This window comes from Pollachius pollachius (genome assembly GCF_949987615.1).
Source record: "Pollachius pollachius genome assembly, chromosome: 18".
Taxonomy (NCBI): Eukaryota; Metazoa; Chordata; class Actinopteri; order Gadiformes; family Gadidae; genus Pollachius; species Pollachius pollachius.
Genome location: NC_136951.1, coordinates 3326979 through 3574378, shown reverse-complemented (window position 1 = coordinate 3574378; position 247400 = coordinate 3326979). Strand labels below are relative to the sequence as shown.

The 247400-nt window shown below is 44.3% G+C and overlaps 17 protein-coding genes across 21 annotated transcripts; 8 read left to right on the top strand and 9 right to left on the bottom strand.

The window, feature by feature from the left end:
• Nucleotides 1-4480: 4480 nt before the first annotated feature.
• Nucleotides 4481-11993, top strand: hsdl2 (hydroxysteroid dehydrogenase like 2). Its single transcript, XM_079755399.1, has 11 exons — nt 4481-4642; nt 7877-8040; nt 8756-8854; nt 9231-9345; nt 9633-9736; nt 9858-9956; nt 10443-10649; nt 10728-10772; nt 10857-10997; nt 11189-11317; nt 11436-11993. The coding sequence occupies exons 1-11, from the start codon at nt 4626-4628 to the stop codon at nt 11549-11551; spliced, it is 1236 nt and encodes a 411-aa protein (XP_079611525.1). The 5' UTR covers nt 4481-4625; the 3' UTR covers nt 11552-11993.
• A 172-nt stretch (nt 11994-12165) lies between these two features.
• Nucleotides 12166-18303, bottom strand: LOC307089701 (molybdopterin synthase catalytic subunit-like). 2 transcript variants are annotated; one of them, XM_079756109.1, is made up of 5 exons: nt 16680-16811; nt 16366-16529; nt 15042-15195; nt 14138-14261; nt 12166-12372 (listed from the first exon to the last, which is right to left on the bottom strand). In XM_079756109.1, the coding sequence occupies exons 2-5, from the start codon at nt 16523-16525 to the stop codon at nt 12304-12306; spliced, it is 507 nt and encodes a 168-aa protein (XP_079612235.1). In that variant the 5' UTR covers nt 16526-16529; nt 16680-16811; the 3' UTR covers nt 12166-12303. The 2 variants fall into 2 exon arrangements, with proteins under 2 accessions (XP_079612235.1, XP_079612236.1); XM_079756110.1 differs by lacking the exons at nt 12166-12372; nt 14138-14261; nt 15042-15195 and adding exons at nt 16886-17007; nt 18032-18303 and having other exon boundaries at nt 16400-16529; nt 16680-16808.
• Nucleotides 18304-23867: 5564 nt separating this feature from the next.
• LOC307089526 (uncharacterized protein) lies at nt 23868-27695 on the bottom strand. Its single transcript, XM_079755865.1, has 4 exons — nt 26799-27695; nt 26619-26672; nt 24255-24380; nt 23868-24163 (listed from the first exon to the last, which is right to left on the bottom strand). The coding sequence occupies exons 1-4, from the start codon at nt 26874-26876 to the stop codon at nt 24023-24025; spliced, it is 399 nt and encodes a 132-aa protein (XP_079611991.1). The 5' UTR covers nt 26877-27695; the 3' UTR covers nt 23868-24022.
• A 125-nt stretch (nt 27696-27820) lies between these two features.
• On the bottom strand, nt 27821-40023 carry slc25a46 (solute carrier family 25 member 46). Its single transcript, XM_079755864.1, has 8 exons — nt 39611-40023; nt 37740-37782; nt 37583-37640; nt 37368-37445; nt 36305-36405; nt 35295-35351; nt 29500-29557; nt 27821-28908 (listed from the first exon to the last, which is right to left on the bottom strand). The coding sequence occupies exons 1-8, from the start codon at nt 39837-39839 to the stop codon at nt 28192-28194; spliced, it is 1341 nt and encodes a 446-aa protein (XP_079611990.1). The 5' UTR covers nt 39840-40023; the 3' UTR covers nt 27821-28191.
• A 408-nt stretch (nt 40024-40431) lies between these two features.
• Nucleotides 40432-66369, top strand: wdr36 (WD repeat domain 36). Its single transcript, XM_079755482.1, has 23 exons — nt 40432-40708; nt 42517-42544; nt 42823-42923; nt 44034-44154; nt 44969-45101; nt 46246-46300; nt 47705-47837; nt 48914-49089; nt 49436-49556; nt 50045-50110; nt 50587-50670; nt 51247-51407; nt 52070-52184; nt 53927-54101; nt 57351-57459; nt 57893-57972; nt 59409-59516; nt 62182-62279; nt 62392-62552; nt 64638-64751; nt 64968-65049; nt 65433-65638; nt 65968-66369. The coding sequence occupies exons 1-23, from the start codon at nt 40553-40555 to the stop codon at nt 66115-66117; spliced, it is 2733 nt and encodes a 910-aa protein (XP_079611608.1). The 5' UTR covers nt 40432-40552; the 3' UTR covers nt 66118-66369.
• Nucleotides 66370-77433: 11064 nt separating this feature from the next.
• On the bottom strand, nt 77434-84647 carry ptges (prostaglandin E synthase). The gene is given in 5 exon segments (XM_079756071.1): nt 77434-78546; nt 79399-79481; nt 79609-79761; nt 79763-79822; nt 79824-84647. Coding segments are annotated over 5 exon segments (582 nt in total). The 5' UTR covers nt 79860-84647; the 3' UTR covers nt 77434-78296.
• Nucleotides 84648-90277: 5630 nt separating this feature from the next.
• Nucleotides 90278-109486, bottom strand: usp20 (ubiquitin specific peptidase 20). Of its 2 annotated transcripts, none has more exons than XM_079755684.1 (24): nt 108681-109486; nt 108440-108493; nt 108202-108264; nt 107839-107973; nt 107604-107709; nt 107141-107210; nt 106382-106495; nt 105552-105630; nt 104793-105306; nt 103769-103924; nt 103338-103450; nt 102435-102604; nt 100459-100553; nt 100326-100359; nt 100053-100098; nt 99788-99968; nt 97815-97941; nt 97365-97534; nt 96841-96922; nt 96557-96665; nt 96374-96476; nt 96222-96290; nt 95142-95300; nt 90278-92270 (listed from the first exon to the last, which is right to left on the bottom strand). In XM_079755684.1, exons 1-23 carry the CDS (start codon nt 108756-108758, stop codon nt 95143-95145), a joined length of 2826 nt encoding a protein of 941 aa, XP_079611810.1. In that variant the 5' UTR covers nt 108759-109486; the 3' UTR covers nt 90278-92270; nt 95142. The 2 variants fall into 2 exon arrangements, with proteins under 2 accessions (XP_079611810.1, XP_079611811.1); XM_079755685.1 differs by having other exon boundaries at nt 103769-103921.
• Nucleotides 109487-109578: 92 nt separating this feature from the next.
• rpl7a (ribosomal protein L7a) lies at nt 109579-113013 on the top strand. Its single transcript, XM_079755408.1, has 8 exons — nt 109579-109610; nt 110325-110445; nt 110639-110788; nt 111198-111338; nt 111524-111603; nt 111824-111954; nt 112501-112570; nt 112875-113013. The coding sequence occupies exons 1-8, from the start codon at nt 109608-109610 to the stop codon at nt 112977-112979; spliced, it is 801 nt and encodes a 266-aa protein (XP_079611534.1). The 5' UTR covers nt 109579-109607; the 3' UTR covers nt 112980-113013.
• Nucleotides 113014-116489: 3476 nt separating this feature from the next.
• On the bottom strand, nt 116490-121836 carry surf1 (SURF1 cytochrome c oxidase assembly factor). Of its 2 annotated transcripts, none has more exons than XM_079755730.1 (9): nt 121685-121836; nt 121494-121560; nt 121088-121224; nt 120897-120979; nt 120342-120533; nt 120113-120185; nt 116971-117133; nt 116733-116814; nt 116490-116648 (listed from the first exon to the last, which is right to left on the bottom strand). In XM_079755730.1, exons 1-9 carry the CDS (start codon nt 121745-121747, stop codon nt 116582-116584), a joined length of 927 nt encoding a protein of 308 aa, XP_079611856.1. In that variant the 5' UTR covers nt 121748-121836; the 3' UTR covers nt 116490-116581. The 2 variants fall into 2 exon arrangements, with proteins under 2 accessions (XP_079611856.1, XP_079611857.1); XM_079755731.1 differs by having other exon boundaries at nt 121088-121215.
• An 89-nt stretch (nt 121837-121925) lies between these two features.
• Nucleotides 121926-124579, top strand: surf6 (surfeit 6). Its single transcript, XM_079755901.1, has 4 exons — nt 121926-122062; nt 122603-122833; nt 122919-123001; nt 123701-124579. The coding sequence occupies exons 1-4, from the start codon at nt 121969-121971 to the stop codon at nt 124406-124408; spliced, it is 1116 nt and encodes a 371-aa protein (XP_079612027.1). The 5' UTR covers nt 121926-121968; the 3' UTR covers nt 124409-124579.
• Nucleotides 124580-125125: 546 nt separating this feature from the next.
• kyat1 (kynurenine aminotransferase 1) lies at nt 125126-130431 on the top strand. The gene is made up of 13 exons (XM_079755598.1): nt 125126-125217; nt 125554-125612; nt 125798-125945; nt 126234-126383; nt 126594-126680; nt 126801-126920; nt 127580-127700; nt 127798-127874; nt 127995-128084; nt 128372-128558; nt 128744-128820; nt 128960-129046; nt 129610-130431. Exons 2-13 carry the CDS (start codon nt 125560-125562, stop codon nt 129667-129669), a joined length of 1257 nt encoding a protein of 418 aa, XP_079611724.1. The 5' UTR covers nt 125126-125217; nt 125554-125559; the 3' UTR covers nt 129670-130431.
• Nucleotides 130432-133008: 2577 nt separating this feature from the next.
• On the top strand, nt 133009-136563 carry spout1 (SPOUT domain containing methyltransferase 1). 2 transcript variants are annotated; one of them, XM_079755601.1, is made up of 12 exons: nt 133009-133100; nt 133195-133234; nt 133689-133811; nt 133941-134100; nt 134210-134299; nt 134389-134438; nt 134555-134685; nt 134791-134863; nt 134957-135055; nt 135141-135243; nt 135845-135992; nt 136233-136563. In XM_079755601.1, exons 1-12 carry the CDS (start codon nt 133053-133055, stop codon nt 136302-136304), a joined length of 1137 nt encoding a protein of 378 aa, XP_079611727.1. In that variant the 5' UTR covers nt 133009-133052; the 3' UTR covers nt 136305-136563. The 2 variants fall into 2 exon arrangements, with proteins under 2 accessions (XP_079611727.1, XP_079611726.1); XM_079755600.1 differs by having other exon boundaries at nt 134791-135055.
• Nucleotides 136564-136664: 101 nt separating this feature from the next.
• On the bottom strand, nt 136665-142323 carry st6galnac6 (ST6 (alpha-N-acetyl-neuraminyl-2,3-beta-galactosyl-1,3)-N-acetylgalactosaminide alpha-2,6-sialyltransferase 6). The gene is made up of 6 exons (XM_079755602.1): nt 142244-142323; nt 140450-140528; nt 140042-140239; nt 139330-139742; nt 138975-139082; nt 136665-138084 (listed from the first exon to the last, which is right to left on the bottom strand). The coding sequence occupies exons 2-6, from the start codon at nt 140471-140473 to the stop codon at nt 137898-137900; spliced, it is 930 nt and encodes a 309-aa protein (XP_079611728.1). The 5' UTR covers nt 140474-140528; nt 142244-142323; the 3' UTR covers nt 136665-137897.
• Nucleotides 142324-142644: 321 nt separating this feature from the next.
• st6galnac4 (ST6 (alpha-N-acetyl-neuraminyl-2,3-beta-galactosyl-1,3)-N-acetylgalactosaminide alpha-2,6-sialyltransferase 4) lies at nt 142645-145801 on the bottom strand. Its single transcript, XM_079755729.1, has 5 exons — nt 145591-145801; nt 145333-145476; nt 144306-144715; nt 143878-143985; nt 142645-143688 (listed from the first exon to the last, which is right to left on the bottom strand). Exons 1-5 carry the CDS (start codon nt 145600-145602, stop codon nt 143502-143504), a joined length of 861 nt encoding a protein of 286 aa, XP_079611855.1. The 5' UTR covers nt 145603-145801; the 3' UTR covers nt 142645-143501.
• Nucleotides 145802-146171: 370 nt separating this feature from the next.
• miga2 (mitoguardin 2) lies at nt 146172-160007 on the top strand. Its single transcript, XM_079756095.1, has 16 exons — nt 146172-146210; nt 146997-147326; nt 147560-147773; nt 148334-148443; nt 148639-148759; nt 149404-149531; nt 150415-150538; nt 151061-151167; nt 151871-151983; nt 152093-152165; nt 155260-155346; nt 155684-155782; nt 155889-156023; nt 156119-156172; nt 156378-156494; nt 157596-160007. Exons 2-16 carry the CDS (start codon nt 147231-147233, stop codon nt 157788-157790), a joined length of 1773 nt encoding a protein of 590 aa, XP_079612221.1. The 5' UTR covers nt 146172-146210; nt 146997-147230; the 3' UTR covers nt 157791-160007.
• Nucleotides 160008-161091: 1084 nt separating this feature from the next.
• Nucleotides 161092-165302, top strand: dolpp1 (dolichyldiphosphatase 1). The gene is made up of 8 exons (XM_079755487.1): nt 161092-161182; nt 161831-161931; nt 162084-162168; nt 162264-162363; nt 162912-163010; nt 163562-163690; nt 163876-163965; nt 164066-165302. Exons 1-8 carry the CDS (start codon nt 161107-161109, stop codon nt 164100-164102), a joined length of 717 nt encoding a protein of 238 aa, XP_079611613.1. The 5' UTR covers nt 161092-161106; the 3' UTR covers nt 164103-165302.
• An 11509-nt stretch (nt 165303-176811) lies between these two features.
• Nucleotides 176812-236065, bottom strand: ntng2b (netrin g2b). Its single transcript, XM_079755548.1, has 8 exons — nt 235684-236065; nt 234158-234971; nt 222343-222986; nt 199464-199636; nt 197624-197653; nt 180720-180887; nt 178744-178878; nt 176812-177447 (listed from the first exon to the last, which is right to left on the bottom strand). Exons 2-8 carry the CDS (start codon nt 234377-234379, stop codon nt 177227-177229), a joined length of 1593 nt encoding a protein of 530 aa, XP_079611674.1. The 5' UTR covers nt 234380-234971; nt 235684-236065; the 3' UTR covers nt 176812-177226.
• Between the last annotated feature and the right edge of the window lie 11335 nt (nt 236066-247400).

Sequence of the window (247400 nt, the reverse complement as noted above, 5' to 3'; positions counted from 1 at the left end):
CAGGATTACCCCTGGGGTGATACGGGCTGGTTAGTCTACTTTCTGGCTCTGCAGACTGCATTCTTATGATAATTAATGCTTTCTACCATGACAAATGTCAGTATGATTCTGATCTCTTCTACTGCGATCCTCAAGCAGAAGCTGATGGAGCAGGTAGGATGGAGGGCTGAACCGTACTCGCCTCAATTTCAAGGAAGTTTGTTGAAAATATTTCACCAAGTGTGAGGTTTATCAGACATAACAAGCAAAGATCTTTCTTCTAATGGCTTCCCAAATGGGCGTGTCCACTCATGTATTAGGGACAGATAAGCCTACCAGTAGAAAACCTTTAATATCCTCAGAAAGGCAATTTGTGGTACAGCTGCAGATCAATATCAAAAGCACAACAAAACAGTCCCAGATCATCCACAGCAGCCAAACAACTTAACATTCCACGCAGGCATTTAAAATACATGTCAATAACTGCACACCAACAACTGCAAGTATACTGCACATCCCTTATGCATTAATGTATATCACATCCCCAATTTATTAATGTATATTACCTCCCCAGCTCCCCTATGGATTGATGTTATCACCTTCCCTATGTACCATGTATATCACATCCCATATGTATTCATGTATATCACATCCCCTATGTATTCATGTATATCACATCCCTATGTATTAATGTATATCACATCCCCTATGTATACATGTATATCACATCCCCAATGTATTAATGTATATCACACCCCCTATGTGTTAATGTATATCACATTCCCTATGTATCCATGTATATCACAGCCCCTATGTATACATTTATATCACATCCCCAATGTATTAATGTATATCACATCCCCAATGTATTAATGTATATCACATTCCCTATGTATTCATGTATATTACATCCCCAATGTATTAATGTATATCACATCCCCAATGTATTAATGTATCAACTCTCAACTCTTTTTTGTCCCTCAAATTCTGTAAAAGTCATACTGCAGCCTATACAGTAAGTCGAAACTCTTGAAATTTTCAGGTATGGTTACCAATAACCCCCCACTACCCATAAACCCAAATTTGTGGTACTGCACCCAAAGGTGGTGCTATTGTAAAAAATCATGAATTAGGTTTATTGCTCCTCACCAGATTGACCTGGACTCAAAATTCATTCATAATATTAATCTCTAGAATCAGATGCCTCTATAATACCTGGGTCTTATGCCCTAAAAATGTTTACTTTTCCCACAATTTCATATTAAAGCCAAACATGATGAAAAGATTCACAGGCTACAAAAATAATCAAAAATTCACCAAAATTGCCATATAAAATCTTTAGACCAAGCGTCACAAAAATCATCAAACAGAATTTGTTTTATTTACTTCCATTTGAGAAATATTGGTCAATAAATTTGGAGCAGTTAGCCCATTTTTCTTATATGACCATTTTGTTATTGTATAAAAAACAAGACTATTATTAGGTGGATACCAATACCCCCAACTACCCATAAACCCAAATTGTGGTACTGCACCCAAAGGTGGCGCTATTTTAATAGCGCAACCAAATATGAACTAGCCTTATTTCTCCTTACTAGATTGGCCAGGACTCAAAATTCTTTCATCATATTAATCTCTAAAATCAGATGCATCTTTTTCACCCTTTTTCATTGCCACTCATTTAGGAAACACAACATTGAACAGCACCTGAAATACATCAGGCAATCAACATTCCGGCTCATTAGTTTCCAAGAATTGGACTGCCAAGACACAGTATGGCATTAAGGGGAACTTCTTCGTTAACCATTTTTCCTTTATAATTAACTCTGTCATATTTATATTTCTTCCATTAGTGTTCTTGACGACAAATGTTTAACTTCCCCAGAATTTCAAAGATTTTTCAGGTATATTTGAATTGACGGCTTTGAAGAAAGCCGTCAATTCACTTGAGAAATGTGTGCTTGGAGTTTTCTGGGTGTTATGTGCTTATCAATAGACATTTTGACCATGTGAATGAGGCTGCAGTACAGGTTTATAAGTGGAACATCTTTCCTTAAATATGACAATTATTTATTATATTTATATATCTTCCATTAGTGTGTTCTTGACTTTTAATTTTGCTCGGACCCCGTTAATCACCGCTTGCGGTTATATTTTTCTTTGTATTTGTACCACGTTGGTCATTTTAATGTTGATTTTAAATGCTCTTATACTCTTGATTACATTGCTACTTTATTCCGGTTACCAATTTATGCATTAAATAGGTAAAAGGGAGCATTCTTCTGTGAAATGCCGCAAGAAAGCTGGGAGTGAAAATGCCGCACTTGTAACCCGTGCGGGTGGTGTACATGGTCCTATTAAAGAATGAGGCATCTCGGACACAATGGCGGAGCTAAGGGGAGGCCAGAGGTGGCCGGGGCCACCATAGATTGAATCCAGGCCACCCCATTGGCTACCATTGTGGTATTTGTATTTATTTTATTTTGCTTTTTTGCAGAGACTTTATACATTTATGTCTGGCTCGTTTGTCCACATCTGGTGAACAGATGCCCTCTAATATTGTGGAACTCACAAAGATCATTGAACCATTCAAAGAGGTATTCCATGAGCTGTTCATGTTATGCAAAGGGCCCATTGCCGTGAGTACAGCTACCTCTGAACGAAGCATTTCCACACTCAAACTGGTCAAGAACTACCTTATATCTACCATGGATGATGTTCGACTTTTGCTCGTCAAGACGAGCAAAAGCCCTGGATTTTGGTGATTTTGTGAACCGCTTTTCTATAAACCACAATAGTCGCAGAATACGGCTGTTGTAGGATTAATCTATGCCAAGTTAATGTCTTTGGTATATGTTTGAGGCAGGGATTCAAAAGTTTAAAAAATTAATGTTTTTACAATTGTGTAATTTATTTTTTGATAAATGCACTGCATTTTAACTTTTTACTTTTACATTGTTAGATCAGAAGGTCAAGTTGGTGTTTTTTTTTAAACAGAACTGAAAAGCTGAGACCAACCTGCACTTGTTGTCTTAGAATCTGAGTTCAATCTGTACACACGAGGCCTTTAGAAATGTGACATTTAAAAATTAGTCAGAAATGAAATTCTTCTGATGATGTTTTTTGATCAGAAAAAAAATTAACTCATAGGTAACTGCAAGAAATTGATAAAGTAAAAGTGTATTTGACAATTACACCACTGTTTAAATTAATATTAGGATGTAGAGTTACAGCGTGTACATGCCCTAAATATTCCCTAAATTTCAAGATGAGTTAGACTATATCATATTTAGATTTATGTGCCACCCTAAAATGATCTCTGGTCTCACCCTGGCCACCTCACTGAAAATGTTATAGCTCCGCCACACACCATAGGCTAAGCATATGTATTGAACACGTGCAATGAACACGTGCAATAAAAAAAACTCATTACCCAGTTGGGTCAGAACAATCAATTCTGTAGTCATCTTTATGTGTAAAAGGAACAGAATTTAACAGTAACTGCAATAACAGCACAGAAACATAAAGCGGCCCTAAGAAAAGCCATTGGTGACCAAATCTTCTGATAAAATAGGCTACGTATTAACAAGGAAAATCTTACCACAAGAAAAATAAACCTGTTTAAAATGCCGTTGGATATTCAACACATTCGAAAAATCTATTTAGCACTGGCTACGATGGACGAATTTGTGTCAAACCAACTTTGATGTGTTAATACAGGGCCTGCCTATATAACACAATTATATAACACAAACCATATTTTGATTTTATACGATTTTTAATGTTGATAAATGCTTTAAATCTATTATGCAGCTTCACTTTCTGACTTACCCATTTCAAAATACATAGGGTGAACTTAGCTTACTGCCTTAAACATAACACAAAGCTTATTTTCTCCAAAAAAACACACTTTGATTTTATACAATTTTTAAATGTTAAATGCTATAAATCTATTATACGGCTTGACCTTTTGACCTACACATGTCAAAACACATGTGGTGAACTCAGCTAACTGTCCTACACATAGCAAAAAAGGTCAAAAGGTCAAGCCACATAATAGATTTATAGCATTTAACAATATAAAAAATGATGAATGTTTTATAAAATCAAAGGTTTTTTTTTGGAGAAAATAAGCTTTGTGTTAGATGTAGGGCAGTTAGATGAGTTCATCCGATGTGTTTTGACATGGTTAAGTCAAAAGGTGAAGCCGCTTAATAGATTTAAAGCATTTATCAACATTAAAAATTGTATAAAATCAAAAGATGTTTGTTTTTTTTACAAAATAACCTTTGTGTCATATAGGCAGGCCTTGTATTAACACATCAAAGTTGGTTTGACACAAATTCGTCCCTTGTAGCCAGTGCTAAATCGATTTTTCGAATGTGTCAAATATCCAACGTCCAATATAAAACTAACTTTACCACGCTTCGTAAACAGGAACCCTGACACTGCATGCGAAGTTCTAACCCGAGCCCTGATGGCTGCACGGTGTTGACCGGAAACTAGTGGGACTGGGGTAAAGGTTGCCTGACGTCACAACGCGGCAGGGTCTCCTTCACTCTTTACCTTTACCCGTGTTCAGAAACACTTGTTTGTAAGGAAAGGTTTTTGTCATTCGAATAGCAAAGAAAACACCAGTCCTCGTCATGTTGCAGAACACAGGGTGAGTACACCGCTTGTGCTTAGCTATTGCTGAATGACATCTAATATATATATATATATATATATATATATATATATATGTATATATATATATATGTATGTATATATATATATGTATATATATACATATATAGAGAGAGAGAGAGAGAGAGAGAGAGAGAGAGAGAGAGAGAGAGAGAGATATGTATATACATATGTAGATATAGATATATAGATAGATGGTTATATCTTATCAGATCTTATGCAATACTCCATTCATTCATTCATTTCCATGACTTACATATGAAGGAGGCTTGGGACGTCAAGTCACAATGGAAGCATAAGAGCATTGGAATATTGTTGCGTTGTAATAATGTTTTGTTGATCATTGTTTAGTAATTAATCGTAAAATGAATTGTTATAACTAAGTTTCCATTAGCCTAGGTTATGGTACAGAACTACTGCTCTCTTGAGTTCTCCCAAACTGGCTGCTTTCTGATGTACAAACGCTATAACAATGAACACTGTCAGTGTCGCTGCAAATGCAAAACCTCTAGTGGATTCTGCCGTAGCTACAGCTATAGCTATATAACCTCTAGTGGCTTGAGTTGTAGCTACAGTCATATAACCTCTAGGTCAGGGGTTCCCAAACTTTTCCATGCCAAGTCCCCCCAAATAGCAGTTCTGCCCGATGCAAGATGTGTTTAAAACCCATTGACTATACTAAGGCAAATGTAAAAAGCAAACAACTCCTCCACCAGTGGTGGTACATGCAGTGCAAGGAAACTGCATTCGGGGCTTTCTGCTTGATGAAAGCGCTGTCTCTCGTTTTGTAAAGATCAAGGGTTGTCTGGGCCTGTTGATGCTTTTGTTTAAGGAGACCCTGAGGTTGGACGCACTCATGTCAGAGGGTCTCGGGGCAGAGAACACATTGTGTTCACTCCTAGGCATTTTTACGTGCGGCTGTAAACCAATCCCTATACTAATCCAGGACGTATTCTTGGGGGATGTGTTTTGTAGTGAAGGGGGTGTGTCAGGCAGTAAAGCATCGTGGACTACAGAGATGGAGCCTTCTCGCAGGCGCAGCACAACACCATATTCATAACCCACAATAACGTCAGCAGCACTCAGCTGCACTTTATAGAAAGCGTGAATAAAACTCAACAGTTACTTCAAAATAGTTTTTTATTTCACAGGGTCTGATGAGCCCAATATGAAACATAACAGCCTAAAGAAAACATGAGATAGCCGAAAGAAGACATGAAATAGCCTAAATGAATGGCTGGTGGCACTGCGGTAATAAAACAAAATCAGACATTTTACACTTTTTGATCCTGGACAACTAACGACAAGAACTGTTTTTCTTTTTTTCTTTTTAAGATTACTTAACAATCTCAGATGAACGTAGTTAAATTAGCCATAGGCCTACGTTCCTAGCTAAACGCCAGTGGGTGGTTAGCAAAAAAAATAGTGCTTTAAGCCTCTAATGCCCTCACGTAACACAGAGACACGCTTGTCCACATTGGCAGGGAGATGGGCATGGCAGGTCTTGTTTACGATGTAGCCTGTCTCAGAAAATCTGCAACGAATATTGTGATTAGGGAGCAGCAAGGCAAAGGCCTGCTTGACAGCCAATACCCGTCCATGGTATAGTTTGCTTTCCAGCACACGAGTGGGCCAGACTCAGCTCTGGATGCTCCATCCTTAACGACTGTTCCCTTCACTGCAGACGTCTTCCACCTCATCATGGGATTCCGAGACACTCATTGTTTCCCCCGGTCTTATCCCCTTCTGCTCTCCACTGCTGCCTTAATGCAGGGTCTTTAGTGAAAGGGCCCGGCTCGTAGGAATACTGTTTTTAAACATAACATTTAATAACGTGGAATTTGGGACGGAATTTGTCCAATAGCCTATGATGCTACATTGCAAAGCATTTGTGGATATTGACGTGGGCTGTGTCGCATAATATTGAATCTAATCAAAAAAATAAATACAATTATTGAATACAAGATTTTAAATAGCCTATGTTAACTTCAGCTCTCTGGGGGACAGCAGTTCTACTAACCCAAACTGTTTATGTCCCTCATTGCAGGGCTGTCTTTTTGGTGCCACTTTGTTCAAGTGAACAGCAATATTAATTTCAATCAATAATTTATGTTTTGTCATAATAGTTGATGTAAAAGAAAATAACATGAATAGCCGCCAACCCTAGTTGATGCTTTTTAAACACATACAGATCCATAACTCATTAAGACACTAAACTAACACTAACTAAATTAGTTTATGAACATCAGATTATAAATAACATTAACTCTAAAATAAGAAACCAAAATTTATCAGTATGCTATTCCTTAACTCTCATATTGACATTGTTTTCAACGAGCATATATACTACAACCGCATAATAGAATCCCTGAAATTCAGTTCTGGCTTTTAGTTTTTAGAGTTTCAATGGCCCCATCTGGCCAACCAGTAGGGCTGTGTCAAAAAATCGATATGGCGATATATCGCGATATTTAGTTTGCCGGTATCAGTATCGATTTCCAGATCAAAATATTGATATTTTGAAGAAAATAAAACAACATTATTATTTTTTTTTTTAAGCGATGTGATACAGGACAATACAGGTGAAAGACATGACAGTAGGTGGGGGACATGACAATTTGTGTGTTCACATTTAAGACAGCACAGACGTAGGGACGAGACAAAAACATTTTTTAAAAGGGTTGTAAACGTGAACTACAAACTCCGCTCCAGTAGGTGTGGCTTGTGTGGCAGAGTGAGAACTGGAGGCTTGAATCCTTCTTCTCATGTTTATGGCTTAGCTACAAACAACATGGCTAACAGCGAGGATAGCATTAGAGCTGCCCCTTCCCAATACAAATCCGATGTGTGGGTTTTGAATGAAATTGTTTTGACTCAATTCGTGTATGTGGAATATCGCAACACATCGTGATAAATCACGATATGTGATCCTGAAACACTTCTGTAACGCCGATCGGGATCCTGAAACACTTCTGTAACACCGATTAGGATCCTGAAACACTTCTGTAACGCCGATCAGGATCCTGAAACACTTCTGTAACACCGATTAGGATCCTGAAACACTTCTGTAACGCTGATCAGGATCCTGTAACACATCTGTCACACTGGAATGAGGGTCCTGAAACCCTTCTGTCCAAGTCTACACCTGATGTTAACGTCCTTGGTTTGCGTATGCCGTCAGCATTGAGCTGTGTGTTCTCTTTACTGGCAGGGCCCTCGCAGGTCGGACGCTCTTCGTGACCGGCGCCAGCCGTGGTATCGGTCGAGCTATCGCTCTGAAGGCGGCGCGCGACGGAGCTAATGTGGTGGTGGCCGCAAAGACAGCTGAGGCCCACCCCAAGCTACCAGGAACCATTTACACTGCAGCAAGAGAGAGTGAGTTATACACATGTTAGCTATATATACTATACATATGCATAGTTAAAGACCGCTGAGGTCCACCCCAAGCTACCAGGAACCATTTACACAGCAGCAAGAGAGAGTGAGCTATACATGATATACATGTCAGCTATATATACCATACATATGCATAGTTATATAAACGATACCAATGTATTGAGTCAGATAATATACTTTCACATACACTACCGTTCAAAAGTTTGGAGTCACCCAGACAATTTCATGTTTTCCATGAAAACTCACACTTTTATTCATCCGTTTTTAACATAATTGCGGGTTTTCTAATCATCAATTAGCCTTTGAACACGATTAGGTAAACAATGTACCATTAGAACACAGGAGTGATTGTTGCTGAAATGGGCCTCTGTACACCTATGTGGATATTCCATAAAAAATCTGCCGTTTCCAGCTAGAATAGTCATTTACCAAATTAACAATGTCTAGCTGCATCCTAATCTCCCCTAGTGGGATAATTAAATTTGACTTGACTTGACTTGACTGTATTTCTGATTCATTTAATGTTACCTTCATTGAAAAAAAACAGTAATTTTCTTTAAAAATAAGGACATTTCTAAGTGACCCAAAACTTTTGAATGATAGTGTATATATAAATGGAGTAAATGGATAAATGGAGTCAGTTTTATTTATATATATACATGAAAGTTGATTGTCCGCTGCGTACTGTGTGCAGTCGAGGAGGCTGGAGGCAAGGCGCTGGCCTGTGTGGTGGACGTCCGGGATGAGGAGCAGATCCGCTCCGCTGTGGAGCAGGCGGTCGCCAAGTTCGGAGGTATAGAGATATATGAAGTAGAGGTATATGAAGTAGAGGTATATGAAGTAGAGATATATGAAGTAGAGATATATGAAGTAGAGGTATATGAAGTAGAGATATATGAAGTAGAGGTATTTTAAGTAGAGATATACTTGTCACAGATACATTACATCTGAGAGATGTGATCTAGAGATATACTTGCTAGAGAGAAATTTAGAGATACATTTTATATTATATCTATCTACGTATAAAAATATTTCCAACATGGAGGACATATTCACTGGTATGTATATTGATTGTATGTATTGCAGGTATTTATATATTGATGGTATCTTTGCAGGTATTGATTTATTGATGGTATACTATTGCAGGTATTGATCGCATATTGTTGCAGGTATTGATATATTGGTGAACAACGCCAGTGCTATTAATCTGACGGGAACTCTTGGGACGACCATGAAGAAGGTGGACCTGATGCTGGCCGTCAACCTGCGGGGAACTTACCTCACGTAACACAGAAAAATACATGCACACACACACCCCAGCACACACACTCTGACCAACTGCAGAGCAGAAAACTAATTCCTGTTAACACCAGCCCAAACGAGCCCAGTGTACATGGACGGTCACCTGATGTACCTTCCAGGCATGTAATATGGACAGACATTATTTCTGCCACAGTGCTACGACTCTCGTCTGGATGGAGATTGTTTTTTTTTTAGAACGCTGTTTGAAAAAACGAGGCTAACTTTGTCCCTCTCTATCTCCTGTCTAACTCTATGTCTCTCTGTCATAGCTCTAAGCTGTGCATTCCTCACCTGTTGAAAAGCTCTAACCCTCACATCCTGAACCTGTCTCCGCCTCTCAACCTCAACCCCATGTGGTTCAAGAACCATACAGGTAACCATGAAGAACACCTTCCCAGCACCAAACCTTCACTTCAGAATAATATTAACAAGAGGCTGATTGGGAAAATTGCTTGGCTCTCTCCCTTCTGAAATGTCTCTGTCTCTCGCCCTAGCCTACACCATGGCTAAGTATGGGATGTCGATGTGTGTCCTTGGGATGGCTGAGGAGTTCAGAGGGCAGATCAGCGTCAACGCCCTCTGGCCCAAGACTGGTAAGCTAATGCTGCTATGCTCACCTAGCTAACGCTTCTAAAGTGTTCAGCTGATTGTTACCAATTCAGTGCTAATTTAATCATCTCAATTGATCGAGAAGCGTTCTCTGGTACCAACCACCCAGACGGCTGCTATGTCTGGGTGGGTTGTATGTTAGCCCTCCAGATGGCTGTTAACAAAGATTCTGTGCAACACATTTCTGAATCGTCACTGGTCTCATTTCAGTCTATGGAAAATTGATCTAGACCTCATTCCTTAGACCACCCAAAAAACAAACTCTTCAGATCGTTATCAGGCGGATGTCATATTTTGAAATCAAATCGACAAATTTCCCCAGACCCCCTACTGTGGTTGGTTTTCCAACAATGGCACCTTTTTCACCCCTTTCACCTCTTATGAGTTTCCAGGTCTGGTAAAGGTAATGTATTGAGTTTTCCATTAGCCAGTTATGCTATGCTAATGCTAATGTCCGAGTTATCCTTTAGCCATCCAGACGGCGGCTATGGATATGCTAGGTGGTGAAGGTATTGAGCGGCAGTGCCGTAAGGCTGACATCATGGCGGACGCAGCCTATTCTGTGTTTTCCCGCCCCCTGGCTGGCCCCGCCCACACCACGGGTCATTTCCTGATTGACGAGGATATCCTGCGAGAGGCGGGGCTTGGTGACATGGAGGTCTATGCTGTGGAGCCAGGTCATTATGAGTCCATCATTGATTAGTAATATTTACGTATTCTTTTTTATTTATTGATTGCATCATTATGATTGACAGGTCACCCCCTCATGCCTGACTTCTTCCTCGATGTGGAGACTGATGGTAAGTCCTGTGTCCTGGTGTCCTTCTGTGTCTCCTAGTCTCCTAGTGTCATTTTAATTTAAATTGTTGATGTCGTTTTTCCAGGAGACACGCCCACCTCCCAAGCCTCACCCTCTTCCACGAAGACCAGCAACCCTATTGAAGAAACGTTTGCTTTGATCCGGACAGTCCTCAGCCAGGACCTGGTCCAATCAACCAAGGGCGTCTATCAGTTCGACCTATCAGGTTCATGATTTCTCCTGGACTTCTACCTCCCAGCAGTATCTCCTCCTAACATGTTTCCTCTTGTTACCACTTGCCTCGTGTAAAAAGCTCTAATTTGAAATGTTAACAATACTTTCCTTGATGCGGTTCTTATACAAAATAAATGTTGATGATTTCGATTATTAGTGTTTAATGTCAATCTCCCCTGACAGGCGAGCACTCTGGCAGCTGGTTCGTGGATCTGAAGCAGGGGGCGGGGCTAGCGGGGCAGGGCCTCCCCCCCTCCCCTCCTGATGTTGTAATGAGCATGGACTCCACCCTCTTCAGTCGAATGTTCCGCGGTAACCATGGCAACCATGTTTACTATTGGATGTTAAATACAAGATTATTACCGGTGATCCTGCTATTATGGGATGTTATTATGGGTCGGCTAACATTTATTCTGGGATATCTCTTTAGGGGAGCTGAAGCCCACCATGGCCTTCATGACCGGGAAGCTGCGTATCCATGGCGACATGACGCTTGCTATCAAGCTGGAGAAGATGATGGCGGCCATGAGCAAATCCAAGCTGTAGACCACGTTGCCATGGACACCAGTTTGTCTGCAGATGATCTGCAAGATTTAATTTGAATTATATAACAAACTTAATTTTGCTGCAGTTACCATGTTGCCTAAAAAGTCATGTTAGCTATGGGAGAATCTTCCTTTAGGGTTTACACCCAAGGTCTTTGAGTTGGAAGGTTGAACAGCTAAAATACATTACATGGAAGTACTGTAATCTGCTAGACTAATGCTGATACCGAGCATTGAAATATGTTGATGTTTGGAATGTATTGAAGATGTATTATAGATGTATTTGAGACTATGTTAAAGCCTTACCCTTATTGTGAGGGTTTGGCGCTAGTACAACTGCAGAAACATTTTCTACATTTTGATATTTAATAGCAGAAAGAGTGAACCTGTGAACCTAAAATGGCTGATTTATCATTGTAACATTTTTTTGAATAAAATATCAGAGATTACATCAGTTGACTGTTCTTTCTCCACTAGCCCAACCAGATGTCTGTTTGAAGGAGATTTTTGGAAATTAAATGGTCCATTAGTCCAATGAGTCAATAATTCTATTTAAAAAGTGAAACTCATATTATACGATTCATTACACCCATAGTAAAATATTTCAAGCATTTATTTGTTTTAATGTTCTTTATGGCTTCCAGCTCATGAAAAACCAAAATTCAGTTTCTCAGAAACAAAGCATAAATGACAGCCTAGAACGACTTGTGGATGTCTAGACCAGCCACTTCAGCCTATTCTAGACCAGCCACTTCAGCTGTTTCCAGACCAGCCACATTCAGGATTTTCCTTCCACTTCGATTCTTCAGATTCATAAACTTCCTGAAAAAAAGAATACAATTTAATCCATCTTGCTTATTGCTCATTTATATCTTATTATTGACATATCCCAGTTTTTAAAGCTTCTGACAAATATTCAAAATCATGTAAGAGTTAAGTGCCTTATTGTGAATATACAACATATTTTAGTATGAATAAGCGTTCTTCAAATCAGAATTGATTTATAAAACTATTTTGCTGATCAGTGCCAGGAGGAAAGGGCGTAAATATTGCATGCCCAATAATAAAACTGATAGTGATGTAGCCCGATAGTTGGGTTTTGGCAATAATAATTTTCTTATCCTTCGATTTGTTTTATTCCAAATTAAACAGGTAATAATTTGAACTAGGTTTTAAAAGAATACTTTTTAATAAGGACTATGGGATACATTGAAATAAAAACATACATTTAGGAAGCCTGTTCATTTTGATTATGCCAGCCAATGTAATGGGAAGCTGTGACCACCTATCACAGGCAGCCATGGTGTCCTCAAGGAGGGGCTTTACATTTAATTTAAATAAGTCAGACATTTTCCTTGCAAGAGTCATACCAAGTATTTCAAATAACTTGATTTTGATGTACAAAGTTGACAAAGTTTTGGAGCAATATATATCATTAAAACATAAAAAGTTTCAACAACCCGCCCTATTGGTCCCACGTGTCTCACAGCACCCCGTCCTATTGGTCCCACGTGTCTCACAGCACCCCGCCCTATTGGTCCCACGTGTCTCACAGCACCCCGTCCTATTGGTCCCACGTGTCTCACAGCACCCCGTCCTATTGGTCCCACGTGTCTCACAGCACCCCGCCCTATTGGTCCCACGTGTCTCACAGCACCCCATCCTATTGGTCCCACGTGTCTCACAGCACCCCGTCCTATTGGTCCCACGTGTCTCTGTTTATGAGCCAAGTAGCTGCTGCCATTTCCCTCATGCTCCTATCAAAATGTATCTGATATTTCTGATCCAAGTTGTTCGAAATAAAAAAAAAAATTGTACTTTTCATCATGATTTTGTAAATTTTTGGGATTCAATTAATGAGAAACTTCAGATCTGTGGATTTTGGCCAGCACCAGTCCCCTCTATAGAGTCATTGGCCAGCACCAGTCCCCTCTATAGAGCCATTGGCCAGCACCAGTCCCCTCTATAGAGTCATTGGCCAGCACCAGTCCCCTCTATAGAGTCATTGGCCAGCACCAGTCCCCTCTATAGAGTCATTGGCCAGCACCAGTCCCCTCTATAGAGCCGTTGGCCAGCACCAGTCCCCTCTATAGAGCCATTGGCCAGCACCAGTCCCCTCTATAGAGCCATTGATCTGTCAATATCTCCATCCAACCAGCCAATTACAAAGTACCCTACCCTGCCCTAAACAATAGCCTCACTAAAACTCCATTCACCAGCGTGACCAGCGGGGATCTGGTGTGGCTGGAACACAAATGGATTTACTAAGTGAAAACAGATTGTATGAAACCAGGTATTGGTATAAAGGACCCCAAATTAATCAAAAATATCAATTTGCTTTGTCAGGGGCTTCATAATAAGCATTTAAAAGAGGCAATCTTCAAAGTCTCAGTTTAATTTTCTATTGTGAAAAAAAACTATACGTTGCTACACACACAAGTGAGTTGAAGAGTCTGTTGCAATAGCTTAACCACAGCTGGGTTTTAGAAAACCTCCTCACCAATTGCTCCGCTTGTTATTTGAATGCATGGCGGGAATGTCGCCACACACACCCCACACACCATACACCACACACACTTTTTATTACCTTCTTCCAGATTGGGGCGCTGGCCTTGAGAGCATTGATGCAGTAGCCCACAGCCTCTTGGGCCTCACCGCGATGTGGCGAGGAGATCGCTATGGCAACGCTCGCCTCAGCAACCGTAACCAGCCTCCAGTAGCAACAACAAACGAAAGTCAAATACTCCAAATACTTAAAAGTATAAGAACTTTAAGAACTTTTCCACACTATGTTTACATTTACAGTACCACTTTATTTTCTTATTTAAATAAGTAGGTAATACTTCAGTAGAAGGTAAATTACATTACCCCTCCCCCCCGCCAGTATGCAAGATACCCTTAAGTCTGTTTACCCCTCAAGTCAATTCACCCCTCAAGTACCGTTTCCCGTCAAGGTGTGTTGAACATAAAGCCTGGGTTCTAGTCTCTTTCTTCAGTGCATCAGGGCTGTATGTGTGTCAGGCTTGTATTGGGTTGAGGTTAGCTCTATTGAATTACGGTTGGGTTCGGGTTATTGAGATGAAACGAGGGATAGGTTAGGGTTAGTTTGATTGAACAGGCAAGAAAGTTCTACAAAACATTTCTTTGTTTCATAGCTGTCACTGCAGTTAGACATTCACCAGCAATGATGACCCGTTTTGGCCCCAGTCACGTTCCATGTTAAATAATAATATAAGAAAGATTTTTTTAATTCATAGGGTTAGCGCACTGCACTACAAGTTTTGGCATTGATTTGTAGTTTATACCTCCATCTGTAGAAGATAATAACAGAAAATAAGGTGGCAGTATACAAATAATGTGTGGCTTGCTTTGCAAACACTCATAATAATAATAATTAATCCCAAGAAGCAAGATTGTTGAGCGCTGCCTTGAAGCAGTCACCTAATAGTAGGACATTATCATAGAATAAGGGCATGTTTCACCCTACAGACCCAAGACGGTGCTGGATGCAGATGTGCTTCACCATTGGCCAGCGAGCTCTGATGTCACGACACACTGCAGACAGTTCCGATTGGACCATGGGGTCATAGGCTTCGTACTCCAAACGAATCACCCGTCTGCCTTCAAAGTGCTCCCGAGTTGTTCCTAAGGAACACACACACACACACACACACACACACACACACACACACACACACACACACACACACACACACACACACACACACACACACACACACACACACACACACACACACACACACACACACGGGGGGGTGAGGGGGTTAGGCATTTCAAAGAGCCAGTGAACCCACTTTATTATACTTTTTTAGTAGTAGTTGTTGTCTAACTGTTATGAGTGTGATAATAATTCTATATGAAATCCAACACACTGTAGTGTTATACTATAGGAAGCCTTACCCTCGGACGCAGGTATTAAATACATCGCTGCTCAGACGGAGCTTCACAATCTACACACACCGTGGCGTTAAACAATAAATCCACAAAAAGCCCAGCTTTCTCGCGGACACCGCAGTCCACCACTGCCCAGACAGAGCTCCACCCATCCACACACAGCGCCCAGACAGAGCTCCACACACAGCGCCCAGACAGAGCTCCACACACAGCGCCCAGACAGAGCTCCACACACAGCGCCCAGACAGAGCTCCACACACAGCGCCCAGACAGAGCTCCACACACAGCGCCCAGACAGAGCTCCACACACAGCGCCCAGGCAGAGCTCCACACACAGCGCCCAGGCAGAGCTCCACACACAGCGCCCAGACAGAGCTCCACACACAGCGCCCAGACAGAGCTCCACACACAGCGCCCAGACAGAGCTCCACACACAGCGCCCAGACATGTCCACACACAGCACCCAGACAGAGCTCCACACACAGCGCCCAGACAGAGCTCCACACACAGCACCCAGACAGAGCTCCACACACAGCGCCCAGACATGTCCACACACAGCGCCCAGACATGTCCACACAGGGAGAATGTCAGAAACATAGGACTTTACCTTTTTCCTCTAAATTCAAGACTTATTTCATTAACAGTGATAAAATGGCACAGATTACTATGTTGATGATCTTTTAAAACCAATGACCACGTTTCGTAAGGGTTATGGTTAGTACGTTTAGGGTAGAACTATACACCTAGAGAGGGTGAGGATTAGTAGGGTCAGGGTAACACTTACCACCTCTATTGAGGATTGGGGTAATAAGGTTGGCAGGGTGAGGGATACCAGAGTCAGGGTAACACTTCTAGAGGGGTAGGGTTTTTAGGGTGGACACTAAGGTTAACGCTACACACCTATAAAGAGGGCCACTGCCCCACAGGAGGGGCTGACGGCTGAGCTGTAGACCCTCTCAATTGACAGTGGCTCTGAGGACAGACCAATCAGGTCCCTGCTCGGTTCCACGGCCTCGCTCCTTTCCTCCATAGACCCGCCCACTTCTTCCCTTGAGGACATTGAGCTGTGAGGGAGAAGGAGGAGGATATAAAATAGTACGGCAGTGTGAGCCACTTGGCCCCAGTGTAGCGTTGTTGACCATGTTAGCAATAGCACAGAAATGTCGTTTATGTTGGCAATACAACCACCTTGTTGACCGTGTGTAGCATCGTACCTTTAGCCTCCACTGAGCGGCGGCACCACAGCGACCTCGTCACCGTCCGCAAGGAGGAGGGCCTGGTCACCTAGGGCAACGTACTGCTGACGGACAGCCAGGACCACCTGGTCCTGCAGAGCAGCGAGGCTGAGAGGGAGACAGAGTTACTGAGGGGACCACGGTTGCTAGGGTAACAATGGTTGCTAAGGTAGTAGTGGTAATACCTGGGGTGGAGCTCCAGGAGGAGGGCCCAGAGCTGACAGCTACTGGTTGCCACCGGCAATGGAACGACCTCTGACCTGTGACCCGTTAACTCGGCACTCTTAGCAAAGTACAGAACAGTCACCTGGAAACACACACACACGTAAGGGTTACACAAGTGTGTATACACACACCCACAACCACAACCACACACAACTTGTCCAACCAAAATATTGCATGTCTTCCGTTGGATTTTCTCACACCCGTTCATCTGACGGATGGTGAACTGGGTGGCTGTGTTGCTGAAGATCCCGGTTTGTGCAGGGCCCTCTAAGCTAATGTTTGTCTCCTAGAGCTAACTTTGATTTGTTAGCAAACTTCAATAAGTTAATTTGTTGATTCAGAATTTAGCCAGCTTGTACAGGCTTAAGGTTATTTCTTGCAGGTCACTTAACAGGGCCGGTCATACTCTCAGTCTAAGACAGCGGTCGGAGGCAGTCTTTTGTTTCTTATATAGAGGTACTGAATATTGTTGTTAGAGACTTTACACATAATAGAACTGTATCTAAGGCCTGAGTTAATCCGAACATGGCCAGAATACAATAGCTGGTGTACAGTTGCCCCTTCTATTGCTACTGTACATAATAATCAGCTTTACTTATAATTCGTAATGAAGTTGCTTAGTTATGAATGAGGGGCTGAGTGGGCGGTGGGCCCAGTGCGTCCATGCTGTCACATGTGGTTATGGTTAATATATTATATTAATATAATATATTAAAATAATTGAAGGCAACAAAAGGCATTCAAAGCTTTTTTTTTAATATATATATACTTTATTTAATTCAAAGCTTATTTGCTGTAACAAACCATAACCATGCATGACAGAGTCAGTGATCTCAAAATAGTTGTTCTGCTCTAAACATGGTAATTTGTCATATATGATCGTCAACATAGTAATATGCCATTTTATCACTAACAATGAAATAAAAATAAGCATTATGAAATAAACTACACACCGTTCAGTGTTAGTATTATTTGAGTTTAGTTAAGATTAGTTGGCATTATTTGTAGATATTTGAGGGCACTAAGTAATAAGTATTAATTTGTGGTATGAAGCAGTGGTAGTCTTCAAAAGTTAGAGGTTATATAGTTGAAGAGGTTAAACTCACCCTCGCCGTCATGGAGGCACTTTAATCCTCTCGCCCTCCGGAGGAGTTTTTACATATATAACACAAACAACCTTTTGTCTGAATAAACCAGAAATTACTATATAGTGGTACCAACGCTTATGTTTAGATATAATAAGTTTTACACGGTCGCCTTCCGTGTGCTCGTGTCACATGACAATGGTCACGTGAGTGATGAGGTCCTCAGTTATGGCGCGTTCACCTCGCTGGAAAATATCATGGAAATTATGGGGACATTTTCGCCACGTCGGAAAGTTCTCGTGAACGACACCTCATGACGCGCTTATTTCGATTCTACGTTAGGCAACGTAACCTATTGGGCTCTTTGGGTCCGTTAGGCAACTGGGGCCAGATTTTGATAATAGAGTTGCCCAGTTGGTGAACTATGGTTTACTAGTGACGCGCATGGACATGGCGGAACATGACAGTTTTACTCAGTATTAAAGAATCAACCATTATTTCACATACTTTACTATTGATTGACGTTGTAACCGTCTGTTGGCATCGACTTTGCTCAGTTGTAAACGTTGTGTACTGGTAAACCATCTCTAGATAAGGGCAAGTGTAGCCTTCCATAAAGTGGCAATACAATGTGCTTCTCATAAATAAAAGTAAAAGGATAGTAGGTGATAGGCTACAAGGAAATAAAGGCGTTCGAACTTGAAACTGATCCTACTAAGTTCTGACTGTTTTTTATCGGATAAAAAAAACCTGCTGTGAAGAACTTCTAGATAACCAACGCAGTGCACATGAACGGTCGCTGTCGGGAACACGCATATATTGAGCGTCATCACTGGACCTGGTTGATGACACTGGTGCGTCATCAACGCACCTTTAGGTGGACACCACGTGATATCAGCATGTGAAGAACTCACTGAAACTCACTGGAAGCTTATCGGGCTCTTGCAGGAAATGTCCCTTTTTAGCCCAACTTAACTATTGGTGCTTGCTTGGGTATAGGTTTTGGCAGGAGCGTCGCTAGCAATTGAAAACATCCGGGGCTGTAGCCCAGAAGTTAGAGCCCCTTTTAAACGGGGGGTTGGGGCAATGGCGGTTCTACACGGGGGCCCACGGGGGCCCGTGCCCCTGTGGACATGTCCCTGCCCCCCCCCTATGGCCCCACCGTGCTGACCAAATAAAACAATTATGAATTGATTATGATTTTACACGCGAGTGCCAAAAGCGGAACTAATGCGACGCAACGTTCTACACGGGTAAATTAGAGCGGCGCACCCAAACGGCGCACCCAAACATTGTTGCTGCACGTTCTACACGGGTAAATTAGAGCGGCGCACCCAAACGGCGCACCCAAACACTGTGTTGCTGCTGCTCGGTGAATGCGAGCTCAGCAAATACTCCTGGAGAAAGAAAGGAGCTACGATTTCTCCTGTTGCAAAAGTCGAAGGTAAGCAAAACGATTTCATCTTTTATGTGACTTGTTGTTCTTGTTGATCTTCCCGTGTTAAGTAGGGAGAGATGGTTATGCAACGAAGTGTAATGCATGCCCCTACGATTTTTTCTTCTAATAGCAGCTATCATGAAACGAGGAAAGAATATAGCATCCTTTTTTGCCCCAGTAAACAAAAAAGTGAAAGAAACAGCAGTGAGAGAAACAAGTCAAGGTATTGAGAGAGCTGAGGAGCAGGGAGAGTCGGAGGAGGTTGGAGAGAGGGCATGTGATGAACGTGAGGGCTCTGACACAGAGAGGGAAATTTCAGAGAGTGAGAAGATGAAGAAGAGGGTGAGGAGGAAGAAAACATACAGAGACAGAGAGAGAAACAGCCAGAGGTACAGCAAGTAAATCCATGTGGATCAAGTACTGCAGGTTTGTGATGAAGAAGGTTATTTCTGTTTGCAAAGTAGTGCAATTACAATTTCATTGTAGGTCTACTGTGTATCCTTAAAATTATGCTTTCTGCTGTAAATTCAATTTGTGCCAATATGGCACAAACTTGAACTACATGCAGATATACATGCGTAAGTAAATAAATGTTGTAGTTGTGCTCTATGTTTACTGTACATCTTTCTACAGATATCAGCAAGTCCAAGAATGATGCACCAGTACAGCCAAACTTGAATATATTCCCAACCACTTTGATGGGGGACAGAAGACGGTGCTTCAGGCAAAACTGGTATACTCTTCATCCATGGCTTGAGTATTCTGTCATAATGGAGTCTACATATTGCTATGCATGTAGACATTTTAGCACACCAAAGGCCCCTGACACTGTTTTTGTTTCAACCCCTGGGTTTAGAAACTGGAAAAATGCAACTATGAGAAAGGCAGGGTTTTCAGTTCATGCAAAGTCTGAGCGACACAAGTGTGCGATGATAGTATGGCGGGATTATCAAAGTGCTGTTAAAAATGATGCAACACTAGCAGATATCCTTAACAAAGAACACACTAAACAAGTACAAGAAAATCGGGCATACATTAAAACAATTGGAAGTGCTGTTACTTACAGCTACACAAAACATAGCACAAAGAGGGCATGATGAATCTGAAGAGTCCAATAACAAAGGAAACTTTAGGGAAATTCTTAGCACAGTTGCTATCCACGACCCACTTGTTAAGAGAAGATTAACTTCTATTAACAATGCAAAGTACACAAGCAAGATCATCCAGAATGAGGTTTTGGGTTGTTTGGCAGAAATGGTTTGTTCTGAAATCATAGAAGAAGTGAAGAACAGTGAGGTTTTCAGCATCATGGCAGATGAAACAAAGGATGTTTCAAAAAGTGAACAGATTTCTTTCACACTCAGGTACTATTACAATGGGGCCATTAAGGAGAGTTTTCTCCATTTTGAATCTGCAGAGAGGTTAGATGCAGCAAGCCTAACTGGAAAAATAGTGAACTTACTGGAAAGTTACGGCCTGAACTACAAAAATAACCTTGTAGGCCAAGCATACGATGGCGCTGCCGTTATGAGCGGTAAACATTCAGGGGTTCAGGCAAGGATCAAAGAACAGGCTAAATTTGCCTTCTACATTCATTGTAGTGCACTCTCAATTTAGTGTTAGTTGATGTAGTCAAAAATGTCCCAGAAACAGAGGAGTTTTTTTCTTTGTTACAGAGCCTTTATATTTTTACCTCTGGCTCATATGTGCACCCAAAATGGCTGTCTCTCCAAAAAGAAATGTATGGCAAAACAAGAGAGTTGCAACGTTTAAGCGACACACGTTGGGCATACCGATTTCTAGCACTACGCAACATAATTGACACTCTACCTGCCCTTAAACGACTACTGCAACAGATTGTTCAAGAACGCCACGGTGAAAGAACTGTTGAGGCCCGAGGTCTTCTGCCTCAAATTGACCTACAATTTGTTGTGCACCTTGTCACTCTTAGTAAGTTGTTTTGGGAGACAAAACTACTGTCTGACATGTTACAGTCACAAACTGTTGATCTGGCTAGAGCTGTTGACTTGGTAAATGCTTTAGTCCAGACATTGAAAGACCACAGGCAGGAGTCTTTCTTTGATAAGTTGTGGGATGAAGCATTGACTATTTGTGAGCACTGTGATTCTGCACCATCAGTGGCAAAATGTCAGACAATGCTGAGCACTAGGCTCAGTGGCTACTGCACACTAAGCACTGTTGGTCAGAGGGAGGTAGAACGTGACAAAGCTATGTTTTGCACATCATTTTTCTATCCTGTAATTGACAGCATGCTCAAGGAGTTGAACAGACGTTTCTCCAATACCAACTGTGAGCTCATGACAAGCATACAGTCTCTCAACCCCCAGAGTGATGCCTTTTTAAAGGAGACAAATGTTTTTTCATTTGGCCGTTTGTACAATGCAGACATTGATGATTTAGGGCATGAGCTCCATCAATTTAAGAGAGTTTTGGACAGAAAAGTACAGAGTGGTGAAATTACAAAGCCATGCAATACAGTTGAGCTTGTTTGTTTTATTGAGCCATACAGGGAAGTTTTCTTTGAATTCTTTAGACTGTGCAAGATTGCCGTAACCCTTCCTGTAAGCTCAGCCTCTTGCGAACGCAGTTTCTCCACACTGAAACTGATCAAAACCTTCCTGCGGTCCACCACTACTGACATGAGACTCAGTGATCTTGGTGTCCTGAGCATAGAGTCCAGAAGGGCCAAGGCTCTTGATCTGGATGCATTTGTGGACCGTTTTGCCAGACAGCACAACCGCCGTATCCTGTTGTTGTAGTGTAGTGTTTACATTAATAGGTAATGTCACATTTTTATACCCTTTGTTGTACCCTGGAGGTTTGTTCACATTGAATTAAAACACTGTATTTGTACCCTGTACTGTATTTTTCATTTTTCTACGGCCCTACCTCCTTTAGCTTCAGGATTTAGGGCATGAGCTCCATAAATTGAGTGGTTAAGTTAAAAAGCCATGCAGTACAGTTGAGCTGGTTTGTTTTATTGGGCCATACAGGGAAGTTTTCTTTGTATTTTACTGATTTGAAAATAAAATAAATAAATCTTTAAATATCATTTTGTGCCTTTTTTTTGTGCCCCTCTGGTTGAACACCGGCCCCTCTTTGGCCCCCCTAGTAAAATTTGTCTAGAACCGCCACTGACGGTACCACTGTCATGCACCTACCCAATGTCAAGTGGACCGGGTTGAATTCACTGCGGGTCTCTCTTCTTATATCCATCTTACCAAAGATATTTTATTATTGTCCTTCTCAACACACTGATCTCACTACAAGGCTAGCAGCACGAAACAGCAATATCGACGAGATGCGCTATGCATAAAGAAGAAAGAATACCGACGTTGAATTTGCAACATTTTGCAACAAATTATTCTAAATCTGCCCATATATGGACATCTCAGAATTTAGCGGTTTTCACTCGCTACAATATTGCATCTTTGACGGCACAGCGATCCGGGACTATAGCCTCGAATGCCCAGGTCTAACGACGCGCCTGGGTTTTGGTATGAATATGTCTTCTAATTATCCCTGCACAGATAGGGTCGGTATATCCAGAGCTCGTCGAGACGGCTCTTGAAGGCGTTCAGGCTGGGTGCAGAGACTACTTCTTATGTGAGGGAGTTCCATGGGTTTGCAAGATATCGGTATTATCCGGAACCTTCCTTTTCACCGTTTTTTGTATTAAGTTTTTTTCATGATGTGACAGGAAATTAATTGTATATTAAATGTAAAAAACTATATAAAAAACTATATTGAATACTAAAGTAATTCACTCTATAAATTATCCCCGTATGTTTACTCTCTTGCAATCCACCATTTCCTTGGGAAAAATAAATCATGCTTTTGTTTATTTTTCCTAGCATGGGGGAGAAGTAGGATGTCTCGTCCTCAAACAGTGGATAAGTAGTTCCGACAGTGCTCACTATTATAACGGGCCCCAGTTCTCACTATTATAACGGGCCCTGGTGCTCACTATATACCGGGCCCCAGTGCTCACTGTAATGAATCTATATAATATATGAGTTTCACTTTTTTAATTGAATTATTGAAATTAATCGACTTTTCCACAATATTCAAATTGATTGATTGAGATGCACCTATATATATATATATATATCTATATATATTTACACACACACACACACACACACATAAACGTCACTTTACCATAGCAGCTAACCTAGATGCTAACCCTTAACCTGTGTGTTTCCATACCATAGCAGCTAACCCTGCACTTTGTGCAGCAGTAAGACTGGAGTTGATTAACATCAGGAAATAGTTCACTAAAATTATGTTCCATCACAAAAACATATCACAATATATATTTTTCCCAATGTACCATTTATTTAATGAAGATGAAGTATAAATAACAACAACAATACAACAAGAAAGAAATCTCTCCAATGTTTAATTTAATTAATAAAGATTAGGCCTAAGTATAAATAACAACAATTCAACAAGAAAATACTATCCAATGTTTAATTTATTAGATTAAATAAATTATGATTAGTTAAAAATATATAAATTAGTATAAATAACAATAACTCTTCGATCTCTCTTTAAAACGTTGACAGTCCTCTCTCCAGATTGGTCGACACCAAGGCGAACCAGCAGCCAATGAAAGAGCAGTGGTTGCGTGAGGCTTTGGCTTTGGCCATGGTTGCTGTGGTGGATGGCCTGATGCCCTGACACTGTGAGGACTTGATGGATGAAATACAAGTCTGATCAAACACGCACATACACAACCACTCTGTAACACAATAACACTCCAATTCAACAACAGCAACTCACCATTTGGTAGACAGTAGTCAGGTTTCCGAGAAGGCACGGGATGAACTGATGCCATGAAGCGTTGCCGTGGTCTGAGCTGAAGTTGCTGGGGCTTGGTTGCCATGCCCACCTGAAGATGCAGCTCGGCTGATGAGGAAATGGGTTGGAGTCTTTAAAAGTACATTTTAAATGTTGGGATACCACATTATAAAATGTACAACCATTAATAGTAAATAGAACTGCTAGCAGTCACGAAATCTGTTCACAGTCCAGGCACCGCCGACCCAATGACCAGCCTTTTCAAGCGATTCATGGGGGCACGTCATTACTCCAACCGGAACTGCCTTTGACAGGGGCCACAAGGTTCATCACAAGATATATTTTTACTTCCGAAAACACAGGCACACACAGACATGCACACAGAGAGAGACACAGACAGACAGACACACACAAAAATACATACACACACAAAGACACACGCACATAGACACACACATACAAACACAGAAACTGGTTTGGTAAAAAATGGCGTTTATGTGTGATTCTGGGCCACCTGCAGGCGAAGTGGTGCATTCCTTTCAAAAACACTGGAATGTGCTGCTCTAACCAACTGTCCTATCTCTCACAAAACAATCTGCTTGACCCTCATCGGTCAGGCTTCAATACTGCACACTCCACTGAGACAGCTCTTCTTGTGGTGACTGAGTCACTCCATGCTGCAAGAGCCTCGTTCCTCTCAGAGACGAGATCGTGAACCACCAGATCCTACTGGCCACTCTGGCTGAACTCTGCATCGCTGACTCTGCGCTATCCTGGTTCACATCCTACATGATGAATCGCACCTATCAGGTCACATGGAATGGCTCCAAACCCAGCATTCTTGACACTGGTGTCCCTCAAGGCTCTGTACTGGGACCCCTTCTGTTCTCCCCTATAATACTAGATCATTGGGCTCTGTAATCAAATCACACGTTTTTTCCCATCATTGCTACGCTGACTACACTCTATTCCTCTCTTTCCCCTCTTACGACAGCACGCTGATTGCAACACTCATCACAGAATTTCTGGCAGACATCAGCACTTGGACGACTGCCCATCACCTAAAGATTTACCTTGACAAGACTGAGCTCCTCCTAGTACCAAGGAAAGATTGCCCATACATGGACCTACTGGTCACTGTCGAGAACATCGCTGTATCTCCATCACCAACCGCGAGAAACCTCAGTGTGGTACTGGACAGTTCAGATCAGTTATGCTGCAATGCGAACATCACGGCGATGACCCGATCCTCCACTGGCTCCCTGTAGCAGCTTGTTTCAGTTTCAAGATGATGGTACTGGCCTACAAGACGGCTAATGGAACAGCCTCTGCCTACCCCCAAGCATTGACCACCGTTGCAGACCACACATCCCAGCTTGAGTATCATCTTATCCTAGCTACCTTTGTTGTATTTGGGGAATGGGTTAACCTAACGATTGTCAGTGCTTTGCACTTGGTTCTATAAACATCCTTACTGTACAGACAGCCATGTATTGTTTCTCCTTTTACTGACAAATGTACTTTTGTAAGTCGCTTTGGATAAAAGCGTCTGCTAAATGCCCTAAATGTAAATGGTGCATTACGCTTAATAGCAATTACTGTTATTTACACTGTGACGTCATGGAAGGCGATATATACAAAAAAAACTTTGAACACATGTTAAAGAGCCAGTACACCGACTGTTTCAGATAGAATTCAAACATTGTGATAAAAAAATGCATTTAGTTGAATTTTAACATTTTAAACGTGGTGATTGGTCTTATATCATCGTCAACATACTATGCCATTTTATTAAATGACATAGATTTTTATGCTTTAGATTTTTAATGGCATTCATTTTATTTAATTGGTTACATATTTCAGTAACAGTGATAAAATGGCATAGATTACTATGTTGACGATGACATAAGACCAATGACCTTGTTTAAAACGAAAGAAAAGTGGTTTTGGGTTCACTGGCCCAAATTTCTAGTTCTGAGCATTCATTCAATTGACACTGTGACCTTCTAAGCCAAACCTTCACACATCTCTTAAGGGGTTGGGGACCTATGTTGCCCATCTAGTTTCCAGGCCCTGACCATTTCTTAAGTGTCATTGTAATTTTTTTAATATTGAAAGATTTTGTTTCCGTATAAGTCTTGCATTTGTTACAGAATCATGACAAACAACTTGTTTGACTGACTAGTCTTTTGTGCCTAAAAAAGCATTACCAATACGGAATACTACTTAACTCTATAATAACAATAGGTACTGAATACCTAATTACAACAAAATAATTATTGTATTACTTGTGATTACACCGTTCAGTTTCAAGTATGATCACTGATTAGGTTATAGTTCTACTACCTTATACTCCTTTTCTTGCCACTTTTTACATTCTTCATCAGCTCTGGACAACTCCTACAAATGGAAATGATACACAGACAGCTTTATATTATAGTCGTACCATTCGAAGAACTGTATACAGCACTACTAGTCGTAGTACCAGAGGATGTGGTAGTACTAATATTAGGACTCTGTCCCCACTTTCTGGTAGAGGACCGACAGCAGGTTGAAGGCGTCGCCTTGAAGCTTCCGCAGACAGCTCAGTCTCCCTGACGTCATCGAAGTAGAATTGGATAATGGAGAGATTGGGAGCCGCAGTAGTGTGAGGCTTTCTGTGAAATGTAGGATAAAGATACTGAATATGTAAAAGTGAATATTGAATATGAATTGTAATTATAATGATCCATTTTACATTTAACAAAAAGCGATTCTTAAAAGTAACTACTGCATAAATAACACATACAATTATTATAAATAAATACTTACCTGCTATTAAAACTTTGTACAGTAGGCCTAGTCCCATTTTTGACATTATGAATACAAATGTAGTAAGCCGTTTATAAGTTAATAAAAAAAAGTATACAATTATTTGTACAAAACTAAAGTACTCATGGATAAAAATGCTAATTGTAATACTTTAAATACCAAGTAGAAATTTAAATATCAAAAATGATAAAATATTAGGAAAATTAGACAAAATATGTCACGTTAAACATAATAAAAAAATGAACACTGGTACTTCAAAATAAAAGCAGTAAATGAAGCTGCTACAGGGGAGAGTATCTTATAGAAGCAGATTATCCACGTCACGGAATTCTTCGTAAGCCTCTTGACTCATTTTACCAACAAACAGAAATAAAGTAAACATAGTTTGTTTAGTATTTGTGCTTACATGCATCTTTTAATGTAGTTATAAGTGTTCCGTTTAAATTAGTTTTACCATTTCCCGGATGGTGACAAGGTTTTAGGATAAGGTTCCAAGGTGCTAGGGTGGGGGCTATATGCTGAGTAGAGGCTATGTGTTGGTGTTCACCCTACACCCCAAAATGGTACTCCTCTCACCTTTAATGCTTGGTAAACCTATACTAGTTGGCCCTTTAAAATAATAAATACTCCACTAGTTATAACTTATACCAAACCTAGGCAGCGACAGAGAAAGAGTGAGTATTCTATGTTGACTCTAATATATGAATAGGATTGCTTTCAAAACACAACATGAAACCTTGAAATATTCACATTACTTTTAATTGTCACCATGGCTACCTTGTTATAATCAGAGGAAAAATGTTGATAGATATCAACATTTACTTTCATTCAACATAATATATTCTTCACATCACATTTCTATTCATCATTTTTATTTTTTATATGCTGATTCATGCAATTGTATTGTCTCTTTAAAATAAACCGCCCTATTAAGTGCACCTTGAGTCATTTTCTCTCAAGTTAGAAATGCTGTTGTGGGACCGGGAAGCGATGAGACCTGGTCGACCGGGAGGTTAAAGGGGTTTGATGATGAAGGTCTTGTGTCTTAAATTGTTTGGTACATTGTGTTCATAATTAGATTGTGTTTTCAACAAGAGAGAAGCTAGTGTTAGCGGCGTGCGGCTACGGCGGTGTAGGCAGTGCGCGCGGCCCACAGCGCGGCCGCCTGCAGGCCGTACTGCAGAAGGACCGCCCCCACCCCCCGATACAGACAGGCCCCGCCCACCGCTGTGACCGCGGGCTCCGGGGCTCCGCGGCCCCCGGTTAGCACGCCAGCGCTAGCGCCGGTCAGCGCGTCGTGCAGGCCGTCGTATTGAGTGTTGATGGGAAGCACCACCCCGCCCCCCGCTGCCAAATAGGCCACACCCCCAGCAAGGGAGGCCACGCCCCCGTCGGTGTCGTCCACGATGGTGCGTGTGCCCTGCACCAGGAGGCGGTGCAGGGCGGTCTCCAGGGGATACAGGGCCACGTCCGCCGCCAGCGACGCCACCAGCGACGCCGCCAGCTCCGCAAAGTGGCCGTCCACTGCTGTCTCTGCGCTGCTAGCGCTAATGATGCTTCCCTGATCGTCATGGAGACCAGTGTTCTCCATCGCAGCCTTCTTCCTGGCAGCGGTCCGGGACAGGAAGTACCGTATCAGGGCAGTGATGGCGGTCTGTAAAGCGGTAAGCAGCGCGTAGCGCAGGAGGGAATGGAGCAGCGCAGGCGCTAGCAGGCGGCGGAAGGGGAGGAGCCTGCGTTGAGGGAGGAGCCTAGGACCCAGCAGCCGAGCCACGCCCTCTCGTAGACACTCCAGAGGCCCGGGTGGCTCACGCACCACCTCACTCTTTAGATAAAACACATCGCAGGCTCTTTAGAAATAAAACTATAGACACTCATACATTAAATCTCTTAAATAAAAACACCCTTTATATCAGTAGTAGCTTCGGGGGCCCACATTTTCCAATCGTAGATAAGTAGTCACCCACCTTTATACAAAAAACTTGGTTTAGTGGTCAAACCAAGCAAATCAATTTCTCAAAAATGGGCCAGTAAACACGAATACACAATGACATCATGACCTTTTGTAAGCATAAATAAACAAAGATTTGAATCCCCGCCTTCAAAGCACATTACTCTAGCACTAGAACTATTTGGGGATTCTTCTCGTCTTATATAGAAGTATAGATTTTTTTGGAGCACACACTCCACGACACATTCAGAACAAGTCCACAACCCACTTTTGGGTCGCGACCCATCAGTTGAGAAACACTGCTTTATATTATACTTTACATACATCTTCAAAATAGTACAAATTCAGTGAGTCATATTTTGAAATACCAAATAATACCACACAATGAACAAAGGTCTTTATATTATAATACATTATAGTAAGTGTTAAGTGTGTGCATACGTAATAGCATGTGTGTTAACCAACCTGCACAGTTTCCACAAGGCTGGCTGCGTAGAACGGCAGCGCGACCATGACTGTCAAACTGAGAGAAAGAGCAGTTCATAATATTATACCAAAATATACTTATATTACCAATGCTTACCTGAGAGATGACGATACTTGGATAAGGATACTTATAATAACCATAATGATAATAATAATATAGTAGTCTATATCATAATAATAGACTACTACTCATATTATAATAAGAAGAAACTACTACTAACAATACTACTGCTAATAATACTAACCATGATAATAGTCTACTTCTACTACAAATTATAATATACTAAATCTAATAATACTAGTATAGTCTATGAATCAATAATTGTAATAATACTTTTCTTAATATAGTAAATATAATAAAATATATAATATAATACTAAAATAATAAACTCATATTAATTCTAAGAAAACTCAAAATAACATGAAAAATAATACTATTCATAATACTCTTACACTAACAATACTTATACCTAATAATATATACTACTACCCATAATAAAATATTACAATATATATTAGGACTACTAGTAATACTACTACTAATACGCTAATGTTACCTATCATAATATAATATATATATATAATGATATATAATATAAGAAAAAAAAAATACTTTTTATAATATAGTAATTATAATATTACTCATACTAATAATACAAATACTAATCATAATATACTAATAATACTAATATCACTCACTAACTACTATTACTAATAACTATGAATACACTAACACTAATAATAATATACAAAAATAATATAATTACAATGAATCATAAAAATAATATACATCATAATTATATACTAATATAAATCATAATTAGACATACAACTAGACTTATAATGAAGAATTATATATATATATCAGCGGCGGCTGGTGGTTTTTAAAGTGAGGGAGGAAGGACTGCGCGCTTGGTTGCCATTTGACCTGCTTGCAGTGTTGGTGGTGTATGATGGCATAGGTATGTGAGACTCAAGTTGCTTCAGGGTGTTTTGATGAACTACAAAATAGCAGGAGGGATAACTTTGAAATGGACTACAAGGGCAGAAGGAAAGGATGCAAAGCCAATTAGTCAAATGAGGCCTACTCTTGATTTGTAAAACTAAATGAAAAAATCTTGGCCTATCATTGGGCCTATTTTTGCCCTCAAGGACTGAAGCTATTAGTTATCATTTGGCTGTTTGTTTTCAGCTACAATTGTTTGACAAAAATGAAGACTAAAAGTGATTCCATTTAAAATGCATCATGCTCTGAATCATTCACTAACATCCTTTCCACAATATCAAACACAACGGTCAGAGTAACAAAAAAAAAAAGAAAGTTGTATGTGTTGCAAAGATATCAGCGACCTGGTCATACCAAACTGGATCTTTGAAGTGATTTCAGAATTACGTTGTGTGTAGCTCCACGTTTCTGCACCCTTTCAGACGTCTTGGTAACCCAATGGAGGAGTGCCAAAAATTGGTAGGCTCAGCGCGGCTATTTCTGGACCTTGCCCAACTTTTGGCGGTGGAAACGCCAATATAATCGAACCAAGCCGCACCGAACCGCAACGCTGGATGCAAACACCAATATAAGCGAACAGAGCCGCAACGAACAGTAGCGAAGCACTCGGTCGAAACGAGGCATACGACTGAGCACAGGGTTCGTTCGTTCTCGTAGCTTAGACATGGGATAACATAACACCTCCCTACGGACTGCTCCACAGCCAGGGCTCCTTTCTTATTGGTTCATAGCGCAGCCAGGGCTACAGCCTATTTGTGAATATATTTTGGAGCGATTCAGTCCCCTTAGCTAGTCACACCTAGCCTGGGTTTACCCATGCTGCCTTGCGCGCAATTTCATTTCGCGCTGCTAGGCAGCCTGGATTCCATGGATCCGATTTTCGCCAGAGATAGGGAACCAATCACAGAATAGGGAGGGACAGCAAGACGATGACGACATCTATGCGACACACCAATCGTCTTCTTCCTCATCGAATTTCTGTCGCTCTACATACGTCATCTGGTATAATTGATACGATTGGCTATGAGCTACGTACAGACCAGTGGAGGCTTCTCCAGTGAGGAGAGGGAGGAAGATTCTCCTTAACATTGTTGAGAATAAAAAAATGTAGTTTGCCCAGACTACTAATGAATTAATGCCCTTAAGTATGACTACTTTAATGCCTTTGTATGTTCGATTCCCTCGGTAAAAGGACATTAGCACCCCCTATCGCCTATTGACAATTACTTCAGGGAGGACGTTCCTCTCTCAGCCTTCATTGACTCCCATTCATTTCCCCGAAAGTGTTGGCGGCCGGTGAATAACATGGGGTTCAATGGGAGAGACTTTCCTCCTCTCTCCCATTGAACCCCATGTTATTCACCGGCCGCCAACCCTGCCGGGGAAATTAATGGGAGTCAATGAAGGCTGAGGGAGGAACGTCCTCCCTGAAGTAATTGTCAATAGCGGGTGCTAATGTCTCTTTACCCAGGGAGATGAACATTACATATACAAAGGCATTAAAGTAGTCAAATTTAAGGCCATTAATTCATAACATTAGTCTGGGCAATCTACATTTTTTATTCTCAACAATGTTAAGGAGGATCTTCCTCCCTCACCTAACTGGAGAAGCCTCCACTGAAATAAAAATTATTATATATATATACACACTTTTTATAATAATATTAGTCACAGTGATATAGCAATGATAACCATAATAACAATATTATTTTAGAACATTGTTAATATTTATAAAGTAAATAAACTCCTATTGTTCTAATTCAACGTAACAGTGGCCGCCCATTTTTGAACAGCTCTGGTTCTGGAAGTAAATTTCCTATTCATTTTCTCCATTGACCTACCATGGTGTGGATGTGTGTACGTATAGTGTTTCATATAGTGTATATAAATTATACACTACAGATATGTCACTGCTGGACTGCTTCAATTTTCAACACATACAGGGCCCCATACATGACAAAGGGCCTGGACCTGCTGTGCTGTGCTAGAATTACCCCCGCCCACCTGCAGTGCACTGACCTGGCTGTCTCTGACCACCATGCCTTTTTTTCTTGGTCCCTTGGCCTCTCCCCCAGCAGTGCACCAGACGGCCCATCACGTTCAGAAACATCAAACGGGTGTGTATATCTATTCTATCTGACTCCCTAGCGACCAACCTCGCCACCCACCGCCCTACCAAACAGTTGATGGCATGGTGGAACACTAGAACCAGGCACTCTCTCTCAGCCTGGACTTTGTAGCTCCTCTCACCACACGCTACGTGTCATTCTCTCGTCCTGCCCCCTGGTTCACCCCTGAGCTCCGCAGGATGAAGACCACAGGACTTAGGTTTGAGAGATGATACAGAAGATCTGGCCTCATTGTCTATCGTGAAGCCTTTGAAGAACACATCACAAACTACAAAGAAGCCCTTTCCCAGGCAAAAACAAGGTATTACTCCACACTCATCAGTAACCAACAAAAACACCCCAAATTCTCATCTCCACCATCAACTATCTTCTTCATTCTCCACTAAACCCTCAGATGCTCCTGACCTGGAATTCTTCCAGCAGAAAGTGGCAGCCATCCACAGGCAGCTCCGGTCTCCTGGGTTCTCCCCAAGCCCCACACTGCCACAACAAGATTCTCACCCCTCAGCTGCCTGTTCACCTCAGTGCTGCCTATCTAACTTCTCTCCCCTGGATGCCGACCAGGTGAAAAATCTGCCAGGACTTCAGCCATCAGTCTGGATCTGATGCCCACCAGCCTGGTTAAGGCCTGTCTTCCCATCTTCTGCAAACAAGTGGAAAACATCATAAATGCATCTCTGGCTTCTGGTGGAGTACCATCCAGCTTTAAAATGGTGGCAGTCATTCCCACTCTCAAAAGGCCAGGCTCATACCCGGACGAACCAACAACTATCATCCAATCTCCAACCTCACTTTCCTCAGCAAAATACTGGAAAGAGCAGTGGCTGTCCAGCTCCTACACCACATGTCCCACCATGTGCTCTTCCAACCCTTCCAATCTGGTTTCAGAACCCACCACAGTAATGAGACCGCCCTCATCAAAATCACCAATGACCTGTTACTTGGTGCCGACAAGGGCCATCTTTCTGCAGCCTTTGACACACTCTCTCACACCATCCTACTCCTTCGCCTCTCTGAGCTCATCGGCACAGCACTGTCCTGATTCAGGTCCTACCTCACAGACCGGAAACAATTCTTCACCTTCAATGGCTCCTCCTCTGATCCAGCACCTGCCCATCAGGGCATGCCCCAGGGCTCGGTGCTTGGTACCCTGCTGTTTACCATCTACATGCTGCCCCTAGGTCATATCATCCGGAAATGGACTCAACATCCACTGTTAAGCCAACGTCACTCAACTCTATATCAGCACAAACCCCTCCTCCCAGATCCCACCCACACAACTAGTCAACTGCCTACAGGAACTCAAATCATGGATGACCACAAACCTTTTCAAACTAAAATGTAACAGGACAGAGCTCATGGTGGTGGCCCCTGCATCACTGCTCAGCACGGTTGGAGACCTGGCCCTGGTTGTGGACGGCTGCTCCATTTCCCCACCTCCTGAGGTGCGCATCGTGGGCGCCATCCTGGACTCGACTCTCTCCTACCGGCCCCACATCAAGAACATCACCGAATCCGCCTTTGATCACCTAAGAAACATCTCACGACTCCGGCCTTCACTCACACATTCAGTAACTGAGACACTCATCCATGCCTTCATCACCTCCCGTCTGGACTACTCCAACGTTCTCCTGCCCACCAAGGCCCTTAGCAGGCTCCAATACGCCCACAACTCTGCTGCCAGGGTTCTAACCAACACAAAGCCCTGGCAGCATGTCACTCCCAACTTCCAACAGATCCACTGGTTACCAGTCACGTCACACATCACCTACAAAATCCTCCTGCTCACCTACAAATCTCTCCATGGACTCTCACCCCAATACATCACAGATTTCCTTCCCCCCTACACTCAGTCACGCTCCCTGCAGTCCTCTGACAAGGGCCGGCTGGCAATCCCCCTTACAGATTGCGGACCTTTGGGGACAGGGCGTTCTCTGCCAATGCCCCAAACCTCTGGGAAAGCCTACCGATCCACATCTGCTCTGCCCCATCCCTGCCCCAGTGAAAAAGCACCCCAAAACATCTCTTCACCAAATCAGGCGCTATATAAATTATTATTATTATCATTATTATTATTATTTAGTGTTGTCAGCAACATTGTACGTTCCTTTGTTCCGGACTGCAGTCACAGCATCATAACGTTACTCATTTTTCATACATGTACATCTCATTTCCTCTACAGCTCTTAGAACTACTCTCTAACATTCCATTAATCTAAGGGAAATCCTGGATGCTGTGGTAAGCGATCGAGTTCAGTGGCATCAGTCAACGACGACTTGACCTTTGCGGGTGTAGGTAAACATTTCCATGGTAACAGCGAGCTCCACCAATCAAAGACGTTGTGTTACACTTTAGGATTATGGGTAGTGAACTGTTTTCAAATGACAACGCGAATAAAACGTGTTTTTCTAAAAACTAGATCATAACGTCTTTAACTTATGGTTTCTACAGGAGCACATACCATCGATTCACAATATAACGGCACGTTGTAAGTATACTTTGGATGGTTATGACATTATGGCTTTTAATCAAAACCTATATGGAGTAAATGAATGGGATTTTTACTTCCGGAACCACAATGTTGCGCTCTATACAGATACCGGTACTAAGTTTACTACTACTGAACAAATTATTTTTACCCTTTGAGAAGGAAGTGTCCAGCGACTTGCTTGAAGGTCCATCGATGAGGAAGCTCTCTTTAACAAACAATACAGTAATGAATAATGAACCATTACAGTTAGTACAATTATGAATTACTATTAATTAAATAAATAAGTAATCAATTATTAATGAACTATATTAAAGACAGCATAATAACTATTAAGGACAGTACATAAATAAATAATAAACTATTTATTAAAACTCTGCCAATAAGAAAGGAGGGTTATTGACAGTTAACTATTAATTAAATCTATTTAAAGTGTTATTGTTAGTAACTATGAGATTATAAAATGATTTTACTTCTGTTTTCTCTAAATTAAATGTGACAAAATGTCTGATTACTATGTTGATGATCATATAAGACATATTACCACATTCAAACAATTATTCACTATCTTTTTATAATTACTATTAATTAACTATTACAGTAAATACACAAAAAACAGTAATTAATAATGAACTATTAATAGACTATAAGGACAGTTCAGTAATGAATGATTAACTCTTGGAGATTTGATAATGAACTATATGAGAGGCAGTACAGTAATTAAGTTGATAAATTAATCCTATAGTATTCCCATAATACTGTAGTGTATAGTTTATATTGTATACTTATATATATATTTTCGTTTATATTCTAGTATTACTGGAGTTGATATTGTAGTTAATATCGCTGTATTGTTTTATAGATTATTGTGTAGTTCATATAGTAGTATTACTGTATAGATAATTTTCTGTCCTTTTCGTATTGCAATATTACTGTATTGTTCAAATGTATATTCTAGATTTACTACATAGTTTTTATGCCCTATATTGCAGTATTTCTGTATAGCTTATGTTGTGTTCTTTATATATTGCACTGTAATAAAATACTGCAATATTACCCCCAGGGCTCCCTTGTAAAAGAGATTTAAAAATCTCAATGGGACTTTACCTGGTTAAATACAGGAAAAATAAAATAAAGTAAAATGACTGCGGTGCTACTCACCGCGGCAGCCCGCAACACTCACTGAGGAGCCCCTCGGCTCCCAGAGAGATGCCCTGCACTAGGAAGGTACTGCCCATCCCCTTCCACAGCGCCTTAGGACCCTGTAACCATGACGACAACATCACAATGACATCACCCTGGAGGAGGGAGGTACTGCCCATCCTCTTCCACAGCGCCTTAGGACCCTGTAACCATGACGACAACATCACAATGACATCACCCTGGAGGAGGGAGGTTCTGCCCATCCCCTTCCACAGCGCCTTAGGACCCTGTAACCATGACGACAACATCACAATGACATCACCCTGCACTAGGAAGGTACTGCCCATCCCCTTCCACAGCGCCTTAGGACCCTGTAACCATGACGACAACATCACCATGACATCACCCTGGAGGAGGGAGGTACTGCCCATCCTCTTCCACAGCGCCTTAGGACCCTGTAACCATGACGACAACATCATAATGACATCACCCTGGAGGAGGGAGGTACTGCCCATCCCCTTCCACAGTGCCTTAGGACCCTGTAACCATGACGACAACATCAGAATGACATCACCCTGGAGGAGGGAGGTACTGCCCATCCCCTTCCACAGCGCCTTAGGACCCTGTAACCATGACGACAACATCATAATGACATCACCCTGGAGGAGGGAGGTACTGCCCATCCCCTTCCACAGCGTCTTAGGACCATGTTACCATGACGACTACAACATCATTACCTTGGGCAGTAACATTACTTTCACCCTCCGAGTAATAAATACAATAACATAAACGACCATAGGGTTAATAAATACAATAACATGAATGATTTAGCGTTAAGGGTTATATATATAGCGATATACACATGTGTATGTGTAGTCAGTATACGTGAATGTGTATTTAGTCTGTCATTCTTTAATTTTTCTATTGAGTATGTGTGTATTCAGTATGTGTGTATTCAGTGTGTTTCTATTCAATGTGAATCAAAGCCCACAATTGTTGCCAATTGGTGGAAATTCCATTTGTTTGATTAGCCAAACCTAACCAATCTCAATAAAGAAATTATGGATCATGTATTGCTTACCTGGGTCTTGCCCACATGGTACATCACCGTGACAACGGTGAATGGAGACAGGTGCTGGCAGCGAGCATGGTAGTTAATCTACAAAATGAAAAAGAAATGCACTGAGGTATGTCGTTTAATATAGAAATGCAATTTGTATAATTTCCTACAGAAAGAAAGAAGTTACCATGAATAAAAAAAAACTTAATTTTTATCTTAAAGCAAAGTGAACTTACCTGACACTGTCGTCGAATCACAACGCAGGGATGAGCTAGCACGTTTTCTGTGAACAGACTATAGAAAGACAGAATACATGAGTGTGTGTATGTATATAAGGTGTGTGTATAGAGAGAGACACACACACAGACAGACAGACAGACAGACCGAATGTACCTGACAAGGCCGATACCGAACCCAGCGAAGCGATCCAGCTGATCTGAGAAATAAGAATTCTTATCAGCTGTTGGATATTATTCATATAAAGTGATGGACAACAGGCATCTGAAATGTACTTCTAATTATGTTATTGAGGGTTATAAAATGAATCCATTGAAAGCTCACGTCCTTTCAGTCTGACAATTTCCTTCTATTCCATAAGGCTGATTTAACGGTGGAGTCTTATTATCCTCCTGGCTACCGAATCAAGTTGGTGACCTCTTACTTACACACATGGCCCAAAATTGTATAATGGCATTATGCAGTGTGCCGATCAATCAGTGTGTGTGACTACCGATGGATTGTGTTTCGGACAATTGAACCACAGCACTATAATAAGAGTCTTTTCAATAGTTGAGAGGTATATAAATGTACTATTTCAAATTTTCATAGCAAGATTTTTGGTAAGTCCAAATGTAACTAGAAAATGCATTTCCTACAAAAAATGCGGTGAGTGCTGTAGTACAAAGTGAGGTTGAAAATATTTCTTAATAAAGCCACATAGATTAAGAAATAAAGAAACGTTAAATGGCTTAACTCAAGTAAAAGGATTTGAACAAAAGTTCAAAAGTCTAAATGGAGTTAACAATGTAAACATGCACACCATTTAAGAAAAAGTAAATGGTTGGAAACAAATAAAGTGACCGCTGAATGAAAAGCGCAAAGCATTGAATCTGAAATGTCAAATGTATTGCCCTGCACTGTGTGTGTGTGAAGCCCTTAGATAATATCCAGTCGTTATTCACAATTATTTTTTTTTATAATCTTATTTATGTTCATCAACACACAGTACTCTTACTTCATCCATAGTGGTAACCAACAAGGAAGGGGTCATGTTATCCCGGTGGTTATGACCAGTTGTAACTTCATGATTATTTTTTAGTACTGTTGTTGTGTTTGAAAATTATAATGAATATTTGTACATGAAATGCACCCCACACCATGGAGTTATAAAACCAGTGCTGGAGAAGCATTAACCTCTTGCTGTTCACTTTTGTTTTCTTTTTGCAAATCAAAGTCAATGAATGGGTAATTGTTCATGTAGAGCAATGTAGAGGATTTTTGGATGTTACCTACATTTATTATTATTCATTGATGTTAAAGCATAAAGGTGTCTCTTTTCATATACTACATTTCGTTAATGTTTGTGACCCCAAGATGTCAAGTTATAAAATACCAGTATATTTTCTTGAGGATAGCTGATCACAGCGACTTTTGAGTATCTGAAGAATCTTTTTATGATAGCTGAAAATATTAGTTTGACCATATCGCCAACCCTAACTACTGAAAGTGATAGGGTACTAAACTATTGCTATGCCTACAATGCACAAGGGTAATGTACTGTAGAGCTAAACCTCCTGTATACCAAACAATATGCCTATAATCTAATATAACTATAACGTAGTTAGGTTCAGTAGTACTATACCTACTAGGTACTATACCTACAATATACTAGGGCTACATGTAACAACTACTCAGACCTCCTCCAGGCTGCTAGGTTACCTACCCGGACCTACTCCAGTCCTCGAGCTAGGCTAAGCTAGGCTAGGCTACGCTACGCTAATCACCCGGAGCTCCTCTAGTCCTCAGGCTAGGCCAGCCCAGGCTAACCATCTGGTCCTCCTCCGGTCCTCAGGCTAGGCTAGGCTAGGTCAATCAACAGGACCTCCTATCGTACTCAGGCTAGGCTAAGCTATGCTAATCACTTGGACCTCCTCCGGTCCACAGGCTAGGCTAGGCTAACCCACGGCACCTCCGCTAGTTCGCAGGTTATGCTAGGTGTCCCCCTTAGGCTAGGCTAACCTGCCAGACCTCCCCCCAGTACTCACCGGTCGACCCGCCCGCAGGCTGCGGCTCCTCTCCGCCGTCCCCGCAGTGAGTCGGTGTCCGCTCCCCGGTGTGCAGGTTCCGGCTACCCGGGATGTCTGGTGGCGTGGTCACCCAGTGCTGGAGGTCGGAAGAGCTGCTGCCGCCAAATGACCTTCCGCCGTAGAGCGGCTCGTCCCGGCCCCGGTAACCGGCCAGGCCGTCGAAGCTGTCCGGCCGACGGGACGACATGGCCCGCTCGAGGTCCAATAAACCAACCGCTCCGACACTATCACGACCCCTCGGTATCTCCGCACAATTTGCTACACAAAAATAACGTTAGACGATAAGTATCGAAAACGATGTCATACTAATCAGTTTAACTTCAATAGTCTTAACGTTTCTCTTGTTTTCTAAAAACAAACCGAGCTGTCAAATGTACCGGAAACGGAAACTATGTCAGAGAGTCGGAGCCGGCGGAGAAGATGTTTTCAAATATTAAAATGCTCATATGATATATGTTAAGATTTTTTATTATGATAGACCATTTTTTTAATAAAATGTATTCCTTTTATAATGATTTTGAGCTTCTTGAAAAGTACTTTATTAAGGAAATGTATTATTATTTTAATATTTTCCTTATCCTTGGTTTATTACTATTATTATTATCTTATTTTTTTCATTATTATGATGATGATGATGATGATGATGATGATGATGATGATGATGATGATGATGATGGTGATAGAAGGCTCGTGTGAACGGGAACGCATTGTATGCGGAACTTCCATAGCTAAGGAGAGGGGACCGTGTTTGGTGTAACACATCTAACTATAAACACGCGGAGCGTGCAGTTCACGTCATCTCAAATCGATACCAGTTTTATTAATCCAAGCTCTGGAATTATCATTTCTTACACTTATATATATTAAGGCCATTGGACTCGGTACGTGTGGGTTGCGGAGATGCTGGCTCACGAGGTGACCGGGAGCTCGCTGTTCTCCGGGTTCCGTGCGCTCGGGCTGTACTCTAACCACCTCCCGCACGTGCTGCGGTACCACGCGAGGCACCGGGAGTTCTACGTGACCACGGCGGTGGGAAACCGTTTCCACACCTATAATGTAAGTCCTAATGTGCTATACTATGTCTTTAGTTTGATATGAGTTAGGTTAAATATGTTTCATTACAACAATACTGACCCTGGAATGTGATGATATAGGGTTGTGATGGTGATAAGAACAACATGTATAACGATAAAGACATGACTTAATTATGGTTGTTGACATGCTGGCGCTGCAGCCTCAGTGGCTCCCTGCTGGCCCGAGGCTGTACCTCCTGCTGCGGCAGATGTGCTGCTGAAAATACACGCAACAAGTTAGGTCAATTCTCAAATTAAAAATCACCTGCAAATGAACGTTGTCCATAAGGCTGCACCCGAATGAAAGTGGTCTGCAGTGTCAACATTGGCGTAAAGCACCACACTTTTTTATCTCCTGCAAGAATTGTCCGTCAACAGTGGCAATTTGTCGGTTAGAATGTCCAGGGCTTTAAGTCGGGCAGGGCGTACTCATCACTCCTTTAGTCGCTGAACGGCAAGACATTTTTATTTTCTAATGGTCTTGTGGGTTTGCAGCAGGTGCTTTAGACCAAACCTGTCGATGCGTGGCAATGATGGAGTGACTTCAACACTCCCAGCCTGAGAGCATGCTTTCTCCCACGTTTGTATGTAGAATTATCTTGTTGGTTCCTAAGCACTGTCACCAGATCCCTAGCCCTCTGAGCAGCCGCCGGTAAAGTTCTGGTTCTGTAAGCCGATGAATTCAAACTACTCCATAGCTCGAGTGAGCGAGGATGCTGTTCAACTGCATTCGCTGTCTGTCAGTTTTCAGCTGAACCAAGGACATTAACACGTCGTCATAGTTATCAATTACGGTAGACTAGACAGGCACTTATGATGCTTCGACCAGCGGGTATCATAACTTTTGGTTTTGTTTCTCACTGCTACGGTTGCTCATTCAGCATTCCCCAAAGTTCTTCGCGGAGGCTGTAATGAAGCTCATATCTCTTGAAAAGTGTTCAGGGTGTTGCGGATGACAGTGATTTCTTCAGTGCGGTAGAAGGCTGTACTCTGATGCACGCCTGACACCTCTTACCTTTCCACCTTCATGCCCATCACCATCATACCCCTGTCCAACTATATGAGCAGGATCTAAATTCATATTTCAATCTGTACAACAAATGTTTTACATGTATACTCGCCTATAGTGTCAGCTTTAGAAAAAAATCCTGAAAACTCCTCTCGCACTGAGTAGCTGCCTGAACAGTCCATGAGCCGAACTTACTATGGTATCCCTGCATTTGCAGAGAATTTATTCTTGGATCGGTTTTCAACATGTCTCCATTAGCTCGTTCTGAATTTGACGGGATCGATGATATGTAGGATCAATGACCGCTTGAGTCTATATTTGTTGCGCTCTGTTGCTTGTTGGTGTGAGAAATTTCACTTGGAATATATAGACTGGCCCTTTCGCAAGGCAACATTAATAAATTCCAAGTCTAGTGATGCACAGTCATTATCAGCTCATATACACCCTTAACACGTGACACAAATACATTTATAAATAATCTCACATTACATTTCCAAACTTCAACCTCAACGACCCTCAATTGGTTTGTTTAGGATGGCATTCTGTCTTAAGCATATGCTGACCAAATGTCCTGTCTAGGATCAATATCTAGGTAAGATATTTGGAACTAGAAAGAAGTACTTATGTAAAAAGTACTTTTAAGAAAAAAGTACTTAAAAATGTAAGTCATTTCTGCTTAATAATGCATTATTCTGTCAAATGTTATTCTGATTGTAGTAAATTGTTTAAAGTCATATAATGTATATTTATAATATATATTTTTTGATTTTATTTGAACACAGGTTAAGAAGCTGGGCATCGTTGCTGTCAGTAAGTTTACAACTCCTAGTTTCCTCTTCAATGACATGTCTTATTTTGTTATCTTGTTGACAGCAAGTTGTCTTGTCAACACATGATTTTAATCATGTGTTGACATGTCTCATTTCATTAATTTGTTGACATTGCGTCTTATTTGGTAATTTGAGCCAATGTCCATTTAATAATCTTAGTTTAACTATGTAAAACGTTTTTAATATATTTACTCATGTGATCAGATTTTTTTTATGTTGATGTTTTGCAAACCTGAACAAACCTTTTCCCTCCCCAAGGTAATGCTCTTCCAGGGGAAATTTCCTGTCTTGCGGCCGACAGGATGTTGGTGTTTGCTGCTGTTGGTCGGGATGTCTACGCCTTTGCCCGCAACAAGGAGGTCAGCACGGTTTCATACTCTATTATATAGACTATTATATTATCATTCTCTATCATTACAAGGGGCGTTCATTATGAGTTGACAAGTTGTTGCTACACTTGCAGATAAAACTAGAAATACTGGTCGGTTAAACACTTATTTCTATTTTCTGAGAGATGCATTGCTTCCCAGACATGAATCAGGGAACCTGCCATACATTGAATAACAATATTATTTTTTATTATATAATTAACTTATTAATAAACTATAATAATGACTCTAATTAGGTCAGTCAGGCACTACCCTTCGTCATCAGTTGGCCTTTCCTGGTTGAATTTGAATTTGGGCTTCAATTAATCGCATATTATTGGTGAGTTAACTCGCAATTAATCACACTTTTAAAATTGTATTTTAAATATTACTGGATTTAAATTAAATGAGAATATCAAATGGAATGACACGTTATCATTCATACCAAATGTACTTAATAAGCAAAAACTAGACCAAGTGATCTTGAGGGAGTTTTATTGACTCACTCAGTGTGGGTTGAATATGAAACTTACGGAACACCACAGATTTGGAAATTGTTAACAGGCAGTTAATTAGTACAATTGTAAACCAACAGTTACTACAAGTGTATTTAAATTCAAATAAGTAGCACCACAGATTTGGGAATTGGAAACAGGCTGTCACTTACTGCAAGTGTAATTTAATGTAAAGCAAGTGGAACTAAGAACAAAAAATATTTCTGATATTAATGTTGACATTCTGTGGGCAAAACTTTTTATAATCACAAAAAATATATAGAAAAAAAAGAAAAGAACGTGCGTTAGTTCTTTTTTTACTCGCGTTGAAATAAGATTGTGTTAATAACGCGCTCATTTTGAAAGCCCTCATTTAAATACATTTTTATAATGATTTAGGCATATAGAATAACTTGATAACAATGGATTTCTTGGGGTGCCAAAAATGAAAAGTGTCACAAGTCCGACCAGTCGTAAACGTTAATCCTGTGATCCTTTACATGCAAACAGTCTAATGGACTTCAAACATCTTCCCGAGTCGACCCATCCTTAATCATCATACTCAATTATCACACTAAATCTCTCTCTCTTCCTCTCTCCCATCCAGATAGTCCACCACTACTCGCATGCACATGCCTCAGACGTCCACCTCTTATTGGTTCTGGGAGACACGCTGGTGTCGGCTGACCGTGACGGACTCCTGCTGGTCTGGGACGTCCCCACTCAGGGTAAACCCTTTACATTACATTTACATTAAGGCGATTTTGCTGACACTATTATCAAAAGTGAATTCCAACCATTCAATCACACATTCACACACCGACGGCGGAGTCAACCACGCAGGGCAACAGCCAGCTCGTTGGGAGTAGTTAGGGTTAAGTATCTTGCTCAGGGACTCCTCGGCTACTGCCGCCCATAAACCCTTTAACCTCTAACCTCATATCTCCTCACCCCAAGAGGAGTCTCCCTTTAAGTTGTGCAGATATACTCTATTCTCTCTGTTCCCCACGTCAGATCGCTGTTATTCAGGAGCATGAATATCTGTTTTTTTATAGATATAGATGGATGGATATGCATTGTTTCTATTGTATATTAGTACCTCTACTGACCTCAGTTTGTTTCTATGTATATTAGTACCTCAGGTTGTTTCTATTGTATATTAGTACCTCTAGTGACCTCAGTTTGTTTCTATGTATATTAGTACCTGAGGTTGTTTCTATTGTATATTAGTACCTCTAGTGACCTCAGGTTGTTTCTATTGTATATTAGTACCTCTAGTGACCTCAGGTTGTAGTTGCGCTATCAGCCAGGTTGACTAAATTGTGTGAATTATTGTAAATGTCGAGTCGTACTGCAGTTGTGTCCAAAAGGGTGTTCAAGTTTTATTACCTTAAACTTTTTGTAATACAGGACAATAAGTGAGATGACGATCTATAACCAGACATTTCGCCACATGTGAATTTTAGGAGAAAAGCTTCCTGTCTAACATCCTTATATTCCACCCCCAACCTCATTCCTGTTCCCTCACCTTGAATTAACCAGAGGAGTACCTGCGCCTGACCTTTGACCCAGCCACCTTTGACCTCTCTGCCTTGGCCCACCCTAGCACCTACCTGAACAAGGTGGTGTTGGGGAGTTCCCAGGGTGCTTTGCAACTCTGGAACCTCAAGACCAAGTAAGTCAATTTTAGATATACTTAATTTTTTTTGCAGATTGCAGGGGCCGATCACATGACTCATAAACTAGTGTGCACAAGATGCACCATCATTAGGTTCAGTCACTGAGACAGTAACGTTATCTTGCTTTAACGTATTTCATCTGGGCTCATAATGCAGCCAGCCTGCATTTCACAGGCTTCATTGTCCTCGTGTTTTTCGTTTAGTTATTTAGGTTTGCAGTAAAATAAGTAACCCTAGACTTCGCACATCCCCATGTTAGTTGAAACTACTGAAGTATCTATAACCTGATGGGACAACTTAATTCCTTTGGCTTCATGTGAAACTAACTTGCTGCTCCGCCACTTTGAGAAAAAAAAAAGCTCATGAGAGAAGCCATAGACTGCACTCCCTTCATGGGCTCACTGGCAAATACAGAATATGCTTCTTTTTGCTGGTTATTAATGTTTTGTATTTTAATTGTAGTTTCGGCTCATTTTAATCATTCTAATCATACATTTCCAACTTGTTAACGCATGTGCAAAAGTGAAGTCCCTTATTAAATCCCAATAATTCTTGAATGTAACTTCTCGCCATCGCGGCTTACTTAGAACCATAATACCAGACCTGCCCCCTTACGTCTAAACTTATAGAAACAGTCAGAACTGCGTGGTTCCACTCTTAACTAGTCAAGACTAAACTCCATAGTGCTCTTTGTGGTTCCACTCTTGACTAGTCAAGACTAAACTCCATAGTGCTCTTTGTGGTTCCACTCTTGACTAGTCCAAATTAAACTCACTAGTGCTGTGTGTGATTCCTCTCTTAAAGATCCTGTATTCATTATTATGTTATGTGATATTATCGAGAAATCAAAGCGTGGCGTGGTAAGTTGTTTTCTGCATCTACTGCTCTCAATGGAATGTCACGTGACTGTAGGTTAGCATACCAAACGCCCACGTGGCCCAGTGTGGCCGATTCTGACTGATTGCTTGGATTGCGTAACATTAAAACAAGCACTTTATTTTTTTTAAACGCAGACTTCTATTACATTACGGATAGGTTTGAAATCGATTAATCGTTCAGCCCTAGTATCAATGTATTTATTTTATGAAAATGTAGGCATGTACTTTTAATATTCATAAATCATAAACTTTCTTTTTTTAGTAAATTGCTGTACACCTTCCAAGGCTGGTCGTCAGGGGTTACAGCTCTTCAGCAGGTCAGGCCACTCCCTTTCACATTTTACATGGTGCACATCCACAGACGGGAATACAGAGATTACACTCACGTATTACATGGTGCATACTAGCGGTGTAACGTTACACAAAAGTCACGGTTCGGTACGTACCTCGGTTTTTAAGTCACGGTACGGTTCATAGTTAAGCGGAAAATTTAAAAAAAAACAGCTTGTTTATCAACAATGGAGGCTGGCCGTATATCAGCAGCAATGAAAACACCAATAAACTTGGTTATGGCATTTGCATTTCTGAATTCCCAGACAGGGGTTGTTGAAATAGTGTCGTGAGCTGGGTTTGCACAGCTCGTTTTCTTTTCCACAGCAACAGTCATAGTAACACCTGGATGGTGCCTTTTCAAATGCGTGTGCTAGGAATGTGCATTTCTGGCAAAAATACTATTCGCAATAGTAGTAATAGTCCGCAAAAGACGTTGACGTCGCTTAGCAACCGAGGACGCTATTCACCACTGGAAGTTGTGAAGGCCCATGCAAGTCAACGGAGCGTTCAACAGCATTGAGAAGAGCCGTGTAATAAATAACGATAGTCACATTAATTATTTGATATTCTACGTGACTCAGATTATTCGACTATTCGACGATCGTTGCCCATCCCTAGCGTATGCATGTTAAAGTGCTGTACGTAGACACGGAGAGCCCTCTCCATAGCCAGAGAGCGTCCAATATTTTTTCACTATCCGTCGACGCCATGGGCCTATTGATCGACGCAACGGAGGCGGCAAGGGCTGTGATTGGTCCTCTAACAAATTAATTTCCGCAATCACTTCTCCGGTTTGACTTTGCACCTTAATTACTTTGTACATTGTTTACTTTGCACCTTAAGGAACAATAAAACACCAAATAAGATTTGAAAAGCTTTGGAAGTTTACTTACAACACTGCTTACATGGTTTGAAGTCAACATATAAGATAGATCGGGCGGCGAATTGCATTGCGTATCCGACATCCCAACGGAGAGCTGCTGAGGGGTCTCCGTCTGAGTCGGATTACAGAGTCAGAGTAGTATACTTTGGCTAAACAGTCCGGGTGGAACTCCGACTTCAAGTTTTAAATTCCATATCGCAAAACAAGCCTTTACATTCGCCCTATTAACGCCATGTACGCCACATTTACGTACCGCGGTACACCTCTGTAACTGCTCCGAAGTGCCTGTACCGTGACGGTTAGGTACAAATACATGTACCGTTACACCCCTAGTGCAAACCCACAGACGGGAATACACAGGTTACACTCACGTATTACATGGTGCACATCCACAGACAGGAATACAGAGATTACACTCACGTATTACATGGTGCACACCCACAGACAGGAATACAGAGATTACACTCACGTATGTCGTTTCTATAAAAAACTATTTTCTGCCCAGAGTCCTGCAGTGGACGTGATGGGCGTCGGCTTATCCTCTGGACGCATCCTCCTTCATGACATCAGAGCTGACAAGACGCTGATGTCCTTCAGTCAAGACTGGGGACCTGTCACCACACTCAGCTTCCGCACTGGTAAGACCCAGTTTGCTCAAGACCCTGTAAACCAGTTCAAACTAGAACCTCTCAAAACAAGCTTAAGTCAGAACCTGTAAAAAGCTGTTTAATACAGAACTTCTAAAGCCAGTTTAAACCAGAATCTTTAAAAAAAAGTTTTAACTGGGACATGTAAAAAACTATTTAGAACAAAACCACCACCACTAAACTGCTTATATTCCATATTTGGACTTGAAATAACTCGCTGCATGCAAAAAATACAATGATTACATATTTGGAGTCAGACAGACATGGAGAAAATAATAGAGCCCACGATTGTGACAATTTGTCACATTTCAATCTCTGGATATTGAATGCAGTTCTCTGCAGATGTTTTAGGGATTTAAGGTTTAGCTTTTTCAAGTATCAACTCACTATTGAGGTGGGGGAACTAGTGAAATAATCCTAAAACATTGCTAAATTCATAACGTCACCCTCTTAAAGTAATGGCCTAAGTCACTTTTTTGCCAAAATGATTTCCTTGCCTAAATCAGCTCTTTGTGATGCTGGCCACCTCTGGTAAAATCCCCAACATCCTCAGTTGAACAGATCATGTGATCCTACCCCTTTAGTGTAATGGCCTATGTCAAAAGTTTGAATTAGGCCAATTTAAAATTGCCTAAGTCACTAGACAGAGTGACTTAGGCAATTTTAGCATCATTATTTGTATGTCAATAGTCATCTATTGTCATAACCTTTTTGTTTGAAATGATTCATAAATATCATATACTCTATATATGGTTCAGTTTTTTCTGTTTTCTGAACTTGAACTTGAACTTGAAAATATGACTTAGGCCATTACTTTAAGAGGGTGATGATAAGATGTGCAAAACTGGCAACCAGCTATATATGTTAAAGAAAATACTTCCTGAATGTTTTGAATGGCTGGGTTTGTTATTTCCGCCGTAGTAGTCTCTCATTGGTGTGCCTGACTAATGTAGCGTAGTAGTGCATCCTGCCACCCACAATCCTCCACACAGGAGAAGTGCAATTTTCTGCTCCTCCTCCTTCACTTCATGTGAACACTGACGTCCTTTGTTGACCTGCTGTTCCAGACGGCCCTCCCATCATGGCGGCCGGCGGGCCTGGTGGTCACATGGCCTTCTGGGACCTGGAGAGCCGTCGCTTGTTAACGCAGCTGAGACACGCCCACCGCTCTGCTGTTGCCGGAGCAACCTTCCTACCCAGCCAGCAGCTGCTACTCACCAATGGAGCGGACAACGCCCTCAAGGTAAGATTCATTGGATAATCTTTATAATTTATAGCTAGCGTAGGCAGTTTGGATAAACCAGCCACAGCGTGCTAAATTTTGAAAATAATCCCACCCCTCACTTCAGGCCTCCCTCCAAAGCACATGACTAGCTAGCTAGCTTTCTAAATAGGCCAGCCCAGCCTTGTGGAAGATTCTGGCCATTCAATCATGATTGAACAGGCTGATTACAGGTGATAGAACAGATGGTTGTTTTTTTTACCTTTTTGATGTGTGGTCTTTTGGCAGGAAGGGGCGTGGCTGATGGTATGGTGGGTGTGGTTTTGTGGCAGGAAGGGCAGTGGCTAATGCAAATTCTCTCTGGTAGATGTGGGTGTTTGAGCAGGAAGGGGGTGTTGCCCGATTGCTACGGAGTCGTCAGGGCCACAGTGCTCCTCCCACCACTATACGTCACCACGGCAACGCTGGCCGGGACATCCTGAGTGCTGGTACGAACAATAAGGCTTCAATACCACATCAATAATATTACAATACATAACCAACTATAATACAATACCACACAAATAATACTACTATATCACACCAATGATACTACCATACCACACCAATAATACTACAATACATCCCCAACTATACTACAATACCACACAAATAATACTACAATTCCACACCATTGATACTTCCATTCCACACCAATAATACTACAAAATATGAAACTTGACAAAGTATGATATTTCAATATTTCTCATGGATGTTGCTCAATATTGTAATATTAATTCAGATATTGGGTTGGGTCTGGGGTATTTGTTTCAACAACTTATTCTCAGACTTGGGAGGGCAACTTACGACTTGATATGAAAACATTTTTTAAACTGTATTGAGGCAAACTGGTGTGACCTAAGGTGGGTGTGTGTGTGTGTGTGTGTGGTTGTGTGTGTGTGTGTGTGTGTGTGCTTGTGTGTGTGTGTGTGTGTAGGTCAGGATGGGACACTACAGTCTTTCTCCAGCGTCCACGAGCGCTTCAACAAGAGCCTGGGACACGGTCAGTGGTATAATTATATTAATAATAATATTTTGCATGAATAATATTCATTACTACATTATTATATACGGTGCATTGTGTAGATCTTGGTGCCATCTAGCAGTGAGGCTGCCCACCCCAACCCACTCAATGCCCCCCAACCGCTTTGGAAGGCCCAGGCCCTTGAAAGTCGGTCTGCACATAGAGGACTCCCCCTAGTTTTGTGTCGATAGCTCAATAAGGACGTCACAGTGTCGATGTGAATAGATGCCAAGGGAAGCATCTTCGCAAAGAAACACATTTTGCACTTGACCCATGACGCTGGCTCAGTCCAAATCAATCGGGGAAACTATCCAAATTCCCCCAAATATATTTTCTTCACAAAACGCAGGAAAAGGCGGTCGCTGGTGAAGCAGTTGCTGTAGCCAACAGTGCGTTTTGTGAGCAGCCCCTGAGGCTCGGCAGCAGTAATGATGTCTTTGTTCTTATTACTACAGGCTCTGCCAACAAGAAGATGACCAAGAGGAAAGGGTTGAAGTTTGAAGAGATTCTGCTTCCACCAATCACCTGCTTTTCTTCAGGTAAAATATATTCACACACGCACGCACGAGAGCTGTTAATCCTCCTCTAATAAGCAGCATGCAACAAGAGTAATGTATTTCATAACAATAATCAAGAGCGTTCTTTTTCACATCATTTGATCTACACAAAGCATCTGAAAGATGAGACATGTTAAACAGTATATTGACTATTGATCGTGTTAAACCTTGTATTTAGTATTGATCGTGTTAAACAGTGTATTGACTATTGATAATGTTAAACAGTGTATTGAATATTGATCATGTTAAAGTGTGTTTTGGGTTTCGATCTTGGGAAGTGTATTGACTATTGATCATGTTAAACCTTGTATTGACTATGGATCATTTTAAACCTTATTTTGACTATTGATCTTGTTAAACCTTGTATTGGCTATTGTTCGTGTTAAACCTTGTATTGATTATGGGTCGTGTTAAACCTTGTATTGACTATGGATCGTGTTAAACCTCCTATTGATTAAGGGTCGTGTTAAACCTTGTATTGACTATGGATCGTGTTTAACCTTGTATTGGCTGTTGATCGTGTTAAACCTTACATTGAATATTGATTGTGTTGAACAGAGAGTGCACGTGAGGGCGACTGGGACGGTGTGGTGGCACTGCACCGCGGTGAGGCGGCCGCGCGCACCTGGAACTACCAGCGGTGCACCATGGGAAAACACCGCCTGGCCCCGCCCGCTGACCGCCTGGACAACGCCCGCCTCAGCAACGTGCACACAACGGTAACACACACCTCAGCAACGTGCACAAAACGGTAGCACACACCTCAGCAACGTGCACACAACGGTAACACAAAGCTAAGGGGAAACACTCGGGGCACACAGGAATCACATCAAACCTTAGCTAGAGTCTAACCCTATCTGTAGCGTTGTCTTTCCAGTTTTCTTTGCAATGTTCACAACACTGGGTAAGCCTAAAGAAGCAATGAGCTTGACTTAAAAAATGACATGTCTCCTGATTTAGTTTGATCTTTTACTTGTAAAAAGGGAACAATACAAACAAAGGCCTGAAAACCAAATATGAAAAAAAACCCTAACCCGCGTATGAGGTCACTACTTTTGACCTCATTACTCTACGGAAGCCTTATGGGTCCATGCTAATATGCAGTCTAAATAATAATCATCATATAATACAAAACATAACTTCAAATATGCAAACTAGATATTGACTAAATATGTCTTTTACAACATCATATCAATGAATAAGCACTACCTGCCCGGTAGATGGGTAAGGGTGTGGTTGTGTTTGTGTGTGTCTCAGGTGTTTCCTGTCTTTGGCTCCCACAGTTAAAACACAGAGGTGCACATTATATAAAATATTTCCCTGTTGCAATTTATCTGGAAACTTGACATTTATTGTTTTTATTTTGTTCTCTCACATCCAGGCGGTTGACATTACTTCCTGTGGGAACTTTGTTCTGATTGGTTGGTCATCGGGTCACCTGGACGTTTATAACCTGCAGTCTGGCATCCACCGCGGTCAATACGGCAACCCCACTGGTAAAATAATAACACCATTAAATCAGATCTGTATCAATGCAACAATACATATCACTGATCATGAAGTTCCAATATTAGCTCTACCATGTAGATCTATCGTATAGATAAAATCCAGGAGCGCATACAGGTCAAGCATTTATCAATATGCTGAAATCCCAAATCATGGCAATTAAAAGGATGATTGATGACTTGAAGGCCTGCTGCTGGCTAATCCCTTCTTTCTATTTCCATAAAGCTCACAAATGTGCTTCAGTTTGACATCTCCAGCCCATGCAGCTTTAAAACAACGCTTACATATTCTGTCCATTCTTTATCGATCGATTTATGGTGCTTTGACTCGGACACAAGTTGATCAATGCATCATTTGGACAAAATAATTGAGCCAAAAAGATAACATAAATAACCAGTTTCCAAAGGGAGTGTATGCATGGAGGTGCAGTGACGGCAGACAGTGCTGTTATATCGTCTAGGGTTCTCCTTCCCATTGATCTATGTTGACCTGTAAGTAATATCACTGCAATCCGTTGGCTGCGTCACACTTGTGTTCTGCCGGTTAGAGACATTATTATTCTGGTATTATTCTGTCCCTCATCTTCCATTAAAGTGGCGAGCCGGTTAGTTTCACATAGAGCTGGACGCACTTTGAAACCTGTCTCATGCTGGGTAAGACAGACAAGCAGACTTATCTACAGATACCTTATTCCTGAGGAAGCTGAACGCCCTGGGCATGCTGTAATGGGACAATTCTGTTTTCACACTCCGTATACCTAACTCCCCTTGGTTGGTATGAGCCTTTGACCCTTGACCCCCTTGGGAAGGTCGAGGAGAAGGGGCTCCAACTGATAAGGCACCGCTACGTCTCCCTCTGATACACACGAGGAGATCCATCTATTATTGAGTACAATCTGTTTAACCATACTATAGTTTTATTGGGGAGTACATCTGTTCTCAGCATCCTGAGACCTGTCTGCCGCTGTATGAGAAGTCCTTGCTTTGGCCGATGCATGGGACTTCTCCTTGCCGAGCTCTTAGAGCAGGGGTCTCAAACTGAAATTACCTGGGGGCCGCTGGAGGTAGAGTTTGGGTCAGGCTGGGCCGCATCAAGTATTCCACAGAAAAAGGAGCACAACTGACCCAATCTAAGTTAACGATCGGGCTATAATTAGGTAACGTTGGCTATGTAATCGCTGACAACAGGAGACAATTCATAGTCGTTGTTGGAAACCAGGACATTTTAGCGTCCTTTGGCTTTTGTCGGGACTCAGGACACGCAACTCAAAATTGGGACTGTCCCGGCAAAACTGGGACATCTGGTCACCCTACCACAAGTGATAAAAAAGCATGGCAAGCGACTCAGCAGAAATGTACGTTCGACAACAACGTGCGGGCCGCACTCACGCTAAATTTTGATGTCAAGTAGAGGGCCACAAAATCCCGCAGGCCTCAATTGGCCCCCAGGCCGCGAGTTTGAGACCCCTGTCTTAGAGAGACGCAGGGCAAACTCCTCGGATGATTGTATGTTTGTTGTATATTTTATGCTTATTACTTAGCCTAATTGTTTATAGTTTCGATGACCCATTATTCTTCAATCGTTAGCCAGCAATGATTGCAGAATTCCATCACAGCGCCCTTCTGGGTTAAACAGCGGTTGGTTTCTCTAGAGGGAAACTACAGTTTGATTGATCCTCCTGTGTGAACACTTAAGCAGATCGACTCTGTAACGATGTTCAATGGTGTTGTAGCACACGTGGGAGCCGTGCGTGGCGTGTGCGTGGACGGTCTGAACCAGCGTGTGTTCAGTGTCGGAGCCGACCACCTCCTCAGGGCCTGGCGCTTTAAGACCCGTAGCCATGACGACCCCGCCCACCCCCCTCAGCTTGACAGCGCCCCCTCCCTGCTGCGCCTCCACCGAGACAGGTAATATACACTATATATAAGTGTGTGTGTGTGTGTGTGCCACAATTATTTCACAGTCCACCAAAACAAAATCTCAACTACCCAAGAGTCTTATTTTAAAATCATCTCAGATTGAATTGATCTTGGCTGCAATCTGGCCTTTGGCCTGCAGATGGCGGTATGTTGTAGACCTACTAGTGGACAAACAAGTGCTGATTGTAAATATACTATAAATATAAACAGTAAATATATACTAATTTTCATAATCTTCATTCAGGTGAGGATAAATATAGGTTATTATTATTATAGAATGTTAAATGAGTAAGTTAATGCAGCGTTTGAGATGGTGATTGATATGGATGCTGCTACCCCTGACACCACGCAGCTTGCTAGTGTTTGAATCAGATGTCATGTGTTATTTTAACTGTTGGCCCAGGGATGACGTTAAATCCAGCCTCTTTGGGACGGACTCGGGCAATGTGTTTTTGTGGGGGAATTGCAGAAAATTAGCTTCACTTTGCTTCTGCTGAAAAAACTATTCCAACTGATTGTATTTTATAAATACATTTAGTTAAAAAAGGTTATCGGATCATTAAACAGCAGTATTCATTTGTCATGATTATTTTGTGAAGCGATTGTATGTATTGATACTTTATTTCGTTGGAAGAAAAGCGAACACAAGGCTCTGGGTGGACGTCATCCCCTGGGTCATTTGAAAAAGTTTTTATTTAAGAACATCATTAGTTATTCTAAAATAATACTTAAATAACGGCTTGGATGACGACACGAGACAAATATTCAGACCTCATGCAAAGCGTGGTTTCAGGGGATGCATTGTAAGTGTAACGTTTTTCATCGTTGCATGGCGATTGATACTAACAAACTACACATCATGTACACACGCTGAACGAAGACAATGACAAAAAAAAAGAAGAACTTCTAGCTAGAAATGTTATCAAAACGTCATTAAATGACAAACGACATATTCTGGCTGTGCCATTATTTGATCGGTCAGCTCCAAACTATCATTCAAGGGCCCATGGCATGCTACTTTATGGATGCTTTAATATAGATATTAGTGGGCCCCTAACACAGTATTTGAAGCCGTTCCCGAAATTCAGCAGTTTTGCAGAATTACAGCCAATACGAGCCAGTCGCACATTGAGCTTTCCCCAAACGCACTGTTTCGGTGTCTGTAGCTTTAATGCAAATGAGGAGGAGAGAGGCGGGTCAAGGAGGAGGGTGGGGGTGTGGCCCTGAGCAGCTTGCGGCCACGGTACCATGCGCTCTGTTTACAGTGGATGTATCGCAATGGCGAGGCGCACACAGCCTTTGGCCATGTTCTGTAAATACTCTAGAACACTCCGGGTGCTCCGGCGGGAGTCCTGGAGCTCTATATGTAAATAATATCATATTATACATAGATATCTATATCATATAATATATATTATCACGGCCAAAAGCTGTGTGCGCCTCCAGACGATATTATGAATCTCAAACGACTGCGTTGGGTTCTCCGATGTCTCTGGTTCTTCCACTTCCACATCAATCTGAAGTAGACTCTCCTTCATATGTATGCCATGCAGGCTAGAATTGCGAAACACTATTGGATAATTCTTATAATTGACATTTCTCTGGGCCAATTGGAATCTTAGCACTTGTTTCAGAATCTTGAAGCACACAGCGCTAACTGAGCTCGCCTTTGGATGAGAGACGCCTGGCTACCGCGCGAGTCTGATGGAAACTCTTAACGTCAATTTGAAATAGGGGTGCACGGTATAAACGGTATAGAAAGTACACCAGTGTGAATTTGCGCTACGATATGGATTTTGACGTTACCGTGTGACCGGTAGACAGTGTTGTGTGTGTAACAAAATAAGTAACGCATAGTACAGTAACCTAACTACTTTTTCATGTAAAAAGTAAAGTGACGCGCAACTACTGAAAATATGGTAACGAAACATAGTTCCTTTTTCAATTCGGCGAGACGTTACTTTTCCCAGGGACAGATTTGACAGCGATACTGCCTTCTCAGGCAGTATGCTATTGCGCAAGCACGCAGGTGTGCAGAATAGATAGAAAGGGCTTTAAAGAGATGGTCAAAACACTCGATCCGAGGTACACGTTACCTGCCCGCACACACTTCAGCCAAATTAAGATGCCAAAACTATACGGCAAGGTCCGCAAGCAAGTGGAGAAACAAATCCATACTATTAAACCAAAAAAAAAAATTATGCAGTTTTGCTGCCTTACCAGTATGTTACCCCTTCAGAAGCATTTATATCGAAATTAGACAATACAATTAACATACCGTGATATAATACCGTTACCGTCTATGCCTCAAATCATACCGTGATATACATTTTAGTCCATACTGTACAGCCCTAATTTGAAGGAACTATCTTATGTTAAATTCAAGGTATTCAAGGCTTTTTGGAGCAAAAACAACAGCTATTTGTTTGCTTGATTCAACTAACGTTAGCTACCGCTTTTTTGATGTGATATAATTTACAATAATATTGTATTTTTAGGACCGAGTCAACGCAGAGTACTGCACAAATGTAGACCTTGCATAAAGTTAGTAAATTCTAACATTAGCTATTTAGATAAATAATCCGGCAAGGGTGTTGTCCTAGGCTAATACACCAATAGCAAATTTCTGTATAATAAAGGGCTACATTTTGCATCCAAGTCTGTCATTTGAAATCTTTCCATTGTATTGTGTGCTACATCCTCCGTAATGAATATTCACGCTAAATCCTGCCCAGGGTAGCTCAGAATTCGAGTAGCCGTATAATCCCGCCCGTGACACTGTCACCTTTTTTACTCTGAGAGTTTGCAGGTCTGTTTACACCGAACAAAAGTTTTAGCCACTGGGATACCATAGGCAGGCTAGGGGAACTCATATTATTGTCAGAAAGATTTTCATGCCATAGGACCTTTAAGGAATAGGGTTAGGGTTAGGTCTCGATGATGTGCCCACAAAGTGTTGACTACCTGGAAGGAACTGCCTGCTCTGACTGGTCATGTGATGGATTGAATATTTGTCATATTTAATCGTATTCACAAAAAGAAAATGCCTTTGGGCTGGCCCTTCTACGAAGCATGTGTGCAAACCTTGGAGTCATTTGTATTTATTGTTCATCAACATTTCAATGTTATCCAAAACTTTCTCTAATCTATAGAAAAATCTATCCTGATGGTGTGTGTGTGTGTGTGTGTGTGTGTGTGTGTGTGTGTGTGTGTGTGTGTGTGTGTGTGTGTGTGTAGTGGTATGCTAGCGTTAGCGCTGGACGATCTGACACTAGTCGTCATCGACACAGAAACCGGACGTGTTGTCCGGAGGTTCTTAGGGCACGGCGGGAAAATAAACGACCTTGTAAGTATTTTGTGTCTCTATCTATCTATCTATCTATCTATCTATCTATCTATCTATCTATCTATCTATCTATCTATCTATCTATCTATCTATCTATCTATCTATCTATCTATCTATCTATCTATCTATCTATCTATGCGCGTGGGTTTTATATTTTGGGTATATGTAAGTATACACAAAATATGAGCGGTTGTTGGGGTTGGATGTGTCACTGGTTGGATTTTATTGATGCTGGCCCAGTTAGTTTATTTGTTTAAATATTGAGATTTAAGATAAAAGATTCTGTTGTATCTTGACCGAACTATAGCTCTGTAGAGCAGAGTGCTGCCGCACGGCAGTTTGTATTGTCAGCTCAATCTCCTGGCTAGGTATATACAGCAAGACACACTGTGGCTCTTACGTGTGTGTGTGTGTGTGTGTGATCTATTTCTAGACCTTCAGTCCAGATGGCCGCTGGCTGATATCGGCATCGATGGACTGTAGCATCAGAACCTGGGATTTGCCTTCTGGCTGGTAAGTACACTACAACTCATTTACCTTTCATTGTTACCACAGCTGAAATGGTAATGGGGCCACCAATGACTACCAATTGCACTTTTTGGCTGCAGGAAGAGTTTTTTGAGCACAAGCGGTTTTCACATGAATAAAAAATAAAAAACACTTGGCAAAGATTCCTCCCCCAGTGTTGAGACATGAGGCAGACTACCGTATTTCCCGCACTATAACGCGCACCGGATTATAAGGCGCACCTTCAATGAATGACCTATTTTAGAACTTTTTTCATAAATAGGGCGCACCGGATTATAAGGCGCATAGCATAGAAGATACTGCAGTCAGACGTTTGACTGGGAATGCGTTATGCATCCACTAGATGGAGCTGTGCTAATTGTATAGCTCGTCACGCGCAACGCAACTGTGAGGACGAGTTGCTGCATTTAGCAGATATAAAACTGGAACCTTTATGACAAAAAATGTTCCCATGTTCCCATGTTCTACTGCGTGACTGACAGCCTTGAGCTTGAACTCTGCGTCGTAAGCGTGTCTCTTGGAAGGTGCCATTTTGGAGTCTTTATATGTGACGTGGTGTGGGACTGTGAGTAAGCGCAGTAAAATGCTGTGTGCACTGACTACGATAGCCGTAATGCTGCAAGCGGTGTGGCTTTATCGTAGTCGTAGTGAAACATTTTATTATTATTAAATTGTTTTTATTGGTTTTTCATACTGAAACATTTTGACAGAGCGCCGTTTACAACCAGTATGGATCAACCAATTAACCAATTGATCCATATATAAGGCGCTCCGGATTATAAGGCGCACTGTCGTTTTTTGAGAAAATTACCGGCTTTTAAGTGCGCCTTATAGTGCGGAAAATACGGTACATACTTCATGGCTTAATGAGATGTATACTTGATCATCCAACAACTTCCACTTATTAAGGTTATATTTACAAATATATATATGTATGTATGTATGTATGTATGTATGTATATATAAATGTATATATATATAAATGTACAAATAGAATAAAATATAAGTAGATAAATTAATTGTATAAATAATATCAAGAAGACATCCCTAGATATAATTCGTTCCATGACTAAAACAAATACATTTGTCTGATTACCTAACCAGTATCTCAACCAAACTGGGGGGTCTGGAAACCCGGACTGGGAATGTGGGTCTGATGTATTTTAGTGTTTCTTGCAAGCTTGAAGTAAAAATCATAGAACAAGTGACAAATTGGACATGGGAAAGTTGCACCAAATGATTCAAAAACTCTTTCCTACTACCCTATTGGGAGCCACAAGATGTAAAGTCGGTAAAGAGACCCTTTTGATCGTACCTACACCACTTTAATGTAACATAACTAATTCTAATTCAATACGTCATAGCCAGTCAACATACTCTCATTATACACTTGTACTTTATTTTGAAATGTCTTTCTGCAGTATGGTGGACTGCTTTCTGTGTGAGGCGGCTGCGGTCAGTGTCTCACTCTCTCCTAACGGAGACTTCCTCTCCTCGGCCCACGTGGACAGCCTCGGGATCTACCTCTGGTCAGTGCTCATGGATAACACTGCTGACACACGACGCTCTGCAGACGCTCTGCCGACACACTATCAAAACGCTATCAAAACACTGCTGGCGCACTATCAAAACACTGCTGACATACTGCTAACACCTGCGAAGGTACTGTGTACACACAGATACTACACATATAAAACACTGCTAACACACTGATGATACACTATTAAAACACTGCTAACACACTGATACTACACATATAAAACATTGCTAACACACTGATGATACACTATTAAAACACTGCTAACACACTGATACTACACATATAAAACATTGCTAACACACTGATGATACACTATTAAAACACTGCTAATACACTGATACTACACATATAAAACATTGCTAACACACTGATGATACACTATTAAAACACTGCTAACACACTGATACTACACATATAAAACATTGCTAACACACTGATGATACACTATTAAAACACTGCTAACACACATAAAACATTGCTAACACACTGATACACTGCTGATACACTACAGTATTTCCCTAGGATGGAGTTGCAGCAGCGGAGGTGAAATGTTGTTTTTTCCGCTCGCAAATATTTTGGTGTGCTCGCTAAGCGCACCCTGACGGGAGGTTTCTATGTCTGCCGGCACCAGAAGTGTGTACATACAGTACATTTGTGCACAGTAATGAGCAGGGGAAATATGGAGAGATTGAACATAATCCAAGTATAATCTTTAAAACAATTATTTACATTTATTTAACAAAAAATATATTGTATCAACAACCACCCTATACAGTAAAATCACATAACCCAAATAATACAACAATCGAAAAGGTCTGTGCCTCCAACCAATGCATCACCCCATTCCCTCCCCTCTCCCCATTCCAAAGGTTGTAGTAGGACCATAAAGAGGCCATGCCTCTATTGAACAAGTTTTGGGGCTCTAGAGTCAATAATGGCGACGCTACTGAAGTTGTTGCTAAAAAGAAATGTATATTGACATTTTTGCTAAAAAGAAATTCCTTAAAAATAAGTAGAGATATATGGAAAACGTTTTGGGGCTCTAGAGTCAATAATGGCGACGCTATTGAAATTGTTGCTAAATAAAAAATCCTCAAAGAAAAGAAGAGATATATTTTTCCAAACTAAAGGTTGTAGTAGGACCATAAAGAGGCCATACCTCTATGGAACAAGTTATGGGGCTCTAGGGTCAATAATGGAACGCTATTGAAATTGTTGCTAAATAGAAAAATCCTCATAAATAAGAAGAGATATATTTTTCAAAACAAAAGGTTGTAGTAGGACCATAAAGAGGACATGCCTCTATGGAACAAGTTTTGGGGCTCTAGAGTCATTAATGGCGACGCTATTGAAATTGTTGCTAAATAAAAAATCCTAAAAAATAAGAGATACATTTTTCCAAACTTAAGGTTGTAATAGGACCATAAAGAGGCCATACCTCTGGAACAAGTTGTTTTTTTTGTCGTTTTCAGTGTTGCACTTTGCAGACCCCTAAGTTCGCGGTTCGCTAAAGACGGCTCGTTTGGATGAAAACTAATTGTAGCTGGTTCTCTGATCTATTGAACCGCAAAATCAGAATCTGCCAATTTATTTCCAACTTTACGGAAGTTCCTCTCCGTTTATATGCTTTACTCACAGGTGTGTGAATTGACCTGGATATAAAGCGTCCGTAGTGCAAAATAATATTCTAAAGAGAAGACGGAGCTCTCCTCTCCTCTCCGTTTGTATGCTTTACTCAGGTGTGTGAATTGACCTTGATATGAAGTGTCCGTAGCGCAAAATAATATAACATTAGTTTTTTAAAGAGATAAGGCGGAGCTCTCCTCTTCTCTCCTCTCCGTTTATATGCTTTACTCACAAGTGTGTGAATTGACCTGGATATGAAGCGCATATCCAGCATCCGTAACGCCCGGAATGTTATATTATTTTGCGTAGCGCAAAATTTTTATTTTAAAGAGATAAGCTGAAGCTCTCGTCTCTTGTTAAAAAAAAGAAATTCAGCAGCGGTGGTCATATTTTCAATAAGTTTTAGGAGAAACACTGCACTATTAAAACACTGCGGTACTGTTAACACACTGCTAACACACTAGATGCTGTCGAGGTAGTGCTGTCAAGTGAATAAAATATTTAATCGCATTAATGTCATAGTTAACTCGCGATTAATCACACATTTGTTTCTATTCTAAATATCCCTAGATTTCTTGTTGCTAGTCTTTTAGTTAGATCAGAGAGTGTTGAGAAGGACAGTAATAAAATATTTTTGGTAAGATGGATATAAGATGAGAGACCCGCAGTGAATTCAACCCGGTCCACATAACATCGGGTAGGTGCATGACAGAGGATTAACCGTCTCGCGGCGTGCTTGTTGTTTTGTTTCCGGTGTAGCTAGATCCGGTATGGTGTTGTAGTTTTTCTAACGTGACTAGTTGTTGCTAGACAGCAGGTGAAAAAACGACGTTTGCCAAACCAAAAGAGCATTAATCGCGCTAAAAAAAAAAACGCTGTTAAAATTGGTTTGCGTTAACGCCGTTAATAACGCGTTAAACTGACAGCACTATGTCGAGGTAATATGTAATATTGCTAATAGTGATGCTAGATGCTCTAATGGTAATATTGGGTCATGCTAATGCTACAGATTTCTTTTCATGCTCCAGGTCCAATAAGAGCATCTATAGCCTGGTTTCACTCCGCCCTCTTCCTGCTGACTACAAGCCAGTGACGGTGAGCCTCCCTGGCTCCTCCCCCAGCCCTGGTAGACACCCCTTTCTTCAAACAACTCCACATCCAAAGGAATCAGCCGTAGCTTTATTTTTAAATGAGTAAACAGCGTACACTCAGTGTTGATCTGGTGTCCACGGTTTCAGACGAGGAGGGACACGGGGAGAGCTGTGTTACCCTGGGCGACGAGGACAAGATGGCGTCTGCCTGCTGGGACTCCCAGGAGCAGCTGGAGCGTCACCTGGTCACCATGACATCACTTCCTGAGTCCCGCTGGAGGAATCTGTTCAACCTAGATGTTGTTAAGGTAACCAGGTTCAGTGCACTGACCTGCTCAACCCCTACAAACGGAACCCTTACATACTCAACCCCTACCCACTGAGCACCTACAAACTGAACCCCTATACACTGAACACACTGAGCCCCTACACACTTAGCCCCTACAAACTGAACCCCTACAAACTGAACCCCTACAAACTGCCAAACTGGGCCCCTACCCACTGAACTCCTACAAACTGAACCCCTATACACTGAACACACTGAGCCCCTACAAACTGAACCCCTATACACTGAACACACTGAGCCCCTACAAACTGAACCCCTATACACTGAACACACTGAGCCCCTACACACTGAACCCCTACACACTGAACCCCTACAAACTGAACCCCTATACACTGAACACACTGAGCCCCTACACACTGAGCCCCTACACACTGAGCCCCTACACACTGAACCCCTACAAACTGAACCCCTATACACTGAGCCCCTATACACTGAACTAGAGATGGGCGATATGGCCTAATATCCATATTGCGATATACATTGCAGTCTCTTGCGATAACGATATATATCACGATATAAAATCATAAAATAACCGTTTCAGAACAGGTTACATAGACCCTAAGGAAAGCCAAACTGCTAAATGTATTTAAAAAAAAGAGAAATATAGTATGTCATTTCGAGAACATTTATTGTGAAACACTGTAATCATACAACATAATGTTGCAGATAAGTAAAATTAGTATTGGGTTTCTTTCCTTTAGTGCAAACCATTCTAAAAGGCACTACACTTAGTTTAAGTCCTTGGTTCTTAAATGCCACCCAAGATGCAGAGAACAGGAAAAACGGGTGTCTTTCTAGATAAGGAACAGACACTGTACTGACAATTAGGGATGGGCATGATTAATTGATGATCGATCATTGATTGTTAAGATTTTTGTAGATTACGTGATATTTTTAACCATCAAAAGGAGGTTGACCCAGCCGGAGAGGTGGTCTCGGAGACGTTGCTCAACATGGAGCAAAGAGGAGACGGAACGTCTTTTGGATATTTGGGTCCGATATCCAAAAGACATTCCGTCTCCTCTTTGCTCCATGTTGAGCCACCACCCGACGGTCCGACAAAACGCAAGTAAAAAGTATGCTGGAAAACATAACTTAAAAATGCCGATGCATTTAACACATTCCGAGTCAGGATGAGGGAGAAGGAGTTGGACCAGTCCGCAGATCAATGTATATCACGCTGGATATCCATGATTGTTTACTTTCACCGGTGCTTCCCCCCCCCCCTTTTTCTTTAACGCTTTACAACGCCCCAGACCTTTTTGTCCAATGATTTAACCCATTCAGACCGGATCACGCATCTGTGCGTGTTTACCTTTAAGACCGGATTGCGCATCAATGCGTGTTTACCATTAACCCATTTGTACCGGCTGCTGTGCGGCGCAACATTGTATCTAGTAGATACAATGCTGCTCCGCGCAGCAGCCGGTACAAATGGGTTAACGTTCTTTGCACACATGCAGGTTTGTTGACGAATTCTGGCACTGTTGCGAAAATTGCAATGTGAAAATGAATTGCACCAAACCAAAGATAAACATTGCATTTTGCGTCATCAACATGCATTATCGCGATAGAATTAAAATCTCTATCGTAGGCCATTTTTGTATCGTTTATATCGTATATCGTTTATATCGCGCATTACTACACTGAACACACTGAGCCCCTACACACTGAGCCCCTACACACTGAGCCCCTACACACTGAGCCCCTACACACTGAGCCCCTACACACTGAACACACTGAGCCCCTACACACTGAGCCCCTACACACTGAGCCCCTACACACTGAGCCCCTACACACTGAGCCCCTACACACTGAGCCCCTACACACTGAGCCCCTACACACTGAACACACTGAGCCCCTACACACTGAGCCCCTACACACTGAGCCCCTACACACTGAGCCCCTACACACTGAGCCCCTACACACTGAGCATGCTGAACCCCTATACACTGAACCCCTACATTCTGAACACACTGAACCCCTACATTCTGAACCCCTACATTCTGAACACACTGAACCCCTACTGTATTGCTCTGCATTCCAGAGGAGGAACCAGCCCCAGCAGCCCCCCCAGCGACCAGCCGCTGCCCCCTACTTCCTGCCCACCGTCTCGGGTCTTCAGCCCAGCTTCCAGACCCCCGAGGCCCCAGTAAACCAGGTACTGTCGTATTGTTAGCATTTATAGAGTATAGTTACAGCTTCCAGTAAACCAGGTACTGTCGTATTATTAGCATTTATAGAATATAGTTACAGCTTCCAGGCATCCAGGTGCTGTGATATTAGTTATGAGACCACACTGATCATAAGTTATTAGACCACACTGATAAATAAATTGTAATTATGAAAATTAGGTTTAACTTTTAGTTGTTTCCAGTCCAAGGTTTTGAGGCTCGGAGCTATGGCGCAAAAAACAGCATTCAGCATCGCCTTGGAAACCGCGCTGGATGATGGAGACTGTAGGTTCACTTCCTGTCTACAGATAATATATAATTGATGTAATTCATTTCAGAATAATAATTTCATAATTACATTTTCATATAGTATGTGTTTCAGTAAATGTGTGTAGAGTAAATATGTGTGTACAGTGTATATGTGTGTAAAGTATATATGCTTGAACAATTTGTGCATTATTATTCCTGTAACATCAGTGTTATTTCATCATTCAGTATCTATTCTTTCAGAATAGTAATTCTATGATGAGGATGATGGTGATGGTGATGATAATGATGATGATAATCATATCTATTATTAGAGTTAGTTATTATTAGTGTCCCTGTACGTCCGAACAGGAAGGTTTGAAATGGGCCCTGACTAGTATGATTATATTCATTCCCATCAGATGTCACTCCTTTGGCGTTGCTGAAGTCTCTGGGACCTTCTGCTGTGGACCTCGAGCTGCGCGGCCTCTCTCCTGACCTAGGCTCCTCCCCCCAGCCAAGCCCCGCCCCCCAGCTCCTAGTGGCCTTCCTCCAGATGCTAGAGGCCATGTTGGAAGAGAGGCGGGACTTCGACCTGGCCCAGGCCTACCTGGCCCTCCTTCTCAAGGTACCACCCTAATCTATGGCGGCCGTCTAATGGTCTCTTTTCCTTAGGAATGTTCTTAACTTTCTGAAACGATCTGGATGTATCAAAGTGGCAGTAGGAATGGATTCGGACAACTAATATTAAATGTATTTATAATATAGAATATTGAACTGGAAATAGCATCCTTCAACAAACGTAAGCTTCTGTTAACAACGAGGAAAGCTTTATTTATCTCTCGCGTTGACTTTCTGTAGCTCAACGTGGCCAGCCTACAAATCCTATGTGCCAACTGGTTTTCTGTATGTAGAACGTATGTAAATGAACAATGTGGTTTCTTTTTCCTAATATAGCTTTACCTGCGGCCGTTGTCGGCTGATCCTCGTGCCATTGCGACCTTGCAGCGCCTCCTCGGACGCCTGGAGACGATATGGGCGGAGCTCCGCGTCTCATTTGACCAATCGCTGTGCCTGCTGACCTACACCAAGACCGCACTGCTCTGAGGCTTTCATTTTGATACGCAGAAGACATGCCATTATAAAAGTGTATAGTGTGTGTGTGAGTCTTTGTCTCTCTGGCTATGAACACATCCAAACATCAGAGCAATAGTTAGGACCTATAACTCTATACAACCTATATATATCTGTTACTCTTAAATTGGTATATCTTGACGAATTGTAATATGTTTGTTTTTGTATTTTACCCATTGCTGTCCTGCCCTCCTGGTCTTGTTACCTTTGCCAAATGTAACAAGAGCCCCTCTTGTTACATTTACATAAATAAAGGATTAATAAAAAATGGACTTATAAACTCCATATAACAGTTCATCATTACAATTACCATTTTATGAAACATTCCAACCCGGGATGGACCTTTCAAAGGGGAACTAACTGACTAGCCTTTGTCAGAGACGCCAGTATTTATATTGGGCAGGTTTCCTTAATCTGATGAAATGTAAATGTATGATTTTAGTACAGTAAACGTTTTGCATATAGCTGCGGTCACAACTTATACAATTATTCAATAAATAGGTTCCTTATTCAGTGTTTAACTACCGGTAACTCATTAACTCACAGCCATCCATAAACTTTTGCTGTTGGGGGGGGGGGGGGGGGGGGGGGAGTGCTTCACTTGTTCCAATCTATCGAAATCCATACAAAAGATATGCAAATTCTCATACACATACTAATTTGTTCTGACTCCTAACCAGTCATATTTTGGGGCAGAATCACGTGCATTGGGCAGGAGACGCGCGCACGGACAGCAGTTCCCGATAGTGATGGATTTCATGACTCTTTCCATTGATTCAGTTCGCGTCGGTCAGATCGCCAAGAGGAATCGTTCAGAATCGTTTGTTCAGTCGCTTTTCCGGTAGCGGTGAACCGAATCATGGAATGTACGGTTCTCAGCTGAGTCAGTCAGACTCAGCCCCTCCCTCGTTCTCATTCTCAAACGATCACGGAAGTCAGTGATCAATCAACACAACATTACAACTTCAATCAAACGCAGCAGGACGGGAGGCTGTAGTTGATTATTGGATGTTTAACATATCAGCAAGATAATAGACCTGATTTAGCAATGATGGTGGGGGTCCCGGGTCGCGTGCATGAGAACGAACCATGAAAGAACAAGACAGATTAATGAGACATTTAATTATTTTATTAATCTGGCGTGACACAGAAAATACAAAGACAGCATGCATTTACAATTTCCCTGATATTGAATCGTATTATCTTACACTCGCTCACTAAGCCTCTTCCCTCTTCACTAGTCACAGTCAGTGAACGAACAGCTAGTCAGCGACTCAGTGACTTGTAGGTCTGGGAGGAGTCGAGTCTGAGTGAGTCAGTTCGGTCCGTTCTTGTTAAAGATTAGTTAATTCGAAGCGATTTGGTCGCAAACAACCAATCAGTCAGTGGCGGTTTTATGCACGGGCGAACCGGTCAGCCGCCCGGGGCTCCATATTTGTGGGGGGCGCAAAATTACAGGGGGGGGGGGGAACCAAGCAGTAAAAAAAATTAATAACGTAACTGGACGTAGAACCGCTACTGATCACAGTTCCCGATATTTTACATCTTACTCTTCAATCTTGAAGATTGGAGAATCTGCCCAAAATATACAACGTACGGTAACGGCAGCTCTGCAGGTCTGACCGACCGAGACTTATTCTCACGCTGCTATCGGTCTTCTTTTTTCTTAATTGCCTTCTTAAAAAGAAAATCATTAAAGATATTGTCCATTGCGGCTTTAAGCTTAAAACACCAACTGTCATCCATGTGTTATACATCAATTAAAAAATATGTGTTGAAAAAGTTGCAAACGTTGACATACATCATCGACTGACCCAAACCGTAGAAAAACTCGACTGGGGCAGTTAGGGGCCAACTGTCGCATAAAACGTCAAATAAACGAAAACCCGACTTGCCAAGCCAAAGGCAGTCCTGCAGCTGGAGGCTTTTGAAATCTTCCTTCTAAATTGGTGTGGGCGGGATTGTAAAGAAGCACACAGGGTGTGATTTACCTGGTAAAACCATAGTAATGGTGTGATCCAGATGCTCGGACACCAGCTGTCCGAGTTGCATTTCATTTCTGGTCTCGGAGCATTTATAGCGTTCCTGTTTGACTTTGCGATTTTGTCATGAAATGGGCTAGTCGTTATTTATTGTTAGCTACATTAGCCTCTTTAGCAAACCAGCTCGAAAACAAACAACTTTATATTGTATTGCACGCACAGCAAGACCGTACAATGCATAAATTGGTGACCGGAATAAAGTAACAATGTAATCAAATGTGTCAGAGCATTAAAAATCAACATTACAATAACCAACGTGGTACATATACAAAGAAAATAAATCTCTTCACGGGCGCAGCCACTTTTGTTGAGAGCGTCATCACTGCTCTCGGCCTGCTCTCAGAATTCCGAGAGATGAAGACAAAAAGGGGGTGGGCCTCCAAGAAATGCCGCGAGAAAGGTGGGAGATTTCCTGACTTCCGACTCAGAAGACTGGCGTCCGAAGAATCTGGAACACACCATATATCAGGGTGTGGGCGGGATGGTAAAGAAGCCACGCCCACAGTGTCTGATTTACCAGGTGAACCTTCAGTCTGTCGATGTGGGCGGGATGGTAAAGAAGCCACGCCCACAGGGTCTGATTTACCAGGTGAACCTTCAGTCTGTGTGGGTATGGGCAGGATGGTAAAGAAGCCACGTCCACAGGGTCTGATTTATCCAACCAATAAAACTTTATATGGTGTTATGGTGACTACTCTATGTGTAGAGGCAGAAACAAGTCATAACTGGTGTAAGCACTACCAAAATGTGGTCCAATGTGGACTGATAATCTACTAAACAAAACTGATAAACTAATATCTTGATTTGCATCACAGGTCGATTACATTCTTAAATATAATTCATGCATTTGAAATGAAGAAAGTATCCAGTGGCGTGGACGGTTGGCGGCTGGAGTGCTTGTGCGAAGATGTTGGCTGTTGCGGCGGTACTCCTTGTTTCCACTGTCCACAATATAGGATTGCGGAGCACTGTGCTGTCTGACTACAACCGCTGGGGACCATGTGCGGCTACCAGGAAGAGGCTGCATTCTGACCTCATCTCCAGGCTTGAGAGCGACACGAGGTTTGCCTGCTCTCTTGCGGTCATGATAGTACTTCTGATTGTCCTTAGTCTGATCTAACAGACGCTTGACTTTCAGTGGGTCATAGGCCGTCGGTGCAAGGAGCTCACGTGCCATAGGCAGCTTGTTGCGTGGCCTCCTTCCCATAAGCAGCTGAGCTGGTGAAAGGCCGACTGACTCAAGGGGAGTGGTCCTGTAATCCAGTAGTGCAAGATGTTTGTCTGGTGCCTTGTTCCAGAGCCTCTTCACAGTTTGCACGGCACGCTCCGCTCCACCGTTTGAGTGTGGCGTGTGCAGGGAAGACGTGACGCGTAGGATGCTGTAACTCTTGCAAAAGTCTTTAAACTCCTCTGAGGAGTACTGTGGGCCATTGTCGGTCCTCATGGTTGCAGGGATGCCGTGCCTGCCAAACTGCGCCTTAAGTGTGTCTATGACAGTGCGACTGTGCGTGTCTCTCAATCCGTCCACTTCAATGAATTTTGAGTAGTAGTCCACAAGCAGTATGTACTGTTTCCCTTCGAATTCGAAGAGGTCTGATGCTACTTTCTCAAAGGGAAGGTTGGGTGTTTCCATTGGTTTGAGCGGTTGTCTGGGCAGTTTATTTTGAAAATCTGCACACAAACTGCAGTTTCTGACTACTTCTTCAATTTGGGCACTCATAACTGGCCAGTAGAGGGCTTCACGAGCTCGCTGTTTGCTTTTCACTATTCCCAGGTGTGATTGGTGTATGAGCCTCAGCATGTGCTCACGCATTGTGGGGGGTACTACTATTCGGAGTCCCTTGAAGATGAGTCCATCGGACAACGCGAGCTGGCTTCTCGAGTCCCAATATGGCTGAATCTGAACAGGCACCTCACGCCTGTGCTCTGGGCAGCCACACTGAATAATCTGTTGGAGACAGCTGAGCTCTTCTTTTTTATGCGTACTTGTAGTTCTGTATATTTCTGATTACTGACAGAGACAAAGTTCAGCATGGAGATGCACTCTAAGCCATCCATCTCTGGTGTGTTCTCCGATAGCTGTGCTCTGGACAGTGTGTCCGGGAGCTCCATGTCTTTTCCTCTTCTATACTTTACAATGAGATCATACCACTGCAAGCGAAGACGCATTCTCTGAATCCGCATGGGTGTAGACAACAGGGATTTCTTGAAGATGTCTTCGAGAGGTTTGTGATCGTTGTACACTGTGACATGTGTTCCAAATATGTAATTGTGGAACTTAGTGCAGGCATGGACAATGGAGAGTGTCTCTTTTTCAATTTGCGCATAGCGCGTCTCTGCGTCAGTGAGTGACCTTGAGGAGAAAGCGATGGGCTGATCCTCTTGCAGCAGGACCGCTCCTAGTCCGCTGCTGCTGGCATCACAGAATATCACAACAGGCTTTGCAGGATCAAAATACTTCAGCACTGGGGGATGTGTGCACAGCTCTTTTAGTTTGTCAAACGCCTGTTGCTGAGCTGGCTGCCATGCAAACTCCACATCTCTCTTTAGGAGCTGGCGCAGCGGCGCATCCACTTCACTGAGGTTAGGGATGAACTTCGACAGGTAAGTAACGAAGCCCAACGGTGGCGACATACCCTGAACAGCTTCCACTTTCGCTGGGTCAGGCTTCAGACCATCAACTGTTATCAGGTGTCCCACGTATGGCACAGAAGGCTGGCGTATGTGGCATTTATTGAAGTTAAGCTTCAGGTTGTAGCTCGTAGCTTTCTCGACCACTCTGTGCAGAATTGCATCGTGTTCCTGCACTGTGGGGGCAGCTATAAGGATGTCGTCCATCACGCTTACAGCTCCTTCAATGCCCTCGAGCATCTGGTCCATGATGCGCTGGTAGATTTCAGGCGCGCATTTTATACCAAAGGGGAGTCTAAGCCATCTAAACCGACCTATTGGTGTATTGAAGGTTGTGAGGAAGGATGATGATTCATCCAACTCTATCTGCAGAAATCCTGATTTCGCATCTAGGACTGAGAAGACTTTAGCACCTGGTATCATTGAGACAACCTCCTCTACGGTTCGCATGGGGTGATGTTCTCTCTTTATGACTTTATTTAGGTCAGTGGTTCTCAACTGATCTGGCCTTGGGACCCACATTTTTCATGGTCATTATGTCGCGACCCATTTTTATTAAAACCAAGCAAATTTATTTCTCTAAAACACTATCACACATACACAATGTCATCATGTTTTTTTACTTAAAAACAAAACCTTTTTCATCCCAGCATACAGAGCTCTCTAGCAATGAGAAACTGGTCAATCAATACTGCGTGCTGCTGATTTAGGTGAATATGAAAAAGATGAACATCATAACTGATCACACAAATATAATCTTCAAGTAGGCTTAGTAAACAAATTGTTTTTACTCAACAAGCATTCAGTGAAGCTTATGAGATAGTTGGGGATGTGCTTTTTTCCTGATAAGAGTTTCAAAGTCTGGGGTGATGTTTGACAGAGTTACTCTCAGGTCATGTCCAGCGTCCAACCTTCCTCTGCTTGGACTTGAGCTGGACCAAAGTTGAGAAGCCACTTTCGCAGAGATAGGTAGTGCTGAACTTAGTAATTGAAGTGATATATAGGCCGACACATAGGAATCATATGTCAAAACGGGCTACATTTGGCTGAATTATAAAAGGTATAAGTGGTCATTTGAAGAGCTGTTTGGGAGCCGAAAGAGCCGGCTCTTGTTGGTGAGCTGATCCAAATTATCCGGCTCACTAAAAATAACCTAAAATCTCATCTCTTATCAGATGGCCTTATCACTGGAACTATTTTTAGCTATTTTATTTTTTCTCCTACACTCCGCGACCCATTCAAAATGAGTCTGCGACCCACTTTTGGGTCGCGACCCACCAGTTGAGAAACGCTGATTTAGGTCACTTGGGTCTATGCAGATTCTCACCTTGCCATTTTTTACTACGGCGACCATGGAACTCACCCACTCAGTAGGCTGCTCAACTTTGGTAATGTAGCCATCTTCTTCCATTTCATTCAGTTTCTCCAGTATCTTGCCTCTAAGGGCGGCTGGTTGCCTCCGTACAGGATGAACTACACCTTTAGCACCTGGTTCGAGCTTTATGGTATATTTACCTGGCATGGTTCCAGTGGTGCACGTCAGCTCTGGGAACTCAAGAAGTCCAACAGGAACACGCTGTGATTCAGTATTGTCAGGGTTTCGTGTGTAGCGCCTCTCTGCATCACTCTCCAGTAAGTCAAGGCACACAATCAACCCCAACGCTTCAGCTGAAGCACCAATGAGCACATTCTCTTGAGCAATGTCCACAATTTCAAACACTGTGGTCTCTTTACACTTTTTTGACTTGACTTGTAGATTAACAGCAGCTACAGGCTTCAGCCGGTGATTGGAGTATGAGCGGAGCACTGTCTCAGAGCGCTGCAGCTCACCTGTGTGGGCAAGCAACTGGTAGCTATTTAGAGTCAATGTGTTACACTTTGCGCCTGTATCAATTCTGAATTTCACTACATTAGACAGAATTTCCAATTTGACCACCCATTTATCAACAGTGGGGTCTTCGGGCTGCATCATATTTATGCTCAGCATTCCCTCATCATCTGGTGAGTCTTGGTCCGAGTCAATACTCACAGTGTTTACTGCACGCTTGTGGCACACTGCCACCCAGTGGTTCGGTTTGTGGCAGTAGGAACAAACAGAGCCTTTTGCTGGACACTTTCCTTGGTTCCACTTGTGCTGTGGGTCTTTTCCACACTTGGTGCAATTTTTTGACGAGCTGACCGATGCTTGTTTTCGATAAGTAGAATTTCCTTTGTAGGGCATTGCTTTACTTGACACGAATTGCTTCGGTTTAACAGACACCGCTGACATCTGTGAATCCTCTAACTATTATCTACTATCCTCTCTAACTATTTTCATTTGTTTTTGTGATAATTCGAATTGCTGAGGAAGTTCTATGGCTTTGTCTAACGTGAGGCTCTCGCCTCTTTCGAGCAGCCGCTCTTGGACCCGCTTCTCTCTCACTCCCGAGATTATGGCGTCAATGAGCATATCGTCAGGCTGAGGATACTCGCAGTCCATCAGAATTAGCCTTACATCCTTCAGGAAGTTATCAAAACTTTCCGTCGGCCCTTGCTTTCTCTGTTTGAAATGGTGCCTGGCTATCCTCTTATTTTTCCGAGGTCTGATATAATTGGCAAATTTGTCCAGTACCTTAGACGGATCTTGCTTTTCTCCGTCTTCCCAGGGCAGCGTCTTATAAACCTCCCTGCCTTGCTCCCCGATCCACGTGCCCGGCCAGCCTGCCTGTTGTTTGGGCGCCAAGTCGGAGAGGGGACCCTCAAAGACGAACGTTACGTGACTCCGGAATCTTGAAAACTCTTGATACAAATCCGAGGCGCCCCAATCTATTTTGGGATGTTCCAACTGCGACGAAGCCATTTCCCCACAGTTCCTGTTCTTGAAAAACTTCTGACACCATGTAAAATACTCTGGTCAACAGATACGCTTTAGTCTTGGAGTTAACGGTAGGTTTTATTGAACTGCGCATGCGTACAAGCGGCACTACGGGTAATCCAGGCGGGACAGAACAGACCGTAGTCATGGGAGTAAATCAAACAATACATAACACTAGCCTGGCTATTACCAGACCAAGTCTCTGGGGAAGCTGCTGTCATTTTCTTGAGGCGTGATTAACGGGCCTAGTTTAACCTGTTGAAGTTCTTAATAGGTCCATGAGTTCAACTGACTCTGTACGCGATTGGCTGCTTGGCGTCGCTTCCCTGTCATTATTGTGTTAAACCAGCCAATAGCGCGCCAAGGGGAAAACCCAGCTCGGTGATTGGCTCCCGCAAAAACGTATCGGAAGCAGATGGAAAATGTATTGCTCTTCTCCAGACCCTTGTGCAGGGCGAACTCAATTCGCCGGAAGAAAGGGCGGGGCTACCCAGGCTAAGCCAGTCCCACAATGAGCTCTCTACAAACGTGCCATTTCTGTGTCTGTAGCTTTAAATGCTAATGAGGAGAAGAGAGTCGGGTCAAGGTTATGGAAAGCCAAGAAGGCCATAATACGGCCCTAGAATGGCGCGGTACAAGGGAAAACCGGCCGGACGCCGGCCGGAATCCGTACGGAAACCGACCGGTTAAACGCTCTAAGCCGCGGCTACGATTAGCAGCTTTTGCATACCTAATAGCCGCGGCTATTAGGTATGCAAAACGAGCCCCTCCCTCTATTTTACTTGACCACTACTTTGAAAGCTTTCTAACCAATCAGTGAAGAGAAATGCCAGACTAAAGTAATGCATTGTCGAGAGCTGCAGTGCCTGCCATGTTACGCCGTAACATAAAGCTGTGTTGACTTTACTAGTTTCTCTACAGTATAATACACTACAATGTATTGACCACCACTAGCTAGTGGAAAATACATTTGCGACTAGTACAGTGTTATATTTTTACATGTTAGGCTATATATTGAGATGGCAGTGTGCGAAATACCCGTCAATATTCGGGTAATATTCACACAATCACTCCAACTACTCCAACTCCAAGGCTAGGCTGTTTCACTAAGACCACAACCAACTACAACTAACCCTGCAGTAGGCCTACCTACTCGGGGTAGGAACCATTTCCTGCTCTCCTCCTTAATGCAGGCCTCTCCTTAATGCAGGCCTCTCCTTTTTCATTTTTTTTTTTTTTTTTTACAAAACTTGAGCTTGGCGGTAATCATTTTAATTGGGAGGAAAGGATCAAATGACTTTCAATGGGAAATGCTTGTTCATGCCTGCTAGCCTTAAAGTGCCAACACCTGCAGTAGGTCACAGCTAAATATACCATGGAGCCTGTTCAATGTGCAATTCACATGGTTGATACACTGTTCTGACCCAGAACAAGACATGAATATTGAAACATATTGAATATACATTTGACATTTATTTTGAATAGTTTAATCTTAAAGACTGTAGGTGGGTTCTAATCACTTCTTACCCCCATTACCTGTCCCGTTTGGTGGGAGTAGAAAGGAGTAGGCTTACACACCACCAAAAGAACAGAGATTGAAACCATTGGGTCCCTTTTGCTCTAGACATGCCCTAAGGACATGGGCATGCTATTACACAGACATATGAGCACATGTGTACACACAAGGCATGCCCAAACTGCTTCAAAACCAGTTATAGTAAATTCCTACCTATTGCAATTTAGAGGTGGTGTCTTTTACCAACAGTAATGGATTCACAAAGAAAAATGGAACTCAAAATTCTATCACAGTGGAACTCTACAGTTCTTAACTGTTGGCCCACTTAAACAATTGCACTCTTAATTCTCATGTTTAGTCACTTCATTGGTAGAAATAATTCAAAGAAATCGTGGAATGGAGGTTTAAACATGGCAAAGAAAACAGTTAGGTGTTAAAATTGCTGGAATGACGCTCTCTGGCTCAGAGTTCGTGGACTTCAGATATATGGAGCCTTTTCTGCTATGTCTTTGCTATATACAGGTACTTAGAAGGTCAGATGGTTTTGTTTTGCTTTTACGTAACTTGGGCCTCCAAACAAACATTTGTGTGAGTTTTTTTCGGAACCAGTAGTAACAAATATCCTGTTGAAGAATTTGGGAAAGATAGGATCATTTGGTGTGGTCTGCAAGAGGGTAGTCCATTACCGGTGCCAAGCTCTGGATGCCTGGAGATTCTCACAATGAAGGCTCACACGCACAGGTTCATTAACAAACACACAGAATCACAGAAATTATGTAAGTATAACCACTGGGTTTTGTGAAAGTATATGTTATCAAAACAAAAGGAGAAAAGGATTTTGAGACTAAAAAACCAAATCAAATATCCACTTTCTTTCTGCTGCCTCCTCCCTGTTTCTCCATCACCGTATTGATTACGCACACCTGTGATGAACAGCCAAGACGAATTCTCCAAGCCAATCAGGGAAGAGATGCCCTTATTGGTTAGAAATTACCCAGGACTATAATCTAAATATGCTCAAACCAAGACAGGTGCAGTTAACTTGAAACAGATATTCTCAAAGCACATTTCATTCACTAAAAGCTGAATGATGGACAAGCCATCTGAGCAGATTGCGCTCAAGTAATAGCTCTTACATCTCACCTGCAGCACCTCTAACAGATTCTTGCTTCAGATTCTAACGTGATAATATGAATGGGAAGACTGCCCTGGTCTGCAGAGGATATGAGCAATACGGACTCAGTCCTGGACTGTTTAGTGGACCAGTGATGCCAGGTCTTACATAATAGGTCCAGGAATGCTGGACCCTCTGTGGGCCCACCAATCATCTCACGCACACACACATAAACACACTCACACACACACACATGGAAACAAAGGCCCATGCACACAGAAACACACATAGGCACACTTAATCAAAACCCCCACACTCACTTATGCAAACACACACAGAAAAACCGACCTGTGCATGCAGGAAAGCACGTAGGCTAGATCACACAAACACACATGCACACATTTAAAAAAACACCATACACGATCACAATGGTGCCTCCCTGCCTCAAAACCCACTGTCCACTGAACTGTGAAGAGAATGCTCAGTTCAATTTCCTAAAATGTTATCATTATTTAAAATGTTAAACAAATTAAATTAATGTGATAATTGTAATTCAAAACAAGGTAATATGCAAAATGGTGCAATGTGTAGGATTTGGCCAACTGTTGGATAAGTCCACAAAATAGGGGGCTGCATATTTGTCAAGTTGGGATTTCAAGGAAACACACAGTGCCTCCAAATATCTTTGGTCCCTCCTCCTCCCACCTTTCCTATGCCCCCTGCAACGCATCACTTGACTGAATAAAGAGTACAGCTTACTGTTAACAGTCATCTTTGCTCCTTCAACTGATTCGCTAATTTAGAGCCAGAATTATTTTTTTTGCAGGGTACTTTTGACTTGATTTACCAGAGGTCATATAAGCCCTTCCTTCATCCTCTCATGTTGGCCTGGGGGCCGACTAGACGCTGCAGTGATTCCCCTCTTGAGGTACACGTGATATCACCAGACAGTACTGGCGCCAGCGGTTACCTTCAGTAAATATCTCTGCAGCAAAATACATAGCGGTCTTTGAAATCACGTCAAAACTGTACATTCTTTACATTCTGTTGATACTGTAGTTCATCTTTGAATGTTTTTCAGCAACTTTTTTTTTGTAAATCTTTGAATGTTTTTAACAAATAATCTGACAGGTTGCAGCTTTACACTTTGTATGTTATTATGTCCAATATTAACAATGTCATTTCTAGAGACAGTTTGTTCAATTGTTACAGAGCGAGGCAGTGTTACAAAAATAAAGCGGCAGTTTCATACTTTCTTTAAAATAAGTTATGTGAGAAATTCTAAAATAATAATGTTGTGCTACCCATGCTGTAGAAAGACGGATAAACCCATAAACCTCATCAACCTCTGGGTTGCTTTGTTTAACAAACGTGATTGTAAGCGAGCGACTACAGTTAGCTAGGTTGGCTTGGGGCCAGATGGTTTAAGCCAGGACACTAGCAGACTGTCCACTCGTATCCATCCGGCCTCTAGTGAATGTGAATCAGACGTCAAAGATAGCATGGCCCCATCAGGACGTCCGGCATTCCAACATACAGCAGTGTGTCTGCTGCATGGAGGCCAAGGGAACACAGTGGATTCTGGTGCTCTAGCAGTGTCTGTGTGTGCGTGCTTTCTCTTTTCCTAACTCTGTGAGGTCATTTAATTGATGAAGAGAAGCTTCACGATAAAACTCAACCTTCATTTGCATTACAAAAACATATCAAATAAAATAAATGTACAGTACATGATTTGTCTTCACTTAACATATCCCGCAGGCAGTATCACATCTTGAATATTACGTTAACAAAATGACCAAAATGCAATACTGAGCAGTGAGAACTTCATAGCATCGACCATTGGTGTGAGCACACACACCAAATATTGCACTCTGACTGTTAATCCTGGTCTTGTAGTGTATTCTCTCTCCTTGTATCTCAGGTGTCCCTGTCCTCGCTGATGAGGGTGACCTGTGGGTCAGCGTCCAGCGGCCCTCACGAGGGGAGCAGATTGCATCAGGCGTACGGGACCACCGCCACCAGCACTTGCAGTGCCATGGACATGCAAGGCACCTGGCCCAGGACGTAAGCCACGGAGCGGGTGGGAGGGGTCAGCGCCAACAGGTAGGCCGCACTGTGCAGCACACGGCACAGCAGGAAGACCAGGAAGTGGAGTCGCGCCACAGGAAGTGACGGTCCGGTCAGGGAGTAGACAGCACCCAGGAAGAGGAAGGGGAGGATGTTTTCCAGGTCGTTGAGGTGAGCTCTAGAAGAAAAGTGGTTGATAAGATGTTAATTAGACGCTTCTTTCATTCTTCTCGTGTCACTGAACACCGCTGTATTAGATACAGAAATAAACGTTCATGACATCCACGTTTTCTTTGGACCAAGCCTCATGTACTGTCAAACACGTCCACACAAACAGCTGGTTTCATTCACACTGCCGTCATCATGGGAGACTAATCCCATACCCAGATGGTTTCTGACAGTGAAGTATGGGTGAAAGTATGAATGTGCGTAAGCATCAGTGAGGCTTTGTATTTCGCAACCCTGTAGTTTCATTTTATGTGGGGATTTCTTTGTGATTCATGGGATTGACATAATTTACTCTCTACTTCTGTACTCCCCAGAACCATTTCCTCAACAGAACTACCCCCTGATGTTGTGGGTTTGATTGATCAGACAGCAGTTGAACAAAGGACCAATAGGTGTGACACCAGATATCAAGTCCATCCATTTAACAAAGTTAGAATCAAACCAATGTTAGGAGATTTAAAGTGTTGGAAATGTAATAACATAATACAAATGCAATCTCCAATCGACAGACGTGCTGTACAAATCACTGTATGCCATATAAGAATAATGGTATTAAACATTGGACAAAGTAAAAGTAGTAGCCCAAATTTCTATCAACTAATTATATTATAACTTAATCAAGACTTGACCTAAAATATCCCTTCGGCAGAACTGTCAAACTTTATAGGGTTTTGCATTGTAATATTTTTAGGTATAACGATCTGTTCCCATCCATTCCAGAGGGTACTTGGGTAAGCCCATGTCACTGTAGGTGACAGTATAGCAGTCATTCAACTGGTCTGACAACAGACTCGAACCTCACCTTCTGCAGCGCTCCACGTCTGGGTCCTCTCTGAAGAACTCAAGACCACCATGTCTCACCGCGTCTTCTGGGTTCGCAAAAGCCTGGAATCCAAAAAAGTAGCTATTAATCTCTCATAAATACAGTCATCTCTGCTAGATAGGGTTGGTTTTCGCGCAGTTATTTGTGTTTCTTGGATTTATAAAGCGGTTGCAGTGGAACCCTGCTTACCTTTTTCCGGAGCCGGAGCTGTCCTGTCAGGATCGCTAAAAAGTACATCTTCAAAATGAGAAGCACAGCATAGAACACGAAACAGGAGAACACGTCACTCCTCAGCATGGTGGTGATGTGTGTGAAGTCCGACAGTTCGTGGAGAATGAGAAAAAGTGTCCGCAGCTCGAGAGTGAGCATGAGAGTGAGAGTGAGCTGAGGACCTCTGCGCTTTTTAGAAGGCGGAGTGACGCACAAGTGGCCTCCCCCATTATGAGACATACCTTTTAACTTGGTTGGTGACCACTGTCTGGAATTACGCTTTGACTTGAATCTTTTATATCACGTTTATTTTTATTAATTTGTTAAATTGTTAGGCTTTATGATAGAGTGAGATAGACAGGAAAGTATTGGAGAGAGAGGGGAGGACATGCATCAAAGGACCACAAGCAGGAATCGAACCAGGGTCGCTGCGATCAGGACTAAGCCATGGCCCTTATACCATGTTTATTGCCAAATGCTGTTGACCGTAATGCTGTTATTAAATAGGTTCAAAATGAAACACGCTTTGAGTCCTGGCTTAACATCAAAGAACTCTTTCTGCTGGGCGTACAAGCCTGAGGGAAATTTGAGGGCCTAGAGCTCACACACAGGCAGATAAAGATAAATATATATTGTGGAAAAGCACGCTTAATTAAAGGTGAATTGAGACGTAATTGTTGTTCAATGTTAGCTTATGTAAATTGTTTACCTATTGCTGGCAATTTCCATGACACATTATGGAAAATGCTGGGTGCTACAGAAATAGCTCTATAGCTGAACCCCTGAGGAATTGTAACTTGGTTAAATGACAAATGATCAAAATGTCATCCGCCAGATGCCTGCCAGAATCAACTGCAAAAATAAGGGTTTGTGGTTGGACACAAAACAAGACATATTTCCACAACAAGATACATTCTCACTGGTCTGTGCTGCCACAATGCTTACCTTTTGTTCAACCCTTGAAGGGATTTGTTTTACCTGGACTCTGTTTTCCCATAATTTCGGAGTGGATTGGGAGTAATGCGGACAACCATTTTTGAAATTGGTCCAGTATTTAGCAAAGACTTTAAAGGTGACATATTATACCACCAGGTGTGAGTGTGATTGGCCATCACAAGCCGTTTTGAAAAACGGCCTCTTCTGACATCACAAGTTGGCGTGTCCACCTAGATCTATGACGGATAGATGAGCACCGTTTGCTACTGTCCACTGGGTAGATTGGTAGACTGATCTATCTGGCGCACATCTAGATGGACAAGCCCACTTGTGATGTCAGAAGAGGCATATTTTCAAAACGGCTTGTAACGGCTAATAACACTCACACCTATATTTCACTGCTCAAGCTGTAACCTGCGAAACAAGCTGCAATGTTCCAGTTTCGAGCAACAGCGAGCCATCGATGTACATCCTCTAAAAGTTGTTGTTTTTGCCACTGACAGGCTCAGATTGTTTGTTGAGGAATGTATTCATCTTTAAAGATTGAAGTTAGATATGGTGTTGCGTCATGTTGTTCCCTCTGTTAGCTGAAGACACATTTTCCCTGGCGCCAGACATCTGACCCACACTTTTAGTTGATAAATATGTTTAGCCTTCATCACGTTATTTATCCACCTCGCCTGAATAAAGCATAAAACGAGAACTATAAATCACACTTGAAACTTGCACTACGATTTCTTCATTTTATTATTAGTGTCTGACAACATTAGGGAAAAGATCCCTCAGTGAAATATAACCTTGTGTCTCACCAAGAAACCTCTCACTCTGAAGAGTTGAGCGGGAGGAGGGAAATCTCAACCCTCCTTCACCCCAATTCTTAAGATAACATGAAGCTACGCTTTCTGCAGTACAATATAATTCAGAACTGAATCCTACAGCTGCTCAGTACCATCTGGAGACTTCTCCGTGAGCGTGACCTGGTTACACATGATTACAAACAGATCAGATCAGGCGAAAGGTAAAGGCTAAAGTGGAATTTCTCTGTAGAGATCATTTCCATAATTTTGTCAAACGCTTGTAATAACCATCTGAGCGGGTCAGTGGAAGAAACAAGCACTATCAGAGGACGTACATGAGGGGATGCCATTGCCCCAAAGGATCAGTGCAGCCTGATTCATGGACTGTGTCTGCAGCGTTCTCCCTCAACACTGCACCAATCTCACAGATGGTTGTTCACATTCGTATCTTAGACCCCTAGTGATGGGAAAACGACAGAGATCCATGAGATATCCTTTAATAAACCCATAATAATCAAGAACATTATTTAGGAGTTAACTGCATCTTAAACAAGACAAACTAAAATGTTTTGTGTTTAATATATACGGCTCATCTTTGTGGTAGGTCTGCCTCCAATTCTCAAGTTGTCAAGAAGAAAAGTACTGAAAAGAACATGAAAGGAGAAGATAGAATCACAAGAGAGAGAGGAAGAGAAGAGATGAGCAGAGAACAAGTAACAAGACAAGAGAAGAATTTAAGAGAAGAAAAGAGAATAGAACAATTAAGGAAAGTAGAAAGGAGAAGATTAGAGAGGAAAAAGGAGCAAATATAAAATAATAAAAGAGAAGTGAAGAAAAGAATAGAGACAAGAAGGAAGGGATAAGGAGATAATGGATAAGGAGGTAAGGGATAAGGAGATGAGGGGGGGGGGGAAAAGGACACAATAGAAACAACAAGATAAGAGAAGACCAGAGAAGAAAGTAGAAGACCGGAGATCATAAAGCAGAATGTATAGTCACCCTGCTGAGCTGTGGTGCAGTGTGCGTCCACTCGCGGACACGGCCTTAGAGCCGCCGTCCCACGGTCACGCTGGAGAGGGTTGAGCAGACAGAGGCGTCAGACAGGCTGCAGAGTAGAGAGTGAGAGCAGCATCAGAGACGCTAGTGAACGCTGAGGTGCAGGGCAATCGTCTGTCCTGTGGCTCCGTCTGTCCGGGGAACGGCCGCAGGTGTCCGAGAAGGAGGACGTGTAGTGGATGCCTGTGGTGCGATGGTGGGCCCCCCTCAGCGTCTGTGGGACCATCTACACGGGCCCTCTGGGGTCCATCCGGCCCCCAAACACGCTCAGCGGGTCCACAGGATGGGCACACGCGGTGCCGCTCATGGCAAAGCTACAGCAGTCCACCTGGGGTCAGGGAGGTCCTCCAGTAGGACGTCCCGTCGGGGTCCACGCCCCTCTGACCGGGGGGGGGGATAAGACCAGACCGGGCTGTACACTGGATAGAGATGTGACTCATGCCTCCTGGAAGAGGCCCTCTACACAGGGTAGTTTGGGTGTGCTGTGCTGATTTGTGTGATATGTGTGTAAGCGTGTCCTTCCAGGACAAATGTGTTTATACAACGTCCCATCCTGTCAGAGGTATTACTGCAGCACAGAAGGGGAGAGAGAGTGAGAGAGAGCAAGAGAGGAAGTGAGAGAGAGAGAGACAGAGACAGAGAGGGAGAGAGAGCGCTTGAGAGAGAGAGAGCGAGAGAGAGACTAGAGAGAAAGAGAGACACACACACACACACACACACACACACACACATACACATACACAAACAGGGAAAGTTCCTGTCACTGCGAAGTGAATATGGAGTAGCAGCCAGATAAAAAAGAGTGGAGTGGAGGGCTGTGACACAGACGCAGACGGAGGGCAGAGAGGGAGAGGACCGGCTGTGGTTGAGATTCCTCCTACAACAAACCCCAGGGCATACTGCCACACAGCCCCATCTCAACCCCGTCTAAACCCAGAGTAGCACAACGTAGACAGTTGATAGATCACAGTCATGACCAGGCCCCTTCACTCTGGAAACTGCCAGACGCAGAACGTAAATATTTACTGAGGGAAAATAACCCTGTGTTGAAAAGTTACCAGACGTAGAAGCATCGGATCAGTGCAACACTGGACGGACTCGAGTTGATAAACAAATGGATAGGGCCTAGCATCAGGCACAGTAAAAAGGAAGGATCTGCATCCTTAATGCGTATTAATCCATCATTGGTGTGTGCCTGTAGGCGTTGATTTTATCAGTGCATTTGTAGTCGGGCTAGATACAAAACACTGTCGCTCATACAGCACTCAGTAGAGAGGGCCGCTGCTCCTGGGTGTCACTGGCTGCAAAGAGGGCCCCACAATTATGACCATAATCATAATGATGAATTGATTACACCATTATATTGGCATTAGGCGATACTTTGATATCCGAATTTGCTCAAAACAATACAAATGTTTAATAATGGTGCACCCGAATCACTGCAAAGAAAAAATATGTATTTTAAATACTGTAAAATGCTTAAACCAAGTAAGTTAGGCATGCATATAACATTTATGGTAGGAAACATGTTGAGCCAAGGGTTGCTCTTCGGCTTCTGACCACCAGCCCCTCTTAAACACTGATTCCCGGTCATCCAGCCCCCTTTGTGACGACATGGCCAAGGCCCTCCACAATGATCTCCTTCCTTGACGTGCTCGCACGCCAGTCACCATCTCACCCTGAATAGCTACAGTTCTCTGTCCCCGGCGTTGAGTCGGTTCTGCCTGACAGCTGAGAGTCGTCCTCTACTCCAAACAGACGTGGAGGCGGTATAGCAGCTTGTGGCAACCCGGCCACAGGAATGTCTCGGTCAGGCAGGAATTACCACACATCACGGCTGGTTGAAAGCCCGGAAGGGCATTTATTCGTAGTGAAAACCACGTGAATGAGGATCCAACGCCGGGAAAACGATAATCATACTGTGGCTCCGTGAGCCATGAAAAAAGGGGTCAATGTTCTGGTCTCTCCGGAAGAGGGAGGTCCGTCTGGGGCTCCGATCTACGGCGGTCGGCCCTTGGCCGGCGTGCGTCCTCCTTTGGATTTGCCGGTAACGGCTCAGTTAAATCCTGTCGTCCTCTCGTCCTATTGTCCTCTCGTCCTCTCGTCGGTACGGGGTTCTGGGGGTTCTCTGGTCCTCCCGTGTCTCCAACTCTCCTTAAGGACAGGAGACACAGCCTTTTAAAGGGTACCACTTCCTCCTCGTTCCCTGCCGCTGGTGTTCTCTATCTGGCCGATTAGGGTGACGTAATGGACGCCCTCTGGCTCCGTCTGCTAGATATCGGCGGTACACGCCCTCCACCACCTCTCCCCTGGGCCCCCGAAGGGTTGGGGACAGGTTGCCACAAGCTCCCCTCCAGCCCCGCCCAAATCGCCTAACTTCTGGGAATGACAGCCTACTACCTATGCTAGCTTCCCCATACTCCACGACCGCGCCCACTGCATGGGTTGTTGAAGAAGGACCTGTTGTGGACATGGACCAGTGGGCTTGGGAAAATGTGAGAGCACAGGCGGTGGGATGAACTTGGCCTTCAGTTGCTGGACTGCCTCACAGTATGTGAGGCAGTGGATCATCACCACTGGTCCAGTACAGCCCTAGGGGCGGTACCGTCTCAGCTCTACCACAGCTCATCGCTTTCACCTCTGGGGCCCTTAGCTCGGCCCAACAGAAGGACTCCGTCCGAGCGGGAGTGGGAGGCCCTAGCATGTGTATGGGCATGTGAGCAGTAGCCCATGAATGTTTTAGGGCAGGCATTCACACTAGAAATGAACCATCAGACCCTCACAGAAGGCTCTGCTCCCCACATCGACAGGGAAATCGAGACCCTGGTGGAAGACTGTACAGCCCGCCCTGTGTGTGGGAAAACCGGTCCTCCTGTGCCACCACCGATACAGCCGCTGTGATGGCCAGCAGAGCTCTAGGAGCATCTTCAGCTGGTCATTTACGGGGAGGGCTCCATGGTGTCCCACACAATCACTGCTTCCTTATGGGGGTCTACAACCTTCAGTGTAGGTGGTCAGAGGTGGCTCTGTCCGTCACCACCTGCTAGGGCATAAACTTCTTGGGTTAATTTTTCGCCTGGTGGGGGACCCCTACAGCAGTGAGGGACCCCTACATCCATCACAAAGACATCAGTCCGCAAATCATCTCTGGGGAGCCTTTTTTTGTCTGGGGCATCAAGCACGGCCTTATATCACCCTGAGACAAACAAGGGTGTCGAGAGACTCAACCGGTCTCTATTGATCAGCACTCCACTACAGACGGCTTGCCCAGGACATCTTTCCCAGTCCTGGACCGGGTGCCCCGGCTGAAAAGTCAGAAAAGGTTGGGAACCGCTGACCTAGAACCTACACTGTGGCAGCCACCTTGAACACCCTAGCAACCATCTAAAAACACATGAACCCTAGGGGAACACCTAGCAACCACCCATATCACCTGAGCCACCACCCAGAACAACATAGCAACCATCTAGATGTGACGCCTTGCCTTTGCTGTGCCGTGAAGCGTTACGCCTCTCCCTCCCTCTGCCTGTATGGTGCTCTTGAGCACTAGGCATATTGTTGCTGTTTAGTCATGTCTCTTGTCCTATGCACTCCGACCTGCAGGAGGAGCTGGAGAGTTCCGGTGCTAATGAGGGGCATAGCGCTGTGTTTATGGCTGCTGGAATAAAGCCTGTGTCCTGTGGCCTTATTTAGCCTCTCTGATCTGCTCTGGCCTGACGCTATTGAAGGCTGGCTGCAGCAGATCCCAATGCCTTTTCTTTATGCATTACACTTACACTTTGCTGATGTGCATGACACTTAACTTTACCTTTGCTTGCTTCCAACTTACTGACTCATGTAAATATTTGTAAATAAATTAGATTTGCGAACATCAGTCCACAAATCATCTCTGGGGAGCCTTTTTTTGTCTGGGGCATCAAGCACGGCCTTATATCACCCTGAGACAAACAAGGGTGTCGAGAGACTCAACCGGTCTCTATTGATCAGCACTCCACTACAGACGGCTTGCCCAGGACATCTTTCCCAGTCCTGGACTGGGTGCCCCGGCTGCTCAGGCTCAGTCCCTGCTGGGTTGTCTCAGGGACCGTTACTGACTTAGACACACTCAGGTGATAGTTAGCACAAAGCTTGCCTAATGGCTATGCATGTGTTTAGCAGCCTACCTATGTTTATGCCTTTTGAAGGGGGGGAGGGGGGAAAATGTGCAAGTCATTATTATATTCAGACCTTGTTGCAATCTGTTGACAGCTACATTGCTGTGAATGTTTTGGGAAGACACCTAGGAAAGTTGATACCTGATACAACCTCTGTTTGAAGTCGCTCTATTTACACCTCAGCAGTATGTATGATAATCGATATGATTGTTCTGACCATCCCCTGACAACGCGCTGTATGGCTCCCGTATTACTTAATTAATTAATTAAGGTTGGACGTTGGCCGTAATGAACACTTAAACGATTTTCGTGAGTCAGAAAAGGTTGGGAACCGCTGACCTAGAACCTACACTGTGGCAGCCACCTTGAACACCCTAGCAACCATCTAAAAACACATGAACCCTAGGGGACCACCTAGCAACCACCCATATCACCTGAGCCACCACCCAGAACAACATAGCAACCATCTAGACGTGACGCCTTGCCTTTGCTGTGCCGTGAAGCGTTACGCCTCTCCCTCCCTCTGCCTGTATGGTGCTCTTGAGCACTAGGCATATTGTTGCTGTTTAGTCATGTCTCTTGTCCTATGCACTCCGACCTGCAGGAGGAGCTGGAGAGTTCCGGTGCTAATGAGGGGCATGGCGCTGTGTTTATGGCTGCTGGAATAAAGCCTGTGTCCTGTGGCCTTATTTAGCCTCTCTGATCTGCTCTGGCCTGATGCTATTGAAGGCTGGCTGCAGCAGATCCCAATACCTTTTCTTTATGCATTACACTTACACTTTGCTGATGTGCATGACACTTAACTTTACCTTTGCTTGCTTCCGACTTACTGACTCATGTAAATGTGTAAATAAATTAGGATTATTATTTAAAACGTTACCCGACGGTCGGTGTCTGTCTCCCTATGTCCTTATATTTGAGCCAAGGTGTTTGTGACGTTAGAACACTAAAGCAATTAACCAGAACACACTTGCAACCAGCCAAAACACAATAGAAAACCACATAGAAACCACCAAGAACATCCCAGCAATCTCATAGAACACCCTAGCAACCAGCTAGAACACCTTATCAACCACATTAAACACCATGCAAACACCTAGAAAAGCCTAACAACCATCTAGCACACAGCAGAAACCATACAGAACATTGTAGCAACCAAACATCATACCAACGACTTAGAACACCCTAGCAACCCTCAGGAACACCTTAGCAACCATCAGGAACACTAACAATTGTGCAGAGCACCCACGATGCAAGATATATTACCATAGCAGCCACAATAAAACAGCAGTACTTTCGGTTACTATCTTGTTCATTTCCTAAACCAGGTAGTAAAAACTTTAAAGCTGCACACCACAATATTTTGGAGTTTCATTGTATGACAAAGTGGCCTACAGGAGGGAAGTGGCCAGTCTGGTGTCTGGTGTCAAGGAGATGATAGTGGACATGAGGAAGAAGAGGAGTCCTCATCGGCAACTGTTCATCGGGGAGCTTGAAGTAGAGAGGGTGAGCAGCTTCAAGTACCTCGGCGTCCAAATCAGCGACGACCTCACTTGGACACTCAACACCACACAGCTGGTTAAGAAATCACAACAGCGGCTGTACTTCCTGAGGAGGCTGAGAATGTTTGGCATGTCGTCTGAGATCCTCAGAAACTTCTACAGCTGCATCGTTGAGAGCATCTTGACCGGCTGTATCACCGTCTGGTACGGCAGCACTTCTGCTTTGTACTGCAGAAAACTGCAGAGAGTGGTAAAGACTGCAGAGAAGGTCATCAGAACCCCACTGCCCTCTCTGCAGAGCATCTACCACCGCAGAGTCCACAGGAGAGCTGCCTCCATACTCAAGGACCCCACCCACCCCCAGCATGGACTGTTTACACTTCTACCCTCAGGACGGAGGTACAGAAGTATGAAGTCAAAAACAACCAGACTAAAGAACTCTTTCTTCCCCACTGCCCTCAGACTCCTTAAAAACAGATAGGAGTCTGTTGTTATTGTTATTATTCTACCTCAGGACTGCCGCCACTGTTTACATTTTGCTCATGCACTAATACACTACGCTCAAATATTGTTGTGGGCGGTGTGGGAGGAACCAGATGCAGTATCACTAGTGAGGTACAATTACTTCTGCAATGACCCATAGAAACAGTGCAGAACTTCAACATAACTTTCCTCCTATGGGATCTTGTGCACAAGATCTTCACACAGAAAGCGTTGACACTCGAGGCTTTCATTAGACCGCTCACCTCAACACCACAGCCATCCAGTGTCTCTTTAACTGAAACATGTCTGTTTGAGCCGTGGACACACTTTATTTTCTGGATCCTTTTAAAAAAGACACAGAAAAGAAGACTGATACAAATCCTAATAAAGAACCATTTACACATCATGCATTTCCCTTTGTCATCTTTAAAATATGAGAATTATAGCAGCAACCAGCATGATGTCAATAAAAATCAAGCTATTTATCTAAAAGGTAAGCAATCTATAGTTTTGATATATCCAGTATCTGCCTGTTGCATTTTTGTGCTGGAGAAAGACAGCTTTCTAGTTAATAAATACTTTTAAAGGAGAAAACTATAAGGTTGGCAAATAATATGCCAAACAGTTTTGAACATGTTACCCATTATCACTAAATACCCTCACATTAGTCACCAACTTCCTGCCTGCTTTGATGCTCCTGGAGGCGTAGCGACTCCAGACCGTAATCAAGATAATGTGTAACTCTGTATTTTCCACTGAACTCTACGGATAAGCGGAAAAACACAAGTACCGTTAGGCTTTCCCACTTCCTGGAGAAAGCCACGAGAGGTCTGACATGCTCAGACCTACAGTGCAGCTTGTGACTTAGGGAGAGCCCTCTGGCTTTCTGCCATCCACCCTCCAGTGCATCCTTCAACAAGATTCCCAACTCCTTCATGTGTATGACACTGGAACATGTTTATGATAAACGGCTGGTATACAATGAAAAAGGAAGGCTATAGTATCATTAGAGACATGCATAATGGATGGATCATCAAAGTGGTATGGGATAGCATATAATTGTCATTATTATATTGGAATACAATATAGCATTGTACTACTAGTCGCCCTGATTATAAACTCTGTGATTAGCTACCTCAGCTAAGCTCTTAAGCTTCTGTCATCGAATAACACTGTGTAAAGTTATGAACATAATTGCTTGAAGGATTTAAGCAAAACCAGCTAGAATCCTTCTGGCTGTTCTTCAGGGTAGGTTCGGTCACTTACCTCACGTGTTTTATAGCTCATATCAAAGATTGTACTTATGGGTTTAATGTGAATCAGGTTTAAATGTCTGAAATGAATGCTATGGGCTTACTTTGAAGATGATAGCTATGTGTTGGCTGTGCATTTGTGGGCATGGCAACATTGTGGTCCTTCCAAAATGCTTGATCATTTCCTCTCACATCTTTTAAAATGAATACACAAAGTCTGAAACATTGAGAAAAACATAACCATACAAGATGTTGGTTCAAACACAATGCCATTTTCATGTGGAACCATGTCATCCAAAATAATGAGAAAAATAATAGGTCAAGAATTATGCCAATCAAACAACACATTTCCTATTTATCATTTATTCATAATTCAGTATGCATGTTAAATATCTGCTTGTCAGAGATCTGATAAGTGGAATCAAGTTCACCAATCAGAACCAACTTTGAATGGAAACTGACCCTTTATTGTCATGTTGTACATGATCAGACCTTTTGTTTGTGCACTTTAAAAACTACTCATCAACATCAAGAACCACCAGCCATCTCTGACCGTGTGCATTCGAGCTCTGGTCAAAACAAATAAATTACAGAGACCATTTCAATCAAATGTAAAACAATACATCTTCCTTATTTACAGAACATCAAGTAATGACAATCTATTTGACAGCCATTTGCTTACGGAAGTCAGAATATCTGTTTTATATGCATTAATAGCTTATGTACAAACATGATTTGATGTTATTATTTAAAACCGAACAAATGTGTTAAAGGGGACATATTATGAAAACAACACTTTTCCTGGGATTTGGGGTGTTGTTTTGGGTCTCTGGTGCTCCAACACGCATACAAACTTTGAAAAAAGTTTGTACATGATTTTTTGAGTGAGATATGCATTTCTGAAAGTACCCCGCCTACAGTTACCAAACGAGCGAGTAAGTTTCGGCGCCCCCTCCAATCAGAGCATAGCTAAGATTTAGTGGACCAGCGGACGAGCAGCTCCGGGAGTACAATACCTTTCTCTGCCGGCGGCACCGCCAGAGCTGCCGGCGGCAGTCCGGAGGAGGAGACATGGAGGAGAAAGGGATTGTACTCTCGGAGCTGAGCTGCCGGACTGCCGCCGAGCTACCTCCGCCGGACTTTTCAGCTCCCGGAGGACACCCGCCGGAGTCAAGGACAAAGTTCCTTTCCCCCAATTCTTCTCAACCATGGCCGAGATATCCCCCACTACGAGTCTTTAATTGTTGTGGAAGAGACGTCAGACGCAGTCTTTATGATTCATCCGAGGCGCACATAGCTTTTGGCCGTGATATTAGATATATTATATAAATACCCATGTATAATATTATTATTATTATATTATACAGATATAGAGCTCCAGGAGTCCGCAAACGGCAACAATCCCTTCTCCTCCATGCTGTGGTTCAGTCTGACAGCTCATTGGTCAATGGGCAGTAGCTAATTTGCATTAAAGCTGCAGACACCAGAAACAGCGCATTCTGAAGGGACTGAAACAGGGGAATAGCGGTAGGCGAGATTCTTTTTCCTAAAAGGAGTAAAAGCTATATCCAGCAAACGGCTTCAAAAACATGTTTTCTGGAACTCAAATACTATGTTTACCTGAAAACGCCATAATATGTCTCCTTTAAGAAAGACAAGATCTCCAGATTGAAAGAACAGCGGTAACAATATTTTGTCTACAGTTTTTCTGACCCTGTTCTCCAATTTGTTATTATTATTAACTATAATTTAAACTACTTAATTAATTGAGTGTTTACCAGAGTACAGGGTCACCCCCTGAATTTATGCTCCCTGGAGAATAAATCTAAACTTGCATGCAATTAGCATCTTGTTATATCTCATCTCTCTAATAATCTTGCACGCAAAATATATTTTTAATGTTCAAGTAAACAATAGAGCCTAAGTTCAGACTGAAACAAAATGAACTGTAATACCAAAAGCATCTCCAACATTGACCTATTAAGGTCCTTTTTAATGTTCAACCTTGCCCTCTGGGGGCTTCAGTCCATTTGGGTCAGAGGTTTGTGGATAATGGTGGTTAAATGATTGAGTTAATGTAAACTAACAAAGTTACCAGGACTATGCTTATGTTGCATACCGCGCCGTATCATCTGACACTATGACTGTGAACTAGAAGTCATCGACTGTCGGCTAGTGGACATTATCCTGCCTCCCAAACACCACAGCTACCATAGCTAATTCACATTTGTCAAATGAGAAATGACATTGCACACTTTCATAACTCCAATATCAGACATTCAGTAACTTGTTCTGCCTTCTTGAGACAATGCAACGATTGGTGCTATACTTCAGAGTGCTCACTGACACAGCTTTGTGCAAGGAGGACAGCACTTTGGTTAATCCCACCTCACTGACTTGGCTGTGTGCCAGGGTGCAGATGTGTCAGCTCCGCGTGAGGGCCAGGAGAAGAGAGCATACCTGCAGAGAAGGAATGGGAATCAAATACCATACCCAGTACTTTACCACAAAGTATTGCGGGAACATAGTGAATATCTACTGTTGTTTCTGCTCCCATGCATGACTGTGTTTTTCCTCTATTTATGAGAAGCATGTGTGGTTGACCACGCTAACAATGGTAGAGGAAAACATGTGTCTCCAGAATCCATTATCGCCAAGGTTTCCAGTAAATGTGGATGATGTCAAACTGTGTGTGTGTGTGTGTGTGTGTGTGTGTGTGTGTCTGTGTCTGTGTGCGTGTGCTTGTGGCCCTTCCTTCCAAGGGAAGCAGCTCAGCTCCTGGTCCAAGCCATCTCCCGCATCTCCGAGTCATCTCCCGCCTCGACTACTGCAACTTGCTCCTGGCTGGACTCCCGGCCTGCATGATTTAACCTTTGCAGATCCCTTTCCATGTAACCCCCCTTTTCCGGGACCTCAACTGGCACCCTGTAGTAGATCATATCAGATTCACGAGGATGCTACTGGCCTACAAGGCGGTCAATGGAAATGCCCCTGACGACCCCCAAGCGTTGGTCTAACCACACACCCCAGCTTGAGCGCTACGCTCAACTACCTCAGCTGGACATCTGGTACCGCCATCGCAAGAGCAAGCAAAGGTTGATCATCAGTCACAACTCTTCTCTGTTTTGGCACCGTAGTGGTGGAAGGAGCTCCACCACTACAGGCCAGTGTTCCAACTGATAAGGCACGGCCGCAAACCCCAATCCATGACTTCTTGAGAAGCTTCAATCAATAGATTACCCTCTTGTTAACAAAGGCTTTTGGTTGTATGTTTTTTGGTTTTAGCATGTCGCTCAGCCACTTTTCATCCTCAAGCTCGGGGATGACCTTTTGTTTGCTTTCCATGAAACGAGCGATCTCAACGCGGATGTCATAAAATCTTCGCAACACTTTCCCCCGACTCAACCAGCGCACCTCCGTGTGGTATGGCACATCCTCGTACAGAGTTTTCCTCCTCTAAAAGTGCCCTGAAATGCCGGTGATTCAAGCCCCGTGAACGAATAAAGTTCACCGTTTTGGTTACAACTGTCATTACATGTCCCATGCCCAACACCTTTCCACAGAGGGCTTCCTGGTGGATGATGCAGCGGAAGGCTGTCAAGTTTCCTCCCGTGTGCCCCATCTTCTCTCGAACCAAACCAACCAAACCACGGACCTCCCCGCACATCGCAGGTGCACCATCCGTTGTCAGCTCAACAAGTTTATTCCACTGCAATTCTGATTGGTTGACGCACCGTTCCACTTGTGTGAAAATTTGTTTGTAGTTGTCCCTTGAATCGATTTTAAATCCAAAAGTTCCTCAGCGACGGAAAACTGAGCATCCACCCCCCGGATGAATATGGAAAGCTGGGCAGTGTCCTTCCTGTCTGTACTCTCATCTGCAGCCAACAAATACGAAACAAATTCCTTGGCTTTAGTTTTTAGCCGGATCTGTAAGTCGGAGGCCAGCTCATCCACCCGACTAGCCACGGTATTTCGGGAGAGGCTGATATCTGCAAATGCCTGCTTCTTGTCGGGGCATACAACATCGCATACCTTTTCAATGCAATTTTTAATAAACTCTCCCTCTGTGAACGGCTTTCATGCTCTTGCTATTTCCTCCGCTATTATAAAGCTTGCCTTCACAGCTCCCTCAGACTGACTGTTGATGCGAGTAAACATGTTTTGCTGTTGTTGAAGGTTGCATTTTAATTCTGTGACTTTTTGCAGCCGCTGTTCCATGTCCATGTTTCCATAATGCTCATGCTTCGTTTCGAAATGCCTCCGAAGCTTATACTCTTTGAAAACTGCCAATGCCTCTTGACATACGGACACATTGGCTTTTTTTAATTCACAAAATAAATATTCTGTTTCCCATCTTTCTTGAAATTGTCGATATTCATTGTCCACTTTTCTTTTTTGGGCCATTGTTAATGCTAGCTAGCTACCTACCTACCTATTTTGGAAAGGCAGATAGCATTTACGTTGTTTGTATTGTCTCTGCGTGAGAGTGTGAGAGTGGAGCGCGGGAGTGGAGCATGGCGGCGGAGCGCTGCAGCGCCTCCTGTGTTTCAATGTTGTATTGTCATGGACGTAAATTTAAACATCAGCGCACGGGCCACATTAGATTGATTGTCAGAATTTATTGGCGGGCCAGATTAAAAGTCGCGGAGGGCCATGTCTGGGCCGCGGGCCTTGATATTGACATACGTGCTTTAGAGAGACGCAGGGCGAACTCCCATCTTAGGCCTCGGATTTTTTTATTGTATGCCTATTCTATTGTTTGTTGATGCATGTTTTGATGTATCGTTGTTTGTACTATTATTCCAAATATATTTGACCATAATTGTCCACAGGTATCACGTGCTTTTTGCGTTTGGAAATCTCATCTGTCTTAGACGCAATATCTGGTAAAGGAATTGCCACGACAATAGTTACCCCCTCCTACGCACTTGTATGTCGTACGTCCTGGCACTTAAAAATCATCATTTATCACATCTTATCCAAGCTAGCTTTGTTGTACACGGGAATGGGTTAACCTAGCGATTGTCAGTGCTTGCCACTTGGTTCTATGAATATCCTTACTGTACCGACAGCGATTTCACCTTCTTATGTTAAATGTACTTATTGTAAGTCACTTTGGATGAAAGGGTCTGCTAAATGCCCTAAATGTAAATGTGTGTGTGCGCGCGCGCGCGCGCGCGTGCGCGCGCGCGCGCGTGCGTGCGTGCGTGCGTGCGTGCGTGCGTGCGTGCGTGTGTGTGTGTGTGTGTGTCAGAAAACATTGAACAGTGTTCAGGATATAAGGTACAAAGGTTAGGGGAAGCCAGTCTTTAAGCTCATCTGTCTCACCTTAAAGAGATCTGGTCTCCGCCTCAATCTTCCTCTCCCGCTGCTGCGTGTCCTGACCTACGGGGGCCACCGTCTGCCTCACCGCGATCTCCGGCCCCCCGCCATAGAGCCCCAACAGGTACAGCCAGGTCTCCTCAGAGATCTGCCCATAGTCCGCACCTTGGGTGGAAACAGCATCACCCAGACACGAGCTTACAACACAGAGATCCAGCCTGGAGGACTCTGGTTAAACAAGACTCCAGCCTGGAGGACTCTGGTTAAACAAGGCTCCAGCCTGGAGGACTCTGGTTAAACAAGGCTCCAGCCTGGAGGACTCTGGTTAAACAAGGCTCCAGCCTGGAGGATTTTGGTTAAAAAAGGCTCCAGCCTGGAGGACTCTGGTTAAACAAGGCTCCAGCCTGGAGGACTCTGGTTAATCAAGGCTCCAGCCTGGAGGACTCTGGTTAATCAAGGCTCCAGCCTGGAGGACTCTGGTTAATCAAGGCTCCAGCCTGGAGGACTCTGGTTAAACAAGGCTCCAGCCTGGAGGACTCTGGTTAAACAAGGCTCCAGCCTGGAGGACTCTGGTTAACCAAGGCTCCAGCCTGGAGGACTCTGGTTAAACAAGGCTCCAGCCTGGAGGACTCTGGTTAAACAAGGCTCCAGCCTGGAGGACTCTGGTTAAACAAGGCTCCAGCCTGGAGGACTCTGGTTAAAAAAGGCTCCAGCCTGGAGGACTCTGGTTAACCAAGGCTCCAGCCTGGAGGACTCTGGTTAAACAAGTCTCCAGCCGGGAGGACTCTGGTTAGCCAAGGCTCCAGCCTGGAGGACTCTGAGCCTCTGATCGGACAAAGCCATTGGAGTGAGATGTGTTCCGTTCCGTTCCTGTGGTTTGTCATACTAATTGACTTTATAAAAATACAAATGATAATAAGTATAAAATTTGAACCATCTGAAAAATATAGAATTACCTCTCCTAACTATGAGGCTGATCCGGTGGGATCAACGGTTGGGGTTAGATGATGCTCGAGGCTTTAGTCAACCAGGAGAACCAGCGAGTTGACCAAGCAGCTCAACAGTGCTCCCACACTGCAGACTCACCTTGTTTGAGCTGTATGTGTCCTCCCTTCATGAGGCCGATCTTACTGTTGTCGATGGGGCCGGGAGGCTCTAAGGACACAGTCATAGAGTGTGTTACATCCGTCCACAAGGGGGAGCCACTCACTCCACTGTGTGTTCTCTGGGATTCGTACCGTTATCTTTGCCCTTCACAAAGCTCTCCCACTCTCTGAACCACTGCATGCTGATGCACAGGATCACACTGGGGGCCTCCTCCGCCTGGAACTCTTTGTTGAGCTGCAGACAGAAAACCCCAGAGGTGATTGGTTACATAACAAGAACGACCGTACACTGACACTTCAGCAGCTTCTCCCTACCTTGATGAATGTCTCCACTTCCACTTTGCGGCGTTTGGCCAGAGCTTCTATCGCCACCTGGCAGATGGCACACATGTAGAGATGGTTCACGGCCGGGCCGCCTCCGAAGCTGAGGAGGAAGTAATGATACAGTCAGACAGAAAGGAGAACATCCAAAGAGAAGATCATTTCATCTTTTTAAATAGTGTAAGTCACTATTCCTGATGTTCAGGACCATAGACATCAAGCCTTAAAAGAAAATCAACACGTGACTTAATGACAGCGGATAGTTTTTGAGGGCTCACCTGTTGTACAGGTACTCCCAAACGTTCTGGGGAAGCATCACAACCAGGTCGTCAATGTACTGGTACTTATGAGGCGGGATTCCTGAACACAAATAGAAAAAATATATGATCATGTTCATGCATTAATGTGTACATTTGTATAGAGACTTACCAGTCTGTAGTCTGACATGTCGTCTGCTAAAACCTTGGATATGAACTGGGCTGGGTGGAGTGGACAAATGTAGTCCCACAATAATCATTGGGAAGTTTACACAATATGAAGAAATATCATATCATGCTTAGGAAATCAAAATATGCTTTTTGCATATATATGGCAATTTAAAGTACAGTATCAGATTTTTCTCCATAGCTAAAATTTCAAACCTCCTTAGGATCATTCTGAGGGCACTCATTGTAATTCACTTGGACCAAACCTTTCTATAATCAAGTACGTCCATATCGTCATCTCATGAAGATACAATACCATTCAAAGACAATAAATGACACTATGGAGTAATAGTTGTAGTAACGGGGCCAGCACTGACCCCCGTGCTGACAGAGGAAGGTGTGGTTGCTGATGGGGCCCGGCTCGGTGAAGGTGTTGAACTTGTTCAGCCACTCCCTGGAGATGTAGAAGTGCAACAGGCTGGGCTCCTCCATGTTGGCCAGGGCCACCACCCTCTGTCTCTCCCGCAGAGACTCCTCACTGCTCTTTCTACATGTACACACACGCACGGTGACCACACACACACACACACACACACACACACACACACACACACACACACACACACACACACACACACCATAAGCTATGCTAGTTATCACAAGTTTGTTAACCCAAACTAGAACCCCATTCCCCTCCTGTATCTCATATCCATTTAACTCAACTGAATCCCCGGCAGCTCTATAGCATCTGCGTGAATTGATTTATATGATAGGATAATGAGCTTTCTTGAAGTATAAGCAGCGTGTTTCTCGATGCTCTCCCAGACCTGTAGAACAGCACGTAGGCCTCGGAGCTCTGCACCACTGTCTCATGGACCTCCGTCACGTACTGGTCGTCAAACTCGTACCACTGGCCGTTGATCACGTTCTGACAGTACGCTATGTAGTGTCCACCTGCAGCACCACAGACAGGTCAGACAGTAGAGACAGACAGGTCAAACGGTACGCTATGTAGTGTCAACCTGCAGAGACAGACAGGTCAGACAGTAGAGACAGACAGGTCAAACAGTACGCTATGTAGTGTCCACCTGCAGCACCACAGACAGGTCAGACAGAAGAGACAGACAGGTCAAATGGTACGCTATGTAGTGTCAACCTGCAGAGACAGACAGGTCAGACAGTAGAGACAGACAGGTCAAACAGTACGCTATGTAGTGTCCATCTGCAGAGACAGACAGGTCAGACTGTAGAGACAGACAGGTCAGACAGTGGAGACAGACAGGTCAAACAGTACGCTATGTAGTGTCCACCTTCAGCACCACAGACAGGTCAGACAGTAGAGACAGACAGGTCAAACGGTACGCTATGTAGTGTCCACCTTCAGCACCACAGACAGGTCAGACAGTAGAGACAGACAGGTCAAACAGTACGCTATGTAGTGTCCATCTGCAGAGACAGACAGGTCAGACTGTAGAGACCGACAGGTCAGACAGTGGAGACAGACAGGTCAGACAGTACGCTATGTAGTGTCCACCTTCAGGACCACAGACAGGTCAGACAGTAGAGACAGACAGGTCCGACAGTACATCATGTAGCGTCCACCTGCAGCCCCAGAGGGTGCTTTGTGTGGGAAATATGTGTGAAACATTTTTCAGCTAATCTAAAAGAAATCAGCTCTTAATGAGCTATTGACAATAAGTAGCCAAAACTGGAGAATATTTGTGTTCCGTCTGTCTGACACAACCTAAATATATTAAATGTCTCTTGAACAAATCATATTTTACCATATGCTTTTATTTAAAACTCAATCGGCTACAATTAGTTTGTCCATTGTTGTGTCACTGACTGAAGACGAGCGTGTCATCAGTTAAAGGTGGGTAGCCCGGTTGTAATGGAGACGCAAATCCTACCCGCCAAGACCCTGGAGGAGAGACCCTTCCCGGAGAAAGATTTTTTATTTTTAATTTTTTCATCAGCCGAGTGAAGTGTGAAGGATCAGCACCTCTAAATCTGAGGCCATGACTCTCAGCCAGAAACCGTTGGATTGCCTACTCCGGGTAGGAAATTAGTCTTCACCCCATGTGAAGGACTTCAAGTCCCTCTTGTCTTGTTCGCTAGTGAGGATACAATGGAGCGTGAGATTGGCCGGAGAGTCGGAGCAGCGGGGGCGGTATTGCGTTCGCTTTACCGCACCTTTGTGTCGAAAAGAGAGCCGAGCCGGAACGCAAAGCTCTCGGTCTACCGGCCGATCTTCGTTCCTACCCTCACTTATGGTCATGAGGGATGGGTGATGAGGACGGGTGCAAGCGGCCGAGATGGGCTTTCTCAGGAGGGTGGCTGGCGTCCCCCTTAGACATAGGGTGAGAAGCTCAGCCATCCGTGAGGAACGCCGATGAGAGCTGCTGCTCCTCTCTAGAAAGGAGTCAGTTGAGGTGGTTCATCTGGTCAGGATGCCCAGTGGGCGCCTCCCTAGGGAAGTGTTCCAGGCACGTCCAGCGGGGAGGAGGCCTCAGGAAAGACCCAGGACTAGGTGGAGAGATTATATCTCCACACTGGCCTGGGAACTCCTCGGGATCCCCCCGTCAAAGCTGGTCAATGTGGCCCGGGAATGTCTGGGCACCCCTGCTAGAGCTGCTGCCCCCACAACCGACCCCGGATAAGCGGATGAAGAGTGAGTGAGTGGTTAAAGGTTATGCACCGTTAAGTACAAGAAAGAACAAATGTAAACTGCTGCCCAACAGATGGCGAGATCACTGTTAGCTTGTATATGGTAATAGACGTAGGAGACGTGTGCACATACTTCCTGCGGTGCCATGGTGACAGATGACGGAAAGCAGGTCGTAGGTGGTGATGTGGGAGGGGCTGTCCTTGGCCAGGAAGGGGCGCAGGTCCAGCCCCTCCAAGGGGAAGGCCACATGGCTGCCTATCTTGAAGGAATACATGACCTCGTGTCGAAAGCGCTTCAGGTGGACGCACAGGATCTACGAGGGACAGAAGATGGTTGCTTGATGTAGATCAACATCAGTGAGACAAGACTATTGAGAAGGTAATGACAAGTCATTCACCTCTGGAAGGCTAAGCACTTTACAATATTTCACACCATTCCGCAACCTGCAATGAAGAAAGAAAAGTTATATTATTAAAACCTAATTGAATATTTATTACCTTTCAATGAATACTGTTTTGGATCAGTTTGTATGGAATTTTTGCTAAAAGTAGTATAAGCATTTGTGTTTTTTTTGTGTTGTTTATGTTTTCCATGCAATTCTGTAATGTTTGTGTTCTTAAATCAGTTCTATATCCAACCTCTTCGCACATCTTCGTCCATATTTACTCACTTTTTACATCGCTCACAGCTGTACATGTTGTCTCCTGCAAATACAATAAGAAACTTAAACCCAACCCCATGTTTTTGTGATGACTTGAATGGAAATAGTAGGACTTTAAATCCTGCATTACACTTGGATTTACCTTTCAGTTCATCAGCAGCAAAGAATGCTGCCAGGCAGTCCTCCAGGGTGACCAGGGGCCCCCAGAACCAGGTGGGGGTACAGGACACCACCAACCTGACCCCAGCACAGAGACATACTCAGAAACACTGCAGACACACCACTACAAATAACTGACCACAGCACAGACAGCCTCAGAAACACTGCACACACACCACTACAAAGACCTGACCACAGCACAGACAGCCTCAGAAACACTGCACACACACCAATACAAAGACCTGACCACAGCACAGACAGCCTCAGAAACACTGCACTCACACCACTACAAAGACCTGACCACAGCACAGACAGCCTCAGAAACACTGCACACACACCACTACAAAGACCTGACCACAGCACAGACAGCCTCAGAAACACTGCACACACACCACTACAAAGACCTGACCACAGCACAGACAGCCTCAGAAACACTGCACACACACCACTACAAAGACCTGACCACAGCACAGACAGCCTCAGAAACACTGCACACACACCACTACAAAGACCTGACCACAGCACAGACAGCCTCAGAAACACTGCACACACACCACTACAAAGACCTGACCACAGCACAGACAGCCTCAGAAACACTGCACACACACCACTACAAAGACCTGACCACAGCACAGACAGCCTCAGAAACACTGCACACACACCACTACAAAGACCTGACCACAGCACAGACAGCCTCAGAAACACTGCACACACACCACTACAAAGACCTGACCACAGCACAGACAGCCTCAGAAACACTGCACACACACCACTACAAAGACCTGACCACAGCACAGACAGCCTCAGAAACACTGCACACACACCACTACAAAGACCTGACCACAGCACAGACAGCCTCAGAAACACTGCACACACACCACTACAAAGACCTGACCACAGCACAGACAGCCTCAGAAACACTGCACACACACCACTACAAAGACCTGACCACAGCACAGACAGCCTCAGAAACACTGCACACACACCACTACAAAGACCTGACCACAGCACAGACAGCCTCAGAAACACTGCACACACACCACTACAAAGACCTGACCACAGCACAGACAGCCTCAGAAACACTGCACACACACCACTACAAAGACCTGACCACAGCACAGACAGCCTCAGAAACACTGCACACACACCACTACAAAGACCTGACCACAGCACAGACAGCCTCAGAAACACTGCACACACACCACTACAAAGACCTGACCACAGCACAGACAGCCTCAGAAACACTGCACACACACCACTACAAAGACCTGACCACAGCACAGACAGCCTCAGAAACACTGCACACACACACCACTACAAAGACCTGACCACAGCACAGACAGCCTCAGAAACACTGCACACACACACCACTACAAAGACCTGACCACAGCACAGACAGCCTCAGAAACACTGCACACACACCACTACAAAGTCACTCTTCTGCCAGCATAAGCGTTGCTGAACATCATCCATTAACTCCTCTAAAATGTATGCATAATATTTAACTTATGGCATGTTATAAACGTGTGTTGGATGTGTTGGACTCATATGTTGGACTCCCAGGTGAGAGGTTCTGGGTTCGATCGCCATGTCCGTAGTCCACTATATCCACATATTTAAACATATTAGACATACCTGTATGAAACATAGTTCATTATGCTAATGAACTTCTAACTGTTGAATACATGAGCAAAAAGACTACATGTCCGCTACTTCGAATTACTGCTTGCTTAGGAAAATATTGTTGATTATTTTACGATATGCTTTATAAGAGATATAATATAAATAGATAAGATGGATAGATATAATGTAATATAAATGGTAATGCATGTTGGTTGAGGGCGTGAGTCAGAATACCCTGAGTGTCCCTGGCCCCTGAGGGTCCCTGGCCCCTGAGGGTCCCTGGCCCCTGAGGGTCCCTGGCCCCTAAGTGTCCCTGGCCCCTGGCAACCAGCTGACCTGCGTATGGAGTCCATGATGAAAGGGATCCAGCCCTGGGGGCCGTCTGAGAACAGGGCCTGGGGCTTGGCCGGAAGGTTCTGGTGGATGGAGGAGTGCAGCTTGGCCAGGTCTTCTTTGCCCGGGATGGGGAGGGAGAGGTCCTGAAATGTTTCCACTGTTGTTGAAACCTGTGGATGAAGAGACAGATGAAGACTAGAGTCAGAGATTTGAGTGACACTTTTGATTTTAAGGTTCAGTGGGTGGAGTTAGTGGCGTGTAGGCGTGAGCTCCGTTCCATTTTATGGAGATCAGTACTATCCATGGCATTTATATTCTACTTCAAAAATATATTTGATTGCATATAAAAATAATTGAGATAAGATAACAAATATTATTTTTAAATGATTAATCCCAGGTGAGAGGTGGGCTGGCCCAGCAGAGTACAGGTCATTCTTAAGAATCAGAACACATGATCAGTAATAGTAACATATGATCAGGCCTAAAGAAATGTACCAGTAGCTCACCGCTCCCCCTGGTGGTGAAGTAACTGAACTAGAATCCTGTCACACGTCAAACACTGGACCAGACTGAGAACCTCACCCTGTCACATGTCAGACACTGGACCAGATTGAGAACCTCACCCTGTCACACGTCAGACACTGGACCAGACTGAGAACCTCACCCTGTCACACACTGGACCAGACTGAGAACCTCACCCTGTCACACGTCAGACACTGGACCAGACTAAGAACCTCACCCTGTCACACGTCAGACACTGGACCAGACTGAGAACCTCACCCTGTCACACGTCAGACACTGGGCCAGACTGAGAACCTCACCCTGTCACACGTCAGACACTGGACCAGACTGAGAACCTCACCCTGTCACACGTTAGACACTGGGCCAGACTGAGAACCTCACCCTGTCACACGTCAGACACTGGACCAGACTGAGGATGGAGCCGTCGAAGATGTCAGAGATGACACTGCGGTACCGGGACTGTTTCCTCTTCCTCCCCCCGAACAGCAGCTGGGCTGAGGAGGAGAACCCGCCAGGAGCAGTGGGGCAGTATGAGGGAGGATTAGAAGAGGTAATACACACACTATTATGCACAAAAACATGTCTTTCTCATTTCTATAGCTGCACTGGACAGTTTTTAGTTTTCTGTTGTTGGCAGTGGCAGCAGGTGTGTTGTGCGCTTCAGCGGCAGGTCGACCTGGATAAAGGACCTGCTGTAAACGTCAGGCAGCTAGGGATGCAACGGGGGCTGGTGGGAGAGAGGGGACAGTACTTTGGAGGTCAATAACTGGATAAGACCCATCAACATGTCCAGCTTGAATCAGTTTGCAGACCTTTCTTGAAGGAGTAGGCCGAGTGGAGGGGGCTGGCGCAAGGGGGGCTACAGGACACCTTGGGGTGCAGGTCCTGCAGGGTGCGTACGGGGCTGCTGGGTTGGGACGGGTTCTGTGGTATCAACGTCTCGTTGTTTGGCTCTGGAAGACGGCCTGCTGGCAGAGAGGAGACGTTGGAGCAGGATATGTGACTGGAGCTACTGGCAGGGTAATGGTTGATTCAACATGGTTCATAATGCACCACAAAGCCAATCTATACAGATACGCCTTGATATGGTCGGGCCTCATACGTAAGTCAAAGGGTGTAGGGTTGTGTAAAACAATGCAGCATTGATTTTGATCAATATATTGATCTAGTTGAGGCAATGCAGTAGCATTATTTTGCAAAAACACTACAGTACAACTACAACAAGTGATACAATAAAAGTTAACTCCATTCTATCCATTAAAAGCGTTATGGATGGAAGACCAACACTAATGCACGTGTATATTCATTATTAATTGCCATTGTTATTGAGTGCCCTTATAATGGAAAATGACTATATGTGTACACAGTGGTTGTAATAGTATACCGACAATGGTAAATGGTAAATTGACTGCATTTATACAGCACTTTTTTAACCAGTGGGCACTCAAAGCACTTTACAATATTCAAGCACATATTCAAACACCGATGGCGTTGTCAACCATGCAGGGCCACAGCCAGCTCGTCAGGAGCAGTGAGGGTGAGCTGTCTTGCTCAGGGACACCTCGACACTCAGAGAAGCCGGGGATCGAACTAGCAAACTTCTGCTTACCAGCCAACCCGCTCTACCTCGTGAGCCTAATGCCACCACGATGTGTTGTGTTGTTCTTCTCAAAGTGCTGCACTGCTCTATGGCCTTCAGTGTTTGGGAGCCCTTGCCCATTTGCTGCCAGGGGCCTCTCATCCCCCTGAGCTGGGTGGCTTACAGTAAAGCCCCTAGTGAGGAGGATCCACCTGCTTTATCGTGGTCTTTATCCTCCTGTGTGTGCGTTGTGTTACCTGCCGTGCTGCTGCGGTGTGTCTGCTCTGCGCTGCCCTCAGGCTGCTTTTCCTCCTGGCTCTGGACCTCGGCCGTCCCCAAAGACCCCGGCTCCTGGGTGCCGGGCCCCGCCTCGGGAGCCTCCGCCCCGAGGGCCTCCCACCGCAGCTCCGCCGCCGTGTCCACGTCGGCGTCCTCGTCCATCTCCTGGGAGCCCCCCCGCAGCGGGGCCCCAGAGACCCTCCTCTCCTTCAGCCGCTCCTTCACCGAGATCAGTCCGCCCGCCGCCGGGGCCCGCCCCCCATCGGGGTCGTCCGGGCCCCCCGGGCTCCCGCCCTCGCCGCGGTCGCTGCTGGAGCCCGAGTCGCAGGACAGGAACTCGTCCTCCGAAGGGGGGCGCTCGGCGCTGCCGGGGTCCCTGTGGTCGCTGGGGTCGTCGCCGCCCTCGTCGGCGGCCCCACGGCTCTCTGACAGCGGCTCCTTCAGCTCCTCGTGGAGCTGGTCCATCAGGCAGCGCAGGAACTCCTGGGTGTCCTGTGGAGGGCAGAGGATCCAGTCACCACCCCAGGGACTCACATAGAACACTGGTTGTCTCGCCGTCATCCTGTCCATTACTTTCCATTCACTTCTATCGTTATCCTGCCTTGACCAATCAGGTCATCCCCCTCAACATGTAATTGTTTGGATGTTCCTAGTATTGAGCATACCAAAATTGTAGTACAATATTGAACAAGAAATTCGTGGACACAAGACAAGACTAAATAATGATCAGGCTGTACCTGCTGGGCATAACCACGGAACATTGGGTTGACCAGTTTGATGCCATGGGACAAACTGGTAGGGACGACATAACTGGGTCTGGAAGCCAAAGAGAGATAATATTTGAATTGATCAGGAGTTTGGCACATATGGAATATCATGAAACATGTAGATAAACTCATTCTTCCATTTAAAAAGATAAGGCGTTACGGCCACTGTCTGTGTGTTGCTGTCTTGTTATGTGCAGCTGCCAGGCAGTTAACCACATTTATCATCATCACACCTCTACCCACCAGCTCCTCCGGTTCCACCAATCATCTCGCCAGTTCCCAGCCAGAGGAGGCCTGCCACATATTTAAAAGCCTCTTTTGCTAACTCTCTCTCTTTGGTCTGCCGAGGGTAACCCTGATTGTGTTCACTAGTGAGAGGTTGATAGGATTGCCAGATCCTTTGGTATCATATAAATATAATGCAGTAACTCAGGAGGTAGAGCGATTTGACATGTAGCCGGAAGGTTGCTAGTTCGATCCCCGGCTCCTCCTATCCGAGTGTTGAGTTTTCCCTGAATAAGACAGGGACAACGCCGTCTGTGTATGGATGTTTGAATGAATGGTTGTAAGTCACTTTGGATAAAAACATCTGCTAGATCCCCGAAATGCGAATCTAAATATAAGCTTTTATGTCTTATGTTCACCAGTGCCCCAGTAAACCCATGTTCACCATCATGTTGTTTCCGGTCCTTTATTGGTCACCCACAACTTGCTCATCGATCATTATCTTTTAACATTGTTACCTCCCCCACTACCCCTAGACAGTGGCGTTGTAACTTCAGGTTTAAACTATACATTACCGTTTCTTATGCCAGAGTTCAGAGATAAGTTTGTAGTAGCTCTTACAAAGAGCTGGCTTCTTGTCAGTTCGGACGAGACCGCTACAGTCCAGAAAGAACTGCGTGAGAGGGGGACTGAGGAAGAAGGAAGGAAAGACCATTTCAGCTGACGGACGTTGGATCTAATGGATAAACATTGCACACACTAGAGTCATGGTTACTGTAGATGTTAAACATAGCACACACTAGAGACATGGTTACTGTAGATGATAAACATGGCACACACCAGAGTCATGGCTACTGTAGATGATAAACATAGCACACACTAGAGACATGGATACTGTAGATGATAAACATAGCACACACTAGAGACATGGTTACTGTAGATGATAAACATAGACATTAGTCATGGTTACTGTAGATGATAAACATGGCACACACTAGTCATAGTTACTGTAGATGATAAACATGGCACACACTAGGGTCATGGTTACCGTAGATGATAAACATAGACACTAGTCATGGTTACTGTAGATGATAAACATGGCACACACCAGAGTCATGGCTACTGTAGATGATAAACATAGACACTAGTCATGGTAACTGTAGATGACAAACATGGCACACACCAGAGTCATGGTTACTGTAGATGATAAACATAGCACACACTAGGGTCATGGTTACTGTAGATGACAAACATAGCCACTAGAGTCATGGCTACTAGAGATAAACATAGCGCACACGAGTCATGGCTACTGTAAATGTAGAAAGTGACCTCACCAGTTGGATAATGCTTGAAGAGCAGCATTCATATAGCAGGAGTTTCCTATATTTTTCATTCCAGTTAATCCTGTAAAAAACAAGTAGCATAAAGACGTAAAATAATGTGATAATGAAATCCACCAGATACGCCCTAGAGGGTATTGCAAGGTTTTCATTTTGTCTATTGTCTATTTCGTCTTTATTTGTCTCAAATAAACGTAAGTTGGTATTTTGAATGGTGTAAAGTTGTCTTTGTTTGGACAGCAACAAAAATAAAAAAAAATGCTACTTGGTTTGTATAACCCCCGCTCTCTTGTGTGTGTGAGTAAACAGCAGTCTCCATTGAATGATTGGGACTGGCAGAATGTGTGCATGGTCTGTCTGCTGATTGGTTTCACCTGGAGGCACCCAGAGCCTAAAGTCAAGCAGTGAAAAATAAAGTGTTATAAGAGCTGCAGGTTTACAAAGATGTGTGCTCTACCTCTGGGTTTGAGCTCATCCTCTTCTGACTCGGAGCCATCGTCTTCGGCCACAGCGATGGGCACTGCTTTAAACGAATGCTGACATGCTGAATGATGTGTTGCAACCTGGGAAGATGAGTTTTCACACGTTAACACAAAAAGCTTCCCCTTCAAGAAATATAAATGGAAAACATTTTTTGTCCCCAAAGCAGTAGAAGGTGTGCTGGACTAAAGCCAGTGGAGGTGGGGCTGTACCTGCTCTGTGGATCGACAGTGTTGCGCTACAGCAGGCCCCATGGCAGGCCTCTGCTCCAGAAACACCTCCCTCTCACACACATAGCACCACACCCTGAAGGTCGTCAGGTTGACCGTCAGGTTGTGCTTCTTGGCCTGAGGAGTTCATTTATATGCACATAGAACACATCCAGTCATTGAGCTCTCCTTGGAATGGTACTTGAGGAAGAGGACATGAGGGATGGGAGGGGGTTGGTTGATCCCATCACCTTTCTGCTGGGAGTCAAACACCTTAGCAACTAAACTATCCTGCCCACCCCATCCAGTCTCACAACCATTTAATGCAATGAATTACTAGAAATTGGAGGGATTTGACAATATCACCTGTGCATGTAGAGTGCTGTGATCACAGTAGGATTCCCCGCAGCCCACGTATGGACAGTCGCTCTGTGAAGAACCATGTGTGATGAGTTCATAACAAGGTAAGCAAGTAACTGACAATTATTAAGTCAAACAATGTTCTTTACACTTTTAAGACTGGGTTGTGAGCTATAACCCAAAGCCCAGAAACTTTAGATAATGTGTACAATTACCAGTTGTTAATGATTGAATTCTCTCCTACCTGTAGACAGGCCCATAGGTTTGGCCCTACTGCTCCACATGATTGGCAGGTTCCCTACAAAAACAATGAAGGGAGAAAAGAGGAGGATGGAATATTAACCAAAGCAACCACATGTAGCAGGTGTCCCGTCTTATTGCAGCCGCTTCGGTCGATGACGATAAGGGCTAGAGCATCACTCGAACCGGACCACTGGAGGGACAAACGATCGGTTTGAAATCGTGAAATCCAAAAATAAACCCACCTGGGATCTCTGAAGAAGTTCGTCCTTTGTTATCTCTCCAATTGAATCCAGGTGTGGACAAATGTCTTGTTCGAACATATTTACATTTAATCGGGCGTTTAAGACCAGCAACGAACTAAGATCCTATCACAGTTAACAACATAAACAGCAGATAAAACAACCATCGCTGTCCTACACTGGCTGATATCAGACCTTTAAACCAGACCGACACTAGCGCTGATAAGAGACCTTGCTAAATCTGAACAATCGCCTCCACCTTTACAGCTGTACACCGACAGCTCTGAACTACCGCGGCCTGCCTGCTCACTACCGTTACCAAGATAGTGGTGTTTTTATTATAACTGAGTATGGATAATGATGGGTCCATATGAATCATCAGAACGAGCTGTCACATCATGCTCTGTATTGCCTATCCTCCAGTAAACAGACGACCCACTGCGCGCCTGGTGGGTCAGGAGACCCGGCGGACGAGGGGCCGACCAGACCTTGGAGCAGACACCCCTCGTAGAGCTCTAATGAGGCGGACCACCACCGAACTAAGCCGACTACTCCGCTTTCTTGTTATTTATTAGATTATTTAAGAAACACGATAATGCTGTTTTATAACAGTAACGTATTACATTGTATCGTCATTTACTATCAACCTATTCTATATATATATATATATACAGCTATTTTAACAGATCAAGATCTATTTGATTTGGATATGGATAAAAATAAGTCCACTTTGCGCTGGACAGATTGATCCGATTTTCAGCCCATTTAATTCAGATATTGGTTAGAAGAACCAGCGTTAGAATGTAAGCCAGCTGCTTCTTGTTTACGGAAGTGACGCAGAGGTGTGCACTCCTTAAAGGGGTCCCCCTGCTTCGGTCGACGTTAAATATTACCCACAATCCCACGGTCTTCCTTTCTGTCTGAACCAACATGGTGAGTGAACAGCCCTCCGAGCTCGGAAATGTTTCACGGTTTCATCTATGACCATCACGTTACAATTTGCCACTTTAGCCCTGTATATTGTGATATTATCTTGTGAGTATCCTTCTAAAGCATACTTGTGTGTTATGGCAAGGATATTTTCTAGTGTTTAGATGAGGTGGTTGACAAACATCAGTGTAGCCGCTACGGTAGCACTCGTTACAGCAGTGGCCAACCGTTGCCAGCACGTCTTCAACAAAATGGTCTTAATACACCTACAGTGTTGTGTTATCCATACACTGCTGTGTCGATAGTTCAAACTGTTTCAGTTAACTCGCCAATGTGCTAAATGTATACCCAGTCAACAAAGTCTTGGTCCATACATTGGCTCTCATTGTAGCAGGCCGTAACAAGACTGCCTCTCTCAATAAATGCGTGCTGCATTAAAAGCTGTATGCTTGCTAAGAAACAATGATACGTTAATAGTTAACTATTGAACGTTTTTATATTTATATCCTTTAAGTAGACACTACGAACTTATATATTTGAACGAGCATGTGACTACTGGCTTTTGCAATGATGTATGAATTTCTTCGACTGAATCACCTATGTGGAATAATTGAGCTTTTTAACCCTGAGCAAAAGTCACTGTTTAGGAGTTGCAATTGAATTGTCAATTTTCGACATTTTCTGATCGTTGTGTTTGCATCTTGTTTCATCCTTTAGCCTAAGGGGAAGAAGGCTAAGGGAAAGAAGGTGGCCCCAGCCCCTTCAGTGGCCAAGAAGCATGAGGCCAAGAAGGTGATCAACCCTCTGTTTGAGAAGAGACCCAAGAACTTTGGCATTGGTAAGAAATCCACCTGTTTGGAGTCTTCAATTTAACCCCATGTTATGTGCAGATGATGTAAACGAATATTTGCTATCTAAACCAATCATGTTGACGAATTACTACCAAGATCTCTGATGCACCTTTTTTAATGAAACCAATGTTTTAAACTTTTTTTGAACCGAGTACTGATGACTTGTGGTTCACCCCGCAGGTCAGGACATCCAGCCCAAGCGTGACTTGACCCGCTTCGTCAAGTGGCCCCGCTACGTGCGTCTGCAGAGGCAGCGCTCCATCCTGTACAAGCGGCTGAAGGTCCCCCCAGCGATCAACCAGTTCACCCAGGCCCTGGACCGCCAGACCGGTGAGACGGCAGCATTTTTATTTAGAACTTAAAGAAACTGTAGGAAAGATTCAACATTTGAGGAAAAGGGCGAGATTCTAATAAACCCAAAAACGACCCCAAGATTTCATTAAATCAATTTTTGTTTCGCAAATTGTGTTCCATGAAGGTCTCTTACATCCCACATAGAGCACTTATTCTCTCCTTTATCTTGAACTTAGGCTAATTGGAGGTACTGTCTAGACTTAAAAACGTATTTGCTTGTGGGGCTTTTGCAGATGATGTGAAGAATATTTGCTATCTGATGAGCGATGCTGACTCCCACCAAGATCACTGATGCACTTGCCCAAATTATTTAGTCTCCCACCTCCCAAGATGAAAACTAATTTGTCAAGCAAATGTGAAACTTAACCTATTTCTATTCACTCAGCCACTCAGCTTTTCAAGCTGGCCCATAAGTACAGACCAGAGACCAAGCAGGAGAAGAAGGTGAGGCTGCTGGCCCGTGCTGAGCAGAAGGCTGCTGGCAAGGGAGACACCCCCACCAAGAGGCCACCGGTGCTGCGTGCTGGTGAGATACTCTTATACATTATCATGTGGTTCAACATTCTGGACTCACTGCAGTGATGTTTTGAATTTCTTCAACTGAAAAACTAATGAAGCTACCTTAACTTTTTAACCCTGAGCATTGGCCATGGTGTGTCCTGTAGATGTTTTTTAGTGAGCCACTTGGTTAATGGAGTTTCCCTCTTTCAGGTATCAACTCTGTAACCAGCCTCGTAGAGAGCAAGAAGGCCCAGCTTGTGGTCATTGCTCACGACGTTGACCCTATTGAGGTAAGACTAGATCCGTCCATTGTTTTCTGAAGTTTAGAATCCCTAGGGTGGTTATTTGCAGTGATGTTTTGTTGTTCTGAATCTCTCATGTAGATCCTTAAACACGAGCTTTTTAACCCTGAGCAAAAGCCCCAAGCATAGACTTATGCTTTTAACTTTGATTAAGAAATGTCCTTTTTGAAAATGGGTGGTAACGTTTTTAAACCTTTCCCCTTCCTAGCTTGTCGTCTTCCTCCCCGCTTTGTGCCGCAAAATGGGAGTCCCTTACTGCATCATCAAAGGCAAGGCCAGGTTGGGAAGACTTGTGCACAGGAAGACATGCACTTCAGTGGCAATCACGCAAGTAAACCCGTAAGTAAAACAAATCGATACCTTAGCTCTACCCATAACGCACCATTTCATTCAAGCTAACATGTCTTGACATATAATGGAAATAAATACCCTTTGTGCACCGCTGACTATAATCTTACAGTTTGGTAGTTGAGTGTGATGCAGAATCAGAAATCTACAGCGTTAAGGAAATATCAGTATCGACATTTGGGTCAGCCACAACTCAACACTAGCAATTACATATTTTTTCTGATCACATTGACCTTTTTGTAATAAATGGAACTTGCAGATGATGTTAAGAATATTTGCTAACTGATTAGCCATGCTGACATCCCACCAAGATCACTGATGCAAAATGTTCCTGGCCTGTTTCAAAGAATAAAACTTGTTTCAACATTTCCATAGACCGTTGCATTTCCGACTTGTATAGTCCATTAGGTTAGTCACTGGGACGAAATGGAAGTGTAAAGATTTAAAGAACCTTTCAATTTAATACTTGCTATTATATAGTATTTCAATATGCACCAGGTTTAGGGAATGTGCTTGTGTTCTGTCCTGTTCTTCTAGTGAGGACAAGGGAGCCCTTGGCAAGCTTGTTGAGGCCATCAAGACCAACTACAATGACAGATATGAAGAGGTGAGGAACAATTTTTAAATTTATATCCCTTCAGTATATTTGAATAAGCATGTGACTACTGGCTTTTGCAATGATGTATGAATTTCTTCGACTGAATCACCATGTGGAATAATTGAGCTTTTTAACCCTGAGCAAAAGTCAGTTTAAAAGATGCATTTAAGTTTAATTTTCAACATGTTCTGATCATTGTATAGATCTTATCTCTTAGCCTAATGGAAAGAAGGTGGCCTCGGCCCAATTGGATGTGGGATGGGACTGATTTGACCTAAGATCCCAATACCTAACCATTAATGTTAATTTCCAGATCCGTCGTCACTGGGGAGGTGGACTCATGGGAGCCAAATCCACAGCTCGCATCAACAAGCTGGAGAAGTCGAAGGCCAAGGAGCTTGCCACCAAGCTTGGTTAAATTGTTTTGGTTTCAAATAAATGTCATAATTGATGAGGTGCTGGTTTTGGTGTCATTATTTAACAATTGAATGGAAAGGGTTTTTTTTTTTCTTAGTAATGTTAACTTACTGGTGATTTTACTTCATTATGTAAAATGGCTTTTGCCACGATGGGACTTATTTAAAGAAGATTCCTTGTTGGACTAACGGGTGTAGCGCGTAAGTCTAATCATGGCTTCTTTCTAGCCGTTTCATCCAGTCAGTGTGCTGAAGGTACTGTGGTCAGGACATTTGACCACACCTCACTTTATTGTAAAGAGCTAGGCCATTCATTTTCATTGGACCTATAAGAAATTTGAGTTCCTTTTGAGGGCTGAGGCAATTCAGTCATGTTTTAACCATTGGGTTATAGAAAATGTATAGCTGTAGCTGTTAGGCATTTGTAACAGCCACTCGATGTAAATAAAATGGTTGACTTCACCATGTGCACAACAGAATTGGTAGTTTGGTTTACAAATTTCTTAACCTCTACCAACGGCAATGAACTTGACCAGGTGTATAAGTGCAGGCCATTAAACCCACAAAGTACTCAGTGGGAGGAGAAAAGTCATTCGTTCATCGGCGGTTAAGCTAGCCGTCACTTGCTTTCAAAATAAAAGCATCAGAATTTATGTACCCATGTCTACGCTTCACACAGTGCCAAAATATGCATATGTGAGGTTTTCCAACTAGTCAGTACGAGAACTTGTTTAATTGTGTCTATACCTCACTTCAAAGTGCTAACGTAATGCAATTTACAACGGCCAAAGTATACACGTGGGGTTTTCAAAGGACATTTTCTCAAACAATACAGTAACATCACATGGTCCCTTGTGTACTAGTAGTCAGTGCATCACTTTGTATGATCATATGACTTACTGCAATAACTTATCTAGAATTGCGTCTGTATTTCACTTCAAAATATTAACAATGCTATTTCCAACAGCCAAAGTATGCACGTGAGGTTTTCAAAGAACATTTTCTCCATAACCATACAGTAAAATCATATGGTTCATTGTGTACTAGTAGTGCAACACTATGTAAGATCATATGACTTACTGCAAGAACTTGTGTAGAAATTTGCCCGTACATCACTTCAAAGTATTCAAAAAATGCAATTTACAATGGCCAACGTATGCACGTGAGGTTTTCAAAGGACAAGTATACAGTAAAGTCACATGGTTCTTTGTGTACTAGTCAGTGCATCACTTTTTATGATCATATGACTTACTGCAAGAACTTATCTAGAATTGTGTCTGTATTTCACTTCAAATTATTAAAAAAATGCAATGTCTACATAAGTTCTGAGGCTTTTATTTTAAAAGCGTGTCACGGCTAGCGGCGCCGAAGCGCAGCGGTGCGCATTTCACGCGCGTCAATTGCCGCCCCTAGCACCAATCGGAAGCGGCGCGCTGCAGCACCGTTTTGATATGTTTAGAAAAAAGCAGATCAACAAACTTAGTCGGTATAGGCTACCATAACGTCATGCCAGTTGTTCAATGACTACATATATGGCCCTGATGCCCATGATCCTCTGTTTGTGCTTACAATGATAGTCACATTAATTAATAGTTACTTTATGTACTGTCGGGCAGTTTGTTTACGGTTTAGTCACTTTACACACTTTATTTACTTTCGTTGCTCTTTCTTTTTTCATTGTGGAATTTTTCATCTAGTGCATTAACAATCTCCATATGTACAGGACCTTGTATCAATCCGGGATGTACCAAACAGCTTTAAAAAAGCGCTTTTTCAGGGGTGGCGACGCTAGGAAATAGAACAGTGGCGTGAAGCCTAGTTGGGCGGCAAGGCGCGGGGCCGCGTCTTGAAGTGGTGATCAGATCCACTCAGTGTAATCCGTTTGGCAGGAGCAATAAACTGTCAGCGCATTTAATTAATCATACCTCACTGAATAGGCCCTACCACTGATTTTCATGCGTTTTTTTGTCAGACGTGTAGCTAGGATAAAGGACACATGGTTTGGCGTGTTTTATTATTCATAGTTGGCTTAACAGTAATAGAATATTCTTATATGCTTTAAGTGACCAGACGTCCGAGATCAAAACTGGGAACATAATCCCGAGAAGGGGAAAAAAACTGGTCAGCTTTTTATAAGTTGAAGAAACGATGTATGATAAGGCTATATATACATACATATATATATATATCCTACATAAACAATGTATGAATACATTAGATATCTATATATCTTACCTTATAGACTGTATCTCTGACTGTTGCTGCAGCAGCAGAGTTAATTCTGTCTTGACACTTTGTATTGATATTTTGTATTTACTTTTATTAACAACATTCTTTCCTTGATTTATAATGTTTACAGTGACTGTTTTATATATATTTTTTATTCATGTCGCTTTGGAATAAAGCGTCTGCCAAATACTTAAACAACATATATAAATATATAAAATCAGCTAAAACCACCAATCTGTTCCACTGGATTCAGATAAAACCAAATTCTGTCTTACCCAACGATGTTAGTATTTGAATATTGTTACTTGAATGACTCCATTTATATCATGGTTACAATTATACTGTTAAGAATGTATTGTCTTATACTTGGCCTAAAATGAGAATGCGTCATGATACAAATCTGCTGATGGAATGTTTATTTGTGGATGGATGGATGTAATAGACTGGAGTTTGCAGGTGGGAATTGATACAGGAAAGTTATCAGACCAGAACGAGTGAAATTCAAAATACAATAAAAAGCAGCCAGGGTAATTGCAGACTGACCGATCTAGTGTATGCAAGGCAATGTAAATGTAAAAAAATATCAATATCTGTGTGGGATTAAAACCCTAAAAGAGGACTGTTTTGCATAGCTTCTTTCTCGTGCTTCTTTGCTGAAGTTCAAGAGACGAAACACAGACACAACCAATGATAACAAGTCCGAATGGAGGTTGTCGATGCCAAACTGTGTTCCCCAAGCAGAAATACATCCTCTGTTCCAATCTCCTCTGACTTTATGCTGCTCCCTGGCTCCCCATCCCCACTTCAAGATGGCGGCCGCATTTCTCGCGTCCCAGCAGCCAATGCTGCGTCTATGTATGGGATGTCTATGATGCGCAGCACAGTTCAAGAATGTTCAGAGTATCTGGACTTTGAGTTGACTGATACTTTCCGAACAACCACATGCTCCTCATCACGATCACGCGCGAACCAGTTTCACGATAAAAGCACCTTTCCAATATTAACTGACTGGCCCGCGAGTTCCAGTTAAAAGAAATAAAAACCACGGGGTACTCAGAACCAGCCTGCGGGCCACATGTGGCCTGTATGATGCCCAGGTCTGAACTAGACTCGTTACTTTTCTTCAATGGCAAGAGACTCCTATATTGCACCTCTAAGGACAGCTTGGGTCATCCTCTTTGAATCGGCATGCCTGTGGTTAATTGATGGACCGCCTTTGCTAATTCCTATTGCCGTGGTTTTTTTTGTTGTTAAAATAGGTAGGATGTAGGCTCATACAAACGGAGATTTAAAATGATTTATTAAATAAGACATTGCACAACATGGAATAAAGAAAATGAAATGTTACAAGAACAACTTCAGTATTTCTGTTGGATCAAAATTTTATCCTCTTTATAAACTTTGCATACCACATGTAGGATGTTGCGGCACACAGACCATACCTAGGAAACAAAGCAGAAAGCAATCGTTAGTAATTCATTGCTCAACTTGACTGGTTTCAGATTTTATGCATTCAAGTTACTGACCATGTTGCAATGTACTGCATGTGCTCATTTCTTAGTGTGACTCTGGTCTGTCCTCCGATTGGTCCTCCAGGAGTGGTACTTTCTGTATGACAAAATATCAAGTATGAACTTACTATTGGCAAAAGCTAACAGAATATTAAACTAAAGAATTCAATGTATTATATTTCATACCTGAGTATTGTACAACAGCCGTGTATAGAATATGTCACATGTCATTTGTTATTCTTTGAAGACCTACCAAAGTCTGCATCGATGAAGATGGGCTGGGCTCCGACCACACTGGCCATGGCCTCCAGGTCACGGTAGTGCCAGCTGTTTCTCTCCACGTTGTTAGGCGGCACAAAAGGTTTGCGGACCTCAGTGAGCCTCACCACTCCTACCATTTCAACCTCACTCTCCGTCTATGGGAGGGAGGGATTATTAGTGTTGGCAATTACTGTAATTACAATTTCTGATACTGACAGCTGTTTATTAAGCTCTCCGATGATTAATAACCTCTTCCTTCAATAAACATCTATGAACTACATAGCTATACTTCGGATGTGTCTGAAGAATTGTCAAATTCATTATCAGTACTATTATTATTTTGGGGCATGTCTGCCCCTTTGATATAGCCGATTAAAGATTAACTGAACTGAAATTTGAAGTTTAGTTGATATAACAGATGTATTGTCTGCCTTCTCATTGGTACAATCACTAAAAATGGCTGAACTTGCTAAAAGGGATTAAATTGTAAGGTGAAAGTGTTACAGGGCGCCGCCATGTTGGATTTCAACAATCAGCTACGTCACTGGCATGGTAACCTACTCCTACTCTGTGGCCCTAGCAGCCATAGCAGGTAATGAGTCACGCCTGATTTCCACCGGGGACGTAAGCGCCGCGGTCACCGCTGCTGATCGCTGCCAATGAAGCCATCCCCACCGGGCGCGGTGTGGAACGTCTCAGCAGCGTCCCAGGAGCGGCGCGCTGCGCCGCAGCGCTATCATTCCGTAGCACTTCTATTTTTGACGCGAGCCGTTGCTGAACCGCGTCAATTTCAAGAGAGCAGATCGAGCCGGTCAATTTTCAAAATAAAACACAATACTCAGCTCATGTAGCCTATCACAAGTTCACATCAACATTACGTCATGACCGGTGGCACCAGGTCAGCAGTCAATCAATCAAGGGTCGGCAACATGGACGACGAGAGACTGATTGTCGAAGTTGAGCCACATAAAATAATTTATGAAATAAATCATTTTTTTTATAAGGACAATGTCAGAAAGGACAAAGCCTGGCATTTAATTGCAGTAGTTTTGGGAGTGGAAGGTGAGTACATTAGGTTTAGGATTAGCGTGATCTCGCGTGAATACGGCTGCCGTTCCGCGCCCAGTGGGGATGGACGCAGGGCATAGTTCGCAGCCGTTCCGCGGCGCATACGTCCCCGGTGGAAATCAGGCGTCAGGCTCTGAGGCTCGCTGAAATGGCTACGGAAAAGCAAACAACCACGTCTACGGAAGGATCATCTTATTGCATTGCCCCTGGCTGCAGTAATGAGTTTTATAGGGCCAAGGCAGCTGGGGTAATCATACATTTCCACAGGCTACCTTTGAATAGGAAACCAGCCCTTAATACATGGCTGGCAGCCTTAAAACTGACTAACCCTCCAATAGCCCCTGTCATATCAATCTCCACAAGCTAGCACTCCGACCATAAAGTGTATAAACTATTACTCCGACGATATCACAGATCTGTTTCCAAGCTGCTAATTAAACCACGGCGGGTCTGTAAACAGAAGTTCCAACATTTCCCTTTCTACTCACCCTGATGTTCCCCGACTAGCCGATTGCTGATGCAGAGGGAGTTAAACTCGAAGAAGTAGTTTCATAGTAAGATGTATCTGTCCAATATCGATATGTGCAATATCCATCAACATCCACCAGAAAGTAAACCTCCAACATCCACCTAAAGTAAACGTGACACTCGTGAATCCGCCTCGCATCTATGCTCATCGGGGGTATCTCCCAAAGTGCATCTAACATGTCTTTCAGGTCCCGTCCACCCGGAGCCGATTTTTTTGTGAAACCATGTCTTTAATAACCATGTTATTAGGCAGATAATAAACCATGTTCTTTAATAGGTCCATGGTCGCAGGGTGGTTTCAAATAAAACCGGACCTATGCGGTTTCGTGTTAGGATTTGTGTGGACGCTTGAAACGACGTTAGAGTTGCGTTGAAAGTTACAGGTTTTTTTTGTATTATGTTATGTATTTCTACTCAATCTAAAAGGTTAAACAACTACTATCTCCTCCTCGACTTGAATGTTTTTATACAGCGCGCAGGCTGGATGCGCGCAGGCTTGATGCGCTCCCCTTTTTTTGTGGAGAACCAGCGCCTTGAATAGGTACTACAGCGTTTGTACAGCTCGTCGCGTTTCCGCAATGAGTCCGGCTTTAAGGAAATATTCCTGAAACGCATCACAGGAAAACGGAGGGGAAATGGTCGTTTTCGCCTTGTTACTTGGTTGCTGTTTATGGGACGCTCCAGTGTCTCCGCTCGGACGTCCCTTAGAGAGGGCATGGCCACTTCCAAAACCACTCTCTCGCCGCACTGCATCCGAATTGACCTATGCAAAGTTATGCAACCTAATCCCACCATAAGATGGTCAAGGTTGACCGGGACCTCTCGGCAGCAGACCGATTCAATGGCAGTGTCCATGCTCCGGCAGCACCCACACGCACACCAGTCACACCCACACGATCCGAAGGTGGAGCTGGAGCCTGAAATTGACCCCTCTCCACCGGTTAGCAGTCGGACACTACAGGCATGTCCTTCACAGGCTCAAACGCGTAACCAGCAATATTAAAATCTCTATTTTCCGCCGTGGAGTGTAGAAGACGTTTGCGTGTCTGCAGCAACGACCTAGTCCTACCATGCCAGTGACGTCATCGGCGCTCTAATACTAAAAGACGCATTTTCTTTTGTTGCTAAAAATAGCTATATATTGAATTTTTTTTTTTTTAAATTCTGTCTTTTTTTTATAACGGTCATAACTAACACGTTATCGATGTTGATTATTTCAGTTCAGTTCATCTTTAAGTACAGATCTAGCGCCTAACATACATTAGGAATCTGAATATTTGTAGCCTTCTAGTGCAACTGTATAGACAAAATATCAATATAATATCCACAGGCTAGGGGACACTTCATGGAAATGTTTCCATATTATCCACATCCATTCAGTTTCCATGCGTTTCCAAGGCTGCTCACATGATTGTGGAACTAAACTACATTACACTGCTATGACACCTATGTGAAAGGGTTGATCAATCCTTTTTTCTAAATGCTTAGGGAGGATTATGGCCATCTGTGGAAATAAGACACTAATTAGAGTAATTTACCTGTCCCTTCATCCTGGTCTCTGGCCTGATCTTGTTCTTGGGAACATATCCTCGGTTCACCAGGATGGTGATTCTGAAGTACATCAAGAGTGACCATCAACTAACCCTAATTGACACATGGTCAATTGGAGTGTAGCATGCAAAATGTGGTTTACCTTGTTATCTTTCTTCATATTTAGGGCATACATATTACTTTCAATAAAACAATGATAGTTGAGTTGTCCGTTACCCCAGGTCAGTGCAGTGAAACGGTGTGATCACGTTGGCCCCCGTCTCCCCACTGGAAGACAGCCGGCCGGCCTCACGGGCCTCTTTCTCCGGGTCCACCGGTGAACGGGGCAGGATGTACAACTCCTTGGTGTGGTCGAACTGTCCACGCACCTTCACTCTCCTGTACTCCAACCCGTTCAGCTCAAGGGGACTGTAACCAGGAGATGATTGTCAAACACACTTTTAAAGGGGACATATCATACCACCAGGTGAGAGTGTGATTAGCCATTACAAGCAGGTTTGAAAATGTGCAGAATTGTGACATCACAGGTGGGCGTGTCCATCTAGATGTGTGCTGGATAGATCAGTCTACCAGCCTACCCAGGAGACTAGCAAACACTGCTCATCTATCCGTCACACATCTAGGTGGACACGCCCACCTGTGATGTCACAATGCTGCACATTTTGAAAACGGCTTGTAATGGCTAATCACACTCACACCTGGTGGTATGATAATGTCCCCTTTAACACATGCTTTTGTAGGGATGGATGCATTTAGAAAGTACGAACTTACTCAATAGGAAGAGGAATCGGTTCAGAGGTGGTGAGGCGCCTCAGGTCTTCAATCAGTTTCATCTTCCACTGCCGTCGTTTGACCTGAAAATAATGTTCCATTAGCGAAGGGGGTTTTAACTTGGTCCACACCATGAAAACTCACTACAGAAGTCATACCAACACCATGACAACCCACTACAGAGGTCCTACCTGCCAGGTTCCGAGGCCGAAGGTTGCGGTCGGGATGAGGAGGAGCATCCATTTGAGCAGAGTGTCCTCCCCTTTCACCGTGGCGGTGCCAGCCGTACAAAAACGGCGACTTAAGCTAGTGAACGTACCTAAGAATACTTATATAAAAAAATATCCAAGATTAGACAGTCATAATAAGAGTCAATCAAAGATTACACTAATATTACCAGCTGGCCCTGGGTCACGAAACCAACCTTCTGTCTCCTCAGGAACCTCACAGACTTATCGACTGAAGCTTGCTCGACATGACTAACGTTGATCTTAGTGAATCCAAAACCATGATGACATACAAAGAGGATGACCCAAGCTGTTCGTAGGTGTAATAATGAGCCTTGTATTGGCCAGAGGCTGGAGGCTGATGGCTCACCGTGAGGACGCTTCTGCTCGGTCTGCCTAGCGACATGTTCCACCTTATTCAGGTGAATGCTACGGGTCTGGAAACACAAACACATCAAACTAGTCAACTAAATCGTCTCTATAAACGTATTGTACGTTTCGATCCGACTTTAGACAACCATTAAGGTTGGATAACGTCCAGTGACATGTTCTCCTGCTTACCTTCTGGGTTAATGTCCTGAGCGCTGTGGTGGACCGGACCACCGTGGACCTCAACGTGTTCATAGCGAAGGGATAGTGTCAAAGATAGTGTCAGAGCCGAGGCTGGGTTCGATTATATACCACCATTGACCCACTACATAACAGTGGTGTATCAGAAATGGGGGACCATTTGAGTGTTACTACTTCCGGTTTAGGTTTCCCGGTCGGCAGGACCAGCACACGTGTGACATGCATCTAGTGAGATGTGCTGTGAAGTGAGTTAAGGCTAAACAACCACCGTAGACATGAGTAACCTGGCATCAAAAGACTCTTACATTCAGAAGTTGGCCAGTAAGATTTGTGCTCGGCAAGACCATGAACCAAGGAATTCAAAATTTGGTAAATATGTCTCCATTTATTTTGAAACCCATAAATACGTTTGTATCACGAGTTAAAACGTTATACACGATATAACTGCTTCAATCTGTACACTATATCAGTCCCTTTAACATGTATATAGGACGGTCTATGTTATGGTAGGCGTTTGACCATTGCATATAGTCACTGATAACGTTAGTGGCACAAGCTATCTGGGTTTGTTTGTTTGAGAAGATGGTATCATTTCATCGACAGTCCATAACTATTCTGATTAAAACACGCTCCTTGCCATTACTTAAAAAAATCCTTACAGTGTTCGACCTAGAGGGAGAACATAACTATGATGATTTGATCGTCAACTGAACTTGTGTTTCAGAAGCCAATGGAAGATTCATTTAATGTCTTTATTTAATTCAATGGCCAATTTGGTCCTATACGGACCTAAAATAAGGAAAAGACATCTCGGTTGTTGCCGGTCTTGGGTAATAGTGTGAAAGTAAAAGTGATGATGATGTACGTATACAACGTCTCAAGCATCCTGACCCTTTTCTGTCTGTGTAGTTCATTTCAAGGGTGAAGGAGACGGTACTTCCAAGAACAGCAAGCGTAAACAGAAACGCCTAAAGCAAAAAGCAATCGGTGACAAGAAAGATGCTCCACAATCTAAACGGAAGTCTGTGTCCTCTCCTGATGCAAAGTCTACAACCTCCCCTGCCGCTACGGCTGCAACACAAACTAACGGATCCAAAATAGTTGCCAATGGGAAAACGGCGACAACACAGTTGCCAAAAGGTAAAGGCAACACAAATTCCATTTGCAATGGTGCTGTTCCATGTTGCTCCTTTTTCAAACTGTGGCTGCAATTTGCCTCCTACAGGTGGGAGTGTCACCTCAGGTTTCTCTACAGTAGATCTTCTTCGCAAGAGACTACATGAAAAGATTGAAGAGTCTAAAGGACAGGTATGGAGTGCACAAGTGGGACTATTTGATGGTATTTTGCTCCTAATAACTTCAGTGAGTCAATGAAACATTGATTGAACTAGTCTTCATCTTTTTAATTGGATAACAAACACATCTAAAAGAGGTATCAAAGAGTTCAGACTTTGCATAGCCAGCCCCTCCCACCCCTCCTGCTTATTGTATGTTGTATGTCCTGGCACTTGTATTTCATACTAAGGTATAGTCCTTAGTTGTGTAGCATCTTATCCTAGCTATCTTTGTTGTAGAACAGGGAATGGGTTAAACTAGCGATTGTTAGTGCTCGGCACTTGGAACTCTATGAACATACTTACTGTATAGACAGCAATATTTTGTTTCACCTTCTTCTGACAAACACTTATTTATAATACTTACTTATTACTTATTGTAAGTCGCTTTGGATTAAAGCGTCTGCTAAATGTAATAAAAGGTGACATGGTATTTCTTTTGTTACCGATTGCATATTTTTTCCGTCCTTATCTGGTAAAACCATTTAGATTCACTGCAGGACTTCTGGATGTAGTATAACCGCAAAAACATAAAATGTAAAACCAAATATAACGATGAGGTAAATGGCTAATAACAGAAGTACAATATGTGGCAGCATCTGAATACCGGCACAAAAGAGTTTCCCAGCCACCGTCCTCTGGGCACCGACCTTATACTGCAAACTGTTTCCAGGGAACTCAGGACTCGCTTTCAGAGGCCGTCCAGGCCAAGCGGGCCAAGAGAAAGCTGGAAAGGGAGCGCAAGAAACGCAAGCGAAAGGAGTTCCTGGTGAAGAGGCTGGCAGAGAAGGCGGGCGAGGAGCTGGCGCAGCAGATCAAAGAGGAGGAGAAACCCCCCTCCACCGTCCCGGCACCCGCTCCCGCTGCCAACAAGCGGGACGAGACGGCCATCCTCTTCAACACGGTGGAGACGGTGGACGAGGTCTACGTGGACAAGATGACCAAGAAGCAGAACAAGAAGAAGCGGGTGAAGGGAGAGCTGACGCCGCTGACCGGCCGCAACTACAAGCAGCTGCTGGAGCGCGTGGAGGCGCGCAAGGCCAAGCTGGAGGACCTGCGGGCCACGGACGAGGGCAAGGCCCGCGCCATGGAGGAGAAAATGAAGTGGACCAACGTGCTGTACAAGGCCGAGGGCCTGCGGATCAAGGACGACGAGGCCATGCTGCGCACCTCGCTGAAGAAGAAGGAGAAGAGCCAGGAGACGAGGCAGCGGCGCTGGGACACGCGCAAAACCAACGTGGACGACAAGATGCAGCGACGGCAGGACAAGCGGCGCAGGAACCTCCAGAAACAGAAGAGCGCCAACGTGGAGAAGAAGAAGGACCGGGCCAGGAAGAAGGGCCGAGTGCTGCCCGGGGACCTGAAGAAGGTGTCGTTGTAGTGAACTGACATTACCTTTGAACCGTCTGACATGGGTATGGAAAGGCACCAGATATATTTTGAGAGGCCGTTAAATGAATTAAATGTGTGCCTGGCTGCAAATCATTGTTTTCCCTTGTTCAAGAATGAGTTGGTCATTTTTTTTTTACTTTCTATCTCCATGCCTCTTCTATCCAAAAGTACCTTCTGCTGTATTAAGTAGAAAATAAATGTTATTTTAACATTGTCTATAATTTGTCTGACTAATATGAATTTCTTCGTGAACACAATGAAGAACTTCTCTTAATGTGAAATCGGGACTCTCAAACAAATCTAGCTTCTTTTTTTTTTCCCAAACGGGGAAACTGTTTTGAGGATTTCTGAGTAGTTTAATGGAAAACATAAACTTTGACACCACACTGAAATATGTCTTTAGACCTAACCCCATATCATTTTCTATAACATACACATTAACTACCAATAACCCATACATAAAAGCGTATATACCCTTGCAAGCATTATTTAATTATTTCATAACTCAGTATTGTTTTTTCTTCAATGTGGAAATTATATGTATACACATGTGTGTGAATGATAGTCGTAAATAACTCTTGCAATGGATTAAACCCATTTAATGTGCTCTGTCTTGACCCTATATATTCCTCACTGCACCCACAGCAACACTTGCTGTGCTTCACCGTCTTGACCTGTTCTTGAGACTATGTTGGCCCCGCCCATACAGGAAGTGTGTGTGAAACTTCACATGCGACGGTCAAGGGTCACTGTTCTGAAGGAAGACAAGTTTGGTTTTGACTGGACTCCTGCAAACTGGTATTTATTCCGTACCGTGCTTTTATCCTGTCAAACTATCTGGTGATTAACACTATGAATAGTGCATTAAAGAGGTGACTATTTAAAAATTTAAGGAATCATTTGCATGCCCAGCAGATATGGCCGACCCGTTAGTATAATGTTGAGAATAACTTAATAACAATAACACGTCTGTATCGGATAATAACACTAACACGCATGTAATGTATCGGATAATAACTATAACACGTCTGTAATGTATCGGTAATGCAAATGCCTTGATCGTATGTCAAATAAGTAATGTGCCTTTTAGTAAAATAAATAAGAACAATACTCAAATCTATCTCTTTTTGTCAGATTATCATGTCACGCCAAATGCATGCGCGCAGATTGGAGGGCATCGACAAAAATATATGGTGAGTCCACTGACAGGGTTTAGGTAGGACCTGTTTGCATGAAACAAGAATATATGGTGAGTCCACTGACTAGGTTTAGGACCTGTGCATGAAACAAGAATATATGGTGAGTTCAGTGAAAGTTCACTATGTATGGATGCCCTCTCCCAACGATCTCTCCCCCCCCGCCATCGTATCTTTAATAGGGTTGAGTTCACGCAGTTAGCGGCTGACTACCAGGCCGTTAACCTGGGCCAGGGCTTCCCTGACTTCGCCCCTCCCAAGTTCCTCCAAGATGCTTTCTGTAAAGCAGTGAGTGGAGGATGCTTGATGCACCAGTACACCCGTGCCTTTGTAAGTCGTTTTTCAAAAACACGCAATACGCTTGTATTCTAACAAATGTTGATTCATATTTCCAGAAAATGTAACAATTAAATATAAACCTAAACAAAGTTTAATCCTGCACTATCCTACTTTCTATCGCAGCTTTTTACTCCATGAAAAGATCCAAACTAGAAAGTTCGCTATAACTGCAGCTACAACTCAAACCACTAGAGGCTGCTAATGGAAAACCTGCTTAGTACGGGTTTCAATTATTATTTTTATTTATTTACTGTATGTGTCATTATTTTCACTGCGAAGGGCCACCCCTCTCTGGTCACAATCCTGGCTCAATTATTCGGGCGCCTGGTGGGACATGAGATCCAGCCCCTGGAAGACGTGCTGGTCACGATCGGGGCGTACCAGGCCCTGTTCTGCACATTTCAAGCTCTGGTGGACGAAGGAGACGAGGTAAGCAGCTATAAACGGTGTCCTCATGTCAAGGTTCCCTAAGGGACCTACAGGTGGGGTTTAGGAAGTGTGTTCAGTGAAATGGTCATTATCTAACAATATTTTACTTTCTAGGTCAACAAATAAAGAATAATAATAATAAGCAATAAAAAAAAAGATGACTGAATTCATTAAGTAATGAATGAGGCTTCAATGCATGTTGTCTTTCAGGTTATAATTATTGAGCCATTTTTTGATTGCTACCAACCAATGGTAAAGATGGCGGGAGGGAAGCAGGTCTATGTGCCTCTGAGGCCAGTAAGGAGCATTTTCTTATTTCCTTATTAAAGCAAAAAATGATATACATATATTTGCATGGATAATACATGGATGGAACAAATTTTTGGTTGATTGTTAACCAAAATTGGTTGATTTCAGAGGGGCGGGAGCAACCTGTCGAGTTTGGATTGGGTGCTTTCCACTGAGGAGCTGGCCAGTAAATTCACCGCAAAAACAAAAGCCATTGTTATTAACACCCCAAACAACCCAACCGGCAAGGTAAGGAGGTCAAAATGAACCTTCACAGATTAGCTTTGATGCACTGGTGGTTATTCTAAAACAGTTGGATAATGTCAGTACACAACTCCACAACAAAATAGAGCATAGTCCTAGTCATTTATAAACATTTCATTGTGTAAATATACCATATATATCTGTTAGCCTTTTTTTCTCATTGGTTTTTGTTGATGTAACGGGGTTCACTGTGCGTTGTGTGACGACCAGGTAGATGATGTCATATTTATTATCGCCAGTCTGCATTTTCTCATTCAAAATCAGGAAACAGAGAGTACAGAAACACATTTTGTGTACACTCGCACAATGAGAGTGACACCATCACAGTTACATAGTAATTTACCAAAAAAGTAACATAGCACAGGAATGCATACCTTCTCATTAAAAGTCAGGAAACAAGAGAGAGCGCAAATTAGCGCATTACTAAACTTTCGATAATTTGGCCACTCTGCTCCTTCAAAATAAGAGACCACTGCATACCTAGTAGGGTTGCTCAAAACAAGAGTCTCTGCTTACAATCTAGCGCAACAACATCCTACTGCTACACTGACACATATCTGATAATACCGTACTGGAGTCCGGCTCAATACAGGGTGTGTAAGCTTGAGTGAAGACACAGGTTGGTTGTGGTCCCCCACCCTCAGGTGTACCAGACAGAGGAGCTGCAGGTGATAGCGGACCTGTGCATCAAGCACGACGTGGTGTGTATCAGCGACGAGGTGTACGAGTGGCTCACCTATGACGGAGCCAAGCACGTGAAAATAGGTTTGATTCAGCAGGCCCATAATCAGAAGACAGGGCTATGAATAAATGTAGCATTGTTAACAAACCAACTGCTTGATTTGTGCTTCTGTATACACAGCCAGCCTTCCTGGTATGTGGGAACGCACCGTTACGATCGGCAGCGCGGGGAAGACATTCAGTGCTACTGGGTTGAAGGTATTGATATTATTTTGGTGTGTTTCTGTAGCTTGTTTTAAACAAGCACTATATGGTCACAGTACCCTGATTACCCTGATTTCTTCTTTGTGTGATTTCTATTTATTTCTATGTTTTCAGGTTGGCTGGGCTATAGGTCCCAGCCACCTCATTAAACATTTGAAAACAGTCCATCAGAACTCTATTTACCACTGTCCCACTGCAGCTCAGGTACGCACAACCCTTCCTTTCTTGGATTGCTTGTTTTCAGTTGTCTTGTCAAGATGACTTTTTAGTGCAGGGCTTTTTCTTTTTCATTCAGTACTTAGAGTTGGAGTTATACAGGTGCCCTTTATTGAGATAAGTCACAGGAGTTGTTTTAAACTAATATTTAAAAACTTTTATAAATAATTTTTAGCCCATTTTCACACCGTCGGTATATCACATTTTTTAGGAAAACTCATGTGATGTTCATGACCTCAGCTCCACCATTGGCCCTGACTGTGCGTTATGGGCAGGTGGCGGTGGCAGAGGGCTTCCAGACCGAGTACGACCGTCTGGGCAGTCCAGAGAGCTACTTCCACCAGCTGCCCACGCTGTTCACCCACAAGCGGAACAAGCTGGCGGCCTGCCTGGAGAGTGCGGGCCTACGGCCCACCCTCCCAGAGGGGGGCTACTTCATGATCGCCGACATCTCCTCCGTCTGTTAGTCCTTTTTGCTATGATGTGCTAAGTTGAGCAAATGTTCCGCTTACATACATTTCTACTATTTATAATTCTGTGATCCCTCAGATTGACATTGAAGTCATTGGAACATGATCGCCGTCTGCTTCTGTTTGTCTTTCCAGCTAAAGTGATACATGTAACCAATATAAATTGTTTTTGAACAGCGTTTGACTCCGATGATTCAATCTCCCAGGATGAGCCCCTCGACTACAGATTTGTTAAGTGGCTGATCAAGAAAAAGGTAAGGAATCAAAAGCGTTACCTGATTTATTTATCATTCTGCAGCATTAAATCCCCATTATTTACCTCTTTTGGTTCAATAGGCTTTTCCTGGGGTTTTGAGGTTGTCCCTCTTGATCTTTGTCTCCCTCTCACTGTAGGGTCTGGCCGCCATCCCTGTATCTGCTTTCTACAGCCCTGAGCATGGCAAGGAGGTTCAAAACTACGTACGATTCTGCTTCACTAAGGTACTGTAATGGGAAAATTATATTTCACAGTTCATATTTCACTGCCCTTGGTTGGTATGAGCCTTTGACCCTTGACCCCCTTGGGAAGGTCGAGGAGAAGGGGCTCCAACTGATAAGGCACCGCTACGTCTCCCTCTGATACACACGAGGAGATCCATCTATTATTGAGTACAATCTGGTTAACCATACTATAGTTTTATTGGGGAGTACATCTGTTCTCAGCATCCTGAGGCCTGTCTGCCGCTGTATGAGAAGTCCTTGCTTTGGCCGATGCATGGGACTCTTAGAGAGACGCAGGGCAAACTACAATCTGAGGCCTTGGGTTATTGTATATGTTTGTTGTATATTTGTTGTATGTTATCCTATGTTTATTACTTAAATAAATTAGCCTAATTGTTATGAGCTTGGATGACTCTTTATTCCTAAAGAGTTTACACAGAAACGATTGATGTGGTCCATAATTCCACCCAAGCACCAAAATAAAAGTCTTGCTTGGTCCCTCTTGCCTTCCATCTTTTTCTCCATCAATTCTCATATTTTTTATTCTGCTCCTATTGCTAAAGGAGGACTCAACATTGAATGCTGCCGAAGACATCTTGAAAAAGTGGGCTAGTGAAAAGTGAACTGTCAACATGTGAGGCATCCCCGAGCTCTGTGTTTTATTGACGTTGTTGAGCAACATGGTGTCTGATTCACTACGGCCTTCAGGCGTCTGTCCTTTATCTTTTAAATCCGTAGTTATCATTGTGCGCCTTGCCAAACTGGGCAGGTTTATTATAAGGTTTATTTTCTTGGTTTATCATGGACATTATCTCTATCTCTTTCTCTCTTTAGATTAACAATCATTTTTATGTGAGCGAAATTAGAGCGGAAATTTCTGATATATAAAATAAATAGCATTGAAGATTTTAAATGTTGAATCGTTTTGTCAGCCCATGGAAAGAAAATTGTGATTTGTTTCTTTAGGTGGATAAATGAACAGGTAATTTCTGTCTGTATGTTTCACATTCTGGTGGCTATGTAACCTCAATGCCTCAGCCTTTCCAGTGGATCTGTGCAACTGATCTCATCTTAGATTCTGGAATAACCCTTTTAGATATAACTGTAGCCACTCATGGCAAATGACAAACGGGATACTGGAATGTTTCAGTGTATGACTCCTCAAGAATAAATGGTGCAATATTGGGTCTTGGCGCACTCCCATAGAATGTTTATTTTGTGATGCAAGCACTTTGTTTTAACTGCTGCACTGATTTATAGGTAGGAAGGATCACAAAATCAAAGTGTTGATTGTCAATGTTCAATTCCTGGTAACAAAGATGATATTGATCTGAGCCATGCAAAAACTGCACACTTGTTCACCGGTAAATTATGTACCTGTAAATGAATTAAGTTGTGAATTGTTTTTCTGAGTTTTGAAATATTAAACCCAAGCCCAACCTATTAAAAAGGTCTTATATTACATGTGTCTGTGTGCGTGCCCGTGCAGCTCTCTGTCCGTCCGCACCCCATAACAATCTTTTTGTAAAGGAGGATAATAACTACTAACCTGTATTTGACCCCCATCTAATAATATCAACTCGTAAGTGTGCTTTGTTTGACTTAAAATTTGAATCATTTGAATCAAGCCTACAAATCAACAGTCAAATTATTTAGTAAAATTATAAAACGGCAATATAGCGGTTATTATTCTTGGAATCTGTATCGGCAACAGCAGAAACGGCATTTAAGATGTATTTGTACACCCCCATCCCTGCCGAACCTAGACCGTATCTTGTCTAGTTAATGAGCAGTGTGCATCTTAAATTATGCATGTGCCGTACCATACCATACCGTGACGTACCGTACTGTACTGTACCATGCCGTGCACTACCATGCCATACTGTACGGTGTTGTACAGTGCCATACCGGGCAGTACCGTACCATGACATACCGTACTGTACCGTGCTTTACCATACCTACTGAACCGCACCATGCTTTACCATACCTTACTGTACCGTACCATACCGTACCGTGCTGTACCATACGTACCGTACAGTACTGTACCGTGTTGTACCATAACGCAACGTACCGCACCATACCGTACCATACCGCACCATACCACTTAGCGCCGTACCGTACCTGCTGTTCGGAGAACATGTCTCTCAAATTGAAGGAGTACATATCTATAAAAAGACCAGAGACTGTATGTCCTTTGTATGCGACCGTCGCCACACGTGGAGAGCAGGGCTTGAGTCAGTGGATCAACAGTGGATCCTTTAGTATCAGTTTGTTCCTATAATGGAGAACTAGGCCCCGGTGCGTGGCTCTTCTTCTAGGAGAGGACGCTCAGGTATGGCGGCCGTTTGTAAACTTTGCTGCTTCACTTGTTCCAGATTTAACTCGAGCTTTGCTTCATTTTTCAAGAATTTAGCAAATAACCACCCCTCCAAACTGCACTGCAATTTACATGTCACTTTTTCCACAGATATAAATTTAGAAATATATGTTAAATCTAAATCTAACAGAAATGCCAATGCTCATACATATACTAATTAGTTCTGACTCCTAATCACATTTCGGGGAGAGGACAATTTGCACATCTGTTGTATGGATTTAGGATTTGGATATAAGATTTAGCGTTTATATTTAGGATATTGATTTCGATATGTAAGATTTAGCATTTCATTTAGGATTTCGATTTCGATTTAGGATTTTGATTTATATATAATGATTTAGATATGAATCTAGATTTCGATTTGAATTTAGATTTAAGATTTAGATTTAACAGATAGTTCTGATTGCTTATATGTTGGAAAAAGTGACAGCAAAATTGCAGTGCAGTTTGGAGGGGTGTTAATAGAGTGGCGAAGTCACGCCTTTTCCGGTAGAGCCCATGGGACCTATGAGATCAAAAAATATGAATGGGTTTCAATGGAGGGAATCAGGGGCGTAGGAATGAGTTTAACATTGGGGGGGACACATATCGGAAACCTGACAGATCCGGTATAATTTTTAGGTGGGACAAATGCGCCTGTCTCCGATATTGGAGGTGACACGTCCCCTAGGTCCCCCCCGGTTCCTACGCCCTTGGAGGGAATTATTATTTTTATATATTATATATAATTATTATTTTCTGGTCCAAGTCTTTATATGCCCTGGATTACAAATATGTTTTTTTTGGATTTAAATGATAATTTTTCATGCAAAGAAAACTTACAAATATTCGCGATGAAGCTTGATAATGTTAGGTTTTGTGTGAGGCCTCTTTGTGAACTACAGCCCCTTGCTGCTATCGACGCGAATGATATACGTCACCACCACTCTGGTACAGACATGGCGATCTCTGTGCTCCATTTCACCGCTTTTTTCCAAGGGGAGGATAACAGCATCGAAAGAGGTGAAAACCATAATAAATCGGGGCATGTTGAGAGTTTCAGTTATGCCGATGGGGAGATTGTCGGTCTTGTCCACGCCAGTCGCAGGGAGCATGATGTCACATACGAGACCTGTAGTCTTTCTCATTGTGTTTTCTCTACAGCCTTTTACTGAACAATTGCAGAATAAACGGTCAAACTCTTGACATAAAAAAATATCATTTAAATCCACAAACAACATGTGTGTAATCCGGGGCATATAAAGACTGGGACCAGAAGATAATTACTTTCTCTCCATTGAAACCCATTCATATTTTTCTATCTTTTAGGTCCCATGGGCTCTACCGGAAGAGGCGTGACTTCGCCACACTATTTGCTTAAACTGTGAAAATGAAACAAAGCTCGAGTTTGGAAGTGAAGCATGTTTTTGAGCAGCAAAAGTTAAAAAAATAAATAATAATAATTATATAATCCAGTCCCTCCGAACTGAACCTATATAACAGAGTCGATGACCTGAACTAACTCTGTGGTTACGGACCTCTGTTTCAATGTAAAAGCACATCTGGGTTGGTCCCTTTGAGGGCTCTTATTTTGACACGACGAGTCATGACCCGGATAGAAACGAATTTCACGTGTTGCAGCATGTAAACATGTCGGACGGCGGAACACCGAAGAGAGCCAAAGTTGAAATAACCCAGGTATTGTACTTCTGCTGCGTTATTCTAGTTATTTTTTAATATGAGATTCCTCTCTGTGGACACTAATGCGACCCGGTGTGTTGTTATCTTACAGAACAATGACAAGGTGGACTGGAGGAAGAAGAAAGCCGAACGTGAGTAATGTTTCGCTGCACTGTGTACCGGTCCTCATGTTGAAGACATCATCCGGGTTGACCTGCGGCCGCCTGGAAATGCAGGCATCACCACCTCCTCTCTTACTTATACATCACCTATAACCACCTCCTCTCTTCTAGAACCTCCTCGAGGAGTCCCTTTTCTGAGCTAATTTTCTGATCTTTATGGCACCATTTCTACACCATTTGTTTACCACGAATGCAACAACACACAATAAAGATAATATTATCATCTCCTCAAATATTGTCATTACAATTCAAAGAAGTGATTAGGAGTTGAACCAAAGACAGTTTTTTACCGTTAGCTATTTTTGTAAGCAGCGCCACCGCGTGACTTGAATGGGATGAAGCTGAATAATGTATTCATCTCTGTATGTTTGACCACCCACACCAATCAGAGTTTAATAAAGCCTCATTGTTTTGATGATTCCAGTGCAAGAGGCCAAGAAGCAGAGGAAAGAGGCCAAGCTCATAAAACAATTAGAAAAACAGAAACAGTCAGAGTCCGAGGCAGCTGAGAAGGAGGAGCCGCTGCCACAAAGCCGTTCAAGTCGAGGTACCACCTGTTTTACTGATCCTCCTCTCTCCTAGCCTTTCTGTTTAGAGTTCTTTAATCTTTTTATTAGTTACATTTAACCTTGGCCAACACTGGTGGCATTAATAACGTCAGGCTGATGCCTTTCAGGTCGCGGGTACACGGTGAGCGTGGCCCTGCCCGGCTCGGTCCTGGACAACGCTCAGTCCACAGAGCTCCGCACCTACCTGGCCGGGCAGATCGCCAGGGCCTGCGTGGTCTTCTGCATCGACGAGATCATCATCTTTGATGAGCATGGGGAGGATGTCCAGTAGGTCACAGGTTGCATAGTGACTTCCTGTTCTATTTTAAGACCAAAATCAAAATCAATGCAAGTGTGTGCAAGTGCAAGAAAAATCATCTCGCTGTTTTTCTAACAGAAGCGTGGAAGGAGACTACAGGGGGGTTGGGAAGAAGGGGAATGCATGCATTCAGCTGGCAAGGATCCTGCAGTACCTAGAATGCCCACAGTAAGTCATTATTGTTCCATCTATTATGAGCACCACTTAATTGATCAACTTTTTAAATGGTGAAAGCTCAACGCCTCGCTTCCTTCCAGGTATCTGCGGAAATGTTTCTTTCCGAAGCATCAAGACCTACAATATGCTGGTGAGTTCGACATATAAAAAAACATACTTTCCCATTCTTTCTTATTATTTTGGGGTTTAAATGTGGGCACATAACTGAGATGTTTATTTTTTTGAACTGTGATTATTGCCCGATAGGTCTGCTGAACCCACTGGACATCCCCCATCACATGAGGGTGGACGAGGAGGCGGAGTACCGCGAGGGCATCATCCTGGACCGGCCCACCAAGCCAGGCAAAGGCTCTCTGGTCAACTGTGGCATGTGGAAGGTCACCTTTTTCATTCATGTTTTTTGATTGCATCAAACATGATCTTCTGCCTTTTTCTCAGTGAATATGAAACCTAACCATCATATCTGATCATATTTCCTACAGGAGGTGCAAATCGACAAAAAGCTGCAAACAGGGCTCAGAGTTACGGTACACCTCAATAAGAAGCAGAAACAAGGTATAGAATTCTATCCTAGTTTTTACAATGTTTTGAATAAAATAAATGATAATGATTCATGGTTCCAACATTCATTTTGGTGTGTTTCCTCAGAGAAAAGGCTGATTAAGGGCGTGGTGATCCCCCCTCAGGTGCCCCGGACAGAAGGAGGGTTATACTGGGGCTACAGTGTCCGTCTGGCCTCCTGTCTGAGTACGGCCACTGCAGAGTAATGCTGTTAGTCACCATGTTGTAGTTTGGCCGTTTGTATAACGTTCATTTGTTTGTGTTGACGCAGGCGACGTGTTCACACAAGGTCCACATAAAGAAGGCTATGATGTCACGATCGGCACCTCAGAAAGAGGACGCAACATTGACCAAAGTACACTGCCGGCGTTTAAGTAAGTGTTTGACAAAATATTTAATACAAGACAGAAAAACATTTGTGACTTAGAGCTGCACGAAATATCTATATATATATATATGCATCGAAATCGGGACACGTGCGTGTGAAATATTCATATCGCTTGATATGCGATATTATAAAAATAATATATATATATATATATATATATATAAAAAATAATAGTTTATTTTCCATGACTAATCAACAAGAGAATTCTGTCTGACCAAACGCTGACCAAACACGGTTACTTTGTCGAGTGTTCCTTAAAATTGTTGCCACAACAAAAGGCAACACAACTAATTTATATCCCTATTAAATTTGCCACCATAAAGCTATATATAACGACTGCAAAGCCCAATCTGAGTGCCATGCAAAGCCAAAACAGAAAACTATTGTTTTCTTTGCAGTGTTGCACCACACGAGAGGGGTTCCAAATTCATTATTCAATGATAATAAAAAAACATATTTTTTTGTCATATCGCAATATGTATCGCAGCAAGACAGAATATCATGTTAGAATTTGTTTACAATATGGTGCAACCCTATATGGCACTAAGTTCTCTCATAAATCCCCGATTTGATGTATTTCTCTTCAGGCATCTCTTGGTGATCTTCGGCGGCCTCCAGGGTCTAGAAGCCAGTGTGGACGGCGACCAGAACCTGGATGTCACGGACCCCAGCGTTCTGTTTGACCTTTACCTCAACACATGCCCGTCCCAGGGCAGCAGGACCATTCGCACAGAGGTGAGCAGGAACTGGACTCCGTACCCATAATGCTTCTGATCTGTTCTATGTGTTTCCTGGTTCATTTGAAGCAGGGCCTCAAACTCGAAGCATTTCAACACTCGCACAATAAAATAACTAGGTGCTTGGTCATTCATAAATATCTGGATAACACTGGATCTGTAAACCTTGCACTCTATCCCCCTGGATTTGCCAGACAATGGCTCTGTATTTATTTTCCTTGTGATGTTTTCTCTAAAGGAGGCCATCTTAATTACCATGGCAGGACTCCGGCCGAAGATCCTGTCTGCGTTCTCCAGTGGCGCCGTGTAGAGCCAACACCGCCGGCTGGAAACATGGCGATACGTATTTTTTACATTTAACTTTGTATCTAAATATATTTTCTGCTGGGGCTTTCGCTGAATTTCGTTTGCCCCCTGATTGCAATGTTATATGGATATATTGTGAAATTCCTGTTGGTGTAATCGATTTTACACAATATCCTATATTATTAATGTTATAGAAAACATACAATGCCATTTCTGTAATGAACAAGTAGAACATGGACCGAAAATAAAAACTTTTAAATGCACATGCCTGTTTTAATTGATTAACTCTCTCGCTCTCTCTCTCTCACTCTCAAGATGGAAATTGTTGAAATCCATCTTGCACAAAATTTATTTAGAGATATAAGGCATCTTTCAAGTACAATACATTACCACTACAGTCTCCCACATACGGACTGACCTCTCAATATTCTCATGTAATATGTAATATTCGAATGTAAGCCCTTAACAAAGACCTTTCAATGTCAAATTCTGCTTTGTTGCTTTTGGAGTCTTGTGATCAACCAACTCCTATATGAAGCTTGTCTTATTCCAGTGACCACAGTAGAGGGGCCTGATGTTAGTTTAGTTACATTCAAAGTCTTCTGTACCTGTAAGTCTGTTGGATCAAAGCCAGTGAGGAAAAAACTACAATTTATATTATGTTGCATGTTTTTTTTTAGCATGCAACAGAAATGTTACAAATCAAGTCTTTTTAAACGGGTATTTGAAGACCATGCTGAATTGTTAATATAATATGTGGCTTGTAGTGGATCCAGTCCAAGGGTCCATCCTCAAAATAATTGGATTGTATACGTTGCTTTTTTAGAGTTTGTACAAATACATGAACACCTTTCTGAGAGATAGTTGTCCTACATGGATTAAAAAAGTACCCCCAATCCAAAAGTTACAGATTTGTTGTATCACATTTTAAATACAAATACTAAAAGACAAATTCACTATTTTTGACCAAATTAAAGAATGCATCAATATGTTTTTTAGTGGTTTCTGGTTGATGGTGTTTGTTTAGGGTGTTTTCTGATTAGGTTTACATTCAACTTAACCTGACTGCGGTCGTCGTACACATTGTAGCTTGTACAGTGGAGTTCTGGTCCAAAGTAGTATCCAGCCGTACTGGACAACCACAATATAGTGTGTATACTGCAGGATAGGCCATGTCTGTTAAGCCAATCCCATTATGTAAGGGGTATGCATAAGGAAAACATGACTTATGCTATACCGCTTATACTGTAAGATACTGGGATGTCAAGTTGAACAAAAATAAACATAAAAAAATATATATTGTGTTACTATGTACAAAACACAAATGGCTGTCACATTTCACGGAACCTGAATTTCTATATAATTTCAACAGTAAACAATGCTTAGACATTTCATGATAATTTGTTGCAACAGGAATCAGTGTTTATAAACTAAACCAAAAACATCATCATATATCTCTGTTAAGAGGTCACGCATATAGAAAGGTCATGGAAATAGGTCAGCGTGGCCGATGGTGAAATGCCAGGGAATAAACGTATAAATAAGCAACACTGTGCAGTCCAAAGCAACACGAAGAGGTGGTCTTCTTCTGGTTGCTTCACCACTTTGGGTGTGTGAAGGTGATGTTGTATTGCTTTGCCCAGCGACCGAACACCTGTTTCTCGGTGATAAAGCGATGGTGGTTGCCTCTGCGGCCCCGCTCGTTCGTTAAGTATGTCACACATTCATCTGTACCCCGTGGCTTGTAGTAGTGGTAGGGCATCTTCTTGGCCCCAATTTTCTTTCTGAAAGGAAAAACACATGATTGTTTAAACTGTAGGCTTATTTATGGATGAGTCCCAGGTTGTGGCCGGTTGGTATGCTGCATGGATCTCAGCGCTCATCTATGCCAGTTAGATTAAAGAATAAGCCCTACATGTGTGTCTCTGGGCTCTGCTTGTGTAGCCAGGGGGGATGTTAGGGGTATGGGAGGTAGGACCTTTCTACCTGGCTTTGTCTAATAAAAGTTGGATCCCAACAGGCAGTGGATGGCCTGGGGTCCTTATCAGCTGGCAGATGTGTGTTGATTTGTTTGAATGGTGAGCTCCTCATGAGAGGCCAGGTAGAGTCAAGTTGAGTAATTGTAATGCTTGCTAGTTTTACATGACAAACAAGGCAGATGAATATTCTCAAAGGATTTGTCCGGTTTGTTGAGATCCCATGTTAATTATCTATGTTGAGATGTAAATCATCCATGATTTTAGTTTAACTCATCTTCCTCCTTGAATTTTGGCAGTTGGCCATCAATTGACATCCATTATGGCCCAAACAAGCATTTCATTACTCACATAAGTGTATCTTTGGTGTGCCCAACCCAGGTTAGCTCAAACAACGTGCCCTGGCTAGGTAGTTTTTTACAATACTGCCTGCTTAGTAGCTGCATAATAGACATTGTGATAATTCAGAATTCAACAACAATTCAGCAACATTACAACAATTTGCAAGGGTAAGTGTAGAAGGGTGTTTATTCTTAACAGATTTAAGCAGCCAATTCCTTTAAAGCCAAATATAATTTGGCTTATTGGTCAAACATGAATTTCAAAATTTCTTAGCAATTTCATTAGAAAGTAAATCTTCATTATTTGCTATCATTTGGAAGTGGAGGATAAATGTGCATAAAGTGATGGTTCCTCACCCACAGTGACTGGGCGGCACCATCCCATAGACCTTGATGTTATCACACATCTCGATGGCTAACACCATGGTGAACCAGCCGGTGCTCAGCCACGACTGAGACTTCGCCCTGGAGACAACATCATTTGATTTACATATTTTAAAGAAACAGCATCAATTATTCATTAATGATGCAGCAAATAATAATTTGAACATGCAAAAAAATAAATATATATATAAAAAAACAATTTATACAAATAATATCTATCTATAAATTGCTATTATATATTATGGTTACATAATATATATCAAATTTATTTTGAATGTTCAGTTTATCATAACAAAATGTTATTTATACATCATTTGAAAACCCCAACCTGTCTCGTCCGGTCTCCTTCTGGAACAGGTTATCGAACTTGCGCATCTTGCTGGGCGTGATGGTGAAGAAGGACAGGTTGCCGTGGCTCATGCTCACTCTCTGGATCAGCCGGTACAGCGTCCCCTTGGCGTCCTTTCCGATCTTGGTGGGCGGGCCCCAGAACACGACCACAGGCTCCCCGGCGGTGCGGTTCAGGAACTCGGTGGGCCGGCGGGCCACCCGGAACACGCTGGAGTGCGCCACCACGCGCAGGGTGGTGCGCTGGCCCACGTCGGCCTGGAAGCCCAGGGTGGGCGCGTCGTTCATGCGGATGACACAGTCGCTGGCGTCGATGTCCCGGCCGGCGCGGGCGCCCAGAACGTGGCTGGAGCTGGTGACCAGGGCACAGCTCCGGCAGTGGAGGAGCATGCTCTGGAGAGGGAAGGGGTCTTTAGACTGAGATGGTCCATGGTAAACGGACTGCATTCATACAGCGCTTTTCTATCCAACAAGTGCTTTACAATATTGCCAAACCTTCACCCATTCACGCACACATTCACACAGCGACGGCGGTGTCCACCATGCAGGGTGACAGCCAACTGGTCAGGAGCAGTGAGCGTGAGGTGCCTTGCCCAGGGACACCCCCATTATCTCAAAATAGCAGAGTTCATTGGACCGGACGGTGGGTGCATTGTGAAGCATGTGAATAGCTCAGCACAGTATAGGCCCACCTTGTTTCCATAGACGGGCACATAGCCCTCTTTCCCAGCCCATTTCTTGAGGTCGGTGGTCTTCACCGTGCGGGGGTGGCCCGCCACGTGGATGGAGCCGTAGATGATGTCGTTTGAACTGTTGGAGCTGTAGAGTATGAGGAGCGTGGTGAGGAGAAAGATGGCTCCGAAGATCACCATCTTATGACTCTGTTGCCCCTGTTATGGGGTAGGCAAACAACAACAACAACAATCAAACCAGTTTGGTGCATCAAATGCCCTACGGCTGTGATGAGAAGCCATGGGAGTTATGGCGCAGGCTCCCGCTGCTACGGGGAAAGACTTTGGTTTGTTGTTTTCTCAGACCTAAACCAAAAATGTGAAAGGGAGTGTTATTATTATTCCCCCTATGAGGCCCCTTCCTCTTACCTTTTCTATGAGCCGGGGGGCCATCCTTCCTGGTCCAGATAAGCAGCGGGGAGTCGGCTCTGGGTGATTCTCATCATAACTAAAGTAAAGAACAAAACAATAACCCTTGCATTTTTAAGAGGTATGGCCAACTGCATGTCTTGTAGGCCTTGACAGGTGTAATCTATGATGAGGAAATGTTTTAATAATACAACTCTTGGTGTGGCAGGCTGCCCATCCATAAGCAGCCTCCTGCTGCCTCTGAGCAGACAGCGATGGAGAGGGGGGTGATGTGCTGGGGGTCCTGGCAGGGCCCAGAGACTGGGACGGCTCAACCATGGAGCCGTGCATCATTTACACTTACAGGAGTTAGTTTATGCGAATAAGAGATTTCACATGTACAGGCATTACCACTAGGTGCAAGCACTGACTATTTATGAACTCTTTTTATGAAGTCTGTCTTTGTCAAAGCCCGGGGAAGTTTTTCAGTCCCACTCGGACACAGTTCCTAATGCTATAGTTTAGAACTACTTTTGGAAATACCTAGACTGACATTGCCAGAATAATTTGCAAATGTGCTAAAGCACATTTGCAAATTATTCTGGTGTTATTCTGGTGTTCAGTTCATCTTTGTATTGAAAGAGGTGTTATCCATGGGTGCCAACCAAGACAGAGAAATTCCTGCCATGCTGCCAAGGAAAACCGGGGGGAAAAATATTGCTTTCGTAGGTGTGGACAGTGCCTGAGACCCACACGTGGGTTTTGGTTTGTTTTCATTGTTCCTACTTTTGTCGCGCCAGGGTTAGGGTTAGGGTCGGGGTAGGGTCACGCTAGGGTCCCCTCATAAAGACACACAAGGGCCTCCAGGCTGCAGCGACATGCTGCTTGTGCTACTAAGTTGTATGAGGGACCTGGGCCGGGGGGGGGGGGGGGAGGACCCAGAGGGGGACTAGGCCATTGGCTCCGCAGTGAGGAGCCTCTCGCCCAAAATGCCCCTGATTGCATTTTGATAGATCTACAACCAATCAGTGCAGCCAAACGTGTGACACATCAGGCTTAGACATCTTGGTTGTTTATAAAATGGCGCTCCCATAGGGCGCTCCCATAGGGCGCTCCCATAGGGCGCTCCCATAGGGCGCTCCCATAGGGCGCTCCGGTTCCCATGTTAGGAAACACAAGTTTCACAGACAACTTTACCTATTGTCCCCCTGCCTTTCAATACAGTAAAATGCTAGTCATTTCTCAAACAGGCTGTGAAGTACAAAAACCTGTTGAGCGATGGATGATGATTGTGGAATAATGGTGTTGCGTAAATAATATTGTATAGGCCTAAAAAGTAGTTTTTAGAAATGGGTATATAAAGGAACACCTGTAGGCGGTGGTTGTTGATGAATAACGGTGTCAGGATGATCTTGTTCTCTGGCAACCCATCCAAAAAATTTCATTTGCGCAAAAAATCCTGCAAAAAATGTTGCGTGTTGCGCACTTTCTGCGCTCGTCTTGTCCGGACACCAAAACACGCCCTCGATACGCAGGCTAATATATCAAATGTAACCGAGTCTTCATATAGTCCATAGAACAACATACGTTTGAATTGCTTCCGCATCGGCTTGGTAGATTCCATGTATTGTATATATAGATATATGTATATATCTATATATAAATATGCCGTTATGTACGCCTATTCCAGCTGTTCATACAGGCCCACCTTTAAACAGCCCATCACATACACAATCGCTCCATCACACAGTTGGTTTCGCACATGATCTTTTTTTTAAAACATTTATGTAATTAGACCTACTGCGAAAGACTTACCCTATCCAGGTTTCATGGGTCCATGATCTGTGGATTATTCACGTCTGATCCGTCTCTCCCCCATTTCCTACACCGCAGGGGACTTCTGACGTCATCAACCCCTTCGTCACTGCGGTCTATGGTTCAAGTGGATGGATTGAAGGGTTGCGTACGGTTTTATTATTATAATTTACTCAATGGTATAGCAAGTGTTTCAGGCGCATGTGTTCGAGTTTTGACAAGTGTTAAAATAATAAATAAGCATATATCATAAGCGTTTTTTCATATATGGTACAGCCTGTATTTTAATTAACTGTAGCCTACTGCCAATATGATAATTGAGAACAAAAAAATAATAATTAAATCAGTAGTTACATTTTATTGGATTCTGCGTAATACATTACAGTGTGTATCAAGTCAGTCGTGTATGCAATGTTTAAAAAAGAAATATGGTATACATAATCCGAAAATGATGATAATACAGGCTATATTTTTATAACCTGCATTATAATTGATGAATTCTAACGGTTCCATAGATGGCACCAAGGAATCATCTCCTTAAGTAAAACAGTAGATAACTCACAAAATAGTTGAAAAAATATCACAAACTAGGAAACCTGTACTATATTGTGTTCTAAAATGGACAGCTCCTGTAGAATAGTGCCTTGAATGGTTAAAAAATATAAATCGTTTTTTACCACTGCACATGGTTGGTATGTTGTCCTATATCATGTATGAAGTGGCAGTGCAATACAGTTACAAACAGACTAAAACAATGGACATTGTAAGAAGGTGCCTCTTGATGATGTCCAGTAAAATACCACACAAGTATTGTGTGGTATTTTACTTAGCTGAGGCTAAATTCACTGAGTAATATCGCCACAGTAGGTAAAGCGCAATTTTTTCTTTGGAGTAGGACTTCAACATCAACATCAACTTAAAAAAAAAATCATTAACAGAATCATTAAATTCCAGAAACCAGAATTGAAGAAAATGTATTTGCAGGAGCTAAAGGAGGAAGGCATTCTGGGTAACATGGGGAAATACACTGCAGCAGATCATAAAGAAGCCCGACAGGGCTCAAATGAAGTGATACATTAGACAACTACGTTATACTATTAGAAAAACCTGATGGTAAACCCTGAAATGATATGTGCATTCATGTTTTATAACACTATCAAAACTTATGCAAATAATGACCAACAGGATGTGCAGACGGTAAACTAGACAACCACAGGGCCCTGGCCCACTGAAGCGGACCCCTCTTTTCCGTCCTGAGCTAGTGGCTCCAAGATGGATGCTTGAAGGTGATCCTGTGGCGCCTGGCCCACTGAGCATAGATGGCCTTCTCGGTAATGAAGCGATGCCCCCCACGCCGTGCGTGCTCGTGGTATCTGTACATCCTGCACTCAGCCACGTGGCGGCGCTCGAAGTAGTGGTAGGGAACAACACTGTTGTTGGTGCGGCTATCGGAAGGGAGAGGTTTCAGGATTTACATTGCAAGGTCTGCATACGCATGTTCACTGGACTGGGAGCCAAACCCCCTGCCCAAACGATGCCCAGCTACATATGACTCGATAGGAGTTCTTATCTAAGTTGACATGACATGACAGAGTAAAAGGTATTTCAGGACATGCGATGGAAATTATTCTGACCTGCAGTAGTTTTTGTCAACCATCCCATAGACATGGATGCTCTCACACACGTCCATGGCCAGTATCATAGTGAAGAACCCAGTGCTGAGGAACGACCCTGTCTTCATTCTGAAGGAGAAGAAACCAAAAGGCTCCTGAAACAGTTTGATAGTCAAAATTGTATCTAAAAATGTATGTGTGTATATATGTATGCATCCACACACACACACACACACACACACACACACACACACAGACAGACAGACAGACGGACAGACAGACATATATATAGATAAGTCTCTGACATTTAGTGAGCATTTTATCAAAAGTGTCACAATAGTGTGAGGTCAGACATTCCTGGGGGGTCCAACCCTTAACCCCGGCAGAACTAATTCCACGACAGACAGGGCCACGATAAATATCAAGATAAATACTCTCCCTTGCTTTACCTATTTTTCCCTGTTTCATTTTCAAACACTTGATCGCAATACTGAATCCTCTCTTTGGTGAGGGCGTAGATTTGGAGGCCCGCGTGCTCCCGGGCCGTCTTCAGCAGGGCGTTGAACACGCGCCCCTTGCCGTCTTGCCTCATGTGACGCTCAGGACCCCAGAACACGTAGGTGGTGCCCATGGAGCTTCTGAGGAGCTGGTTCTGTCCTCTCAGCAGGAGGGGGACACTTGTGTGCGACACCACCCGCACAGTGGTGCGATTCCCCACATCATTCTCGTACCCCCGCGTGGGGGCCGTGTTCATGCGGAACACACACGCAGCGCGGTCGATCTCCTCTCCGAAGCCCGCCCCAAGCATCTGCCCCGAGCTGGACACCAGGGCGCACACGCCGCAGCGCATCTCCAGGAACTAGAGGCGCAGAGGGAGAGAGAGACAAGAGCAGAGGTGATGCTGTGATAACCCTACATCATATAAAAGTCATGCAAAAACCTACAGTATTGATGTAAATATAATATAAATAACATGAAATAAGAAATCCTTTTTTAATTTTATATTAAGCAAGTTGACACCTATGATGTGTGTACTTTCAAATCTAGGCTGTTTTGCAAGAATAGTGACTGTGACTGTGTGGTTAATGTTCCGAAATCATTGCCTTAGAACGGTCAATGTGACCTACAACCATGTTTGTAGTCAGACACCACCAATTATACGATCTGTAGCCTTGGCCCTACACCAAGGGTGCCTGAACTCTTTGAACCAAGATCCACTTTTATAGTGGACAGGTCCCAGTCTACCCAGATATCCAAGTCCAAATAGGGAGCTGTGTTTATTGGCCAACATACGTTGCCAGATTGACAACATGTCTGCCAGCCTTTTCTTCTGGCATTCACCGTCACTATGCCGCCTGCTCGCCACACACACACTTTACGCACATGCCCAAATCACCGCTGCATGTCGCCAACAGTGGGCGCTGGTCAAATCCAGGTGTGCACATGAAAGGGTAGGGTGACTGAAGGAGCGCTCACCTGGTTCCTCCCGGCAGGGTGGACCCGGACGTACCCTCTGAGGCCAGTGTTGGGCAGAGAGGCCGGGACATGGGACTGAAGCACATGTCCACCCCACAGTAACAGAACCAGGCTAAGGCTGACCACACCAACCCAGCAGCTCTTCTAAGGAATCAAATCATAAACCACAATTATCGATTTGGGAGTAACGGACGGGTTTGATTCGTCATTAATCCGACATATCATCTGATGAAAATGACTCAGTGAACACATTCTTACCAGATATTTCATATCATAGCTTGTCTCCTATCTTATAGTTTCATGATCATAGCAGACCTCTGATCGGCTGAGTTTCACATCATCAAGAAATTAATCCATGTCCCCCTTTCATGGAACAGCTTCTTAGACACTGAAATGTGGTTGTTATTCTTATTAACATATTTATAACTGTTTACATCCACTCCATTAAAACCTCTCGCACATCGCTGACACTGTCAAATACCTCCGTCGGGAAAACATTTTAAATCTGTAGTTCCTAACGGAAATGCATGTTTTTTTTTGTATAACTTAAATAAATTACATCAAGGATGAAGACTATAAAGCAAATGTCACATATGATAAATGTGTGATAATTATTTGCAAGAAAAAATGTGTAAGGACGTTTTAAGGATGTTTCACTAAATATCAGGGGATGGGCGGGGTCTTCTGCTTTGCTTTGAGTTCTGATTGGAGTTCCGCCTTACTTGCTACTCGCATCTTGAATCTGATTAGACAGAAACAACGTCGGTCTTTTTTTCTGTGTGTTCAGTTGTTCAGCTCAGGGTTCCAGGCCTGCCCCTTGACTCCATGCTAGTGTGTGATGTGCGCTGACGGCCGATTGCCCTTCTCTGGAGCCAAAGGTAGGAACATGGTTTTGCTTCCTTTAAAAGAGCTTCCCACTCTGTATCTCATGCGATTTATAGTTTCCTAGTTTTATGAAGTCCATTGAAAGTTGACGTGTCAATGTCCCATCGACCTCATATATCTGGCCAGACTAGACCAGACCAGGCTTTGATTTGACAGATCATACAGAGCTAGCTGTAGCCGACTAAGTGATCTGTCAATTAAAGTCCTGACCTGATTGTTGATGGTTGAAAGTTAGAGCATATTATTAGTAAAACAATCTGGGCCTTATGTTTTTGGATATTCAACAAATAACCCACATTAAAGCAATTGTCCAGTATGGCCTCAGATACCAGAGAAGGTAGTGTGAAATAGTTTCCTTTTTATCTTGTTTTCAAGTGTATTCATAAAATTTATTCTGTGGAACTACAGATTTTATAATATATAGGCTATAATATGTATACTGTGACTTAAACAGTTTGTTGGAATGATGTGTTAAATTCTCTTAACTTGTAGGCCTGTTGTTGTCTATGCTGCAGGGGCATGGGGAGGCAGACTTGCTAGACAAATGCGGACCAGATTGAGTTGATACACAACCAGTAGTTAATGCTCTAGTTGTATTTTTGATAATGAGCCGTTAGTTAAGCTTTAGTAAACATAATTGCATTTGTAGAAGTAAAGTCATTAGTCAGTAGTTTTCATGAAGCCGACACATTTGTCAGGAGTCAGAGAGAGAAATAGCAGAAGCATTTGGTATCATTATATGCAAAGTGTCTGTCTAATGAATGCATTGCCTTTTTCAGTTGTTGAGCAGCATGGCACACCATTTAAGGAAATGAACCCACAAGCCCTGTAAGATTTTGGTACAGCAAGGCTTCTACACGCAACAAAGTGACAGAGGAACTGGACCAGTTCAGAACTGGACGTTGAACAGTATCTGCCAAAACAAGGCCAAGGCAGCAGGGGACACCCACTTTAAGGTGAATGCGAAGGAGGTTTGAAAGGGGGAGTGGCCTGCGGGCAGTTTCCTTCCTGAGATGTCCCTCAGACAGGCTGACGGGATGTCCATTGCCCAGGCGCTGGCCATGACTGTGGCAGAGATCCCTGTCTTCCTCTATTCCACGTTTGGACAGGTAAACTAAACACATTAAACCTGTCCTATCCCTTCAGCATAAGCGCCACCATTTTTATTTCAACATTCGAAACAAATTATATATTTGTTTAGTTTTTACCAGGTTCAAATATTGCAAGGGCAATTTATGAAATGTTAACGTGGCATAAACGTCTCAAAGTTTCATATTTCTTGTCATAAAATCCAAACCAGCCAGTGAATTGTTTTGGCCTTGTGGTCGTTTGTGTGTTCCAGTCCATATTCTCCCAGTTGAAGCTGAGTCCCAACCTGAAGAAAGTGCTGTTCGCCACAGCTCTGGGCAGCGTGGCTCTGGCGCTCACCGCCCACCAGATGAAGAGGAGGGGGAGGAAGAGGAAGCAGGTCACGAAGAGCAAAGACGTGCAGAAGAATGGGGCTGGGATGCTTGAGATGCCGATGAGGACGGGCAGAACCTCGTCGCTTAAGAGAGGTGGTCCATCCAAAGAAGTTCTAGTTAGGGGCTGGGTAGTGTTAGTGGCTTAGGCTGTTTGTTTCACTGCCAGCCCAAAGATTTTGGTTGCCAGATTGAGCCAGATTGGACAGGAAATCTGGCCCAATCTGGCAGCACTACCTGAGGGCGTCCTTGAGGAAAATGTATATTCTAAAGGTGCAGTAGGTGAGTTTCGATTCTCAATCGATCTCTCTCTATCTAGACTTGGAACCTGAGAGAGTGGAAGAGAGCAAGATTTTGCAACGCTCCAAAAAATACTTCCCCCTCCTCTCTGCCCCCTCCCTCCCTACGCTTCTCCGCCATTGAGACTGCCATAGCCGTATCAAGTCTACCTCTGCTCATACTGAGGCCGGTGCAGTCACCTCAAACTCTATTCTGGAATACGATTTTAAATTCACACAGCAAAATTACCATGTGGGGCTTTGCATCTGATACATGAAAACTCATTGTCATAGGATTCCTTTCTCAAACGTTATTCTAACTGTGTTTATATACTCAGTTCTTAATAGCTAATGATTCTGTTATTATTTTGGTCTAAGGTCCGTTTCCTGGTCGTCCAAGCCCGAGCATGCGGAGTAATGACACCATGAGTGGAATCTCCTCTCTGGCGCCCAGCAAACACTCAAGCTCCTCCCACAGCCTGGCGTCGGTATGTAGGCAAAACACGTGTCTTTGATTTATTCATGATCTTCCTTCATATTGGTGGTCTTCTCTTTGCAACTCTGTGTGTGTGTGTGTGTGTGTGTGTGTGTGTGTGTGTGTGTGTGTGTGTGTGTGTGTGTGTGTGTGTGTGTGTGTGTGTGTGTGTGTGTGTGTGTGTGTGTGTGTGTGTGTGTGTGTGTAGATGCGGGCCCCACTCTCTCCAAACCATTCAGTGACCCCGGCGGCGCCATGGGACGCGGAGCCCGTAGCGGAGGAGACCGGCTCCGCGGAGGACGCCAACGCAGAGAACCTGTACATTATGGGTACTGATCCATATATACACCCCTAGTGTTTACTGTATGTACATTATGGGTACTGATCCATAGATACACCCCTAGTGTTTACTGTATGTACATTATGGGTACTGATCCATATATACACCCCTAGTGTTTACTGTATGTACATTATGGTACTGATCCATATATACACCCCTAGTGTTTACTGTATGTACATTATGGGTGCTGATCCATAGATACACCCCTAGTGTTTACTGTATGTACATTATGGGTACTGATCCATATATACACCCCTAGTGTTTACTGTATGTACATTATGGGTACTGATCAATATATACACCCCTAGTGTTTACTGTATGTACATTATGGGTACTGATCCATAGATACACCCCTAGTGTTTACTGTATATACATTATGGTACTGATCCATATATACACCCCTAGTGTTTACTGTATGTACATTATGGGTACGCTGCTCCTGTCCTAATCTGTATTAACAACCCTAGTGTTTACTGTATTACCTTTCTCAGTCTAATTTAAAATGTCCAATGCATTTGGCTTCCACCTTTTGATGTAATGTTTTCCTGATCCTAACTTAGTTGCCGACCGCTGCAGGATTAGAGAGCGCTGGGGTGACGTCCCTGACCCTGTGTCTCTGTGTTTGTCTCCAAGGCATGGAGCTGTTTGAGGAGGCCCTTCAGAAGTGGGAGCTGGCCCTGAACATTCGCCACCAAACCCGCTCCTCCTCCAGTAACAGCCTGGCCCTGCAGGGGGCGGCGGCATGCGTGGAGGTTCCTTTGGTAACGTCACTGCTTGCTGTGTATCAATACATGCCCAAAAGGGCTGGATTTTTTTAACCCCGAGTTAGTGCACATAACAGATAGTTGCCTCCTCATACAATATATAAAGAAGTCTATAGTCTCTTGTGGAGAGGGTGTGGTTGATGGCTGCTTTAATCAGCATCACCTGGCCTGAGTCAGACAAATTAGATGGCAGGTTTAACCTTCCATCACCACACACTCGGGAGAGTTTGGACATCAGTTTACTCCAAACGCTGCAATAAAGTTCTGAAGCATCAGCCTTTGTCCTGGTGTTGGAGGGGCCCAGTAACGGCCCCTAGGTGGGGTGTGGCCCCACAGGCACTCTGCTACATCTACTACGTCTTCAGAGGGAATTAACATTCACAGGGAAAAAATTAACCTTTCAGAAAAACACAGGTTGAGCTGGCAACCACCTGTCATTTAACCTTGGTAGTCATGGAAACCAGGCTAAGGGAAACGGGTGGATTAACCTCTGGCACCAGGACCCATGGTGGGAGGAAGAAACCCCAGACAGGAAGTGGAAGCCATGGAGTGAGGGTCAGATAAGGCTTGTAGAGACCAGCACAAGTCAGCCAGGTGTAAGACAGGAGATAAGAGGAATCTATGGATTCATTTTGCCATCAGTGTAAAAACACACCACAACCTTATTTTGAAAAAAAATAAATCTAAACTCTAAGCCTTATTATTCAGAAACCACCCACACAAAATGAGTTACCAAAAATGGAAGAACCTTTATACTGCGTCAACAGGAGAAGAGCTATTAATGATGCAATACAGTTTTTATTACAGTATTAATCATGTATTTTACCTATAAATACTGTCGACCAAGTGATGTGTTACTATAAACAACGTCTTCGTTCAGGCTCAGGCCGAGGCCCGCCACAAAGGCTTTGCAGAGAAGTTGGAGACCCTCCTCCACCGGGCGTACCACCTGCAGGAGGACTTCGGCAGCTCCATCCCTCCAGACAGCCTCCTGGCTGACTTCGGTAGGAAGAGCAACACTAAGATCTGACTCCACTACTACTGAGTTCAGCATAGGGCTGCCAATCCGAAGGGCAGTCATGGGTGCGGTGTGTTTTTGGGGGATTTGAGCTCAGTCAGCCTTGTAATCCTTCCATGACGTCAGTGCTGGTCTGGATACACTCGAGCTATGCTCCAAGTTGTTAAATATGCATTTGTTAAAAGTTTCATGAATATCATGTCAAACTTTGAATCAGGTGATCAAAGTAGTAAGTTGCTATGGATAAAGTGTAAAATGACAAATGATATCAAATGACATAATCCAATGTAAGTCATTTGTATTGTTGCTGATAAATCATTTTTAGAATAAGCATCTTTTGGTCATTTCCGTTTCAGTATCTTCTCTGATAAGGATAACATGAATTAAAGGTCTTGACATCTAACTCATTTTGCCTGATAACTATAACAATCAGCATGTCCATTGAACATTAACATTAGAGTTGCTGTTACATATAATCGATTTGGATGGTTTGTGTTTGGATTGTCAGAAAGCGAAGGAACTCTGATCCTGCCTCGAATCGAGAGCTCCCAGAGACACGGGGAGGACGACACCACCACCATCACCTCTGATGACTCCTTCTTCTCGGCCGCAGAGGTTGGTTCTTCCTCATGAAGAACAGGATGTGCTACCTCATGTTGGATATACATTTGACACTTACACTTTACAAGACACTTTACACTTTACTACACCTCATTACTTATTATTTCTCATTACTTATTACCACTGTTTTAGGCCCTGTCCACACGGACAAAAACTATATTTTTCCCTGCTTTCCTTGGCAGCGTTTCAGGAATTTTTCCGTAATGACGAACTCAATGCAAACACGCATCTAGCTGTAGATGCGCTGTAGTACATATTCGAGGCCTATATGCTGGTCCTCCACCAAAAAAGAAGAAGACGAGGCGGAGCATGTGCATCAAACCTGCGTGCTGTAAACAAACAAACAGTCTAGGAGGAGAAAGCAGTTGTTAAACCTTGTAGATTGAGCAGAAAATACTTTTTAATCAACAGGTAATAATTCAATTTACCAAGGGGCTGTATTTAAAGCTACAAAAATACTACAAATCAAATAAAACAAAAAATGATTAGAAGGAAATCTAACGTTGCCCACCTGATGGGGGTGCGATTCGTGAGGGGCGCCCCCACGAATCCTAACACGAAAACGCAGGGGGCCGTTTTTCTCTTTTTCAACCTGGGACCTGGTTTCCAAAAAGGTGTGTTTGCAGGCACCGAAAACGCCAGATCCGTCTAGACTCCTACATTTTTACACAAAAATCGTTTCCGACCCCCTGTTTAGCTGTTCGATGCCATGTCCCTGGAGGAGGCGTACCAGCCGGTGAAGCAGGCTGCTCTCTATGAAGAGGCGCTGGGTCTAGTGCGGGAGGACAAGGTCATCTTCCGCTCCCTCCGGTACACAGTGGAACACACTCTTACTGCTCTCTGCTGCTACGATATCTGATGCACCGCTGAGTGGATCTGAGAATAAGGCCACTCATATGTGTCCTGTTTCCGTGAACAGAACTGAACTACTGGAGTGTTACGGTGACCAAGACTTCCTCGCAAAACTTCATTGTGTGAGACAAGCATTCCAGGTGAGCATAGTTTTTTTTTGTCCGGTATGTCATGACTATGTGCAGTATGTCATGGTCATGTCATGGTCATGTGCAGTATGTCATGTCCAGTATGTCATGCAGAGATAGACCGATATGTTTTTTTCAGGGCCGATACCGATTATTAGTAGTCAAGGGGGCCGATAACCGATATTTGGAGCCCATATTAATTTACAGAAAAAGGGAAAAGATTGGCATCAAAATTTGGAATAATACAAACTCCAACACTTAGCTTCATTTAAATGCCTTTAAGCATATGTTTAATAAACACAACAGCTTATCAGATTTGCAACATAACACAATAACACAAACAAATAAATGGCTCACTAAAATTTTCCTGAACTGAAATGTTAATCTTTTACTTATCTTTCATTTAAGTTCAAACAAAAACAAAAAGTGCAGGGTGTTCTAATGAAGTTAACTGAAAATTTAAATAAATAAATAGTTCCCTAATTAAACAGCCATTATTGCCCGACAGTTTTCTCTCAGACAGACGGTGCTTTGCTGTCAGTTCTGCAGCTTCTCATGTGGCTTACACACACACACACAGACACACACACAAACACACTATTCTCTAGCCATCCCCTCATCGTGCTTCCCTGCAATAAAACTAACTGAATTTTTCTTTCTCTCTCACACACACACACTTCTTACTTTTGTCACTGACTATTTCCCTATCAATATTATCAGCAACCTTGTTTCAAGTGATTAAACCGTTAAAAATCACTAAATAGCCTACAGCATCTTCACTTTAATAATCAGTGTTTATCATAGGAACAGACAGCTGCTGCTAACGTATTGGGCCTCACAGTAATGTTAGTAGTCGTGAGTTGTAGAGTTTCACTACAGTCTGCTGAGCGTCTAGAGCCAGAGAAGGAGAAAGCGGACCGCTGGGCTAACGTTACGCTAAAAGCTAATCAGCCTTCACCTTAAAGCCTAAAGGCTTGAGGGGCTCCGTGGTTACGCAGTTGGATAGCGCATTACACAGTTGTAGAAGTATAACCACCGCTTAACGTGCTTCCCTGCAACAAAGCTGGACTGAATTGAGTTTATTAGGTTTTTACTCTCACTCACACGTAGACTTCTACTATCACAGACTATTTCTATGTCGATATTATCAACAAGCCTTGTTTCGAGTGATTAACAGGCATGCCTGGACGCCGGACTGCGAGCAGAGCTGCCCCTTATGTTTATATAACGTTAATGGGCTCACAGTAATGTTACTAGTAGTTGTGAGATGTAGAGGACTGGGATGTTTATTACAATTTCGGGAGAGTCTGCTGCCTTAACTTACCTCGAAACCAAACCAGACAAAACCTTTTCTCCTCTCCGCCATGTGTGTGTGAGCACTGTGCATGCACAGCTTTCACTGGCTGTTACCCGTCGTGGCTCTGCGTGTAACCAGAGCATGTAACCAATCAGATGGTGCTGTGGGTGGGACAATGCTGGAGACAGTGTAGTGACAGCAGACACAGAGGTGCAGCTGCATCAGAGCCAGAATAACCCAGTTTTAAATTGATCTCTTATCGGCCGTCGGATCAAAAAAAAAGGCAGATGCCGAAATGCGTCAAAATGCCGAATATCGGCGCCGATAATCGGTCGATCCCTAATGTCATGGTCATGTGCAGTAGGTCATGGTCATGTGCAGTATTTCATGGTCATGTGCAGTATGTCATGGTCATGTCATGGTCATGTGCAGTATGTCATGGTCGTGCAGTATGTCATGGTCATGTCATGGTCATGTGCAGTATGTCATCGTCATGTGCAGTATGTCATGGTCATGTCATGGTCATGTGCAGTATGTCATGGTCATGTGCAGTATGTCATGGTCATGTGCAGTATGTCATGGTCATGTGCAGTAGGTCATGGTCATGTGCAGTATGTCATGGTCATGTGCAGTAGGTCATGTGCAGTATGTCATGGTCATGTGCAGTATGTCATGGTCATGTGCAGTATGTCATGGTCATGTCATGGTCGTGTGCAGTATGTCATGGTCATGTCATGGTCATGTGCAGTATGTCATGGTCATGTGCAGTATGTCATGGTCACGTCATAGTCATGTGCAGTATGTTATGGTCATGTCATGGTCATGTGCAGTATGTCATGGTCATGTCCAGTATGTCATGGTCATGTCATGGTCATGTGCAGTATGTTATGGTCATGTGCAGTATGTCATGGTCATGTGCAGTATGTCATGGTCATGTGTAGTATGTCATGGTCATGTGCAGTATGTCATGGTCATGTCATGGTCATTTGCAGTATGTCATGGTCATGTCATGGTCATTTGCAGTATGTCATGGTCATGTCATGGTCATGTGCAGTATGTCATGATCATGTCCAGTTTGTCATGTCCAGTATGTCATGGTCGTGTGCAGTATGTCATGTGCAGTATGTCATGGTCATGTCCAGGATGTCATGTCCAGTATGTCATGATCATGTCCAGGATGTCATGTCCAGTATGTGATGATCATGTCCAGGATGTCATGTCCAGTATGTCATGGTCATTTTACAATCCCTACAATCATATTCTTAGGACTATATATTGGGCCATCGGCACAATACCAAAACAAACTAATGAAAATAATATTATGATACAAAATCAATAAAAAGGATGGATCCAGAGATACGTCGTAGGTGCTGCCTATTTTGTGGAAAAATGCCACAAAAACGCATTTAGAGACTAGCGCTTTACGGCTGCACACACGTTTACATCCCCTTGTTCAGAGCCAATGTGCCCTGGTGCAGCAGGTAGCACTCTTTACCCCTGAGGTCAGTGAGATGGTAGCACCCTTTACCCCTGAGGTCAGTGAGATGGTAGCACCCTTTACCCCTGAGGTCAGTGAGATGGTAGCACTCTTTACCCCTGAGGTCAGTGAGATGGTAGCACCCTTTACCCCTGAGGTCAGTGAGATGGTAGCACCCTTTACCCCTGAGGTCAGTGAGATGGTAGCACCCTTTACCCCTGAGGTCAGTGAGATGGTAGCACCCTTTACCCCTGAGGTCAGTGAGATGGTAGCACCCTTTACCCCTGAGGTCAGTGAGATGGTAGAACCTGGTTGTTGTTTCTGTTCTCCAGGTTCTTCTATTGGATGGAACACAACGCACGTTCTTCATGGAGACGGGGAAACAGATGATCGCAGGCCTGATGGTAAAAGCCAACAAGGTAAATCCTGCAAAGAAGGTCCAATAAATTGTATTTGTATAGATCTTAATCAAAGGTACAGTCTCAAAGGGCTTAACAGGCCATATATGTATGACACCCCCTGACCCTAGTCCCACAGAGGGATGATCCGGAGTGCAATGGGTGCCATTATTGACTAACATACAGGCTAAACATTTGAGATCATTTAGTGTAGTAAAGTGTCTATGTCTATGGTGATGCGATGCTGGCTTGGTCTGTAAGGAGAGTCCAGACAGCCAGTCGTCTCCGACACTTAAACCCCAAACCGTGCTTCTGTGTGGGATGAGCTGATTGGGCTCTTTTCCCGCTGTTCTGCCAGAGTCCAAAAGGTTTCCTGGAGAGCTACCAGGACATGCTGCTGTACACCCAGAGAGAGGACACGTGGCCCATCACCAAGATGGAGCTGGAGGGCCGAGGGGTGAGCCATGAGCCTTTGGGGTGTGCCTGCGCTTTTTCATACATCACCTCTATTTTCTTCACTTTCCCTTTCAGTCATCCGTGGGGGTTTTCCTCTTGGTCCGCAGGTGGTGTGCATGAACTTCTTTGACATCGTGCTGGACTTCATACTGATGGACGCCTTCGAGGACCTGGAGGAGCCGCCGTCCTCCGTGGTGGCTGTGCTGAGGAACCGCTGGCTCTCAGAGAGCTTCAAGGAGACGGTGGGCATCCGCTGCCCAAAGCTCTTACTACTATGTTCTCAACAAGGCCTTGTACTAAAAGAGTGTGTGTGTGTGTGTGTGTGTGATCATAACAGGCACTGGCTACCGCTTGCTGGTCCGTCCTCAAAGCCAAGCGGCGGCTACTCATGGTGAGTTACAGACGGCTTTAAGCTCCTTCCATGGGGACCTTGGGATGTTTCTATGGGAGTTATTTCCCTTTGTGGACAAGACGGCGGACACTGGTGTGGAAGTGGGTTGAGAATAAGTGGGAATGAGGAGGGAATGTCGTGCAGCACGACGGATGGAATCCAAAGATATTCCTGGGTGTTTTGATTGGGTGTTCTATGTGCGTAGGTTCCTGACGGCTTCATCTCTCACTTCTACGCCATATCGGAGCACGTGAGCCCGGTCCTCGCCTTCGGGTTCCTGGGGCCGAGGCAGCAGCTCAGGGAAGTGTGCACCATCTTCAAGGTGAGGCGTGATGAACATGAAGTACAGGGGCACCACGTCGCACATCATGTCAGAACATATCTTCTAAGAAACCTTAGTAAATTATTTTCTCAAAGGAAGAATGTATCAGCAACAACAATATAGACTAATAGAAAATCTGTCATTTATACACTACTGTTCAAAAGTTTGGGGTCACTTAGAATTGTCCTTATTTTTTTAGGAAGAGCACTGTTTTTCAATGAAGATAACATTCAATCAATCGGAAATACAATTTTGACATTGTTAACGTGGTAAATGACTATTCTAGCTGGAAGCGGAAGATTTTTAATGGATTATCTACATAGCTGTAAAGGGGCCCATTTCTAGCAACCATCACTCCGGTTCTAATGGTCCATTGTTTAGCTTATTGTTTTCAAAGGATAATTGATGATTAGAAAACCCTTTTGCAATTATGTTAGCACAGCTGAAAACTGTTGAATAAAAGTGTGAGTTTGGAAAGCATGAAATTGTCTGGGTGACCCTAAAATTTTGATGGTCATGTATGTATGTATGTATGTATGTATGTATGTATGTATATATGTATTGTGGTAACCAGCTCCTCAATGTCTCGGGGTTCAAGGTATGTATCACGCTTCGGAGTCGGGGTTAAGCCGAACACGGCATTTATTACAATGAACTCTCAAAACAGGGAACACATGCACTCTACATAGGGTCTCCGTGAGCCTCTATTCGGATGTGGTCTCGAGCGCTTCCCTCGGCCACTCGCTCCTGTTCTCCCTTGTCGTCAGCTCTCGTGCTCCTTTTACGATGGCCTCCTGGCCTTCTCCTCCCTCCGGCCAGGTGTCCCCTATCTCGCTGATTGGGGGGAGAGAAGTGATGCTCTCTGTCGCCGGTTAGTTGGGGGCGGCGGTATACACCGTCCATGACTACACCTCGGACCCACCCGGGCCGAGGTGTGTGTGTGTGTGTGTGTGTGTGTGCGTGTGCGTGTGCATGCGTGTGTGTGTGTGCGTGTGTAAAAACATCTGAAAAAAACATTGTTTATTATTGACATAAATCATCCTGGATCAACTTAACCCTCTCTATCATCATAACCTTTTTCCACCACTTTTTGCCCGACAGCAACAAATTGTGCAGTACCTGAAGGACATGTTTGACCACGACAAGGTGCGCTTCACCTCCGCCCCGTGCCTGGCCCAGGACATCCTGAGCCTCTCCCACCGCCGCAGCGACATCCTGCTGGGCTACCTCGGTATCGACGGCCTGCAGGAGCTCAACGGAGCCCTGCCGGCCACAGAGAGCTCCCCAGGGTCCTAGAGCCCGCCTGGTGAGACCAGTGGACGCTGGGCCACTACATGTACATAGGACTGGGGCTTTGAGAAGAAAAGAAAGAAGTGGACAATAGGCTGCTGTTTGTACAACGTTGTTTTAATCCAAACTGATGCATCCGACTATAGACCAAACCCGTCCCTCAGTTTGTTTACGGTCATACAATACTGTAATAAAAGAAGGAGGCGTAAAAAAGGTTTTAAATAAGAACATGATGAAGATGAGGAGCCTGGACGTGCTGCACGTTGTCCATGTTTCTCTACAAACTGTTTATCAACAAGGAAGTCCCAAGAATCGGTGTTTAATTGATTTAGATTGTATCTGAAACCTCTGGTTATCAGTGGTCACCCTACCCCACTGTCAGAGCACTATTTACATTGCATCAAGTGTATGCTGCATACTCCCCCCTGTGTCAACAGGTGGCTTGTCCGTCTCGCCTCTAGTTTGATCAGCGACCTGAATGTTATTTAGTATTTATTCCATTTCCCATTGTGTTTAAGGGACACATTTGTCCGTGGAGAAGTTCTATATTTGTAATAAAGGCTTCGTCCTTGGTAAAAATGTTTTTGATAATTTCCAAGTCAATCAAACTTCAATCATTGATATTTAAACTGATTAACTGTTGTAATATATTGCAGCAATAGAAAAACATAAACAAAGCTGTTAAGGAAAATATATGATTGAAATGTTGTGATGCATATTTTTTTTCCATAAAAGAATCACTCACTGATTTTATTACACCCATATGTCCTGCCTGCCTTTTCTGTGGCCTCTTATCTGTTGGTAAAATGGCCCACTCTGAGATTGCGGAGTAAAGAATCATTTTATTGTTACTGTCAGTGGATCAGGTGTTCAACTAGTACTTTTCTCCAACTTTCCGATGTTCTCTGTTCCAATATGTGCTTTGGCAGTAGCATTCCCCAAGTCCCGGCTCAACCTTTTCTTATAGAGAATAGTCATTCTCTTGGGGAGATGGAATTGGTCAGTTCTATAACTAATTTGTAAGTTATGATAATGACAATAGTAAGGTATTATAGTTACTTTTTAAGTGATTGGGTACATCATATATCAGAAGTGCTTGTACATATGTATGTCGTTGTGTGATTCTATTGGTTTCGAAAATTTAAAGAATACTTAGAATTACTATTTTCACACACAATTTACTGCTACTTGCAACGAAGAAATGCTTGTTTACTACGGTACACATATTGAACCGTTTAGGAGAAAGGTGGCAGTTTACAAACGGCCATTTATCTTGGTAGAACTATCACGTCTGCTCGTCAGATGCACAGAACGGGGCATAACAGTGTGAACCAAAAAGACTGATTGGTACCAGAAATGTTATGATACTGAAGGAAAGGATTCCCTAACTGAAGAATACATTGTTGTATCTTGAAAATATCTGGTCAACTTCCCAACTTTTCAACTACATCTTAAAAGGTTCATTTAAATGATACCGCACTTGTTACCATGAGGAAATTTCTTAAAAAACATTCTTTGTTTCTTAGTGTAAGCCTATGGTGTCACCGCCCAATTGTTGATTACAAGTCCTTTGTGATTGGGAATGAATTACAAGGTATCCACGCTTGAAACTGAACGGTAACTATGAGAACTTGATAATTATGTATTTGCTGTTAGACAATTCCTGAAAAACTCAAGAAATAACCTTGACTCATAAATCCCATAAACAGTTTCATGATTTTTACTTTTCACTTTTGTATTATTTTCCTTGTATTCCCGCATTATTGTTATTGTATGTATAATACTGTAAGTATTTTAATGATCTTTGAAAAGTTCAATATGGGTACGTATCATACATAAAATGGTATTTTACAACTTAATATACAAAAAATGGATTCTCTTTGTGAGAAATTGCTTACGTGATTACATAATCAAAAAGCCCAGAGCAGATGTTTCAAGAACATTTAATTCAGCTTTGCATGTGTCCCTTGCATCATTTGGATTTTCATCTTTAGATAATAATCCATGTTTGTAAAACAGAAAATAATATTTTTGTCGTTTCTTGTGCTAATTTGCCTCGTAATATAAAGATATTATTCAAAACAGAATAGTTGTGTTGGAACGTTCCCTACAACTCTCTTTAGGATTGTGACTTTCTATTTTGAAATGATGCAACTAAACATGGTACAATTTGTATTCCGTATGTTTAGCATTATTATTTTAGCGTTCCAGTGATTATTGTCATTATTGTTCCAATTCATTTGTATTTTAATCTTTAAAATGAGAAATGTCAATTTTTTTACATCATCGATTTAAAAAATTTGTCCCTAATTCTGTATTTATTTGAATGTACAACCATTCTATTATTTCTTCAAATAAATGTACATCTCTACACCGGCAGTGTACAAGGTGAGCTGCTGACCAAGTTATTCAGAAGATGCAGCCGTACAATTTGGAATCAGCTGTTTTTTACTTGAGTACATTCATCTATTTCTCTCTGCTCTGCTAAGAGTTGAACCTGACTTGAATTACATAGGTCAAAGGTTAGGTGAGTCTCCCTCTTATGATTTCAGGTGAGGCTGCCTTATGATTTTGTCATGTTACTCTTTTCTCTCTCTCTCTCATGGTTTTCTCTTCACCCCATCAAACATCATTCAATATGTTGTTTGTTATGTTAATATATACTTTCTACATGTGACATGCAAACTACTTCTAAAATGTAGAGGCAATTTTGAAAATAAAGATTACTTTTTTAGTTAAATATGTAACTAATAATTTGCATACTTTGAACATAATCATAAACTAACATAGATGTTATACTCTGATTCGTTCGTAGTAATTCATAAAGAAATTTAAAAAACTTGCTAAGGATGGCCTATCTGGTAGTGGAGCGAAAATGTCTGATTCTGTTTAATAAATTAATCAATATTAAATGTGTAATTAAAACAAAGGGTATCGTTAATTTCATAAATTACTAGTATTGCGCGTTCATTATATATATATATATATATATATATATATATATATATATATATATATATATATATATATATATTTCTTTTTTTTTTTTTTTCTTTTCTTGTTAACTTCATGTCATACAATCATCCTCAAATAAAACATAGGCATACAATTCGAGAAACAACTGGAACAAACGATAGAGGTTCATTCCACTATTTGTTCATTCAGTAATTCTTGACTACGGGCAAAATGATCCTTTTCAGTACCTTGCTCTGATTGGATAAAACCTCTGCTTTCGTAGGTGTTTGAAAACAGAAGGCGGCTCCCTATTGGTCGACGTGGTTCTCACGCGCGTCACAGTGATCCCCGGTCGTGTCCGGGTAAGATGGCGTCGGAAGAGCAGTGCTCGGCACCACCTCAATGGCGGTCAATATCTCTTACACATGTAGAGTTTCCAAAAGGTATGTTGACTCAATCTTTAATTTATTCATTATTTATTTTCATGTAAGTGCATTTAGTTAGTATCTTGGATAATTTACTAGCGTATAGAAATTGTCGTCAGTACATTGCCAAATAATGAGGCCGTTGAAAGCAATAGGTTGAACGAGGATATAACCTAGGCTGCACAATTGTGAGCCAATGCCGCATGCGCACTTGATCAAACATCCACAATGATGGCTATCAAGTTAGCTAGGTTAATTTGGACATTTGGATTGGAAATGGTTGATGTAATCGTTGAATGGTAGACAAAGCAAATCATTCCGACCAGCTTGTGCTTTGACATACTTTGCTGTTTTCTGAAAGTTTTTTTGTGTAAACCTGGATGACAAATAACAGACAACACAGAGGATGCACAACTGGAGAAAAGTAATAACTTGCTCAAACCATGTTTTCTGCAACGACTACCAAGTTACGAATTCGTTAAAGAGTTCTTGGCATTAACTGGCTTGACTTGCAATAAGAATATATGGACTACATTTATTTTGTGTTTGTCGTTGTACACGTATATGCTGTTCAATTGCTGTCATTTTGGCAAATGCGTGTTGGTCTTGATCATCTTTTACCAAAAGGGTCCTTCACTCACTAAATATTGTGTCCTTCCCTTTCAGACGACCTAACTGGACAAGTGCTGGCCTACATTAGTCTCTTGCCCATCGCAGTTCTAGTGGGCTTTGTAACACTCATCATGTTCAAACGAGAGCTGCACACGGTAAGTTTGACAAAGAATTCATCAGAGATTTCACGGTAAAATTAGTCCTTTTCCTGATGACTCTAGTTGTGAAGAGCCCGGGCTAATCAGGCCGGTTCTCTAGAGGGCAAGGTTGGAAAAGAAGGTAATTGTGTTCCATTATCCTTCTATAGATTTCGTTTTTCGGTGGACTTATCCTAAATGAAGGGGTTAACTGGCTACTGAAGCACATTATTAAGGAGCCACGCCCATGTGCAGGTAAATACGTTGTCCGAGAGGTGCATCTCAAGTACCACAGTACATCTGGATGTCATCTCATACAAAATGTGTACTGTTTTATTTGTTACTTCTAGGGGCGCATACTACGCTGAACACGGACTATGGGATGCCTTCTAGTCACTCTCAGCTCATATGGTTCTTTGTTGTGTATTTCTTTCTCTTCCTTTATTTAAGGTAAGTTTCATCATTTAATTATTTTATCACTGGAGCTGTGCTGGTTGCTCTGTTCATGTGGAAAGCTGATGGCATTGTGTCACAAAGTCCAAAGATTTGACTTAATGCACAATGCTTTGGTCAAAATGGATAACCTTGAAACCTTAATTCAACTATTTTGAGTCAAGCGATGCATGACATGAGAGTCAGGTTAGATTGAGGGTAGGGTTCAATGGGCTCTCTGCCAAAGGTTCAGTGTTTGATTCTTAATGTTTGATTTGTAGGCGTCCTTGAGCAAGATGCATGACTCATACCTGCTCCTAAGTGACGTGTATCTGAATCCCTGTAGCTTCTGATATAGAATCTGCTAAATTGTCAAATAGTTCAATGTACATACCGCCTATATTCAATGTTTTTTATAATTTGAGGTTATGTTGTTTCCATACTGTACTCTCATGCTCCTTGTTACTGCACTTTTGGTTTGCTTACTATCCTGTCAACACCGGAACTGGTTCACTGGAACAGGAGTTCTTATGTTGGTGTCAAGTTTAGTTATTTCTTGTCCCCAGAATGCATCAAACGAACAATGCTCGGTGTGTCGACCTTCTCTGGAGGCACATCCTGTCCATCGTCTTGTTGGGCGTGGCCTTATTCGTTTCCTACAGCAGGTATGGTTTCTCCCTTTCTATTAACATTTCTCAAATGGGATGATTTGGTCATTTCAAGTTGTAATCTGTAAAGTAATGCTACTTCATCTTTAACAGATGAAATCAGATTGCGATCTGACGAAATACTTCCACTTCCTCAAGTACAAACCACGTGTTCAACTTTAAAAGAAATGTAGTTGAAATGAAAGACTGTTGAGGTTAAAATGTGTATGTTAGAGGGGTATGTATGCAGTGGTTGATGGCTGCTTTGGGTGTTTCCCTCTTTTACTATCTTTTACTCACCAAGGTTTCACCAGACTCCTCTGGCCACCATCATTTCTAAATGTTGACGTGCAAACTGGAGTCATCCAGTTGAAATAGTTTTCCTATGGCGATCGTGTTATTGGACATCCAGTTTAAATAGTTTTCCTGTGGTGGTCATTATACCAAACATTTGGCTTCTTAATACTCCTTCAGAATGTGGATATGATTTGATCAGAAACCGTGTCTCTAAAGCACATCCTCCAACTCCATATGTTCAGTTTTTAGTACAAGCTGTGTGTTCTCTACAGAGTCTACCTGCTGTATCACACCTGGAGTCAGGTATTCTGGGGGGGCGTGGCTGGCAGTGCCATCGGCATCACTTGGTTCTTCTTCACACAAGAGGTCCTGACACCAATATTCCCTAAAATAGCTGCTTGGTAAGATTGGACCCATAATCTGTTTTCCTTTCTTTCTCACTCGCTCCCATCCACACGCATACCTTTTTTTTTTCTTTTTTTCTACATGTCTCTAATGAGAATAAATCGGTTGTAGAAGAATAAAATTGGCATACTTCTTCTTGCTGTGCGATCATTTAAAAGTTCTTACTTTTTTTAACTCGTAGGCCGATATCTGAGTACTTCCTGGTGCGAGACACAAGCCTTATCCCAAATATCTTATGGTTTGAGTACACCGTGACCAGATCAGAGGCCAGGTAAGTGCATGCTCTGTGTCACACATTAAAGGAAACCCAATACTGTTCTTCATGTGTGCTGGGATTTAATTCCTTTTTTTTTTCTAAATCATTTGTCTAGGAACAGACAACGAAAACTTGGAACAAAACTTCAGTGATCTCCAATGATCTCATTTTGAAACCGCAGTTAAGAGCACACACTCACACAATGACCCACGCATACACAGACCAGCGCTCAGTGGAGGAGCCCACCGGGGCGCTCTCTGGGACTAAGGTGGTATTGAGGAGAGACCGGGAGCCAAAGTGTTTCCAGGTGTGGGACTGGCCCCGGGACCTTGGGGCCCCTGAGTGCACTCACAGCCTCTCCTTCTCCCACAGCTTGCCTAGATGCTCTCTCATGCATGCAAGACTGTTTCCAAGAGGCATACTATTTAATGATAGATTAATATATATTTTAACTGTAAATGCACGCTGACAAGAAGCCTCGTACTGTAAGATGCAGGGCGCCCAAAAAAGTCTTTGGTCAAGACTCAAGCAAATTGGTGGGTGTCATTACAGCATGTAATTGTTGATCCATTTTGTTTTCTATTTAAGGTGGATAGCTGGGTATTTTATTTAAAATAATGGGTTAAATGTGCTTGGGGAGGGGGGTGGTTGATGTGGATCTGATTTGGTTATGGCGAGGGTTGGCTTTGAGTGGTATTACCATCTCTTTTTCATTGTATAATAGAAACATAAGTTTGGTTAAGATTTGAAGCAAAAATACAATTTGGGCTTTGACATTTCTACGTTCAATCTACCACTAGTTAGAGGCCCCTCTTACGTCTGTTTCTGGAACAGTCGGCCCTTTGTTCGGTTCCAAAGCTGATTTGCAAGCAATGTCCATTTAGTGTACATTTAAGTACTATTGTGTATTAGGTCTTTCTTGTTTCTTTTCCTTTTTATGCTTGAGGAAGGGACCATATATAACAAACTCTCAGTGGTAATTTCTTTTACTCTACAAAATACGTTCTTTCTGTGTCTCGCCTTAAAGTAGCAGATGGGGAGCTGATATCCAGGAGTCCGTTTCTAATTGTTATGATTTTTTAAAATATTTTCCTTTACTTTTTTAACTGAAATTGAAGGTTGACATTCCGTATCATTTAGTGACAAGACCTTCAACTGTTGAGGGATTTTTTTTAATTCCCAGGTTTTTTGTAGCATGTTATGATTTGTTCCTCACAACAAGGGCAGCTAGTGTTCGTGGTTGTGGAGTGAGGGGGCGGGACCTGGAGCTTGTTTGTAAATGTCCATACATCCACCGAGGAAAGATGTGTCACTCATATCAGGCTGAATAAAGAAATGTGTTTATGTACAAATGGAGCTGTTCATTTCTTGAATGTAGTACCGTTTTGTCTATACTACTGTAGATTAGACAACTGAAGTTAAGCAAATGTGTAGATATCAGTAAATAATATGCCCAGAAAGGAACCCTGGTGAACGGGACATCATATAGCAACGCCGAACTTCAACAGGCAAATATTTTGGCATTTTATTATTGAATAAGCTTAATGTTGGGCAAAAAAAAGGTAATGCTGTCGGTATAACAAATAATTAAATATACAATTAGTACAATTCAAACGATTTATTCAGCTAAGTTTTTGATTAAATATCCGTCTTAGTTTACTAGCCCAAAGATGCATTGGAAACTAGAATAGAATACCTCACTGAAGTTAATGATGAGCTGCTTTATGTAAGTAATGCTTCGGTAAAATAAGCCTTCTGGGTAAACCATAGCAGGTATCTCATTAGCTCTAACTGCAACACCATATTCGGCAAGTCGGGTTTCAAAAGTATATATTAGAGAAGCAGAGAAGATGTTCATTCACTGTCCGCCTCTCATTGCTCATAGCTATCTTTTCAGTTTTGAGTCTTTGCAAGTGCTGATAGATTGATTAAGAGTTTGATTTAACAATAATTAGATATATTTCACATTAACTGATTACAATAATTTAGTTTTGCTGGGCTGCTGAATTGACTGAAAGCTGTCCGTTACTTAACTGTTTTGCACTTGGTTTAGTATTCAGACGTTCGAGAAACTGTCCATTGGATTGTTGGTATCCCTTATTGACTCAGGACTAGTGTTATTACTATAGTGCTATTGCCATATTCTCCCAGTAGATGGCGCCTCCTACTTACTGTATGTTTTATTCCATTCAAAAGGTAAGTAACCCTTCCATCTGTAGTATGGGTTAGTCTGTGAGGTATTCACCTACCAATCCATCCACCTACAAACACCTTTAAATATTTCAAAATGTAAACAGTAAATTACATTATGACAGTATTATGATTATTATCCAATTGTTTTATAAAATAATTTTTGATTTAGACATCACATACATCGTAATAGACGCTATGCATGAAACTATAATCATCCCATGAGCTTGTGCCAAATATTATAAGTACTAAGCCGTCTCCGTTGTGCTGCTGCACGGCCTCATTCAGGACATAAAACACCTACCTGCTGCCCCCCTCCAGCCTGACCTGTACCCCTTTACCCCCCCCCCCCCCCCATTACTGTTTGGTGTATTTTAGTAATCCAGTTATTTAAATATAACATGCAACCTGCTGAGCTATTAATTGACCGCTATTTATAACACACACACACACACACACACACACACACACACACACACACACACACACACACACGCGTGCGTTTGGTGCACACAGTTGCACGTTATTGAATAATGAGAATAATACAGCCCCTGGCAAAGGCTCGCAGAGGTCTACTTGTTAGAGAAAAAAACATTTCTGTCAGAATAGTTATATTTTTTTTTATAGCTTTCTACTGCTGTTGAATCAATTTAGTTTGCTTGGTTCTGGCCAGAAGTTTTTAATTGTTATAATATAATAATAATATAATTATATATAATAAAAAATGAAGACATCTGTAATGTAATTCATGTGTTCATGTCAATTGTTTTAAAACCTAATCACGGCTGATTTGATTTCAATATATTTCTAGCTGTTTTAGTGCCTCTGAATTTGAAACATACAAATGATTAGAACCTTCACAATTCTTCTCTTTTCACAGATGAACATTTCCTAGACAAATAGGGTTCTCTGGGCTCCAAAACAATTGATATGGTCTGTTGGGAACATATTTAAGTAGAAGTTTTTCTCTGTTTCCTGAAGATTAAAAAGACCCATGTGGTGGTGGTGTTATGGGTGGTTTGGAGTTGAAGAATGGCCTTGTCCAGACAGCACAGGCCCGGTTATGAGCCATGTGGCTGCTGGTTTGGAGCTGATGGAAGCACTTGTGCTCCAGTCTGAAGCCATTGGTCCTTTCTGCTGCTGGGCCAACATTATTGTACAGCGTGAAGATTGTTTTTTCCTTGGCCAATCTCTACCCTTGACATAATCCTTCACTCAGCTGTTGTTGCAACTGCAGCTGGGATGCGGGTTGAGTATGACATTTTAAGCATTGATATTTAAGATATTTGCTATTATTATTTTTTTTACTATTTAGTGAATGGGGAAATTCAATTAATGATATGTAATTTTACATGTGGTTACATGTACAAAACTATCAACGAACTATAGGCCTATATTCATATTAATTGTTATAAGAGTAACCGTCGTAGTCTTTATGCGATGTCCACCTCTCCGCTATATACAGTATGGGGATACTGGCAGCTTAGCTTTGTTGAGGGAACTGGGAACTGAGTTTCAGATGAGTGCAAACGAATAAATTTGATAAATGTTGATATTAAGTTAATTTTCAAATAGCAGGAAGGGTTTGCAGGGTTCAACGATTCTTAGAGAGATGTCATTATTGTCACCAGTTACCTCTCCTGGATCGGGGTCACCGGGCCCGCCCCCAAAGACCCTGACCTATAAAAAGAAACGCACACAGCCGGCCAATTTACACTCAGGGCTGGCCTGTCGTGTGGAGGCGCTGCTTCAGGGCGGATTTGCTGTACAGTCTCACTGACACATAATGGGATAGTTTGCTCAAGGAAGACTCCCACATTTTTTTTTTTACTAGCCAAATTCCTATTCACTTTAAATGCAACTGTTTTATTAGAAGCTACCGTTCTGTCATCAGTGTACAGTACAGCTAGACTCCAACTCTACTGCCAACTGGCATTTTGAAAGACAGTTCTAATATGGACCAGCCAGCAGGGAACTCCAGGACATTGAATGTTGTCCAAGCTTATCATGTTCCCTATTTTGAGGCATTTTTTTGTTCAATTCCTGTTATTTTTTACTCAAACCACTCTAGTAATGCTTTAGGTTTATTTTTATTTGTCAAATGATGCTATGCACTTGTTAAGTGACGTCATGCCACGCACCCAACTGTGAGACAGGACCCCGTTCAGGGTTGTAGGCATAGATTTAGCAGTGTGTGGGTGTAATTGTGCATATCACATGAAACAGAACAAAGCCTGATTGTATAGTACATGTGAAATTAGTGTACTTCATGCTAGAGAATTACATAGAACATGAATGATGTTGTTTTGATATTTATAGGTACTTTAGGTAATTTGAAAGCTTTTCACTATGGCAGGTGCTAAACAGAGTCCTTTGTTTTGGGATGTTGAGGGCCCCCTTAAGTCCCCAGCCTTGCTTTGTGGATCTATCCAGGCCTTTGATCAGCTCCAGCCCTGGTTGCTGTTCTGTAATAATCCAGGTGTCGGTGTCACTCACTGCCGCTCAATACAGTCACAGGACAAACCTGAAATACTTATTCATTTAATTTGAGGTGTGCCAGGGATTTTCTTGACTGATAAATCTAGCGTAATGTCGGAAAAAAGTATTGAAGTAACTATATTATCAAAGTTCAGTTCAAATGCAATCCTATATTCATGTTAAAGAGCATATATTGCACCAACATGAAAATGGTGTGATCTAAACAAACTTAAAGCCCCTTGATATCCTTAGGTCGTCTTTAGCCGTGCAGCGGTTGGACAGGGTAGTGCAGTAGTAGAGCACATTATGACCAAAATCCTGCCCACTTCCTGTCTGTCCGCTAAGGTGTGTGCCCTTTAGACGCCTGTATCACATGTCAGAATCCACAACAACATGTACTGTAACATGCACGCACGCACACACGCACACGCACACACACACACACACACACGCACACACACACACACACACACACACACACACACACACACACACACACACACACACACACACACACACACACACACACAGCGTATGAGGTCAGATAGGCCAGGTGTGTCTTGTTGTGCTAATTGGTTCCGTCTGGCCCTGTTGTCAGGGAGGGTTGCTGTGACATTTACATCTGCATTTTATTTTTATTTGTGACTTGTAACTCAAAAGGAAGAAGGTGTAGGTCATTATATTCCTTCAAATGTCTCGTTTTTAGTTGTATTCATATTGATTTTACAGGGTATGAAAATTAAGGTTTTGGCATATATTTGGTATGTATAATTCAAATGACACAAATATTTATCGTGATTTTACCTACCCAGGAACAATCCTGAAAAATCCAAATCAATAATAATATTAAGAAGAAGATTGATACATAACAAAAATTGTTTCCTGACACCTTAGTTTGTATTATAATCGCCAATATTAGCAATTATAATTAGCATGTCTATAGTAAACTGATATACAAAGAGCTGCTGTGAAACAGATTGTCATTATGTGTGTAATGAACAAATGTTCAAAGAGCTGTTTCACTATTTAAATCACTCACTCAAGTTTTTCGTTCTTATTTATTAATACCGAGAGTGTTACTATGCAATAATCATGTGTAGTGTGGTTTACTGGCAGCCTCACTTAAATACCAGAATTCATTCACTAGTTACTTGTTTTTCATCCAGTATAAGTTTTATGCTTTGGGGGATAGAAAGTGGAGTCCAGCAGCAGACAGATGGCCGTGGAGATACAAACCCCCCTACTTGTCTCTGCTTCAGGGCCGTGTAGAGCTACAAACTCCTACCAGTCTCTGTGGCGTGTAGAGCTACAAACTCCCTACCAGTCTCTGTGATGTGTAGAGCTACAAACTCCTACCTGTCTCTGTGATGTGTAGAGCTACAAACTCCCATATCTGTCTCTGTGATGTGTAGAGCTACAAACTCCTACCTGTCTCTGTGATGTGTAGAGCTACAAACTCCCATATCTGTCTCTGTGATGTATAGAGCTACAAATCTGTCTCAGAAACTATACATTATTTAAAACTTTTAGTCATCTTTTTACAAATGGTAAGGTTAAGATGACAGAGATTAATTGATGCCGATTTTAATTGACAACAAATGCACCATAACACTATAACTAAACTCAATGTGTGAATATAACATTCTAAATATATACATTTATGTTTTATATATTTGAAATATAGTTCTAGAATGAAAAATAAAAATCCCATTATTTTATTTAATGAAAGGATGGTTGTGAACGGAATTGGGAAGTTGATGGACGTGTCTGTTAGGTTTTAAGGATATTATGTTAGGGACACTAACTGGTATCAGATATCACTGTCCCATATCCTGCATCGGTAACTTAAGAACATTCTCAATACAAGTCAAGTCATTATACTTCAGATATACTTCAGTATTACTATAAATGTGAATTTGAAGCCTATAACCATTTTAGATGTCTGTTAGAGAATATCATATTCAAACTCAATCCAAACTATCACAATACCGATACTGTTCAGTAAAAATCAAATGGATTGGTTCCTGAATCAGTGCATCTCTTCTTCTGGTAGCAAATTAATTATAATTAAAAAATTAAATAAAGGATTCCAGATGACTAGATCATGTGAATAATGCGGGCTGAATCCAAACTTATGGATGAGTATAGAAGCCACTACCCTAGCTCCTGTAAAAGAGGGAAACCTTCCTTCAGCCATAAAACATAGCGTACCTTTTCAGTGGTGAAGTGCATAGCATGCTCCAATATCTTCAGCCGAATATTAAATAATACAATTATGAATAAAACAAATATGAATAAATCATTTCTACCCTTGATTAAAAATATGACTGAATAATTAACTACTTAATACAAATAGTATAGATAATATAACAATGTATAAATGTAAATAGGTTGTAAAAAAAATCAATGATAAATTGTAAAGGAGGTGCTCACTTTAAACTAGCTAGCCCTAATCCTCCCTCCCTCAAGGTCCTGATGCGTGGGGCGCCAGAGGTAAAGAGTGTATGAACCTCTGCACTCTAATCCTGGACCTGTTCCTGGTGGGGGAGACACATCAGAACCACGCCGTCCCAAGATTAATCCTTCATATTTTCATACCTTGTCCTGTTTTGCCTAGCTATTACTATTTCACTATCTATTCCAGGGTGTATTATCCAGCTATAACTATCTCACTACCTATTCCTGGGTATATTATCCAGCTATAACTAGCTCACTATCTATTCCTGGGTATATTATCCAGCTATAACTATCTCACTATCTATTCCTGGGTATATTATCCAGCTATAACTATCTCACTATCTATTCCTGGGTATATTATCCAGCTATAACTATCTCACTATCTATTCCTGGGTATAATATCCAGCTATAACTATCTCACTATCTATTCCTGGCTGTATTAGCTTGCCTGAGCCTTTGAGCACCACAAGACAGTAAAGTTATCCTTACAGGATCAAATACTTTATAAGGCAGTGTCCTATAGATGCAGACTGTGGCTGGCTGTTGCTTATAGAATATGTAGGGCTTCTTGTACCACTTAGTGATGGAAGTGTTGATTAGGAATTAAGACAGTAATTATTTTCAGTTGATGTTGAATGTTTAAATAAAAAAGGGGAATTGATGATACAGCCATGAATTGCCAAACAAATTGATTGATTTGACTCGTTTGTCTGAATGTTGCCTACTGGAGGGAGTGGTTATCTAAATTTGCATTCTAACATGAAAAAGCTTACATTACTTACATTAACATTTAGGGCATTTAGCAGACGCTTTTATCCAAAGCAACTTACAATAAGTACATTTATCAGAAGAAGGAGAAACGATATATCACTGTCGGTACAGTATGTAGTATAGTAAAGATGTTCATGTAACCAACTGCCAAACATCAACAATCGCTAAGTTAACCTATTCCCCTTACACAACAAGGGGGGTCATCCCTATGTTCCCCAGGTCCTATGTTCCCCGGGTGCGAAGGGTTAGGGTCAGGTTTAGGGTTATTGTTAGGGTTAGGGTGAGGGTTAACCCTAAACTAACTACTACTACTAACTTCTAACCAATCACAGGCGAATCAGAGGCGAAAAAGGCGGTACTTGCCTCTACCATCTTACGAAAAAAAGATTCCCTCTCCGGATCCTATGTTCCCCGGTCACTTACAAAGCGGGGAACATAGGACCCGGGGAACATAGGACCCGGGGAACATAGTTACGCTCCCCAACAAGGCTAGCTAGGATAAGATGGTACACAATGCTAAGTACTATTTCTAAGTGCCAGGACGTACAAAGTACAATAAGTGCGTACATTAAGTGCCAGGACGTACAACATACAATAAGTGCATAAGGGGGTTGGCTATGAGTCTAGGTGAACTCTTAACAAGTGAGTATTGAGTCTCTTGCAGTTTGTATTAACTCCAAACTGTATTTCCATTTGATGTGCCACTATATTCCGGAGGAATATTTCCATATATTTGTGTCTTGATTGTCCTACTATTGATCTACTACAACGTCTATTGTATTAGACGTTGATCTGTCCGGACGTCAGGATGTTTTGGTTTCTTGTTCAGATGATTAGAAGAACTGCTTCCTGTCTGCCGTCTGACAGACAGAACAACACCGGCGTTACCCCTCCTTGTCTCGGAGGCAGTTCACTTGAACACATCCATCTTACCAGCTGAACAATAATATGCACAATCAACACAGACTCAGAGTGAGACTATAGAAACCAGTTAACACGTGGATGCAAACACACAAAAATACACCCACACAAACACAACCACTCACACACACACACACACACACACACACACACACACACGTGTTCTACCATGCTTATACAAACACACAGATATCCACATACACAAATACACACTCCCTAAATCATTAATACAATTCATCGGGACGCTTGTCATTTTTGAACATGGGTTTTAGCTTTTTTGGTCAGGCGAGACCGGTAATCGGTGATTCAATCATTTAATATTTATTACACCCGCTGCCGAGCCGTGGACAGCAACCAACCCCCGCTGTACCTCCAAGGCACCGAGTCACTTGCACTTCTTTAGATTGATCCACAAAGTTTCCCCGCCGTGGAGTGGGGGCTGGTTGTGAGCGTCCAGAGGGGACGTGGGCGGCGTGAGTTCACAGGTCTGGGAGAAGACGTGCTATCCTCAGATCATCTGCTCCTCATGTCAGTCACACGCACGGACGCGGCGGTGCTGGGGACAGAAGCCAGCAGCTAGAAGAAAAACAACTCTCTGCTCTACGTCGCCTGTGATTATGAATATGTATGTGTGCAGAGATGCATCAGAGCTGTGAGACACGCGCCCGGTTTGTAGTTTGATGTTGGCTGAGAGACTGTCTGGAAAATAAATGTATCCCAACAAATGTTTTACTTGCCAATGTGCATTGCTAAAGTTTGTGGTTACAGTATTTAGTACTATCTATATATAATATGTCAAAGGCTTGAAGCCCAGCCTTAATGTTCTTCTGTCCTGGAAGACATATGATGCATCATTTCATGAGAGGGGAATGAAGGCATCAAAGCAAACGGTGGGGAGGAGCTTATACTAGGCGGTCACCTCCCCATCAGGCCCCACCAATCGAGCACTTCTCTACTTACTGCACTGCTATGATGCTATGAGGATCGGACCCCCGCCTGTTACGGAACCCCGCTTGTTACTACCCGTCTGTTACTACCTGCCTGTTACGGACCCCCGCCTGTTACTACCCGTCCGTTACTACCTGCCTGTTACGGACCCCCGCTTGTTACTACCCGCTTGTTACTAACCACCTGTTACTACCTGCCTGTTATGGACCCCCTCTTGTAACTAACCACCTGTTACTACTCGCCTGTTACGGACCCCCTCCTGTTACTACCTGTCTGTTATGGACCCCCTCCTGTTAGTTACTACCTGCCTGTAACTACCAAACTGATACTACCCCGCCTGTTATGGACCCCCTCCTGTTACTACCCACCTGTTACTAACCACCTGTTACTACCCGTCTGTTACCGACCCCGCCTGTTACTAACCGCCTATTACTACCTGCCTGTTACTACCTGCCTGTTACCGACCCCCACCTGTAACTGACCGCTTGTACCGACCCGCATGTAACTACCCGCATATTACTACCCGCCTGTTACTAACCGCCTGTTACTACCCGCCTCTTACCGACCCCCGCCTGTTACTACCCGTCTGTTACTAACCACCTGTTACTACCCATCTGTAATTACCTGCCTTTAACTACCCGCCTGTTACTACCCGCCCGTTACAGCCCCCTTCCTATCCTACTAACCGCCTGTTACCGACCCCCGCCTGTTACTACCCACCTGTTACCGCCCCTTTCCTGTCCTACTACCTGCCTGTTGCCAAACCACCTCCGGTTACTCCCTGTCTGCCTGCCCTGCCCTCTTTTCCTGCCCGGTTAATATATATTCTTTGTGTTGTCAGTGAACCTTTATTTAAACCTGTCAGTGTCCTCAGTGTTCTCAGTGTCATCCACTCACCCCCAGAATCCAACAATTATATCATAATGAAAAGATTGCACCAATTCTTCAGTAAGGAATCCTCTAAAGGCTTGAAGTGTTTGGCTGTGTTGACCATGTCTGAGAATCAAATCCAACAGGGGTAATTGCAGAGTCGCAGACTTGGTTAATCTAAGTTCTACCATGACCAGTTCTCCAAAGCTTCAAATTCATAAACCCTTATCCTTCACCTCTCATTTCAATCGAGGCGCAGGAAGAGAGATGGCTCTGCCTGACGTTCCAAAGAGACAGCATTATCCTATTTTTTCTATAGGTTCTAGTTAATGTTTTATACCTAAGTTGTACCTGTGTGATGCAGTCTTTTACCATCGGTGGCATACCTTACCAAATATAGCAATGTGATATTGACATGATATTCAGGAAAACACAGTAAAATACACAATTACATCAATTCAGTCATAAGTATTTTAGAATTTTCATGTGCAGATTCGATTAATTGTAGATCAGTAATGATTGATCAATGAATTGATGAGTTGAATCTCATCAACTATATTGATAATAATTTTGTCATTTATTACAGCTAGGCCATTTATTCCAGAAGCATTTTATCCCGTTTATCTCCTTACATCCCGACATCAATCAATAGATCAAATCCTCTGCCCAAAAACAGAGAATGTCTGGCGTCTGTGGGTGTCACACAGGCCTGTCAGTGCCACAGCCTTTCATTCGGCCGTAGTGAACTGATGGGATGGCCTAGCTCTCTGTCTGCCTACCTGTGTGCACTCTGCACTCATGGCCCCTGACATCTTGTCGTCTTCTACAAGCTAGCCGGCTAGTCCCATGTTTTGGGGGAGTGGCTAAGGGGGAGGCCTGCTGGGAGGCGGGGCTTCTTTCTATTGGTTACTTTCAAATTCCCTTGCTGTTTCTCCAAAGTGCTTTAAGTGAAATACATTTAGAAATGACTTTAGGCTCTGGTTACTTCAGATGTACATTGCTATTATGTATGTAATTTTCCTGGCCATCATTTCACCATAGAAATAACCATAATTTGCTTGATAGAAAATAAGTAATATACATTCTGTGTTTGAAAGGACTTGAAACGTCCTCCTGATGGGAGCTGCTCTCTCTCTCTCTCTCTCTCTTTATCTGAGTGGGTTGGGTTTCAACATCGATGCTTTGTTTAATGTCAGTTTAAAATAGAATGAAATACACTGAATTAATAACTTGCAGTGAGGGATCTCATTTGCTTTTCGTGAAGTCCAGCCCCTGTGCTGAATACCGATCATTTGGCTAATGTCAACAGATCATTGAATACACCAACCAGGAGAACAGTCCACTCACACACACGCACGCACGCACGCACGCACACACAGACACACACACACACACACACACACACACAGTGTAATACGATCTCATTTGTAATAGTTGTAAATGTAATTTGTTATAATTTATTGTAACTCCAAACAAAAATAATTTCTACAAAAAATATTCAAATAATGTCATATAATATTGATACTTTGTCGATATTTTCTCTTTCTTTTTAGATTTCTGATAAGGTAAATTCTGTTTCCTGAATACTGTGTCAAGATAAAATCTCGCTAAGTGTGGCAACAATCACTCATTCCTATCACAACCATAATAGTGGCTAAATTTGTATTATTCATAATGGTCAGGATGTTATATTAATATATGTATAATCTCAGCGACTGTTAGTGGGCACATTAAATACAATGACATGAGAAACAGAAGAAATCAAATGCAGCAGAAATAGAAGAAAATGTGAAATCAAGTCCAATTTGTTGTTTAAAATGAAACCTAGTTAATACTCTACTTAGGCCTCAGCAGCATACAGACAAACAGCCCCTCGGCCCTCCTCCTCACTCCCACTCGGCCCCCAGCACTGACTGCAGGCCCCCAGCAGTCTCAGAGAGGCCCCGTTCTCTCAACTCAATCATGAAAATCAAGAGCAAAACAAAAGTCATTGTGTGTGTACACCCCCCCTCCCCGGTTCTTCTCCTGAAGTGAGTCGGTGAGTGGCTTGGCTTAGTGTTAGATCCTCTTTAGTTTGACACTTTTTGGTATGACGCGTGTTGCTCCAGCTCTGGATAAAGGGGAAGAGACAGTGGTTGGTTCGCTATGACGCTCCTTCCTCTCCACCGTGCCCACCCCATCCCACCCTGAGCTGGCCCCCCCGCCTCTCTTTGTGTGTCCCTTTGTGTGTGTGTCTCCTATTACACGCACACCTGAGAAAAAGGCCCGGTAACAGTAACAGTCCAGTGGGTGTGATTGTACCGTTTGCGTGTGTGTGTGTTCGTATGTAAACGTGTGTGTGTCATGTTTCAGTTCTGTCTTTGCGAGTTCATTAATATGCATATATGAGCGTGTGCTGTGGGTCTGGTGTGTATACGTGTGTGTGTGTGTGTGTGTGTGCGTGTGTGTGTGTGTGTGTGTGTGCGTGAGCTCGCGGCGCTGCATGTACATATGCACACGCCGCACCACGCTGCCGTCCTCTGCGGGGTCCGACCCCCCCCCCCCGGGTCACTCCTCAGCCCCCCCTCGCTCATGTGCAGACGCGACACGCCCCTCAGCGCGGTCCGTGGTTATATCTGAGGGTGGGGTCGGGCGGGGCCGCTCAGGGGGACGTTGAGGTGGCCAGGAGGAGGAGCAGCAGGCCGCTGAGCAGCAGGGGGGCGGGGGTCCGGGCCGGCGGGGCAGCGCTGCAATCCTGGCCGTCCTCACAGCGCGACTGCTGGCACAGCACCCCCTTGAACTCGGGCGGGCAGACGCACCTCTGGCCTTGGTAGCAGCTGCCCCCGTTCTGACACAGCAGCAGCTCCTCGTCACACATGTCGGCTGAGACGGACAGGGGGGGGGGGGGGGGGGGGGGGGGGGCGGGGCAAAGTGAAACAGGAAGAAGAGTTGCAGGCGACATGGAGGACAGTGTGCAAAGTGACAGAGTGACAGGTGGTAAAGAGGCATCGGGGGAGTGGGGAGAGGAGGGAGAGAGAGGTGTGTGTGAGAGGAGCGACAGATGGGAGGAGGGGTGTAGGAGGAGGTGGGGGGGGCGATAGGAAACAGACAGGGGAGGTGGTGGGAGGAGAACACACAAAAATCCAGGGCAAAAAAGAACAAGGTAGGAAGGAGACCGAGACGGAGAGGGATAGCGAGATCGAGAGAGGGCGAGAGAGGAAGAGAGAGGCAAGATAAATTCAGCAGCCTCGGGGACAACAAGCGGCTGCACCTGCCGGTGTCACTGGTGTTTCTCTATCCGCTCTCTAGGTGATCGGCAGAGTGGATATCTCACAGGAACCAGACAGTATGTGTCTCTTGAGGTTGGATATGTTGTGCTAATCTTTGGACCATAGTGGAATGTCATTAAAAAGCAATAAACAGGCATTAGAGGAAACAGAGAGGTATTAATACAGCACCACTTGACCTAGAAATGGGACGCTAAAAATAGAACGAGTGCTCCTTCCCGTCTGAGATTCTTAACTACTCTCAAAGACAGAGGGTGTCTTTGTGTTCCTACATCTAGGATGACCTAAAGCTTGATACAGGGCATTTAGCCTGTCTGTCTGTTTGTCTATGTGTGTGTGTGTGTGTGTCTATATGTGTGTGTGTGTCTATACATGTGTCTGCGTCTATGTGTGTGTGTGTGTGATTTGTGTCTTTATGCATTTGGGTGTGTCTTTGTGCATGTGTCTTTGTGCATTGAGTGTGTAAGATGATGTGTGTAGAGCACAGTGTCTGACTAGCTGCTGGATGTTGGATTGTGGCGTGATGCCAGAACGGGGTCAGGGGGCGACAGGGTCATCAATTAAAGGAGCAAGTGGTGCTGCTAACGAGCTTCGTGATCCACTCCCCCCGGACTGGAGAATATAGCCAGTGTTCAGTGGCTAAGAAACACCGTTCATTAGCATGAGCAATCTGCTCAACCCTCAACGCACACGCACACATTGACATGCACATGCATACACTCACACACGCACCAAAAAAATTGACTTGCACATTCCCACTCACACATACACACACATTGCATTGGACATGCACATTCCTTAACACACACACACTCCCACACCCACACACACTAACATGACCACACACACACACCCACACCACACACGCGCCACACCCTGTCCTAGGACTTACGGTAGCAGCCCTGTTTCCAGTAGTAGCCGGGGTTGCAGTCGTCACACTTGGGCCCGGCGGCCCCCTCTCTGCACTGGCAGTACCCGGTGGCATTACAGCGGTCGTGGACCGAGCCCAGCTGGTTACAGTTACACTCTGGAGGACAGGGAGGGAAAGGGTCACTAACAAGGTGGGTCCACGTGAAGCCTTTGACGGTGGGATCTGCTCGCCTGCGGCTCCGAGCCCTTTAGAAAAACAGAGCCATGTATTTCGGTGTGGGGTCGTCTGGGTCTCCCCCAAACCAATCATTGGTGGGATAGTTCAATACTGTGGTACTGCAGATTTGTGGGATTTTCGTCTTGAAATGGGCAAATGAACAATAATGATAAATTAAATAGATAATTTGAAATAATTTTATTATAAATATTGTTCAGTTAATGATATAGTATTCTGGTTGTTCATTTAAAGAGTAGTGTCGCTGTGTCTATTTAATCCTGTTTTCCATTTTAATGATGCACTGATATTTGTGTTCATTTGTGTTTTCTAAATAAAAATACTAAAGCAAAGTAAGCATTGCTTCCTTTATCTTTCCACTTTCTCCCATATGGCCTTCTTGAAGTAATCATCTTGCATAAAGGGGGCTGGCACTCTTTGCTTCACCTGCATATGTAATTATTAGTTTTTACCATGTCATGTTGTGATCGGTGAAAGTTCTTTATTTAGTGGCACACCTCAAGACAAAGGCTGGGACCCACTGCTTTAGTTTACCCTTTGATCTCGCCTACCGATCTCAACAATGATTGATATCCCAAAAATATATCTAGTCATTATGTATCAGTCCATTACAAGAGTGATGGACTGTGTGATGGATAAAAACAATTCAACTTGAATATGGAAGGAAGGTTAGCATTAGGATCCCACTCTCTCTGTCTCTCTATGAAAGAAGCGGAGAACAATAGAGTTGTTTTTCATTTATAAGCGATATCAAATTATGCATTCTATTCATAGGGTTACATCATTCATCCGACGGCCCGCTGCATGCTACAGTTTCATAGGTGTGTTTCGAGGTCATGGTTATTTATGTGTTTTCCTTTGTCTGTGTATGTGCGTGTGGCTGTCCATGTAGGTGTGTCAGTATGTGTGTGTGTGTTGTAGGTGTGTGTGTGCATGCATGAGTTTGTCTGCATGTGTTTGTTTGTGTGTGTGTGTGTGTGCTCACGTTTATGTGTGTGCATGTGTGCATGTATGTGTGGTGTGACAGGACTCTGCACTGAACTGCACTGTGTGTGTGTGTGTGTGTGGCAGGTTGATGCTAGCGAGGGGCTAGCATGGCCCTGATGTTAGTTAGTATTATTTCTAACCATGCATGTGTGCCAGTAGGCTGGCAGGGAGGCTACTGGGAGCGTATTTGTGCTGACTCTGACGCACCGGCCCTCTGGCGTCCCCCGGCCGCGGCTAGTTTACCCTCTAACCCCCTGCAGTACACCCACAGATGGAGCTGACGCCACGCCGCATTCTCGCCTCACAGCCCGCCAACGGCTGACCTTCTTAAACAAGGCGTGTTGTTAATTAAGGGAGAAATTAAAAATAAGGAGCAAAACAGCATGTACAGTAACCTGGGCTTTCTATTTTTCCAGGAGAATATGCAAATCTGTGGGGTATTTCGGGTGGCTGTTAATAATTTAGCAGTAGGAGGTAACACTGGCTGAGTGCAACGCTCTGCAAACGGCCGAAAAAAAGAATGCACTTACAATGCACTACAAAAAAATAAATACATATATTTATAAAACACATAAATAAATACATGTTTTCACTCCTCCTCTGGGGATTAAAAAAATAAACAGAAATAATTTGAATATCTTAAAATGATCTGATTTGAACTTCTCCCAACCACAACACAAAAACAATCCAGAAGAATTTACGCTAATTTCTAAAATATACCCGACCTCCCAAGGTCTCCTCTTTTTAAAGGTGAACTTATTGTGACTTCCACTGACCCACGCAGACGCTCTCGTCGTCCAGCTCGGCTGAGGCGTTGCGGAAGTATCCCAGGCGACAGTGCTGGCAGTTCTGTCCGCGGGTGTTGTGCTTGCAGCTGACGCAGGTCACGATGTTCAGGTACTCGATGTAGCTGCAGCGGTTGGAATGGCCGTAGCACTCACAGTCTGGAGGAGAGAGTGGGACGTAGCTTAGCTCAGCGTAGCTTAATGTAGCTTAGCTCCACGTGCTGCCACTGGTTGGTTATACAGAATGGAGGCCTACATGGATACCGGCAATTGGGGCACGTGAATTAGAATTGTGTGAGGTATTACAGTATGTGTGTTAAAGTACGTTAATTATCGATATCATGATGTGTCCCTTTTATTGCTCATGCTTGAGGTTGAAATAGAGCTATTTATAGATAGTCTTCAATATTTTCTACATTTTATCAGGTGGGTTGTTAATGTATGGGGATTTTAAATGTCTTTGTGCTTGTGTGGAGGTTTATATGTCACGAATGAAGGCCTAAAATCCTAGCTTTGATTTATCTGTAAATACCCTCAGTGATGATGAACATTTTTGCAAAACGTTTCCTAATGCAACCGATGCCTCAGTATGGGCGCCATGAAGGATGTGAACAGTGTTCACACCTAACAGATAGAACACTTCACAGGAGCTGCCATAGAGGCTATTTATACAGCAGGACGGTTCAGAAACCAACTGGTAGTAAATGATTAAGTGATAATCGTAATAATAATAATAATAATAATATAATTACTGGTGTTTGTGTTTTTTTCGTGGTTGTTTTATCTTTTATATGTATCTATATTTTGATGGTAGGTATGTGTGTGTGTGGGAGGGGGTGTTGTGGTTGGACATGCTGCCATATCTCTGTGTGTTGGCTCCTTCATTAAGACTGTATTAAGCTTCACAAACGGCAGCAGCTCCAGCGTATACCCCAGCTGCAAGGCACGGCTGTCCTCTGAACAGACGTGTTACCGCACATGTTTATGCAAATACACATTTGAATGCACACAACGAAAAGAAGAAGGGAGCTTAGCTGTTTAATCAGCCGTCATGTGAATATTGTAGTATTGTTTGGTTGATGAGCCCAGCTGAAATATTAATGGGCCTGTTTTAAAGGGAGAGACCCATAAAGTCCCTCTCTCTATCTCGCTCCCCTTGGTAACTGAGCAGTGGGGGAGAGGGACATAGAAATAGAGAGCGAGGGCCTAATGAAATATAGATGTTCAATTACTCCGTAGACAAGTGTGGCAGTGGGACACTGTTCTCCCTCGCAAAATTAACCAAAACATTCCAGAAGCGTCCCAGTCTGTGTTTACTGGTTGGTAATTGCCCGCCCCTCGATCGGTGCATTACATAGTGTTGTAATGGAATCAGCTTGGTGAAATCAGGACAGTGGTCTCCCTGATGGACAACATTGTTATGATGGGATGTATGGGATGTTCTGTGTGCATGTGAGATATGGATGAAGGCTTCACATATTACGTACGGCCGTACCAATATGCCTTAAATAAGCCAGAGCTAGCATGGTCCTGCGTGACTGAATGAGGGAGGGCGGGGATACCTACCTCCAGCACCATGGAGGGAGGGAATGCACACAAACAGGGAAGACAAATGAACATGGAAAACCTGCAAGGTGACAAGGTGTCCATTTTTGTTTTGTAACATGCACGTGTTGTACATCCCCCCCCCCCAGATTCTGCCTCTTAAAAACTCACCCCTCCTGAGTTTTTAATGAAAAAGATTGACCACGTGGTTGTGTTTAAACGTCTAAACCCCCCCGCTCCGACCCTTGAGGAGCTCCCGGAGAGCCCGCCTCACACTCTGTCCTGCGCGCTGGTCTTACCTTTGAATTCGTCGTATATGATTCCAAACAACTGTCTGGCCTCGGGCCCTCCCGAGATCAAGAGCCCCAGAAGCCCTTCAGGGATTAAAGGAATGTGAGGTTTAACACTCTGCTGGAGTCGTCTGCCGGCACCTACGGCACTATTCTACTCACACGCGGCTGAGCCTGTGGGCGCGGTGCTGGGTGTTATGGAGAGGGCAGAGCTAACGGAGGGCCACGGGAAACTAGCAGCTATAAACCACTGGCTGTGTTCTAGCACCAGCTGCTGTCTGCAAACCGGTTAGATCTCGTAGGTCAAGCTCTAAGAAGCCAACAAGCATTCTAATATATACTGTAGATAGATAGAAACTGCAGAGATAAACAGGTAGATAGATACTGCAGACATAAACAGGTAGATACTGTAGATAGATATACTGCAGATGTAAACCAGTAGATACTGTAGATAGATATACTGCAGATATAAACCAGTAGATACTGTAGATAGATTGATATATAGATAAATTGATCGAGATTGATAGATAAATAGATATAGCTACTTCAGATATAGATAGAAAGATAGATGGGAATAGACATATAAATAAAGATAGATATAGAGAAAGAGATAGATAGTTAGAGATGGGTGGATAGATCTATAGTGTGGTAACCCGCTCCTCGATGTCTCGGGGTTCAAAGTACGTATCACGCTTCAGAGTCGGGGTTAAGCCGAACTCGGCATTTATTACAATGATCTCTCACCACAGGGAACACATGTACTCTACATGGAAAACTCTACATGGAAATTTCGGAGGGTCTCCGTGAGCCTCTATTTGGTTGTGGTCTCGAGCGCTTCCCCTGTGCCACTCGCTCCTGTTCTCCCGTTCTGGTGCTCCTTTTAAGATGGCTCCTGGGCCTTTTCCTCCCTCCGGCCAGGTGTCCCCTATCTCGCCGATTGGGGGAGAGAAGTGATGCTCTCTGTCGCCGGTTAGTGGGTGGCGGCGGTATACGCCGTCCACCACTGATCCTCGGACCCGTCCGGGCTGAGGTTTAAGGGGCAGGATGCCACACTCCTCCACCGCTTGCTCAGGCCACAGGTAGACGGGGAACCCGCCCAGGCAGGTATCCCGACGTGACAGGGCGTCGGCGTTGGCGTGCTCCCTGCCCGGTCGGTGGTCCACCTTAAAGCGGAAGTCCTGAAGGGTCAAGAACCATCGCATCACCCGGGCGTTGGTGTCTTTGGCGCCGGCCATCCACTTCAGGGGGGCGTGGTCGGTGACCAGGGTAAACTCCCTCCCTAGGAGATAATACCTGAGTTTATCCAGGCTCCACTTGATGGCCAGGGCCTCCTTCTCTACCATTGAGTAGTTCCGCTCGTTCGGTAGTAGCTTTTGGCTGATGTACGTGATGGGGTGTTCCTCTCCGGCCCGGACCTGGGACAGGACTCACCCCAGCCCCACCTCCGAAGCGTCCGTGTGCACTATCAGGGGGGAAGCAAAGTCGGGGGTTATGAGCACCGGCTCCGAGCACAGGGCCTCGCGGAGCGTCCCAAAGGCCTGGTTGGCTGCCTCGGATCCGGCAGGGCCAGGTCAGGTCGTTCAGTGGGCTGGCCAGCGTGGCAAACCCGGGTACAAACCGCTGGTAATACCTGACTAGTCCTAAAAATGACTTCACCTGCTTCTTGGTGTGGGGTTGGGGCCAGTCCCGGATGGCGGCCACCTTGCTCTCCTGTGGCCGGACGGTTCCCCGCCCTACCTGGTACCCCAGGTACGCCGTCTCCTCCAGCCCGAGACGACACTTGGCTGGGTTGGCAGTGAGGCCCGCCTTCCGCAGCTCCCCCAGCATCGCCCTCATCGCCTTGTGACTGTAGATGATGATGTCATCTATGTAGGCCGCTGCGTAGGCCTGGTGGGGCCTCAGGAGCTGGTCCATCATGCGCTGGAAGGTGGCCGGAGCGCCATGTACTCCAAAGGGGAGGACGGTGTACTGGTACAGCCCCCCTGGAGTTGAGAATGCCGTCTTCTACCGGGCAGCCCGGGTCAACGGTACCTGCCAATACTCCTTGGTCAGGTCCAAGGTCGTGAGGTAACGGGCAGGTCAAAGACGTTCGATTAGCTCGTCCACCCGGGGCATGGGGTAGGCGTCGAACTCGGACGCCTCGTTCAACCTCCGGAAGTCATTACAAAAGCGATAGGTTCCATCTGGCTTTTAGTACGAGGGCTACCGGGCTGGACCAGGCACTGTGCGACTCCTTGATGACCCGGAGCTGTAGCATCCGGCGTAACTCGGCCTGTATGGCCTCCCTCTGGGCCTCCGGGATCCTCTCACCTTCACTCCCGGCGCCGTCCGGATATCATGATGGGCGATCGTGGTCCTCCCTGGAAGCTCGGAAAACACGTCCTGGTGCTGCATGACGATCTCGTCGAGGTCTTGCTTCTGGGCCGGGCTGAGGTCCTCCCCCACCGGAACCTCTGGGATCTCGCGTCGGGCCGCCAGCGCCAGGGGAGCAGGGTCAGGGGGTTCCCCTCCCCCTCTCCACTGCTTCAAAATGTTAATATGGTATATTTGGTTAGGCTTTCGCCCCCCTGATTGTCTAACCCGGTAATTTACCTCCCCCACACGTTCAACCACCTCATGGGGTCCCTGCCACTTGGCAAGGAACTTACATTCTGCCGTGGGGACCAGGACCAGAACCAGGTCCCCAGGCTGGAAGGTTCGCAGCTGGGCTCCCTGGTTGTAGACCCTCGCCTGAGCCTGCTGGGCTTGCCGGAGGTGTTCCCGGACGATGGGCCACACCTGGGCCATGCGGTCCCTCACCTGTTCGACATGGTCCAGGGTGGTGCGGTGGGGGGACGGCTGGCTCTCCCATGCCTCCTTGGCTATGTCCAGGATGCTGCGGGGCCTTCGTCCGTACAGCAGCTCGAACGGTGAGACGCCAGTGGACGCCTGGGGCACCTCCCGTATGGCAAACAGTACAAAATGTGGTAATAGCTGGTCCCAGTTCTTACCGTCCATGTCCATGGCCTTTTTAAGCATCTGCTTCAGAGTTTTGTTGAACCGTTCCACCAGGCCATCCGTCTGGGGGTGGTAGACTGAGGTCCGGAGCTGCTTCACCTGCAGGAGTCTTAAGTAATTCCTTTATTACGCGAGACATGAAGCATGAGCCCTGATCGGTTAACACCTCCTTCGCTATCCCTACCCGGCTAAATAGTAGCATTAGTTCGACCGCCTTCGCGGTGGCTGCACGCAGGGGTAGAGCCTCGGGGTACCGGGTGGCGTAGTCCACCAGTACCAGGATGTATCGTGTCCCCGGCTGGTCTTGGGAAGGGGCCCCACAATGTCCAGAGCTATTCGGTCAAAGGGAGTTTCTATAATCGGCATAGGGATAAGGGGGTTCCTGACTGTGGCCCTAGGTGCTACCCTCTGGCACTCGGGACACCCCTGACAGTGACGCTCGACATCCCTCTTTACCCCCGGCCAATAAAATCTTGCGAGGACCCGTTCCCGAGTCTTGTCCATGCCCAGATGGGCTCCCAGGAGGTGGGTGTGGGCCATAAACAGCACCTTGCTTATGTACGTTCGGGGAACTACTAACTGTTCCCTTACTCCCCCCTCTCCTTGCACTACTCTGTATAACAGTCCCCCCTTAGTGCTGAAGTGTGGGTGCGGCAGGTGACTCACCGAGTCCCAGGTCTGTCCGTCGTGGGCCAAAATGTGGTTCCAGGCATGTTTTAGGGCCTTGTCTTGGAGCTGGGCGCTGGCGAACTGGCCTGGTCGGGCCGAGCCTTCCCCCCTCCCCGGTAAGAAGTCCGAGAACTCGGTGAGGGGGGAACTCTCAAGCTCCTCCGGGGGATCGTGTTGCTCGGGCGCCGTGAGGGTTTCCGGGGTGTCGGGGTGGGGTCCCGATGACCCGGACCGGGTGATCGGGGACCCCGGTGGAGAGGGTCCGTTCCCCTCGGACTCCTGGTCCTCTGCCGTCGACTCCCCGGGGGACGACAGGAACCGTGTGGCCCCGTAGGCCTGCCGAGCTCCCCTCGCCCCTCTGCGGGGAGACTCTCTCCTGCTCCGGGATACTCGTGCCGGGTCCCAAAGCCGGTGGAATATCGGACAATCCCTCCCAATCAGGAGCAGCGCCGGGAGGTGGGGTACAATCTCCGCCCGAGCCGTGAACACCCCGTCCGGACGACCACGTGGCAGGTCTCGTAGGTTCGGGTGTCCCCATGCACGCAGGCCACCTCCATGGGTCTCCCCTCCCTTCCTCCCGCCAAATCGGAGCAGAGGAGGGTGACCACGCTGCCGGTGTCCAGTAGGGCCTGCGTGTCCTGGTTTATGACCCGCGCTGGTATGGTCGGGCTCCCGGACGTCCCCTGCGCCCAACAGGGCACCAGCATTCAGGGCCGGCCCGTCCCCTTGTCCGCGTAGGCCGACGGCATCAACACGTCCCGGTCTCCAGGGCAGTAGCGGGCTATGTGGCCGGGCTGGCCGCACGCATAGCACCGCCTCCCCTCGCAACTCTCCTGGGTCACGATCGGTGGGTCGGGTGAGGGTGCCGAGGCCCCGGTTGTGGGTCTCCGTCGGTCTCGGCGGGTCGTGGGGTGGTCCCGGTACTGGTGCTCAGTTGCTGGGCCACCTGCCAGTTCTCCAGCTGTCTGACCAGGTCTTCCACTGTGTCAGGATGGTGGTGGGCCAGTACCCGTCGGTCGCTAGCCACCTCTTCACTAACCGACCGTGCTGTGCGATCTGCGTCCGTACTGCACCCCGGACGTCGAACGCCAGTCGTAGAAGCGTTGAGCGCGGAGAGGATCGCCTGCTTGAGGGCGGGGTACTGTCGGGCGGTCTCAGCTGGTAGGTTTTGGCTCGCCTGCTGGGCGGGACCGGTGAGGAACGGTGCCACGATGTGGGCCCACTGCTCCTCTGGCCAGTTCTCCCTCTGGGCGGTCCACTCGAAGATTTCCAGGTATGCCTCCACGTCGTCGTTGGGCCCAAGCTTGGTGAGCCGGCTGGTCGGGGCGGCGGTCGGGGCGTCGCGGACGGTGTGTTGGGTGAGCCGTAGTACAGCTTCGCGGAGCAGGGCAATGCTCTCCGTAGTCTCCCGCTGTAGGGTTGCGGCTTGCACCTGCTGTTGACGCGGGGCGGCGGCGGCGGCGGTCCCATCCGGGTTCTGCATGCCGGATTGGTGGGTAGTTTTACCGGGGTATTGTAGTGGGTTCTTCACTTGCCTGCATTCTCCACCATATGTGGTAACCCGCTCCTCGATGTCTCGGGGTTCAAAGTACGTATCACGCTTCAGAGTCGGGGTTAAGCCACACTCTGCATTTATTACAATGATCTCTCACCACAGGGAACACATGCACTCTACATAGGGTCTCCGTGAGCCTCTATTCGGTTGTGGTCTCGAGCGCTTCCCCTGTGCCACTCGCTCCTGTTCTCCCGTTCTGGTGCTCCTTTTAAGATGGCTCCTGGGCCTTTTCCTCCCTCCGGCCAGGTGTCCCCTATCTCGCTGATCGGGGGAGAGAAATGGTGCTCTCTGTCACCGGTTAGTGGGTGGCGGCGGTATACGCCGTCCACCACTAATCCTCGGACCCGCCCGGGCCGAGGTTTAAGGGGCGAGATGCCACAATAGATACAAAGATAGCAGCTAATAAGCAGAATTATTACAACAACATTGTATTTACTCAGAACTATTCAAGTGGAACTACACTATGCTAACCCTAGCAGGTAGATCCGCTCACGTGTGTACCTTTCTTTCTCTCCCTCTGCTCCTCCTCCTGGCCGGCGTCCTCCTCCTCACTCCTCCCAGAGGAGCTGTGTGTTGTTCCCGTGTTGCTCCCCTCTCCTCCATGTGTCAGAGGGACAGTAAGCACTGTGAAGGAGCAGGATATCTAACTACACAGCAGAGGGCTTCTCTCTGGCTTCCCCCCCGGCCTACAGCCAGGGGCCTTTGGGGCACCAGGAGGGGTCAGAGGTCAGCTGACCCTGGTCATCAGCAAGCGGGAGTGGCGAGGAAGGACTAAGGATTTGTTGATATATATTTATTTAATATGTCAAAGTTCAACCATAACAATAAAAGCCATTTGGTGGATGCTTTTGTGCAAAGCGGCAATACCCTGATGGCATCCATTGTAGGCTGTATAAAGCCAGGTTGTGTTGACGGTCCCGATGACCCATCCAATGACATCCAATGACGTGGCCCTGGGCCACAAATGTTCCGCTTTGTAAGTGTGGGCATCAACAACTGTGTGTGTGTGGGTTCAGTGTTGGGATTCCCCCACGTCAAAAGGAAATGGGGACGAATATTGTTTATGAACTAGCATGATGGTGGGCTGTACTATGACCATGTAAAGGTTCATCTAGCACTGGGCTGTACTATGACCATGGAAAGGTTCATCTAGCATGATGGTGGGCAGTACTATGACCATTTAAAGGTTAATCTAGCCCTGGGCTGTACTATGAACATGTAAAGGTTCATCTAGCATGATGGTGGGCTGTACTATACACCGTGTAAAGGTTCATCTCTGTAACCAGTTGTTTCACCAGCACCTGGTTCATGTGCCTTCGGTTGAACAGGAGCTGTTAGTGAAACATAACAGTTACACAACACACAAAGGACCTCACCTTGGGCATTTTGGTTCCCTACACCTAAAGCAAGGCTGGGAGAAATTCTGGTACGGTCGCGGCTTGGCACACCCTGCAATTTCACTGTCTTGCCAGTGTAAAACCGAGGGGGTATATCCCCCTTCGTCAAGGATCTGGCTCTCTTGGTTCATTGGAGTAGGCGGGACTACGCAAGTAGACCTCTATAGAATAATTTGCATACTCTGAATTTTATAAATGTTTTAAGCCACTCGCATGCAAGAATGAGTAAACTACATCTGAGTGTAGGCTACAAACGCGATTAACTATTTACAAGTGCCAAAATGCCAACATATCCTTTATTTTGCTGACCACTTGTTTTTTATCCTGACGAAAGCCTCGTAAGGAAAGTTCCTCTGCGTCTTCATCATAGATCGCACCATCTTTCCCCATCCCCGTTAAATGCGACTGCACCATCCTCTCTCACATGGTCAGTAGCTCACGGAGTTCACCGTCTCTTCAGTTAGAACTCCTCATGTTGGTGTCCTTGCGTCATCAACACCTCTACCCAAGTCCTGCCCCTGGTACCGCAATGCCGCCTAATCGCATTTACATGAAAATGAAAACCCAAATATGTGTAGGGTTCGAGAGGGTCAATTCGGGTGTGCGAAATCAAGCCGGTATATTACCTCGGCCCGTGTAAACATTCAGACCATGCCGGGAATAAGGCGGGTATAAGACGGGCATATTCGGCAGTGTTAAAAACAGCTACTGGCAGTTTGATGCTGAACCACAGCTGATCAGCACTGGGGTTCCTCTGTGCTGCACACATTTGATGTCCCGTCTAAAGATCCTCAAGGATGTGGCTCCTATTGGTTTTGCATTGTGATCGTGATGACAAACAAAAAGGGTTGCCAAGTATGCAGATGCCTCTTTAAGAATTAAGTTAAGCTTGTAGCACAAACAACCTTTCATGTTGAACCGTTTTCTGTGTAAGTTCACAGTATCTTCCTCACTGTAACGAGCTCCGTGCACATGCAACATTTATGAGTCGTTTCATTGTTCTCCATCTGAATTTTCTTTTTCTCTCTGTACCATTTTTCCCGAGGGCTTTATGCCATTCTGAGGGTGCTTTGCTCTCTTTAAACCTTGTTCAATTCATAGAATACGGCAGAATAATGTTTTAGTTTAAATCACTGAAATGTAGCAAGGACAATTTCATATCGATGCACTTGTCGATAAACATTTTGCACTAAAGAATGTAAATTAATCCCAATAAGGAAAAACAAATGTCCCTCACATGCATCAGGAACGTTATCGTCAGCTGTTCAAAAAACTCTTTGCAGCCCTTGACTTTTCCTAAACACTGTGGAATGACCAGGAGTCTCACCATCTTGGATATAGGCCTACAGAAAATGATTACTGACTTTAGAGAAGAGGATAGCAGGTACATATAACAGCAGATGTCCGGAAGTCCGTTCAGCTAAATGCTTTTATCTTCCTACCCTTCCCTGCTCAGACACTCGGCTTCAGTTTCACTTTGCTTAACTTCTCCGTTCCACTACAGTAAAGGTATATGAATCAAGTGGCAGCCTCCTTTTAGCCCTCTCTTGGATCAAACTCAAAGCACCTGGTTTTATGTATCAGCACATTTACACAATCACACAAAGAATAGTGACAGCTCCTGAAAACCAGCCTCGCCCTGCTCCAATCTCTAGTGACCACCCAAACTGTGAGGCTCCCTGGCAGCAGAGGGCTGGAGGAGGCGGTCCTCCCAACCTCTTCACCATCCTCCTGGTGTCACCCTCCCAACACCCTCCAGCTCCGGCCTCCGCAGCAGTGGGGAGGGCTACTATACCAATCAGGGGCTGCTACTGATAGCAGATCGGCAGAGATCTGCGCAATGCTCTTTAGGGTATATGTGTATCGCCCCCTCATCCAGACGCCTCCCCACACTCATATCTTCAGTAGTTCTCATAGAGCGAGTGTTGCTGCCAGCTTTCTGAGTCCCCTGTGGAGTTCCCCCCTTCTCCCTCCCTGAGGCTTCCCCCCCTCCCCCACCCACTCTCGTTCCCCAGCACCCACTCTCTATCCCCCCCACCCTCCCAAACACACCCACGCCAACACCGACACCCCCCCCCCCCCGCCCCCGGCTCACATCTGTTCTCCCGGCACCAGGAACGTCTCAATCCCCCCCCCAAACCCCAACCACACGGCTGGCATTGGGCCACTGCTATCTCTTTATCAAAGTGAGACACCCCACCCATCTCCACACTCCATCCTCTCCTCTCTGGGCCAGCTTCTGGTACCTAAAGCCTCCCCGTCCCCCCCGCTCTTTCTCTCTTCATCAACTCTTATCCATCACTCCCTGAGAAGGGGGAGAGGCAGGTTGTATCAAAGGTATAAAGCATTATTATGATTATTATTATTAGTCAGCTTGTTAGCCCTGGGAGAGGTAGGTGGGGTAGGATGATTGGAATGGCTCCCGGTGTAAATCTTAATCAGCTCACCATCCAGTGTCTTCTCGTCAAACATGAGGTGCCAGAGTATTTGGATTCCCCAATGTTTATTCCCAGTGTTTTATTAGTTGGACAGTGTGTGCCAGTGTGTGTTTGTCTGGGTCTATGAGTTTGTGTGTGTCTGTAATTATGTGTGTGCTTGTGTGTGTGTGAGTGTTTCTGAATGTGTGTATTTTTTTCTGTGGGTGTGCATATGCCTATAATTGTGCATCTGTCTCTGCAACCGTGCGTTTGTATGAGTGTGTACCTAGTTGTGTGCATAAATGTGTGCGTTTCTCAGTGTGTCTGTAACTGTTAATGTGTGCTTGTGCGTGTCAGTGTTTTTGCATGTCTCAGTAATCGTTTGTGTTTGTGTGAGTGCGTGTCAGTGTTTGTATATGTGTCAGTGATGGTGTGTGTGTGTGTGTGAGTGTGTGCGTGTCAGTGTTTGTATATGTGTCAGTAATGGTGTTTGTGTATGCGTCAGTAATGGTGTGTGTGTGCGTGTCTCTCTGAAGGAGGACTCCGTGTGTCTGAACCATGAAGAATCACCGTTAAGTGAACCAGTACCCAGCCCCACCCTCCCTCCACCCTCCTTGTCTCCTTGTCTCTGTGGAGCCACTCACATCCACACTCATCCACATTAACTAGATTTCAATGTCACTGGGCCTGATTGAATTAGTTACCTTAGTCGAAATGTTATCTGATACAATGCTGGCTAACATTATGGCAGGATGCATAGAACAAGAGCAGGCGATTCAATTAGTTCAGCCGAAATTTTACGAGAGGTAACACATCATGCAAGACATCAAGTTGACTTAAATTGAGATTGATGCTTATTATACCCTACTGTGCTACCTCTAGGTTCAGCTATTACACATACTTTATGGCTATTGCAGTCTGTCTACAGTAATCTAGATCTATGGGTGTGGCTTACCCTCTTTCTCTTCCAGCCTTGACTCTGACAGTTTGGTTTCGAGCAAACTTGGAACAGCATTTAGATTGGTCACTTGTGGGACAGGACGTGTGGACGATTCAGATCGTCCTGGAGGTAGTATAGTCTCTTCAGCCTGTGGAGAAGGTAGCTCTCCAGAAGCAACCAGGAAAGGTTTGGTCACTAGTTTGACAAGTGGATCCACCAGCTCCGACTCCTGGCTGGTGACTGGCTCTGGGCGTGTAGACTGGCCTGGTCTGGTGGATACGGTGGGATTGTTCTCCTTTGAGGGGATGGGCGGGAAAGGGGAAGAAAGACCTCCGACTGTGGGGGGTTGTAGAGGTCCGGGGGACTCTGTCCCAGTGACAGATGAGGTCTGATATACCGTTGAGGTGCTAGAAGACATAGTCTGTGTCTCAGTGTCGGCTGGGGTCGAGCCCTCCACGCCAACAGCTAGTGTGGAAGACGTCCCTGCTACGTCTGAGGCATCGGTGATTGAAGGGAGAGACAAGGAGAACACGATGAGGGAGGAGGCTAGGCCCCGGCATTAGCATACGAGATGCTGCCTCAGATGGTTTGTGCAGAAGAAAATCCCCTGCATTCCCTTTCTCTCTTTCCTGTGTACTGTGTGAGTGGAACACATCCACAAGCACTGCACACACACACACACACACACATGCATACAGCGGGTGAGAACCACAATGCAAGTGTGATCTCACACTGCTGAGAGGTTAAAGCTGAGGCACCCGCGCCCATTGTAGCATGGTGTTTTCTATCTTTTTTACATAATGTCTGATGAAGGTGTGACTGTTGTTGTGTGAATATCCTGGGAAGAGGAAACCTTTATACAGTTGTATTGTTATGATTCATGTTCAAGTCTTACGAGGTAATTGCATGTATATTATTTATATTTAATGTGGAGGAAAATAAAAAAATTGCTGATTATATTATCAGCAATTGTTCTCAAGATATCCCAGAGACAACTTTGTTTGTTTGTTATATTTATTCAAACCAATTAATAATTGACTATAGTTGAGGTTAAAATTTTGTCAACCTTCGTTTACAATTATAAAAATGTATATTGTGTTTTTATGTGGATTAAAGCATACAAAAGTGTATTGTATGCAATTTACGGTCTGCCTCATTGACCTAAGCTTAGGGACCACAATACCATCATCATTACAAAGATATAGCCAACTTTATACTGCATTTAAAGCACAGAATAAACCCAGGTAAAGTGGGGACACTGCACACTAGGGGGACACTACTAGGGTTCTAATGGACCTGCAGAGTCATACAGCTAGGTATGGTTCTAGTACTACTGTCTAGTCAGGGTGGACCCTAAGGGTTCCTCAGTCCTAGTTTAGTCCTCCCTACCTGTAAGGGTTCGAGAACTGAGCTCTGGTTCTCTGCCCCAGGTAGGGGCGCTGGTGTACAGGGCGGACTCTATGCAAAAGGGAAAGAGGTTTGAATCTAAGTATAGTTGAGAGATTTCTGCTTATTTACCCCATGCAGCAGCACTCAGTCAGTGCACTGAGGGGCTGAGCTGAATTATTGTGTAATCCTGTGACATGTGCCAGTCTGTCTGCACAGATGGACTGACTAACTGTCCCCTGACACTCACACACACACACACACACGCACACACACACACAGACACACACACAAACAGGCACGCACACACACATACACACACACATGCAAACAAACAGGCACGCAGGCAGGATGGCAGGAGGGTGGGGGTGCTGTACTAATTTACTCTCATTTATCCACACTCTAATGCATAGAGAAACATGTCAGCGGCCCAGTACAGACCGACCGATGAGACAGAGGCTATGTGGGTCACGCACCCCCCCCACCCACCCACGCACACACACATTTTCATCTAATTACATCATTTGCACGTTGCATATGCAACCAGCATTAATCATTACAAAAAAATAACAATAACAGCAATAATATTCCATGGCAGCTGTCAGTGTGAGCATTGCGATCAGCCATTGCTACGACTTGACTTAACAGCAGACTAATGAAGACATCGGTATTCAGGGGGACCCCGGCGCCGCCCCCTGATGGCACCGAGCTGAGTGACAGCAGGAACGTATTAATGGGTCACATGATGTCCTGGACATGCTCCCGCCTCAGCGGCGCGGCGGGGATTTAGAGATAGAGGTTTTAAGCGAGGAGGAGAATGAGGCTGAGACATTGTGGCCGCATTAGATATGTGTGTGCCTTTGATTTTGTATGAACTTCCACTGTTGTGCGTTGCCTGTGTTGTGTAAGATTGTGTGTGTGGGTGTGGGTGCACGCAGTTTCTAATCTTCTGTCACTAATTTGATTTGCACATAGTAGTGTGTCTGCATGTATTCTGTTGTATTAAAGGGGTTTGAGCATGCAAACGCCACCCCCCCACACACTTTTTTGGCGAGAAAATAACTGGTAGGGGTCATGGTGGGGTCACATGGAGAGGGATGTAACCTCGTGAGGCTTAGGGTTTTTCATTTTTTCCGTGCCGCTGGCCACGCCCCAATCGACTGGCCCATCTCTCCCCTGGACCAATGGGCTGGGGGCTGGGCGGATCAGAGGCTCACCAGAGGCCGCGCTAATCCCATCTGAGCGTGCGAGGCTCAGTGCACCTGGCCGTGGGAGGGAGATGATGATCCAGCGGCTAGGAAGCATTCCCCTCCTCCCCGGCCCCGCCCTGGAGCCATGCCGCTAGTGTCCTCAGCTCACTGCGGCTCTGCTGGTCTCTTGGTTAGGACGGTGTTCCATTAGCACTTAGCTTAGCAACCTCTTTAATATGTCATGGTCACTGACCAGTTGAATATCCATAGCACCGGGTGCAAGTTGCTATGTGCTTCAATGGCTTTAGTTGTTTACATTTCTTTGTGAGTAAAGACAATTTGTGTATGATGTCACAGCATCTAGATGCTATTGTTGTGTTAAGTTGTACACCGTGTGTGTGCGCATGTCTGCTCTGTATATGTCTGATGACACTTCAGTGGTGACATTTCAGTGAGACCCAGGAGGAAGATGAGATGATGAGGATGATGCATAGGTTTCACTGAAGTGCACTGAAAAAACAGCAGACAGACAGGAAGCACAGACAGACAGACACGACGCACAGACAAACAGACGACGCACAGACGGAATGGAAGCACAGGCGAACAGACAGGAAGCACAGACAGACAAAAACAAAGCACAGACAGACAGACACAACGCAAACATCACACAACTGTAGCTTTGTTTCAGTGTCATGTAAATTAATATCAGATACTTCAGAATAACAACAAATCACTGACTCCCAGCCTTCTCTTAATGTAGGCCGACAACAGAACCATAAAGAAATGCTGCGCTGTTCAACAAAACCCCTTAATGCATTTCCGTGTCTAAAAAGCAAAGTGTGATGACATGGCATTGGGTGCTCCCAGCCCCGCCCACCTCCTAAGTGCCTCTCCGCAGGAACACCAGAGGTCCACTGACTGCCAAGATGGCAGGTTTAAATTTAGCATGAGCTTGAGCAACTTCTGAGGACCACTTTACATAGGGCAACTGACAGAATGTATTCTTGTCTGTTCTGCACACGGCTGAAAGTCAGTCAGTCAGAACAAATAACGTCCAACTGTCTGATCGCCTGACGCTCTCACGGTCTGGCCAAGGACTGCCGGCGAAATTTGAAGTTAATGTCCCTGAGATGCAGCGGCTGTACATGTGGAGACCTGGGGTGACTTGCTTTGTTAATGATGTATGCTGTACAGGCAAGCACAAATACACACAATGGCACAGCAACACATCTTGCCCCACCACACACACAACAGTTCCCCCCCATAACTCGTCACAACTATAAACTACTACACTACTACACTACTTCTATGAACTGGTTTATCATAACTAACCCCACTGATTGGCACCTTGTTGAGGCTCCGTGGTAGCCGTGGTTGAGCGTTCTCCCTCTGTGTTGGCAGTGGTGGGTATCGATGTGCTTTCTCTTTCACTTTCATTTTCTGTGTCGTCTTCATTCTCACCTCCAGCCTCCTCCTCAGCTTCAGGGGGTTTAAAAGGGACACTTATGGCTCTACTTCCTCTCCCTTTGGATGAGTATTACAGGTCAAACCGTGGCAATTTTAGACCATAGAAAAAAGGTGCTCCATTTGATTTGTGCTAGTCCTTTGTCAATATAACTGACTATAATCAAGCTCCCATTTTGTCTGCTGTTTGGCCTGGTGTGATTGAATCAGCTTTATAGAGAGTAGTGCTTAAAGCAGTGGGACTGCTGCATGGCCAGTCCGGTTGTTGAGTCTCCTGAGTGCGCGGTGCTGGTGGACCATGTGGAGGGAGCAGGCCCGGGCTGTCAGGGTTGATGTAGCCACTTTGCCGATCGTTTCTGTCTAACAGCTCCGAGGCTGAGAGCCTCTCTCCACAGAGAGAATCCTTAATCAAATTCCCTTTTATTCTTGCCTCCCTGAGCTCCTCACCCGGAATCACACTGCATTACAACTCACTAACACATTCCCACATCCTCTTCTTCACTGCCTCTCTCTCTCTATCGCTCTTTCTACCTATCTTTACCTCCCTCCTTATCTCTCTCTCTCTTTTTACCCTTCTCTCCCTATATCTCTCTCTACCTTGGTCTCCATCTCTCTCCATCTCCTTCTACCTCTCTCTCTCTCTCTCTCTCTTTCTACCTCTCTCTCTTGGTTTCTCATCCTCCCCCTCTTGCGTTTATTTTTCATCTATCTGCAGCACTGTTTCGAGATAAAACAAAAAAGAAAAAGGGCGAATAGTATTGAAGAAACGCCTGACACCCTGATGGACCCAGAGAAGAGGACTGATGGCCATGAACACCATACCGGGCTGAAAGAGAAATGAGATGCTACACATCTATAGGTAGATCCCAGCAGAGGAGGGAATAGAGGAGTCACACACGACATTACATTGGGAGGAAAGGTAGGAACGTAACTGAAGATGCAACAACAGACAGATGGAAATTAGAGGGGCAATAAGACGGGTAGAGGAAGAGGATATGAACAACCACATCCTCGGCTTTCCAATGGTTTCTTTTTCTGTACTTACTGGAACCGGATGGGGAACCAGCAATAGCACCTGGAAGAGAGAAAGAGAGGGAAGGGGAGATGAGCATGTGTTTACTCACGCAGTGCCTTAACACCCAACGCTGGATCACTTATCACACTCAGCTGGTGGAGCTGAGAGATGGAGTGGGGTTCTTTCAGAATAAGAGAATCTCTCGGAAGACTCTCAGAGGCTTTGAAGTAGAAACCAAACTGCAAACTTCCATTCCTCTGACTACAGTGAACATGTAGAAAGCTCTGTAGCCCAAAGACTTCTTTATGTTTGGTTTCTATGCCGTCATTACAGTGAAAAACAATATACACATAACATATACAATTCCTGTTATGAGAGTCATAGTGCTTTTGCCCATTATTGAAGACACATATCTTTAGAACATTATAACTTTCAAAGTGACCTGTGATGTGAAGTGTACTTTAAAATGGAGGCAGGATGTCTGTGGGTTAAGGTATGAGAAACTCCGGACACAATAAGATCATAGAAGTGCTGACAATGGAACAGAGCAGCAAAACCATTTCGCTGTGTAGTGTGCGCGAGAGTGTGTGTGTGTTTGTGTGTGCATTTCTGTGTTTTTCCCTGTGCATGTAACTGTGTAGGTCTGTGCAAGTGTCGGTGTCTGTAACTCTATAAAGTGTAACAGTGAAAGTGTGTGTGTGTGCGCGCCTCTGTGTGAGTTCATGCATTTGTATATAGTGGGCTGTGATTCACTGTGAGTGTGTGAGAGCGAATGTCTGTTTGTTTGAGGGCTGAATCCGAGGGAGGGGCTGGCCTAGATTATTCTTTTATCATGGGAAGCAGCCTATGTTCTCCAAGAGGACTTCCCCCACCAGCACTCCTGACACTCTAGAGCTCCTGGTCTCTGGGAGAGAGAAGGACACCGCTAAAGGCAGCTCAGCTCTTATTCTCCTCATCTGGTTCTAATGACATTGCTCTTCCCTGTAATCTGCACCCTCATTGATTGCTGCTCGTTTTCATTTATTACAATCACTGCATGATGCTGAATCAACTGTAGTGTACTTACGAATGGTCCATTTATGAAATAACAGGTATTGATTTATTTTTTAATATAATACTATGTTAAATTATGTATGGTTGTTGGTTAATGATTTTTCGAAAAAAAGTGCAGTGCTAATCCTATCCACATGAATGCATTTTAAAACAAACTTTGAATTAGTGAATTAGTGAATTAGAGAATTTCAATCAGTGAACCTCCGGCTCCGACCGACCCCAGCCAGTGGAGGACAGACCCCTGCCTCAGCACGGAGCTTAGAGATTCACAAGACCTGTTGTAAGAGGGAGGGGCACCTCATTCCCATGTTTACCAGCCTGACTTTGAGATAATTTTTAAAGCTGGTACCGTTGTGGTGAATGACCGCTATAATGAGTGATGGTTGTATAAAATGCGCCACAAACCGTTGCACTAGACTACAAGTGTCCGAGAAGCTTAACCCCCTCGGCCACATAAACCCCTGCTGGCCGGGCGCCAGGACGAACCACCTCATAAAACAGTAAAGAGCTGAGTACAAGGTTTACAAACCAGTTGGTGGAAACCGGCAAGAACATGGCATATATTACTCTATTGAAAGACATACATATTACTGCATTTGATAAAAGCTGAAGATGATTGTGTGTTCCCATGAATCATAACATGATATAAAAAAGTGGGAGGAGGGGAGGACAAGCAGCAATGGACCACCGACAGGAATCGAACCCCGGTCGCTGCGGTAAGGCCTTGCCCCTAAAGGTAGGCGCTCTACCCAGTGAACCACGGGGCACCCCATTCATAACAGGATTGATGGGTGAAGTGGGTCTGAGTCATACGTACAGGTGTTGGGGGATCCGTTGGGCGCCGGCAGGTAGGAGCCAGCCTTCCAGGACTTGGCCTTGAAGCCCTTTTTGCAGCGCTGGCAGTCGGGCCCCGTGGTGTTGTGCTCACACATGCACTGGAGGTTACCATCCTGGAGCAGGCACTGGGAGGCGTGGAGGTTACACTTACACCTGCAAGACCAGAGAGCACACACACCTGCGTCAGAAGACCTGTGTCAGGGGCTGTGTGTGTGTGTAGAGCGAGAGACAGATCTTTTTTTGCTTGTCCTGTACTTTGAGACAGAGGGAGATATTTTTGCGTGACCTGCACTGATAAAGAGAAAGAGGTTAGACCATGTTTCTTCAGTGATGCAGTATGTCACCCACGATAAGAATGAGCTTGATCAAATGTGTGTGGATCACGACGAGTTATGTCAGAAAAGGACAGAAGAACAAAGGCATTCACAAACACACGAGCCTGGATTCCTCTGGAGAGCTCACTGGGTTAATATGATATCAATCAAAACATGATTTAGTATAATTGTTTTAATGTGTGACGCACAAATGTGTTGTTTGAAGATGTTATATAAAGATAACAACGAATGCAAAAAAAACTGATGAGTAACAAAAGGTATGCACCTGTGTATAGGAGTGGAAAAACAAGACACAACTAAGCAGAACTGAGAGATCTCAGCTGTACAGACGATACAGCTCCCTAACGCGGGAGCATAATGCAAAGTCACCGGGCACACTTTGGTAGTTCATATATTTTCTCCAGACCACTGGTTCATCCGTCATTGAAAAATAACGTTAAACATTAAACTTGTGCTGTTTTGTCATAAAAATACAAGTACACTCTCAGTCTGAAACTGTGAGTAATAGAGAAAAGGTTCACTGGCATCGCTATTTTCCAGGGACACGGTAAAATGCATGCGGCAGAGAATTTGTAGGACGATCACATAATTACATGCATAAATATAATAATATAAAAAAATGTTTGTGTGTGTGTGTGCATAGTCTTAGTCTGAAGTGTCAGTGCTTGATTTTTGCATGCGTAGTGTATGTATGGTTAGGGTGTGCGCGCAGTTTGTAAGTGTGTGTGTATGCATAGTGTGTATATAACTACTGTATGCCAAATGTGCTTGTGCGTATGTGTGTGTGTGTGTGTGTGGGGGAGTAAAGTGCGTCTTAACATGTCTCGTGTGTGCATGTTGTATGCACTTTGCATACATGTGTGTTCATATAAAGGGTGATGCATGTTTGTGTGTATGCAGGTGTGTGTGTGTGTGTGTGTGCATAGTGTCTGGTAGCGTTGTATGTGATGGGGACAGTGACCACCAGGGGCCCTGCTGGCCGGACCCGGGACCTAACGGAGAGATCAGGAGGAAATGAGGATCTCCGGGACCCCCGTCGTCTAGGAATTCAAATTACAGCCTTTTCCAGATGAGCGGCTCCGACCAGTTTGTTCCGCTGGAGTGAACAGCAATCCGTCTGCATCAAATATTCAAAGAATGGCCCTGTACGACGCAAAATGACTGCTTCAATCTTCGTTGCTCACACTCCTCTGCGTCCACCCCCCCCCGTTCACCTATGTCTGTTTTTATATATGGCCCCTTCTTTCTTAACTCCCCTTTAACTTATCTTGATTTTCTCGATGTTGTGGGTGTTTTCTCTCCGTCGGCCCACAATGCTGCGCGTTTTAAAACCAGGGAAAAGGTGAAACCAAAAGCAGCTAGACGGCTCCATCAGAGTAAGTGATGATGTCTGCTCCTGCTCCTCCTCTCCTCATGCCTATATATACGGCCTGGCTCCTCTTTGATCAGCTCTAGTTGACAGCATGTGCCAGAGATCCGTCCCGCGACAGGCCTTGTTTTCTAGAAGCTTCCTGAAGGCCGTGAGCTGTCCACTTAGCGCAGGGGGAAAATTGAACATCTCTTTTTAAAGCAGTGTGTGTCTGAGATAGATCGAAAGTGTGTGTGAGACAGGTGTCTTGTTAGTAGTGTGTACTTGTCTGTGCAAAGAGTGTGTGTGTGTCTGTGTGTGTGTGTGCGCCCGTTTCTATTTGTAGTCTGTGTATGCATAGTGTTTGCGCAGTGTGTATGTGTGTGTGTCTTTGTGCCTGTGTATATATAGTGTATGCATCTGTTTGTGTGGTTGTGTATACTAGTCGTGTGCGTGCGTGTGTGCGTGCGCGGAGGGTGCGCTGCGTCTGAGGGATCCACTGACAGACAGCAGATCCACAAGGTAGAAGAGTAGAGGAGGCGGTGTGACTAATGTCACCGCGCTGACTGACAACGTATCACTGCCTCTCATCTCCCCGCCCCCCCCCCCCTCCGCCGTGCTTCTCCGCTACAAAGTGGGTGTACACGGCTCGACAACAGGATCTAACTTGTGTAGTTGAAAATCCATACTCAAAAGAAAAGTGATTTTCTTGTCATGCGTCGATGCCTAGTCTGCGTTTTCGTTTTCTCCCCGCCGCTGCCTTAATGGCTCCGGCCCTGGCGGAGGAAATGGCCTTCCTCAAGTCAATTAGGGCGGTGTTATCGGGCAGACATTAGGGTCTAAGTGAGGAGCTGCTTCTGCATCAGTTTAACATGCTGTAGCGATACGGCCCTCATCGCTCACACTGCACCTCACCGCGCTCTCTCACCACTCTCATGTTAATGCTAGCTACACATACAACACACACTCGGAGAAGTGCTCTTATCATCCGTGAACCTGTGTATCTCTTTAAAGACCTCTTTGAATTGCATATTGCACATGGAGATATTGTACATGGAGATCTTTGACGTTGATGTGGACAGTGGAAATGAGGCTCTCCTTCTAGTCCAGCCTACAGTTCCTCCTCCGGCTCGTCTCCATGGCGGCGGCCCGTCCTCAGCCTCCCAGCAGCACACAGCTCCTTCAGCTCTGCATCAACTCTCTCCGCATCACTGGCCTGACACTCAGGGCTTCTCCAGTGAGTGCCCGGGCGCCCGCTCCCTGTGTGTGTGTGTGTGTGTGTGTGTGTGTGTGTGTGTGTGTGTCTCGCTCTCTCTCTCTGTACCTCATTCGCTTCCATTCCTTCTTCTTTCACACACTTTGCACCTGATTCCTCAGTTTTTGTAAATGCTTTATTTTCAATCTTTTTATTGCCTTATCCCTTCCTCTTTCTTTCTCTCTCTCTCTTACCCTCTCTCTCTCTCTCTTGCCCCCTCTCTCCCTCTCTTGCACTCTCTATCTCCCTCCCTGTCCCTCTCTCTCTCTCTCTCTCTCTCTCTTTCTCTCTCTCTCTCTCTCGCCCTGTTCCTTCGACTGGGACTTCTGCCTTTTCCTCCCTCACTTTGGTCTCTGCACACACAAATAATCCATGCGTTACAGTTTTTCTCAATCGTTTAAACAAGTTTTCCGAAACTATAGCTCAATTTCGCAAAACTCTTAACACAAACCTGAGAAGAGTTAATTATTTTCTCAAAACTACACAAATTGTTCTCAAAACAGTTTTTTTCGACCAAACAGTAAACACAGCTATCAAATCAATATCTCTTAGAAAGCATCAATTACACACTGGCGTGATCATTTCAAAACACTTCCATCAAACTACTATTTACATATGTTTTTGCTTTATGAAGCCATGTTATATATTCAAATGTATAAAAATGTTTAGAAATAGCTTTCTTTTTTAAAGTTGCAATTAGGTGGTACATATAGTATAAAGACTGTTGCCTCATCTGTATCCAATGAGCTCCAATGGGCTAAACTCACAATCCCAGCTTCCCAGAGTCATACTGTACACCTATAGTTGATGCTGCAACATTGTTCTGACAATACACCAATGTTACCTATTTTGGTAAATTACAGTACAGTAATTGCACTTGCAGGTACAACAAAGTAACAAAGCAAATATATATATTTTTACTGTAATACAGTATACTCTTCAGCTGAGCTGTCTCCATAAAAAGATTTTCGTAGGCCAACAAAAAATAAAAAAAAGAATATCAATGAGGTGAAACAGATCTACATGTAAATCAGTATGTATCCCACCTCCAATCCTGATCAGGCCAAAAGACCATATCTACAACACAGTAGAGCTCACCAAGTCTTCTTTAATGCCCTGACAAATGAATGAAGTGTTTTGCCAGTTGAGTTTGAACAGGTGAGAAGTGAGTTAGACTTATTGGTAATTAGTTGTTGCGTTTTGAAGGCCACTGTGATCCAGGTGAGCTAAGGGTGCTAAATTATGAGATTTGTTCTTAGAGTTTAACAGTCTGGAGTCTTGTAGTTGATACATGAGCTTCAAGTTTTCAGAATTGTGTGCATAGTTCCTTTTTTTGTGTGTATACAATTGAGAAAAACTGTAATGGCCGCCATGTCTCTACCTCCACTGCAAAGTCATCAAAGTTAGGAGACACAGCAGCTCTTAGTGGGAGGAACCTGAAGGAAGACAGGACAGCTGGGAGCCTGCTGTGTGTGTGTGTGTGTGTGTGTGTGTGTGTTTGTGTGTGTGTGTGTGCATCTGTGACTGTGCAATAATGGCCACTGTATTGATTAAGTAATATCCGTAGCCTGTCCACACAGAGGCTCATATATAGTGCTGTCCCACCTCTTATGATCCAGTTGACCTAAAGCAACCGTATTCAGTCTGTCCGTCCATCCTAAAGAGAGAGGGCCCGTGTCTGATTGAATGTTTGTCCCTCTGCTGGCTGTAGCCCGTAGACTCTATTTAATGATCTCAGGACTGCACACTTTAGACAGTGGGAACACGACAGCAGTAGAGGCGGCAATTAAAGGGATAAATATAAGGGAGATAAACAAACATCAAGGGGAGTCATGTGGCGCCCACGTCTGAGAAGGCAGCTGGAAGCGACATTTACCAGGCCTTTATTCATCTGTCTCAGCAAGCTCAAGTGTTCCCTATCTCTCTCTCTCCCTCCCTCCCTCTCTCTCCCCTCTCCCCCTCTCTCTCCCCTCTCCCCCTATCTCTCTCTCCCCTCTCCCCCTCTCTCCCCCTCTCTCCCCTCTCCCTCCCTCTCTCTCTCTATCCATCCAGCTATCTCTCCATGTTCCTGCAGGCCTCTCAGATCTTGTTTTCTTCTCGACTCTCTCTGGCTCCAAACCTCCGCCCCTATGTTCCATTCTTCGTTAATACCCCCTCCCCCCATCCCCCACCTCAAAACTGACCCCTAAACGTCCCATCGCTCCTATCTGTCTGCTCTCCCTCGCACTATTGGATTACCCAATTCCTACCCCTTGCAACTCCAGCTTTCAACACCCCCCCTCGTCCCTCGTTTCCCTTGCAGTCTCCATTCCATCCCTTCTTCCTCCTCTGCCACCACAGTGCACCGCTGACCACACAATGTGGTGGGGAGTCAATCGGTCTTGGGGTGAACGAAGGGGTGGGCTCAGCTGGGCAGGTGAGTTTGAGGACAAGGAGGTTGGCGGAGGCGTGAGAAAAAGAGAGAGGGAGAGAGAGAGGGATGAGAAGACCAGGGGGTTGAGTTGGAAGGGGGAGGTGGCTGATTACAGATGCTTGGCCATACATGGTGGGGGAGGTGGAGCTTAAAGAGAAGGAGGAGGTAGAGGAGAAGGGAGAGGAGACTGAGGATGATAAGGAAGAGCAAGGTTGAAGTGAAGACGATGAAGCTGATGATGATGATGGAAAAGCGGATGCGGAAGAGGATGATGAGGAGGAGCAGGTAGAAGAGGTGGATATGTAGGAGGAAGAGTAGGAGGATTAGGAAGAGCAGAATGATGATGTTGTAGAGTGGTAGGTGGAAAGGGACTATTAGGCAGAGGAGGGTTTCCGCATCGACACGCTGCAACCTGCGATGGCGGCTGCATCGATGCATCTCACACCCAGCAGGGGGGTCTCCCTGGTGGGTGGGTTCGATCCATTCAGTCAGTACCTGCTACACTGAAACCTCATTCACAACGCAGGGTCCTGCCACTCAGGTAATTCACCCAAACACAAGCAACTCCTGCCGGTGGTGGAGTCAGTGTTTATGTGCCTGATGCATCACTGGTGCCCATAGAGTCCCCGCTCAGCGTGAGAACGCCATAAATGTTCGTACACATGTGACAATCAGTGGTCGCGTTGTTCACCTGTGTGCACCGAACCCCCCCCACCCCCCCCCCCCCCCCCTCCAAACGCTCTGAGGGTCCATTTGGTCTGTGTCACTCCGACAACGGTTTCAAAGCAATCCAGCGCTGTGTTTCTGTGGTCATCCCAAGGCTAAATCACAGCCCGTCCAAATCCCTGAGAACGGGCCCTCGCAATGCAGCCAGCCCCCAGGGACCCCGGAGCAACCAACCAGCAGCCTGGAGCCGTATCATCGATCAGCTGCGCGCCTTATGGGCTTTTCCCAATGTCTTCGTGGCCCCGTCCCCGCCCACGCCCCCTTGCTCTGGTACGTTCTCATGGCTGGGGGGACATGACTGCGTTTATGTTTCTGGCTTCGGGGCAGAGAGCAGGAAGTTCTGCGTGGTCCGGTCCTGACACACGTCACTGACCTTCACCTTCTTCTGTCCTTTGTTTGCTTTTCTCAATGTCTCCTGTCCGATCTTGTACAAGCACGCATGCACACAAACACACACACACACAGTCAGGCACCCACACAGCCAGGCACCCACACACACACGCACGCACACAGAGCCAGGCACACACAGAGACACACAAACAAGTACACACAGCCAGGCACACACACGCACAAACACACACACACACAAACACACACACACACACACACGCACACACAGCCAGGCACTCACACACACATGCACACACAGCCAGGCACACACACACACACACACACACACACACACACACACAGCCAGGCACACACCCACACCCACACACACACACACACACACACATATACACATGAAGGTGCCGAAACACACACCAACCTGCGCACACACACAACACGTCAGCTGATCGATTTCTGAACTCCCCGTGCTCTGTGATCGGCTAGCTTTGGCTCCTTGGAGAGGTTCTATAGAAATGTATGCTCCCCAATTTTCTCACTTAGGAACATTGGCTCCTCGAGTATATTGTTTTCTGTTGTTGAAAACAAATTACGTCGCAGTATCAATTTAGCTTTTCCTCAAAGGACAAACCATAGTAAAAAATATACAATTTTGACCTGCTTTTCCTGCATCACTTTTGCAGTGTTTTGACATATTTGAGAATCGCTCTAAATGGGGAGAAGAAACACACACAAACACACACACACATTAAGGGGAGCGAGCAACACGCCTCAGGGAGTAGTATAGCGTAGGAGACAGCCACAACTCTCTACACATACACACAAAATCAAGTCTCAAATGCACTAACATGCACTCTGTCTCTCGTGCACTAACACACACTCTGTCTCTCGTGCACTAACATACACTCTGTCTCTCGTGCACTAACATGCACTATGTCTCTCGTGCACTAACATGCACTCTGTCTCTCGTGCACTAAAGACTTCCAGGGTTGCAGGGTCAGGGAACAATTTTGGGGTGTAAGAGAAAAGGGAGGAGTGCCACAGAACAGATCTTCAGTTATTCACAGCACTCAAAATGACCTTGAATGCATTTGTGAACTAAACTGCTTTTTATGAGTGTGTGTGTGTGTCCATGAACACCTGCGTATGTATGTGTGTTTTTTTGTGAGCATGTGTGTGTGTGCGTGATCCTCATAAGCTCTTTTGTGTGTATCCGAGATGCTTATTTTTAAGCAAAAGCATTACTGAAAGAGTATGACACTGTGTCATGGGGAACTTAAGAGGAGAGAGAGAGGGCGATCAACATAAAGAGAGGAACAGAGTGGAGTCAGAGAGTGTGGGCGTCCCTCAGCATACCTGTGTAAATCATTTACACAGGATACACTTAATGGATATTGCGTGCAAGTGCGGCTTGCTAACTGGCTGGGTTGTGCCGAGGGGAGAGAGACAGAGACAGACAGATAGACAGAGAGAGGAAGAGAGAGCCTCAACAGAGTCAGGGCCATATGTGGATACCAGCTACTAAAGTATGGATGCAAAGCACCAAATAACTAAATAATGAAACTTTGCAGTCTGTTCTGTTCTCTGCTGTGTGTGTGTGTGTGTGTGTGTGTGTGTGTGTTTGTGTGTGTGTGAGTGTCTGTGTGTGTGTGTGTGTGTGTGTGTTTGTGTGTGTGTGGGTGCGTATGTATGCGTGCGTGCGTGCATGTGTGTCTGAGAAGCTCTATTGATGCAAACTTGGTAATGCGTGTGCTAGCCTTCACAAAGCCCTGTCTATATGCTGTGAGATAGGAGTGTACGGACAGTCGTCCATTCTGTTTTTTCCTTAAACTCCAACCATCGTCTTCTACTCAGGCTAGGGGTTCCGTTGTGATAGTTATTGTGAGACTGGGAAAGCCAAGAGTATCCCCTTAAACGGAGGTAAGGGTTAGGGTTAAGGTCAGATGGAGGTCAATAATGATAACTCTCCACCAAAGATCACAGCCACCTTATTTTCCTTCAGAGTGAGGAAAAGAGATAAAGAGAGATAGAGAGAGAAAAAATAACTGAAAGGGAGTGAAAACGATGAGGCGACAGAAACAGAGGGACTGCAGTGGTTCGATTTAATAGTGGGGTTCTTCTTGTGTGGGCCCCCCTGCTGGCCCCCCAAGGTGGTGGTTATCCACTCAGTAGCAATGTTTTTGTTTCACAATGAAAGTATATGGGTGTGTGAGTATGTAAGTGAGAGAGATAGAGAAAGAGAGAGTGTGTGTGTGTGTGTTTGTGTGTGAGCCAATGTGTGTTTGTGTATCTGTGTGTGGGTGAATGTGTGGGTGAATGTGTGGGGATGTGTGTAAGTGAGCGAGGGTTCATTAAAATGTGCATGCATGATGGTTTGTGAGGGTTTATATAGTGTGTGTATAACGGAATATAATTCAATTGTTCAAATCCTGCATTGCACACGCTCAAACCTACCGCTCTGCGCGTCTTACTTCTCACTAGTTGGTTCAACTTATTTGCAAAACAAGTACGCTGTTTTAACCCTGTGCACCCTGTTCAGCCACATATGATTTGTATTTTCCTCCTCTAACTTTGTGACTATACTGTTTATAATAATAGTTGTCATTGATAGTAAACATCCACCTGTGCTAACAAGGATCTTAAGATAAATACTTTATTCATCCAGCAATTAACATATGAGTCTCCCACCTCCGAACAAAAAAGCAGAAGGAAGAACAAGCACAACATGATCATTAGAGTTGTTCCTCCACTCACACATTGAGCAGTTAGAGCGTTTCTGCAGGTTGGGTCACACTTCCTTTAGTCACTTCTGTTTCAGTTTATTTCAGGTGGTAGTGAGATACAATCTCCTTAGTCTACATTATTTTACACACCCCTCTTTCTTCTCAGTTTTGACACAGACACAGCGAAGTGTTTATATAAACGCTTCCACAATTTTTCTCAAATGAGAGAATTGATATTTAAAATGCTAAATCAAGCAGCCGGAATCCTAGCACCGGCATGTCCACAGTGTGTACTGTATACTAAGACTCTGGTTGGTGGGTAGCAGCCAGGGAGGGGTGGCCGGGGCTGGTGGGGTCTTTATCCTGGGGAGGAGCTGGGAACACCCTAGCTAAGATCAGCCAGAGGACAAGGGTTAATATAATTATCCAGCTAAATCCTTGAGACTGAAGTAACATCATTAGTCATTTGGGAGAGAGAGAGGGAGAGAGAGAGAAGGAGAGAGAGAGAAGGAGAGAGAGAGAAAGAGAGAGAGAGAGGGAGAGGGAGAGAAAGGGAATGATCTCCCCTCAGCCCCTGGGCCAGGAGAGGAGGAGGTGAGAGGAGTAGGAAGAAGAAGATCAGAGGAGAGGAAGGAGGGAGGGAATATATAGCTTCAAACCACACACCCAGTTAGCTGGACAATTAGCAGCAAGACTGAAACTTGGGGCCTTTTTATTTGCTACTCAAAGTTATACCTAAAGATAGAAATGGTTCACAAAAGCTTTGAGATGTAGACCGCACAATTACAGAACATTAAGTTCAAATAAGTTTGCTTGGTAATATAATTTGCAATGACCCAATACCCTCTAAAATAATCCCGAAAAGTGGTTGGTAATTGTTTGTGTTGTTTAGATTACATTGGGCTAACTTCTTATATGAAATAAACAATATTATTTCTCAACGTCTCGATGTGTATTTCCAGGTGTCTTGGTGATTCAATTATAAAGAATAAATTAATAGAAAAGTAGTTTGACCTTCAAACCTCCACACTGTCCTTCAGTGAAGAACCAACACATGCTGTTTAAATGATATCCACAGATACAACACGGGACTACCTGTCTGTGGCTCCGCCCCCTCTTATCCCGCCTTCCTGTTGATGTGTTGTTTATCCTGGCTGTCTACACCCACAGGGACAGTTCTACTGTAGCACACCCATTGCGGGTTTTGAACGCACCTCGTCGTATAGTAATACTATGCTAATTAATCTGGCTGACAGAGAACAAACCGTCTTTCCAAGGACACTCTCTCTCTCTCTCTCTCTCTCTCGCTCTCTCTCTTTCTCTCTCTCAATCACTCCTTCTGTCACTCTCCTGCGTGCACTCTCTCTCCACCTCATGTTCTCTCACTTTCAATTCCACAGCACCAGGAGAATCCCTCCTCACCCTTCCTCAGCCCTCCTCACCCCGCCCAGTGAAGGCTCTAGCAGGAGAACCCCTCCTCACCCCTCCTCACCCCGCCCAGTGAAGGCTCTACCAGGAGAACCCCTCCTCACCCCTCCTCTCCCCGCCCAGTGAAGGCTCTACCAGGAGAACCCCTCCTCACCCCTCCTCACCCCGCCCAGTGAAGGCTCTACCAGGAGAACCCCTCCTCACCCCTCCTCACCCCACCCAGTGAAGGCTCTACCAGGAGAACCCCTCCTCACCCCGCCCAGTGATGGCTCTACCAGGAGAACCCCTCCTCACCCCGCCCAGTGAAGGCTCTACCAGGAGAACCCCTCCTCACCCCACAGTTAAGGCTCTACCAGGAGAACCCCTCCTCATCCCGCCCAGTGAAGGCTCTACCAGGAGAACCCCTCCTCACCCCTCCTCACCCCGCCCAGTGAAGGCTCTACCAGGAGAACCCCTCCTCACCCCTCCTCACCCCACCCAGTGAAGGCTCTACCAGGAGAACCCCTCCTCACCCCGCCCAGTGATGGCTCTACCAGGAGAACCCCTCCTCACCCCGCCCAGTGAAGGCTCTACCAGGAGAACCCCTCCTCACCCCACAGTGAAGGCTCTACCAGGAGAACCCCTCCTCACCCCTCCTCTCCCCGCCCAGTGAAGGCTCTACCAGGAGAACCCCTCCTCACCCCTCCTCTCCCCGCCCAGTGAAGGCTCTACCAGGAGAACCCCTCCTCACCCCTCCTCTCCCCGCCCAGTGAAGGCTCTACCAGGAGAACCCCTCCTCACCCCGCCCAGTGAAGGCTCTACCAGGAGAACCCCTCCTCACCCCACAGTGAAGGCTCTACCAGGAGAACCCCTCCTCACCCCACAGTGAAGGCTCTACCAGGAGAACCCCTCCTCACCCCTCCTCTCCCCGCCCAGTGAAGGCTCTACCAGGAGAACCCCTCCTCACCCCTCCTCTCCCCGCCCAGTGAAGGCTCTACCAGGAGAACCCCTCCTCACCCCTCCTCACCCCACCCAGTGAAGGCTCTACCAGGAGAACCCCTCCTCACCCCGCCCAGTGATGGCTCTACCAGGAGAACCCCTCCTCACCCTGCCCAGTGATGGCTCTACCAGGAGAACCCCTCCTCACCCCGCCCAGTGAAGGCTCTACCAGGAGAACCCCTCCTCACCCCACAGTGAAGGCTCTACCAGGAGAACCCCTCCTCACCCCTCCTCTCCCCGCCCAGTGAAGGCTCTACCAGGAGAACCCCTCCTCACCCCTCCTCTCCCAGCCCAGTGAAGGCTCTACCAGGAGAACCCCTCCTCACCCCGCCCAGTGATGGCTCTACCAGAAGCTCTGAAGGTGTTTACAGGAATAGGCTGAAATATTTTGAGTCAAGAGGAGAAGAAGACAGAAGAAAGTCACAATGAGGGTTTTATGAAGAAAAGAATTAAAGGAAAGAAACAGAAGTTAATCTACGGCAGCAAAAAGGGGAAAAGTCAAATGAGAATATTGCTGACTTACGTTTTTTTTTGTCTTCTTCCACCTCCTGTGAGGGGATTATAAACCTCTATTATCAAATCAGTTACAACCGTTGTGTCATAAATCACCGGGTATGAAACCGGCCAATGACACATTCTTCATCGCGTCCCCCTCCCCTCCCATAAGCCCCCCCTCCCAGGTTTCTGCATGCCTTTCGTTTCCGGAGAGATGCTCATGAATGATTTAAAAAGTGATCTGTTTCCAGGCCTAAGCCATCCCAGAGGTAGAGAACAGAGGGGGGGCGGGGGAGAGGGGGGGAGGCAGAGTGGGAGGGGCTTCCTCACATATACAGACGCAGTCAAAGGGACAGAGGGGCCATGTATGTTTCCATGTTTAGGTCAAGAAATCAACGCCCTACTTGTCAAATGTGAACATGTGTTCACAACCCAGATCAGACAATGTAAACGTCATCGTCATCCATGAGCGAAGGTGTGCTGTTCCTGATGAAGTGGGCCAATTACTGGTCAAAGCAATGGGATTGGATATATACAAGGAATAGGATGAAGCCCTCTAGACAGAAGTAGGTGGTAGACTGCTCCACAGCAGCCAGGTATAGAATAATATTTACAGGAGCTCACATGGCTAACATCATTCATCACAGAATCAGTGGCTCCCCAGCTAGTCTCATGAAACTAGAAGTTAATCCATCATCTCTCTCTCTCTCTCGCTCTCTCTCTCCCTCTCTCTAGCTCTCTCTCTAGCTCTCTCTCTATCCTGATCCCCAGGCTTACATCCCATCCTCTCACCTTCACTCTCAAACGAAAAAGGACACAAAAGAAAACTTTGGCATAATTCAAAATCAGTGTGACAGTTTTCAAAGTCAAAGTCACACGATACTATGGATAATCAAGACCTTAAAAAAGACCAGAGGCTCAAAGAAGAAAACAACAAAGGAGGGCGAGAGAGAGACAGAGAGAAATAAAGCAGGAGAGAGAAAGAGAGCGTAGGATAGAGAGCCTCGGTTCTGCCTCCTTCTACAAGAGGAGGAGGAGAAGGTGGAGTAGGAGGAGGAGGAGGAGGACGAGGAGGAGGAGGGGAGGAGGAGGAGGGAGAGGAGTGTGTTCCTCTTCTGCCCCATCATGCCTGCTCCTTCTTCAGATTGCTTATGTAACGTAACAAGTCCTTTTATTGTTTTCCTGGTGATTGCTGCACTCTAGAATAACTGCAACTCTGAAGCAGTAATAAAGTAGTAGTAAATAGCGAATTCACAGCATTTATAAATTCTTGTTCCAACATCAAAACTCATATCGCAATTAATAATTAGTAATACATATACATGAGATAATGGGAAAGTGGTTTACAGGATCATCTATGAAGAGCAAGTTGATGATTTACAAACTATTTAAATAATAATTCTTCATAATTTTTTAGAATGAATAAATAACAGGAATTCATGATACGTTCAGGTTTACTGCTAGTTTAATTGCCCCTTGGGGATGAATAAAATGATTTGAATTGAATTGAATTGAAGTATTTTGTGTGAGCTCATTTAAAGTGAAAACTATAACGTAGTACCTACTGTCACGACCCTAACGAGGGGAGCCTAACGAGCTCATTGACAACACCTGACCTGGGCTTATTTAAGTAGTCCTGTAAGCCCAGTGTCGGGGTGGTTCTCGTTTGGGAGGCACCACTTATTGTTTGTTCCTTTGGTCTTTTGGTTTAGTTGTATCCTAGGTATGTTTACACCTGACAACACTACACCCATACACTTTTACGTACACACACACTTACATCACTGACTAGATTGAATACACATGCCATACCTTATGTTATGTTATGTTATATTCACTTGATTATAATAAACCTTTTTGTTAAAATCAGTCAATTGTGTGCGTCTCCCCTCTTTGCCACAACCACCACGGTCGGCTTGTGACAAGTGGGGGCTCGTCCAATGTTTTTTTTGTAGTTGGTTTGAGGCCGTGTTCGGCGCACCTTGTGTTGGGGAGATGCATTTTTGATTGGTTGATTTGTTTTGGTTGTTTGGTGCATGTGGTCGATGTGGAGAGATCTTGTCCTGTGCACTGCGTATTGACACAGGTGGAACTGATCAGCGGTGGTTGCGTGATTGGGGGGTGAGTGGCATTTGTGGAGTTTCCCTGTGAGGTACAGCGACGCGGTTTAACCACGTTGGTTTGTTTTGTTGATTTGTTATTTTTGTGTGGTATGCGGTTAGAGCAGTTGTCTCGGGGACACATCCGTAGCTGTCAGGTGAGTAACCAGGTTGCTGGGGGCTTAACCGGGTACTGGGTTGGTGTTTAAAGAGCCCGCCGCTACTCCACACAAAGATTAGGGTCAGTGAGGTTGGCTAGTCTAGGTAGAGGGAGATTCTGCATTTGTTAATTCACCCAGCCACATTGGAGGCACTGTCTGTTGATTTGGTTGATTGTTTTGTGCTCTTGATTTCGGCTGTGTTTTTTTCTCTCTCGTCTGGCTTTTGGGTCAGTTCATAGTCCGGTCATGGATGAGGTGGAGGAATTTATCCAGGGACCAGTGGCGGAGGTGTTGGATCGGTGCACTAAGGATAAGTTGATAAGAATTGCGGAGCATTATCAAATAGACGCAAGTAGTGGTGACAAGCGGCTTAAGGGTACCGTTAAGGATATTTTGGTGGCTACTTTGGAGGACAGTGGGGTTTTACGCGCTAATGTTCCTGGTAAAGTACCACTTCCGCAGGGGTTGACATTCGAACAACAGAGGGAGTTAATGCAGTTACGGTTTGGTCATGATTTACAAATGCAGCAGAGTAGTGACAGGTGTGAGGAAGCTAAGAGGGAGCATGAGTTACAGGTGTTTAGGTTGGAGTTAATTCGGGAGGGTAAGCTTTCTGGGGATGGTAACCCTACACCAGCTAGGGCCTGTGATATTGCGGGTAGCTTGCGCCTGGTGCCTAAATTTAATGAGCAGGATCTGGATGTGTTTTTTACTTTGTTTGAGTGGGTGGCAGAGTTGAGGGACTGGTCCGATGCGGACAGACTATTGCTGCTTCAGGCTGTGTTGGTGGGTAAAGCGCAGGATGCCTATGCGTCTTTGAGTAACGAGCATCTCTCTTACCAGGCGGTTAAAGATGCGGTGTTGAAGGCATATGAGTTGGTCCTGGAAGCCTATTGCCAGCGTTTTAGAACATGGGGGAAGGGGGCTAAACAGTCGCACCTGGACTTTGTGAGGGAGCTCACTAGTCATTTAACCCGTTGGTGTTTGGCTTCGGAAGTGAAGGACTTTGAGAGTTTGTCCAATTTGGTTGTGCTGGGGCAGTTTACGATATCTCTACCCAGTCGGGTTGCTGCATATATCAACGAGCGGAGGGTTGCAACTGCTGCGGAGGCCGCGGGGTTTGCAGATGAGTATGTGCTCCTTCATAAAATCCGGCCAGGTGATGGCATGCGGGAGCCTGTGGTGCGCAAGGACGGTGGGGTAGATCGCCACTTTGTGCTGGGGGATTCTCCGCTGCGAGGTCCCGGAGGGGGCCTGATAGTGGGGTGGATGTGTGCCACTACTGCCGTGAGTCAGGCCATTGGAAGGCGGAATGTCCGGCACTGGGGGCTAGAAGGCCGGCCAATGGAGCCTGCCGGGTAAAGCGTGCTGCCCTGGCTGCGTGTGTTGGCGATCCTGGTGACACCTATCTGCCGTTTGTCACAGAGGGGTTTGTGTCACTGGTGGGCGGGGACACTAGAGTGCCCGTTACGATCCTGAGGGATACGGGTGCTTCTAACTCGTACATTTGGGCATCCATTTTGCCATTTTCGGAGGTCACTGATACTGGGGATAGACTTCTCATGCGGGGGACGGGAATGAGTGTATTGCCTGTCCCAGTGCATAGGATGTTCCTCATGTGTGGCTTGGTGCAGGGGGATGTGGCTATTGGGGTGAGGCCGGTGTTGCCAGTGCACGGCGTGGATATCATTTTGGGCAACGACTTGGCGGGCAGTCACGTCTGAGCGAGTGTGGTACCACCTCCCCTAGTTACACTCTCTCCTGCAGGCTCAAGTCAGCATGATGAAAGTGCCGTGCGTTTTCCCAAAGTTTTTCCAGCAATGTGCAGTCACGCGGGCGATGAGTCGGGCAAGGGTAAAGGGAGATGGAGAGGTTGACATCACGTAACCATGTTTACCCGTTTTTTCCTTTGTCTGTGTTGCACAGTGAGCTGCGACGGGAACAGGGAGCAAACCCAGGCTTGGAGGGGCTATTTGGGTCGGTGTTGTCGGACAGTAAGGTGGGAAACGTTGCCAGTGGTTGTGCGTTTTCCCAAAGCCTTCAGGAGGGTATCTTGACATGGAAATGGGTGCCCCATGGGGAAGATTTTTTGGGGGAGCCCATTTTTCAGGTGGTAGTTCCGGCTAAGTTGCTTGGGTGTTAATACTTGCTCATGATGGTTCCAGGAACTTGGGTGTTTGGAAGAGAGACAGGATTTTACGGCATTTCTTCTGGCCACGTATGAAGAAGGATGTCTGTATGCATCTCCGGACCTGTAGCACTTGTCAGTTAACTGGTAAGCCTAATCAGGTTATTAAACAAGCTCCATTGCTCCCGATTCCGCCGTTCAGCCGTTTGAATAACTAATTATTGATTGTGTGGGACCACTGCCCCCTGCGATGTCTGGTAGTCAGTACTTACTGACTATCATGTGTCAAAGCACCAGGTACCCGGCTGTTTATCCCTTGCACACAATAACTGCGAGGTCTGTGATCAAGGCCCTGACACAGTTTATATCCGTTTTTGGCATTCCCCGAGTCATTCAGAGGTTGGTTGGTATAAGGATGAGTTGGTTGGTATAAGGATGAGTTGGTTGGTACGGTAAAGAGTTGGTTGGTACGGTAAAGAGTTGGTTGGTACGGGGATGAGTTGGTTGGTATGGTAAAGAGTTGGTTGGTATGGTAAAGAGTTGGTTGGTATGGGGATGAGTTGGTTGGTATGGGGATGAGTTGGTTGGTATGGTAAAGATTTGGTTGGTATGGGGAAGAGTTGGTTGGTATGGGGAAGAGTTGGTTGGTATGGGGAAGAGTTGGTTGGTATGGAAAAGGGTTGGTTGGTATGGAAAAGGGTTGGTTGGTATGGAAAAGGGTTGGTTGGTATGGAAAAGGGTTGGTTGGTATGGAGAAGGGTTGGTCGGTATGGAGAAGGGTTGGTCGGAAGGGCGAAGAGTTGGTCGGAAGGGAGAAGGGGGCTACAACAATTTGCAGTTTATGTGGGGTCTGGGGTGGCATCAGTGGTGGTCTATACGGACCACAACCCACTAACGTTTTTGCATACTCTGCGCTGCCCTTATCAGAGGCTGATTAGGTGGTCACTGTTCCTTCAGGCGTATGATCTCGACATCCGGCACATTAAAGGCCGTGATAATGTGGTTGCAGATGCTTTGTGGCGGGCTCCGGTTTTGGATTAGGGTTTTTTTTTTGTTTTTTTTGTGGGAACGGAGTTCTCGGGGGACCACCGTCTATGGGGGGAGGTGTCACGACCCTAATGAGGGGAGCCTAACGAGCTCATTGACCGCACCTGACCTGGGCTTATTTAAGTAGACCTGTGAGCTCAGTGTCGGGGTGGTTCTCGTTTGGGAGGCACCACTTATTGTTTGTTCCTTTGGTCTTTTGGTTTAGTTGTATCCTAGGTATGTTTACACCTGACAACACTACACCCATACACTTTTACGTACACACACACTTACATCACTGACTAGATTGAATACACACGCCATACCTTATGTTATGTTATGTTCACTTGATTACAATAAACCTTTTTGTTAAACTCAGTCAATTGTGTGTCTCCCCTCTTTGACACAACCGCCACGGTCGGCTTGTGACACTATCATAACTTGGAGCTCACACAGAAGACATGACTCATGATCTCTTACCACCTGAATTGATAGGTGCAGCCAGTAGCTGTCATTAATAATTGCAAAGTAAGGCATAGTCTTCACTTTAGATTCTCCTACCTAAACTAATCATGAATTGAGTTTTTATAAAGCATTAACAAATTGTAAAAAGATGTTGTCATTAACTTGGGCTTTACAAATGATCCTTAAACCATTATCTTCATTTATTAATAATTTATGACTTATGAATAGCTCCCAAATAGTAGTGCATGAACAATGCATCACAATAGAGGATTTAACTTCTGCTTTACAATAGAAAAGAAGTCACAGTTATTCTAAAGTGCAATCAGAATCCTAATCCAAATGGCACCCGCTGCAGGCTTTCTGTTCCCTCCGTTCGCTTCCTAAATCTATTCTGGTCCACTCTAGAAAAGACTGAGGAGAAACATTTAAACCTCTGAGCACATTAGATTTCACAGCAGGGGGCGCTGAGGAAGGAGCGGGGGGAGAAACAGACGTGCACGCACCACACAGACAAACAAGACTCAGGCGTGAACCAACACGCTCCTGTACAACCACCAAGAAGGAGGAAGAAGGAGCATTTGCATTTATAGCACTTGCTATTTCAGCAAGCCAACCATGAAACTTAATTACAGGTCAAAACGGCGACATGACGAGGCCTACCAAACAAGATCCTGTCTTTCATTTCGGACGTTGTGTTATCCTGCTGATAGAATTCATCTATCAGTTATATTTGTTTAAAATGAGGGACCTAACACTAGCATTAAGGGACTTTGCAAAACGTACCTGGGATAGTCCCTATCCACAACCCACATGTTTGTATCTTTAGCCGTTGGACAGCTGATTGCTAGTGAAGCCAAGAGTTAAACCAAGTGCTTATCTTCTCCATAATGTTACCTTCCATGGCTGTCCAATGATACCAGAGGAAGGAGTGAAGGGTGACTGAAGCGCCCATGCAGTCTTTGCTCTTCATCCTCACCAACAGTCCAACAGTCTACGTCTTATTCCCTCTTTTGGCCTCCCGGCTCTGATCCACTTAGGTGGCTCTTCCTGGGCCCCAAAGCCCTGCCTCTATTCCATTATAAAGAGCCAGTCTATAACCTGCAGCTTATTTGATTACACAGGCCCAATCCACGACCTCCCTCCTAATCCATAATACAGAATACAGGCTGCTGTCCACTCTGTAGTCGGACTCCAGCGTCCAGTGAGGATCTGCTGACAGATGGGCGAGCGGCGGGCGGGGATGAGGAGATGGGGGGAGCATGGATGCTTACCAATAGGCCTGAGCCAGCAAATCTAATTCCACTGATGTAAATGATGACAGAGGGTTAACACATCTCTGCTCTTCTCCTCCTCCTCCTCCTCCTCTACTTCTTCTCTTTGATGCTGGGCGATGACTTCCCCATGGCACATCCATGATATTGAACAAGATGGATTTGAAAAGTGTGGCTCAACCTCCAGAAAGCTCTACTGGGTCCAATTCTTTTTGGACATAAAGTAACTTAAGTTTTGTATGCATGCTGTCTAGGAGCTCATTATAGGCAACCTTGAGGTTTTCTTTGCAGTACAACGAATGTTATGCTGAATCCTATAATATTCTATCGACCTCACTCTATCCATCCCGCCCTTCCTCTTCTTCTTTCTGCACCCCCCACCTTGTGCTCGTCAATCCCTTACTCCGTTCCTTGGCTGTCCTCTACCTTGTGCGACCTCGCTCAGCCCATAAAGAGATCTAGTTTGACTTGACTTCAGCACATCCACAAATCTAAACTTACCACCACCCACCCATCGCATCAAACCTCCCTTTCCTGCGTTGGCACTTAATGGCCTATCAGGTTACGCATTTATTGATAAAGCAGCACTATTTAGTCCTGACTACCTGGCTTCCCGCACACCTGCTCTGCCAGCTCTTTAGGGCACAGCCAGTCACTCTGACAACGCAGTGTCAGATTAAACACACAGCCAAAAACAACCTGCTCTCATCCCGGGAAAATGACAAATGGGATCTCAGAGCTTGGATCAATTTTTTTGTCTTTCTTCTCTGTTCTGTCATTGCGTACTAAACTTAGTCCATTGCCTTGCGTTAACTAAATAATCGTTTATTTTGCGGCGGTTTCTAGCTGGAGGGAGCTGAGGAGCCTGGGGACATATAACCCGGCCAGGAAGCCAGTACCAGCGCTCCCCCCTTCCTACCGTCGATAGCATCAGCGTATCTTATTACTGTGGTGACCTGCGGGTACACTGCCACTCGCTCTTGATCATATAAAACCCATTTGGCCCCTGTGCTCGCCCATGCGAAGCCCCACGGTTCGAGTGGAATATTCATTATTCAAATTTAAGCATTGGAAATCCCAATATGTTACTAAGGCCAGATGAGATGAGATGAAATAGCTTAGGCCTTTGTCCAAGGAACATTGACTAATCGTCTAGCCCCCCGACCCTCCATCACCCCCCGCCAACCCCCCAAAATCAATTTCCCAGCCGTAAGCTTCAGACACTCCTGATTGTACTGTACTAGTGAGGACCCCCCCCCCCCCCACCCCCCGAACATCACCACCCAATAGTCCTGCAGGTTGCCCAGAATAGCTTATTGATTAGTGATTATGTTACGGAGGTGTGGGGGGCCGGGGTGGGAAGGTGGGTGGGACGGAAGACGGACTGGTCTCAGTCATCGCTGCGGGGCTATATTTGGGTCCCCTCTGATACCAGATCTAGCGCAGTCACACACTGTCACCAGCTGCCACCAGCGGCAGCCACTGCTAGCCTCTAGATAGCATCTAGACAGCATCGAGATAGCACAGGAGGGGAGGAAGTGACACTGGGGTCAAAAAGATATAAGAGAGGAAAAAATAGCTCTTCTGCAAGTAGGGAAATACGAAGAGATTTCTCGAAGGGGTTACGGAGTACACATTTTGTGTGACATCACACTGGGGATGTAAACAGTGAGCTGATAAAGGCTTGTATGTGGCGAGTGCACAAACACTACTCTAAGAAGTCGTGAATCAACTTCGAAATAAAGTAGAATATAGCTGATCATTAAAGTTATCTGAGATTCTGGCATCGCTGTGGACACCGTGGTTTCACCCTTGGGTGGAGGTTGATCTCTCTTTCCCTCTCTCTCTCTCTCTCTCTCTCTCTCTCTCTCTCTCTCCATCTCTCTCTCTCCCTCTCTCTCCTTTATCTCTTTCTCTTCTTCTCTCCCTTGCTCCCTCTCTCCATCCCTCTCCCTCGCTCTCTCTCTCCTTCTCTATCCTTCTCTCTCCCTCTCGCTCTCTGTCTCTTTATTTTTGTGGTTCCTTCTCTCTGATTCCGTGCTGAGCCTAAAAAGTGCCTGTGATCAATACCTGCAGGCCTTCTCCACAGTGCCAGAGGGCTGTATCTGTGTGTATGTGTGTGTGTGTGTGTGTGTGTCAGTTTGTGTGCAAGTGTGTGTTTGTGTGTTTCTGTATCTGTTTATGTGTGTAAGTTTTTGTTTGTATCTGTCTATGCTTGAATGTGTGTGTGTGTGTATTTGCTGTCTGCGAGTGTGTGCTTTAATCTGTTTATGCATGCGTGTAGCTGTGTGTTCCTTTGTGTGTATCTGTTTCTGTGTGTGTGTGTGTGTGTGTGTGTGCGTGTGTGTGTGTGTGTGTGTGTTTTTGTGTGTGAGTGATGAAGGCTAGCTGTTAGCGTGTACGTATGCTGTCTCAGCATCCACTGAGGACCTCATCAAACACCCCCATCCCGGCCTCCCTAACCCCGCCGCCAACCACATACAGACACCCCCCTGCAGTACCTCCTCCTGCGTTAACCACACACACGCGTCCCGGGCCCCCGCCCCCGCCAGCAGCACACACAGATTCTACTCCCTCCCATCTTTTCACGCTCGACCCTTCTGAACAAGGATGTTAAATACCATTCAAATGTCACCCCGCCGTATCGATTGGAATGATAATTCTGAGAGGTGCGCGCGATAGCCGTGCGATGCTAAGCAGGCTCTGACGGCTACGGGGCCATCCTTCACTGTCACAGAGTTGCCATGTAAGGGTTCTCCGCCCACGGCTCTCCTGGCATGGAGAGTGGCGGTGGTGGTGCTGGCGGGGGGAACGCTTGGACCACCGTGGCTGTGTGTTTGTGTCGTTAATCATCGGGTTAGCAGGCCAATGACAGGCCGAGCAGGAGCCGCGCTGGGAGAGATGGGGTCATTGGAAATGCCCCTCGGATTAAGGTTCGCTTTTATGTGTGTGCGTTATTGAGTGTGTATGTTTGTGTGTGTGTGTGTGTGTGTGTGTGGTGGGGGGGGGGTTGTGTGTGTGTGCATGTGTGTGTGTGTTTGTATGCATGAGTGTGTGTGGTTGTTTGCATGAGGGTTTTTGTGTGTGTGTGTGTGTGCTCGCACCTGCATGCGTATGTGTGGGTGTGTGTGTGTGCGTGTGATTGTGTGCTTGCGTGTTGTGCGTGGGTTAGTTTGTGTGTATGTGTGTGTGTGTGCAGTTACTATAGTTGTCTCTTGATTGTTATACATATCTGACAGTTCTGCATGAGAGAACAAATAGTGCTATTTAACCTTAAACATGGATAGCCAGCAGTTCTATTTGTGATTTTTTGGATTAGTGGATGCCCTTTATCACATCACTCAAGGGGTATGTTATTTCCGCTATACAGTAGTTCAATGCAAAGATTGCATACCCTGTTTTTACGTTTTGATCGCTGCCCAGTCTCTGACTTTGATGGTTCTTCAGAAGAACCACCAAATACACAGATTGAGAAGAACTTCTTCTCAATCTGTGTATTTTCACAATGCGTCTACTTATCCTAGATATTGAGGTGGTGAAAGCCACACACAGATACACATCATACACTCACTCATACGTAAATATCTTTAGGGTAAGGGAACCATCAAAAAACTCTCAGGTCATCACACGTCAATCAAGTGAAATGAAGATCCTCCTCACCTGGCTGGTACCTCGATGTTGGAGATGGCGTAGAAGTACTTGAGGAGGTTTTCCCGCTGGACATAGGTGCCCCCCAGGGCGGGCCTCAGCAGCCTCAGCCTCAGGTTGGTGAAGGTGAAAAAGTCCCTCAGTCCCTTCATGCTCTCCATGCGTGTGTACAGGTTGTCCATGTTCTGCAGCCGCACCCCCGCGAACACGGCGAAGCGCGACCGCACCTCAAACTTGACGTTCTTCTCGCTCTTGGAGCCCACCCAACGGGAGTACTGCTCGGTGCAGAGGACCCGTGTGATGTTGGCGGCCGACAGGTCGCGCACCTGCTTGGCCGGCAGGTTGAAGGCGTCCAGGCAGTCATCGGCGTAGTACTGGAAGGGCTGCCAGCTGCGACCGTAGTCCGTAGACTTTTCCAGCACCATGACGGTGGGCCGGCCGTACTCGAAGGTGATCTGTATGTCGTCACTGAGCTCCAAGCTCTTGTTCCAGGACATGGAGATGTTGGCCAGCAGGGGCTCTGGGTAGCGGCTCCAGGTGACCGTCTGCCAGTAGGTGAGCAGCCCTGTGCGCTCCTGGTCCTGCATGAGCTGGGGCGGGTGGGCCAGGTCGGGGTTTGAGGCGTCACACTCGTCACTGCACATGTACGGGTTCTCCTGCAACACAACCAGGGGGAGAGAATCAGCTGGGGACTGATGGGGTTAGCATTGGAAACCAGCAACTTACATCAGATACATTTTGGAGATGTACACTTGACCTTCTATCTAATATCACATTGAAATTGGATCAGGAGGTTAGAAGTGGGTTGGGGTTATGATAAGAGTAAGGGGCTCAAGGGGTGGAGTGGGTTATCTGGCAACCCAAAGGATGCCAGATGCTGGTTCGACCCGCAGCTCCTACTAGCTAAATGTCAAGGTTTCCCTGAGCAAGGCACCAAACCCTGACTGCTCCAGATGATCTCGCTTACTCCTAACTTGGCTGACACAGCCGTCAATTGTATGTGTGTATCAATGGTTAAATGCAAGGCACTAGTTTGAGTACGCTTTGAGTGGCCACTGTTCTAAAAAGTGCTGTATGCTTACAAAGGCATACCTTTGAACCTTCAGGGGTTTTCTTTGGGAATATTCAGAAATGGTGTTGTCCCTCCTACTTTTCTAATAAGACACAATTCTTGGAGTAAAATTCTAGGAGTGAACAGGAAGATGAGTTGCCTAACTCCTTCCTGTTTTCCGGAGACGCCTGATCTCTCATCTAAATCCTGTTCTGATCTTTGTCTGCGAACATCTCCAGGATGTCTCTCAGACTAGTTCTTCAGTGTTTTCCATCTTCCCTAGGAGAACTGCAGCCCCGTTCCCACCTGTCTTCAATCTAGAGAGATTCTGAAGGGACCACATTATATAACCCTGTTTAAAATTAAATGATATACTCTGGGAATTTGAAGTGTATTAGGTTTTGCCTCTGCCAGTAATGGTTTATTAACTTTAATAAAACGTTTTTGTGTACAGCTATCTTTAATGCAGCTCATATTATTTTGACCTTCACCTATTAACTTCAAATTATCATATATTGAAAGTAATAATCATTAAATAATATGAATGAAGTTAGAAGTGTTTAATAATTTGATTTATAAGCTTCGGTTATAAAGTTTGAGGGTTTTCATACTCCCTTTCATCATATTCTCACATCATTTTCTTTCATTTAGTTTTAATGATTTCTTCATATCATCTTTGAGTGGTATCAGTAACAACATGAAGGTTTGTCTGATTTTGAGAAAAATCCAGTCCTATATCCGATCACATTAGGGATAAAAACAACAACAAACAAACAACTTTGATGAGCAGGAAGGTGGCCTAGAAAATGCAGCTTCAATTCCCCTGATCTGCTTGAGCACTTTTATTCCAGACACTTCTCTTCGTGGCATCATGGAAGGCTGTGCTTCTGTCAGTTAACCTTGTACTCTAATCAGCCTGAGGAGGAGAAGAGAATCATAACAAAAAAAGGTCTTCTGGGAGGAATCACACAACATGAATTTAAAAGTGTCACACATAATTTAAAAATAAAAATTGCTTGGGTTTTGCATGTTTGAGTTCAGTGTTTTTCGACCTGTGGTACGTGTAACACTGGTGGTATGTGCTGGTACTGCATATAGGATTTAATTCTTGAAAAATACTAATTGACAGCAAGATAAAAATTATTATAGCTCATTGTACATAAATAAAAATGTTATATTGTTCAGTAAATCTAGTATTATAGCAAGGATTGTTAATGTAAAAAAAAAATTGTCACTTTGAATTTTGTCATATTTTCTAACTTAATGTTTTCCATTGATGTTTTTTGATAATTTATGTTTACTAAATAAGACAGTGTTGCTGACTTTATCTTTTCACTGTTTGCCTCCATTGCATTAATAAGTGTGAATAGAGGGGTTGCTGATGTATTTATCTGTTTGCATATGAGGTGGTACGCAAAAGGTCTGACATTACACCCAAAGTCAAATGTTGGGAACCCATGTTTTCCTTATGCTTGCAGAGTTGTTTTGTAATGTTATGTGCAAGATATTAGGCTACGGATTTCTGTTCAAGTGTATGACTTCAATAGTCAATTAAACTATTTAAAAAACAGTGGCAAATACACTTTGAATTATGCTGCACATTTATAGTACTTTTGCAAAATGTCTCTTGTCCTCAGATATATCAAGCACAGGCTGACAATCTGTACACCTATGCTAAAAGCCTATGCTGCCAAAACACTTTATTTACTCTTATAGACAAGAAATGCTCCTGACAGTATTACTGTATAAATCTGCCACAATAGCAAAGAGAGGACATTTGTAAGTAAATACTACGATGAACAAAATGATTACATAGAAAAAATATACTGTATGTGAATTAAATAATACTAGCATCATGTACGTTATAGATAATGCAGGCATACATCATGTATCTCTTGGCTGAATTAAATCACTGTTTCTATGTCTTGGGTCTGAGAAGCAATATTATGCAGACAGTGTTTTTGTTTGAATAAAGTCATTGGACTGCGCCGTAGAGAGCAAGCAGTCACTCACAGCCACTCGCTGCCCCAATAACAAAGAGCAGAAGTAACAATCCTGCCAGGGTGAGATTATAAATCATCTGATTTACAGCGTGACACCAGGGGCGGGGAAAAAAGTCCAAACACAATCTAAACACTGAGGTGGTGCTGAGGAAGGCTGTAGTACACTGAGGTACATCGCAGGGAGCCCATCTACACATGTCATAGTGTATACAGTATCACGCTACTGCGGAATCACAATGTCTCTTTACCTTGACGGACTGTACGGCCTGTATCTCTTCCTCTCTCTCCCTACTTCTACCAACCTCGTTTTCTCCCTCTCTCTCTTTTATCGGGTCCGAATAGACACGAGTGGGCCTTGTTGTTCCTCGTCTGAGATAAGGTAATTATCTTTATAATGACTTCCTAAGCACATGCACAATAGAACCGGAGGAGGTTACAACATGTTAGAGAGAGAGAGAGAGAGAGAGAGAGAGAGATGATGGATTAATTTCTAGTTTCATGAGACTAGCTGGGGAGCCACTGATTCTGTGATGATAATGACTTCCTAAGCACATACACAATAGAACTGGTGGAGGTTACAACATGTAAGAGAGAGAGAGAGAGAGAGAGAGAGAGGGAGAGAGAGAGAGAGAGAGAGAGAGAGAGAGAGAGAGAGAGAGAGAGGAGACAGAGAGAGAGAGAGAGACAGAGAGAGAGAGAGAGAGAGAGAGAATGACAGTGAGACAGTGATCGTTGTCGGAGCAGAAACTACGTCACAGTTACGGTGTTCATCTCAAATGTTAAGTAGCAACGTCAGGTTCACGAGGTCTGCAGACTGACAAAGATTGTGTAGCGTCTGTCATCAAAGGGCGGGGGGGGGGGGGGGGGGTATAGACAACAGCAGCTGTACGGTGGACCTGCTATGCTGCTTTTGTGTCCTCCATTAGTGTAGCAGCAGATGACCTCGGAAGTTAACACACACAGGAGTGGATAAGTAAGGCCTTGTTCCCCGCATGACCCTTCTCCACCTACAAATCCTGTTGAAAATGATCCCGGTGTCATGCTGTCCCAGATACCGCACTTCATATAGATTAGCCCTCACACCGTGTGTGTGGTTGAATGAGAGGGAGTACGCACGGCCATGCCCCCTGAGTGTTCATGTGTGAACATATGGGAATTAATTGTGTATCTCAATAGGAAAATGCTAAGTCCATAGTATAGACTTAGTACACACACAGGCACACAGTTCTCTTTTGTTTTTGACAATATAAGTAAAGTACAGTTTAAACCTCTGTCCCCCCATGGTGTCAGCAGATAGGGTGATGAACACGCTCTACTTCATCAATGGGATTCTTGCATTCCAGGCTATGCTTAAGCCCTTTGTGTATCCCTCTTATCCTATGCTGTGTCCAGACAATACTTTGCCCTGTCCCCCAGACATACACACACACACACACACACACACACACACACACACACACACACACACACACACACACACACACACACACACACACACACACACACACACACACACAGCCTGGCCAAATGCTTAAAGCAGGTGGCCTGCACGACTAAGCCCCTACAGCAATCATCCTTACTAGGATCCTATCTCCACAACAACGACAACAACAACAACAGCCCAAATGCCATGGGACCTCCAAACATCTTCAGAGATAACTCTTGATTAATCTGATAAAGCAGCGTAGTAACAGATTCAAAGATAACTCTTGATTATTAAAACAACATAGTAACAGAATCAATAGGTGACCCTGAGATCAGTCTCCAGACCACATTGCATTGTTTTGTTTCTCACACGTTTGGGCTGCGGCTAACGAGGAAGCTTCTCCTGATTGGATCTTGTGAGCGGATGCTGTCTGACTTGTGTGTATTTGCGGGAAAACTCCTTCCCCTCGGCTGGTATGGGAGGTGGTTGCTGTACCAGGCCCCAGCTGTACCGGGCGCCAGCTGTACCAGCCCTAACCTGTACCAGCCCTAACCTGTTCCAGCCCTAACCTGTACCAGCCCTAACCTGTTCCAGCCCTAACCTGTTCCAGCCCTAAACTGTCCCGGGCTCCAGCTGTACCAGGCCCCAGCTGAACCGGGCCCCAGCTGTGCCATCACTAATCTGTACCAGCCCTAACCTGTACCGGGTCCCAGCGGTACCAGCCCTAACCTGTACCAGCCCTAACCTGTTCCAGCCCTAACCTGTACCAGCCCTAGCCTGTTCCAGCCCTAACCTGTACCAGCCCTAACCTGTTCCAGCCCTAACCTGTACCAGCCCTAACCTGTTCCAGCCCTAACCTGTACCAGCCCTAACCTGTTCCAGCCCTAACCTGTACCAGCCCTAACCTGTTCCAGCCCTAACCTGTACCAGCCCTAACCTGTACCAGCCCTAACCTGTTCCAGCCCTAACCTGTACCAGCCCTAACCTGTACCAGCCCTAACCTGTTCCAGCCCTAACCTGTCCCAGCCCTAACCTGTACCAGCCCTAACCTGTTCCAGCCCTAACCTGTACCAGCCCTAACCTGTTCAAGCCCTAACCTGTACCAGCCCTAACCTGTTCCAGCCCTAACCTGTTCCAGCCCTAACCTGTACCAGCCCTAGCCTGTTCCAGCCCTAACCTGTTCCAGCCCTAACCTGTTCCAGCCCTAACCTGTACCAGCCCTAACCTGTACCAGCCCTAACCTGTACCAGCCCTAACCTGTACCAGCCCTAACCTGTTCCAGCCCTAACCTGTACCAGCCCTAACCTGTTCCAGCCCTAACCTGTACCAGCCCTAACCTGTTCCAGCCCTAACCTGTACCAGCCCTAACCTGTTCTAGCCCTAACCTGTACCAGCCCTAACCTGTACCAGCCCTAACCTGTTCCAGCCCTAACCTGTACCAGCCCTAACCTGTACCAGCCCTAACCTGTTCCAGCCCTAACCTGTACCAGCCCTAACCTGTACCAGCCCTAACCTGTTCCAGCCCTAACCTGTACCAGCCCTAACCTGTTCAAGCCCTAACCTGTACCAGCCCTAACCTGTTCCAGCCCTAACCTGTTCCAGCCCTAACCTGTACCAGCCCTAACCTGTTCCAGCCCTAACCTGTATCAGCCCTAACCTGTACCAGCCCTAACCTGTTCCAGCCCCAACCTGTACCAGCCCTAACCTGTACCAGCCGTAAACTGTTCCAGGCCTCGGCTGAACCAGGCCTCAGCCCTTTGGTGTTCGTACGAGGTAGAGATCGAAGGAAAACCTGACAAACAACCTCTGTTACATTTACATTTTACATTTACATTGAGGGCATTTAGCAGACGCTTTTATCAAAAGCGACGTACAAGAGACTTACATCCATACACACATTCACACAGCGACGGTGGAGTCAACCATGCAGGGCGACAGCCAGCTCATCAGGAGCAGTCAGGGTGAAGCGTCTTGCTCAGGGTCACCTCGACACACAGATAGGAAGAGCCGGGGACTGAACTAGCAACCTTCCTGGTTACCAGCCAACCGGATCTACCTCCTGAGCTAAGCCGTCCCCTGTTTCAACAAACCATGAACATATGTGGTAGTCCTGAGCGACTAGAGTTCCTTGGTCAGGGCATTATCTTATGTTTCAGTGATGCATGCGGCCGGTGTATTCTAGTGTTCCAGAGGGGTGGGAGCGACCCACGCTAAATAAAAGAGGGAGTGTTTTTCTTCACGTGATGCAATGATGAATTCCGCAGACGACATTATACTAGTCTCAGCACAGTGACAGTTTAGAGTGGGTCGCACAATCTCTTTCACTAATGTGTGGATCCTATTCTCTTATGGGTGGGTAAACGTTGATATCAATTCTGGTACACAGTACCGTTCAAAAGTTTGGGGTCACTTACAAATGTCATTCCAGCTATGCTGGCTGGAAACGGCTGATTTTTAATGGGATATCTACATAGGTCTACAGAGGCTCATTTCCAGCAACCATCACTACTGTGTTTTAATGGTACATAGTTTAGCTAATCGTGTTGAAAGGCTAATTGATGATTAGAAAACCCTTGTGCAATTATGTTAGCACAGCTGAAAACCGTTGAATAGAAGTGTGAGTTTTCATTGAAAACATGAAATCGTCTTTGAACGGTATTGTATGTGAGAATTTAAAAAAATATATGAAATATCATCTTATCATCGTCTTTAATCCTTTGAAACATGAGGCTTCTTGGTTGCTAATATGTAGAGGTCTCTTAGTATCTAACCCACCCCCCCCCACTACTCAGTGGAACATCCCTCCTGTCTTCGATTGACTTATGAAGATGTCCAGGTTATAGTACCGGCAAGGGGAATAAGGCTTGAGATCCAAAGTCAGAGAACACAATTTATTTTTGTTTTGTTGAAACATCAAATTGAATGACCTTACCAATAAAGACAAACCACAGAGGGCTAGGAGAATGCAATATTACTTTTCTACTTAGAATCTTTGATTTTGTAGGTTTTTTTTGTTGGTACATGTGTCTGTGTCTCCATGCACCTAGTACATCAGGCTTATGATTCTATAGGACACAATTTGGCCTCAACGAGAGCCACTCTATAGAAATGTCTTCAACAAATAATGCATGTGTGTGAACGCGCACATGCACACACACACACCTGGGCACGCACAGGACCAGCGGATGTGTTTAGTGAGTGTGTCTGCAGGCTGAGTCTACCTTAAGGCTGTCTGGTATCGTGTGGCCAATCCGTCTTAGTATCACCTCAGCCTGGGATAAGTCTCACTTATAACCAGCCTCTCCCTGCTGCCAACACCATCGCTTTCAGCTCCGCCTGCCAAGGTATGACATCCCCATCACCCCCCCTCCTCCACTCCTCTATCTGCCTCAAACTGCACCTCCCCCTCGGCAATACCCATACCTTCCTCCCTCCCCTCCTGGATCTCATTATCACTCAAACCCCTCAGTCTAAATATCATTTTTCTCTCTGGCTCATACTAGTACTGCCGTTAATGATGCCCAGTGCTCTCATCCTCTCTCTCTCTCTCTCTCCCCCTCTCTCTCTCTCTCCCCCCCCCCCCCCCCCACTCTCTCTCTCTCTCCCCCTGATGCCCCTAGCCGGGCATCATCAGAGCAACGTCTGCCTGGACTTCACTCCTTCTCTCCTTCAGGGTAGTGGTTGGTGAGTGGTTATGTGCCTCCGCCCTGGGGACCAGGGACCCCCTCTGGGTAGGGCGAAGGGCCCTGACCAGGCGGAGCCAGGTGGGGCTGGTGGAGGGGCGGGGTCGCGTGGCTATAGGCCCAGTTTGGTCTGATCCACTGATCTACACTCCACCAGCTGCCATCTTCCTCCCGTTCCTCTTCCGCTGCTGTATGACTCCCTCTTTTGCGCTCTCTCTCTCTCTCTCTCTCTCTCTCTCTCTCTCTCTCTCGCTCTCTCTCGCTCTCTCATGTCTATTTTTAGATCTGGCTGATTTCTACCTTCTAAAATGGGCATATCTGTTGTGGAACAGGAAGGTGCCTTTTTGTTTTTTTCGTTGTTGTTGTTGCACACTGATACACACACCGACAGTTGGTGCAGATCTCCCTACTGTACTTTGTTCTCCATTACAGCAGTTCCTTTGTGTGGTTCTTTTATTAAACACACATGCATGCATGTTTGGAAGTCCCGTATGTAAATAACTGTCTATCCTCAAGCAGAGACTGATTGCTTTCATTAAAAGGAACACACACCACACAGTGCAGCGATACATTACCATATGGTAATAAAGAAAGGGCTTTTGTGAATGCGGCATTCCTGTACAAACAGGGTGTGTACTACTTTGCAACACTGGTCTGATTTCATCTTTCTGCTTAGCTAAGCTGGGATGCTTCTTACCCTTCCCTGATCATTAGCTATCCCTCTCCGCAACACACACACACGCACGCACGCACACACGCACGCACGCACGCACGCACGCACGCACACACACACACACACACACACACACACACACACACAATCCCTTCCTGACCCTCTCCCTCTTCCCAAATCCTATTCTCTATATCAATCTCAACTCGTTTTCTAGTCGGTTACATAGAGTTTCAGTACATGGGAAGAGGGAGAATAAGACAGAAGAAAGATCTTGCTAACCAACTCCAGCTGCTTTCTAAGAGAACCAGTGACTGTAGCCTCATCCTCAAAGTTGAGCGTGAGGGCCCGTCGTGTTGTCGTAAGCCAACACGTCGGCATGTTTGGCGGAGTAACAGAATGCCGCATTCCCCAGCAGCCAGACAGATAAAGGGTGTGGAAGAAGGACAATGTGGAGACCCCCCACCCTAAAGAGCAGGGTGGTGGGTTAAAACAAGTGGGAACCAATGCAGAAACCAAAATCACAAATTACTGGCTTTTTCCGTCTGTATCATTACTAACATACTGATGTATTCATGTAACTGAGGGAGGGGAAGAGAAACTATTCTGCATCTTGCGCAATGTGTCTCCAGACTTATTAAGGATGAACAGCTCTGCGCATCGGGTAATGCAGTCTTTTTCTATTTTCTTTTATGACATGTGGGAATGCTAAATGGGTGAATCCACACCGGTGAAATGTGGCACTGACTTTTCCCTGCTGTAACGCAGTTATAAAAAACTACGGAGATGGCAGGAGGCAACTAAGGAAGAATCTAAGTACGATCTGTATACTTATCACATCAGCCAATGCAGCCTAGCAGGTGATTCCAGGATAAAGAAGGAGACAATAGCGTGGTGACACCGTGAGGGAACGCATGCAGAGGGGATCAGGGATTCATCTGCTGAAAGTATAAAAAATTTCTATGTATTAAAGATTGCACTATCGCATAAATAATTATGGTCGCTTGCAGGAAAACATTGATTCATAAATGCAAATGATTAGTTAAATTATAATTATATATAATTATATTATAATGATTTCCTGTTGTTGTCTGGGTTTAGTCCTTTTTCTTCCTTTTATAACGTGCTAGGGTCAGCTTTTAATAACCCCCCCCCCCCCCCACCTTGCTGGTCCCTGTAGTCCTCTGTGATCCATCCCCCCCCCCCCCAGACACCGAGCGTCCACAGGCAGAGATGCAACCATCTGCGGTGAGGACGTATGCTGTCCGACGCAAAAGTGCTGACTAAGGTCCATCCTCCACCGCCCCCCCCCCCCCCATCCATTGGCTTAGCAGCACCAGTCAGGATCCAGCCAATGAGAGAGAGAGTCGCCGGACCAACAACCCTTGTAAGGAAGCCCATTAAGGACCCATCAATATTTCATCGTTGCTCGCTCAGGAACATAGTTCTGGAAGTTTCCAGGCCGGGACCATTAGAGGCCAGACGTCAATACGTTATGGCAGCAGGCGACTTTCTTCAGACCCCACCCACCATCCACCCCCTCACCTCTCCTCCAAGTGAATACATTGAAGAGGCTTTCTTCAAACGGCGTGGTTTCCGCTACTTCTACATTAAACAAATCATTAACCATTAGTTAGCCAAGCACAACAACATCCGCTCCTCCTCCTCCGCCTCCTCCTATTGTCGCCTGCGGGCGGTTATATGTCTGAATGAGTTAGGCCTATAACCTGGTGGGGGGTGTATCGTACAGTCCTGGGTCAGGGGTGTGTGGGCAACGTTGTGGTTGGTTAAGGTTGACGTTTAGGTTTAAAAAAGATAACAACCCCAAATTATATTGTTAAATACAACCAAGCATGTGACAAGTACTTATATTAAAGGTAATGTCTTCATTCAAATGTAAATCCTTAAAATCATTCAATGATGCTCCCCTATCTCTCTCTCTCTATTAGCCTTAAATTACTTTTATGCATATTTTTGCGTTATAAAGACACTTCCTCAACTAATATTAACAAACAAAGCCAACAAAATAGAACCTGGACCTTAAGAGCATTATTAAATATTACTGTTTGACAAATTAAATAAAAATATAACTTTTGCAATAAGCTCTTTGAATACGCATCAAAGTAGCCTTATTTGGGTTTTATGTTTGTATTTAGTTTTTTTTTGTTCAATATGTGAGCTGCCCTATAGACTGAGCTTTATTAAATCCGGCATGAGGAGAGGACCTTTCCTCCCTCTTCCTCTCAGAGCCAGTGTCCTTGAACTTAAACACTACATGTTGTTTTATTAAATTAAATATGACTGAAATACAATTTCCTCCTGTTTGACTTGGGGGCTCTGTCAAACCACACCAAACTTCACAAGAACCAGCCAACTCTATACTAAAAATCCTCTGTGGCCCGAACTCTCCATAGGAGGTCAAAGGCATTCTTCATTTTACAGGTTTACCGGTGTCCTCTATTTTGAAAAAGAGGTCGCATTGCAGTATCTTAGTCATTAGTAATTCTAGACTTCAACTGGCTGGTTAGAATCTGCACTAATTTCTATGATAAAAGGATACCAGAATTCAATATTGTTTCAGGCAAATTCTCTCTGACAAATTAATATTTTATGTGGTTGATTTTGTGGGGATAAACTAGTTAGATCCCCGGCTCCTCCTAGTGTTGAGGTGTCCCTGAGCAAGACACCTCACCCTGACTGTTCCTGACGAGCTGGCTGTCGCCCTGCGTGGTCGACTCCGCCCTCGCTGTGTGAATGTGTGTATGGACCGCTGTAAGTCGCTTTGGATAAAAGCATCAGCTAAATGCCCGTAATGTAAAATGTAAATGAAAATGTAAACCTCTGGAGTCTAACGACTACAGTAGCCTGAAGAAAGGCAATTCTAGTCCAAGAAAGTACTGTTGAAAGACATCAAGAATAAACAGTCAGTGTTTGCATGCAGTCATAAAAATAAACCAGACGTCTTAAATATGAATGATGTGGCTAGTTACTGACCAGTGTGCAGAAGCGCTCGGGCGGGTTTCCGCATGTGATCCCCGGCGGGTCCACTTTGATGCGCATGTGGTCCTTCATGGAGGCGGTCTTAGGCTGGCAGGCGTAGTGCTCCCACACAGAACCATCGTCCGTGCTCACCAGGGACTTGCACAGCTCGTACTGGCCCAGCGCTAAGGCCACGCAGTGCAGCAGCAGCAGGACGACGAGGGTCCAGGGGAGCATGACAGGGCCGGCGAGGGGGCCAGAGTAAGAGCAGGCGGACTTGGGTTCGGGGGGCCGTAGAGGGCGGGACGGGCCACGGTTCTCAGGAGCAAGGTGAAGCGCATGGAATTCTGCATGCGGTGTGGATCTTCATCAAGGAGCCGGCGAACCACTCTGGTCTCAGCGCCTCATCACTGCCCTCTGGGTCTTACTGGGGTGAACTGGTGGGACAGAATGGGGCACCCCCCAAAGGCTTACAGACTCCTCTAATATAAGAAAGAACAAGGCTATTGTTGTGAGGGAAGACTATATTTACAGTTTCCCAAGGACACAACTCATTTTTGCACTGGGGCTAATTAGTAGAATCTGAGGAATGGAGGGTGTAGAGGTGTAAAGCGCTCTGAACTTTCTGCATCAACTTTCACCATACTGACGCAGGGCGTGGGGCAGTACAGTCTATCGCAGCGGTTAACAAAAACCAATGTCTCAGAGATTGCTTTCCCACAAGGAGGTGTAAACCGAGGTGATGGTCCGGTTGGCTGAATGAGAGGGTACGAAAGCGTAAGGTATATCCATTGGACGTAACACCCAGGGCAAGTTTTTGTTGATTGTCCTAGAGAGAGAAAAAGAGGTTGAACATATGAAGTTAAAAATAGTTAGGGAGCAATGTTTTCTGAAATTCATCTTCAAACCTGTGTTTTGATGCAATGTTTATTGAATCTATGGCTAAAGCATGTCAAATTAAATCAAATCTGTTAAAATTGAAAACTTTCAGGTTTTCTCTATTTAGCCCCAAACCCTGTGGGTCGTAGGTGAAAACGCAGAAAACTGCAATTTGGCAAAGTTCAATTAATTTCATCACGTCTTTAAAGTGTATATAGCTATATAAAAACAGGGAGCAGCCTATGTTTGAAGCACGTGCTCCAGATGGTCCCGCACAGAGTTGTGATCTGCGCTCGAGCTCAACTGCTGTATGTGATCAGATGTCTATAGACACGTCCCTCGTCTAAGCAATTCACACACCTAAGCTAACATTTCTATAGGTATGTATCTCCCCTTTGACTTTAAGTAACACACTGTCTGTAGTTGTTATCGTTAGCCTCGGACCACCGTAGGGATGTGTCGGCGCAGAGCAGCTGGTATGATGTTCGTGTGTGTCAGTATAATACCCGTGTGGTAACTTCGGGTTTTACTTAAAGTTATACAAATATGTCGTAAAACCAGAGAGTTCTCCGCACTGTCACTTCTACGGGATGATATGTTAGCCGTTCTGGTGCTAATCCTCTGTTGTTGTGAGCTTGTTTATGAGAGATATGGCTACTTACTGTCCGCGTTGGAGGAAACGACAGTTAGTTTGTTCGTCCTCAGCGTCTCCACTCGTAACGGTTCAGCATGGCCGTCATCACTGTACTCCCGCTTATCTGATGGCAGAGCCGCTTGTTTTTTGCCTTCTGTCGTTTACTTTTTTATGACACAGAGGAGGACGGCGGCCAGGTAGATCGATGTCCTCGATCTGCAGCGATGAGGAGAGATGAACCTCACGGCTTAAAGGAGTATCAAAAGTAAAATGACGGACTTTGAGGAAGGCTCGTGCCCGACCTTCTCCTACTTTACAAGCCCGGGTTTACCCTGATGCTCAAGGGCAGAGGGAAAAAAGGTTTATGGAAAATCTCCACCCTCTCTCTCGCGCGCTCTCGCTCGCTTGCTCTATCTCTCTCTCTCTCTCTCTCTCTCTCTCTCTCTCTCTCTCTCCCCCCTTTCGCCTTCGCTCCCTCTCTCTCTCTCTCTCCTCCGTTAATGCCCAAGCTAAATCCTTTACCATCACTTTCAATCACTATCTGAGCTTTTATCTACTAGCTCGCTGCTGCCTGAACCGGCTGGTGCAACTTCCTCTCCGCTCTTGCTGTCTCGGATCCCATCTCTCTCTCTCTCTCTCTCTCTCTCTCTCTCTTCTCTCTCTCACACACACACACTCACTCTCTCATACTCTCTCTCTCCTACACGGTACCAAAGTGTCCCCAGTTCGGGCCGATCTGCTGCTCCGTTTAAAGGACCAGCGGAACCGGACCCTGACTATTGCTCAGTCACACCGTATCGTCCCGTAATACGATACAAATATTAATCACAACTGGGATGCGTTTTAATATTTGGTTGTAATGAAAAAATAACGGCGTTAGCCTACTTGAAAACAGAGCTATGAAATAACTTAGGGAAACGCAATCCACTCCAATATCAAACTTTTCCTCCGCCATCGTATTACCCATGTTGTGGCTCGGCGTTGTGTTCCGTCCTGCCTCCGTCGGCGACACTGAGCGCTAGAGCTCCCCCCCCCCCCCCCCCCCCCCCGTCTCCCCCCTCTCCCTCCGCTCCCACATGAGCGCACACAGTCACGCAAACTGCTCCGCTAATCTACACAGCTCCACAATTGATCGCGGTAACTAACACATTTCTAACAAGTGTCTATCAGATGTACGTAGATAGCTAAATATATATAGATATAGATGTAGATATAGATAGATAGATGGATGGATGGATGGACGGATGGATGGATGGATGGATGGATGGATGGATTGAGAGAGAGAGAGAGAGAGAGAGAGAGAGATACATAGAGAGAGAGAGAGAGAGAGAGAGAGATAGATAGATAGATAGATAGATAGATAGATAGATAGATAGATAGATAGTTAGATAGATAGATAGATAGATAGATAGATAGATAGATAGATAGATAGATAGATAGATAGATAGAGAGATGGATAGATAGATAGATAGATAGATAGATAGATAGATAGATAGATAGATAGATAGATAGATAGATAGATAGATGGATAGTTGAATGGATGGATGGATGGATGGATGGATAGATAGAGATATTATACAAATAATAGGACTATTTTATGAATGTGCACGGCTAACAGTTCACCAGAGTGGATCGATAGGTTGTCCTTGGCCTGCCTTCTCTCTCTTCACATCTTTGATATGAATATTAACCCCTGTCATGCCACAGAGGTGGACCAGTGCTCTCCTCCTGGCCGAACCAAATCAGCCATCCCTTCACCGGCTCTCTGCGCTGAGCAGCATTCAAACAGATAAGGGCCTCTTGATGTCCATTATTCTTTATGGCACTGCAAACACAGCATAGGGGCCCGCAAAAGTGATACTGATATTAAGTCGAAGAGGAAAAATAAACTGCATGTCATTTATCACAGTCTGAAAATGTGTGTGCGTGTTTGTGTGGGTGTATGTGTGTGAAGGGGTTGCTTACAAACACATAAGTATATGAGTATTTGTGTGTATGAGTATGAGCTATAAACTGTACTGTATTACTATAGCAGTGCATTGTAATTAATATAATGCACTTTTACGACAAGCAGTGTCAGACTATAAAATATCTCCATATACATATACATATAGAATGTCTACCCCAGTACTCAAGGTGTACTCAAAAGTACATCAAAAGCCAGGTAGAAATGTCAGACCTGAACATGATGAATGAGTGATATTGTGTTTTGAAATTCAATTATGCCGAGCTTACCAGGAGCATCAATAACCAGACAACACGCTGTCCCAGCTTACAGAGCCCTACATACCGCAAAGTCCACTGTATTAAAGGGAAAACATTCAAACGTTACATTGACTACACCGTATGGAAGGCGGTAATGTGCGGCGCTTTGGAGCAAAGGTAGCCATTATGTTTTGGAAGCCCCATTATGGTGTATTCTTTATTGATAAGATGTAGGGTAGAAAGGGTTGTGTTCAGAGATCTTTATACCCACCACGGGCCCCAGAGAGTAAGGAAAATTCTGTAAGATGCAGAGCGTCTGTGTGAGGAGGTGAAAGCCGATGACAGCAGTCTTCCTGTGACGTCCTTCCTCTCTCTTTCTATCTCTCTCTCCCTCTCTCTCTCTCTCTCTCCCTCGCCACAGACTCACTATCACTTCTTTATTGCTCTCCCCTTCTCCCTCCCTCCCTTGCCCTCTCCCTCCGTCCCTCCCTCTCTGTTTCCTTGTGTTTTGGCAGAGGCGGGCGATGTTGAAGTAGACTGGCTGGCAGACCTTGATAAAAAAAATATACCCTTCATCATGGTGGCCCGCAGAGTTTGGACGAGGTTCAGGGCAGGGCCCATCGCTCTTACTCTGCTCTCTCTCTTTCTCTCTCTCCCTCCCTCTCCGTCTCTGTCCCTGTCCCTGTCCCTGACTCTCTCTCTCTCTCTCTCTCTCTCTCTCTCTCTCTCTCTCTCTCTCTCTCTCTCTATCAGTCTCTCTTTCACTCTCTCCCTCTCTGTTGCTGTCTCTCTTGGTTTGTGTCTGAGCTGAAGAGGTGACGCAATGGTATAATGTGCAGGAGTCACACTTGCATAAATCAGATTTGGAACTTTAGCAGTGTCCCAAACGAGTCCTGTATTATCAGAAAATCATTTAGCTGTCAGCAGGGCACTTATCTTTGCGCAGGGAGCTCAAATGTGCAGAATGGGCAGTATATATTTTATATATGTGTTATATATAGACGTATTGACATGTACAATACATTTTGGCATTTGTGAAGTGAAGGGAAGCAGGAAACAATCAAAATGAAAAATCAAAATTGGACAAATTCAAAATGCATAAAAAATGGATAGATTGGAGAGATAGCTACTGGAATGAAAACAACTAGGTTAGTATTTGTTGTGCATTATACATCTCAGAGCTACAGAGATAGTACATCTCAACAAAGTACATTCGAACCTCAGTGTCAATTTCATTCAACAACAGCAGCTAAAAACACAAGAGCCGAAAAAACAACAACAGAGACAGTTTGGGAGATGTTCTTGGAAGAGGTAGGACTTCAGATGTTTTTTCAAGATAGAGAGGGCTTCTGCAAACATATATATAATGTGTTTGTGTGTGTGTGTATGTGTGTGTGTGTGTGTGTGTGTGTGTGTGTGTGTGTTTATACCTACAGAGTAATTGCATTTTTGCATTAGTTGAGAGCCTCACTTTGGCAGCACACGGGAGAGGTTTGATACTATCAGCGTTGTGCCATGGATCAATCAGTACAGCTCCTTTCCTTCATTCATCTGATGCACTTGGTCAATACTCCCTTTGTGTTCCTTCAAACCGGGGAACACCTGTCACTTTGGACGTCTCTCCGGCCTTAAACAAGCGTGGGTGATCACACACACAGCTGCGGCTTCCAGACAATGGCTTGACACACAGCTATCTTTGCCACTCACAGGTGTGTGCACTAATACACACACACACACACACACAGACCAATCCGTAGACCCCTCACCCTGCACACATGCATGCAATGGAAACTCGCACAAACAGCAATCAGCAACAACCCCTCACCTCACACACACACACACACACACACACACACACACACTCACACACATATACGGCACACACAGCACCACACATACAGTAAGGTTTCCTAGCAGCCGGCAGTTTCTTGCTCTACCTTGGGAGCAAGGCTTTTTTCACTTATATCAGGTGTTGGTCCACCAGGGAGCCGGCCTGACCCTGTGCTGATCCGTAAACAAGGGCACACTCTAAAGTCTGACCCTTTTATTAAGCCACCCAAACCATGTATTAACATCCCACAGGGTGTTTACTACCCCTCCCCCTCCGCGAGTCCAGACCCCTCCCATCCGCTTCTCTATGAGCGTGCTGGTAGATGACTGAAGAGGTATATAAATACATAGATACAATGTGCATACATAATATTGAACAGAATTATGTAGAATTTTTTTTAGAATATATATAAAAATACAATAAAAAAACATGATTTAATAAAGACACGCCCACAAGTGGGCGTGTCTACCTAGATGCATGACAGATAGATGAGCACCGTTTGCTACAGTCCACTGGGTAGGCTGGTAGACTGATCTATCCAGCACACATCTAGGTGGACACACCCACTTGTGATGTCAGAAGAAACGGCTTGTAACGGCTAATCACTCACACCTGGTAGTATAATATGTCACCTTTAAGAGATTGCCTTCCTTGATAGATTCATAAATTGTTATATTTATTTAGTCTGTAAGTGTCATAATGTAGGTCATTGCTTGGATAGCAATGATGTAAGATAGTGATTATGACTGTCAATGGGCAGTTTTAAAAGTCTAATCTGATTAAATATGCCATTTCATCACTGTTACGGAAATATGACTGTTATTGAGAGAAAAACAGGAGTAAGTTCAGTTTTTGCCAGTCTCTGCCAACCAGTTTGAGACCGTTTCACTCCCAGTTTGAGACCGTTTTCATGCTCTGAGCGCCAGTGGTGTTTGTGGATGTGTGGAGCTCCGTCTTGGCAGCTGTAGGTGAGGATGCCCGCATCAGAGAGAGGGTCAAGCTTCACTTATAGTCTAACGTTTAACGGTAGTAAATATGTATTCCAAAGTTGGCTTTGGATGAGACCAGGGGGATAGCCCCCCCTCCTTCCAAGAACTCTCAGCCCAAAACACAATACTTTTTTATCTCGTCATGTTTGAATTCAAGCTGAAAAACAGGCTATGTTTAAATGTTATTGAAAGTTAATTGAATTAAAAACAGGTGACCTCCAGAGTGGTTTGTCCATTCTGGGATACTGTAGAACCATTACGGGGCAACATGGCAGGAGGAAGAGGACCCTATGTAGATGGAAAGGGCTCATTCTAAAATACTACTTTCATGGGATTATGCATCAATTATACACACTGAACCTTTGATAAAATATATATTTGTATATAAGTTGTTCACCTATTGTATATTTTGTTCACATATTGTTCAATATTCTGACAGTAGTGGGGTCCGTTTGACTTAGGTTGGTTAGTTGGGTGCCACTTTGTAAAAGTACAGTGTCCCACAGTATCAGACGAACACGTTTAGCAAACGAGTATAAGAGTGTGACCATAAGACAGCATCACAGAGAAAAACCCAGAGCTAGGCCATGCATGATAAGATGTGTGTGTTTGAGTGATGCCCTGTTTTTGTCTGTGCTCGGCAGCTTGTGCTTGAGTGAATCTTCTCCTGGGTGTCCCGGTGTGATCTGGTGATCGATGCGGCCCAGTGAAGGTGCCTTTCATACTGGCTAACACTCTGCACCCAGAGTCAACACACTGAAGGGTAGACTGCATCAAGGGTATACACACACCCACCCACAAATACACACACTCACACACATGCTGACTCACCCGGTCAATGACACACCCACCCACGCACTCATCCCTCCATTCATTCATTCATTCATTCATTCACTCACTCATTGTACAAAGACACACAGACACACACACAAACAAACATCACAAGTATTATCCATCCATCTGCGCATTCATTCAACCATCCATCAATTTATCCTTACATCAACTATCTCTCTATCTCTATCTATCTCTATCTCTCTCTCTCTTTCTCTCTCTCTCTATCTATTTATCTATCTGTCTGTCTGTCTGTCTGTGTGTCTGTCTGTCTGTCTGTCTGTCTGTGTGTCTGTCTGTGTGTCTGTCTGTCTGTCTGTCTGCCTGCCTGCCTACCTACCTACCTACCTACCTACCTACCTACCTACCTGTTTATCTATCTATCTATCTATCTATCTATCTATCTATCTATCTATCTATCTATCTATCTATCTATCTATCTATCTATCTATCTATATATGTCCGTCTTTCTATCTGTCTATCTGTCTGTCCGTCTGTCTGTCTTTCTATCTTTCTATCTGTCTATCTGTCTTCTGTCTATCTATCTATGTATATGTTGTGTCCTTGCATAACATCCCAGCAGAGCAGAACTTGTTCTAGAGCGGTATGGTAATGTGGTTGGATGGCTGTGTCCCTTAGTGAAGGTTAAACCCTCCCCAGTTCAAACAGCAGGCAGCCCTCTGGTCTCCTAAGCAAAGAGGGGATGTCGGCTACTGTCTTTGATCAGCCCAGTTTGATCGGCCCACTGAAAGTTACAAGTTGAAGGGTAAACGCTCTCCTTGCGTCCACCCTTCTGGAAACCCTGACAGGGTTTTAACATCAGGGTGGGTGTAGCAAGACCAACGATTATTTTCATTTGTTCATTTCGTTTTTTGTATTTTGAGTTGCATAAATGTAAGCAATCAAGAGGGAAATTAGTGGAATTATTGAAAGTACTTCTGCTTGAAGTACCAAAAGTACAAATAATTATGTCATTTTGGGCATTTCTGTAAAAGGATAAATAGTAAAAAGTAATAAATGGTCATTTTTTCTTTATTTTTGTGAATCAATTAGGCTATTGATTGCGTCCTACCCCATACACTTATATAGTCAATCCTATGAAATTTGTGTTAAGGGATAAAAATCCAGTGTAATCCCATAACGGTGTTATCCTAATAACATATTACTCTTGGCTACTAACACTCCTATGGCTTCTATACCACGCCGGATGGGGTTTTATGACGTTACATTAGCAGCAGATTAAAGTCAAGGTATAGACAGCGTCTGGGAGATATTTACAGCCCCTCTAGAGGAATGCTCTGTTAACAGTCACTGGGCCCACTCACATCATTTTTATCCTTCATTAAAAAGGGAGGACGGCTACTGGTGGTGGTTGTGGGGGGCTGGCTAGGGAAAGAGATGTATCTCCCCCTCCTTGCTTGCTCTCAGGGCAGAGAGCACCGTCTCTTCCTCCGACGTGCACTCCTTGCTGACATTGGTGAAGGGGGTAGGGGTGGTGGTGGTAAGCCGGGGGTAGGGGATAAATCCAGCAATCCACAATGATCAATAACAGCTTTTCCTCTTATCGATTTGCCCATTCAACCTAGTCTTTGTCCCGCCCGGAGCCTCCATCCGCCACCATGACCCTCTTTGTCACCTGTGGGCCTGTGCTCATTAATCTATCTACATTTAGTGCACTGCCTATTTATGCCCTAGCCACTGGGCCAGTGATACGTGATAGATGCCCCTGATGGATGGAGTCCTTAAGTGATGTTTTGCAATGGTGGGAAAAAATGATGTGCTGAGGTGTGTGTGTTGTTTAATGGATGCCTGTTGACGCTACTATAATCTACAATCAGCAATTATCTGCATAACTTTAATTACAATCAGGCCTAATGGTGATGCATAGCTATGTGGGTGTGAATCTGTCCTCATAGGTTTGAAGTTGCAACATGAAACGGGATCGCTGATAAACATAGTACAATTTGATGTTTAATAGATAAACTAAAACTGATTTTATATGGCTCTGAAGTAGAGAACAACTCACATGCACAGTTAGCCATCATGATACTGCAACATAACCTACTTTTGCTGTTTTCTCTAGTACGTCCGTCATAATTTGGGATATGGTAATGTGTTCTGATTGGGACCCCCAGGGTGATTTAGAGTCTCCATCTCCTCATTGTCGTGAGAGGTCTAAGGAGAAGCAGTCGTAGTCTTTATTTATTTGTGTCCTTCCTTGGGGCTGAAATAGACCCTAGCGTGTACATAAAAGACACTGGATAATGAGCTGTGTCTTTGGAAGCTCTACACCCAACAGGTCAGGGGTCAACTGTAGAGATAGAGAGGAAATGGATATCAAGAAACCTTGGAAACCTATTTATATGTGTGTGTGTGTGTGTGTGTGTGTGTGTGTGTGTGTGTGTGTGTGTGTGTGTGTGTGTGTGTGTGTGTGTGTGTGTGAGTGTGTGTGAGTGTGTGTGTGTGTGTGTGTGTGTGTGTGTGTGTGTTAAGTCATGGCAAAATATGTGCAGTTGTATTAAAGTGCAGTTTGTATGTGTGTGCATATGTGTGTGTGTGTGATGGTGTTGGTATGCAGACTAGCCGGTGTCTGGTTCACGTGTGTGCGATATGCCATGATGTATACACGAGTTCCTGTGTGAGTTCCTCTGTACCACGGCCTTCCTATCAAGTCAAACTCGTCATTGTATTAATCCCATTCGTCTCCCACTGTTCCTCCTTGTCCGGGAGCCAAGGGAACAATTCCACACACAAATCTTCCAAAAGATTTTGACAAAGTACTTCTACATATTAATCCCTGTAAGAAAACCCAGGGTGAATGTGCATAAATGCTAGCCTGGCATCATCCACTTGACCTTAGCCATGTAATGGAATAGTCAGTAATGGATCTGGGCTAATTATCATTAGATAATGGGTGGCACTGGTGAGAGGTCAGTGGTTAACCTCTGCACAAACACAAAGGTTTTCATGGCTGTTTTCTATACCCCTTTTTTCTGAATTCTGAAACAGTGGACCTTAACTTTGAACATTGCTTCATTGATTCCTGTTCAATTATATTCCTGGCCCACCACAATCAAATGAACCCTTTCAGGGTTTGTACAGCGGTCTGTGTTTGCTGGGGAAAGGGTGTGTGTGTGTGGGGGGTCTGTGTGTGTGTATTTGTGTGTTTATGTATATGGTTTGGTTGTGTGTTTGAGTGTGCACATGTTTGTGGTTTGTTTTGGTGTGACCGGGACATCCATTCTGTGTACGTTTTGCAATTGCACGTAATTAACGTGAGTGTGTGTGTGTGTGTCTGTGTGTGTGTGTGTGTGTGTGTGTGCCAGCTTGCAACATGTGTAGATGTTATATCCTTTCCCACAGCTTGCAGGCTAAATGGTGATGAGGCTATAGGGGAAGGGGGGGTGAGTAGGTGTGCCTCCCCATAGCAGCTCTCTCAGGGTGGGAATAAGCCAAGTGGGTGGGTGGAGGTCTGGCCCAGGATTAGCACCCTCCTCTGTCTGTAGTGATCCCAGGACAGCTCAAGGCAGGGCGGGGTCCTCCTCTTCCTCCTCCTCTCTACCTCCTCCTCACCCCCCTGACTTCCCCGTTAATGTAAACACGATCAATGTGTTGGTGCTGTTAGACCTGCTAAAGGGAGGGGATGGAGAGCTGCAACAGCCGCCACACTTTCGCTCTGTGCCCTATCCATCCCCATCCACAATTCACTGTTAGGTGTCAGTGTCTCCAGTATGAATCTGTACTCTTCAACCTCAATAGGTTTCCAAACCATGAAATATACTGTCTCCCTTTTTCGTTGCTTTTTCATGCTTCTTTTGCTTTTCCTGGTTTTATATGAAGTATTTTTTCCTTCTTCTTTTCTTTAGTGTGTTTTAGTATTTAGCTGTACTAACCCTTTCACTCCCCACCCCCCCCTCCCTCTCTACCCCGCTGGGTGTCACCCAGGGGTGATGGACTCTGTTTACCCCCATTTCGCTGTTGCCAAGGATACTCTGAGCAACTGCAGAGACACGGGCTGTTGCAGTATCTGTTGTCCAATCAATAACAACTAATTAAGCCCTTGCGTTTGTGACAACTTCCTCTCCGAACGGAGGTCAATGTGAACTTTTCCGTCCGCGTTGAACTTATCTTCTTGTCATTTATTGGCGCTCTTCGCATTTGTTATTTTTCCCTCTTTTCTGGATTGCTGGCTATATATAGTGGCGCTCCCTCTATCCTGTGATTTTTCCTTCTATCCATGTCCTCTTTTTAACGCTCTCTGGATTCCATGCAATTCTAAATACCCTTTTGCTCGGGAAAGCCTGCGTCAGTGTGCATTTTTAATGGTTTGATTTTGAACCGTCAAGGGAAAGTGTTATTCATATTTGATAAGCATTTCAGCTTTGGGTCAAAAGCTCTGTGCTTTAGTTCACGGTCTAAGACAGAACACTGACTGATGCACACTAGGTTTTAATGCAGCTCCTGGCAATGTTTAATTGCTGACAATTGGTGTTTATTTGTGTGTGCATGTAAATGCTTTAGTGTGTGTGTGTGTATGTCTGCAATGTGCGTGTGTGCATACGTCCATGTGTGAGTGTGTATAGTTGTGTGTGTGAGTGTGTGCATGCACGTGGGTGTATGTGTTGCATGTGCAAACGTGTATATGAGCGTGTGCGCGTGCATGTTATATTACATTCTGCTGGTTTTCAAACTAATGAAAGCGTAATCCAAGGTTCCTTCAGAGGCTTTTGAAAATGGATAATGAGTCTCTATTAAGGAGTCTAAATCACTAATTATTGTTGTGTAAGTGGTCATTGTGTGCTGATATTAAACCCTACCCATGTACTTGAGTACACTAACCCCCATCATAAAAAATACACACTGTGACTTATTCAATGATTCAGAGGGTAAATAAAGCACCTTCTCAAAAACCGTTAGTTATGCATAACTTTTGTTCTCGCTTATGAAAAGATGTGTCTATTTCTTTCTCAGTGGATAGTTACATAAGATCAGTGGATAATTTATCTGCGAATGTAAATCTTGGACACAACAAGATTGGCACCGCGACAGGCTAAATATGTATTTATATATTCTTGCGATGTCCTAAAATGATTTGTCACTGTAGCCATCAGCTGGCAGACTGCAGCGCTGAAGACTGCTTGCCAAGCAGCAACAATAATAATAATACATGGAACTGGAAGAAGTGGCATTGAGCTAGAACAAATATAAATTGATATTAGAGGGCATTGTGGGTATTCATTTTGTCCTAATTTATGAATATTGGTTTTAGAGCTAGAAATCCTTTACGGCTACGACCCCAGCAAATCCTCCAGAGATCTTACTCTGCCTCATTATATTAAAGCTTTGACTCTTATCTGATCAGGTCATCACAATGCACAAATTCCTGTGTGATTTACACACACACACACACACACACACACACACACACACACACACACACACACACACACACACACACACACCTGTATTTGTACTACAGAGGCCCAACACAAGTGTTAGCCTAGGGCAGAGGGGACCTCTCTCTAAAGGTTGAGCCGCTGATCCTCCTCACGGCGCTATGTGAGAACGCTACTCAACCAATCTGTGCTGTGGGACTTGTGGGAACATTTGTACTCCATTCTTCGATTTGTGTGGGATAGGTATAACCTTCCTCTGAGAACCCAATCTTTCTATCAATCTATCTATCTATCTATCTATCTATCTATCTATCTATCTATCTATCTATCTATCTATCTATCTATCTATCTATCTATCTATCTATCTATCTATCTATCTACCTATCTATCTATCTATGCTACACCCAATTCTAGTAATTTATTCCTCTTTCCGATCATTCTTACTCTTATTTTCTCTTTATAACTTCAGAAAAGCTCGATCTCTTAAGATTTA

Bases quoted from the DNA above. Each gene is read 5' to 3' on its own strand.
- usp20 (XM_079755684.1), bottom strand. From the start codon at position 108,758: ATGTTCGAACAAGACATTTGTCCACACCTGGATTCAATTGGAGAGATA. The intron at 108,494-108,680 runs GTGGGTTTATTT...TTGTTTTTGTAG, and splicing joins AACTTCTTCAGAGATCCCAG to GGAACCTGCCAATCATGTGG. The intron at 100,554-102,434 runs GTCAGCTGGTTG...TGCTGGGGTCAG, and splicing joins ATCATGGACTCCATACGCAG to GTTGGTGGTGTCCTGTACCC.
- LOC307089701 (XM_079756109.1), bottom strand. From the start codon at position 16,525: ATGTCCTCAAGGGAAGAAGTGGGCGGGTCTATGGAGGAAAGGAGCGAG. The intron at 15,196-16,365 runs GTGTGTAGCGTT...TGTGTTCCTTAG, and splicing joins GGCAGTGGCCCTCTTTATAG to GAACAACTCGGGAGCACTTT. The intron at 14,262-15,041 runs GTCTGTAGGGTG...TTGCTACTGGAG, and splicing joins TGCATCCAGCACCGTCTTGG to GCTGGTTACGGTTGCTGAGG.
- st6galnac6 (XM_079755602.1), bottom strand. From the start codon at position 140,473: ATGGCCCCCCGGCTCATAGAAAAG. The intron at 140,240-140,449 runs GTAAGAGGAAGG...ACCCCATAACAG, and splicing joins CCCCCCGGCTCATAGAAAAG to GGGCAACAGAGTCATAAGAT. The intron at 138,085-138,974 runs GTGAGGAACCAT...TTTTCCTTTCAG, and splicing joins GTGCCGCCCAGTCACTGTGG to AAAGAAAATTGGGGCCAAGA.
- st6galnac4 (XM_079755729.1), bottom strand. The intron at 143,986-144,305 runs GTAAAGCAAGGG...CTTCTCCTTCAG, and splicing joins AATGAAACAGGGAAAAATAG to AATGAAGACAGGGTCGTTCC. The intron at 143,689-143,877 runs GTCAGAATAATT...CCCTTCCGATAG, and splicing joins GTTGACAAAAACTACTGCAG to CCGCACCAACAACAGTGTTG.
- dolpp1 (XM_079755487.1), top strand. From the start codon at position 161,107: ATGGCGTCGGAAGAGCAGTGCTCGGCACCACCTCAATGGCGGTCAATA. The intron at 162,169-162,263 runs GTAAATACGTTG...TGTTACTTCTAG, and splicing joins GGAGCCACGCCCATGTGCAG to GGGCGCATACTACGCTGAAC. The intron at 162,364-162,911 runs GTAAGTTTCATC...TCTTGTCCCCAG, and splicing joins TTTCTCTTCCTTTATTTAAG to AATGCATCAAACGAACAATG.
- slc25a46 (XM_079755864.1), bottom strand. From the start codon at position 39,839: ATGTCGTCCCGTCGGCCGGACAGCTTCGACGGCCTGGCCGGTTACCGG. The intron at 37,641-37,739 runs GTACATTCGGTC...GTCTTTCTATAG, and splicing joins TTCGGTATCGGCCTTGTCAG to TCTGTTCACAGAAAACGTGC. The intron at 37,446-37,582 runs GTAAGTTCACTT...TTCATTTTGTAG, and splicing joins TGATTCGACGACAGTGTCAG to ATTAACTACCATGCTCGCTG.
- surf6 (XM_079755901.1), top strand. From the start codon at position 121,969: ATGAGTAACCTGGCATCAAAAGACTCTTACATTCAGAAGTTGGCCAGT. The intron at 122,834-122,918 runs GTAAAGGCAACA...TGCCTCCTACAG, and splicing joins GACAACACAGTTGCCAAAAG to GTGGGAGTGTCACCTCAGGT. The intron at 123,002-123,700 runs GTATGGAGTGCA...AACTGTTTCCAG, and splicing joins TTGAAGAGTCTAAAGGACAG to GGAACTCAGGACTCGCTTTC.
- rpl7a (XM_079755408.1), top strand. The intron at 110,789-111,197 runs GTGAGACGGCAG...CTATTCACTCAG, and splicing joins GGCCCTGGACCGCCAGACCG to CCACTCAGCTTTTCAAGCTG. The intron at 111,955-112,500 runs GTAAGTAAAACA...CTGTTCTTCTAG, and splicing joins GCAATCACGCAAGTAAACCC to TGAGGACAAGGGAGCCCTTG.
- miga2 (XM_079756095.1), top strand. From the start codon at position 147,231: ATGTCCCTCAGACAGGCTGACGGGATGTCCATTGCCCAGGCGCTGGCC. The intron at 150,539-151,060 runs GTAGGAAGAGCA...TTGGATTGTCAG, and splicing joins CAGCCTCCTGGCTGACTTCG to AAAGCGAAGGAACTCTGATC. The intron at 151,984-152,092 runs GTACACAGTGGA...TTCCGTGAACAG, and splicing joins GTCATCTTCCGCTCCCTCCG to AACTGAACTACTGGAGTGTT.
- LOC307089526 (XM_079755865.1), bottom strand. From the start codon at position 26,876: ATGACGTCAGGGAGACTGAGCTGTCTGCGGAAGCTTCAAGGCGACGCC. The intron at 26,673-26,798 runs GTGGGGACAGAG...TTCCATTTGTAG, and splicing joins TGTCGGTCCTCTACCAGAAA to GAGTTGTCCAGAGCTGATGA. The intron at 24,164-24,254 runs GTGAGTTGCTGT...TCATCCATCAAG, and splicing joins TGACTACTGTCTACCAAATG to TCCTCACAGTGTCAGGGCAT.
- ntng2b (XM_079755548.1), bottom strand. From the start codon at position 234,379: ATGCTCCCCTGGACCCTCGTCGTCCTGCTGCTGCTGCACTGCGTGGCC. The intron at 199,637-222,342 runs GTGAGGAGGATC...CTGGTCTTGCAG, and splicing joins AACATCGAGGTACCAGCCAG to GTGTAAGTGTAACCTCCACG. The intron at 197,654-199,463 runs GTACGTATGACT...TCTCTCTTCCAG, and splicing joins CAACGGATCCCCCAACACCT to GTGCTATTGCTGGTTCCCCA.
- kyat1 (XM_079755598.1), top strand. From the start codon at position 125,560: ATGTCACGCCAAATGCATGCGCGCAGATTGGAGGGCATCGACAAAAAT. The intron at 125,946-126,233 runs GTAAGTCGTTTT...TTCACTGCGAAG, and splicing joins ACCAGTACACCCGTGCCTTT to GGCCACCCCTCTCTGGTCAC. The intron at 127,875-127,994 runs GTATTGATATTA...CTATGTTTTCAG, and splicing joins TCAGTGCTACTGGGTTGAAG to GTTGGCTGGGCTATAGGTCC.
- hsdl2 (XM_079755399.1), top strand. The intron at 10,773-10,856 runs GTAAGTCCTGTG...TCGTTTTTCCAG, and splicing joins CCTCGATGTGGAGACTGATG to GAGACACGCCCACCTCCCAA. The intron at 10,998-11,188 runs GTTCATGATTTC...CTCCCCTGACAG, and splicing joins CTATCAGTTCGACCTATCAG to GCGAGCACTCTGGCAGCTGG.
- spout1 (XM_079755600.1), top strand. From the start codon at position 133,053: ATGTCGGACGGCGGAACACCGAAGAGAGCCAAAGTTGAAATAACCCAG. The intron at 133,101-133,194 runs GTATTGTACTTC...GTTATCTTACAG, and splicing joins CCAAAGTTGAAATAACCCAG to AACAATGACAAGGTGGACTG. The intron at 134,101-134,209 runs GTAGGTCACAGG...TTTTTCTAACAG, and splicing joins GAGCATGGGGAGGATGTCCA to AAGCGTGGAAGGAGACTACA.
- wdr36 (XM_079755482.1), top strand. From the start codon at position 40,553: ATGCTGGCTCACGAGGTGACCGGGAGCTCGCTGTTCTCCGGGTTCCGT. The intron at 47,838-48,913 runs GTAAGACCCAGT...CTGCTGTTCCAG, and splicing joins CACACTCAGCTTCCGCACTG to ACGGCCCTCCCATCATGGCG. The intron at 50,111-50,586 runs GTCAGTGGTATA...TTATTACTACAG, and splicing joins CAACAAGAGCCTGGGACACG to GCTCTGCCAACAAGAAGATG.
- surf1 (XM_079755730.1), bottom strand. From the start codon at position 121,747: ATGAACACGTTGAGGTCCACGGTGGTCCGGTCCACCACAGCGCTCAGG. The intron at 120,980-121,087 runs GTAGGACCTCTG...CATTATTTTCAG, and splicing joins TCGGCCTCGGAACCTGGCAG to GTCAAACGACGGCAGTGGAA. The intron at 116,649-116,732 runs GTCAGTAACTTG...TTTGTTTCCTAG, and splicing joins ATGCAGTACATTGCAACATG to GTATGGTCTGTGTGCCGCAA.